This window comes from Artibeus jamaicensis, unplaced genomic scaffold (assembly GCF_021234435.1).
Source record: "Artibeus jamaicensis isolate MK-2021 breed Jamaican fruit bat unplaced genomic scaffold, CSHL_Jam_final contig_475, whole genome shotgun sequence".
In the NCBI taxonomy this organism is placed as follows: domain Eukaryota; kingdom Metazoa; phylum Chordata; class Mammalia; order Chiroptera; family Phyllostomidae; genus Artibeus; species Artibeus jamaicensis.
In genome coordinates, this window is record NW_026521852.1 from 604824 (window position 1) to 844453 (window position 239630).

At 37.0% G+C, this 239630-nt stretch overlaps 1 protein-coding gene across 12 annotated transcripts; it reads right to left on the bottom strand.

Moving 5' to 3' along the window:
- Window positions 1–2793: 2793 nt before the first annotated feature.
- Window positions 2794–201239, bottom strand: LOC119041987 (membrane cofactor protein-like). 12 transcript variants are annotated; one of them, XR_008392145.1, is made up of 14 exons: window positions 156067–156229; window positions 147790–147977; window positions 112839–113027; window positions 112104–112206; window positions 106987–107072; window positions 105939–106136; window positions 98344–98526; window positions 97609–97653; window positions 94655–94702; window positions 80653–80700; window positions 61295–61342; window positions 60580–60694; window positions 59783–59814; window positions 59230–59281 (listed from the first exon to the last, which is right to left on the bottom strand). XR_008392145.1 is itself a non-coding variant. In XM_053667972.1 (13 exons), exons 3-13 carry the CDS (start codon window positions 112993–112995, stop codon window positions 59264–59266), a joined length of 966 nt encoding a protein of 321 aa, XP_053523947.1. In that variant the 5' UTR covers window positions 112996–113027; window positions 147790–147977; window positions 156067–156229; the 3' UTR covers window positions 59221–59263. The 12 variants fall into 12 exon arrangements, 10 of the variants coding, with proteins under 10 accessions (XP_053523955.1, XP_053523954.1, XP_053523949.1 ...); XR_008392144.1 differs by lacking the exons at window positions 59230–59281; window positions 59783–59814; window positions 60580–60694; ... (4 more) ...; window positions 98344–98526; window positions 105939–106136 and adding exons at window positions 2794–2971; window positions 4771–4806; window positions 5574–6341; ... (3 more) ...; window positions 14659–14742; window positions 18692–18889 and having other exon boundaries at window positions 156067–156233; XM_053667972.1 differs by lacking the exon at window positions 60580–60694 and having other exon boundaries at window positions 59221–59281.
- Between the last annotated feature and the right edge of the window lie 38391 nt (window positions 201240–239630).

Sequence of the window (239630 nt, forward strand, 5' to 3'; positions counted from 1 at the left end):
GGTGGAACTGGAGAGCATTATGCTAAGTGAAGTAAGCCAGACAGTGAAAGACAAATATCATATGAAGTCACCTATAGGTAGAACCCAATCAACAAAACAAACGTGAGCAAAATAGAAACAGACATGAAGATAAAGAACTGACAGTGACTAAAGGGGATGGGGGGGAAGGGAATAAAGGGGAAAGAAAAGGAAGAGTCCAGGAACATGTATAAAGGACCCTTGGGCAAAGACAATGCAAGGGGGAGGATTGCATGTGGAAGATGGGGTAGGGTAGGGTAGGGGAGAGTAATAAGGGGGAAATGGGAAACACTGTAACTGAACAATAAAAAAAATACTGGAAAAAAGTGAGCTATCTTTTTATTCTATGAGAGAGAGAAAACTACCCAGGCCAGAATTTAGGCCAGAATTCTATGTCCCTTAAATAGTAGAATTCTCCCTGAGAAAACTACAAGGCCACAGTGTGCACTTTGTATCAAACTGGCATTCTTGTTATTGAGTATTGGAGCCTTCTAACTTTTTATAGAAGTATGCAACTGATTTTAAATTTTTATTGATTATTGACTAGTGTGTTGATGTTAGAAAATGTTAAGAACAAATTCCATACATTAACTTTATAGCTTCTTTAAGTCATCAAAATGTTGTAAAAACATTTTTTTAAATAGAATTTTACCCTATTTACTATGAGAACTTTCCAATAATATTCTTAGTTAAGGAAGTCAAATTTGTTCCGATTCCCAGTTTTCAGTTTTCTTTTTAGTTTGATGGCTGAAGTGTTACACACATATGTGTAGAATTTTGTTTACAATAAACAATATATAAGACACATTTTAGAGCTGTTGACAGAATGAACCTTAAGAGTTGGCATTAATCTTTAAACAAAAAGATTTCAAAATCAGTTTCTGTACAAAAAATAATTTCATTTAATACTATAGTTCTCTAAATTTGGAGATTTCATTAAAAAAATCACCTACCAACCTTAATACTACCAGTGATGCTGTGTTGACTTGCTCTATAAAAGCAAGTGTTATTTGAAGGAAAACAAACATCTTTGTTCACACTCAAATTCATACCAGTTTCAAAGAAGCATGACAGATTGGTGACTACATTCAGGCCCCATTGAAATGTTAGCATTATGTCTTAACAGTTGCATTCGTAATAGGAAAGGAAACCAGAGATTTAAGCCAGTGCACATGTGTTTAACATTTTTATACTAACTCTTTGAAATCTGGTGTTTACTTTACACTTATAGAACATCTTGTATTTGAAGTCCTCAGTAGGATTATTAATTATTATATTGGAACTATTAACCATAAAAACTATTAAATTAGAAAATGTCATTGTAGTGCCTGCCTTAGTCAATTGACCATGACAGACAGACTAAGGCTAAAATTGGCCCAGCCAGTTATCTGCACTATGCTTGTGACAGCAAGCACGTCTGGGATGTCTGCCCAGTGTCAGAGGACCAGTTAGCCCTGGATTCTTGATATTTCTCTCTGTGGGGAGGCACCACTGTGAGCCACCACTGTCACGGGACCCACTTGTGGTCCAGAAGCTTCCTAAAAACTACTGTGGGGACCGATGTTGTGGTTAGGCCCGTCCCTGGGTGCTCCAAGATGGCTGTATTTTTCTGTGTTTTAAAGTTAATTCACTTTAGTTTCTGTAGTAGTAGCAGCTTTTTCTTCAAATATATTTAAAAATAGAAATCCAATACATAAGAGAGCTAAGTAAACATTGATGTAAATGTAAAGAAATGTTTCTTTGATAAAATAGATATTTGAAGATAACGAATATCTAAAATTAATGTTTAATTATAGTTATTTTACATTAACTTCAGCATTCAATAAATTAACTGCAAGGGTTTCAGACACCTTGAAGCTCACAACAGTCTGAAAACTGGTTGGCTTCAGCCTCAAGGAATCCTGGGAGAACAAGAAGACAGAGAGGGCTGGGAGGCCCAGACTGCCCTTCTAGTAGGAATATTTGTCTTTCCTTTTGGTCCTGGGATCAAAGACATCATTTTGTTTCTTTGCCAAGAAATTGCCCTTTCCATAGGGTTGTGAAGAATCTGCTCCCAAATTCTTGATTGTACCCTAGGGTAGTTCCCCACATCATAAGTGATGGGATATATATCTCTTAACTTGTATCCATTTTTCAAGTAATTTAAATATGTTTAATAATCTTAAAAATGACTACTCATGCTATTTTTCTGTTTTAATATTTTATTTATTGGTTAGAGAGAGGAGAGAGAGAGAGACGTGGATTTGTTGTTTCACTTATTCGTACATTCACTGGTTGATTCTTGTATGTGCTCTTAATAAAGATCAAACCCATAGTTTTGGTGTATCAGGATGGTGCTCTAACCAACTGAGCTACCCAACCGAGGCCTATTGTTCTACTGTGGTGTGAAGGCTATAGAAGGGTAATTGTATTCCAAAACATCATAAGTACAAGTTTACATCAATCCATTTAGTACCAAGTTTTAACATCAATGTTTGATTACCTGTGACTAGTACACTGCTTCCAGAGTTACCCCTAGAAAAAGAGGAGTGTCTTTGTATATTTAGAGCCTTGTAAATCAGTTTTTAAAGCAATGTCTGCCAAGTATTTTTGGAGGGGAGATTATGGACATTAAACAGTGCAAAGAATATAATAAAAATATGTACTTTTCTTTAAGGAAAGCAGGTAATGCTGAATATTACCCCACATCTTGTCTAGAGCATATATAGAAGGTGAGGAGTCTTTAAGAAATCTGAATATCTAAAGCAGAAGAAAAATTTGCTTATAAACTTCATCGTATTTCTTCAAATTTCAAATATATTGGCACATCAGTAACAGTCTTCACCCTTGTTACTCAAAGTATAGTCCAGGTCCAGCAGCATCATCAGTTGGAGCTCATTAGAAGTGGAATCTCAGATCAGTGATGGCACTGAACCTTTAATCTCAAGGTACAATGACTCAGATAATTCCTCACCTTTAAAAGAGACATTTACTGGTAGTGAGAGTGTTTGATTCATATTTATTTAAAGAACCATTAAGTATTCTGATGCACTGATATTTTAAACAAAAGAGTAAGGAACACAAAACTACTTTGTTTTGCTTTTTTTAGAAGTTATTACTACCTGATCCTTTTGAATTGTAAAAACATTCCACCAAGATCATTTCCTACTCAGACTTCTGTGTACATTCAATTTAAAAAATATTTAATGTGTTCTAAATTTAAGATCCAAATAAAGGCATTGTGAATATTTTTAAAAGATAACCAATGATTAATATAAAAGTAAGACATATTACAAGACTCCAAAATCAAAAAGTCTTAAAAATATTAGTTTGATTTTAAAGCTATCTCCAAAGTGACAGGCAAGAACAAACTGCTGAAAATAAAAAGTTTCAATTTTGTTCTAAGCTCCAGTAGTTGTTCTAAATCTTTCAGTACATTGAAAATTATTTAATTAACATTTATATGCAATGTTGACAAATTCTATTCTCCTTAGAAGATATATATTTGTAAACGTTTTCTAATCTAAATTCCTGTTTTCCAATTTTGTAGATAAAAAGACAGATAAAGTTTATGAGGTGCCTTGGTAAGTCAACCCTCTCAGAAACTTTAAGTTTAACCCTTCAGTTTTAATGAAACCTAGTAAATTAAGAAAACATGAGAGGAAAGTCCATTAGTGTTGCTTTAATTCCACAGCTTAATTTGTATAAATAACAACTCTGGTTTTTTTTTTAAATGAAAAGAATTCAATTTGAGTATTTGAATAAGACATCTACATAGCTTCTTACAACTATTTAAGTTGTATAGACCAATGGAAGTTCTCATTCTAAAAATTCCAGTGAGTAGGAATGTCAGTCTCCACAGTGAACTCTTTGAAATTAAGTTTTGGCCACCCCACTGTAGGAAATAGAGTAGACCTAGGTTAGGGAAGGCTCTAGAGTGATCCATGATTTTCTGCAGAACTTAAATCTCAAACCCCACAGAATTTCTTCTTACAGTTATAACAAACAGCTAAAGCAACTCTGCACAGATTACCACATGTTAGAATGATATCAAAAGTAGAGGAAAATATTTTTAGTAAGGAAATGCAATTCTGATAGCACACTCACGCAGGCACGTGAGTAAACACGGCAGCATGGGATACAGAGTTCAAACCAAAGCTGCACAAAAGTATGTCCAGAGTGAGAAGAACGTTCAAGAAAGCATGTTTATTTTACTCTCTCTTCCTTATGTAAAGATATTTGTACAGACAGGTGCCAACTACTGCAATGTCAAGAACTACAAGAAACCAGAAAACAAGTAATATGTAACTCTAAAAAATAATTACCAAGGTTCAAAATCTAGCAGAAGAAACTAATGTTAGTCATATTTCGGTGGTCAGAATATTATATTTTTAAAGCACATATACATTGATATTCTATCTAGACACTTCACTGTCTAAATGCAATTCCCTGGAATCATTTTAAAAAGTCCATAGTAAGCCAGAGGAGAATCCTTGCATAATTTATAATATTTGGGATGCAAATTCATATGACTAATCTCCTTGAAAGCAAATACATGTATTATTGAGGATTTGTTGATAACTGGACACATAGAATACACAAGAATATATAATTACCAACCCAGCTAGAATATAATGTAAAAGGTCAGGTACTTCTAGACTAGTTTACTTAATTTCAAGCTATAAAAACTACCAAAACTAAAAATATCATTAAAGATGCACTTCTACACATTAATATTTTGATTTAAGTAGCATCCAAGTTTTGAACACTTACATACAATAAGAACAATCACAGCAATGAGTCCTCCATCTGAGAAACAAATAAAACCAATTTGAAGATAATTAAACACATGTGAGTCTCCAGATAGTTTGTGCATTTAAACATTGACCAGATTACTCATAAACTACAGCAAAGTTTATTAGGTTAGTTTATTGTATATAACTGCTAGTGAATCCAGGTCATTTTGAACACAGAACCCTCTATCTGGTTCAGGCTTAGGGTCTAACTTGGGAAACCCTTAATTAGAACCTTGCTTGTCATTGTTTTGTGCTCTAGTCACCACAACTGGTAATAAAAATTAGAATTCACTAAGTTAGAGGAAAATTATTTTGGAGAACATATTATCCATTAGAGTTGGTTTAGTTCAGTCTTCAATTTGTCATTCTTATGACTTTGTTAGATTTTCATTTATACTGTTCCCCAAAAGTGAGTCTATGGGATAAGTCATAAATGAAGTTCTATTAATTGATTACACAGACACAGTTTGCAAACTTCACAAACAATATGTCATTTTATCATTAATACTTCCTCATGTACCCCACTCCCCAAATGAAGACACAGTCTTACCAAGAACATTCTAAGAATGAAAATGAAACATGAGGGCACATGGATAAATTATGATTAGAAACTGATATATGCAGTTCTGTTTTTTTTCCACTATCCAGAAAGTAATAAATAACCCTACCAAATCTTAAAATGTAGATTGGCCACTACATTGGCCACTACAGCTTCTGTTTCCAAACTGCCATTAATTTCATTAAATGTCTATAAGTCACAGAATATAATGTCAGGTTTACCTCTGCTTCTGTCATTTCATAAAAATTATCAAGTGCGTAGCATCTTAGGATGGCCCTGGGTTCACTGGCACAATGATAGTTTGGCTGCAGTGTTCACAGGAAAAACAGAACAAGCCTGAAGGTGCATTTCATAAAAAGATAAACCTTGCTAAACTAGTCTAATGTAAAGAAAAGTAATACATATTTCTCTTCATTTCCTCATCAAAACTCCTTATCTTTCACTTAACTGTCACAACTATATTTTATCATTTCCTTTAACATATATTGCATGAACTTTGTGAGCCAGCACAGTGAAGCCTGACCTAGAAAATAACTAATCCAACTTGAAGTACCCTAAGGCTTATGTATACAAAATATGAATAGAAAGAAATTTTATTTAAAAAAATGCCATTACAAAGTAACACTATCACATGGAGAGCAAGTTAGGTTTTGTAAACTTTAACCTACAAATAATCACAGCAATTGAGAACATTACTTCACCTTATTAGGAATCCTTATTTAAAGCATCTCTTAAAAATTGTATTATCCACATGTGTCTACACATACTACTGCTTACACATGTCATGGTATCTGCACTACTAAAATGAGTACAAATGTCAATCATCACTCATTTGTGCCAGGTTGTTTCTTCTATAACTACAGAGAGTTGAAATGCAATATTTCATTGTAGAACTCTAAGATCTCATAATGCAGGGTTATTTATAATGAAAATAATACCTGAACCGTTATTGTCGACAGTTGGTGATTCATTACTTTGAGTGGAATTTCCTAGAAGAGAGTAAAAATAACTATAATTCTCAAAAAGAAGTAAATATAAAACTTACAGATCTCTAAATTCAAAGGTTTTGATATTTTGCCTTTGTACAAAATCTTTTAGAATTTCATTTTTCTTATACAAATTATATTAATTTTTCTATTTAAAGTGCTATTATGTTATAGATTCATATTCAATGTCATCAGCATTCTTTCTCCTCCCTAGTAATATTTTCTGTGACAATATTCTGTGGTACAGCATGCAAATTTATCATTAGTGTATTGTCAGTATTAGCCTATGAATTCAATGTAATTCTACTTAAAAAAATACAGGAGGGCTTAATAGATGATTTAGAGGGCATTCAGCAATACAGAGAAATTTCAACATAACAAGTCCCATTTATGAAAACTGCCAGCTAACATCATACTCAATGCTGAAAGACTAAAAGTTTTTCCCTTAAAATCAGGAACAAGGCAAAATAACTGTGTTTGTCATTTTTATTCAATATAATGTTGAAAGTTATAACCCAAGCAGTTAGGCAAGAAAAAGAAAGCATCCAAATTGGGAGGAAGAAATGAAATGATCTCTGTTTTAGATGATATGATTTTTAAGTAGAAACATGTAGAAGTCACACACATACATAGGCCCACACACTCACCTGTTGGAACTAAGAAGTTTGTAGCCTGCAAAGTTGCAGGCAGTAACCTGAAATTCTATACACCAACAGTCGCATTTCTATACACTAACAAGGAACAAACCAGGAAGGAAACTGAGCAAACAACTCTACAATAGCATTAAAAAAGAGTGAAATACTCAACAAGAAAGTTAACCAAGGAGGTGAAGGACTCCTACCCTGGAAACTACAAAGTGTCACTAAAAGAAATAAAAGACAATATAAATAAATGAAAAGATATCCTGTGTTCATGCAGTGGAAGATTTGAGATAATTAAGATGTTAATACTACACAAAGCAACCTACAGATCATATGCAACCCCTATCACCATCTGGAATATGCATTTTATATAAATAGAAAAATCCAACATATGATTTGTATGGAATCTCAAAGGACTTGGGATAGCCAAGGCAATCTTGAAATAGAAGAAGTGAAGTTGAGAGAACTCACATTTTCTGTTTTTAAAACTTACTCAAAAGCTACAATAATCAAAGCACAGTGGTGTGGGCATAAATACAGACAGATCAATGGAATAGGATACAGAGCTCAGAAATAAACCTTCACATTCACAATCAAATGATTGTCCCCAAGGTGTTAAGAACATTTAATTGGGAAAGGGCAATCTTTTCAACAAGGTTCTTGAAACATCTACATACAGAAGAACAGAATTTGATCCTTATATATAAAAATGAAATTAAGATGGATCAAAGCACTAAATATAAGGGCTAAAACTATAAAACTCTTAGAAAAAAAAACATAGAGGACAAGCTTCATGATTTTGGGCCTGACAAGGATTTCTTGGTTGTGACACCAAAAGCACAGGTGACAAAGACAAAATCAATAAATGACTTCATCAAAACTAAAAATGTTTATTAATGGTCACAATCTGCCCTGGCTGGAATAGCTCAGTGGATTGAGCCCGGGCTTGTGAACCAAAGGATTGCAGTTCGATTCCCAGTCAGGGCACATGCCTGGGTTGCAGGCCAGTCCCCAGCAGGGGACCCACGAGAGGCAACCACACATTGATATTTCTCTCCTCTCCTTCTCTCCTCCTCTCCTTCCATTCCTCTCTAAAAATAAATAAATAAAATATTTTTAAAAAAAACAAAAAGAAAAGGACACTAAGATATGTGTGTGTCTACACATTTCAGGATGTGAATGTATAGAAACAGAGATAAGGACATCTAAACTATTAAATGATTAACTCAGGTAATGAATTACAGAAACAGGAGACTAATCTTTTATTCCATATACTTTTGTAATATTTGAAATTTTACAAATATACATTTGTATACTATTACTTATATAGTTAGAAGTTACAAAAAGCAATCTATATCCAAACATGTAAAATTTTAGGAGAAAGGTGATTAGTAAAAATAAGGCAAAGATAAAAACCTAAATATGATTCACTTCCTGTTAAGGGGGCTTTAATTTATAATAAGTTGACAAACCAACACAAAATATTCTAAAAATTAATAGAAAAATGAGCAAAGAACATGAAGAAGTAAATGTGGATGAAAAAAAGTTCAGCTTCTTTTGTATGTAATCAAACAAACACAAATTAACAGATGGCATTATTTTTTACTCATCACCTTATGAAATGCTTAACAATACAAATAGGATAAAGAGTTACTAAACCTGGTTGACTTGAAGTAGGAGGTGTGGTTGGAACAACAGTCTTGACACCTCAAAAAATAAATTTGATTACATTTACCAGTTTTATCTATGCAAAATTAGAGATTTAATTTGTTTATTTTTTTACAAAGATTAATTCTTTCTCTAAATGAAAAATGCACACACTTTTCTATCTTTACAATTCTACTATGGAAAGTTACTATATGAATTTTGCTTAAGAATGTTCATTGTAGCTTTATATTTTAGAATGGAAATCTTAGAAATTAACTAATAGAAAATCATAAGAATAAGATGTTCAAAAATATGTATCTGAAAAACTTGCCATCCAATCCCTATCGTACTATTTAACTCTTATGTTTTTGTTTTTCACTCAGTATTTCACATTTTTCATGTTTGGGCATGTGTATCTACCTTCTCATATTTCATATGTTGCTACTGGCTTTTTATAGTTTCTTCTGACTGATGATAAAAAATGATTCAAAGTCCCATGAGGAATTTTGATATTTAAGAAAAAATCCCTATAGTTTATCTTCTTTATAAACAGTTCCTCACAATCCTCTCTCCTTTGAAACACTAAACAGTATCAGTGTTATGTAAGTCCTTTGTACAATATTTATCATCAACTCTTTCAAAAGACCATATCAACTGTACTTGAACAATAATAAACAAAGTTAAAAAATAACTCAAATCATTAGTGAACGTTTCTACTAAATTGCAAAGAATCCCAGGTAATTATAAAGTTATTTTACACTTTGAAATAAAAAAAAATTTAAAAATAAAAGAGCCTGTCAACATAGTATCCTACAGTGTATATACCCACTAGGACCAGGTGAATCGACACAGATGGGCTAATGAGTATAAACTTCACATGCAGACTTAAAATATCAGTCCACAAAAAAACCCATCTTTCCCACCTCCAAAACCTCACAGCACTCAGCTAAGGTACTCAAGGAGGCTACCAGTGTCCGGGTATAGAAGAATTATAAAAAAGGTGTTCTAATTACTGTGTTAACAGGCATAATTCCCCTCAATCCTTTATAATATTAGGAGAAGAGGAAATATACCAACAAATTACAAGCCAGTAATGGAAATTTGTTTTGAGTTCAACACGCTCATGTTTAATGCTCACAGAAATGATATTATTGGAGTAAGTAGAACTAAATTAGGACCTTGTGTGAAGTCTGCCCAGGCTAAAGCTCTTCCCATCACATTAGTCCCCCCTTGTCTACATGGGATACATTCCACAAGCCCCACTGATGCCTGGAAACCTGGATAGTCCTGACCGTATAAACATTATATTTTTATTACACAAATATACCTATAATAATCTTTAATTTATAAATTAGGCAAGGTAAGAGATTAACAGCAACTACTAATAAAATGAAACAAATGGAAATTTACAACTTCCTGTAATAAAATAAGGTGAATGTGGTCTCTCCCTCTGAAAATATCTTATTGTACTGCACTCTCCCTTCTTCTAGTGATGATGTGAGATGGTACCAAGCCTATGTCATGAGAAGTGAGGTGAATACACTGAACCAAGGCATGAGTCCCTGGGTGGGGAAGAGTGGGACAGTGTGAGGTTTCATCATGTTGTTCAGAATGGCAAATGACTTCAAACTTACGAGTTACTTATTCCTGGAATTTCCATGTAATACTTTCTGACCGTGGTTGTGGGTAAGTGAAACCACAGAAAGTGAAACTGTGCTTATGTGGTGACTACTGCATTGCTCTTGGGTCTCATTTCTGCTGAAACTAGAGAGGAGCCAGAGACAGCACCGCTGAAATCAGGAAGACGGTTCTGTCCAGCACACCAAAATAACCTCCCAAGGCTTAAGCCGAGCAGCTCATCAGAAGTCCATGCAAGAAGTCCTCCATTTCAGTCCAATAACAAGAGTTTTTCTGCCTTTCAGTTGCTATGAAATTTATGTTCTATTCCCAAATAAAAATGCCCAGTAAGGAGAAAAAGCATAATTATATGAGGAAGGGAAAGGTGGGGGTCTTGTTCTAGAGACAGCAGATGTTTCTCTGTTTAGATATTACTGCACATTATACTAGGAACAAAACTGGTTGCAGTGCAGGGAATAAAACATCATCCTGGATCATGAAGATACCCTACAAAGTTATCAGCAGATTGTCCTTAAAATAACAAATTAGTAAAGTTAATGACATAGAAAACATGTGTATTGAAAAACAAGCCATGGACCTTCCTCATCACTAATATTAACTGGAGTGATGCTGTCAGTCATAAATGAACTTCCTTAAGAGCTTCCTGTATGACAGGCACTGTGCTAAGTGCTCCAAGTGCATCCCATTTTAACTCTACTACCATCCAGTGAGGAAGGCATTAACTCATTTTACATACAAGAAAAATCATTTAAGGTTTACATAACTTGTTCCCAAGTTTGTTCCAATATCTGCACACTGTGGCAAATAGTTTTAGAATCACTAAGTGTAACAATTACAATGGCTGTGAATATGTTCTTTCTCCTTTCACAACTAAAAATGATGGATGAGTGTAAATCACCAGTTATTTATAGGTTTTTTAAAAGTCACCTGGCATTTAAAGAATTTTGAAAAATACAAGCAGAAAGTACTGAACCTGAGACACTGGAAATTGTAGGTTTTGTAATGACAGGTGTTGACACTGGAAAAAAATAAAGAAGACAGGATCAACCATTAGGTAAAACTTTTCATGCTTCAATTTATTGTGAAAAATGATTGCCTTACATTTTTAGACCTAAGAAATGCTGCACAAGAGTCACCTATGTGATGTATGTAGTGTGCTAAGAAACTACAGAAACACAAATTTTATGTCATATGCTTGTCCCAGAAAAGAATATGAGATAGAGTTAATCACATAAATTACTTCTTTTAAATTATTCAGCATCATTGATATTTAATATCTGAGAAACAAAACCCAGAAAGAAAAGACACCCTTGTACCTTTAATACATTGTGGCATCTTAGGCTCCCAAGTACTGTTAGGTCCACATACGATAATGCTACTGCCTTCGAGGTAAAAATCAGGCAGGCATTCAACTAGAACCATCACCTTGTAGTAAAACTTTCTTCCAGCTCCTGACACCAGTCTTCCATTCTCAAGAACTGGATATTGACATTTGACCACTGAAACGCGAAGAAATTCCAGAATTAATGGAAACCTGTTTTAACACAGGAACACAAAGACTAGTGTAAAATAGTTAATCCCCTAGGGACAAAGAGAAAAAATGAAAGACAGATGGTAATTTGAAATAAGGACTTTATTTTTCATTTTTATCATCTTTCCCACTTAGAATAGACTGTCATGATAGATGATTGGTTTCCTATATGTTTTCCCATTACTGACAAGTTTTATGAAAGGCCTGACTACCACATACAATTTTCAGGTAAGTTCAAAACAACTTCAGACGCTCTTTACCTCTAGGAATTTCTTAAAATAAATTTTATGCTGACACTGATTCAGTACCCTGATCTTTTAGAGAGGAAAAAAGGAAAGGCATTTGTAAAAAGGTAATATTTGAGCTCAAATGTTGAAAACAAGGTAACCATACAAAGATATGGAAACAACAAGTCATCAGCTATCAAAATACAAGAACTGTGATGTTCAAGAAATAGAAAAGCCACTGGAGTTAGGACTGCGTTCCAAATATTTTGCACTGGAACTCAGAGATCAAAAACCACAGTTTATATTGTAATCCCACAGGCCTGAGATGAAGTTAAAACTTAATATTAGCCCTTGTACCCATGTATTCTGGTATTTACCATTCTGCTCTGCTTCTTAGCAAGTAAAATACTGGATACCATTCTCTGGTTGATTTCAGGATCCAACAATGAGTATGGCAAAATTTGGAAAAAATCACAAACAAAAGAAAACACCTGGCTGGACATTAAGTAGAAGAGAACGTCTTATGAGAGTAAATCTGAGCAACACATAAGGTTCTGTCATGAGCTGCCATGTAAACCAGAAGAGTGCTCTTCATCCTTACACATAGACCTGAGTTTCCATCAAGTATCTTTTCCCTGAAGAGCTTCCTTCAGTAATTCTTGAAATTAAGTTAGGGTAGTGACAATTCTCTTACCTTTTGTCTCAAAAGGTTGTTTTTTTTCCCGAACTTTCCCTTTAGTTTTAAACCATTTCTCCTTGATAGAGATTTCTGTTATCTGTTTTATTTTTATTTTTCAGCACATTATTGGACAGCATTGTCTTCTCATGTCCACACTTAAAAGAAGTCAGCTGTCATTCTTACTTAGAGGGATGGGGTAATGTAATATGTTTCTTTTGTGTCATTGGCTGCTTTTCTTTTTATTTTGTGTTTTTAGAAGTTTAACCATGATGTGTTTAGTTTTGGGGGGGGTTCTTGATAAATTTAAAAAAATTATTTATCCTGCTAGGGTCACCAAATTTCCTGGACTCCTGTGTTGTTGCTTTGGACATAATGTGGATACTTTTTGAACAGTATTTATTCAAAGAGTCCCATACTGTTGTTTTCCCTCTCTTTCTGAAGCTCCATTAACATGCATGTTGGACTGCTTGCTACTCTTCCCCAGGTTGTGAGTCTTTCTCTCTCTCTTTACATTTCCAAATCAGGCTGGATTTCTACTGTTCTCACTTGACGTTCACTGACCTTTTCTATGTTGTGCTAAACTGCCGTTAGTCATGGTAATGGTTTTAAGTTAGGTTTACTGTATATAATTTACACACAGTAAAACCATTTTAACTGTATAACTTGTATGAGGGTTCAATAAATGCAAACACTTATTATGTAATTTCCAACACAATAGACATGAAAGAGTTCCATTATTCTCTAATACTTCCTTGTGACATTTTGTAATCCACCCTCTCCACGAGCACCTCCAACCACCTCCCCCAAACAGCAAACCATTGATCTGTATCAGTAGTTTCTTGTTTTTATTTCCAGCCATTTTTAGGTGTTTAGTGATATCTGGTTGTGGTTTTAAATTATATTTCTGTATTTATTAATTATAGTGATTAACTTTGCATGTACTTTTTGCCATCCATATATTTAGTTGATGAAATAGGGGTCATCAAATATTTTTCTCATTTAAAAAAATTGCGTTGTTTTTAAATGATTGTCGTTTGAGAGATTTTTATATATCTTTGATACAAATTAACTATCAGATATGTGCTTTGGCAATATTTTGTCCCAGTGTTTGGTGCATTTTAAAAAATTATTATAACAATATTTTTTGAGAGCAGAAGCTTTCAGTGTTTTAAAGGATCACAATTTTGCACTTAAGAAATCTTTGGCCAAGTCATGACTATGATCTGCATTTTCAAGTAAAAGTGTTATAGTTTTGTCTTTAAGTTAAGTCTAAGTACTATGTTTACTGCATGTTTGAATATGGTGCTAACGTGGGTTGTGCTTTTCTTTTATGGCATATTGATGTTCAATTGTGGCTGAACTTTTAACATTTTTTCCACTGAATTTGTTTGTACATGTGTGACAAAATCAACTGGGCCCATATGAAAGAGGCTATTCTATATTCTCTATTCTGTTCCATTGTTTTCTATTATATGCATTGGTATATGTTGTATAAGGCTTGACACCAGATAGAATGCATATTTAATTTTTTGCAGAATTATTTTGACTCTTCCAATTCTTTTATCTCTCCATACAAATTTTAGAATCAGTTTGTCAATTTTTATAAAACTTATACTGGAATTTTTTATTGCGACTATACTCAATTTATACACCAGTGACAGGGAATCGATATCTTTATTATATTGATTCTTGCAATCCATGAACAATGAATGGCTCACTATTATTCTTTCTGACTTCTGGCCAAGATGGAGGCATAGATGAAAATACTTTACCTCCTGGAACAAACAAGTTTAAGGACAACAAAGATTTAAGAAAAAAACACAACCAAAACAATCATAAAATTGAACTGTACCAAAGTCCAACAACAACAAACCATACATCCAGACCAGTAAGAGGGACGGAGTTGGTGGCTGGGGCAAGGGTCACCACAGAAAAAAGTGGTGGCTGCTGAACTTACCCAGGCACACAGGTGGCCATTGGCAGATCCCAGGCATGGGGTGGCAACAGGCAGAGCCAGTGAGGGCACAAGTCTGCTGGCTGACTGAAGTCACACATTCACATGCAAATAAACCCAGCAAAAAAATGAGCAGTGAGATAGACCGCACAACCCAAGGCCCCAGCAATGGGAATTAAAGCCTAAAACCACTAACTGGAAAAACTTTCGGGGATTGCGGTGCTGGGAGAGGCTCCCAGCCTCACGGGAGAGTTTGTTAGAGAGACCCATAGGGTCCTAGAACACACACAAGCCCAGGAACCAGCACCAGAAGGGAACCAGCACCAGAAGGGAACTAGCACCAGAAGGGCCCAATTTGCATGTGGGAAGTGGCAGAGGGAAGTGAAGTCCAAGAGAGAGCAGAACAAATGCCATTGCTTCCTCTCTGACCCTGCCCCCACATACAGCGTCACAATGCAGCCACTGGGTTGAACCGCCCCAGTGAACACCTAAGCTTTTGCCCCTCATGTGTAACAGGTGTGAACAGACCAAAACATATGGCTCAAGAAGAAGAACAGCTCAAAGCCCCAGAGCCAATACTTCTAAGCCACCAAGAGATAGCCAACCTATCAGATGCACAGTTCAAAACACCGGTGATCAGGGTGCTCACAGAACTGGTAGAATTTAGTCACAAATTAGATGAAAAAATGAAGGCTACACTAAGTGAAATGAAGCAAAATGCACAGGGAACCAATAGTGATGGAAAGGAAACTGGGACTCAAATCAGTCAAGTGGACCAGAAGAAAGAAAGAAACAACCAAACAGAAAGGAATAAAGAAACAAGAATTCAAAAAAATGAGGAGAGGCTTAGGAACTTCCAGCACATCTATAAACGTTCCAATATCTGAATTATAGGGGTATCAGAAGGGGAAGAGGAAGAGGAAAAGTGGAAAACTTATTTGAACAAATAATAAAGGAGAACTTCCCCAATCTGGCAAAGGAAATAGACTTCCAGGAAGTCCAGGAATCTCAGAAAGTCCCAAAGAAGGTGGACCAAGCAGGAACACACCAAGGCACATCATAATTACATTAGCCAAGATGAAAATGAAGGAGAGAATCCTAGAAGCAGCAAGAGCTAAGGGGACTGTCACCTACAAAGGAGTTCCCATCAGACTGTCAGCTGATTTCTCAAAAGAGACCTTACAGGCAAGAAGGGGCTGGAAAGAAGTATTCCAAGTCATGAAATCCAAAGACCTACATCCAACATTGCTCTATCCAGAAAAGCTTTCATTTAAAATGGAAGGGCAGATAAAGAGCTTCTCAGATAAGGTCAAGGAGTTCATCACTAAGCTTTTATTATCTGAAATGTTAAAGGGACTTATGCAAGAAAAACAAGATAAAAATATGAACAGTGAAAGGACAGCAAACTCACAGTTATTAACAACCACACCTAAAACAAAAGCAAACTGAGTGGACAGCTAGATCAGGAGTGGAGCCACAGAAACGGAGATCACATGGAGGGTTAGCAATAAGGGAGTGGGAGGAGGAGAAGGGGGAGAAGGTATAGAGAATAAGTAGCATAGACATCGGGGGGGAAATAGAGCAGTTTGGGAAATGTAGAAGCTAAAGAACTTATGACTTATGGACATGAACTAAAGGGGGAAATGTGGGTGGGATGGGGTGTGCAGAGTGGAGGGAAATGAAAGGGGGGAAATGGGACAAATGTAATGGTGTAATCAACAAAATACATTTTAAAATAAAAAAGTAATGTCTTCTTTAATTTTTTAAGTGTTTAGTTGTCCTAACCATTCAAATATTGCACAAGTGTTGTTAGATTCATTTGTAAATATTTTATGTAGTTCAGAGTTGTAAATGATACCTTTTAAATTTCTAATTGTTTATTGCTAGTTATAGACATACCATTGATTTCTGTACATTGAGCTTGTGTCTTGTAAACTTGGTAAGACTTCATTCACTCTTTCATATTTTCCACACAATCATGTCATAACTGAATAAGTCCATTTTATTTTTTTCTTTCCCTTATGTATGCTTATTTCTGTATGTTGCCTTATTGCACTCCATAGAACCTTCAGTATATAATGATGAATAGAATGGTGGGAGTAGACATTCTTGTCTCATTCCTACCTCAGTTACAAAATAAATATTTTGTTAAATGTAATGTCTGTGTGATTCTTGTAGGTGCCTTTTATGAGGTTGAGATAGTTAAGCTCCTTGTATTCCTAGTTTGCTAAGAAGCTTTACCATGAAAGATGATGAATTCTGTCAAATTCTGTTATAATGAATATGTGTCTTTTCTTCTTTATAGTCTCTTTATAAGGTAAATTATACTGATGAATTTTTGAATTTGCATTCATGGAAAAAATCTTACTTGATTATGATATAATCCTATTTTTCTAGATGACAGAATTTTATTTGTTTAATGGTTTTGGTTGTATGTTCATAGTGGATATTATTTTTAATTTTCCTGCAATGTTTTGCCTGGTTTAGGTATCAGGGTAATGCTGTCCTTATGAGATGAGGTGAGAACTATTTCCTCTTATAGTATTTTATTGAAGAGTTTATGTAGAGCTGTTATTATTTATTCCTTAAGTGTTTAGTAGAATTCCTAGTTATGATATGGAGCCTGTAGTTCTTTTTGTGAAAAAGCTTAAGTGTTAAATTTATTGGAAGAAAATTGTACGTCATTCCTTTATTGTCCTTTAAGTATGCAGAATATTTAGTGATGTTCTCTTCTTCATTGTTGATGTTGGTGATTTGTATCTTGTGTGTTTTTTGTCAGATTGAGTATGAGTTTATCCATTTTACTGCTCTTCTCCAAGAACCAGGTGTTGCTTTCAATGATTCTCCCTACATTTTTTTCAATTTTATTGATTTCTGTTTTGATTATTTTGTTCTGTGTTCTAGGTCTGAGTTCAATTTGCTCTTCTTTTTTAGTTTCTTAAAGTTGAAAGCTTAGATTATCAATCTGACACTTTTCTCTTGTCCTAATATAAGGATTTCATGCCATGAATATCAGTCTTAGCAATGCTATTGCTGTATTCTAAAACTTGTGAAATGTTGATATATTCTGTTTTCACTTTTCTTCAGTTCAGAAGTTTCTAATTTCCCTTGTTACTCCTTTTAGGTTTAGTTAGAAGTGTTTTGCATAGTTTTAAAAAATTTGGGAGTTTTACAGATATCTGTTCTGATTTCTACATTCATTCCATTGTAAAGATACTATACTGCAAGTAATTTCAATTTCTGAAATAAAAAAATTTAAAAAACATATTGCCTAGAATATGGTACTAAACATTGTTCCATATGCACTTGAAAAGAGAAAATATTTTGTTGTTTTTCACTGGTTCCTTTTGTTCAAGAGTCAAATACCCTCCAGTGTCTCACCTCTGTTGGTCATGCTTAAATATCTTTAACATTGTTGTTTAAGTATAAGGAAATTTCTGAGATATTGTGGGTTTGTTTCAGACTATAGCAATAAGTGAGAACCCAAGTAAAGTAAGTCACAATTGTTTTGCTGGTTATAGTATTGCCTTCAATTTACAAAAAGTGGGATATGTGTAAACTGCAACAAGGCAAAGCACAATTAAACAAGATATGCCTATATGTTTTGACCAGAGCTTATCAATTCTGTTGGTGAGAGGGTTAGTCTTTTACAATTTATTCTCCCATTTTCTGTAGCCAGATCTCACAATTATGAAGAGATGTCATACTTGTCTTATAATAACATAGAACTTTCTTAAAGCCAGTGTATGTTTTTTGATGCTTTTGAATCAGAAAATTTTAATTCATGCATATACATAGCAATTAACAATGTCTAAACAGGAATGCCAAGAACATGTGGGATGAAGAGTGGAAAATTCTATACCTAGAATTATGTTTCATTCTATTTGAGACATATTCAATTAAATTTGAAACCAATTTAACAGGGAAAACAAGCAAAGTGGCTTTTAAAAAAACTTGTTGGCCAAAGTATTGAAATGTTGTTAAAATTTTCCACACTATTTATGAATGAGAGGGAAACAAATGGAAATATTATTACCTTTACATTCAGGAGGGTTACTGCTCCATAGGTTATGCCCAGAACAAACAAGCCTGTTTTCTCCAACAAGGGAATATTCATCTGGTCCATTTGAAGGATCACAACTATAAAATACTATTTCATTATATTCAAACGTAACCTTGTGGCTATTGGTGTATCTCCCATTTGATATTTGTCCAGGTGGTTGACACAAAATTACTTAAAAGAAAGAAAAAGGACATAAAAGGTAAGATGTAAAAGATAAAGAGTGTATTAGTAAAGTTCTGTGAACGACCTTCAATAAATTTAATAATATATGATTTCTACCATCTAGTTGTGAATCCAATATTCAGTTAAAGAAAGTTTCTTTGAGAAAATGTACTGTCTCAACATAAACTATTAATAGAGATATGAAATTTTAGAGTAAAATTCATTTTCTTAAATACTTATATAAGATACCTAAATAAAATACCTGTATTTATCTGTAAGGCCATGCTAAGTTTTTTTTCTTTTCTAATTATAACAGATGCTGACAGTTTAATGAGAAAATATACTTCTGATTAAGGGAAACTCAGTGCTAGTTGAGAAATGCTACATCCCTTCTTAAATCAATAGTTCACAGGTAAGCCAAGATTCTATTGTCTCTTTTTCACTGTCATCCTGACGAGTGTACAGTGAATTTTTCCACTGGCTTCACATTGTTTGATGTTGCAGTGGAGTGAATCTGGAAGTCTTCCTTTAAGCTAGATATTGAAGAGATTAGAAAAAATGTAAAGTGTTGGGAACTGCTCTGCCTGGCTTCAGAAATTGTAATTGCCTCCCATGGCTAAGGATGAGTGAGCCACCTCTGGAATGCAACCCACAAGGAGACAATGCTTGTTTCTGGTAGCAGACACTGCCTCTGCTGCCTACCCTGGCCCCAAAGCATGGTCGGTTACCCCATGATGGATAAGACTCCTCAGACAGGGGCAACCTAAGCCAGACATGATCACTTGGGAGGACATCATGGAAGGACTCAGGGGGCTGCAAAAAAAGAGGAAGTGATATATCTTCAGCCCCCCCCCCCCCAAGTTATTCTGACGTAGCCTGAGTCCCCAAGTCTTCTGGGTGAAGTGCTTTGTAGCTATAATCCACTTAAGCCTAAAAACCTATGATGGAGAAGGTGGTGCAGCCCTTGCTGGACAGGGCAGGTCCCCCAGGTGATCAGGCCTAAGAAAGAATATGTAAAATCCTGTGAAACCTGCTTGGTTTAGAATGCTCTCATTTAAATGATAAGGGTCCAAGCAAGAAGTTTGTCTCTCAAAGTTTTATGGCTCTTTAGCTATCTGACCCTCACTCAGAATAAGCCCTCACAGTTCTTTGAATGCTATCTATTTTTTGATCCTTACCTATATTCTTGTGCAAATGAACCCAATAGAAGGCCCTTGAGGAAGGGGATCTTGGCCTTTTTCCTCTGAGAGATCAACCACATTGTGTCTTCGTGGTTTCAGTTTCATCAGTGGTGGACTGGGAAACTTTCCAGGCAAAATTGCCCCCACAGTAAAGCAATGGCATTTTTCTCTATTTTTGTTTTGGAAATGTTTTATTTTACACAAAAATAGGTTGGATATATATGTCAACATGTATTGAGTTGACTGTTTTTTAAATGAATTAGTAAATAATTATTTAGAAAACTTCTCTATTTTAATTCCAATATAAAGAATATCAGTAGCACTAACCCACCTGCAGAAGAGCTCTTGAGGGGGGGTTCTTTGTTCATTGTAAGGCATGAAAGAGTCCCCAGGGAACAGAGTTTGAGCACTGCTGCTCTAAATGCTGAAGAGAGAATATACTTACTTTCACAGTGTGGGGGACTGCCACTCCATTCCACAGTAGTTCCCGATAGTTCACAGTATCGAATTTTTGTTCCAACTAAGTAATAACTAAATGAGAAAAGAAATGATGATTGTGTTCTTTCTCAGTTATGAAGAACACATAATAATGAGGAACTTTTTACGTGGTTGTTTTTCTGCACTACAGTAACTTCAGGAAGAAGTTTCTTAAGTGACATTTACAAACATGCTAGCCAAATCTGCAATTTAATGAACTAAAGAGATTCTTATATGAACACATATTGGCCTGGAACAAAATGTCTATAGAAATCTGTCCTGGCTGACAGACTGGGGCTTGCTGCCTCTGGCAGGCAGATCACCCATTCACTTCCAAGTCCTTGCTCACACCATTCTGCTCAGTCAGGACAACAAGTGAGTAGAGAGATCTGGCCCAAGAGCTTATCTTTCTGGATTTGAGTTCCAGCTCCAAGACTGACTTGTGTTTTGAGCTTAGGCAAGTCCCTTAATGTTTCTCTTTCTTAAACTTCTCATCTATGGAAATGGTATATATATATATAGTGGGGTTGTTTTGAGAAGTAGGTAAATTAACATCCGGAATGCAGTGAATGCTAGGCAAGTTTTCGATGTTATGAATGGCAAAAATGGCTCAGGCAAAAATGGCTCAGGGAAGAATGGCTCAGGAAGACCCCTACCTGATGAATTTTTTTATTTGACAATCTAAGAGAAAACAGGTCCAGTGCCCTTGTCTAAGTAGCCTGGCATTGTATGTTTTAAAAATTGTTGCAACACTGTAGTATGCCTCTTGTGGCCTCTGAGAAACAAAAAATGAGAAGAGATTGAAGAGGAAGGAGCCTAAGAGACTTGTGGAACCTGTGGGACACCAGTAAGCAGACCAACATCTGTGCACTGTGGGAATCCCTGAAGGGAAAGACAAAGAGAAAAGCACTGAGAATTTTCAAGAAATAATGACTGAGAGCTTCCCAAATTTGATAAAAGGCATGACTATACCTATCAAAAAAAACTCATCAAACTCCAAGTAAAATGAAATCAAAGACCCACAGTAAGACCCATAATACACTTCCAAAAGCAAGTGATGAAAGGAGAATTCTGAAAGCCACAAGGGAGAAGGTGCAAATTATCAAGTACAAAGGATCCTAAATATGATTATCAGCAGATTTCTCATCAGAAACTTGGGGGCAAGAAGACATTGAACTAATAGATTCAAGAGGATAGGAAAATAATGGTTAACCAAAAATCTTCTACACAGCAAAATTCTGCTTCAAGAGTGAGGGACATACTAAGATTGTCCCAGAAATCAAAAGTTAAGAGAATCTGTTATTGCTACATCTCACATGCAAAAAATACTCCAGGGTGTCCTAAAGGTAAAATTAAAGGACACTAGAGAGTAACTCATACTGTATAGGCCAACATCTCCCTGCAGGTATATACGTGAGCAACTAATAAAGCAAAAATTATTGTGGCAATGGTTTATAAATGCATTTTATTCTATATGTGATTTAAGAACCTATTCTTACAATGAAAATAAATAGTGAAGAAGAAGCCAGTATTGCAATTATTATTATAGAGGAATGAGATGGAGCTGATCAAATCCATTATTGTAATTTATTGGAGTTAAGTTGGTATAAATTCAAACTGTTGTGTTATAACTCTAGGATGTTAAATGTGATCCCCATGGGCACCACAGACAAAGTCACTATACAATATACACAAAAAGAAATGAGAAAGGCATTCTAACATTTCATTATAACAATCAACTAATAAAAAACAGGAATGCACAAAATGAAGGGCAAAATAAAAAGCTTTAAGAAAACAAACAGCTCTCTTCTTGTTGGTAATTACTTTAAACTTTAATGGATTATACACTACAATCAAAAGGCAGATATGGGTGGAATGGATAAAAACAAAAAATCCAACCCTATGCTGTCTGCAGGTGACTAACTTGACATTCAAAGACATGAACAAGTAGAAAGTGAAAGAATGGAAAAAGACATTTCATGCAAATTGTAACCAAAAGAGGGCAGGATGGCTATACTAATTCAGACAGAACAGATTTTGAATTAAAAAAGGTTGTAAGACATAAGAAGCACATCATATTTTAATGTTTTATATACTTTGAGGAGATATAATAAGTATAAGCATTTATGTACCTACAGACAAACTTTCAAAATATATAAAGCAAAGGCTGACAACTGAAGGAAGAAATATACATTTTTACATAACAGGCCTATCTCCAATAATGGTTAGAGACTTTAGTATCAAAATCACAACAATTGGTAGCACAAGACTGAAAATAAGACAAAAAGACTTCAACAGTACAATTAAACAGCTAGATTTCACAGTCATAAAGCACCATAGAGCAGAATATACATTCTCCTCATTTGCACTTGGGACATCTCCCAGGATAGACAACGATCAGTCACAAATTAACATTAACCAATCAAAAGGTGTGAAACCGATAGAAATCAGATCATAGAAATCATTCTCTGACCACATGGGATAAAGTTGTTTAACATAAACCTTCACATCCGGAGGCTTTTCTAAAAGAACACATTCATTGAGTGGCCACATGCTAGTTAGGGAAAAACACAAACAAAAGCAAAACAAACCAGGTCCTGGGGCATGCAGTCTGATGTACCAGCAGCAGGGACAGATGGAGAAGGCAACATTTCTGCCATCCTCGGTTTAATGGGGTTCTTTTTATAGTTTTAAGGAGAAAGATGCAAGTTATTTTTAAGGGATTTGCATTTGTTGTAGATAAGGAGGTGCAGAAGAAGAAGAAGTGGGGTAGTTCTGGGACAGGTGCAGATTCCGTAGAGGAAGAGATGATGGGAGCCTTTTGATTGTTGGATGGCAATAATCTGAAAAGTTCATGTGTAAGGAGGATGTGGTGAAATCTGGTGGTCAGCAACTCCTTTTTAAATAAGAGCTGTAGCAGCTCTTAAACACTTCTGAAGTAGCTCTGGAAGTTGATTCAGACTTTCAACATACAGTCCAGAAAGTGAGCAGTCTTAGTTTCTGCCCTTGGCTCACTCCCTGTCTCTCCTAGCCACCCTCAAGCCTTCTGTAATTTAATTTGGGACCATGTCACCATGATTACTACATTTTTAATGCCTACAAGAGGTTTATTATTACATATAGTATTATATAATTTTGCTTTCCTTTCATTTAAATTTCTATGCATTACACACTGGTCTCCATAAAAAGCCCAAGAATTGACTGGCTATAAATATGACTTGTCACACAGGAAACAAGATGAAATCAACATTATGGGAACGCTTAGGAGAAAACCAAACAAAAATAGAACTAGTAATATTTACCTTATTTCTCTAAGGAGCAACTTACCCCTCATTACAAACATAGCGAGCCTGTGAACCAAACTGGTAACTTCCATTTACGTAGACCACTGCACCATTTGTGGGATCTTGTAGCTGTGGGCAGAACTGTTCTAAAAAAATATTCAAATTTGTTGTTTTATACCATTGTCAAAATAGATTTGAATCAAAATAAAAACTCTACATTGCTTTATTAGATTCATGAAAATAGTTTCTTTCTTATTTTTTAAATTAAATTTATTAGGGTGACATTGGTTACTAAGTCAATATAGGTTTCAAGTGTACATTTCTATGGTACATGATGTGCATATTTCGTTGTGTGCCCACCATATAAAGTCAAATTATTTATGTCACCATGTATTTGGTCCTTGTTACCCTTTACTACCTTGCCCCACCAACCCCCTTCGCCCTGGTAACCACCAAAATGTCACCTGTGTCTGTAAGTTTCAGTTTTATATCTCACATATGAGTGAAGTTACATGATTCTTAGCTTTTTTCTAAGCAACTTATTTTGCTTGGCATGTTATTCTCAAGTTCCACACATGGTGCCACAAATGGCTGAACTTAAGAATCACATTTCCCCAGAGGATCAATAGTCAAATAAGAAATTTCCTGGAGCTTCTCAAAGCCTGAAAAAATTCATTGCTATCTAAAATGTAACTTTACACAAGAAAACCATCATTTCAGTAATCAACTATGAAGTCTAAAATATGTGAAAGTCTCTAGAGCAATAAAAGTAAATGATTTTATGTACTTACTTCTACAAGCCTCCTGGAGAGGTTCCCATGTGTTATCAGGCTGACAAAGAGAAGACAGGGCAAGAACAGAGACACGCATGTATCCTGGGCAACACTGATATTCTACACTGTCCCCAGATTGATAAACATTATTAGGAGAACCTTTGAGATCATAGATTCATATCTCAGTGGAGCATCACAGCATCTGGGCATAACAGAATGAGAATGTGAAAGTAAACCATTTTCTTTCTCACCAGCCATAGCCGGGCAGCAGGCATTTAGGATAGAATAAAGAGAAGGTTTTTAAGTGATTGTTCTGTGCTCTTACAGGATCATGTGCCACACCTGATTTAAGTAACATTCCATTAGCATTTTGTTTCTTGGGCAAAAAAGGTGAATATTCATTCAGTAGTAAATTGAAGAAACAACAGCAATATTTTTGGTTTTAAAATATATTTATAAGTATCCAATCTTCACCATTGTTTTCTGAATTCATTTCACACTAACCTCTCTCCTAAGAAGACTTCTGTAGTATGTAGCCCTCAACCAGATTACCCTTTCACAGTTTGAACCACAAACTGATGATGATGACTTGTCACTTAAGGCACAGACTTCTCTTGGAATGCAAGTTCCTGAGGTCAGAGACAATATGCCTTCTTTTCCTATTATACTCTGCACCCAGGGGGTGCTCAAGAAATGCTGTCATAAGCACTGACTGCTGAATAATCATTGTGGATTTCATAGATCAAAACCTGGACTAAAGTATTTCAAAACGTAAGACTTTATATGTTTCATATCAGTGAACTGAGCACTTTAGAAGTGAATAGATGCCAATTAAATATCAACATTTATAACTTTAACGTTATTTAAAATATAATTTATTCTTCCTTCACTAATCAATGGATCATGCTTGTCCTGAAATTTTCTCTGAGGTAGCTGTTTGGCCATATCATTATGCCATTAGAATTTTTCATTTCTTGTTTTTTTTGGTGGTAGTTTTCCCCTTCCTAGAATAGTGTTACTTCAACTTTAGCAATTCTCCTTCCTCTAAATTGTCTGTGGGCTTGAAAACCTAACAAATCTGATAGAACGATTGTGTAAATTAATGTGTTGAAGACACATAGAGTCCTAGAGGGCTAGAAGAATGCAGAGGCCTCTCCCACAAGGTTAAGGACCTGAGGAGAAAGTGGGTAGATCTGTGCTGATCCCTGAGAAGATTTTCTGATTCCATGGGTTGGTCTTATATCAGGTTGATGTTAGGCATTAAAAGATATGTATATTTGCACTTCTAACAAACAACAAAATTTATGTGGCATTTTCATTGAATTTACTGGAGTAATGTTGATTAATAACATTATATACATTTTAGTGTACAACATTGGAGTATCACATCTGTATACTCTGTTGTGGAGTTTATCTCCGTCCCTTACCTCCCTTTAACCTCTTCAATCTCCCCCCACCACCACCCTTCCCTTCCAGCTACTGCCACTTTGTGGTCTGTAAGTGCTCTTTATGTCTACATTGTTTGTTCATTGGTTGCTTTTTGTTGTATATCCCACATAGGAGTGAAATCACAGTTTTTGTCTTTTTCTGACCATTTACTTCCTTAGCATAATACTCTCATGACCCATCCACCTTGTTTCAAGTGACAATATTTAATCTTTTCATGTGACTGAGTAGTATTCCATTGTATATATGTACCAAGTCTATATTCAATCACCCATTAAAGGACAGGTAGGTTGTTTCCATGTCTTGGTTATTGTGAATAATGCTGCAGTGAACATAAGGAACCCTATATCTTAATAAATGCTTTCAACCTATTCTGGTAGATGAGAAGATGAGGGAATGCCGGTTCATATGTTAGCTGTATTCCTAATTTTTTTGATGAACCTTCATACTGTTTTTAATAGTGGCTGCACCAATTTACATTCCCACCAGAAGTACATGCGGTTTCCTTTTTCTCCATAACCTCTCCAATACTTGTTAGTTCTTGTCTTACTGATAATAAACATTGTAAGAGGTGGTATCTCGTTGTGGTGGTTTTGATTTCCATCTCTCTTTTACCTAGTGATGTCGAGGACGTTTTAATATATTGGAGGCCATCTGAATGTCTTCCTTAGAGAATTGCCAGGTCCTCTGCCCATTTTCTAATCAGATTTTGTTGTTGAGCTGTATGATTTCTTCATATATTTTGGAAATCAGCACCTTGTCAGAGATATCTTTTGCAAATACTTTTCCCCATTCAGTTGGTTGCCTTTTTATATTGTTAAGAATTTCTTTTGCTGTGAAGAAGCTTGTAAATTAGATATAGTCCCATTTATTTAAGTCTTTGTTTTCACTTCCTATGCCTTTGGAGTCAATTTTACAGGAACTCTTCTGAGACAAAAGTTGATAAATTTAATGATTATCTTTTCTTCTATGTATTTTATTGTTGCAGGTCTTATATTCAAGTCTTTCATCCATTTGGAGTTAATTCTTGTGTGTGATGTCACATAGAAGTCTAGTTTTATTCTTTTGCATGTGGCTTTTCAGTTTTACCAGTACCTTTTTAAAATTATGTTTTATCGATTATGCTATTACACTTGTCCCAAGTTTCCCCATTTGTTCTCCAACCAGCTCTCCCCACTCCCTCAGGCAATCTCCCACTATTGTCCATGTATATGGGTCATGTATATATGTTCTTCCTTTACATCTCCATGAGCATTCTGTAAGTACCCATTTGCACTTCTTTCACGCAGGTCTCCAACCCTTCATCCATCTGACACTGTCAACCTGCTCTCTCTATGTGATTTTGTTTCTGTTCTACTTATTTGTTTATTTTGTTTTCTAGAATCAATTGTTGATAGATATGTATTTATTGCCATTTTATTGTTCATATTTTTGATCTTCTTCTCCCTGAAGAACACCCTTTAACATTGCATGTAATACTGGGTTGGTGGTGATGTACTCTTTTGAGTTTTTCTTTTCTGGGAACTTCTTTATCTGCCCTTCAATTTTACATGATAGCTTTGCTTGGTAGAGTAATCTTGAGTGTAGTCCCTTGCTTTTCATTACTTTGATATTTCTTGCCAATCTCTTCTAGCCTGAACATTTCTTTGAGGAATCAGCTGACAGCCATATGGGGGCTCCTTATAAATAACTACCTGGTTTTATCTCACTGCTTTTAAGTTTCTCTCTGTCTACCCTTTGGCATTTTAATTATGATATGTTCTGATCTGGGCCTCTTAGGGTTCATCTTGTCTGGGTGTCTGTGTGCTTCCTGGGCTTGTTTATCTATTTCCTTCACCAAGTTAGGAAAGTTTTAATTATTTTTTCAAATAGGTTTCCAATTTCTCTCTCTTTTCCTTACAGCTCCCCCATGGTATAAAAGTTGGTAAGCGTGAAGTTGTCCCAGAGTCTCCTTACACTATCCTAATTTTTTTTAATTCATTTTTCTTCTTGCTTTTCTGATTGGTTGTTTTTTGCTTCCTTACATTTCACATCACTGATTTGATTCTTGACTTCATCCACTCTACTGTTGATTCCCTGAAAACTGTTCTTTATTTTTTAATTAGTGTATGCTTCATTTTTGACTGGAATTTTCTTATGCTGTTGAGATTCTCATTAAGTTCCTTGAGCATCCTTATAACCAGTGTTTTGAAGTCTGCATCTAGTAGCTTGCTTGTCTCCATTTTGTTTCATTTTTTTCTGGAGTTTTGTTCTGTTTTTTTCATTTGGGCCATGTTTCTTTGTCTTTTCATTTCAGCAGCCTCCCTGTGTTTGTTTCTATGTACCAGGTGGAGCTCCTACATCTACCACACTTGGTAGAGTGGCCTAGTGTGGAAGGTGTCCTGTAGAGTGCAGCGGTATAGCCTCCTTCATTACCGAAGCTGGGTACTTGAGGTGCACCCACTGTGTGAGATGTGTACATCCTCTTGTAATTGAGCCTTGATTGATGTTAACATGTCCAGTGTCAGATACTGTCTCTGTTCTATTCTGCTGCTATTCCAGCTGTTCTATTCTACTGTCTCTGTTCCAGCTGCTGCTATTGCTTGAGCTGGGGGAACTTAGTAAGTGGTATAGGGCTTGCTGAAACAGACACTGCTTATTTGAGAGAATTTAGGAAAATCTGGGGCATGGGCCAAGACAAGCCATTTGTATGGTAAAGCCAGTGGAAAACAGTTTGGGTAGGCCCAGAAGTTGGTTGTGGCAAAGCCTTAGGGAATCACTGGGGTGGGGCAAACTATATGAGCCAGGTTGATGGAATGTCAGATATAGTGTCTGCCTGCTGGCTCTGTGGCTGTTGGTGGGAAGGGCTCAAAAAAAGAACAGTGGTCTCGGTCAGCATTTCTGTCTGGAAGAAAGCATTCTCCCAGCTCCTACCCTGATGCCAGCCATTTTATGTGTCCTGTGTATGTCTCTGGTGACTTTCAATCTGCTGCTTTAGTGTTGGGGCTCAGAGGGAGTATGAGTAATCTTTGTGTGGGCCCTTTAAGAGGAACCGCCAAAGAATCCTAAAGCTTCTGTCTTTTACTGCCTCAATCCCTGCTAGTTTTTACAAGCAGAAATTATGGAGATTTCTTTTTCGGACACTGAAACCCTGGGTTGGGATGCCTGGCGTGGGCATGGGACCAATCAGTCCTGAAATATCTCTCCTGATTTTTAGCTGGTACATTAGGGCATGGGACCAGCCAATTCTTTGTCTCTGCCCCTCCTACCATCTCAATGGTTATTATGTAGTTTAGTTGCAATTTTGATGTGGTTGAGGCAAGTTGTGTTTACCCATGCTGCCATCTTGACCAGAAGTACCAGTGTCATTTATTGAAGAGACTTTTCTTTCACCATTATGTTATTGGCCCCTTTGTTAGAAATTAATTATTCATATATGTGTTGGATTCTTTCTGTGCTCTCGATTCTGTTCCATTATTCTTTGTCTGTTTTCATGCTAATACCATGCTGTTTTGATTATTGTAGTTTTCTAGCATAGATTGAAGTCAGGGTGTGTGATACCTTCAGTTTTGTTCTTTTTTCTCAACATTGCTTGGCTATTCAGGGTCTTTTGTAGTTCCATAAAATTCGATGATTTTTTTCTATTTCTCTGAAAAATGTCATGGGAAATTTGTGGGGATTGCATAAAATTTGTATACTGCTTTAGATTTATGTCTATTTTAATAATATTACAGCTTCCAGTCCATGAACATGGGATACCTTTTATTTCATTGTCTTCTTCATTTTCTTTTCACAATGCAATATGAAGCTCCTTCTCTTCTTTTGTTAAATTTATTCTTAGGTATTTATACTTCCAATTGTAAATAGGATCGTTTTCTTTATTTCTCTTTCTTATATTTTGTTGTTAATATATAAGAACACAATGGATTTTTATACATAAATATTGTATCCTACAACTTACAGTATTTGCTAATTTTTTCTAATGGTCTTTTGGTGGAGTATTTAGGGTTCTCTCTATATAGAATTTTGTTATATTGGCCTACCTGGCCTACTAAGCAAATAGTGACAGCTTCACTTCTTCACACTGATTTTGGATACCTTCCAGTTTGCTTTCTTGCCTATCTTCTTCATGTAGAACTTCACTATATGTTGAATAACAGCGGTGAGAGTAGAAATCTCTGTCTTGTTCTTCATCTTAGAGGAAAAGCTTTTCAGATTTTCACCCTTCAGTATGACATTAGCTGAATGTTGTCATATATTACCTTTCTTCTGTGGATATACTATGCTTCTGTACCCATTTTGTTGTGTTTGAGTCATAGATGTTATCTTGTCAAATGCTTTTTCTGCATCTTGAAATGTTCATGTGTTTTTTATCTTTTATTTTCTTAATGTGGTGCACCACATTAATTGGTTTGTGAATGCTGAACCATCTCTCCATCCCTGGAATGAACCCCATTTGATCATGATATATGGTACTTTGAATGCTTGGCAGAATTAACCAGGTAAACCACCTGTACCTGGACTTTTTGAAACTTGTTATTCTATTACAGTTGTCCCAATTTTTCATCCTTTGCCATGCTCACCTGGACTTTTGTTTAAGGGAAAGTTTTTGAATACTGTTTCAATTCCTTACTAGTGACCACCCTACTTAGGTTTTAATTTTTTAAATTATGTATAGTTAGTATTTAATACTGTATTGATTATATTAGTTTCAGGTATACAGTATAATGATTTGATAATTTTAGACCTTACAAGGAGATCATCCCACTAGTTGGGGGGATTTGAGCTGGAGTGTTTGGGTCTCTGTGATCGAGTTTGCTCAGAGAAGGTCCCATTGAGGCTAACATCACAAGTGCAGCAGGAGAATGTTCCCACACTGAGGGACAGCAAGTGCAGAAGCCCCAAAGCAGCAGAGTTTGGCCTGTCTCGTGAGCAGAAAAGTCTCCCCTTGACCAGTCATTTGTTAAATGCTGTCAGAGAATCATGTTCCCTCCCTCCAGAGCACCCGCCTGGGTTTATAACATACAGAATTATGGTTTGGTTACTGTCTGCCAGTCCCAATAAATTTCAGCAAATGTTGATTGATTGCCTACTGTGTGCCTGGTTGCCTGGTACTGGGAATGTAACAGTGAGCAAAAAACAGTCACTGTTTATGTTTGAGTGTGTGTGGGTGTAAACAGACAAATAGTGCAAGAAGAATCATAAAAATAAGAATGATTTGCTATTTTTCATCAGTGTATCCCCAGAACCAGCACAGAACCCGGAACATAAAAGAGCAAATATTCATTGAATGAATTCTGCTAAGGACAGAATGCAGCATGCAAACCATACATGTAATAAGGTCCTAAAATAACTTGGGTATAGAGACACATATGCATATAAAGACAGTTGAACACTAAAGTATTCAATGATGGTCCTTTGACTCTATACATTTTATACAATAAGCATATACATGTATATAAACTTGTATTTATTCATTCAGGTGAACATTCATGTTTAATGAAACACAACTCAAACTTAGTGAATGGCTTTCAGCTTTAGTTTATGAGCTGTCAGGGAAAACCCTATTGATGATATTTATAGTTCATTTCTTATGACTCTCATTTCTCACTAGGTTTGGCTACCAGTATTTTTTTAGGCTGCTTCAAATCTCCCCTTCATTAGGACTCAACCTAATGAGAAAAGAAAAGAAAAAGAAAAAGAAAAAAAGGAAAGGAAAAGAAAAGAAAACATATTGCCCAAAAGACAATAATTCTATTCGGAATTCTTATTCTATTCCCCAAATTCTATTCGGGTGGGCAGGAAAAAAATGCACACTAATTACTGGTATGATTTGGGGGCAACAGGCAGCCTGCTACCGTTATGCATAAAAAGCATTGCTTGTCCTTCCTAATCCCACTAAATCCCAGGACCTCTCACTCAAGGACTCCCTGTAAAACATGCACTCTCCAGTACCCAGTACAAAGCAAGCAGGGAGCTTCCTTGCCCCACAGCCTGCACCACTGGCCTGGGCAATTCTGTGAAGCATAAATAACACCTGGCAACACCTGACCTGGGTTCCCCCCGCCCAACTCTGTGGGGCACAACACCCCATTCACCCAGGCATGGCCCTGCCTAGCAAATACAGCACAAATCCTCCCCATGCAACCTCCCTACCGGCAGAGGCCCTAGCAACCTCCGCACACAACTGAACACTCAAGTGTACGCCCTTACATTCAGCATTGGGTCAGTGCTACCCATCGTGATTGATTGGCTGGGTCCTCAAACACCTGCAAGCTTCTACACAGCGAGGCCCCCGACAAACATGGACTGCACCCTGTGCCCCACGAGGCTCAGTGCCTACCACCAAGCAACCCTCACTGTGGGCACTGCAGGGTATTCACCATCCTGAATTGTCATAGCACAACCTTGAGCACTGTGGGTAAGCCTTTTATCTGCACTCTGCTCCACGAGGGTTGACTGTGTCCCGGGCCTCCTACCTGGCCTACTAAGCAAAGTTCCCTCTGCCCTGGGCTCCCCAACCCGCTTCTGTTCTCTCCCTGACTCCCACCCTTTTCCTTCTCCTACCTGAGTTTGTCGGTAGCAGGAACACTAGGGCCACCAAAAGGATCCCAATAAAGCACCAAGAAGAAAAAAGACTCTGGATGTGGCGGGAAGGTGCCTTGTGCAGCTCGTAACACGACCTCATTTTTCGGGACCCCAGCGAGAAACCTGAGGGACAGTGAGTATTTACCTTTTTGAGTGGATGCTCCAGACGTAACAATCAGCAAGCTCAAGAGTCCTGTGATATTCTGCTGGGCGTGGCCTAGGCTGTGTGGTACCTAGTTAGGCAGGGCCAATCAGCGGACTGCAAGGCGGGGCTTCAGCACCTAGGCGGTGCCTGGGTTGGAACCCTGCCTGCTGGCAGCTCAGACTCCGCCCACACCCTAGTCTGTCAGACAGTTACGGATGGGGATGAACACTAGCGATTTGCGAGAAATAAAGGTTCACTGCTGCCTCCCACTAAGGCAGGGTGCAAAGGAAACAAGAACTGCTGGAGTCATCACTGTGGCTTTTCCGGAACACTTGATGGAAGAATAAAGAGCTTCGACCTGAAAATAGAAACCCAGAGCCCAGACAGTGGGTCCCCTAGGGGCCAGGACCCCTAAGGTTCTCTTTTTGTCCTGGGGCTTCCAAACTGGCAGTTGTGCCAGGGTCCTTGCTTTAACTTGGCATTAGTCAAGCATAATTAGGGACAATACTTGAGATTTTCGTGGTTGAAGGCCTGCCAGATTTCAAAATTACCAAGATGGTTTGGCCACTGTACTCCCAGACCCAGTGGAAATGGCTTTGCCCCTACTCCGTTGAGAGGCCCCTAGTAAGTTGAATTATTAAACACTCTGCCGTTTAGCATATTGGGCCTCATTCTATGGGCCCTTGCTGTTCTGCAACTAAGAATAATTGAAGACGGAATACAAGTGCTTGAAAAAGGACAAACGTGTATTGTGTTAAATTCCTCCATGTGAGTAAGGCCATGATTGGTGGGATGAGTAGGAATTGATAAGAAGGGGAACTTTTGTAGTGAAACAATCTCAATTCTGGAACATTAAGAATGAGCAAGATTTATTTGGGGATGTAAATAGGTAAGACCAGTAAAAGGGGAAAAGGTGCAACATGAGGGATGTTAAAGAGAACACAAAATGACCTGACATTTCTTTTCCTTGGTTGGCAAAGAATCAAAATGTCGAGTTGTGAGTAAATGTATCAGGAGTAGCCCCCTCTCAAATTTTGTTTTTGCTATATTTTTTTCCATTTTTTAAAGTTTTAAAATGGATATGACCTTTAAACCACCAGTCTTATTTAGAGTTTATCCCAAAGAAATCATCAGAGCTGTGAACAAAGACGCAGAATCTTGGAAAAATATAAACTATAAGTATCTAGTACTAGTGTTAAGGAATTTATGGGATGGAACACTATGCAGCATGAAAATATCATTATGTGGAATGCTGATATTTTTATAAGTGGACAAAGCAATCTCCTAATCAGCATGTGGCTTTGGCATTTCTTTTATATATAGGATGTCTATTGATACACATAAAAAGATTAGTTAGAAATATACCCAAATTAACTAATACTTGATAGGATTATGCATATTTAAGTTTCTTTGCTTTTTCAGTTTTCTCTATTGACATGTTATATCTGGAATTAGGTAAAGAAAAAAATGTAATAACCCAACTCCTATATCAACATCGGTTTTATTCAGAAAATGGTGTAGATAGAATCCATAGCACACAGGGTTAAGGAATGAGAGCTTGGTAAGGAAATGGAAACTCTCAGTACAAACCTCAAATGCCAGAAAGGACTCCTCCTGACTAGTTGGGCTCAAACTCATAACCAGAGTCTGTCAGCTATTGTTTACCGAGGCCCCTCATGCAGTCTTCATTGCGGGGAAAATGCACAGACTGGGCTGCCAAGCCTTCTGCACCGTATTCCTGCCATCTGAGTTGACCCTTCTAAGAGAGCTCCTATAAGACTGAGACTTTCCAGTCTAACTGGAGCTGTGCATCTATATCTTCATTCACATCTTCACCAAAGTGGCTAAAACTCTGACCAGTGAAGACAGTGTGTTTTAGATGAATAAGACTGTGGATTTGGAGTCCTCATTTGCTTGAGACCATGCCAAATCAGGGTCAACTTCTTTAAAATAAAACTTAGTGTTAATTTATTTTTTGCATTCTAAATTGGTACATATTTACATTATCCTTTTCAGAGGTTGGAGTAGCAGCATGAATGGACCTGTGAGTGCTCCAGGAGAAGAACTTCCACTGCCCTGGTGAATTACACACCAGGATTTGTGAAAACTTGAAAGAGAATGGCTAGACAGAACATAGTTAAGCCATCTTTTAGATGTTGGTCCTGCAAGCTATGCCTCTCCATTTGCACCTGGTAAGCACTTCCTGGCCAGTCGACTTTCATATTTAGCCTTTACCAGCAGAAGCAATACTGTGGCATGCCCTAACCAACATAGGAATTCTGAAACCATTCAAAAACATAGAGGAGAACGTTGCTCAGCAAAACACATTCATTTTATTTCCTCTTGGCTTTAAAAAGAAAATGTATTACCACAATAAGTTTAATTTAGAAGAAAATAATAACTTTGGATATCAATTGGTTCAGTCCTTGATTTTCTGATGAAAAATGTAAAGCATGAGGTTAATCACGCAATAAAACAAGCTAATGTAGGCAATATGGTATTTTACCATAGTAAATGTATGTATAATGTATAGTAACTGTAATGCATAGTAACTGTATAGAATATATACAGTTATCATAGATAACTAATGTGATAAAAAATCTCATAGATTTCTTTTTTAAATTTTATTTTTAATTATATTTCTTTTCATTACCATTTGTCCCCCTTATACTCTCCTCCCCCATCAATCACCACAGTGTTGTCCATGACCATGGGTCCTTTTCCCCTTTTGCTCTGTCTCTGTACCTTGTAATGCCCCCTATCCCACAGCTGTCAGCCTGTTCACTATGGGTCTGTCTCTATTTTGCTTGTTAGTTCTGTTTGTTCATTAGATTCCACCTGAGTGAAATTGTATGGTATTTGTCTTTCTCTGACTGGTTTATTTCACTTACAATAATTCTTCAGTTTCACCCATGCTGTCGCAAATGGTAAAGGTTTCTTCTTTTTATACCTGCATAGTAGTATTCCATTATGTAGATGTCCCATTGTTGTTTTATCCACTCATCCACTGATGGATATTTGGGCTGCTTCTATATCTTGGCAACCGTACATAATGCTGCATTGAACATAGGGGTGCTTATGTTCTCTTGATTTAGTGTTTTGCATCTCTTTGGATAAATTCCAAGAATTTTCTAAAGAATTGGATTTGCTGTGTCATAAGGCAGTTCCATTTTTAATTTTTTGAAGTATCTCCATACTGCTGTCCACAGTGGCTGCACCAATTTGGCTGCACATTCCCAGCAACAGTGCAAAATGGGTTCCCCTTTTTCCACATCCTTGGCAGCACTTGTTGATTTATGATGATAGCCATTCTAATAAGTGTGAGCTGATATCTCATTGTGGTTTTAATTTGTATTTTTCTGATGATTAGTGATGCTGAGCATCTTTTCATATTTCTATTGGCCATCTGTATGTCCTCTTTGGAGAAATGTCTGTTCAGATATTTCCTCATTCCTTAATTAGATTGTCTGGAGGTTTTTTTTTTTTTTGGTGTTGAGTTTTTTTGATTCCTTATAAAGTTTGGATATTAGACCCTTATCAGATGTATTGGCAAATACATCCTCCCATTCAGTGGGTTATCTTTTCATTTTGTTGATGGTTTCCTTTCCTGTAAAAAATTAATTTCATGTAGTCCCATCTGTTAATTTTTTTTTGTTTCCCTTGCCTGAGGAGATATGCAGATAAAATATTGCTATGAGCAGTGTTTGAGATTTTACTGCCTATGGTTTCTTCTAGGATTTTTATGTTTTGTCTAACCTTTAAGTCTTTAGTCCACTTTGAATTTATTCTTGTGTATGATGTAAGAATGTGGTCAATTTCCTTTTCCTGCATGTATCTGTCCAATTTTTTCAGCAATACTTATTGATTAAACTGTCTTTAGCCTACTGTATGTATTTGGTTCCTCTGTCAAATATTAATTGACCATGAAGATGTGGGTTTCTTTCTGAGTCCTGTGTTATTTTCCTTTGATCTATGTGTTTATTTTTGTGCCAGTACCATGCTATTTTGATTACTGTGGCATTGTAGTACAAGTATTAGGTAGCATGATTCCTCCAACTTTGTTTTTTTTCTCTTGAGATATTTGATCTATCTGGGGCTTTTTGGGATTCCATATGAATTTTTAAAATATTTGTTCTAGTTTTGTGAAATACATTATTGATATTTTGGAAGAAATTGTGTTGAATCTATGATTGCTTTGGGTGGTATGGATATTTTAATGATGTTAATTTGTCCTATCATGAACATAATATGTGCTTACCCTTATTTGTATCTTCTTCAATTTCTTTCTTCAGTGTCATAATTTTCTGAGTACAAGTCTTTTACATCCTTGGTTAGATTCATTCCTAGGCATTACATTCTTTTTGAAGCAATTGTGAATGGGATTTTTTTTTAATTTCCCTTTCTGATAGCTAATTATTGGGATATAAAAATGCAACTCATTTCTGTGTATTAATTTATAACTTACTATTTTCCTGAGTTTGTTTACCATGTCTAGTAGTTTCCTGGTGGATGTTTTAGAGTTCTTTATGTACAATATCATGCCATCTTCAAATAAATATAATTTTACTTCTTCCTTTCTAACTTGGATGCATTTTATTTCTTCTTGTCTGATTGCTTCCAGGACTATGTTGAACAAGAGAAGTAAAAGCAGATATCCCTATATTGTTCTCAATCTCAAGAGGAATGCCTATTTTTGCTCATTGAGTATGATGCTGGCTTTATCATATACAGCCTTGATCATGTTTAGGTATGTTCTTTCGATTCCCATTTTGCTAAGAGTTTTATCATAAATAGTTGCTGAACTTTATCAAATGCTTTTTCTGCATCTACTAATATGAGTGTGTGGCTTTTATCTTTCATTTTGTTTATGTAGTGAATCATATTTATTGATCTGAGAATGTTGTACCAATCTTACATTTGTGGAAGAAATCCTATCTGATCATGGTGTATGATCTTTCTGATGCATTGTTGCATTTGGTTTGCTAATGTTTTGTTGAGGATTTTAGTGCCTATGACCATCAGTGATATTGGCCTATTGACCTTAAAATTTTCCTTCTTTGTGGTGTCTTTTTCTGGCTTTGGAATTAGGATAAGTTGGGCCTCGTAAAATGAGTTGGGAGCCTTCCCTCCTCTTGAATTTTATGAAATAGTTTGAGAAGGAGAGGTCTTAGTTCTTCTTTCAATGTTTGGTGAAATTTACCTGTGAAGCTATCTGGTCCAGGGTTTTTGTTTGTTGGGAGTTTTTTGATTACTGCTTCAATTTCAGTATGTGTAATCTGTCTATGCTGATTCTCTGGGTCTTCCTGATTTAGTTTTAGAAGACTGTATGTTTCTAGGAATTTATTCATTTCATCCAGGTTGTTCAATTTGTTGGCATACATTTGTTTGTAATATTTTCTTATAATCCTTTGTATTTCTTTGGTGCCAGTTGCTACTTCTCTTCTTTCATTTCTCACTTTATTTATTTGGGTCTTCTCTCTTTTTTTCTTAATGAGTGTGGCTAAGGGTTTGTTGATCTTCTTTATCTTTTCATAGATCTGCTCTTGGATTCTTGAATCTTTTGTAATTTTTTTGGCAATTTGTTTATTTCTGCTCTGATCTTTATTGTTTCCTTTCTTCCACTCATTTTTGGCTTGGTTTGTTGTTCTTTTTCAAGTTTTTTTTTTAAGTGTAAAGTCAGATTCTTTATTTGAGCTTTTTCTTGTTTCTTAAGATAGGCCTATAATACTATGAGTTTCTCTTTTAGGATTGCTTTCCCCGTGTCCCATAGATTTTGGGCTTTGTATTGCCATTTTCATTTGCTTCATGTTATCTTTTTATTTCTCTCTTGATCTTATTGGAAACCCAATCATTGTTTCATAACATGTTATTTAGCTTCCTTTACCTTGTGTATTTTTCAGTTTTCTTCTTGTCATTATTTCTAGTTTCATAGCATTATGGTCAGAGAAGATGCTTGATATGATTTCAGTCTTCCTAAATTTCTTCAGACTTGTTTTGTGTCCTCACGAGTGGTTATTCTAGAAAAAGTTCCATGACCACTTCAAAAGAATGTATATTCTCCTGCTTTGGAGTGAAATGCTCTGTAGATATTAATGAAGTCCATTTGATCTAGTATGTCATTTTTGGGATGTCTTCTTGTTGATTTGCTGTTTGGAAGATCTATCCATTTGAAGTCAATGGGGTGTGAAAATTCTCAACTATGACTGAATTTCTGTTGGTATTCCCTTTACGTCATCATGATTTGATTTACATATTTAGATGCTCCTATTTTAAGTGCATAAATGTTTACTAGTGTTATATCCTCTTGTTGTATTGTTTCCTTTATCATTATGTAGTATTCTTTTTTTTGTCTCTTACTATAGCCTTGGTTTTAAAGTTTATTTTTTTGGACATAAGTATTGGTAGTGCAGCTTTTTTCCCCTTAACATTTGTAAGACATATCTTTCTCCATTTGGCCCTTTACATTGATACTGTTTGTTTCTTTTGTTCTGAGGTGATTCTCTTGGAGAAAGCATATATATGGGTCTTGTTTTCTTATTCTATTCAGCTACCCTCTCTGTCTTTTGATTGGAACATTTAAGCCATTTACATTTAAAGTGATTACTGATAGATACATATTTGCTGCCATTTTATTTTTAACTATTTTTTCCTTTTCCTCTCCTCCTCCCCATTCCCCTGTATCCCCCTCCTCCCCCCCCTCCCCCCAGCCTTCTCCTCCCTGTGACTGGCCCTGGGAAATTTGTTTGGAGCTATCAGCAATCCAATGTGGCTTCCTGCTGGGCCTGGGTGTGTGCATGAAGAACCAGGATGCACACCAAGGTTGGCTTTTACCAGCACTGGGTCCAGGGGAGGCACAGCTAGAGTCTCAGAGTTTCCAGACATCTGCCTCCACCTGTAGGCTTTCTGTTAGGTTTCATCTCTGAAATGGCCTCCAGCTGTATGCCTCGGCAGCCAGGCTTAACCTGCACAGAGTGGGGTGAGAGGGATTCCTGAGGGTGTATCTATCATCCCTTCAGGCTGATGCCACTTGGAGGGGAGTTTTCTGCACTAGAACAATGGCTTCTACAATATGGGGAAGGAATCAGCACAGGGATCCTGGCTCCTCACACTCAGCTTCTCTTTCCAGAGCCAACAATCTCAGAATCTCCTCATGTGGCTCTAGTCTACTTTGCTCTCCCTCTGCCAGAATCCAGGGTCAAGTAGCTGCAAGTGAAATCTTGTTCATTGGCCCTTTAAGAGGTTCTCTTCATCTCTAGCCATCTCTTCCTGGTGGACAGAAACCTCACTGCTTTTCACAGCTGGGTTCTTTTCCTAGTCTGGGTGCCCCTCCTTGGGGTTTAGACCCCACACTTCTCAGGGGCACCCCCCACAGCCACTGAAATATTCCCCTGAAACTTTAACTGTTGCCCATGGGAGCCCAGCAGCCTTCTAGCACCTCCACACTTCCTACCAGCCTCATTGTGGCAGTGTGGTTTCTTCCTTAAGTCCTTAGTTACAAGGTTTCTCTCCAGTGTTCAGGTGGTTATTCAGGATGATTTTTCTGTAATTTAGTTGTAATTCCAGTTCAATCCTGGGAGAAGATTAGTGTTGCTTCCACCTACTCTGCCACCATCTCAGCTCTCATGGATTTCTTCTAATTAAAAAGTCACATCATTAGATATTTGTTAATCATATTGCTCATTGGCCTACTCAATTCTGGAAGAAAAAACAATATTTTTCTTGTGATGGAGAATTTTAATTCTACAAAAGCACAATTACCAAGCATTTAATTTCTAGTCCTTCTTTAAAAATCACTTGTTCCCCAAAATAATAGACTAAGCACAAATATTGAGCATCTTTTTATATATTTGTAGGCTACTTGCCTTTCTTTTTTGGTGACCTGGCTGTATGTCATTGCTCATCTTTGGGAGGAAGTAGGGAAGGACTGGTCTTTGAATTTTAACTCTTTAAATAAGCCAATTACCTCTTTTTTTGTTATATAAATTGCAATTTTCCCCTTAGTTTTGAGTTTGCTTAGGTTTGGTCTTTTTTCCCCACTACCTTGCATGAAATCAAATTGAAATCCAAATTGAGGACCAGCTCTCTTTTTATATTTATCCAGATAAATGTGTCAGAATATACTCTACAGACCACTATTAGAACTATAATTACACAGAAGTTAACAGTGTGCATGTTATATGCTATTGAGTTGGCCCTGAATCTTGTAGACTTTGTGAATGAGAAATGTCCACAATGTCCAGTCCTCAACAGCTCTGTTCAGCTTCTTTAGACTCCTACCTATGACCTCCTTTATGGAGTCAGTACATCACATATTTAGTCTTTTTATTTTTCCTAGCATTTATTATCTTTTCCATGGAACCTGGCCTTCTCATGAGGTGCCCAAAGTAGGACAGCTTCAGTTTTGTCTTTTTCTTTTTCCCTTCAGCAATGTTGCAGGCTTAATGTACTCTAGGATCTACTGGTTTGTTTTCCTAGTGCTTTAGGGTATCTTTACAGCTCTCCTCCAACACCATATTGCAAATGAATCAATTATTTTTCTCCTTTAGTATCCAACTTTCACATAGTGATTAGGAAACACATACAAATCTATTTTTAAAATGTAGAGATGATGATATTTTCTAGAAATCTTTAATGTAGCCCACAATATTACATCAAATACAAGTTCATTAATTTGATAAAGTCTTAAAGCTCATGCATCATTAGTTAATTTTTTGTATTTTGAATCTAAAAATTATTTATTTAAATTTTTGTATGATTTCTTTCAGTGCAAAGTGCTTTTGAAATAGGTCTTAGGAAATATATAGTTTAATTTTTTCCAGATATTTCTCTAGAACAGTCTTGAGCCATTGCTTCTATTATCATTTAATGCCCTACTCATAATTATAAATTACTCCTTTCCCCTTGAAGTAAGACCTATATATGGGGTCTGGAAGAAGTAAGGCCTGCTTTAGTGTAGTTGGTAGGGTAATAATACCAGTGTAGTATTTTATTTTTCCATTTATTTTATTTTGTTTGAGTATTTAGGTGAATGCTTCACCTAAAATATCATATGGTGTGCTTGAGTGTGATGTTTTCATGTTATGGAATTATGTGCTTATGATTTTGTAATAAAAGATTTTGTATTAAAAAAGGAAAGAGGGGCATTATTTGCTCTGAAATCTGTGTTGTACTCCCATCTGTCTAAAAAACATGGGTTCTGCTACATAAAGGAAAAAGAATATATCTAAGAAAGGTGTGAGCACTGGCTGGTGTAGCTCAATGGATTGAGCGTGGGCCTGTGAACCAAAAGATCATGGTTCAATTCCCAGTCAGGTCACATGCCTGGGTTGCAGGCCAGTTCCCAGCAGGGGCCAGTTCCCAGCAGGAGCCACAAGAGAAGCAACTATACATTGATATTTCTCTCTCCTTCCCTTCCCTTCTAAAGATAAATAAATAAATTAATTTTTTAAAAAGTTAAAAAAAAGAAAGGTGTGTATGTAAAGAAATCAAAACATGAAAACATGAACAGCAGTTATTAATAGGTAGCATAATAAATGTGATTTATTTATATAATTTCCTCCTGCATTTTTCCAAATTCTCTTTAATAAGCCCATACAATACTAAAAATTATTGAAAATAAGAGAAAAATGGCAAACTTGTAAACAGAAATCAAAGGCAACACCTTTTCCCTTTGAGTAATTAGAGTATTTATTTATCCTAAGTGCAGTCTTTCCCTGGACCAGACAGTGTGTGCTTTCATCACAAAGAAGGAAGACGGAGGAGTGACAGTGTCCAGACTAAGAGGATGGAGCTTCCTGAGGTATCGGGAGAGCTTCAGCATCTTCAGGTTCACACATCCGCGTCTCTGTGAAGTCACTTCAAAGGTTTTATGAGTGTTGGATCTTTTTCTGTTGAAATGAATTGGCTCCTTTCCAACAATCATCTTAATTGGAGTAGTTTTCTAGCTTTAAGTATTTTGTCAAGGAAGGACACTGAGATAATAGCATTTTTTAATTCAAATGGCAGCATGGACAGCTGAACTACCCAGAATTGATATGCTGATAATCACAGTGCTGGCGTTACACACAGATTACAAGTTCCCAAGAAATGTTCTTTGGCCTCTATTGTGGTTGCTGTGTAGGCACCAGACAGTAAACCATAAACTGAGATAATAAGTAGATAAGAAAGAGATTAATGATTAACTGACCTTTCCCCACTGCTTCTCTTGTCAAAAGTGTTTTCAGAGTTGAGCAACTAAATAAAAAGAGCCTTATTCCAGAAAACCTACAGGTTCACTGTAACACACAAAATTTCTCCTTGAGTCTCTTTTCTTTACCATGGTTGTAGCAGGGGAAAGTGGACAGGGTTTAGTAGTGTAGAGGGGTGTTAGGTTTAGAGAGCATGTCCTACTTCTTTTATTACAGTCAAGATAGAAAGGAGGTATTGTGCAGTCTAAGGCATCCAAATGCTTCCTTGGCCATGCTGAAGCCTGTCCTCTTTCTTAAGGAACACTGGTCTTCCACCAATGGACAGACCCCTGATGATGTCCATGAGTTCACCTGACACTCTCAGTAATCATTGCTACATGATCCCTAACCATTGTTTTCTGTTTCACTTAGAAGACTTCCCACATTATCTTACATATACATCATCATTGAGAATGTTCATGTCCTTCAAAATATGACTGTCTTTGTAGTTTATGTGTTTTGGACACATCTTGAATCTTGTTTTCAAGGCCATGCTTTCCACAGACATGGAGAATGCTTTGTCGGGTGTGGGTCCTGCCTATCTAAGTTGTACCACATGGTTACCTGTGTTCAAGTGGAAAGGAGTGTTGGACAGAAGGCACACTCAAGCATCATGCAAGAATTACTAGCAACAGTTTTCTTTCTTTGCTGTGTCTTTATCTGGTTTTGGGATTAGAATGATGCTGGCCTCATAAAAAGAGTTTGGGAATTTTCCATCTTCTTGGATTTATTTGGACTAATCTGTGAAAGCTAGGGCTTAGCTCTTCCTTAAATGCTTTATAAAATCCTCCTGTGAAACCGCCCAGTCCAGGGCTTGTGGGTGCTGGGAGTTTTTTGATAACTGCTTTGATTTCATCAGCTGTTATTGCTCTGTTCAGGCTTTCTCCTCCTTCATTCAGTTTTGGAAGATTATATTTTTCTATAAATTTGTCCATTTCACCTAGGTTTTCCAATTTCTTGGCATATAGTTCTTCGTAGTAATTTCTTACAATCCTTTGCATTTCTGTGGTATCAGTTGTAATCTCTCCTCTTTCATTTCTAATTGTGTTTATTTGGGTCCTCTCTTTTTTTCTTGATGAGCCTGCTTAAAGGCCTTGTCAATTTTGTTTATCTTTTCAAATCTTGATAGCTACATGCAAAAAAGGAAACTGGATCACCAACTTACATGATACACAAAAATGAACTCAAGGTAGATAAAGACTTAAATATAAGTCATGACACCATAAAAGTCCTAGAGGAGAACATAGGCAGGAAAATCTCAGATATACCACACAGAAATATTTTTACTGATATGTCCCCTAGAGCAAGAGACATGAAGGAAAGAATAAACAGATGGGATCTCATCAAAAAAATTTTTTTCTACATGGCTAAAGAAACACCATTAAAATGAAAAGAGAACCAAATGTATGGGAAAACATATTTGCCAATGATACTTCAGACAAGGGTTTGATCTCCAAAATATATAAAAAACTCAAATGACTCCACTCCAGGAAGACAAACAACCCAACTAAAAAAATGGGCAAAAGACCTGAACAGACACTTCTCCAAGGAGGAAATACAGAGGGTCCAGAGGCATAGAAAAAGATGCTCAGCATCACTAGCTATCAAAGAGATGCAGATTAAAAACACAGTGAGACACTACGTCACACCAGTCAGAATGGCCATCATAATTAAATCAACAAACAACGAGTGTCAGAGAGGATATGGAAAGAAGGGAACCCTAGTGCCCTGTTTAGTGGGAATGAAGACTAATGCAGCCACTGTGGAAAACAGTATGGAATTTACTCAAAAAACTAAAAATGAAACTGCCTTTCAACCTGGCAATTCCACTGCTGGGATTATACCCCAAGGACTTGAAACATCAATTCAAAAGAACCTATGTCCCCCAATGTTCAAAACAGCATGATTTACAATAGCCAAGTGCCTGAAGTAGCCTAAGTGCTCATCAGTAAATGAATGGATCAAAAAACCATGGTACATTTAGACAATGGAATAGTATGCAGCAGAAAGAAAGAAGGAACTCCTACCCTTTGTGACAGCATGCATGGAGCTGGAGAGCATATGCTAAGTGAAATTAGTCAGGCAGCAAAAGACAAATACCATATGATCTCACCTTTAAGTGGAACCTGATCAATAAAAGAAACAAGCAAACAAAATATAACCAGAAATTAAAATAAAAAACAAATTGACAGTAACCAGAGGGGACTTGGGAGGGGATAATGGGGGAAAAAAGGGGAAGGGTTTTCAGGAACTATAAAGGTCACATGGAGAAAAACAAGGGGGGTGAGATTGGGGGGGGTGTGGATGGCTGGGGTGAGGAGAAAAATGCATACAACTGTACTTGAACAACAATTAAAAAAAAAAGAAATAGAGAACTACTAGTAATACGCCCTGGCTGGTGTGGCTCAGTGGATTAAGTGCTGGCCTGCAAACTAAAGGGTTGTGGGTTGAATTCCCAGTCAGGGCACATGCCTGGGTTGTGGGCCAGGCCTTTAATAGGGGGTGTGTGAGAGGCAACCAACATTGATGTTTCTTTCTGCTCTTTCTCCTACCCTTCCCCTCTGTCTAAAAATAAATGAAATGTTTTTAAAAAAAGAACTACTGGCAATATATCTCTTCTGTAGAAACAAATGCTGTTGAGTTCTTAATAAGCCTGAAAGAGATCAAATTTCTGAATAATTTAGGTAAAACAGAATGTGGTAAGCCTAGAATCTGATAATAGCACAATAAATTTAATCAGCATTTTTCACATGGTTAACAAAAGTTTTTTCTTCCCTGTGATCAGAACTTTAAAAAAATTTATTTTTAGAGATAGGGGGAGGGAGGGGGAAAGAGAGGGAGAGAAGCATCAATGTGTGGCTCCCTCCCACGTGGCCCCTACTGGGGACCTGGCCCAAAACTCAGGTATATGCCCTGACTGGGAGTCAAACTGGCAACCATTTGCTTCACAGTCTGCCCTCAATCCCTGAGCTACACCAGCCAGGTCAGAACATTTATGACCTATTTTCTTAGCAAACTTACCAATATGCAATATACTATTACTAATTATGGTCTTCATTCTATATTTTATATTACATTTCAATTCTTTCTTAACTTATAACTGAAAGTTTGTACATTTTGACAACTTCCACTCAATTTTCCCAACCCCAGGTTCTGGCAACTACTAATCTGATTTCTTTTTTTTTTATATGAGTTTGTTTTTTGCACATTCCACCTGCATGTGAGGTCAATAGTATCTGCCCTTTCCTGTATGACTCATTTCACTTAATATAATGCCCTCAAAATCCATCCATGTTGTTACAAATGACACATTTTTATGGCTGAATTGTACTCCACCATATTTATAAATAGCATTTAATAAATCTAGGTATATGTTATTGACAACAGGCTGTTTCCATGTCTTGTTTATCGTAATAAAAATGCTGCAATAACCAGAGAGGTGTAGATATCTCTTTCAGGTAGTGGTTTCGTTTTCTTTGGATATATTCCCAGAACTGAAATTAATGAAAAATATGGTAGGTGTATGTTTTAATTTTGTGAAGAATCTTTATACTTTTTTCTATGGTAACAATATGAATTTATAGCAGAGCTTAACATTTTAACAGATCAAAAGGTGAGCTGATACACTGGATTGTGGAGCCCACTTAGCATGCCTGCTCTTCTAGAGTGGCTGATTCATTCTGTTAAGAACTGTATACAGCAGTAACCTGTGTTTCCTTACAAGGCAAGGTAAAGAGATAGCATCAGAGACAAACATAATTAAGTATAGAAATTAAATTGCAGAAGCCTGTTTAGAAAATGGGCAACTAAAAAATGAACTGTTGAGTCCCTGAACTAGAAATAAATGATTCTTTTAAAGTAATTTCAAATGTTATTTAGTCTTACTTTTTTCTATCCCTGTGTTGTATATTTTCATTCTCTCCAAACCAAGTAATAGAAGTGTTGCATAGAAAATACTTAATGTTTTCTCATTTTACTTTAATTCCAGTGGGAAAGACTATAGAGAAACACAAGGTTTCCTAATGTCACAGTTTAAAATCTGGCTCTAAGATGGAACGTTTCACCAGTATTCAATTTCAGTAATGCCTCATTCACCCCTATTGTCAAGAAAATCATGAGTTCTGGTAAGAGATGCTCCCCAAGAACAAAAGTTTATATTGCCCTTTCATTGTAAAAGGAGGCCTCGTCCTAAAATCGATCATGGTAGCCCAACGCTGTCCAGGAAATACAATGAGTCACATGGATAACTTAAACTTTCTTGAAACCATGAAAAGCAAAATAAACAAGAATATCAATTTTCAATATATTTTACTTAAGCCAGTGCACAAGTATTTAACATTTTTATACTAACTCTTTGAAATCTGGTGTGTACTTTACACTTACAGAACATCTTGTATTTGAAGTCCTCAGTAGGATTATTAATTATTATATTGGAACTATTAACCATAAAAACTATTAAATTAGAAAATGTCATTGTAGTGCCTGCCTTAGTCAATTGACCATGACAGACAGACTAAGGCTAAAATTGGCTCAGCCAGTTATCTGCAGTATGCTTGTGACAGCAAGCACGTCCGGGATGCCTGCCCAGTGTCAGAGGACCAGTTAGCCCTGGATTCTTGATATTTCTCTCTGTGGGGAGGCACCACTGTGAGCCACCACTGTCACGGGACCCACTTGTGGTCCAGAAGCTTCCTAATAACTACTGTGGGGGCCGATGTTGTGGTTAGGCCCGTCCCTGAGTGCTCCAAGACAGCTGTATTTTTCTGTGTTTTAAAGTTAATTCACTTTAGTTTCTGTAGTAGTAGCAGCTTTTTCTTCAAATATATTTAAAAATAGAAATCCAATACATAAGAGAGCTAAGTAAACATTGATGTAAATGTAAAGAAATGTTTCTTTGATAAAATAGATATTTGAAGATAACGAATATCTAAAATTAATGTTTAATTATAGTTATTTTACATTAACTTCAGCATTCAATAAATTAACTGCAAGGGTTTCAGATATTTTGAAGCTCACAACAGTCTGAAAACTGGTTGGCTTCAGCCTCAAGGAATCCTGGGAGAACAAGAAGACAGAGAGGGCTGGGAGGCCCAGACTGCCCTTCTAGTAGGAATATTTGTCTTTCCCTTTGGCCCTTGGATCAAAGGCATCATTTAGTTTGTTTGTCAAGAATGTGCCCTTCCCACTGGGCTGTGTAGAATCTGCTCTCAAACTCTTGATTGTAACCTAGGGTAGTTCCTCACATCATAAGTGATGGGATATATATTTCTTAACTTGTGTCCATTTTTCAAGTAATTTAAATATGTTTAATAATCTTAAAAATGACTACTCATGCTATTTTTCTGTTTTAATATTTTATTTATTGATTAGAGAAAGAGAGAGAGGAGAGAGAGAGAGATGTGAATTTGTTGTTTCACTTATTTGTACATTCACTGGTTGATTCTTGTATGTGATCTTAATAAAGATCAAACCCATAGTTTTGGTGTATCAGGATAGTGCTCTAACCAACTGAGCTACCCGACCAAGGCCTATTGTTCTACTTTAATGTGAAGTCTGTAGAAGGGTAATTGTATTCCAAAACATCATAAGTACAAGTTTACATCAGTCCATTTAGTACCAAGTTTTAACATCAGTGTTTGATTACCTGTGACTAGTACACTGCTTCCAGAGTTACCCCTAGAAAAAGAGGAGTGTCTTTGTATATTTAGAGCCTTGTAAATCAGTTTCTAAGGCAATGTCTGCCAAGTATTTTTGGAGGGGAGATTATGGACATTAAACAGTGCAAAGAATATAATAAAAATATGTACTCTTCCTCAAGGAAAGCAGGTAATGCTAAATATTACCCCACATCTTGTCTAGAGCATATATAAAAGGTGAGGAGTCTTCAAGAAATCTGAATATCTAAAACAGGAGAATAATTTGCTGATAAACTTCATTGTATTTCTTCAAATTTCAAATATATTGGCACATCAGTAACAGTCTTCACCCTTGTTACTCAAAGTATAGTCCAGGTCCAGCATCATCATCACTCGGAGCTCATTAAAAGTGGAATCTCAGATCAGTGATGGCACTGAACCTTTAATCTGGGGGTAAAATTCCTCACCTTTAAAAGAGCCATTAGAGAAGACAGCAGCTAAGTAACAGGGAGCAGATTCCACTGCCCCTTAGACAGGGGAGAGAAACCTAGGCAATCTACAGTGGAACAGAGCAGACAGCCAACAGTACCCATGAATATATGAAAATAGATCAAAAATTGTAGCGGACATTGAAAAACCAGACAGTAATGAGACTGCTGAAAGACAATAAGAGCCCAGGACAATAAGAGCCCAGGACAATAAGGGCCTAGTTGCAGAGAACTGGGAAGGCTGTAGACCTGGGCCCAGATCTGATAGGCTGGCTGTTGGGAGGGACCTGGGTCTATGGCTCCTTCCCCTGCCAAACAAGGTTTGAGCAGCAACAGAAGAGACCTAGTTGCTTGAAATCACACAGAGGGGAATAAAGATTAAGTGGCAAACACACAGGGGCTGTGAACACCCACAGAGTCTGTGGACGCTGGCTGGGGAGAGTTGAGAGTCGTGCAGTGAGGGGCCCTGACCCTGACAGTCCTCAGTTTGGCTGGAGAATTGGGCTGTGCAAAAGGCCAAGCCACTGTACAGAGAGGCAGACTTGAGTAGGATGAATTTCTCAGAAAAAAAAAGTGTAAAAAGAGACACTGTTTTGGAAATTTGCCTGCAGCAATGACTCTGGCCACATCCCCATCTAGCCAGGCAGCACTCCCAAGGTGGCAGCCTGGCACAGAGCCCACCCACAACCCAGGGAGAGTGTGCTCTGTGGAAGGCCCCAAGCCCACAGCCATAACCCAGGGGACACTGTGCTCTGAGGAAGGCTTGGAGGTACCAGGCTAGCCTTGGGGAGAGTGTGTTCCAAGCTCACTCAGTGCAGATCAGAAACTGATAAAAGTGAAACCAATCACTCTTCAGCCTGCTGCAACCAGCAAGAGCAACAAAACTGGTTTGGCCAGTTTGAAACCCACCCCCAAGCCTCTTTATTCCAATTTTATCTATTCTTCCTTCCTCTTCCTCCTCCTCCTACTTTTTTTTAAATACCCTAAGATGAGACGAAAAAAGAAAAAAAAAACAAAACCAACCCTGGAACTGTGAAAAGGGCAGAGTTAGACCAAAACAGTGGGCATCCAAACAGCTGAGACAGTGAAACACATTTCACTTTGCTATTACAGAGAATGTGCAAGTTATTGCATATTTGTATTATTATTTTTTCATTATTCTTACATCTTTTAATATTATTTTTGTATTCCTCTTCTTTCTGTTTAGTCTTCTTTGCTTGGCTGGTTATATTGTATAGTTTAACAGATTTCCACAGTTCTCTCTATCATAATGTATTGCTAATTTACTCTTCTTCACTTCACTTGTGTTCCATTAGAACACTACTCAAGGTCCTATACTCCCTACTCTTGTTATCCAGATCTCATAGATTGTGTAACATTATTGTTGCTCTAATGTTATTGTAAACAATAGCTATTCCATACAATTGTAAATACTACACAACAGCCCTCCCAGATCTTAGCCCACTTCATGGTTTCCTGAACTCTATTACTGTAGTGGTTAACTCTATTCTCTCAGACACTACACCTATTTACTATCCTTTACTCTCACTTTACCTCAGAATCTGACCTCTCACAACCTCACTGCTTTCTAGATCCAACTCACAATCCTTCCCTCCCTAACAAGAGTCTTATTTTTTTCCATCCTTTCTTAAAAGTGGATAGTTGGGTGGAATATCACGGTTAACAGTATACATAGCCAGAAGATCTCCTATCTCTTCTCTACCTGCTGCTACTGTAAATATCATAGAATACTTTCTTTCTGTCGTAAACCATTTTGCCTTCCCCTTCCAATGGATCACAACAAAGAGTAGGTAAAAGTGGTGAACACCAAGATACCCGAAGGAGACTACACCACTGAATTTCACAGAGATTCTACCACAGAAGATTACACCATAAATCCAGAGAGTCAGAACAGATCAGTTTAAGAAGTTGAGGCTAACGAGAAGAGTGTCACAAAGAATGGGAAGACAAAGAAACAGCCCCCATATGAAAGGAAAGGAGGAAGCCTCGGAAAGAATGCTAAATGAAATAGAGGCAACTCAACTATCAGATATGGAGTTCAAAGCAATGGTTATCGGGAATATCAGTAAGCTTACAGTGAATTACCAGAAACTACTGGGGAACTACAATGAACTGACTGTAAATTATATCAACATAAAAAGGGAAGTAGAAACTATCAACAAGGGCCAAGAGGAAATGAAGAATACAATTTCTGAACTGAAAAACACAGTAGAAGGAATCAAAAGCAGGATCAATGAAGTAGAAGATCAGATCAGTGAGCTTGAGGACAAAGAAGAAAAAACAGCCAGAAAGAAGAAGAAAAGGAAAAGGAAAAGAAGCTCAGAAAGAATGAAGAAAGATTAAGAGAAATGCAGGAAAATAAAAATGTAATAATATCCATATAATAGGGATACCAGAAGGAGAAGAATAGAGCAAGGGATGGAAAACCTATTTGAAAAAGGAATGATGGGAAACTTCCCTAATTTGATGAGAGACAGTCACACAAATCCAGGAAACACAGAGTCCCAATCAAGAGGAACCAAAAGAGACCCACTTCGAGACACATCATAATTAAAATGGCAAAATTCCAAGACAAAGAGAATCTTAAAAGCAGCAAGGGAGAAACAGGAAGTAACATACAAGAGAGCCCTGATAAGTTTAGCAGCTGACTTCCCAGTGGAAACTCTCCAAGCCATTCTCCAAGAGAATGTCAAGAAATATTCCAAGTAATGAGAACCAGAGGCCTGCAACCAAGGCTACTTTACCCTGCAAAGCTATCAATCAAGATACGAGGCCAAATAAGGAGCTTCTCAGACAAAAGAAGTCTAAAAGAATACACCTCCACCAAACCAGATCTGCAAGAGATGCTAAAGGGACTGCTTTAAGGAAAGAGAGAGAGAGAGAGAGAGAGAGAGAGAGAGGAACACAGGTATTAAAATGGCAATGAATAAGTACCTACCAATAATAACCTTAAACATAAATAGATTAAATGCTTCTATCAAAAGATATAGAATAGCTGAATGGATAAGAAAGCATGACCCACACATATGCTGCCTACAAGATACCCACCTCTGGACAAAAGACCAACACAGATTAAAAGTGAGGGGCTGGAAACAAAGTTTGCAAGCAAATGGACAGGAAAAAAAAGCTTGGGTAGCAATATGCGTATCAGATGAAATGGACTTCAAAAAAAGAGCCATACAGAGAGAGCCAGAAGGTCATATCATAATACTCAAGGGAAGAATCCACCGAGAAGACATAAACATTGTAAATATATATATGCACCCAATATAGGAGCACCCAAACACATAAAGAAAATCTTAGCGGACTTCAAGAAAGATATTGACAGCAACACAATTATAATAGGGGATTTTTACACCCCACTGTCACAAAAGGACAGATCTACCAAACAAAATATCAACAAAGATATTGTGGCATTGAACAAAGCCCTAGATGAATAGACTTAACTGATATATAGAGAGAGCCCTTCATCCCAAAGAAGCTAAATACATATTCTTTTAAAATGCACATGAAACATTTTGAAAGATAGACCACATGATAGGACACAAAACAAGCTTCAAAAAATTCAAGAAAATTGAAATTATACCAAGCATTTTCTCTGACCACAAGGAACTGAGATTAGAAACCAACCCCAAGGAAAAAAACCCAAAACACTCAAAATCATGGAGATTGAATAGCATGCTATTAAACAATGAATGGGTCAAGAATGAAATTAGTGAAGAAATCAAAAACTTTCTGGAAACAAATGAAAATGAACTGACAACTATTCAAAATTTATGGGACACAGAGAAGGCAGTTAGAGAGAAAAGTTCATAGAGATCCAATACAAGGCTACCTATGAAAGACAGAAACATTGAAGAAAAAAACCTAACTAACCCCATGTCTACAAGAACTCAAGGAACAACAACAAAGACAGCCCAGAGCAAGTAGAAGGAAGAAAATAACCAAGATCACAGCAGAAGTAAATGACATAGAGGTGAAAAGCACGGTTGTAAGGGTTAATGAATCCAGGAGCTGGTTCTTTGAAAAGATTAACAAAATCAACAAGCCTTTAAGCAAGTTCATCAAGAAGAAAAGAGAGAGAACCCAAATAAACACAATCAGAAATGAAAGAGAACTGATACCACAGAAATATAAAAGACAGTAAGAAATTACTATGAAGAAATGTATGCCAAGAAATTGGAAAACCTAGGTGACATGGACAAATTTCTAGAAAAACATAATCTTCCAAAACTCAATGAAGAAAAAGCAGAAAGCCTGAACAAACCAATAACAGCAGAAGAAATTGAAGCAGCAATAAAAAAAAAAAAAACCCTCTCAACACACAAAAGCCCTGGACCAGATGGTTTCACAGGAGAATTCTACAAAGCATTTAAGGAAGAGTTAACACTAATTCTTCACAGGCTATTCCAAAACATCCAAAATGATGGAGGAATCCCAAACTCTTTTTGTGAAGGCAGCATCATTCTAATCCCCAAACAAGAACAAGATACAACAAAGAAAGAAAACTTCAGACCAGTATTGCTGATGAATATAGACTCTAAAATCCTCAACAAAATATTGGCAAACCGCATCCAATAATACATTAAAAAGATCATTCAAAAAGACCAAGTGAGATTCATCCCAGAAATGCAAGGATGGTTCAATATTCACAAACCAGTAAATGTAATACATCATATAAATAAAAGCAAAGACAAAAATCACATGATCATATCAATAGATGCAGAACAAGCTTTTGATAAGGTACAACACCTATTTAAGATAAAAGCACTGGGCAAAGTGGGAATAGAGGGAGCATTCCTCAATATAATAAAGGCCATATATGAGATACCTAAAGCAAACATCATACTCAATGGGCAAATACTAAAATCTTTTCCACTAAGATCAGGAACAAGACAAGGTTGCCCACTTTCACCACTTCTATTCAATATAGTATTGGAAGTTTTAGCCACAGTGATCAGACAAGGAAAGAAAATAAAAGGCATCCAAATCAGAAAGGAGGAAACAGATGCCAGGCTTGCTGTCATCTCCTTGCCTCCTCCTCTGGATGGGGCATAGTGTTTTGCCCTGAAGGTTCAGTTTCTCAGCTCAGCAGCAGCAAGCCAATGTGGTGACACAGGAGTATGACAAGTGACTGGGGCAACAAGTGGGTAGGGTACCAGCAGCAAGTGGCTGGAGAGGTCTGATGGTTGCAGTGCGAGGACTGGCTGGGCATGGTATGGCCAGAAGGTCAGGAGATTTTACTTATTTGGAACTTCTGGCCAAGATGGAGGGATAGATGGAAACATTGCACCTCCTCGCAAAACCAAGTTTAAAGACAACAAAGTTTTAGTAAAACAACGCAACCAAAACACAGAAAATTGAACTACACAGAAGTCCAACAACAACTAACTGTTCAGCCAGACCAGTAAGAGGGTTGGAGCCAGTGGTTGGCAGAGCAGGGTTGAGCAGAAAAACTGGGTGAGACAGACATAGGTATGGGTGGTAGTTGGCAGATCCCAGGCGTGGTGTTGCAACCGGCATACCGTGTGAGGGCGCAAGGTGGCAGGCTGCCTGCAGTCACACATTCTCGCATACAGAACCCAGGCAAAAGAGTGAGCAGTGAGACAGACCTCGCAGGCCCCAGCAGCGGGAAGAAGCAGAGGGGATGGATATTGCCCCTTTTCAACCGTGCCTCCACATACAGTGTCACAACCTAGCAACTGAGTTGCCCCGCCCTGGTGAACACCTAGGGCTCTGCCCCTTATATGTAACAGGCATGAACAGACCAAAACATTATGCCCCAAGAAGAACTCAAAGTCCCAGAGCCAATAAAGCTAAGTGATCAAGAGATAGCCAACCTATCAGATGCACAGTTCAAAACAATGATGATCAGAATGCTCACAGAACTGGTTGATTTTAGTCATAAATTAGAGGAACAAATAAAGGCTAAACTAATTGAAATGAAGGGAAATGAACAGGAAACCAATAGTGATGGAAAGGAAACTGGGACTCAAATCAAGGGAGTGGACCAGAAGGGAGAAAAAAATTACCAAACAGAAAAGGATGAAGTAACAAGAATTCAAAAAAAATGAGGAGAGGCTTAGGAACCTTCAGGACATCTTTAAACATTCCAACATCTGAATTATAGGGGTACCAGAAGGGGAAGAGGAAGAGCAACAAGTGGAAAACTTATTTGAACAAATAATGAAGGAGAACTCCCTCAATCTGACAAAGGAAATAGACTTCCAGGAAATGCACGAAGCTCAGAGAGTCCCAAAGAACTTAGACCCAAGAAGAAACACACCAAGGCACATCATAATTATGTTACCCAAGATTAAAATGCAGGAGAGAATCCTAGAAGCAGCAAGAGATAAGGGGAAAGTCACCTACAAAGGAGTTCCCATCAGACTGTCAGTTGATTTCTCAAAAGACACCTTACAGGCAAGATGGGCTGGAAAGAAATATTCCAAGTCATGAAATCCAAAGACCTACATCCAAGATTGCTCTATCCAGCAAAGCTTTCTTTTAGAGTAGAAGGACAGATAAAGTGCTTCTCAGATAAGATCAAATTCAATGAGTTCATCATCACCAAGCCCTTATTATATGAAATGTTAAAGGGACTTACCTAAGAAAGAGAAGATAAAACCGATGAACAGTGAAAGGACAGCAAACTCACAGTTATTAACAACCACATCTAAAACAAAAGCAAACTAAGAGGACAGCTAGATCAGGAGCGGAACCATAGAAATGAAGATCACATGGAGGGTTAGAAGCAGGGGAGTGGGAAGAGGAGAAGGGGGGAAAAGGTACAGAGACTAAGTAGTATAGACAGTAGGTAGAAAATAGATAGGGGGAGGGTAAGAATTGTATGGGAGATATAGAATCTAAAGAACTTGAGACATGTGGACATAAACTAAAGGGGGGAATGGTGGGGGAGGGGTGTGCAGAGTGGAGGGGAATGAAGGGAAGGAAATAATCAATAAATATATTTTTTAAAAAAGGGAAAAAAGGAGGAAACAAAACTGTCACTGTTTGCAGATGACATGATAGTATACATGGAAAATCCTATAGACACTACCCCAAAACTGCTTAACCATATAAATTAATTTGGCAAAATAGCGGGATGCAAAGTCAATACCCAGAAATCAAAGGCATTTTGGTATACCAACAATGAAACAGCAGAAGCAGAAATCAAGAAAATAATCCCATTTCATATAGCAATAAGAAAAATAAAATACCTAGAAATAAACCTAACCAAGGCGGTAAAACAGCTGTATGCAGAAAACTACACAACACTGAAGAAAAAAAATCAAGGAAGACACAAACAAATGGAAACATATACCATGTTCATGGATTGGAAGAATTAACATCATTAAAATGTCCATATTACCCAAAGCGATTTACAGATTCAAAGCAATATCTATTAAAGTACCTATGAGATACTTCACAGACATAAAAAAACACTTCAAAAATTTATATGGAACCATAAATGACCTTGAATAGCAGCTGAAATTTTGAGAAAGAAGAACAAAGTCGGAGGGATCACAATACCTGATACCACACTGTATTACAAGGCCACTGTTATCAAAATAGCCTGGTACTGGCATAAAAACAGGCACATAGACCAATGGAACAGAACAGAGAGCCCAGAAATAAACCCAAAAATCTATGGCCAATTAATATTTGACAAAGGGGGCAGCAACATAAAATTAATAATAGCCTCTTCAACAAATGGTATTGGGAGAACTGGACAGTTATGTGCAAAAAAATGAAACTCGAGCACCAACTTACACCATATACAAAAATAAATTCAAGGTGCATAAAAGACTTAAATATAAGCTGTGACACCATTAAAGTCTTAGAGGAGAACATTGGCAAAAAAATCTCAGATATTTCACGCTGCAACTTTTTTACTGATATGTCCCCTAGAGCAAGGGACATAAAGGAAAGAATAAACAAATGGGATCTCATCAAAATTAAAAGCTTTTGCACGGCTAAAGAAACCAGTATTAAAATGAAAAGAGAACCAATTGTATGGGAAAACATATTTGCCAATGATACCTCAAACAAGGCTTTAATCTCCAAAATGTAGAAAGAACTTACACAACTCCACTCCAAGAAGACAAGGAACCCAATTAAAAAGTGGGCAAAAAACTTGAATTTCTCCAAGGAGGACATACAGAAGATCGAGAGATACAGGAAAAGATGCTCAATATTGCTAGCTATAAGAGAGATGCAAATTAAAACCACAATGAGATACCACTTTACACTGGTCAGAATGGCCATCATAAACAAAGCAACAAACAGCAAGTGTTGGAGAGGTTGTGGAGAAGGGGGGACTCTAATCTATTGCTGGTGGGATTGAAGACTGGTAAAACCACTGTGGAAAATGGTATGGAATTTCCTCAGAAAACTAAAAATGGACCTGCCTCTTGACCTGGCGATTCCACTGCTGGGATTATATCCTAAGAACCCTAAAACACCAATCCAAAGAACCTGTGCACCCCAATGTTTACAGCAGCACAATTTACAATAAATAGCCAAGAGCTGGAAGCAACCTAGGTGCCCATCAGTAAATGAATTGATCAAAAAACTATGGTACATATACACAATGGAATTCTATGCAGCAGAAAGAAAGGCGGAGATCCTATCCTTTGCAACAGCATGGATGGAACTGGAAAGCATTATGCTGAGTAAAATAGGCCAGGTGTTGAAAGACAAATACCACATGATCTCACTTTTAACAGGAATCTAAACAACAATACAAACAAGCAAGCAAAATAAAAATAAAGACACTGAAATAGAGAACATAGGGACAGGGACCAGAGAGAAGAAGGGAGGGAATTTCAGGGGAAAAAAAGGGAAGGATTTACAGGAACTAGTATAAAGGACACATGGACAACAACTAAGGGGGGTGCAAATGGGAGGAAGGTGAGGAACACTGGGGCGGGGGGGGGTTGGGAGTAAAAGACAGAAAGCTGTACTTGAACAATAATTAAATAAAAATTTTTTAAAAGAAAGTAAGAAATACAAAACTATTTTGTTTCACTTTTTTTGGAAGATATTTTAACACGAACCATTTGAATTGTAAAAACATTCCACCACAATCATTTCCTACTCAGACTGCTGTGTATATTTAATTTAAAAAATATTTCGTGTATTCTAAATTTAAGATTCAAATGAAGGCATTTTAGATATTTTAAAAAGATAACCAGTGATTAATATAAGGGTAAAACATATTATAATGTACCAAAATCAAAAAGTCTTAAAAATATTAGTTTGATTTTAAAGATTAGTTTGATCTCGAAAGTGAGAGGCAATAACAAATTGCTGAAAATAAAAAGTTTCAATTTTGTTCTAAGCTCCAGTAGTTGTTCTAAATCTTTCAGTACATTGAAAATTATTTCATTAACATTTAGGTGTGATGTTCACAAATTCTATTCTCCTTAGAAGATATATATTTGTAAATGTTTTCTAATCTAAATTCCTGTTTTTCAATTTTGTAGATAAAAAGACAGATAAAGTTAATGAGGTGCCTTGGTAAGTCAACCCTTCAGTTTTACTGTAAATTAAGAAAACATGAGAGGAAAATCAATTACTGTTGCTTTAATTCCACAGCTTAATTTGTATAAGTAACATTTCTAAATGAAAAAAATTCAATTTGAGTATTTGAATAAGACATCTACATAGCTTCTTACAACTCATTAAGTTGTACAGACCAATGGAAGTTCTCATTCTAAAAATTCCAGTGAGTCTCCACAGTGAACTATTTGAAATTAAGTTTTGGCCACCTCACTGTAGGAAATAGAGTAAACCTAGGTTAGGGAAGGCCCTAGAGTGATCCTTGATTTTCTGCAGAGCTTAAATCTCAAACCCCACAGAATTTCTTCTTACAGTTATAACAGCTAGAGCAACTCTGCACAGATTACCACGTGTTAGAATGATATTAAAAGTAGAGGAAAATATTTTTAGTGAGAAAATGCAATTCTGATAGCACACTCACGCAGGCACATGAGTACAGGCAGCATGGGATACAGAGTTCAAACCAAAGCTGCACAAAAGTATGTTGGGAGTGAGAAGCATCAATACGTTTGAGAAAACATGTTTATTTTATGTTCTCTTCCTTATGTAAAGATATTTGTACAGACAGGAACCAACTACTGCAATGCCAAGAACTACAAGAAACCAGAAAACAAAAAACATGTAACTCTAAAAAATAATTACCAAGGCTCAAAATCTAGCAGAAGAAACTAATGTTAGTCATATTTCACTGGTCAGAATGTTGTATTTTTAAAGCACATATACACTGATATTCTATCTAGACACTTCAATGTCTAAATGCAATTCCCTGGAATCATTTAAAAAGTCCATAGTAACCCAGAGAATAATCCTAACATAATTTATAATATTTGGGATGCAAGTTCATATGGCTAATCCCCTTGAAAGCAAATACATGTATTATTTAGGATTTGTTGATAACTGAACACATAGAATACACAAGAATATACAATCACCAACACAAGGTGAACTATCATGTAAAAGGTCAGGTACTTCTAGACTGATTTACTTAATTTCAAGCTACGAAAACTACCGAAACTAAAAATATCATTAAAGATGCACTTCTACACATTAATATTTTGATTTAAGTAGCATCCAAGTTTTGAACACTTACGTACAGTAACAACAATCACAGCAATAAGTCCTCCACCTGAGAAACAAATAAAACCAGTTTGAAGATAATTGAGCACATGTGGTCTCCAGATAGTTTGTGCATTTAAACATTAATCAGATTACTCATAAACTACAGCAAAGTTTATTAGGCTAGTTTATTGTATATAACTGCTAGTGAATCCAGGTCATTTTGAACACAGAACCCTCTATCTGGTTCAGGCTTAGGGTCTAACTTGGGAAACCCTTAATTAGAACCTTGCTTGTCATTGTTTTGTGCTCTAGTCACGACACCTGGTTATAAAAATTAGAATTCACTAGGTTAGAGGAAAATTATTTTGGAGAACATATTATCCCATTAGAGTTGTTTAACTTCAGTCTTCAGTCTACCATTCTTATGATTTTGTTAGATTTTCATTTATACTGTTCCCCAAAAGTGAGCCTATGGGATAAGTCATAAATGAAGTTCTATTAATTGATTACACAGACACAGTTTGCAAACTTCACAAACAATATGTCATCTTATCATTAATACTTCCTCATGTACCCCACTCCCCAAAAGAAGACACAGTCTTACCAAGAACATTCTAAGAATGAAAATGAAACACCAGGGCACATGGATAAATTATAATTAGAAACTGAAATATGCAGTTCTGTTTTTTTTAGTATCCAGAAAGTAATAAATAATCCTACCAAATCTTAAAATGTAGATTGGCCACTACATTGGCCACTACAGCTTCTGTTTCCAAACTGCCATCAATTTCATTAAATGTCTATAAGTCACAGAATATAATTTCAGGTTTACCTCTGCTTTTGTCACTTCATAAAAATGATCAAGTGTGTAGCATCTTAGGATGGCTCTGGATTCACTGGCACAATGATAGTTTGGCTGCAGTGCTCACAGGAAAAACAGAACAAGCCTGAAGGTGCATTTCATAAAAAGATAAACCTTGCTAAATTAGTCTAATGTAAAGAAAAGTAATACATATTTTTCTTCATTTACTCATCAAAACTCCTTATCCTTCATTTAACTGTCACAACTGTATTTTATCATTTCCTTTAACATATATTGCGTGAACTTTGTGAACCTGCACAGTGAAGCCTAACTTAGAAAATAACTAATCCAACTTGAAGTACTCTAAGACCTACATATACAAAGTATGAATAGAAAGAAATTTTATTTTAAAAATGCCATTACAAAGTATCACTGTCACATGGAGAGTAAGTCAGGTTTTGTCATTTTAACCTACAAATAATCACAGCAATTGAGAACATTACTTCACCTTATTAGGAATCCTTATTTAAGGCATCTCTTAAAAATTGTATTATCCACATGTGTCTACACATACTACTGCTTACATATGTCATGGTATCTGCACTACTAAAATGAGTACAAATGTCAATCATCACTCATTTGTGCCAGGTTGTTTCTTGTGTAACTACAGAGAATTGAAATGCAATATTTCATTGTAGAACTCTAAGATCTCATAATGCAGGGTTATTTATAATGAAAATAATACCTAAACTGTTGTTGTCAGTTGGTGATTCATTACTTTGAGTGGAATTTCCTAGAAGAGAGAAAAAATAAAAATAATTCACAAAAAGAAGTAAATATAAAACTTACAGACTTCTAAATTAAAGGTTTTGATATTTTGCCTCTGTATAAAATCTTTTAGAATTTCATTTTTCTTATACAAATTATATTAATTTTTCTATTTAAAGTGCTATTATATTATTGATTCATATTCAATGTCATCAGCATTCTTTCTCCTCCCTAGTAATATTTTCTGTGACAATATTCTGTGGTACAGCATGCAAATTTATCAGTAGTGTATTGTCAGTATTAGCCTATGAATTCGATGTAATTCTACTTAAAAAATACAAGAGGGCTTAATAGATGATTTAGAGGGTATTCAGCAATACAGAGAAATTTGAACATAAAAAGGCCCATTTATGAAAACTGCCAGCTAACATCATACTCAATGCTGAAAGACTGAAAGTTTCTCTCTTAAGATCTGGAACAAGGCAGGATAACTGTGTTTGTTGTTTTTATTCAACATAATGTTGAAAGTTATAACTTGTGTACTTAGGCGAGGAAAACCAGGGTCCAAATTGGGAAGGAAGAAATAAAATGATCTCTGTATTAGATAATATGATTTTTAAGTAGAACCTGTAGAAATTAGATTCATACATATGCCCACACACTCCTCAGTTGGATTTCACAAGTTTGTCCCCTGCAAAGTTGTAGGCAGTAACCTGAAATTCTATACACTAACAGTCGCATTTCTATATACTAACAAGAAACAAACCAAGGAAACTGAGCAAACAGCTCTACAATAGCATCAAAAAAGAGTGAAATATTTAGGAAGAAAGTTAACCAGGGAGGTGAAAGACTGCTACCCTGGAAACTACAAAGTGTCGCTAAAAGAAATAAAAGGCAATATAAATAAATGAAAAGATATCCTGTGTTCATGTAGTGGAAGATTTGAGATAATTAAGATGTTAATACTACACAAAGCAACCTACAGATCATATGCAACCCCTATCACCATCTGGAATATGCATTTTATATAAATAGAAAAATCCAACATGTGATTTGCATGGAATCTCAAAGGACTTGGGATAGCCAAGGCAATCTTGAAATAGAAGAGTAAAGTTGAGAGAACTCACATTTTCTGGTTTTAAAACTTACTCAAAAGCTAAAATAATCAAAATACAGTGGTGTGGGCATAAATACAAACAGATCAACAGAACAGAATACAGAGCTCAGAAATAAACCTTCACATTTGCAATCAAGTGATTGTCCCCAAGGGTGTTAAGAACATTTAATTGGGAAAGGGCAATCTTTTCAACAAGGTTCTTGAAACATCTACATACAGAAGAATGGAGTTTTATCCTTATATACAAAAATGAAATCAAGATGGACCAAAGCACTAAATATAAGGGCTAAAACTATAAAACTCTTAGAAAAAAACATAGAGGACAAGCTTCATGATTTTGGGCCTGACAATGATTTCTTGGATGTGACACCAAAAGCACAGATGACAAAGACAAAATCAATAAATGACTTCATCAAAACTAAAAATGGTTATTAATGGTCACAATCTATAGAGTGAAAAGGCAATTCATAGAATGGAGGGAAACAGCTGCAAATAATGCATCTGATAAGGGGTTACCATCCAAAATATATAATGAACTCCTAAAAGTTCATAGCAGAAAATAACCAAAATCAAAAATGTTCAAGGACTGGAATAGCCATGGTTCCAGAGAAGATATACAAAACACCAATAAGCACATGAAAACATAATCTCTAATAATTAAAAAGTGCAAATAAAACCCACAGAGAAATAGTGCTTCATAGACATGAGGATGGTTAGTATCAAAAAGCAGAAAATAACAAGCATTGGAAAAGAGGTGGAGAAATTGGAACCTTTGTGGCTCCCTGGTGGGAATGTAAAATTGGTGCAGCTGCTGTGGAAGACACTGTGGCTATTGCTCAAAAAGTAAACAGGGGGCTATGTGGAGACAGGATTCAGTGGATGCTGAGCTCCGGAGCTGGGGAGCTAGAGGTCGGACTTCAGCCAAGATGGAGGTGTAGGTGGAAACACCTCGCATCCTTGCACAACCAAATCTAAAAACAACAAAATTTTAATAATAATAAACTACCAAACCACACAGCAAATTGACAACATAGAGTCCGAAAACAACGAAACGCTCAGCTAAACCGGTAAGGGGGCAAAGCCAGCAGCGGACCGGGTAGCCAAAAAGATCCTGCACGGAGGTGGTGCTCAGGCAGCCAAAGGTGTGAATCCCAGGTGCAGGCTAGCTATGAGCGGACAAGGGAAGAGGCACAGCTGGCTATCTATGGTTGGTCGGGCATTTGCGTGCAGATAAACCAGTGAAGAGACGAGCATTGAGACTGCATGAGGCAGGGCGGTGGGCTTGCATATTTCCGCTCAGATAAACAGGCGGAGGCAAATGGTGGGACAGACTGGGCTAGCGGAGAGGACCATTATTGCTCCCTCTCTGACGCCGCTCCCACATACAGCATCACAAACCAGCGACCTGGGTGGCCCTGCACTGGTAAACAACTAAGGCTCTTCCCCTCATACGTAACAGGCACAAACAGATAAAAACATGGCTCAAGAACAAATCAGAGCCCCAGAGCCAATAAATCTAAGCGATGAAGAAATAGCCAAACTTTCAGATGCACAGTTCAAAACACTGGTCATCAGGATCCTCACAGAACTGGTTGATTTTAGTCACAAATTAGAGGACCATATGAAGGCTAAACTAATTGAAATGAATGGTAATGCACAGGAAACAAATAGTGATGGGAAGGAAACTGGGACGCCAATCAAGGGAGTAGACCAAAAGGAAGGAAAAAAATGATCAAACAGAAAAGAATGAAGAAACAAGAATTCAAAAAAAATGAGGAGAGGCTTAGGGACCTCCAAGACACCTTCAAACGTTCCAACATTCAAATTATAGGGGTACCAGAAGGGGAAGAGGAACAGTCATGAGTGGAAACGTTATTTGAACAAATAATAAAAGAGAACTTCCCCATTCTGGCAAAGGAAATAGACTTCCAGGAAATACAGGAAGCTCAGAGAGTCCCAAAGAAGTTGGACCCAAGAAGAAACACACCAAGGCACATCATCATTACATTAGCCAACATTAAAATGAAAGAGAGAATCCTAGAAGCAGCAAGAGATAGGGAGACTGTCACCTACAAAGGAGTTCCCATCAGACTATCAGCGGATTTCTCAAAAAAGACCTTACAGGCAAGAAGGGGCTGGAAAGAATCATTCCAAGTCATGAAAACCAAAGACCTACAACCAAGATTGCTCTATCCAGCAAAGTTTTCATTTAGAATGGAAGGACAGATAAAGTGCTTCTCAGATAAGACCAAATTCAAGGAGTTCATCATCACCAAGTCCTTATTATATGAAATGTTAAAGGGACTTATCTAAGAAAAAGAAGATAAAAAAGATGAACAGTGAAAGGACAGCAAACACAGTAATCACCAAACACACCTAAAACAAAAGCAAATTAAGAGGACATCTAGATCAGGAGTGAACCATAGAAATGAAGATCACATGGAGGATTAGCAACAGGGGAGTGGGAGGAAGAGAAGGGGGGAGAAAGTACCGAAAATAAGTAGCACACACAGTAGATATAAAATAGATAGGGGGAGGGTAAGAATAGTAGCAGAAATACAGAATCTAAAGAACTTGAGACATGTGTTCATGAAGTAAAGAGGGGATGGTGGGGAAGGGGTGTGCAGGATGGAGGGGAACGGAGGGGGGAATAGAACAAAAATAATGGCATAATCAATAAAAAAAGTAAACAGGGAACTAGCACATACCCCAGCTTTTCTATTCCTGGGTGTACAACCCCCAAAGTTGAAAATAGGCCTCAAACAGTTACTCAAATGCCAATATTCTGAGAAGCATATTCAAAATAGCCAAAAGTTGGAAACAATTCAAATGCCTATAATGAAGTGAATGGATAAAAAATGTGGTATATACTAACAGTGGAATATTATTTAATCATAAAAGGAATAAAGTTCTGATACACACTGCAAGGTAGATGAACCTTAAAAATGTTAAGCTAAGTGAAATAAGCCAAAATAGTTAAATTCATAGATAATTGAAGAACAATTGCCAGGGCTGGGAGGAGGAGAAAATGGAGAGTTATTGTTTAATGGGTATAATGTTTTAACTTGAGATGAGAAAGTTTTGGAATATAGAAGTGATGGTAGCACAACAAGGTGAATGTAGTTAATGCCACTGATATGTAAACTTAAAATGGTTAAAATGGTAAAAATAAAATAAAATTAAAGTTAATCAGCAAATAATAGCATGAGTGGTTTGAACATTTCTGAGAAGAAAGTGTTCTGCCACATATTAAGGCATGTCATAGTACTACAGTAAAAAATAAAAGATTTGGGGTTGGCACAGGCATGGGCAGAGTTCAATGAACAGAGAAACAACTGGAACACCTATGAATTTCATGTCTGATAAAAGCTGGCACTTCACATAGCTGGAGAGAAGATAATGAATGCATATACCAATCTCAGATGTAATAGAATTTAAATGCAGAGAATGCAATCAGAGCACATGGTTGAAAATTTTATATAATTTCAGCATGGGGAAGACCTACAGCTTTTATAATAAGGCAAAATTCATATAATCATTAGAGAAAAAAATTGAACCAACCCACTACCTGTTCATGTGAAACTCATGCACATATAAATGACCACTGAGGTTAAAATAGATAAATAAATGTGGTATATACTAAAGTCCATGTTAAAAGGGTGGGAGTAAATCTAAATACAATCTCAGTCTAAGATGTAAATGTAAAACGTGAGAGATTTAGAAAACATGAATAGAATAATTTTATTTCTGGTTAACAAAAAGAAAAGAACACTAAGATATGTGTATCTACACATTTAAGGATGTGAATGTGTAGAAACAGATATAAAGACACCTAATCTAAGATGGAAAAGTAGGTTGGCACACTGTGCCTCCTCCCACACCCAAAATAGGACAACAGCAGTTTAAAATATGGATGGAATTGGAAATCATTATGCTGAATGAAATAAGCCAGGCGGTGAAAGACAAATACCATATGATCTCACCTTTAACAGGAAGCTAAACAACAAAAGAAACAAGCAAGCAAAATAAAAACAAAGACACTGAAATAGAGAACAGGGGAACAGCAACCAGAGGCGAGAGGAGAGGGAATTTCAGAGGAAAAGGGGAAGGATTTACAGGAACTAGTATAAAGGACACATGGACAAGAACTAAGGGGGGTGAAAATGGGAGGGAGGTTAAGGCCTGCGGGGGGGTGGGCTGGGATGGGAGTAAAAGAAAGAATACTGTAGTTAAAAAATAATTAAATTAAAAAACAAAACAAAAGAAATAAACAACCAAAAAAAAACCAACCAGAACTGACAGAAAAGCGAACTGCATGGAAGTCTGGCAACCAAGGAGTTAAAGAAGGCATTTACCCTGACTGTTAGCAGGAGGGGAGCCTGGACAAGGCAGTGGCTGGAGGACCACAGCAGGCAAGGTGGCAGCTGGTGGATCCAGTGAGGCTGCAGCTTGTAGAGCAGGGCATGCAAGGATGCAGCTGGCTTTCAAGGCAGCAGCTGGCAGACCCAGCAAGGTGGCAGATTACAGACTGGGTGGTCCCACATTCATGTGTAGATAAACTGGGAGAAACACCTGGGGAGCAAGATGGACTCACCAACCCAGGGTTCCAGCCCTGGGAAATAAAGCCTCAAACCACTGTCTGAAAACACCTAGTGGGGTTGAGGCGGCAGCAAAAGAAACACCCTGCCTCACAGGAGAATTAGTTGGAGAAACTGACAGGGTCCTGGAACATATGCAAGACCACCCACCTGGGAATTGGCACCAGAAGGGACCAATTTGCTTGTGGGAAGTGATTAAAATACAGCAGAGAGTGGAGCAAGTGCCATTGCTCCCTCTTGGACCTCTTCCCCACATACAGCATCACGACACAGCCATGTGGGTTAGCCAGCTCTGGGAACACTGAAGGCTCCACCCCTCATATGTGACAGGTGCATCAAGAAAAAAAATGGCTCAAATGAAAGAACAGATCAAAGCTGCAGAAAAAAATACAACCAAGTGATGAAGAGATAGCCAACCTGACAGATGCACAGTTCAAAACACTAGTAAACAGGATGCTCACAGAATTGGTTGAATTTGGTTGTAAATTAGATGAAACAAATGAAGGCTATGCTAAGTGAAATAAAGAAAAATGTACAGAGACCAATAGTGATGGGAAGGAAACTGGGACTCAAATCAACAGTGTCAACCAGAAGGAAGAAACAAACTAACAGAATAGAATGAAGAAACAAGAATTCAAAAAAATGAGGACAGGCTTAAGAACCTCCAGGACATCTTTAAATGTTCCAACATCCAAATTATAGGGGTACCAGTACCAGAAGTAGAAGAGGAAGAGCAACAAGTGGAAAAGTTACTTGAACAAATAATAAAGGAGAACTCTGCAGTCTGGAAAAGGAAATAGACGCCTAGGAAGCTCAGAGTCCCAAAGAAGGTGGATCCAAGGAGGAACACACCAAGGCACATTATAATTATACTAACCAAGATTAAAATGAAGGAGAGAACTCTAGAAGCAGCAAGAGATAAGGGGACAGTCACCTACAAAGGAATTCCCATCAGACTGTCAGTTGATTTCTCAAAAGACACCTTACAGGCAAGAAGGGGCTGGAAAGAAGTATTCCAAGTTATGAAAAGCAAGAACCTATATCAAAGATTGCCCAAACCAACAAAGCTTTCACTTAGAATAAAAGGGAAGATAAAGTGCTTTTCAGATGAGGTCAAGTTAAAGGAGTTCATCATCACCAAGCCCTTATTATGTAAAATGTTAAAGGGACTCACTTAAGAAGAAGAAGAAAAACAATATGAACAGTAAAATGACAGCAAACTCACAATCATTAACCAAAACACCTAAAACAAACACAAAAGCAAACTAAGCAAACAAGTAAAACAGGAACAGAAACATAAAAATGGAGATCACATAGAAGGTTACCAACAGGGCAGTGGGAGGAGAAGAGAGTATGACAAGGTACAGAGAATAAGTAGCATAAATGGTAGGTAGAAAATAGAAAGGGGGAGGGTAAGAATAGTATAGGAAAGGTAGAAGCCCAACAAGTTATATGTATGACCCATGGACATGAACTAAAGTGGGGGAATGTGGGTTGGACGGGGTGTGCAGGGCAGAGGGTATTGAAGGGGCAAAAATGGGACAACTGTAATAGCATAATCAATACAAAAAAAAGAGCTTAGTGTTCAGAATATATAAAGAACTGTCAAAACTCAATAAAAAGACAAACAACTCAATATAAAAAATGGGCAAAGAACTTGAATAGACATTTTTCCAAAGAAGATATGCAAATAGCCAACAAGTGCATGGAAAGATGTCAACATTCTTAGTCATTAGAGAAATAATTTGCCACTTTACAACAGTGGGAGGTTCATACTTTTTTTAAAGGAAAATAACACGTTGATGAGGACATGGAGAACTTGGAACCCTCAAACATTGTTTGTGGAATGTAAAATGGTTCAGCCACTGTGGAAAACAATTTGTAGGTTCCTCAAAAGATTAAATGTAGAGTTATAATATGACCTCACAATTCTACCTTTTGGTAAATACCCAGAATAACTGAACACAAGGACTCAGACAAGTATATACATGGGTATGCTCACAGCATCTGGACTTACAATACCCAAGAGGTGCAAACAGCCCAAATGTTCACCAGCAGATGAATGGATAAGCAGATTGTGGAATAAACATACAATGGGGTGTTATTCAGCCATACAAAGGTGCTGGCACTAAGCGATTGACAGTTATCTCACTGGGGGACCTCAACAAGCCTAGATCAGCGTCTCTACTTTGGAGAGAAAAAGGCCAAGGCAAAGGGACAAAGGTGCTTGGTTACAGTCCCATAACCATGAAATTCAAGAACCCAGATTTGCCAGCAGGACACGCATCTCTGCTCTTGAGTTTAACCTCTGTTTATGTCAAAGGAGCAAATGAGAAACAGGGAAGATGGTGGCGAGGCAGGAGGGAGTGGATTCTACTCCCCCCATGCACATGGGAGAAAAACCTGGCCTATCTATGGAGGAACAGAGCAAACAGCCAACAGTAGCCCAGCATGTATGAAAATAGAAGACCAAATATTGTAGTGGTCATTGAAAAACCAGACTGTAAGAACAGTGCTTCAGAAAAATAAGGGCCCAAGGATCAGCACAAGGATCTGGGTGGCTGCAGCCACAGGCCCGACCAGGTCTGCCACAGGGTTCTTGGTAGAGAGTTGGGCCATGGCTCCTTCCCTGGCCAAAGAAGGTTTGAGCAGCACCAGGAGAGAACTGGTTGCTTGAAGTCCCAGAGAGGAGAATAAGGATTAAGTGGCAAACACACAGGGGCTGTGAGTACCCATAGAGTCTGTGCACACTGGCTGGGGAGAGTTGAGAGTCATGCAGTGAGGGGCCCTGACCCTGATAGTCCCTAGTCTGGCTGGAGAATTAGGCTGTATGAGAGGCCAGGCCACTGTAAAGAGGCAGACTTGAGTAGGAGGAATTTCTCAGAAAGAAAAAGTGTAAAAAGAGACATTGTTTTGGGAATTTTCTTGCAGCAATGACTCTGGACACCTCTCCATCCAGCCAGGCAGTGCTCCTGAGGTGGCAGCCTGGCCTGAGTGCACATGCCCAAAACCCAGGGAGAGTGTGCTCTGTGGAAGGCTGGGAGGTGCTAGACTAGCCTTGGAGAGAGTGTGCTCCAGGCTCACTGAGTGAGGATCAGGAAGGGAGAAAAGTGAAACCAATCACCCCTCAGCCTGCTGCAGCCAACAAGAGTAGCAAAACTGGTTTGGACAGTTTGAAACCCACACAGGCCACTTAATTCCAATTTCATCTATTCCTCCTTCCTCCTCCTCTTCATTTTTCTCTTTTTAAATACCCTCAAATGAAACAAAAAAACCTGAAACTGTGAAAAGACCAGCGTTAGACCAAAAGAGTGGGCATCCAAACAGCTGAGAAAGTGAGACACATTTCACTTTGTTATTACAGAGAATGTGCAAGTTATTGCATATTTGTATTATTTTTTATCATTATTCTTACATCTTTTATTTTAATACTATTTTTGTATTCCTCTTCTTTCTGTTTAGTCTTCTTTGCTTGGCTGGTTATATTGTATAGTTTAACAGATTTCCACAGTTCTCTCTATCATAATGTATTGCTAATTTACTCTTCTTCACTTCACTTGTGTTCCATTAGAACACTACTCAAGGTCCTATACTCCCTACTCTTGTTATCCAGATCTCATAGATTGTGTAATATTATTGTTGCTCTAATGTTATTGTAAACAATAGCTATTCCATACAATTGTAAACACTACACAACAGCCCTCCCAGATCTTAGCCCACTTCATGGTCTCCTGAACTCTATTACTGTAGTGGTTAACTCTATTCTCTCAGACACTACACCTATTTACTATCCTTTACTCTCACTTTACCTCAGAATCTGACCTCCCACAACCTCACTGCTTTCTAGATCCAACTCACAATCCTTCCCTCCCCAACAAGAGTCTTATCTTCTTTCCATCCTTTCTTAAAAGTGGCTAGTTGGGTGGAATATAACGGTTAACAGTATACAAGGCCAAAGAATCTCCTATCTCCTTACTACCTGATGCTAATGTAAATATCATAGGATGATTTCTCTCTGTATTAAACCATTTTGCCTTCCCCCTCCAACTGATCACTACGAAGAGCAGGTGGAAGTGGTGAACACCAGGATATCTGCTGGAAGAGGAAATCCAACAACAAAGAAACTTCCAACAGATAACAGCAGAAGAAGGTGAAGGAGGGAGTGGAAGTCACACTACCCTCAGTCCAGGATCTATCTGGAAATACAACTAAATAGTGGAGAGATTACCCAGAACCAACAACTGAACAAGAGCAAGAGAGAATCCTCAAAACCTTGTACACATGGAAGAACCAGCTTCAACCCTACTGCCCACACCAGCACAACAAAATACAAGAGGTGGTAGACAGAGTGACCCTCAGTTAACCAGGTGGTGGGAAGGACCCACCACAGAAAGCCCAACAACAGTCAAAACCCAAGGACAAAAACACAGCTAACTTACACAACAGCTCGAGACCAGTGAGCTTGGGAGATCAAGACTGCACCACCGAATCTCACAGATATTCTATCACAGAAGTTCACACCATGAACCCAGGGAGCCAGAACAGATCAACTCAAGAAGCTGGGGCTAACAAGAAGGGTCTCACATACAATGGGAAGACAAAGAAACAACCCCATATGAAAGGAAAGGAGGAAGCCTCAGAAAGAATGCTAAATGAAATAGAGGCAACTCAACTATCAGATATGGGGTTCAAAGCAATGGTTATCAGGAAGCTCAGTGAGCTCACAGTGAATTACCAGAAACTACTGGGGAACTACAATGAACTGACTGCAAACTACATCAACATAAAAAGGGAAGTAGAAACTATCAACAAGGGCCAAGAGGAAATGAAGAATACAATTTCTGAACTGAAAAACACAGTAGAAGGAATCAAAAGGAGGATCAATGAAGTGGAAGATCAGTTCAGTGAGCTTGAGAACAAAGAAGAAAAAAACACCCAGAAAGAGGAAGAAAAGGAAAAGAAGCTCAGAAAGAATGAAGAGAGATTAAGAGAAATGCAAGATAATAAAAATCTAATAATATCCATATAATAGGGATACCAGAAGGAGAAGAATAGAGCAAGGGATGGAAATCTATTTGAAAAAGGAATGATGGAAAACTTCCCTAATTTGATGAGAGACAGTCACACAAATCCAGGAAACACAGAGTCCCAATCAAGAGGAACCAAAAGAGACCCACTTCGAGACACATCATAATTAAAATGGCAAAATTCCAAGACAAAGAGAATCTTAAAAGCAGCAAGGGAGAAACAGGAAGTAACATACAAGAGAGCCCTGATAAGTTTAGCAGCTGACTTCCCAGTGGAAACTCTCCAAGCCATTCTCCAAGAGAATGTCAAGAAATATTCCAAGTAATGAGAACCAGAGGCCTGCAACCAAGGCTACTTTACCCAGCAAGGCTATCAATCAAGACACGAGGCCAAATAAGGAGCTTCTCAGACAAAAGAAGTCTAAAAGAATACACCTCCACCAAACCAGATCTGCAAGAGATGCTAAAGGGACTGCTTTAAGGAAAGAGAGAGAGAGAGAGAGAGAGAGAGAGAGAGAGAGAGAGGAACACAGGTATTAAAATGGCAATGAATAAGTACCTACCAATAATAACCTTAAACATAAATAGATTAAATGCTTCTATCAAAAGATATAGAATAGCTGAATGGATAAGAAAGCATGACCCACACATATGCTGCCTACAAGATACCCACCTCCGGACAAAAGACCAACACAGACTAAAAGTGAGGGGCTGGAAACAAAGTTTGCAAGCAAATGGACAGGAAAAAAAAGCTTGGGTAGCAATATGCGTATCAGATGAAATGGACTTCAAAAAAAGAGCCATACAGAGAGAGCCAGAAGGTCATATCATAATACTCAAGGGAAGAATCCACCGAGAAGACATAAACATTGTAAATATATATATGCACCCAATATAGGAGCACCCAAACACATAAAGAAAATCTTAGAGGACTTCAAGAAAGATATTGACAGCAACACAATTATAATAGGGGATTTTTACACCCCACTGTCACAAAAGGACAGATCTACCAAACAAAATATCAACAAAGATATTGTGGCATTGAACAAAGCCCTAGATGAATAGACTTAACTGATATATAGAGAGAGCCCTTCATCCCAAAGAAGCTAAATACACATTCTTTTCAAATGCACATAAAACATTTTGAAAGACAGACCACATGATAGGACATACAACAAATCTCAACAAATTTAAGAAAGTTGAAATCATACAAAAAATTTTCTCTGACCACAAGGGACTGAGATTAGAAACCAACCCCAAGAAAATAAAAACCAAAACACTCAAAAATCATGGAGATTGAATAGCATGCTATTAAACAATGAATGGGTCAAGAATGAAATTAGTGAAGAAATCAAAAACTTTCTGGAAACAAATGAAAATGAACTGAAAACTATTCAAAATTTATGGGACACAGAGAAGGCAGTTAGAGAGAAAAGTTCATAGTAATACAAGCCTACCTATGAAAGATAGAAACATTAAAAAAAAACAACCTAACCCCATGCCTACAAGAACTCGAGGAACAACAACAAAGACAGCACAGAACAAGTAGAAGAAAATAACCAAGATCAAAGCAGAATTAAATGACATAGGGGCAAAAGCACAATTGTAAAGATCAACGAATCCAGGAGCTGGTTCTTTGAAAAGACTAATGAAATTGACAAGCCTTTAAGCAGGCTCATCAAGAGAAAAGAGAGAGGGCCCAAAGAAACACAATCAGAAATAAAAGAGGAGAGATTACAACGATACCACAGATATACAAAGGATGGTAAGAAATTACTATGAAAAACTGTATGCCAACAAATTGGAAAACCTAGGTGAAATGGCCAAATTTCTAGAAAAACATAATCTTCCAGAACTCAGTGAAGAAGAAGCAGAAAGCCTGAACAGACCAATAACAACAGAAGAAATTGAAGCAGCAATCAAAAAACTCTCGACACACAAAAGCCATGGACCAGATGGTTTCACAGGAATATTCTACGAAGCATTTAATGAAGAGTTAACTTTTATCATTCACAGGCTATTGAAAAAATTCAAAAGGATAGAAGACTCCTGAACTTCGTTTATGAAGCCAATATCATCCTAATCCCCAAAATAGATAAAGACATAAAGAAAAAAAACTTCAGGCCAATATTGCTGATGAACATAGGTGTTTAAATCCTCAACAAAATATTGGCAAATCACATCCAACAATACATTAAAAAGATCATACACCATGACCAAGTGGGATTCATCTCAGGGGTGCAAGGACGATTCAATATTCACAAATCAATAAATGTAATACATCACAGAAACAAAAGCAAAGACAAAAACTATATGTTCTTAACAATAGATATGGAAAAAGCATTTGATAAGGTACAGCACCCATTTATGATAAAAACACTTAACAAAGTGGGAATAAAGGGAACATCCCTCAATATAATAAAGGCCATATATGAAAGACCTACAATCAACATCATACTCAATGGGCAAAAACTAAAAGCTTTTCTACTAAGATCAGGAACAAGACCAGGTTGTCCACTTTTACCATTTCTATTCAACATAATATTGAAAGTTCTAGCCACAGCAATCAGACAAGAAAAGGAAATAAGAGGCATCCAAATTGGAAAGGAGGAAACAAAACTGTCATTGTTTGCAGATGACATGATAGTGTGCATAGTAAATCTTATAGCCTCCACCAAAAAACTGCTTGACCTAATAAATGGATTTGGCAAAACAGCAGGATACAAAGTCAATATCCAGAAATCAAAGGCATTTTGGTATACCAACAATGAAACAGCAGAAGCAGAAATCAAGAAAAAAATCCCATTCGATATAGCAACAAGAAAAATAAAATACCTAGGAATAAACCTAACCAAGGAGGTAAAAGACCTGTATGCAGAAAACTACACAACACTGAAGAAAGAAATCAAGGAAGACACAAACAAATGGAAACATATACCATGTTCATGGATTGGAAGAATTAACATCATCAAAATGTCCATACTACCCAAAGCTATTTACAGATTCAATGCAATACCTGTTAAAGTACCAATGACATACTTCAAAGACATAGAACAAACACTTCAAAAATTTATATGGAACCATAAATCATCCTGAATAGCTGCTGCAATTTTGAGAAATAAGAGCAAGGTAGGAGGAATCACAATACCTGATACCAAACTGTATTACAAGGTCACTATAATCAAAATATCCTGGTACTGGCATAGAAACAGGCACATGGACCAGTAGAACAGAACAGAGAGCCCAGAAATAAACCCAAGACTCTACAGCCAATAAATATTTGACAAAGGGAGCAGCAACATAAAATGGAGTAAAGATAGCCTCTTCAGCAAATGGTGCTAGGAGAACTGGATAGCTGCATGCAAAAATAATGAAACTTGAGCACCAACTTACACCATACACAAAAATAATTTCAAGGTGGATAAAAGACTTAAATATAAGCCGTAAGACCAGTAAAATCATAGAGGAAGAACATAGACAGGAAAATCTCATATATTTCATGCAGCAACACTTTTACCGATATGTCCCCTAGAGCAAGGAACATAAAGGAAAGAATAAACAAATGGGATTTCATCAAAACAAAAAGCTTCTGCATGGCCAGAGAAAACAGTATCAAAATAAAAAAAGAACCAAGTGTAAGGGAAAGCAAATTGCCAATGATACCTCAGACAAGCCTTTAACCTACAAAATACAAGGAGAACTCACATGACTCGACTCTAAGAAGAGAAGCAACCCAATTAAAAAGTGGACAAAGGACTTGAACAGACACTTCTCCAAGGAGGACCTACAGAGGATCCACAGACACATGAAAAGGTGCTCAATATTGATAGGTATCGGAGAGATGCAAATTAAAACCACAATGAGATACCACTTTACACTAGTCAGAATGGCCATCATAAACAAAGCAACAAACAGCAAGTGTTGGAGAGGTTGTGGAGAGAAGGGAATCATAGTGCACTGTTGGTGGGATTGCAGACCGGTACAACCACTATGGAAAACAGTATGAAATTTTCTCAGAAAACTAAAAATAGATCTGCCTTTTGACCCAGCAATTCCATTTCTAGGACTATATCCTAAGAACCCTGAAACACCAATCCAAAAGAACCTATGCACCCCAAAGTTCATAGCAGCACAATTTACAATAGCCAAGTGTTGGAAGCAACTTAAGTGCCCATCAGTAAATCAATGGGTCCAAAAAGTATGGTGCATTTAAACAAGGAATTCTATGTAGTAGAAAGAAAGAAGGAGCTCCTACCCTTTATGACAGCATAAAGCATGAATGGAACTGGAAAGCATTATGCTAAGCAAAGTAAGCCATGAGGTGAAAAACAAATACCATATGATCTCACCTTTAACAGAAACCTAAACAACAAAACAATCAAAAAAGCAATATATAACCAAAGACACTGAAATAGAGAACAGGCTGACAGTGTCCAGAGGGGAGAGGGGAGGGAATTTCAGGGGAAAAGGGGAAGGGTTTACAGGAACAAGAATAAAAGACACATTGACAAAAACTAGGAGGTTGGGAATGGGAGGGAGTGGGGAAGGTTGGGTGGGTGGGCTGGGATGGGAGTAAAAGACAGAAAACTGTACTTGAACAACAATTAAAAATAAATTTAAAAATAAAAGACACAAAGATAAAAATAAAATAAATAAATAAAAGAGCCACTGAATGGTAGCTAGAGTGTTTGATTCATACTTATTTAAAGAACCATTAAGTATTCTGATGCACTGATGTTTTAAACAAAGAAAAAGTGAGAAACACAAAACTATTTTGTTTCACTTTTTTTAGAAGTATTACTACATGAACCTTTTGAATTGTAAAAACATTCCACCACAATCACTTCCTACTCAGACTGCTGTGTGTATTTTATTTAAAAAACTATTTCATGTGTTCTAAATTTAAGATCCAAATAAAGGCATTGTGAATATTTTAAAAAGATAACCAATGATTAATATAAAAGTAAGACATATTATAAGACTCCTAAATCAAAAAGTCTTAAAAATATTAGTTTGATTTTAAAGCTATCTCCAAAATGACAGGCAAGAACAAACTGCTGAAAATAAAATTTTTCAATTTTGGTCTAAGCTCCAGTAGTTGTTCTAAATCTTTCAGTACATTGAAAATTATTTCATTAACATTTAGGTGCAATGTTCACAAATTCTATTCTCCTTAGAAGATATATATTTGTAAATGTTTTCTAATCTTCCAATTTTGTAGATAAAAAGACAGATGAAGTTAATGAGGTGCCTTGGTAAGTCAACCCTCTCAGCAACTTTAAGTTTAACCCTTCAGTTTTAATGAAACCTAGTAAATTAAGAAAACATGAGAGGAAAATCGATTACTGTTGCTTTAATTCCACAGCTTAATTTGTATAAGTAACATTTCTAAATGAAAAAATTCAATTTGAGTATTTGAATAAGACATCTACATAGCTTCTTACAACTACTTAAGTTGTACAGACCAATGGAAGTTCTCATTCTAAAAATTCCAGTGAGTAGGAATGTCAGTCTCCACAGTGAACTCTTTGAAATTAAGTTTTGGCCACCTCACTGTAGGAAATAGAGTAGACCTAGGTTAGGGAAGGCCCTAGAGTGATCCTTGATTTTCTGCAGAACTTAAATCTCAAACCCCACAGAATTTCCTCTTACAGTTATAACAGCTAGAGCAACTCTGCACAGATTACCACATGTTAGAATGATATTAAAAGTAGAGGAAAATATTTTTAGTAAGAAAATGCAATTCTGATAGCACACTCATGCAGGCACATGAGTAAAGGCAGCATGGGATACAGAGTTCAAACCAAAGCTGCACAAAAGTACGTCAGGAGTGAGAAGAACATTCAAGAAAACATGTTTATTTTATGTTCTCTTCCTTATGTAAAGATATTTGTATAGACAGGAGCCAACTACTGCAATGCCAAGAACTACAAGAAACCAGAAAACAAAAAACACGTAACTCTAAAAAATAATTACCAGGGCTCAAAATCTAGCAGAAGAAACTAATGTTAGTCATATTTCACTGGTCAGAATGTTGTATTTTTAAAGCACATATACACTGATATTCTATGTAGACATTTCACTCTCTAAATGATATTCCCCGGAATCATTTAAAAGTCCATAGAAATCCAGAGAAGAATCCTTGCATAATTTATAATATTTGTGATGCAAGTTCATATGACTAATCTCCTTGAGAGCAAATACATGTATTATTTAGGATTTGTTGATAACTGAACATATAGAATACACAAGAATATACAATCACCAACACAAGGTGAACTATCATGTAAAAGGTCAGGTACGTCTAGACTGGTTTACTTAATTTCAAGCTACAAAAACTAACAAAACTAAAAATATCATTAAAAATGTACTTCTTCACATTAATATTTTAAGTAGCATCCAAGTTTTGGACACTTACACACAGTAAGAACAATCACAGCAATAAGTCCTCCATCTGAGAAAGAAATAAAACCAGTTTGAAGATAATTGAGCACATGTGGGTCTCTAGATAGTTTGTGCACTTAAACTATCAGATTACCCAGAAACTACTACAAAGAAAAAGTTTATCACATTAATTTTGTGTATATAACTGCTAGTGCATCCAGGTCATTTTGAACACAGAACCCTCTATCTGGTTCAGGTTTAGGGTCTAACTTGGGAAACTCTAAATTAGAACCTTGCTTGTCATTGTTTTGTGCCCTAGTCATCACACCTGAAGGAGAGAATCCTAGAAGCAGCAAGAGATAAGGGGACAGTCACCTACAAAGGAGTTCCCATCAGACTGTCAGCTGATTTCTCAAAAGACACCTTATAGGCAAGAAGGTACTGGAAAGAGGTATTCCAAGTCATGAAATCCAAAGACCTACAACCAAGATTGCTCTATCCAGCAAAACTTTCATTTAGAATGGAAGGACAGATAAAGTGCTTCTCAGATAAGATAAGATTCAAGGAGTTCATCATCACCAAGCCCTTATTATGTGAAATGTTAAAGGGACTTACCTAAGAAAAAGAAGTAAAAAAAAACATAAAGGGTGAAAGGACCACAAACTCACAGTTATTAACAACCACACCTAAAACAAAAGCAAACTAAGAGGACAGCCAGATCAGGAGTGGAAACATAGAAATGAAGATCACGTGGAGGGTTAGCAACAGGGGAGTGGGAGGAGCAGAAGGGGGGAGAAGGTACAGAAAATAAGTAGCATAGACAGTAGATAGAAAATAGATGGGGGGGGCAAGAATAGTATGGGAAATATAGAATCTAAAGAACTTGAGACACACGGTCATAAACTAAAGGGGGTATGGTGGGGATGGGAGGGTAGGGTGGAAGGGAATGAAGGGGGAAATAGAACAACTGTAATGGCATAATCAATAAAAAATAAATTAAAAAAACTAGAATTCACCAGGTTAAAAAAATTATTTTGGAGAATATATTATCCCATTAGAGTTGGTTTACTTCAGTCTTCAGTCTACCATTCTTATGATTTTGTTAGAAATTTCATTTATATTGTTCCCCAAAAGTGCGTTTATGGGATAAGTGATAAATGAAGTTCTATTAATTGATTACACAGACAGTTGCAATCTTCACAAACAATATGTCATCTTATCATTAATACTTCCTCATGTACCCCACTCCCCAAAAGAAGACACAGTCTTACCAAGAACATTCTAAGAATGAAAATGAAACACCAGGGCACATGGATAAATTATGATTAGAAACTGAAATATGCAGTTCTGTTTTTTTTTCCACTATCCAGAAAGTAATAAATAACCCTACCAAATCTTAAAATGTAGAGACATTGGCCACTACAGCTTCTGTTTCCAAACTGCCATCAATTTCATTAAATGTCTATAAGTCACAGCACACAATGTCAGGTTTACCTCTGCTTCTGTCATTTCATAAAAATTATCAAGTGTGTAGCATCTTAGGATCGCCCTGGATTCACTGGCACAATGTGGTTTGGCTGCAGTGTTCAGAGTGAATACAGAACAAGCCTAAAGGTGCATTTCATAAAAAGATAAACCTTGCTAAACTAGTCTAATATAAAGAAAAGTAATACATATTTTTCTTGATTTACTCATCAGAACTCCTTATTCTTCACTTAACTGTCACAACTATACTTTATCATTTCCTTTAACATATATTGCATGAACATTGTAAGCCTACACAGTGAAGCCTGACTTAGAAAATAACTAACTCAACCTGAAGTACCCTAAGGCTTACGTATACAAAATATGAAGAGAAAGAAATTTTATTTAAAAAATGCCATTACAAAGTAACACTGTCACATGGAGAGCAAGTCAGGTTTTGTAAACTTTAACCTACAAATAATCACAGCAATTGAGAACATTACTTCACCTTATTAGGAATCCTTATTTAAGGCATCTCTTAAAAATTGTATTATCCACATGTGTCTACACATACTACTGCTTACACATGTCATGGTATCTGCACTACTAAAATGAGTACAAATGTCAATCATCACTCATTTGTGCCAGGTTGTTTCTTCTATAACTACAGAGAGTTGAAATGCAATATTTCATTGTAGAACTCTAAGATCTCATAATGCAGGGTTATTTATAATGAAAATAATACCTGAACTGTTGTCGTCAGTTGGTGATTCAATACTGAGAGTGGAATGTCCTATAAAAAGGAAAAAAATTAAAATAATTCTCAAAAAGAAGTAAATATAAAACTTACAGATCTCTAAATTCAAAGGTTTTGATATTTTGCCTCTGCACAAAATCTCTTAGAATTTCATTTTTCTTATACAAATTATATTAATGTTTCTATTTAAAGTGCTATTATATTATTGATTCATATTCAATGTCATCAGCATTCTTTCTCCTCCCTAGTAATATTTTCTGTGACAATATTCTGTGGTACAGCATGCAAATTTATCAGTAGTGCATTGTCAGTATTAGCCTATGAATTCAATGTAATTCTACTTAAAAAAATACAGGAGGGCTTAATAGATGATTTAGAGGGTATTCAGCAATACAGAGAAATTTGAACATAAAAAGGCCCATTTATGAAAACTGCCAGCTAACATCATACTCAATGCTGAAAGACTGAAAGTTTCTCTCTTAAGATCTGGAACAAGACAGGATAAACGTGTTTGTTGTTTTTATTCAACATAATGTTGAAAGTTATAACCCAAGCAGTTAGGCAAGAAAAAGAAAGCATCCAAATTGGGAGGAAGAAATGAAATGATCTCTGTTTTAGATGATATGATTTTTAAGTAGAAACATGTAGAAGTCACACACATACATAGGCCCACACACTCACCTGTTGGAACTAAGAGGTTTGTAGCCTGCAAAGTTGCAGGCAGTGCCCTGCAATTCTATACACCAACAGATGCATTTCTATACACTAACAAGGAACAAACCAGGAAGGAAATTAAGCAAAAAACTCTACAATAGCATCAAAAAAGAGTGAAATATTTAGGAAGAAAGTTAACCAAGGAGGTGAAAGACTGCTACCCTGGAAACTACAAAGTGTCGCTAAAAGAAATAAAAGACAATATAAATAAATGAAAAGATATCCTGTGTTCATGTAGTGGAAGATTTGAGATAATTAAGATGTTAATACTACACAAAGCAACCTACAGATCATATGCAACCCCTATCACCATCTGGAATATGCATTTTATATAAATAGACAAATCCAACATGTGATTTGTATGGAATCTCAAAGGACTTGGGATAGCCAAGGCAATCTTGAAATAGAAGAGTAAAGTTGAGAGAACTCACATTTTCTGGTTTTAAAACTTACTCAAAAGCTAAAATAATCAAAATACAGTGGTGTGGGCATAAATACAAACAGATCAACGGAACAGAATACAGAGCTCAGAAATAAACCTTCACATTTGCAATCAAGTGATTGTCTGCAAGGGTGTAAAGAACATTTAATTGGGAAAGGGCAATCTTTTCAACAAGGTTCTTGAAACATCTACATACAGAAGAATGGAGTTTTATCCTTATATACAAAAATGAAATCAAGATGGACCAAAGCACTAAATATAAGGGCTAAAACTATAAAACTCTTAGAAAAAAACATAGAGGACAAGCTTCATGATTTTGGGCCTGACAATGATTTCTTGGATGTGACACCAAAAGCACAGATGACAAAGACAAAATCAATAAATGACTTCATCAAAACTAAAAATGGTTATTAATGGTCACAATCTATAGAGTGAAAAGGCAATTCATAGAATGGAAGGAAACAGCTGCAAATAATGCATCTGATAAGGGGTTACCATCCAAAATATATAATGAACTCCTAAAAGTTCATAGCAGAAAATAACCAAAATAAAATGTTCAAGGACTGGAATAGCCATGGTTCCAGAGAAGATATACAAAACACCAATAAGCACATGAAAATATAATCTCTAATAAATAAATAGTGCAAGTAAAACCCACAGAGATATAGTACTTCATAGACATGAGGATGGTTAGTATCAAAAAGCAGAAAATAACAAGCATTGGAAAAGAGGTGGAGAAATTGGAACCTTTGTGGCTCCCTAGTGAGAATGTAAAATTGGTGCAGCTGCTGTGGAAGACACTGTGGCTATTGCTCAAAAGGTAAACAGAGAACTAGCACATACCCCAGCATTTCTATTCCTGGGTGTACAACCCCCAAAGTTGAAAATAGGCCTCAAACAGTTACTCAAATGCCAATATACTGAGAAGCATATTCAAAATAGCCAAAAGTTGGAAACAACTCAAATGCCTATAATGAAGTGAATGGATAAAAAATGTGGTATATACTAACAGTGGAATATTATTTAATCATAAAAGGAATAAAGTTCTGATACACACTGCAAGGTAGATGAACCTTAAAAATGTTAAGCTAAGTGAAATAAGCCAAAATAGTTAAATTCATAGATAATTGAAGAATAATTGTGAGGGTTGGGAGGAGGAGGAGAAAATGGAGAGTTACTGTTTAATGGGTATAATGTTTTAACTTGAGATGAGAAAGTTTTGGAATATAGAAGTGATGGTAGCACAACAAGGTGAATGTAGTTAATGCCACTGATATGTAAACTTAAAATGGTTAAAATGGTAAAAATAAAATAAAATAAAAGTTAATCTGCAAATAATAGCATGAGTGGTTTGAACATTTCTGAGAAGAAAGTGTTCTGCCACATATTAAGGCATGTCATAGTACTACAGTAAAAAATAAAAGATTTGGGGTTGGCACAGGCATGGGCAGAGTTCAATGAACAGAGAAACAACTGGAACACCTATGAATTTCATGTATGATAAAAGCTGGCACTTCACACAGCTGGAGAGAAGATAATGAATGCATATACCAATCTCAGATGTAATAGAATTTAAATGCAGAGAATGCAATCAGAGCACATGGTTGAAAATTTTATATAATTTCAGCATGGGGAAGACCTACAGCTTTTATAATAAGACACAATTCATATAATCGTTAGAGAAAAAAATTGAACCAACCCACTACCTGTTCATGTGAAACTCATGCACATATAAATGACCACTGAGGTTAAAATAGATAAATAAATGTGGTATATACTAAAGTCCATGTTAAAAGGGTGGGAGTAAATCTAAATACAATCTCAGTCTAAGATGTAAATGTAAAACGTGAGAGATTTAGAAAACATGAATAGAATAATTTTATTTCTGGTTAACAAAAAGAAAAGAACACTAAGATATGTGTATCTACACATTTAAGGATGTGAATGTGTAGAAACAGATATAAAGACACCTAATCTAAGATGGAGGAGTAGGTTGGCACACTGTGCCTCCTCCCACACCCAAAATAGGACAACAGCAGTTTAAAATATGGATGGAATTGGAAATCATTATGCTGAATGAAATAAGCCAGGCGGTGAAAGACAAATACCATATGATCTCACCTTTAACAGGAAGCTAAACAACAAAAGAAACAAGCAAGCAAAATAAAAACAAAGACACTGAAATAGAGAACAGGGGAACAGCAACCAGAGGGGAGAGGGGAGGGAATTTCAGAGGAAAAGGGGAAGGATTTACAGGAACTAGTATAAAGGACACATGGACAAGAACTAAGGGGGGTGAAAATGGGAGGGAGGTTGCGGCCTGGGGGGGGGGCTGAGATGGGAGTAAAAGAAAGAATACTGTAGTTAAAAAATAATTAAATTAAAAAACAAAACAAAAGAAATAAACAACCAAAAAAACCCCAACCAGAACTGACAGAAAAGCGAACTGCATGGAAGTCTGGCAACCAAGGAGTTAAAGAAGGCATTTACCCTGACTGTTAGCAGGAGGGGAGCCTGGACAAGGCAGTGGCTGGAGGACCACAGCAGGCAAGGTGGCAGCTGGTGGATCCAGTGAGGCTGCAGCTTGTAGAGCAGGGCATGCAAGGATGCAGCTGGCTGTCAAAGCAGCAGCTGGCAGACCCAGCAAGGTGGCAGATTACAGACTGGGTGGTCCCACATTCATGTGTAGATAAACTGGGAGAAACACCTGGGGAGCAAGATGGACTCACCAACCCAGGGTTCCAGCCCTGGGAAATAAAGCCTCAAACCACTGTCTGAAAACACCTAGTGGGGTTGAGGCGGCAGCAAAAGAAACACCCTGCCTCACAGGAGAATTAGTTGGAGAAACTGACAGGGTCCTGGAACATATGCAAGACCACCCACCTGGGAATTGGCACCAGAAGGGACCAATTTGCTTGTGGGAAGTGATTAAAATACAGCAGAGAGTGGAGCAAGTGCCATTGCTCCCTCTTGGACCTCTTCCCCACATACAGCATCACGACACAGCCATGTGGGTTAGCCAGCTCTGGGAACACTTAAGGCTCCACCCCTCATATGTGACAGGTGCATCAAGAAAAAAAATGGCTCAAATGAAAGAACAGATCAAAGCTGCAGAAAAAATACAACCAAGTGATGAAGAGATAGCCAACCTGACAGATGCACAGTTCAAAACACTAGTAAACAGGATGCTCACAAAATTGGTTGAATTTGGTTGTAAATTAGACGAAACAAATAAGGCTACGCTAAGTGAAATAAAGAAAAATGTACAGAGACCAACAGTGATGGGAAGGAAACTGGGACTCAAATCAACAGCGTCAACCAGAAGGAAGAAACAAACTAACAGAATAGAATGAAGAAACAAGAATTCAAAAAAATGAGGACAGGCTTAAGAACCTTCAGGACATCTTTAAATGTTCCAACACCAAATTATAGGGGTACCAGTACCAGAAGTAGAAGAGGAAGAGCAACAAGTGGAAAAGTTACTTGAACAAATAATAAAGGAGAACTCTGCAGTCTGGAAAAGGAAATAGACGCCTAGGAAGCTCAGAGTCCCAAAGAAGGTGGATCCAAGGAGGAACACACCAAGGCACATTATAATTACACTAACCAAGATTAAATTGAAGGAGAGAACTCTAGAAGCAGCAAGAGATAAGGGGACAGTCATGTACAAAGGAATTCCCATCAGACTGCCAGTTAATTTCTCAAAAGACACCTTACAGGCAAGAAGGGGCTGGAAAGAAGTATTCCAAGTTATGAAAAGCAAGAACCTATATCAAAGATTGCCCAAACCAACAAAGCTTTCATTTAGAATAAAAGGGAAGATAAAGTGCTTTTCAGATGAGGTCAAGTTAAAGGAGTTCATCATCACCAAGCCCTTATTATGTAAAATGTTAAAGGGACTCACCTAAGAAGAAGAAGAAAAAAAATATGAACAGTAAAATGACAGCAAACTCACAATCATTAACCAAAACACCTAAAACAAACACAAAAGCAAACTAAGCAAACAAGTAAAACAGGAACAGAAACATAAAAATGGAGATCATATAGAAGGTTACCAACATGGCAGTGGGAGGAGAAGAGAGAATGACAAGGTACAGAGAATAAGTAGCATAAATGGTAGGTAGAAAATAGAAAGGGGGAGAGTAAGAATAGTATAGGAAAGGTAGAAGCCCAACAAGTTATATGTATGACCCATGGACATGAACTAAAGTGGGGGAATGCGGGTTGGATGGGGTGTGCAGGGCAGAGGGCTTTGAAGGGGCAAAAATGGGACAACTGTAATAGCATAATCAATACAAAAAAAGAGCTTAGTGTTCAGAATATATAAAGAACTGTCAAAACTCAATAAAAAGACAAACAACTCAATATAAAAAATGGGCAAAGAACTTGAATAGACATTTTTCCAAAGAAGATATGCAAATAGCCAACAAGTGCATGGAAAGATGTCAACATTCTTAGTCATTAGAGAGATAATTTGCCACTTTACAACCAGTGGGAGGTTCATACTTTTTTTTAAAGGAAAATAACACATGTTGATGAGGACATAGAGAACTTGGAACCCTCATACATTGTTTGTGGAATGTAAAATGGTTCAGCCACTGTGGAAAACAATTTGTAGGTTCCTCAAAAGATTAAATGTAGAGTTATAATATGACCTCACAATTCTACCTTTTGGTAAATACCCAGAATAACTGAACACAAGGACTCAGACAAGTATATACATGGGTATGCTCACAGCATCTGGACTTACAATACCCAAGAGGTGCAAACAGCCCAAATGTTCACCAGCAGATGAATGGATAAGCAGATTGTGGAATAAACATACAATGGGGTGTTATTCAGCCATACAAAGGTGCTGGCACTAAGCGATTGACAGTTATCTCACTGGGGGACCTCAACAAGCCTAGATCAGCGTCTCTACTTTGGAGAGAAAAAGGCCAAGGCAAAGGGACAAAGGTGCTTGGTTACAGTCCCATAACCATGAAATTCAAGAACCCAGATTTGCCAGCAGGACACGCATCTCTGCTCTTGAGTTTAACCTCTGTTTATGTCAAAGGAGCAAATGAGAAACAGGGAAGATGGTGGCGAGGCAGGAGGGAGTGGATTCTACTCCCCCCTGCACATGGGAGAAAAACCTGGCCTATCTATGGAGGAACAGAGCAAACAGCCAACAGTAGCCCAGCATGTATGAAAATAGAAGACCAAATATTGTAGTGGTCATTGAAAAACCAGACTGTAAGAACAGTGCTTCAGAAAAATAAGGGCCCAAGGATCAGCACAAGGATCTGGGTGGCTGCAGCCACAGGCCCGACCAGGTCTGCCACAGGGTTCTTGGTAGAGAGTTGGGCCATGGCTCCTTCCCTGGCCAAAGAAGGTTTGAGCAGCACCAGGAGAGAACTGGTTGCTTGAAGTCCCAGAGAGGAGAATAAGGATTAAGTGGCAAACACACAGGGGCTGTGAGTACCCATAGAGTCTGTGCACACTGGCTGGGGAGAGTTGAGAGTCATGCAGTGAGGGGCCCTGACCCTGATAGTCCCTAGTCTGGCTGGAGAATTAGGCTGTATGAGAGGCCAGGCCACTGTAAAGAGGCAGACTTGAGTAGGAGGAATTTCTCAGAAAGAAAAAGTGTAAAAAGAGACATTGTTTTGGGAATTTTCTTGCAGCAATGACTCTGGACACCTCTCCATCCAGCCAGGCAGTGCTCCTGAGGTGGCAGCCTGGCCTGAGTGCACATGCCCAAAACCCAGGGAGAGTGTGCTCTGTGGAAGGCTGGGAGGTGCTAGACTAGCCTTGGGGAGAGTGTGCTCCAGGTTCACTGAGTGAGGATCAGGAAGGGACAAAAGTGAAACCAATCACCCCTCAGCCTGCTGCAGCCAACAAGAGTAGCAAAACTGGTTTGGCCAGTTTGAAACCCGCACAGGCCACTTAATTCCAATTTCATCTATTCCTCCTTCCTCCTCCTCTTCATTTTTCTCTTTTTAAATACCCTCAAATGAAACAAAAAAACCTGAAACTGTGAAAAGACCAGAGTTAGACCAAAAGAGTGGGCATCCAAACAGCTGAGAAAGTGAGACACATTTCACTTTGCTATTACAGAGAATGTGCAAGTTATTGCATATTTGTATTATTTTTATCATTATTCTTACATCTTTTATTTTAATACTATTTTTGTATTCCTCTTCTTTCTGTTTAGTCTTTTTTGCTTGGCTGGTTATATTGTATAGTTTAACAGATTTCCCGGTTCTCTCTTTCATAATGTATTGCTGATTTACTCTTCTTCACTTCACTTGTGTTCCATTAGAACACTACTCAAGGTCCTATACTCCCTACTCTTGTTATCCAGATCTCATAGATTGTGTAATATTATTGTTGCTCTAATGTTATTGTAAACAATAGCTATTCCATACAATTGTAAACACTACACAACAGCCCTCCCAGATCTTAGCCCACTTCATGGTTTCCTGAACTCTATTACTGTAGTGGTTAACTCTATTTTCTCAGACACTACACCTATTTACTATCCTTTACTCTCACTTTACCTCAGAATCTGACCTCCCACAACCTCACTGCTTTCTAGATCCAACTCACAATCCTTCCCTCCCCAACAAGAGTCTTATCTTCTTTCCATCCTTTCTTAAAAGTGGCTAGTTGGGTGGAATATAACGGTTAACAGTATACAAGGCCAAAAAATCTCCTATCTCCTTACTACCTGATGCTAATGTAAATATCATAGGATGATTTCTCTCTGTATTAAACCATTTTGCCTTCCCCCTCCAACTGATCACTACGAAGAGCAGGTGGAAGTGGTGAACAACAGGATATCTGCTGGAAGAGGAAATCCAACAACAAAGAAACTTCCAACAGATAACAGCAGAAGAAGGTGAAGGAGGGAGTGGAAGTCACACTACCCTCAGTCCAGGATCTATCTGGAAATACAACTAAATAGTGGAGAGATTACCCAGAACCAACAACTGAACAAGAGCAAGAGAGAATCCTCAAAACCTTGTACACATGGAAGAACCAGCTTCAACCCTACTGCCCACACCAGCACAACAAAATACAAGAGGTGGTAGACAGAGTGACCCTCAGTTAACCAGGTGGTGGGAAGGACCCACCACAGAAAGCCCAACAACAGTCAAAACCCAAAGACAAAAACACAGCTAACTTACACAACAGCTCGAGACCAGTGAGCTTGGGAGATCAAGACTGCACCACCGAATCTCACAGATATCCTATCACAGAAGTTCACACCATGAACCCAGGGAGCCAGAACAGATCAACTCAAGAAGCTGGGGCTAACAAGAAGGGTCTCACATACAATGGGAAGACAAAGAAACAACCCCATATGAAAGGAAAGGAGGAAGCCTCGGAAAGAATGCTAAATGAAATAGAGGCAACTCAACTATCAGATATGGGGTTCAAAGCAATGGTTATCAGGAAGCTCAGTGAGCTCACAGTGAATTACCAGAAACTACTGGGGAACTACAATGAACTGACTGCAAACTACATCAACATAAAAAGGGAAGTAGAAACTATCAACAAGGGCCAAGAGGAAATGAAGAATACAATTTCTGAACTGAAAAACACAGTAGAAGGAATCAAAAGCAGGATTGATGAAGTGGAAGATCAGATCAGTGAGCTTGAGGACAAAGAAGAAAAAAACAGCCAGAAAGAGGAAGAAAAGGAAAAGAAGCTCAGAAAGAATGAGGAGAGATTGCACGACAATGAAGAGAAATGCACGACAATAAAAATGTAATAATATCCATATAATAGGGATACCAGAAGGAGAAGAATAGAGCAAGGAATGGAAAACCTATTTGAAAAAGGAATGATGGGAAACTTCCCTAATTTGATGAGAGACAGTTACAGAAATCCAGGAAACACAGAGTCTCAATCAAGAGGAACCAAAAGAGGCCTACTTCAAGACACATCATAATTAAAATGGCAAAATTCCAAGACAAAGAGAATCTTAAAAGCAGCAAGGGAGAAACAGGAAGTAACATACAAGAGAGACCTGATAAGTTTAGCAGCTGACTTTTCAGTGGAAATGCTCCAAGCCATTCTCCAAGAGAATGTCAAGAAATATTCCAAGTAATAAGAACCAGAGGTCTGCAACCAAGGTTACTTAACTGAGCAAGGCTCTCAATCAAGATAGAAGGCCAAATAAGAGGCTTCCCAGACAAATAATTATAAAAGAGTACACCCCCACAAAACCAGATCTTCAAGAAATGCTAAAGGGACTGCTTTAAGAAAAAGAGAGAGAGAGAGAGAGAGAGAGAGAGAGGAACACAGGTATGAAAATGGCAATGGATAAGTACCTACCAATAATAACCTTAAATAGAAATGAAATAAATGGTCCATTTCAAAGACATAGAATAGATGAATAAATAAGAAAGCATGACCCACAAATATGCTGCCTACATGAGACTCACCTCAGGACAAAAGACCTACACAGATTGAAAGTAAAGGCTGAAAACAAATTTATCAACCAAATGGACAGGAAAAAAAAGTCAGGGTAACAATACTCACATCAGATGAACTAGACTCCAAAAAAAAAAGCCATAAAGAGAGAGCCAGAAGGTTATATCATAATATTCAAGGAAAGAATCCACCAAGAAAACATAATTATTGTAAATATATCTATGCACCCAATATAGGAGCACCCAAACACATAAAGAAAATCTTTGAGGACTTGAAGAAAGATATTGACAGCAACACAATTATAGTAGGGAAATTTAACACCCCACTGTCAAAAAGGGACAGATCTACCAAACAAAATATAAACAAAGATATTGTGGCATTGAACAAAGCCCTAGATGAATAGACTTAACTGATATATAGAGAGAGCCCTTCATGCCAAAGAAGCTAATTACACATTCTTTTCAAATGCACATAAAGCATTTTGAAAGATATACCATGTGATAGGACACAAAACAAGTCTCAACACATTTATGAAAGTTGAAATCATACAAAAAATGTTCTCTGACCACCAGGGACTGAAACTAGAAACCAACCCCAAGAAAATAAAACCCAAAACACTCAAAATCATGGAGATTGAATAGCATGCTATTAAACAATGAATGGGTCAAGAATGAAATTAGTGAAGTAATCAAAATTTCCTGAAAACCAATGAAAATGAACTGACAACAATTCAAAATTTATGGGACACAGAGAAGGCAGTCTTGAGAGAAAAGTTCATTGCAATACAGGGCTACCTAAAAAAGATAGAAACATTAAAAAACAACCAACCTAACCCCATGCCTACAAGAACTCGAGGAACAACAACAAAGACAGCACAGAACAAGTAGAAGGAAGAAAATAACCAAGACCAGAGCAGAATTAAATGACATAGATGCGAAAAGCACAGTTGTATGGATCAATGAATCCAGGAGCTGGTTCTTTGAAAAGATTAACAAACTCGACAAGCCTTTAAGCAGACTCATCAAGAGAAAAGAGAGAGGACCCAAATAAACACAATCAGAAATAAAAGAGGAGAGATTACAACTGATACCACAGATATACAAAGGATGGTAAGAAATTACTATGAAGAACTGTATGCCAACAAATTGGAAAACCTAGGTGAAATGGACAAATTTCTAGAAAAACATAATCTTCCAAAACTCAGTGAAGAAGAAGCAGAAAGCCTGAACAGACCAATACAGCAGAAGAAATTGAAGCAACAATCAAAAAAGTCTCCACACAAAAGCCATGGACCAGATGGTTTCATAGGAATATACTACAAAACATTTAAGGAAGAGCTAATCCTTATCCTTCAAAGGCTATTTTAAAAAATTTTTTAAAGGATGGAAGACTCCCAATCTCTGTTTATGAAGCCAACATTATCCTAATCCGAAAACCAGATAAAGACTCAACAAAGAAAGAAAACTTCAGGCCAATATTGCTCATGAGCATAGATGCTTAAATCCTCAACCAAATATTGGCAAACTGCATCCTACAATGCATTAAAAAGATCATACACAATGATCAAGTGGGATTCATCCCAGGGATGAAAGGATGGTACATTATTGACAAATCAATAAATGTAATACATCACAGAAACAAAAGCAAAGACAAAAACTATATGTTCTTATCAATAAATATGGAAAAAGCATTTGATAAGGTACAGCACCCATTTATGATAAAAACACTTAACAGAGTGGGAATAAAGGGAACATCCCTCAACATAATAAAGGCCATATATGAAAGACCTACAGTCAACATCATACTCAATGGGCAAAAACTAAAAGCTTTTCTACTAAGATCAGGAACAAGACCAGGTTGTCCACTTTTACCATTTCTATTCAACATAATATTGAAAGTTCTAGCCACAGCAATCAGACAAGAAAAGGAAATAAGAGGCATCCAAATTGGAAAGGAGGAAACAAAACTGTCATTGTTTGCAGATGACATGATAGTGTGCACAGAAAATCCTATAGACTCCACCAAAAAACTGCTCGACCTAATAAATGGATTTGGCAAAACAGCAGGATACAAAGTCAATATCCAGAAATCAAAGGCATTTTGGTATACCAACAATGAAACAGCAGAAGCAGAAATCAAGAAAAAAATCCCATTCGATATAGCAACAAGAAAAATAAAATACCTAGGAATAAACCTAACCAAGGAGGTAAAAGACCTGTATGCAGAAAACTACACAACACTGAAGAAAAAAATCAAGGAAGACACAAACAAATGGAAACATATACCATGTTCATGGATTGGAAAAATTAACATCATCAAAATGTCCATACTACCCAAAGCAATTTACAGATTCAATGCAATACCTGTTAAAGTACCAATGACATATTTCACAGACATAGAACAAACACTTCAAAAATTTATATGGAACCATAAATCATCCTGAATAGCTGCTGCAATTTTGAGAAATAAGAGCAAGGTAGGAGGGATCACAATACCTGATACCAAACTGCATTACAAGGTCACTATAATCAAAATAGCCTGGCACTGGCGTAAAAATAGGTACATGGACCAGTAGAACAGAACAGAGAACTAAGAAATAAACCCAAATATCTACAGTCAATTAATATTTGACAAAGGGAGCAGCAACATAAAATGGAGTAAAGATAGCCTCTTCAACAAATGGTGCTAGGAGAACTGAATAGCTATGTGCAAACAAATGAATCCCAAGCACCAACTTATACCATACACAAAGGTAAAGTCAAGGTAAATAAAAGAATTAAATATAAGCCATAACAGCATTAAAGTAATAGAGGAGAACATAGGCAGATAAATCTCAGATATTTCATGCAGCAACATTTTCACTGATATATCTCCTAGAGCAGGGACATAAAAAAATAAAGAAATGGGATATTATCAAAATAAAAAGCTTCTGCATGGCTAGAGAAAACAGTATCAAAATAAAAAGAGAACCAAATGTATGGGAAAACATATTTGCCAATGATACCTCAGACCAGGCTTTAACCTCCAAAATACATAGAGGACTCACATGACTCCACTGTAAGAAGACAAGCAAGCCAATTAAAAAGTGGGCAAAGGACTTGAACAGACACTTCTCCAAGGAGGACCTACAGAGGATCCACAGACACATGAAGAGATGCTCAATATCACTAGCTATCAGAGAGATGCAAATTGAAACCACAATGAGATACCACTTTACACTAGTCAGAATGGCCATCATAAACAAAGTAACAAACAGCAAGTGTTGGAGAGGTTGTGGAGAGAAGGGAATCATAGTGCACTGTTGGTGGGATTGCAGACCGGTACAACCACTATGGAAAACAGTATGAAATTTTCTCAGAAAACTAAAAATGGATCTGCTTTTTGACCTAGCAATTCTACTGCTAGATTAAATCCTAAGAACCTTGAAACACCAATCCCAAAGAACCTATGCATCCGAAAGTTCATTGCAGCACAATTTACAATAGCCAAGTGTTGGAAGCAACTTAGGTGCCCATCAGTAAATGAATAGATCCAAAAACTGTGGTACATTTACACAATGGAATTCTATGTAGCAGAAAGAAAGAAGGAGCTCCTACCCTTTGTTACACCTTGGATGGAACTGGAAAGTATTACGCTAAGCAAAATAAGCCAGGAGGTGAAAGTCAAATACCATGTGATCTCACCTTTAACAGGAACCTAAACAACAAAACAAGCAAGCAAAATACAACCAAAGACACTGAAATAGAGAACAGGCTGACAGTGACCAGAGGGGAGAGGGGAGAGAATTTCAGGGGAAAAGAGGAAGGATTTACAGGAACAAGAATAAAAGACACATTGACAAAAACTAGGAGGTTGGAAATGGGAGGGAGTAGGGAAGGCTGGATGGGTGGGCTGGGATGGGAGTAAAAGACAGAAAACTGTACCTGAACAACAATTAAAATTAAAAAAGACACCTAAATTATTAAGTGATTAATTCAGGTAATGAATTAGAGAACCAGAAGAAAACTAATTTTTTACTCCATATACTTTTTTGTAATACTTGAAATTTTATAAATTTATATTGTATACTCTTACTTTTATACTTAGGATTTATAAAAAGCAGTCTATAGCCAAACATATAAAATATTAAGAGAAATGTGATTAGTAAAAATAAGGCAAAGATAAAAACCTAAATATGATTCACTTCCTGATAAGGGGGCTTTAATGTATAATAAGTTGACAAACCAACACAAAATATTTTAAAAATTAATAGAAAAATGAGCAAAGAGCATGAATAAGTAAATGTGGATAAAAAAAGTTTAGCTTTTTTGTATATAATGAAACAAACACAAATTAACACACGACATTATTTTTTCCCCATCACCTTATGAAATTCTTAACAATATAAATAGGTAGGATAAAGAAGTACTGAACCTGGTTGACTTGCAGTGGGAGGTGCACTTGGAACGATAGGCTTGACACCTCAAAAATAAAATTGATTACATTCACTAGCTTTATCTATACAAGATCAGAGATTTAATTTGACTTTTTGCTTTTATAAATGATTAATTCTTTCTCTAAATGAAAAATACACACACTTTCCTATCTTTACAATTCTACTATGGAAAGTTACTATATGGATTTTGTTTAAGAATATTCAGTATAGCTTTATATTTTAGAATGGAAATCCTAAAATGATCTCACCTTTAACAGAACCTAAATAACAAAATAAACAAGCAAAATATAACCAAAGACACTGAAATAGAGAACAGGCTGACAGTGACCAGAGGGGAGAGGGGAGGGAATTTCAGGGGAAAAGAGGAAGGATTTACAGGAACAAGAATAAAAGACACATTGACAAAAACTAGGGGGTTGGAAATGGGAGGGAGTGGGGAAGGCTGGGTGGGTGGGCTGGGATGGGAGTAAAAGACAGAAAACTGTACCTGAACAACAATTAAAATTTAAAAAAATACACCTAAATTATTAAATTATTACAACTACTATGGAAAACAGTATGAAATTTTCTCAGAAAACTAAAAATTCATCTGCCTTTTTTAACTAATACAAAATCATAAAAATAAGGTGTTCAAAAATATGTATCTTTGAAAAACTTGCCATCCAATCCCTATCATACTACATAATTCTTATGTTTTTGTTTTTCACTTAGTATTTCACATTTTTCATGTTTGGGCATGTGTATCTACCTTCTCATATTTCATAAGTTGCTACTGACTCTGTATAGTTTCTTCTAACTGATGATAAAAAATGATTCAAAGTCCCATGAGGAATTTTGATATTTAAAAAAATCCCTATAGTTTATCTTCTTTGTAAACATTTCCTCACAATCCTCTCTCCTTTGAAACACTAAACAGTATCAGTGTTATGTAAGTCCTTTGTACAATATTTATCATCAACTCTTTCAAAAGAGCATATCAACTGTACTTGAACAATAATAAACAAAGTTAAAAAATAACTCAAATCATTAGTGAATGTTTCTACTAAATTGCAAAGAATCCCAGGTAATTATAAAGTTATTTTACACTTTGAAATAAAAAAAAATTAAAAAATAAAAGAGCCTATCAACACAGTATCACACAGTGCATATACCCACTAGGACCAGGTGAGTCGACACAGATGGGCTAAATGAGTATAAACTTCACATGCAAACTTAATATATCAGTCCACAAAAAAACCCATCTTTCCTGCCTCCAAAACCTCACAGCACTCAGCTAAGGTACTCAGGAGGCTACCAGTGTCCAGGTATAGAAGAATTATTTAAAAAGTGTTCTAATTACTGTGTTAACAGGCATAATTCCCCTCAATCCTTTATAATATTAGGAGAAGAGGAAATATACCAACAAATTACAAGCCAGTAATGGAAATTTGTTTTGAGTTCAACACGCTCATGTTTAATGCCCACAGAAATGATATTATTGGAGTAAGTAGAACTAAATTAGGACCTTGTGTGAAGTCTGCCCAGGCTAAAGCTCTTCCCATCACATTAGTCCCCCCTTGTCTACATGGGATACATTCCACAAGCCTCACTGATGCCTGGAAACCTGGATAGTCCTGACCGTATAAACATTATATTTTTATTACACAAATATAACTATAATAAAGTTTAATTTATAAATTAGACAAGATAAGGGACTAAAAACAACTACTAACAAAATGGAATAATTATAACTACTTTCTTTAATAAAATAAGGTGAATGTGGTCTCTCCCTCTGAAAATATCTTATTGTACTGCACTCTCCCTTCTTCTAGTGATGATGTGAGATGGTACCATGCCTATGTCATGAGAAGTGAGGTGAATATACTGAACCAAGGCATGAGTCCCTGGGTGGGGAAGAGTGGGACAGTGTGAGGTTTCATCATGTTGTTCAGAATGGCAAATGACTTCAAACTTACGAGTTACTTATTCCTGGAATTTCCATGTAATATTTTCTGACCGTGGTTGTGGGTAAGTGAAACCACAGAAAGTGAAACTGTGCTTATGTGGTGACTACTGCATTGCTCTTGGGTCTCGTTTCTGCTGAAACTACAGAGGAGCCAGAGACAGCACCGCTGAAATCAGGAAGACGGTTCTGTCCAGCATACCAAAATAACCTCCCAAGGCTTAAGCAGAGCAGCTCATCAGAAGTCCATGCAAGAAGTCCTCCATTTCAGTCCAATAACAAGAGTTTTTCTGCCTTTCAGTTGCTATGAAATTTATGTTCTATTCCCAAATAAAAATGCCCAGTAAGGAGAAAAAGCATAATTATATGAGGAAGGGAAAGGTGGGGGTCTTGTTCTAGAGACAGCAGATATTTCCCTGTTTAGATATTACTGCACATTATACTAGGAGCAAAACTGGTTGCAGTGCAGGAAATAAAACATCATCCTGGATCATGAAGATACCCTACAAAGTTATCAGCAGATTGTCCTTAAAATAACAAATTAGTAAAGTTAATGACATAGAAAACATGTGTATTGAAAAACAAGCCATGGACCTTCCTCATCACTAATATTAACTGGAGTGATGCTGTCAGTCATAAATGAACTTCCTTAAGAGCTTCCTGTATGACAGGCACTGTGCTAAGTGCTCCAAGTGCATCCCATTTTAACTCTACTACCATCCAGTGAGGAAGGCATTAACTCATTTTACATACAAGAAAAATCATTTAAGGTTTACATAACTTGTTCCCAAGTTTGTTCCAATGTCTGCACACTGTGGCAAATAGTTTTAGAATCACTAAGTGTAACAACTACAATGGCTGTGAATATGTTCTTTCTCCTTTCACAACTAAAAATGATGGATGAGTGTAAATCACCAGTTATTTATAGGTTTTTTAAAAGTCACCTGGCATTTAAAGAATTTTGAAAAATACAAGCAGAAAGTACTGAACCTGAGACACTGGAAATTGTAGGTTTTGTAATGACAGGTGTTGACACTGGAAAAAAATAACAAAGACGGGATCAATCACTAGGTAAACATTTTCATGCTTCAGTTTTCTATGAAAAATGACTGCTATACATATTTACAGCTCAGAATGCTGAACAACAGATACGTATGTGATGTATGTGGTGTGCCAAGAACCTATAAAAACACAAATTTTATGTCATATACCTGTCACAGAAATGAATATGAGATAATTACAAAAGCTGCTTTTTTCTTTCTTTTAAAAATACATTAGAAAATATTTAACTATATTCTTTCATCCTTACATTACATTGAGGAGCATTTTATAACTTCATTAGAATGCCTTTTACTCAATGACCAGGTTATTCCTTTCAAAGAGCTTCAAAACATGTTTACAGAAGGAAAGTCTTGTACCATATAAGGATTATTTCCAGTTTAGGATTCAATGAGTCAATAAACTACCAAGACAGATACTTAGTAGATACATGCCCCAATAAGTTAAAGGAAGCAAAAAGAGACTAGGGTATTAATTAGGCCACATGAAAGAAATATTGATATGCCAAGAACTAAAAAGCATTCTTTATTTTAATTAATTTAATTGTTGTTCAAGTAGTTTTCTGTATTTTCCTCCCATCCCAGCCGTCCCCTTCCCAGTTATTCAGTGTCATTGATATTTAATGTCTGAAAAATAAAATCTAGAAATAAAAGACACTCTTTGTACCCTTAATACATTTTGGCATCTTAGGCTCCCAAATACTGTTACGTCCACATGAGATACGTCCACTGCCTTCAAGGTGAAAACCCGGCAGGCATTCAACTGTAACTGTCGCCTTGTAGTAAAACTTTGTTCCAGCTCCTGACACCAGTCTTCCATTCTCAAGCACTGGATATTGACATTTGACCACTAAAAAGAGAAGAAGTCCAGAATTAATAGATATTGACATTTAACCACTGAAAAGCGAAGAAATTCCAGAATAAATAGAAATTTCCAGAAGTAACATAGGAATGAAAAAAAGTAGTGCAAAATAGTTATTTCCCTTGGTGATAAAGAGAAAAAATGGAAGGCAGAATGTTAATTAAAAAAATAAAGACTTTATTTGTCATTTTTATAATCTTTCCCACTTAGAATAGACTGTTATGATAGATGATTGGTTTCCTATATGTTTTCCCATTACTGACAAGTTTTATGAAAGGCCTGACTACCACATACAATTTTCAGGTAAGTTCAAAACAACTTCAGATGCTCTTTACCTCTAGGGATTTCTTAAAATAAATTTTATGCTGACACTGATTCAGTACCCTGATCTTTTAGAGAGGAAGGAAGGAAAGACATTTGTAAAAAGGTAATATTTGAGCTCACATGTTGAAAACAAGGTAGCCATGCAAAGATATGGAAACAACAAGTCATCAGCTATCAAAATACAAAAACTGTGATGTTCAAGAAATAGAAAAGCCACTGGAGTTAGGACTGCGTTCCAAATATTTTGCACTGGAACTCAGAGATCAAAAACCACAGTTTATATTGTAATCCCACAGGCCTGAGATGAAGTTAAAACTTAATATTAGCCCTTGTACCCATGTATTCTGGTATTTACCATTCTGCTCTGCTTCTTAGCAAGTAAAATACTGGACACCATTCCCTAGGTTGATTTCAGGATCCAACAATGGGTATGTCAAAATTTGGAAAAAATCACAAACAAAAGAAAACACTGGACTGGGAATTAAGTACAAGAGAACATCTTATGAGAGTAAATCTGAGCAACACATAAGGTTCTGTCATGAGCTGCCATGTAAACCAGAAGATTGCTCTTCGTCCTTGCATATAGACACGAGTTTCCATCAAATCTCTTTTCCCTGAAGAGCTTCCTTCAGTAATTCTTGAAATTAAGTTAGGGTAGTGACAATTCTCTTACCTTTTGTCTCAAAAGGTTGTTTTTTTTCCCCCGAACTTTCCCTTTAGTTTTAAACGATTTCTCCTTGATAGAGATTTCTGTTATCTGTTTTATTTTTATTTTTCAGCACATTATTGGACAGCATTGTCTTCTTATGTCCACACTTAAGTCAGCTGTCATTCTTACTTAGAGGGATGGGGTAATGTAATATGTTTCTTTTGTGTCATTGGCTGCTTTTCTTTTTATTTTGTGTTTTTATAAGTTTAACCATGATGTGTTTAGTTTAGGGGGGGGTTCTTGATAAATTTTAAAAAATTATTTATCCTGCTAGGGTCACCAAATTTCCTGGACTCCTGTGTTGTTGCTTTGGACATAATGTGGATACTTTTTGAACAGTATTTATTCAAAGAGTCCCATACTGTTGTTTTCCCTCTCTTTCTGAAGCTCCATTAACATGCATGTTGGACTGCTTGCTACTCTTCCCCAGGTTGTGAGTCTTTCTCTCTCTCTTTACATTTCCAAATCAGGCTGGATTTCTATTGTTCTCACTTGACGTTCACTGACCTTTTCTATGTTGTGCTAAACTGCCGTTACTCATGGTAATGGTTTTAAGTTAGGTTTACTCTATATAATTTACACACAGTAAAACCATTTTAAGTGTATAGGTTGTATGAGGTTTAATAAATGCAAACACTTATTATGTAATTTCCAACACAATAGACAAGAAAGAGTTCCATTATTCTCTAATATTTCCTTGTGCCATTTTGTAATCCACCCTCTCCACAAGCACCTCCAACCACCTCCCCCCAACCAGCCAACCATTGATCTGTATCACTAGTGTTTCTTTTCCAGAGTGTCATAATGGGACCACAACCTCTGAGTGCAGCTAGTTTCATTTAGCATAATGCATTTGATATTCATTGCTGTCATTGTGTGGATTAGAAGAAGCTTATTGCTTTTTATTGAGGAATGTTAATCCATTATATGGATGTACCACAGCTGTTCATTCATTCACCAGCTGAAGAGTATGTGGATGTTTCCAGTGTGGGGTGATCACAACTAATGCAGCTATAAATATTTTTATATAGGTTTTTATGTGAACATATTTTAATTTACTTGGATTGGTGCATTGTATAGAAAGTATGTCTTTAACTTTGTAAGAAATTGCTAGACTGTTTCAAAATGGACCTACCAATTTGCATTCTTAACAACTATATATGAAAGTCCCAATTGTTCCACACCTTTGCCAGAAGATGGTATTTTTAGTTTCTTGTTTTTATTTCCAGCCATTTTAGTAGGTGTTTAGTAATAGCTGATTGTGGTTTTAAATTACATTTCTGTATTTATTAATTATAGTGAGCAACTTTGCATGTACTTTTTGCCATCCATATATTTAGTTGATGAAATAGGGGTCATCAAATATTTTTATCATTAAAAAAAATTGGGTTGTTTTTAAATGATTGTTGTTTGAGAGATTTTTATATATCTTTGATACAAATTAATTATCAGATATGTGCTTTGGCAATATTTTCTCCCAGTGTTTGGTGCATTTTTAAAAATTGTTATAACAATATTATTTGAGAGCAGAAGTTTTCAGTGTTTTAAAGGATCACAATTTTGCACTTAAGAAATCTTTGGCCAAGTCATGACTATGATCTGCATTTTCAAGTAAAAGTGTTATTGTTTTGTCTTTAGCTTAATTCTATGATCTATTTTTAGTGCATGTTTGAATATGGTGCTAAGGGGGTTGCGGGTTTTTTTATGTCATATTGATGTTCAATTGTGCCTGAACTTTTACCATGTTTTCCACTGAATTTGTTTGTATATGTGTGATACAATCAACTGGGCCCATATGAAAGGGGCTATTCTAGATTCTCTATTCTGTTCCATTGTTTTCTATTATATGCATTGGGATATGTTGTATAAGGCTTGACACCAGATAGAATGCATATTTAATTTTTTTGCAGAATTATTTTGAGTCTTCTAATTCTTTTATCTCTGCATACAAATTTTAGAATCAGTTTGTCAATTTTTATAAAACGTATACTGGAATTTTGTATTGTGACTATACTCAATTTATACACCAGTGACAGGGAATCAATATCTTTATTATATTGATTCTTGCAATCCATGAACAATGAATGGCTCACTATTATTTTTTCTGACTTCCGGCTAAGACGGAGGCATAGGTGGAAATACTATACCTCCTTACACAACCAAGTTTAAGGACAACAAAGATTTAGATACAAAAACATAACCAAAACAGTCATAAAATTGAACTGTACAGAAGTCCTACGAAAACAAACCATTCATCCAGACCAGTAAGAGGGACCGAGTTGGTGGCTGGCGGGAAGGGGTCATGGCAGGAGAAAGCGGTGGCTGCCAAACTAACCCAGGCATGCAGGTGGCAGTTGGCAGATCCCGGGCATGGAGTGGCAACAGGCAGACCCAGTGAGGGAGCAAGGCGGCTGGCTGACCAAAGTCACACATTCAGGTACAGAGAAACTAGGCAAAAAAATGAGCAGTGAGACAGACCATGTAACCCAGGGCCCTAGCAATGGGAATTAAAGCCTAAAAGCACCAACTGGAAAAACTTTTGGGGGTTGAGTTGCTGGGAGAGGCTCCCAGCCTCACAGGAGAGTTCGTTGGAGAGACCCGCAGGGTCCTAGAATATACACAAGCCCAGGAACCAACACCAGAAGGGAACCAGCACCAGAGGGGCCCAATTTGCTTGTGGGAAGTGGCAGAGGAGACCAAAATCCAAGAGAAAGTGGAACAAATGCCATCACTTCCTCTCTGAACCTGCCCCCACATACAGCATCACAACCCAGAGAGTGGGTCACCCTGCCATGGTGAACACCTAAGTCTTCGCCCCTCACACGTAACAGGCATGAACAGACCAAAACATTATGGCTCAAGAAGAAGAACAGCTCAAAGCCCCAGAGCCAGTACTTCTAAGCAACCAAGAGATAGCCAACCTATCAGATGCACAGTTCAAAACACTGGTGATCAGGGTGCTCACAGAACTGGTAGAATTTAGTCACAAATTAGATAAAAAAATGAAGGCTACACTAAGTGAAATGAAGCAAAATGCACAGGGAACCAATAGTGATGGAAACAAAACTGGGAATAAAATGAATCAAGTGGGCCAGAAGAAAGAAAGAAACAACCAAACAGAAAGGAATAAAGAAACAAGAATTCAAAAAAGTGAGGAGAGGCTTTGGCACCTCCCGGACATCTTTGAAAGTTCCAACATCTGAATTATAGGAGTACCAGAAGGGGAAAAGGAAGAGCAACAAGTGGAAAAATTATTTGAAAAAATAATAAAGGAGAATTTCCCCAATATGGCAAAGGAAATAGACTTCCAGGAAATCCAGGTAGCTCAGAGAGTCCCAAAGAAGTTGTACCCAAGAAGAAACACACCAAGGCACATCGTAATTATATTAGCCAAGATTAAAATGAAGGAGAGAATCCTAGAAGCAGCAAGAGCTAAGGGGACAGTGACCTACAAAGGAGTCCCCATCAGACTGTCAGCAGATTTCTCAAAAGAGACCTTACAAGCAAGAAGGGGCTGGAATGAAGTATTCCAAGTCATGAAATCCAAAGACCTACATCCAAGATGGCTCTATCCAGCAACGCTTTAATTTAGAATGGAAGGACAGATAAAGTGCTTCTCAGATGAGGTCAAGTTCAAGGAGTTCATCATCACCAAGCCCTTATTATATGAAATGTTAAAGGGACTTATCCAAGAAAAACAAGATAAAAATATGAACAGTGAAAGGACAGCAAACTCACAGTTATTAACAACCACACCTAAAACAAAAGCAAACTAAGTGGACAGCTAGATCAGGAGTGGAGCCACAGAAATGGAGATCACATGGAGGGTTAGCAACAGGGGAGTGAGAGGAGGAGAAGGGGGAGAAGGTATAGAGAATAAGTGGCATAGACGTTGGGGAGAAAATAGACTAGTATGGGAAATGTAGAAGGTAAAGAACTTATGACATATGGACATGAACTAAAGGGGGGAATGTGGGTGGGACGGGGTGTGCAGAGTGGAGGGAAATGAAGGGGGGAAATGGGACAAATGTAATGGTGTAATCAACAAAATATATTTTAAAATAAAAAAGTAATGTCTTCTTTAATTTTTTAAGTGTTTAGTTGTCCTAACCATTCAAATATTGCACAAGTGTTGTTAGATTCATTTGTAAATATTTTATGTAGTTCAGAGTTGTAAATGATACCTTTTAAATTTCTAATTGTTTATTGCTAGTTATAAACATACCACTGATTTCTGTACATTGAGCTTGTGTCTTGTAAACTTGGTAAAACTTCATTCACTCTTTCATATTTTCCACACAGACAATCATGTCAAAACTGAATAAGTCCATTTTATTTCTTCCTTTCCCTTATATATACTTATTTCTATATCTTGCCTTTTTGTACTCAGTAGAACCTTCAGTATATAATGATAAATAGAACGGTGGGAGTAGACAACCTTGTCTCATTCCTACCTCAGTTACAAAATAAATATTTTGTCAAATGTAATGTCTGTGTGATTCTTGTAGGTGCCTTTTATGAGGTTGAGACAGTTAAGCTCCTTCTATTCCTAGTTTGCTGAGAAGCTTTACCATGAAAGATGATGAATTCTGTCAAATTGTTATAATGAATATGTGTCTTTTCTTCTTTATAATCTCTTTATAAGGTAAATTATACTGATTAATTTTTAAATTTGCATTCATGGAAAAAATCTTACTTGATTATGATACAATCCTATTTTTCTATATGACAATTTTATTTGTTTAATGGTTTTGGTTGTATGTTCTTGTGGATGTTGTTTTTAATTTTCCTGCCATGTTTTGCCTAGTTTAGGTATCAGGGTAATGCTGTCCTTATGAGAGGAGAACTATTTCCTCTTATAGTATTTTATTGAAGAGTTTATGTAGAGCTGTTATTATTTATTCCTTAAGTGTTTAGTAGAATTCCTAGTTATGACATGGGGCCTATAGTTCTTTTTGTGAAAAGTCTTAAGTGTTAAATTTGTTGGAAGAAAATTGTACGTCATTCCTTTATTGTCCTTTAAGTATGCAGAATATTTAGTGATGTTCTCTTCTTCATTGTTGATGTTGGTGATTTGTATCTTGTGTGTTTTTTTTCAGATTGACTATGAGTTTATCCATTTTACTGCTCTTCTCCAAGAACCAGGTGTTGCTTTCAATGATTCTCTCTACATTTATTTTTCAATTTTGTTGATTTCTGTTTGGATTATTTTGTTCTGTGTTCTAGGTCTGAGTTCAATTTGCTCTTCTTTCTTAGTTTCTTAAAGTTGAAAGCTTAGATTATCAATCTGACACTTTTCTCTTGTCCAAATATAAGTATTTCATGCCATGAATATCTGCCCTAATAATGCTATTGCTGTATTCTAAAACTTGTGAAATGTTGATATAATTCTGTTTTCATTTTTATTCAGTTCAGAAGTTTCTAATTTCCTTTGTTACTCCTTCTTTTATTGTGGTTTAGTTAGAAGTGTTTTGCATAGTTCTTAAAAATTTGGGAGTTTTACAGATATCTGTTCTGATTTCTACATTCATTCCATTGTAAAGATACTATACTGTAAAAAATTTCAATTTTTGAAATAAAAAAATTTAAAAAACATATTGCCTATAATATGGTACTAAACACTGATCCATGTGAACTTGAAAAGAGAAAATATTTTGTTTTTCACTGGTTCCTTTTGTTCAAGAGTCAAATAACCTCCAAGGTCTCCCTGCTCTTTGGTCATGCTTAAATATCTTTACTATTGTTGTTAAGCAAATTTCTGAGATATTCTGAGATATTGTGGGCTTGTTTCAGACTATAGCAATAAGTGAGAATCCAAGTAAAGTAACTCACAATTGTTTTGCTGGTTATGGTATTGCCTTCAATTTGCAAAAAAGTGTGATATGTGTAAACGGCAATAAGGCAAAACACAATTAAACAAGATATGCCTATATGTGTTGTACAGAGGTTATCAGTCTTGTTGGTGAGAGGGTTGGTCTTTACAATTCATTCTGCCATTTCCTTTAGTCAGACCTGACAAGTAAGAAGAGGTGTCATACTTGCTCTCTAATAACATAGAACTTTCTTAAAGCCAATGTATGTCTTTGATGGTTTTGAATCAGAAAATTTTAACTCATGCATATACATAGTAATTAACAATGTCTAAACAAAAATGCCAAAAACATGTGGGGTGAAGAGTGGGAAATTCTACACCTAAAATTACTTTTTATTCTATTTTGACACATATTCAATTAAATTTGAAACCAATTTAATAGGGAAAACAAGCAAAGTGGCTTTTAAAAAAACTTGTTGGCCAAAGTATTGAAATGTTGTTAAAAATTTCCACACTATTTATGAATGAGAGGGAAACAAATGGAAATATTATTACCTTTACATTCAGGAGGGTTACTGCTCCATAGGTTATGCCCAGAACAAACAAGCTTGTTTTCTCCAACAAGGGAATATTCATCTGGTCCATTTGAAGGATCACAAGTATAAATTACTACTTCATTATATTGAAATGTATCCTTGTGGCTATTGGTGTATCTTCCATTTGATATTTTTCTAGGTGGTTGACACAAAATTTCTTAAAAAGAAAGAAAAAGGACATACAAGGTGAAATGTGAAAGATTAAGAGTGTATTAGTAAAGTTCTGTGAATGACCTTTAATAAATTAAATAATATATGATTTCTACAATCTAGTTGTGAATCCAATATTCAGTTAAAAGAAAGTTTTTTTGAGAAAATGTACTGTCTCAACTGAAACCATTAATAGAGAAATAATATTTTAGAATAAAACTCATTTTCTTATATACACATATAAAATAAAATACCTAAATAAAATACCTGTATTTATCTGTAAGGCAACGCTAAGTTTTTTTTTTTCTAATCATAACAGATGCTGACAGTTTAATGAGAAAATATACTTCTGATTAAGGGAAACTCAGTGCTAGTTGAGAAATGCTACATCCCTTCTTAAATCAATAGTTCACAGGCAAGCCAAGATTCTATTAACTCTTTTTCACTGTCATCCTGATGAGTGTACAGTGAATTTTTCCACTGGCTTTGCATTGTTTGATGATGCAGTGGAGTGAATCTGGAAGTCTTCCTTTAAGCCAGATACTGAAGACATTAAAAAAATGTAAAGCAATGGCATTTTTCTCTATGTTTCTTTTGGAAATTTTTGATTTTACACAAAAAAATATATTGCATATGTTAACGTGTATTGAGTTGACTGTTTTTAAAATTAATTAGTAACTAATTATATATCAAACTTCTCTGTTTTATTTCCAATATATAGAATATCAGGAGCACTAACCCACCTGCAGAAGAGCTCTTGGGGGGGGGTTCTTTGTTCATTGTAAGGCATGAAAGAGTCCCCAGGGAACAGAGTTTGAGCACTGCTGCTCTAAATGCTGAAGAGAGAATATACTTACTTTCACAGTGCGGGGGATCGCCACTCCATGCCACAGTAGTTCCCGATAGTTCACAGTATAGAATTTTTGTTCCAATTAAGTAATAACTAAATGAGAAAAGAAATGATGATTGTGTTCTTTCTCAGCTATCAAGAATACATAATAATGAGGAACTTTTTATGTGGTTGTTTTTCTGCACTACAGTAGCTTCAGAAAAAATTTTCTTAAGTGACATTTATAAATGTGCTAACCAAATCTGCAATTTAATGAACTAAAGAGATTCTTACATGAACACATATTGGCCTGCAACAAAATGTCTATAGAAATCTGTTGTGCCTGACAGACTGGGGCTTGCTGCCTCTGGCAGGCAGATCACCCATTCACTTCCATGTCCTTGCTCAGGCCATTCTGCTCTGTCAGGACAACAAGTGAGTAGAGAGATCTGACCCAAGAGCTTATCTTTCTGGATTTGAGTTCCAGCTCCAAGACTGACTTGTGTTTTGAGCTTAGGCAAGTCCCTTAATGTTTCTCTTTCTTAAATTCCTCATCTATGGAAATGGTATATATATTGTGGGGTTGTTTTAAATAGTAGGTAAATTAACATTCAGAATGCAGTGAATGCTAGGCAAGTTCTGGGTGTTATGAGTATTCTTCAGTTTGTAGTATCTTATTAAGAATGGTTCAGGAAGACCCCTACCTGATGAAATTTTTTAGTGACAATCTAAAAGAAAACAGGTCCAGTGCCCTTGTCTAAATAGCCTGACATTGTATGTTTTAAAAATTGTTGCAACACTGTAGCATGCCTCTTGTGGCCTCTGAGAAACAAAAATGAGAAGAGATTGAAGAGAAAGGAGCCTAAGAGACCTGTGAAACCTGTGGGACACCAGTAAGCAGACCAACATCTGTGCACTATGGGAATCCCTGAAGGGAAAGACAAAGAGAAAGACATGAGAATTTTCAAGAAATAATGACTGAGAGCTTCCTTATTTTGATAAAAGGCATAAATATACACATCCAAAAAGCTCATCAAACTCCAAGTAAAATGAAATCAAAGACCCACAGTAAGACCCATAAGTTTATTACTTTCAAAAGCGAGTGATGAAAAGAGAATTCTGAAATCCGCAAGGTAGAAGGTGCAAATTATCAAGTACAAAGGATCCTAAATATGATTATTGGCAGATTTCTCATCAGAAACCTGGGGGCCAGAAGACATTGAACCAATAGACTCAAAACGGTAGAAAAAAAGGTCAACCAAAAATCTTCTACACTGCAAAATTATGCTTCAAGAGTAAGGGAAATCCTGACTGTCCCAGAAATCAAAAGTTAAGAGAATCTGTTATCACTACATGTCACCTGCAAAAAAATGCTCTAGAGTGTCTCAAAAGGTGAAATTAAAGAACACTAGAGAGTAACTCATACTGTATAGGCCAACATCTCCCTGCAGGTATATACTTGAGCAACTAATAAAGCAAAGATTATTGTGGCAATGGTTTATAAATGCATTTTATTCTATATGTGATTTAAGAACCTATTCTTACAATGAAAATAAATAGTGAAGAAGAAGCCAGTATTGCAATTATTATTATAGAGGAATGAGATGGAGCTGATCAAATCCATTATTGTAATTTATTGGAGTTAAGTTGGTATAAATTCACACTGTTGTGTTATAACTCTAGGATGTTAAATGTGATCCCCATGGGCACCACAGACAAAGTCACTATACAATATACACAAAAAGAAATGAGAAAGGCATTCCAACGTTTCATTATAACATTCAACTAGTAAAAAACAGGAATGCACAAAATGAAGGGCAAAATAAAAGGCTTTAAGAAAACAAACAGCTCTCTTCTTGTTGGTAATTACTTTAAACTTTAATGGATTATACACTACAATCAAAAGGCAGATATGGGTGGAATGGATGAAAAACAAAAATTCCAACCCTATGCTGTCTGCAGGTGACTAACTTGACATTCAAAGACATGAACAAGCAGAAAGTGAAAGAATGGAAAAGACATTTCACGCAAATTGTAACCAAAAGAGGGTAGGATGGCTATACTAATTCAGACAGAACAGACTTTGAATTGAAAAAGGTTATAAGAACAAGAAGCACATCATATTTTAATAAGCTTTATATACTTTGAGGAGATATAATAAGTATAAGCATTTATGTACCTACATACAAACTTTCAAAATATATAAAACAAAAGCTGAAAACTGAAGGAAGAAATAGACATTTTTACATAACAGGCCTATCTCCAATAATAGTTAGAGACTTTAGTATCAAAATCACAACAATTTGTAGCACAAGACTGATAATAAGAAAAAAAGACTTCAATGGTACAATTAAACAGCTAGATTTCACAGTCATAAAGCACCATAGAGCAGAATATACATTCTCCTCATTTGCACTTGGGACATCTTCCAGGATAGACCATACGATCAGTCACAAATTAACATTAACCAATCAAAAGGTGTGAAACAGATAGAACTGAAGAAAGAAATCAGGGAAGACACAAACAAATGGAAACATATACCGTGTTCATGGATTGGAAGAATTAACATCATCAAAATGTCCATACTACCCAAAGCAATATACAGATTCAATGCAATACCTATTAAAGTACCAATGGCGTATTTCACAGACATAGAACAAACACTTCAAAAATTTATATGGAATCATAAACGAGCCCGAATTGCAGCTGCTCTTTTGAGAAAGAAGAACAAAGTAGGAGGGATCACAATACCTGATATCAAACTGTATTACAAAGCCACTGTAATCAAAACAGCCTGGTACTGGCATAAAAACAGGCACATAGACCAATGGAACAGAACAGAGAGCCCAGAAATCAACCCAACCCTCTACAGTCAATTAATATTCGACAAAGGGGGCAGTAACATAAAATGGAGTAAAGATAGCCTCTTCAGCAAATGGTGTTGGGAGAACTGGACAGCTATGTGCAAAAAAATGAAACTTGAGCACCAACTTACACCATACACCAAAATAAATTCAAGGTGGATAAAAGACTTAAATATAAGCTGTGACACCATTAAAGTCCTAGAGGAGAACATTGGCAAGAAAATCTCAGATATTCCACGCAGCAACATTTTTACGGATATGTCCCCTAGAGCAAGGAATATAAAGGAAAGAATAAACAAATGGGATCTCATCAAAATAAAAAGCTTCTGCATGGCTAAAGAAAACAGTATTAAATTAAAAAGACAATCAACTGTATGGGAAAACATATTTGCCAATGATACCTCAGACAAAGGTTTAATCTCCAAAATATACAAAGAACTTACACGACTCCACTCTAGAAAGACATCGAACCCAATTAAAAAATGGGAAAAGGACTTGAACAGACACTTCTCTAAAGAGGACATACAGAATATCCAGAGACACATGAAGAGATGCTCAATATCGTTAGCTATCAGAGAGATGCAAATTAAAACCACAATGAGATACCACTTTACACCAGTCAGGATGGCTATAATAGACAAAGCAACAAACAACAAATGTTGGAGAGGGTGTGGGGAAAAGGGGACCTTAGTTCACTGTTGGTGGGATTGCAGACTGGTACAACCATTATGGAAAACAGTATGGAATTTTCTCAGAAAAATAAAAATTGACCTGCCTTTTGACCCAGCAATTCCACTGCTAGGATTATACCCCAAGAATCCTAAAACATCAATTTCAAAGAACCTATGCACCACAATGTTCATAGCAGCACAATTTACAATAGCCAAGAGTTGGAAGCAACCTAGCTGCCCATCAGTAATTTAATGGATCAAAAAATCGTGGTACATATACACAATGGAATTCTATGCAGCAGAGAGAAAGAAGGAGCTACTACCTTTTGCAACAACATGGATGGAACTGGAAAGCATTATGCTGAGTGAAATAGGCCAGGCATTGAAGGACAAATACCATATGATCTCACCTTTGACAGGAAGCTAAAGAATAAAACAAACAAGCAAACAGAATAAAAACAAAGACACTGAAATAGAGAACAAGTGGGCAGTGACCAGAGGGGAGAGGGAAGGGAACTTAAGGGGAAAAAGGGGGAGGTATTTTGAGGAACAAGTATGAAAGACACAGAGATGAGGACTGGGGGGGGGGGGAATGGGAGGGAGGGGGGAGACCTGGCGGGGGGTGGGGTGGGATGGGAGAAATAGATAAAAAAATGTACTTGAAAAGTAACTAAATAAAATTTAATATTAAAAAAAGGTGTGAAACAGATAGAAATCATATCAAGTAGCTTCTCTGACCACATGGTATAAAGTTGTTTAACATAAACCTTCACATCCGGAGGCTTTTCTGAAAGAACACATTCATTGAGTGGCCACATGCTAGTTAGGGAAAAACACAAACAAAAACAAAACAAACCAGGTCCTGGGGCATGCAGTCTGATGTACCAGCAGCAGGGACAGATGGAGAAGGCAACATTTCTGCCATCCTGGGTTTAATGGGGTTCTTTTTATAGTTTTAAGGAGAAAGATGCAAGTTATTTTTAAGGGATTTGCATTTGTTGTAGATAAGGAGGTGCAGAAGAAGAAGAAGTGGGGTAGTTCTGGGACAGGTGCAGATTCTGTAGAGGAAGAAATAATGAGAGCCTTTTGATTGTTGGATGGCAATAATCTGAAAAGTTCATGTGTAAGCAGGATGTGGTGAAATCTGGTGGTGAAATCTGGAAATCTGGTGAAATCTTTTAAGTAAGAGCTGTAGCAGCTCTTATATTAACACTATTCTGAAGTAGCTCTGGAAGTTGATTCAGACTTTCAACATACAGTCCAGAAAGTGAGCAGTCTTAGTTTCTGCCCTTGGCTCACTCTCTGTCTCTCCTAGCCACCCTCAAGCCTTCTGTAATTTAATTTGGGACCATGTCACCATGATTACTACATTTTTAATGCCTACAAGAGGTTTATTATTACATATAGTATTATATAATTTTGCTTTCCTTTCATTTAAATTTCTATGCATTACACACTGGTCTCCATAAAAAGCCCAAGAATTGACTGGCTATAAATATGACTTGTCACACAGGAAACAAGATGAAATCAACATTATGGGAATGCTTAGAAGAGAACCAAAAAAAATAGAACTAGTAATATTTGCCTTATTTCTCTAAGGAGCAACTTACCCCTCATTACAAACATAGCGAGCCTGTGAACCAAACTGGTAACTTCCATTTACATAGACCACTCCACCATTTGTGGGATCTGCTAGTTGTGGGCATGGTTTTTCTAAAAAAAATTCAAATTTATTGCTTTATACCAATGTCAAAACAGATTTGAATCAAAATAAAAACTCTACATTGCTTTATTAGATTCGTGAAAATAGTTTCTTTCTTATTTTTTAAATTAAATTTATTAGGGTTACTAAATTTATATAGGTTTCAAGTGTACATTTCTGTGGTACATGATATGCATATTTCATTGTGTGCCCACCACATAAAGTCAAATCATTTATGTCACCATGTATTTGGTCCTCGTTACCCTTTACTACCTTGCCCCACCAATCCCCTTCCCCCTGGTAACCACCAAAATGTCACTTGTGACTGTAAGTTTTAGTTTTGTATCTCACATATGAGTGAAGTTACATGATTCTTAGCTTTTTCCAACCAACTTATTTTGCTTAGCATGTTATTCTCAACTCCCATCCATAGTGCCACAAATGGATGAACTTAAGAATCACATTTCCCCAGAGAATTGATAGTCAATTAAGAAATTTCCTGGAGATTCTCAGAGCCTGAAAAATACATTGCTATCTAAAATGTAACTTCACACAAGAAAACCAGTTTTCAAAAATCAACTATGAAGTCTGAAATATGTGAAAGTCTCTAGAGCAATAAAAGTAAATGGTTTTGTGTACTTACTTCTACAAGCCTCCTGGAGAGGTGCCCAGGTGTCATCAGCCTGACAAACAGAAGTCACGGAAAGAGGAGGAACGATACGTATGTATCCTGGGCGACACTGATATTCTACACTTTCCCCAGATTGATAAACATTTTTAGGAGAACCTTTGAGCATCATAGATTCATATCTCAGTGGAGCATCACAGGCATCTGGGCATAACAGAATGAGAATGTGAAAGTAAAGCATTTTCTTTCCCACCAGCCACAGATTATAGCCTGGCAGCAGGCATTTAGGACAGAATAAAGGGAGGGTTTTTAAGTGATTGTTCTGTGCTCTTACAGGATCAAGCACCACACCCGATTTATGTAACATTCCATTAGCATTTTGTTTCTTGGGCAAAAAGGTGAATATTCATTCAGTAGTAAATTGAAGAAACAACAGCAATATTTTTGGTTTTAAAATATATTTATAAGTATCCAACCTTCACCATTGTTTTCTGAATTCATTTCACACTAACCTCTCTCCTAAGAAGACTTCTGTAGTATGTAGCCCTCAATCAGATTACCCTTTCACAGTTTGAACCACAAAGTCACTTAAGGCACAGACTTCTCTTGGAATGCAAGTTCCTGAGGTCAGAGACAATATGCCTTCTTTTCCTATTATACTCTGCACCCAGGGGGTGCTCAAGAAATGCTGTCATAAGCGCTGACTGTTGAATAATCATTGTGGATTTCATAGATCAAAACCTGGACTAAAGTATTTCAAAATGTAAGACTTTATATGTTTCATATCAGTGAACTGAGCACTTTAGAAGTGAATAGATGCCAATTAAATATCAACATTTATAACTTTAACATTATTTAAAATATAATTTATTCTTCCTTCACTAATCAATGGATCATGCTTGTCCTGAAATTTTCTCTGAGGTAGCTGTTTGGCCATATCATTATGCCATTAGAATTTTTCATTTCTTGTTTTTTTTGGTGGTAGTTTTTCCCTTCCTAGAATAGTGTTACTTCAACTTTAGCAATTCTCCTTCCTCTAAATTGTCTGTGGGCTTGAAAACCTAACAAATCTGATAGAACTATTGTGTAAATTAATGTGCTGAAGAGACACAGAGTTCTAGAGGGCTAGAAGAATGCAGAGGCCTCTCCCACAAGGTTAAGGACCTAAGGATAAAGCGGGTAGATCTGTACTGATCCCTGAGAAACTTTTCTGATTCCATGGGTTGGTCTTATATCAAGTTGATGTTAGGCTTTAAAAGATATGTATATTTGCACTTCTAACAAACAACAAAATTTATGTGGCATTTTCATTGAATTTACTGGAGTAATGTTGATTAATAACATTATATACATTTTAGTGTACAACATTGGAGTATCACATCTGTATACTCTGTTGTGGAGTTTATCTCTGTCCCTTACCTCCCTTTAACCTCTTCAATCTCCCCCCACCACCACCCTTCCCTTCCAGCTACTGCCACTTTGTGGTCTGTAAGTGCTCTTTATGTCTACATTGTTTGTTCATTGGTTGCTTTTTGTTGTATATCCCACATAGGAGTGAAATCACAGTTTTTGTCTTTTTCTGACCATTTACTTCCTTAGCATAATACTCTCATGACCCATCCGCCTTGTTTCAAGTGACAATATTTAATCTTTTTATGTGACTGAGTAGTATTCCATTGTATATATGTACCAAGTCTTTATTCAATCACCCATTAAAGGACAGGTAGGTTGTTTCCATGTCTTGGTTATTGTGAATAATGCTGCAGTGAACATAAGGAACCCTATATCTTAATAAATGCTTTCAACCTATTCTGGTAGATGAGAAGATGAGGGAATGCCGGTTCATATGTTAGCTATATTCCTAATTTTTTTGATGAACCTTCATACTGTTTTTAATAGTGGCTGCACCAATTTACATTCCCACCAGAAGTACATGAGGTTTCCTTTTTCTCCATAACCTCTCCAATACTTGTTAGTTCTTGTCTTACTGATAATAAACATTGTAAGAGGTGTGAGGTGGTATCTCACTGTGGTGGTTTTGATTTGCATCTCTCTTATACCTAGTGATGTTGAGGACTTTTTAATATATTGGAGGCCATCTGAATGTCTTCCTTAGAGAATTGCCAGGTCCTCTGCCCATTTTCTAATCAGATTTTGTTGTTGAGCTGTATGATTTCTTCATATATTTTGGAAATCAGCACCTTGTCAGAGATATCTTTTGCAAATACTATTTCCCATTCAGTTGGTTGCCTTTTTATATTGTTAACAGTTTCTTTTGCTGCGAAGCTTTTAAATTAGATATAGTCCCATTTATTTAAGTCTTTGTTTTCACTTCCTATGCCTTTGGAGTCAATTTTACAGAAACTCTGCTGAGACAAAAGTTGATAAATTTAATAGTTATCTTTTCTTCTATGTATTTTATTGTTGCAGGTCTTATATTCAAGTCTTTCATCCATTTGGAGTTAATTCTTGTGATGTCACATAGAAGTCTAGTTTTATTCTTTTGCATGTGGCTTTTCAGATTTACCAGTACCTCTTTAAAATTATGTTTTATCAATTATGTTATTACACTTGTCCCAAGTTTCCCCATTTGTTCTCCAACCAGCTCTCCCCACTCCCTCAGGCAATCTCCCACTATTGTCCATGTATATGGGTCATGTATATATGTTCTTCCTTTACATCTCCATGAGCATTCTGTAAGTACTCATTTGCACTTCTTTCACTCAGGTCTCCAACCGTCCCTCCATCTGACACTGTCAACCTGCTCTCTCTATGTGATTTTGTTTCTGTTCTACTTATTTGTTTATTTTGTTTTCTAGAATCAATCGTTGATAGATATGTATTTATTGCCATTTTATTGTTCATATTTTTGATCTTCTTCATGAAGAACACCCTTTAACATTTCATATAATACTGGTTTTGTGGTGATGTACTCTTTTAAGTTTTCCTTGTCTGGAAATTTCTTTATCTGCCCTTCAATTCTACATGATAGCCTTGCTTGGTAGAGTAATCTTGAGTGTAGTCCCTTGCTTTTCATCATTTTGATATTTCTTGCCAATCCCTTCTAGCCTGAATATTTCTTTGAGAAATCAGCTGACAGCCATATGGGGGCTCCTTATAAATAACTAACTGGGGTTATCCCACTGCTTTTAAGTTTCTCTCTGTCTTTAACCTTTGGCATTTAATTATGATGTGTTCTGATGTGGGCCTTTTTTGGTTCATCTTGTTTGGGTGTCTCTGTGCTTCCTGGACTTGTATCTCTATTTCCTTCACCAAATTAGGGAAGTTTTCTATCATTATTTTTTCAAATAAGTTTCCAATTTCTCTCTCTTCTCCTTCTATCTCCCCCGTGAGATAAATGTCAGTATGCCTGAAGTCATCTCAGAGTCTCCTTACACTATCCTCATTTTTTTTAAATCATTTTTCTTCTTGTTATTCTGATAGGTTGTTTCTTGCTTCCTTACATTTCACATCACTGATTTGATTCTTGACTTCATCCACTCTACTGTTGATTCCTTGTAAAGTGTTCTTTATTTTAATTAGTGTATGCTTTATTTTCTACTGGAAGGTTTTTATGCTGTTGAGATTCTCATGAACATCCTTGAGTATCCTTATAACCAGTGTTTTGAAGTCTGCATCTAGTAGCTTGCTTGTCTCCATTTTGTTTTGTTCTTTTTCTGGAGTTTCGTTCTGTTTTTTTTTTATGTGGGCCATGTTTCTTTGTCTTCTCATTTCAGCAGCCTCCCTGTGTTTGTTTCTATGTATCAGGTGGAGCTGCTACATCTACCACACTTGGTAGAGTGGCCTAGCATGGAAGGTGCCATATAGAGTGCAGTGGTACAGCCTCCTTTATTACCGAAGCTGGGTACTTGAGGTGCACCCACTGTGTGAGATGTGTACATCCTCTTGTAACTGAGCCTTGATTGATGTTAGCATGTCCAGGGTCAGATACTGTCTCTGTTCTGTTCGGGTCACACAGCAGAAGCTACAAAGCATTCTGCCGATAGCTGCTACTTGTGCTGGGTTTAGAGGTGCTCAGGCAAGGCCAAGCTGTGAACCAAGGCCAGCTGCTGCTATTGCTTGAGCTGGGGAAACATAGCAAGAGGTATGGGGCTTGCTGAAACAGACACTGCTTATTTGAGAGAATTTAGGAAAATCTGGAGCATGGGCCAAGACAAGCCATTTGTATGGTAAAGCCACTGGAAACAGTTTGGGTAGGCCCAGAAGTTGGTTGTGACAAGGCCTTACGGAATCACTGGGGTGGGTTAAAGGGTGTGAGCCAGACTGATAGAATGTCAGATATAGTGTCTGCCTGCTAGCTCTGTGGGTGTTGGTGGGAAGGGCTCAAAAAAGGAACAGTAGTCTTTGCCAGCACTTCTGTCTAGGAAAAAGTGGTCCCCCAGCTCTTATCCTGATGCCAGATATTTCACTTCTTCTGTGTATGTCTCTCATGATTTTCAATCTGCTGCTTCTGTGCTGGGGCTCAGAGGGAGTGTGTGTGAGTAATCTGTGTATGGGCCCTTTAAGAGGAACTGCCAGGGAGTCCTGCAGCTTTTATCTTTCACAGCCTCAATCCCTGCTAGTTTTTACAAGCAGAAATTATGGAGATTTCTCTTCCGAAGAGAAACCTTGAATTGGGATGTCACTGAAACCTTGGGTTGGGATGCCTGGCGTGGGCATGGGACCATTCAGTCCTGAAATATCTCTCCGGATTTTAGTCTGGCACATTAGGGCATGGGACCAGCCAATTCTTTGTCTCTGTCCCTCCTACCATCTCAGTGGCTATTGTGTAGTTTAGTTGCAATTTTGATGTGGTTTAGGCAAGGTGTGTTTACCCATGCTGCCATCTTGACCAGAAGTACCAGTGCCATTTATTGAAGAGACTTTTCTGTCACCATTATGTTTTTGGCTTCTTTGTCAGAAATTAATTGTTCATATATTCATGGGGTTATTTCTGTGCTCTTGATTCTGTTTCATTATTCTGTCTGTCTGTTTTCCTGTTAATACCATGCTGTTTTGATTATTGTAGCTTTGTAGCATAGATTGAAGTCACGGTGTGTGATACCTTCACTTTTGTTCTTTTTTCTCAAGATTGCATGGCTATTCAGGGTATTTTGTAGTTCCATAAAATTCGATGATTTTCTTCTATTTCTCTGAAAAATGTCATGGGAATTTTGCGGGGATTGCATAAAATTTGTATACTGCTTTAGGTTTATGCCTACTTTAATAATATTAAAGCTTCCAGTCCATGAACATGGGATATCTTTCTATTTCATTGTCTTCCTCACTTTCTTTCCACAATGCAATATAAAGCTCCTTCTCATCTTTTGTTAAGTTTATTCCTAGATATTAATACTTCTAATTGTAAATAGGATTGTTTTCTTTATTTCTCTTTCTTATATTTTGCTGTTAATATATAAGAACACAATGGATTTTTGTACATTAATATTGTATCCTACAACTTACAGTATTTGCTCATTTTTTTCTAATGGTCTTTTGGTGGAGTATTTAGGGTTTTCTATATATAGAATTTTGTTATATGCAAATAGTGACAGCTTCACTTCTTCACACCGAATTTCAATGCCTTCCAGTTTGTTTTTTTGCCTCTCTTCTCTGTGTAGAACTTCAATACTATGCTGAATAACAGCAGTGAGAGTAGGAATCCCTGTCTTGTCTTGCTTAGAGGAAAAGTTTTTCAGATTTTCGCCCTTGAGTAAGCTTTTCAGATTTTTGCCCTTGAGTATGACATTAGCTGAGTGTTGTCATATATGACCTTTCTTCTGTGGAGATACTATGCCTCTGTACCCATTTTGTTGTGTTTGAGTCATAAATAGTTATTATCTTGTCAAATGCTTTTTCTGCATCTTGAAATGATCATGTGTTTTTTATCTTTTATTTTCTTAATGTGGTGCATCACATTGATTGGTGTGTGAATGTTGAACCACCTCTCCATCCCTGGAATGAACCCCATTTGATCATGATATATGGTCCTTTGAATGCTTGGCAGAATTAACCAGGTAAACCATCTGTATCTGGACTTTTTGAAACTTTTTATTCTATTACAATTGTCCCAATTTTTCCTCCTTTGCCATGCTCACCTGGACTTTTGTTTAAGGGAAAGTTTTTGAATACTGTTTCAATTCCTTACTAGAGACCACCCTACTTAGGTTTTTTAATTCTTTTAAAAAAATTATGTATGGTTAGTATATAATACTCTATTGATTATATTAGTTTCAGGTATACAATATAATGATTTGATAATTTTAGACCTTACAAGGAGATCATCCCACTAGTTGGGGGGATTTGAGCTGGAGTGTTTGGGTCTCTGTGATCGAGTTTGCTCAGAGAAGGTCCCATTGAGGGTAACATCACAAGTGCAGCAGGAGAATGTTCCCACACTGAGGGACAGCAAGTGCAGAAGCCCCAAAGCAGCAGAGTTTGGCCTGTCTCGTGAGCAGAAAAGTCTCCCCTTGACCAGTCATTTGTTAAATGCTGTCAGAGAATCATGCTCCTTCCCTCCAGGGCACCTGTTTGGGGTTATAACATACCAGAATTATGGTTTGGTTACTGCCAGTCCCAATAAATTTCAGCAAATGTTGATTGATTGCCTACTGTGTGCCTGGTACTGGGAATGTAACAGTGAGCAAAAAACAGTCACTGTTTATGTTTGAGTGTGTGTGGGTGTAAACAGACAAATAGTGCAAGAAGAATCATAAAAATAGGAATGATTTGCTATTATTCACCAGTGTATCCCCAGAACCAGCACAGAACCTGGAACATAAAAGAGCAAATATTCATTGAATGAATTCTGCTAAGGACAGAATGCAGCATGCAAACCATACATGTAATAGGGTCCTAAAATAACTTGGGTATAGAGACACATATGCATATAAAGGCAGTTGGAAATACACCAAAGTATTCAATGATGGTCCTTTGACTCTATACATTTTATACAATAAGCATATACATGTATATAAACTTGTATTTATTCATTCAAGTGAACATTCATGTTTAATGAAACACAACTCAAACTTAGTGAATGGCTTTCAGCTTTAGTTTATGAGCTGTCAGGGGAAACCCAATTGATGATATTTATAGTTCATTTCCTATGACTCTCATTTCTCACTAGGTTTGGTTACCAGTATTTTTTAGGCTGCTTCAAATCTTGGTTCCCAACTTAATGAAAAAAGAAAAGAGAACAAAACAAAACAAAAAAACACTGCCTAAAAGACATTCGGGAACATTGTCTGCAATGGAGATTGCAGACAATGCAATCTTACCCTTACTGGGTAAGATTGTCTGCATTGGTTGGACGTAGGAAAGTGATTCTGTGTGTGGGTATGGATGAAGGGGGGAGGCAGGAACAACCTGTGCACTAACTACCAATATGGTTTGGAGGCAACAAGCAGCCTGCTACCGTTATGCACAAAAAAGCACTTTGTGTCCTTTCTAATCCCACTAAATCCCAGGACCTCTCACTCAAGGACTCCCTGTAAAACATGCACTCTCCAGTACCCAGCACAAAGCAAGCAGGGAGCTTCCTTGCCCCACAGCCTGCACCACTGGCCTGGACAATTCTGTGAAGCATAAATAACACCTGGCAACACCTGACCTGGGTTCCCCCCGCCCAACTCTGTGGGGCACAACACCCCATTCACCCAGGCATGGCCCTGCCTAGGGAACACAGCACAAATCCTCCCCATGCAACCTCCCTACCGGCAGAGGCCCTAGCAACCTCTGCACACAACTGAACACTCAAGTGTACGCCCTTACATTCAGCATTGGGTCAGTGCTACCCATCATGATTGATTGGCTGGGTCCCTAAACACGTGCACACTTCTACACAACTTGGCCCTTGACAAGCATGGACTGCACCCTGTGCCCCACAAGGCGCAGTGCCTACCACCAAGCAGCCCTCACTGTGGGCACTACAGGGTACTCACCATCCTGAATCACCATAGCACAACCTTGAGCACAGTGGGTAAGCCTCCCACAGTGGAGGGAGGTAGAACTCCACTCCACACCATGTGGGTTGTCCATGCCCCTGGCCTCCTACCTTTTCTACTAAGCAAAGTTCCCTCTGCCCTGGGCTCCCCAACCCGCTTCTGTTCTCTCCCTGACTCCCACTCTTTCCCTTCTCCTACCTGAGTTTATAGGTAGCAGGAACACTAGGGCCACCAAAAGGATCCCAAGAAAGCACCAAGAAGAAAAGAGGCTCTCAGTGTGGCAGGAAGGTGCCTTGTGCAGCTCGTAACACGACCTCATTTTTCAGGACATCAGCGAGAAATATGAAGAACAACGATTTATCTTTTTGAGTGGATGCTTTAGACGTAACAATCAACAAGCTCAAAAGAGTCCAGTGATGTACCTCTGGTGGGCGTGGTCTGTGCTGCGGGTTACAGGGTTAGGCAGGGCCAATCAGAAGACTGCAAGGCGGGCCTTCTGCACCTAAGGCAGTGCCATAGGTTAGATGGGAACCCTGCCTGCTGGCAGTTCAGACTCCGCCCACGCCCGAGTCTGTCAGTTACAGATGGGAATGAACATTCGAGATCTGCGAGAAATAAAGGTTCACCGCTGCCTCCCACTAAGGCAGGGTGGAAAGGGAACAAGAACTGGCGGAGTCATCATTGTGGCTTTTCCGGGAATAAAGAATAAAGAGCATTGACCTGAAAATAGAAACCCAGAGCCCAGACAGTGGGTCCCCTAGGGGCCAGGACCCCTAGGGTTCTCTTTTTGTCCTGGGGCTTCACACTGGCAGTTTTGCCAGGGTCCTTGCTTTAACTTGGCACTAGTCAAGCATAATTAGGGACAATACTTGAGATTTTCGTGGTTGAAGGCCTGCCAGATTTCAAAATTACCAAGATGGTTTGGCCACTACACTCCCAGACCCAGTGGAAATGGCTTTGCCCCTACTCCGTTTAGAGGCCCCTGGTAAATTGAATTATTAAACACTCTGCCATTCAGCATATTGGGCCTCAATCTATGGGGCCTTTACTGTTCTGGTACTAAGTATAATTGAAGACGGAATACAAGTGCTTAAAAAAGGTAAGGACAAATGTGTGTTAAGTGTTAAATTCCTCTATGTGAGTAAGGCCATGATTGGTGGGATGAGTAGGAATTGATAAGAAGGGGAACTTTTTAAAAAGATTTTATTTATTTATCTTTAGAGGGGAAGGGAAGGAGGTAGGGAGAGAAATATCAATGTATGGTTGCCTCTCGTGTATCCCCTGCTGGGAACTGGCCTGCAACCCAGGCACGTCCCCTGACTGGGAATCGAACTGCAATACTCTGGTTCAAAGGCCCACACTCAGTCCACTGAGCTACATCAGCCAGGACCAGAAGGGGAACTTTTGTAGTGAAACAATCTCAATTCTGGAACATTAAGAATGAGCAAGATTTATTTGGGGATGTAAATAGGTAAGACCAGTAAAAGGGGAAAAGGTGCAACATGAGGGATGTTAAAGAGAACACAAAATGACCTGACATTTTTTTTTCCTTGGTTGGAAAAAAATCAAAACGTTGAGTTGTGAGTAAATGTATCAGGAGTAGCCCCCTCTCAAATTTTGTTTTTGCTATATTTTTTCCATTTTTTAAAAGTTTTTAAATGGATATGACCTTTAAACCACCAATCTTATTTAGAGTTTATCCCAAAGAAATTATCAGAGCTGTGAACAAAGATGCAGAATCTTGGAAAAATATAAACTATAAGTATCTAGTACTAGTGTTAAGGAATTTATGGGATGGAACACTATGCAGCATGTAGTGTAAAAATATCATTATGTGGAATGCTGATATTTTTATAAGTGGACAAAGCAATCTCCTAATCAGCATGTGGCTTTGGCATTTCTTTTATAAATAGAATGTATATTGATACACATAAAAAGATTAGTTAGAAATATACCCAAATTAACTAATACTTGATAGGATTATGCATATTTAAGTAACTCTGCTTTTTCAGTTTTCTCTATTGACATGTTATATCTGGAATTAGGTAAAGAAAAAAATGTAATAACCCAACTCCTATATCAACATCGGTTTTATTCATAGAATGGTATAGATAGAATCCATAGCACACATGGTTAAGGAATGAGAGCTTGGTAAGGAAATGGAAACTCTCAGTACAAACCTCAAATGCCAGAAAGGACTCCTCCTGACTGGTTGGGCTCAAACTCATAACCAGAGTCTGTCAGCTATTGTTTACCAAGGCCCCTCATGCAGTCTTCATTGTGGGGAAAATGCACAGACTGGGCTGCCAAGCCTTCTGCACCGTGTTCCTGCCATCTGAGCTGACCCTTCTAAGAGAGCTCCTATAAGATTGAGACTTTCCAGTCTAACTGGAGCTGTGCATCTATATCTTCATTCACATCTTCACCAAAGTGGCTAAAACTCTGACCAGTGAAGACAGTGTATTTTAGATGAATAAGACTGTGTGGATTTGGAGTCCTTATTTGCTTGAGACCATGCCAAATCAGGGTCAACTTCTTTAAAATAAAACTTAGTGTTAATTGATTCTTTGCATTCTAAATTGGTACATATCCTTTTCAGAGGTGGGAGTAGCAGCATGAATGGACCTGTGAGTGCTCCAGGAGAAGGACTTCCACTGCCTGGTGAATTACACACTAGGATTTGTGAAAACCCGAAAGAGAATGGCTAGACAGAACATAGTTAAGCCATCTTCTAGATGTTGGTCCTGCAAGTTATGCCTCTCCATTTGCACCTGGTAAGCCCTTCCTGGCCAGTCGACTTTCATATTTCGCCTTTACCAGTAGAAGCAATATTGTGGCATACCCTAACCAACACAGAAATTCTGAAACCATTCAAAAACATAGAGGGGAACGTTGCTCAGCAAAACACATTCATTTTATTTCCTCTTGGCTTTAAAAAGAAAATGTATTACAAGCCACATTCCATAAGTAGATTTGAAAGGTAAAAATGTTTATTTCTCATTATAATGGTGAAGACAGAATTTCATGTTAATATCACAGAATTAAAAATCACTTACATTTGATACTTGTTCACCCAAAGGCAAACAAAACAGAGTTAGAATGTTAATATTAACCAATGTTGCCACATTACGTTTAATTTAAAAGAAAAGAATAGCTTTGGATATCAATTTGTTCAGTCCTTGCTTTCCTCATGAGAAACGTAAAGCATGAGGTTAATCACGCAATAAAACAAGCTCATGTAGGTAATATGGTATTTTACCATAGTTAATATATGTATGTAGAATAGTATATACAGTTATCATAACTAATGTGATAGAAAAAAATCTCATAGATTCCTTTTTTAAATTTTATTTTTGGTTACATTTCTTTCCTTGCCCTCCTTATACTCTCCTCCGCCATCAATCACCACACTGTTTTCCATGACCACAGGTTTTTTTCCCTTTTTGCTCTGTCTCTCCATGTTGTAATGCCCCCAATCCAACAGCTGTCAGCCTGTTCACTATGGGTCTGTCTCTATTTTGCTTGTTAGTTCTGTTTGTTCATTAGATTCCACCTGAGTGAAATTGTATGGCATTTGTCTTTCTCTGACTGGCTTATTTCACTTACAGTAATTCTCCAGTTTCACCCATGTTGTCGCAAAGGGTAAATGTTTCTTCTTTTTATACCTGCATAGTAGTATTCCATTGTGTAGATGTCCCATTGTTGTTTTATCCACTCATCCACTGATGGATATTTGGGCTGCTTCTATATCTTGGCAACTTTACATAATGCTGAACATAGGGGTGCTTTATGTTCTTTTGAATTAGTGTTCTGGGTTTCTTTGGATAAATTCCCAGAAGTAGAATTGCTGGATCATGAGAAAGATCTATTTTTAATGTTTTGAAGTATCTCCATACTGCTTTCCACAGTGGCTGCACCAATCTACAGTGCAAAATGTGTTCCCCAGTCTCCACATCCTTGGCAGCACTTGTTGTTTGTTGATTTATTGATGATAGACATTCTGATATGTGTGAGGTGATATCTCATTGTGGTTTTAATTTGCATTTTTCTGAGGATTATTGATGCTGAGAATCTTTTTGAATTTTTATTGGCCATCTGTATGTCCTCTTTGGAAAAGTGTCTCTTCAGGTATTTTCCCCATTTCTTAATTAAACATTTTTTGGTGTTGAGTGTTATAGATTCCTTATAAATTTTGGACATTAGGCCCTTATTAGATGTATTGGGAAATAGTGGTGCCATTCAGTGGGTTATCTTTTCATTTTGATGATGATTTTCTTTGCTGTGAAAAAAATTTCCACATGAATTTTTAAAATATTTGTTCTAGTTCTGTGAAATACATCATTGGTATTTTGGAAGAAACTGTGTTGAATCTATGATTGTTTTGGGTAGTATGGATATTTTAAAGATGTTATTTGTCCTGTTCATGAACATAATATGTGCTTACCCTTATTTGTATCTTCTTCAATTTCTTTCTTCAGTGTCTTATAATTTTCTGAGTACAAGTCTTTTACATCCTTGGTTAGATTTATTACTAGGCATTATATTCTTTTTGAAGCAATTGTGAATGGGATTGTTTTTTTAATTTGCCTTTTTGATAGTTCATTATTAGCATATAAAAATGCAACTGATTTCTGGATATTAACTTTATATCCTGCTACTTTGCTGAGTTCATTTATTAGTTCTAGTAGTTTCTTGGTGGACTCTTTAGGGTTCTCTATGTACAATATCATGCCACCTGCAAATAAACATAATTTTACTTCTTCCTTTCCCATTTGGATGCCTTTTATTTCTTTTTCTTGTCTGATTGCTATGGCTAGGACTTCTACTACTATGCTGAACATGAAAAGTGAAAGCAGACATCTCTATCTTGTTCTCAATTTTAAGGGGAATGCTTGTCATTTTTGCTTGTTGAGTATGATGCTGGCTTTGGTTTGTCATATAGGACCTGATCATGTTTATGTATGTTCTCTCAATTCCCATTTTGATCAGAGTTTTATCATAAATAGTTGCTGGATTTTATCAAATGCTTTTTCTGCATCTATTGATATAAGTGTGTGGCTTTTATCCTTCATTTTGTTTATGTGGTGAATCATATTTGAGAATGTTGATTTGAGAATGTTGTACCAATCTTGCATTTGTGGAAGAAATCCCACCTGATCATGGTGTATGATCTTTTCGATACATTGTTGTATTTGGTTTGCTAATATTTTGCTGAGGAATTTAGCACCTATATTCATCAGTTGCATGTCTTAGTTTGAGTTTGGTATTAGGGTAATGCTGATTATGTAGAATGACTTTGGAGGCATTCCTTCCTTTCTGATATTTTTTGAAGCAGTTTAAGAATGATGGGTATTAATTCTTTATTAAATGTTTGGAAGAATTTCACCTGGGAAGTGGTCTCATCCTGGACTATATTTGTTGAGAGATTTTTTTGACTAATGCTTCAATCACATTACCAATAATTGGTCTGTTTAGATTTTTTTCTAGTTCAGTCTTTGAAAGTCATATGCATCTAGCAATTTTTCTATTTCTTCTATATCATGGAGTTTGCAAATAATTTTGTATAAAATTCTTTAATGATTATTTGTATTTCTGTGGTGTTGATTGTAACTTCCCTGTCATTTATTATTATTATTTTTATTTGGGCCCTCTATTTTTCCTTGATGTGTTTGGCTAAAGATTTATCAGTTTTCTTTATCTTTTCTTAGAACATGCTCTTAGTTACATTGATTTTTTTTTCTATTGTCTTGTAAAAAGATTTCTATTTCATTTATTCCCCTCCAATTTTTATTATTTCCTTCCTTTTGCTTACTTTGGGTTTTGTTTGTTCTTTTTAAAAAATTTTCTTTAGTTGTAAAGTTAGAGTGTTTATTTCAACATTTTTTGGTTCCTGAGGTAGGCCTTTATGGCTATAAACTTTTTTTTTAGAACTGCTTTTGCTCCATCCCATATATTTCAAAAGATCGTGTTTTATTTTTATTTTTCTCAAGGTATTTATCTTCTGTTTGATTTCTTCTTTGATCCATTGGATGTTTAGTAGCATATTATTGAGTCTTCATATATTTGTGGGGTTTTTTTGTGAGTTTTCTCTCTGTGGTTGATCCATTTCTAATTTTATGACACTGTGGTAAGAAACTGTGCTGGATATGAATTCAATCTTGTTGAATTTACTGAGGCTTGTTTTGTGGCCTAATATGTTATATACCATAGAGAATGTTTTATATGTACTTTAAAAACTTTGTATTCTAGTTTTTGGATGAAATATTCTATGATTGTCTATTAAGTCAGTATGTTCTAATGTGATATTTCAGAGAATTTTCTTACTAATTGTCTGCTGGATGATATATCCATTCATGTGAGTGGGGTATTAAGATCCCAGTACTTTTATAATATTACTGTGAGTTTCTCCTTTTATGTCCATTAATATTTGCTTTATGTATTTAGCAACATATATTGGATGCATGGGTATTTATAATTATTACATCCTCTTCATGGTTTTATATTTATGTAATGTCCTTTTTTGTCTCTTTTTACATTCTTCATTTTAAAATGTATTTTGTCTGATATGAGTATTGCTATGCTAGTTTTTTCTTGTTGTTGTGGCTATCTGCATGTGATATCTTTTTCTGTCCCTTCACTTTCAATATGTATGAGTCTTTCATGTGGAGTGTTGTGCAAGCAGCATATGGATGGGCCATGTTTTTTAACAATTCAGCCAAACTATAATGCTTTGCTGAAGCATTTAATCCATTTACATTTAGAGTTATCAATAATTGTGTACTTATTATTTTGTTCATTGTTTTTTGGTTATTTTTGTAGTTTTCCTCTGTTCTTCTTTTGGAACCTTCCCTTATGGTTTGCAGGTTTTCTTTGGGTTACTTTGTCTTTCTTCTTTGTGTATCTTTTTTTTAAACAGGGAATTTGAACTTCCTGGTTTTTTAAAAAATAATTTTATTTATTTATTTTTTTAGATTTTGTTTATCTTTAGAAGGGAAGGGAAAGAGAGAGGGGGAGAAATATCAATGTATGGTTGCTTCTCGTGTGTCCCCTGCTGGTAACTGGCCCCTGCTGGGAACTGGCCTGCAACCCAGGCATGTGCCCTGACTGGGAATTGAACTGTGATCCTTTGGTTCACAGGCCTGTGCTCAATCCACTGAGCTACACCAGCCAGGTTGTGTATCTTTTGTAGGTTTTTGGTTTGTCATTACCATGAGTTTAATGTATATCATTCCATATCTATAGAAGTTGTTTCCAATCTTTTTCATCACTAGCATACATAAGCTAATTACTAAATTCAGTAGCACACCCCAAAATATATTTTTTGCTGATCTAACAGAAAAGAGGTATAATTTTGACTCATTTACATGGGATGGCTCTTATTGTGTTGGGTGTCATCATTTCTTTATTTTACCATCTAAGGGAAAAGAGGTCAGTGACCCTGACTAGTCAGGTGTTGCATGTTTTACTAAAGTTCTTGTGACATACCAGTTGAAAATCACTGATCCTATTGCAATCCATTTAAAACTGATAGACATTTACATTTTAATATATTCTGAAAAAGACTACATTTTAATTCCCATATCTATGCTTTATGATCTTGATAAGATATTTTAGATATTTTTGTTTTGTGCATCTCTTAACTACTTTCTGAAGTTGAGTTGAGTTTGGAACTTTTGTCTTTTGAACTTTGTAAATGTCTGATTTGCTGCTTTTATTAAATATTTGTCATTGCTTGTGATTTTTTCTTTGTTTTACTTTAAAATTTCTGTGATGATCTTTGTTTTTTTCTTAAAGAAAACCCTTTAACATTTTCTGTAAAGCTGCTTTAATGGTGATGACCTTCTTTAGTTTTTGCTTGTCCAGGAAACACTTTATCTTTCCTACAATTCTGAATGATAAATTCGGCAGTTAAATCATATTAGGTTCTGTAACCTACAAATCATAGGTTCTGTAATGATCCATGATTTTCTGCAGAACTTAAATCTCAAACACTACAGATATTTTTCTTACAGTCATAATAGCTAAAGTAACTCTGTGCCAATTACTCTTGTTACAATATTAAAAATAGCTGAAAACATTTTTAGCAAGAAGTAAAATTCTGACAGCACACTCACATAGGAACATTTTTAAACAAGGCAACATGCAACACAGAGTGAAAACCAAGGCTGCACAAAAGTATATCACAAGTGATAAGCACCAATATATTCAAGAAACAAGTTTAATTTACACTGTCTTCCTGATGTTAGGGTATTTGTACATGCTGGAGCCAACTACCACAACACCAGAAACTACAAGAAATCAGGAAACAAATGATATGTAATGCTAAAAACTAATAATAAGTTTTAAAATCTAGCAGAACAAATTAATGTTGGTTACATATTAGTTGGAAGAAATATTATTTTATTTAAACACATATGCATTTACGTTCTATCTGGACTTTTTACTGTCTAAGTCCTAATCTCTGGAATCAAATAGTCCATAGTAAGTCAGAGAAGAGTTCATTTTAAATTTAGAAAAACATCCAAAGTATATTTGGGATGAAAACTCACCCCAAATCATAATCATATTATTACTAATCATATTAAAATATGTATTATTTGAGGCTCATCACTAAATGAAAATATGGAATATAAAAGAATACACAATTACCAACATAAGGTAGTATATAAAAGGTGATGTTTTTCTAGACTGGTTTATTTAATTTCTAGGTATAAAAACTATAGAAACTGAAAAGTTTCTACATCATTAAAAAGTAATGTACTTTGTCCTGGCTGGGTAGCTCAGTTGGTTAGAACATTGTCCCAATACACCAAGGTTGTGAGTTGGATCCCTGGTCAGAGCACATACAAAAATCAACCAGTGAATGCATAAATAAGTTGAAACGCCAGTTGATCTCTCTCTCTCTCTCTTCCTCCCTCTCTTTATCTAAAAATCAATAAATAAAAAATGTAAATTGATGAACTTCTTCACAATAATATTTTGATTTAGGTGCTATCCAAGTTCAGGACACTGATTGTAAGAATAATCACTATTCTTACAATGGTTCCTTCACCTGAGAAAAAAAATAAAACTAGTTTGAAGATAATTGAGCCTCCAGATAGCAAATACATTTTAGCTAATCAGATAATCTATAGACTACAGCAGAAAAAAAGTTTACCAATCTAGTTTAGTGTCACTGTTAGGGCATGCAGCTCATTTTGGTCACAGAACTCTTGTAATAAACTTCAGGCTTAAGGTACAACAGTGTTTTGGCTGTTGCTACCACACCAGGTTACTGAGTAAAGGTTACTACTAGAACAATCAGAATTCACTAGAGAAAAATCACTTTAAAAACACATTATCTTATTATAGTTGGTTTAGTTTAGCATTTAATCTACCATTTCTTATGCTTTTATTAGGAGTTTGTTATTTTTTTCATAAAAGTGGATCTGTGAAATAAATCATGATGAAATTCTTCTAACCTATCACACAGGCGCAATCTGCAGTCTTTACAAATGATATTTGACCTTATCATCAACCCCTCCTTCTATCTTTCTCCAAAAGAACTATGAGACCTAGTCAAAATTATTAAGGAGATTCTAAGAATGTAAATGAAATAGCAGGGCACATGGAAGAAATTATGCTTACAAACTTAAGCATGCATTTTTGGCTATCCAGAGAGAAATAACACTATAGAATTTTAATCCTTACAAATGTTGGTCAGTAGTATCTCTGCTTCTAAGGTGCCACAACTTTTATTAAATTTCTATAAGTCAAAGCATATGATATTATGTTTTCTTCTGCTCTTTTCCTTTTATAAAAATTGTCAAGTGTATAATAAAACAGCAAAAAATTTTTCTTTCTTTTAATCATCTAGAAATATTTATATTTCATTTAGCTGTAAAACCATACCTTATCATTTCATTTAACATATATTGCATGGACCTGTGAGCCTGCAACTCACCCAACTTAAAATACTTTAAGGCTTCCATATACGAGATTATCAATAGAAAGAAAATTTATCTATAAATTGCCATCACAAAAGCACCATTATCTTCTATAAATTTTAAGCTACACAGCAATTGAGAAAGTTGCCTCACCCTATTAGCAATCCTTACTTAAGGCATCTTTTAAATCTGTATTATCTATATGTATCTATACTAGTGCTTATATTTGTCATGATATCTGCATCATTAAATTAAGTGCCAATATCATCACTCATTTGTGATAGCTTGCTTCTTATTTAACTACACATAATTTAAATATCATATTTTCATGTAGAATTCTAAGGTTTCATTAGAATTCTAAGACCAAATTCTAAGGTTTGGTCATTAATAACCAAAGTAATACCTAAATCTTCAATGTCTTTATTTTTTACCTAATTACTTTATTTTTTACCTATATAATTACTTTATTTTTTAAATATATTTTATTGATTATGCCATTACAATTGTTCTATTTCTCCCTCTTCATTCCCCTCCACCCTGCACACCCCCTGCCCTACCATTCCCCCCTTTAGTTTATGACCACATGTCTCAAGTTCTTTAGATTCTGTATTTCCCCTACTATTCTTGCCCTCCCCCTATTTTCTACCTACCATCTATGCTATTTATTTTCTGTACCTTCTCCCTCCTTCTCCCACTCCCCTGTTGCTAACCTTCCATGTGATCTTCATTTCTATGGTTTGCTTCTGATCTAGCTGTCCTCTTACTTTGCTCTTGTTTTATGTGTGGTTGTTAATAACTGTGAGTTTTCTGTCCTTTCACTGTTCATATTTTTTATCTTGTTTTTCTTGGATAAGTCCCTTAACATTTCATATAATAAGAGCTTGGTGATGATGAACTCCTTTAACTTGACCTTATCTGAGAAGTACTTTATCTGCCATTCCATTCTAAATGAAAGTTTTGCTGGATAGAGCAATCTTGGATGTGGTTCTTTGCCTTTCATGACTTGGAATACTTCTTTCTTTCCAGCCCCTTCTTGCCTGTAAGGTCTCTTTTGAGAAATCAGCTGACAGTCTGATGGGAACTCCTTTGTAGGTAACTGTCTCCTTTTCTCTAGAAGCAGCATTCTAGGATTCTCTCCTTCATTTTATTCTGGGGTAATATAATTATGATGTGCCTTGGTGTGTTCCTTCTTGGGTCCAACTTCTTTGGGACTCTGAGCTTCCTGTACTTCCTGGAAGTCTATTTCCTTTGCCAGATTGGGGAAGTTCTTCTTTATTATTTTTTTCAAATAACTTTTCCACTTGTTGCTCTTCCTCTTCCCCTTCTGGTACCCCTATAATTCGGCTGTTGGAATGTTTAAAGATGTCCTGGAGGTTCCTAAGCCTCTCCTCATTTTTTGAAAATTATTTTTTCTTCATTCTATTCTGTTTGGTTGTTTCTTTCTTCCTTCTTGTCTACTCCATTGATTTGAGTCCCAGTTTTCTTCTCAACACTATTGGTTCTTTATACATTTTCCTTTATTTCACTTATTGCAGCCTTCATATTTTTTCATCTAATTTGCAATCAAATTCAACTAACTGTCTGTGCATCATGATCACTGGTGCTTTGAACTGAGCATCTGATAGGTTGGCTGTCTCTTTGTTGCTTAGTTGTATTTTTTCTGGAGCTTTGATCTGGTTTTTTTGGGGGGGGCATTTTTTTTTGTCTTGATGTGCCTGTTTCATAGCGAGGGGTGGAGCTTTAGGTGTTCACCTGGGTGGGGCAACACAGTGGCTGGGTTATGATGCTATATGTGGGGGAGGGGTTTGAGAGGAAACAATGGCGCTTGCTCAGCTTTCTGCCGCATTGCAGTTACTTCTGCCACTTCCCCCAAGCAAATTGGGTCCTTCTGGTGCTGATTTCCATGTGGGTGGGCTTGTGTATGTTCCAGGACCCTGCAGGTCTTTCCAATGAACTCTTCTGTGAGGCCGGCAGTCTCTCCTGGCACCTCAACCTCGGCAGGTGTTTACAACCAGAGTTTTGAGGCTTTAGGCTTTATTTCCCCATGCTGGAACCCCACGTAGAGCCTATGGACTCTGCCCCTTCTGCTGGTCTCAAAGAATATTTATTCTTTAATTCCTTGGTTGCTGGACCTCCATACAGTTCAATTTTCTGTCAGTACTGGTTGTTTTTTTATTTCTAAATTTTTGTTGTCCTTATTTTGCTTGTGCAAGAAGGCACAGTGGGTCTACCTATGCCTCCATCTTGGCCAGAAGATGACAAATATGTTTTTCCATACAGTTAGTTCCCTTTTCATTTTACTGATGTTTTCTTTAGCAGTGCAGAAGCTTTTTAATATGATGAAGTACCATTTGTTTATCCTTTCCTTTATGTCCCATGCTCTAGGGGACATATTGGTAAAAACATTGCTGCATGGAATATCTGAAATTTTCTTGCCTTTGTTCTCCTCTAGGATTTCTATGGCTTATATTTAAGTCTTCTATCCATCAAGAGTTTATTTTTGTGAATGGTGTGAGTTGGTGGTTGAGTTTCATTTTTTGCATGTAGCTGTCCAGATCTTTCAAAACCATTTGTTGAAGAGGCTATATTTACTCCATTTTATGTTTCTGCCTCCTTTGTCAAATATTAATCGACCATAGAGACATGGGTTTATATCTGGGCTTTCTATTCTGTTCTATTGATCTATGTGTCTGTTCTTATGCCAGTACCAGACTGTATTGATTACTATGGCCTTGTAATATAGTTTTATACCAGGCATTGTGATCCCTCCTACTTTGTTCATTATTCTCAAAATGGCTGTGGTTATTTGGGGTTCTTGATGCTTCCACATAAATTTTTGAAATGTTTGTTCTATATCTGTGAAATATATCATTGGTATTTTAATATGTATTACACCGAATCTATAAATTGCTTTGTGTTGTATGGACACTTTCATGATGTTAAATCTTCCAATCCATGAACATGGTATATGATTCCATTTATTTATGTCTTCCTTATGTTCTTTCTTTAGTGTTGTGTAGTTTTCTGAGTACAGGTTTTTACTTCCTTGGTTAGGTTTATTTCTAGCTACTTTATTTTTCTTGTTGCTATAGCAAATGGGATTTTCCTATGATTTCTGTTTCTGATATTTTGTTGCTGATGTATAAAAAATGCCTTCAATTCTAAATATACACTTTGTATCTTGTTATTTTTCCAAATTTACTGATTAGGTCAAGTTGTTTTTTGGTGGGGTCTATAGGGTTTTCTATGTACACTATCATGTCATCTGCAAATGATGACAGTTTTGCTTCCTCCTTTCCAATCTTGATGCCTTTTATTTCTTTTTCTTGTCTGATTGTTGTGGCTAAGACTTCCAATACTATGTTGAACAGAAGTGGTGAAAGCAGAATCCTTCTCATGTTCCTGACCTTGGTGGGAAGGCTTTTAGCTTTTGCCCATTATGATGTTGGCTCTAGGTTCCTCATATAGGTTCCTTTGTCCCTGGAATGAATCCCACTTGGTCATGGTGTATGATCTTTTTAATTTATTGCTGGATGTGGTTTGCCAATATTTTGTTGGGGATTTTAGTGTTTATGTTCATCAGTGATATTGGTCTGAAGTTTTCTTTCTTTGTTGTGTCTTTATCTGGTTTTGGAATTAGGATGATGCTGGCTTCATAAAAAGAGTTTGCAAGTCTTCCATCTTTTGGAGTTTTTGGAATAGTCTGAGAAGAATAGGGGTTAGCTCTTCCTTAAATGTTTTGTAAGATTCTGCTATAAAACTGTCTGGCCCAGAGGTTTTGTGTGCCAGGAATTTTCATATTAGCGCTTCATTTTCACCAGCTGTTATTGGTCTTTTCAGGCTTTCTGCTTCTTCTGTATTTGTTTCTGGAAAGTATATTTTTCTAGAAATTTGTCCATTTCACTTAGGTTTTCCAATTTCTTGGCATATAGTTTTTCATGGTAATTTCTTACAATCCTTTGCATCTCTGTGGTATCAGGTGTAATCTCTCCTCTTTCATTTCTGATTTTGTTTATTTGGGTCCTCTTTTTTTTTTTTGATGAGTGTGGCTAAAGGCTTGTAGATTTTGTTTATCTTTTCAAAGAAGCACTTCCTGGATTTATTGATCCTTTGAATTGATCTTTTAGTCTTTCTGTCATTTAATTCTGCTCTGATCTTAGTTATTTCCTTCCTTCTACTCACTGTGGACTTTGTGTTGTTCCTCTTGCTCTTGTAGCTATAGAGTTAGATTGTTTATTTGAAATATTTTTATCTTTTTTAGGTAGGCTTGTATCACTACACACTTCCCTCTCAGGACTGCCTTTGCTGTATCCCATAAGTTTTGGACTGTGTGTTCACTTTCATTTATTTCCAGAAACTTTTTGATATCTTTCTTGATCTCATTATTAACCCAATCATTGTTTAATAGCATGCTATTTAATCTCCATGAATTTGAATGGTTTTGAATTTTTTTCCCTGAGGTTAGTATCTAGTTTCAGGCCCTTGTGGTCTGAGAAAATGCTTGATATAATTTCAACTTTCTTGAATTTGTTGAGTCTTGTCTTGTGTACTATTACGTGGTCTACCCTAGAAAATGTTTCACATGGGTTTGAAAAGAATGTGTTTTGCTTTTTGGAGATGAAAGTTTATATATATACAAACTGAAAGTTTGTATATATATAAACTCAGTTAAGTTCATTCGATCTAGGGCACTGTTCAATGCCATAATATTCTTGTTGATATTTTGCTTGGAAGACCTATCCACTTTTGACAGTGGGGTGTTAAAACCCCCTACTATAAATGTTTTTCTGTTTATATCTTTCTTGAGACCTTCCAAGATTTTTCTTATATATTTGGATGCTCCTATGTTAGGTGCATATATGTGTATAATGTTTATTTCTTCTTGATGGATTCTTCCCTTGAGTATTACGAAGTGTCCTTTTGTTGCTCTTCCTACGGCCTTTGTTTTGAGGTCTGTTTTGTCAGATATATGTATTGCTACCCTGAATTTTTCCCCCTGTCCATTTGCTTGGAATATTTTTTCCAACCTTTCACTTTCAGTCTGTGTAAGTCTTTTGCTCTGAGGTAAGCCTCTTATAGGCATCATCTGTGTGGGTCATGTTTTCTTATCACTTCAGCTACTCTATGTCTTTTGAGTGGGGAGCATTTAATCAATTTACATTTAAGTTTATTATCAATAGGTATTCATTCATTTTCCCTCTTTTTACCTATGTTCCTCTCTGTCTCATTCTTTTTCTTCTTCTTCTTAAAGCAATCCCTTTAGCATATATTGCAGTGCTGGTTTGGTAGAGGTGTATTCTTTTAGCCTTCTTTTTTTTCCTGGGAAACTCTTTATTTCACCTTCAATTTTAATTGAGAGCCTTGTTGGGTACAGTAGTCTTGGTTGTAGGACTTTCATTTTCATTACTTGGAATATTTCTTGCCATTCCCTTCTGGCTGGTAGTGGTTCTGTTGAGCAATCAGCGGCTATTCTTTTCAGGGCTCCCTTGTATGTTACTTCCTGTGTCTGCCTTGCTGCCTTTAAGATTCTCTGTCTTTAAAAATCTGACATTTTAATTATGATGTGTGTTGGAGTAGACCTCTTTGGTTTCATCACTGTTGGGATTCTCTCTGCTTCCTGAACTTGCATGGCTTCTCCCCACTACAGGTTAGGGAATTTTTCTGTCATTATTTTTTCAAACATAATGACAGAAAACAAGAGATAGTTTTCTATCCCTTGTTCCTTTTCTTCTCTTTCTGGTATTCCTATGATTCAAATGTTATTGTGTTTCATATTGTCCTGCAGTTCCCTTAAACTATATTCTTATTGTTTGAGTCTTTCTTTGTGCAGTCTCTCTACCTGGGTATTTCTTTCTACCTTGTCTACCAGCTCAATAGTTCAGGCCTCTGCTTCATGCTGCTGCTTGTAATTCATTCTAGTGTATTTTTTATTTCAGAAATTGTGTTCTTCATTTCTTCTTGATTCTTGTTTATAGTTTATATTTCCTGTTTCATACTGATGTAGTTTCCGCTTAGTTCCTTGTAGTTCTTGGTGAGTTCCTTGAGCATCCTTTTAACCATTCTTTTGAATTCTATGTCTGATAGTTGCTTGCCTCCATTTCATTTAGCTCCTTTACTGGGGAATCTTCTGTTCTTTTTGTGGGTTCTTTCTTGGTCTCCCCAGTTTAGTTGACTGTTTTTGTTTGTTTCTGTGATTCCAGATGCTCTTCTTTGCCAACTGCCTTCATAGAGTGATCTTCTGTGGTAGGGGTTTTGTGGGACTCAGGGGTACAGTTTCTTTGATCTCTTTGTCTGAATGCTCCAGGATTGTCCTTTCTTTCATTTGTGTCAGCTCTTTTGTTGTACTTGGAGTTTACCTGTTGGTGGGTTCTCCACTCCAGCAAGTTTACTGGTAGTCACAATTCTCATCTTGTCTTGTGTGATATTGTACAGATGTTGGTTAACAAAGCAATATCACCAGACACACCTACACCAGCAAAAAGAACTCCATACTACATCAGCAGTCTCAACCATAATTGAACTAAAATTAAGAAAGGGTGAAGAGAGATTGTGGATATTGGGTGAAGATATGACAAAGGGAATGTGAGATGACTAAAAGAAGGGGAAATGTTGTTGACTGATAGGTGGGAGGAGACTTGATAAGAGTTGGGATAGCACTGAGGTAAAGAAAAGGAGAGAGCAAAATTTACAATGTAAATAGAATAAGAAAGGGTGATGGGAACAATGGGGTGAGAAGAAGGAAGAGTATACTATGAGGTTGGAAGTAAAACTGAACAGGTCTTGGACAAACAGGAGCAAAATTGCATAAGAAACACAGCAGGGTCATAGCAATAATAGCTGACTGAAGTTTAATAAAGTGGGAAAGGGAATAAGAATATTGTAGAAAAGTGAAAAGTGAATATGAGATGTCTACAGTAAAGAATAATGATTTTGAGAGGATGGGGAAAGCATACCAATAAGAATAAGGAGTAAAGCCCAGATTGAGAGAGGATGAAAAAAAGAAAAAAGAGGGAAGAGAGAAAACAATGAAATGAAATTCCTCATTCCACTGATTAAGGCAGGGGGAAGGTGAAATAGTAAGATGGTGGGAAATTATTCTAATGGATTTAAAGTACAAACAAGTAGTGAATAAATAGGTGTTCCTTTGGAGAAGTACAGCAATAACCATGGTATTTCACCCAAATATCCACTGTTTACAAAAGGTAGACAAGAAATTAGACACTTATGAGAGGGGATAAAAATTCTGGTTATAAAGATATTTAATGAATTTAAGGGAAGAATAGATGAAATCAGTAAGACACTTCCAAAAGAGATAGAAGAAACCATAAGAAGAAACTAGTCGAAACTGAAGAACAATAGAAATAACTGAAACAAAGAATACATTAGATGGAATCAACAGCAGATTAGATGAAACAGAGTCAAATCAGCAATTTGGCAGACAAGGAGTAAAAAAAAACCAATCAGATTAGGAAAAAAATAATAATAAATAAGAATAGTTTAAGGGACCTCTGGATCAAAATCAAGCATAACAAGATTTGCATCATAGGAGTACCAGAAGGAGAAAAAGACCGGCAAGCAATCGATAACCTCTTTGAAGAAATAATGACTGAAAACTTCCTTAACTTAGTGATGTAGATAGACATATAAGTCTAGGAAGCACAGAGAGTCTCACATAAGATGAACCCAAAGAGGCCTGCACCAAGACACATCATAATTACAATAGCGAAGGTTGAAAACAAAGAAAGAACCTTAAAAGTAGCAAGAGAAAAGCAGTCAGCTATGTACAAGGGAGCATTCATAAGACTATTAGCTGATTTCACAACAGATATTTTGCAAGCCAGAAGCAATTGGCATGAAATATTCAAAGTGATGAAAAGCAAGGACTTACAAACAAGATTACTTTACCCAGCAAGGCTATCATTTAGAATCAAAGGACAGATAAAGAGCTTCCCAGACAAGAAGTAACTATACCAGTTATTACCAGTCATCACCACCATACCAGTATTACAAGAAATATTAAAGGGTCTTTAAGAAGATGAGGAAAAATAGATCAAAAGTATGAATAATAAAATAATAAGTGAAAAATAAAATTTTGATAATTGCATACCTACCAATAATTAATTTAAAAGTTCTAATCAAAAGACATATGATGGCTGAATAAAAAAGAAAACAATACCCATGCATAAGAAATCCACTTTGGATTGAAACACAATCCAAAAGTAAAGGGTTGAAAAAGATATTCAGGCAAATGAAAATTAAAAAGAAAGCTGGGGGCTGTGCAGGGACCTCATGTGTGCAGTTCTGGGGCCAACAAAGAGGGACCTCAGTGCACCTCAGTGCCCCTCGCAGGCTGATCAAAGGGGTGCAAGGCAAGGTGGAACATTGGTGCCAGCCTGGCACAAATACAGAGTGGACAGTGCAGGCTGCACAGTGCTCTGAGGGTGTGGGCTGGAAACTGGGCACCTGTGATTATTTTAGCCCAGACTGAGCCCCCATCTTTGTGGAACCACAGGAAAGAAAAAAATGGAGCCCAGCTCCCTTTGCCTGCAGGATGGAGAAAGATCTGCAAAAAATGGGTTGGCAGGCTTAAAATCAGCGGGAGCTCCCCCCCCCACCCACCCAAGAGTAAGACAATTAGACCTGAAGTTGTGAGAAAACCTGAGAAAGATCCAGAAAGAAGTCAGAAGGTCAACACCAACAGCTGAGACAAATTTCACTTTGCTCTCCTTCAGAACTTGCATATTTTTTTAATTTCTCTTCTTCCTGTTTTTTTTTGGTTTTATACTTTGATTTGTTTTTTTATTTTCCCTTTCATACAGCATTTTAATATTTTTTCTTTCACTTCACTTGTATTCCAAATAACACACTACTCTTTGTCTTTCACTTTTTATACTTTTTATTCAGATTATATATTTCTTATCATACTATTGTTATTCCAAATCCCACACAGCACCCTTCCCTGGTCTTAATCCATGTCGCCATCTTCCTGAGCTTTATTACTGTTGTGGTTAACTGTATTTTCTCTCACACTACACCAAGTTTCTATCCTTTAGTCTCACTACTTCTCCTCCATCTAATCTTGCATAAAAGCTCTTTTTTCTTATCAGCTGAATATCTTTATAATCAGCATTTTGAACTTTGTGTCTAGTAGAATGTCTACATTTCTTTAGTTCTGTTCTTTTACTTGATACATGTTTCTTTGTTTCCTCATGTTGGCTGTCTCCTTGTGTTTCTATGTACCAGACAGATCTGCTACATCTCCCAGTGTTTGCATGGAGGCCTTATGTAGCAGGTTTCCTGTGGAGCCCAATGATGCAGACTCCCTGGTCACCTGAGCTGGGTGATCCAGGGATGACTCTTGTGGATTGTATGTACCTTCCTGTTGTAGTTGAGCCATGATTACTGTTGGCACCACAGCAGATGGGACTGACCTTTAGGCTAACAATGTGAGAACTGGTGTGATGACAGCAGATGAGATGTAGTGCAGGGTCTGACTCCACAGAATGGAATTCACTGTAGTGGGGGCACTGGTGCCCACCATGTCTACCCTTTGGGTGTATCATTTGTGGATCTTCTAATTAGGTGGTGCTCTGGTATGGTCTGAAGCCCAGGATCAGGTATGGTGGTGGTTCTGGGGCCTCTTGGGGGCAGCAAACTTTGGTGCATGCTCAGGTCAGGCACTGCCTGTGCCTGGCATGGGGCTATATGGTAGGATCAATGAAGTGATCTGGGTTGGTAAATGCCTGTGCTAGATGACTTGGGGATGCCTGAGAGAGCCTATGCTGAATCAAGGGCAACTGCTACTAGTGCTGGGGACTGCTTAGCAAGAGGTAGAGGGCATGCCAAGGCTAGCCACTGCTTGTTTGGGGTTTGTGGACCTTTGAGAGGTTTTAGGAAAGTCTGAAGCATGGGCTGAAAGCTGCAGCTTGTGAGAAAGAGCTGCTGAAAACAGTTTCGGGTGGTGTGTGGGCTGGGTAAAGCAGGGTGCTAGGAAATCACCAGGGTCGGGCGGGCAGTGTTAGCCAAGTTGATAATGGCTGATAAGATATGCACTTGTTCCATCTGGCTGTGTGGACGGACAACTCAACAAAGGAACAATGGTGCCTTCTATCCCTACTGTCTGTTGTCAGTCCTCCCCCCAAACCTGGACAATCACTTTGTCCCTGTATATCCATGGCACTTCTCAAGCTGCTGTCCCCTTGCTGGAGCTTAGGTTGAGTGTTAGTGAGCAAGTGAGTTTTTGTGCAGCTCCTTTAAAAAAACACCTGAGACTCCAGTAGCCCCTCTGTCTCACCCAAATGCAATCACCACTGGTTTTCACGGCCAAATGTTGTGAGGACTCCTTGTCCCAGCACTGGTGGTCCTCACTTCTCAGGGGCACATCTGCAGCTGTGACATCCCTCCCAATTCTTAACTGCCTCATGTTTGTGTGGGATCAGCCCATTTATTGTCTCCACCTCTCCTACCAGTTTAGATGTAGTTTCTTCTTTACATCCTTAGTTATAAGAATTCTGATCAGAGAGTTTTCAGGTGGTTCTCAAAAGCAGTTCTATAAGTGAGTTGTGATTTTGATTTGATCATGTGATGAGGTGGGCCTACTACTCTGCCCATGGTGGACCTCATCTACTCTGCCATGTTGACCAGGACTTGATTAGTTTTGTTCTTATATTAGAGAACTGACCATTTAATCAGCAGATATGCTTATGATTAAAAATATAACTCAGTACTACTTGAAAAAATGCTTTATAATTTATAAATATATCCATTCTTAAATCAATGGTTTACAGTAATATACTAAGATATTATATATTTTTCACTTTTATCCTTAAGAGTGTACAGTGAAATTTTTCAGTAGTTTCAGATTATTTAATAATGCCACAGAATGAATATACAGGCCTGCTTTTAAGCCACATATTAAAAAAACTTGAAAAATATGTAAGACAATACCACTATTATATTAGCTTTGGAAATTTTTGATTTTATGAAAAAAATATGTTGCATCATTAACATGTATTGAGCTTACTGTTCTTAGAAATGAATTACTAAATAATTATTTAGAAAACTTCTGTGTTTTAATTCCAAGAAATAAATTCCAACACTTCTCTGTTTAATTCTTAGAAATGAATTACTAAATAATTGTTTAGAAAGCTTCTCTGTTTTAATTCCAATACAAGTCTGAACACACTTGCAGTAGGATCTCCATAGGCTCTTCATTAGTTTAATAGCACAAATGTGTCACCAGGCCAAAATGTTTGAGAATTGCTTCTCTAAATTCTAGAGAGAATATACTTACTTTCACACTGTGGGGGTCTATCACTTCAATGCACATTATTTCCGGAAAGTTTACAATATAGAATTTTTGTTCCAATTAGGATATAACTAAATAAGAAAAGAAAAGATTACTATTTCCTTTATCAGCTAACAAGAATATATAATAATGAAGACAAGTTTTATATGGTTTCTTGAAGGTACTACACTAGTTTCTGGGGGTTTTCTAAGTGACGTGTACTGATGTGCTAACAAAATCTGCAATTTAGTGAAAGAAAAACATTCTGTATAAGAACATCCATTGGCCCAGAACAAAATGTCTAAATAAATCTGTCATTCCTATTTGTCTGGTCTCTTTGCTATGACTGGCAAGCACATCAACATTCACTTCTCTGCCCTTGCTCATGCCATTCTGCTCAGTCAGGACAAGAATGAGTAAAGAAATCTGTCCCTAGATCTTAAGTGACTGGGTCTGAGTCCCACCTCCACAACTGAATTATTATTTGAGTGGGCAAGTCCCTTAATGTTTCTCTTTTCAGTTTCTGCATTTATAAAAAGAATAATAGGATATATCTTGTGAGGTTGTTTCAAGTAATAGATGATTTTACATCTGGAATACAGTGAATGCTAGGTAAGTTTTTGGTGTTAAGAATATTCTTTAGAGCAAAGTACCTTCCTAGGAATAGCTCATAAATATACTTACTTGATGAAATCTCTGATGATTTAAATTCATAGAACTATCGCCTCCATCTGGACTCTATAATAATTATGAATAAGTCTATTTCTTTGATAGTTTTCATTCACATTTTTCCTCTGACACCTCTCTGCATGTAATGGGCTTCTCAGTAAAGCTACTGCTTCTTTTGGAAGAGTCTATGTACCTTTACCTTTTGGCACTACTCAAAGTGCCTAGCAGGCTCTTTCTAATTATTGACTGGATACTTTCACTTACTCAAATTTAAAAATAGACATTGAAATTGCCTGTAAGTGCTCCCAGGTGACTTGTCCCCCAATGATTACACATTGATTCTATAATATAATGTATTAGAAGATAACTCTGGGATTATGGCAGGGTAGAAGGCATCAAGAATTATGTTTCCCTAGCTAGACAACAATTTCACTACTATTATCTACTTAACTATTTTGGAACTCTAGAGTTTGTTGAAGTCTTGCAACTTCCATGAACAAAATTTGGACAGGTGGTTTGCATTAACACTGGTCACTTTCAGCTCTCAGCACAGTGGTAACTAGCCACCCTGCTCCCACATCAGGCAGCTGTGCCTGTGTTCCTGCAGCAGCTTATAAACAGCCTGCACAGGACCAGGGTGAGGAAAAATGACTGTGTCCTCCAAGTATCTGATCACTGACTGCTATTTCTGCTCATGGAGAAATGGAGAGGCAGGCAGACATTTCTGTTACACCTCCCCTAATGTGAAAGCCCCATCCTCTAATCCACTGGCTGAAATGACTTCCAGAGGATTTAAAGATCCAGCAACCATTGCTCCCTCCTTCATTTTTCACTATTTCCCCTTTCAGGAGGCAGACATTAAAAACGGGGACATTTAAAAACAGGTGCATATGTGAGAACAATTAGAGAGTGACTGTGCATGCCCAGGGAAAGGCTGAGAAAAAAACTGAGAAGACCTTCAGTTCATATGACAGGTCGATGCTCAGCACAGAGACAGTGTACAAAAAGTAAAACCCTAAAACAACATTTCTATTGATGCATGAGAATCTGTTCCCAGAGTTAACTCATTATTAGACTGCAATGTCCAGTTCAAAATAAAGCACAAGGCATACAAAGACACAGGAGAGTATGGCTCATTCAAAGGAAAAATAAATTAATACAAATTGTCCCTGGAAAAGACCTGAGAGAAGATTGACTAGGCAAAGAGTTTGAAATAGCAAAACTGGTGGCTAGTCCTTGGAGTTAGCTGTAGAGTGGCATTAATGTGATTTTCTTCCACCAGCACTCTCAGAAATATAATGGCCTCAAGATGCTGTGCTCCAAGTGTCAGGCTTGCTTGCACCCCACTGCTGTCAACTGTTTTAGGAAGAAATGCACAGACCAACAAACGGTCCAAAAGGTCCCAAGAAGACAGTCAAAAGAGGTCCCTCCACTGTATCCTCTTTGCTCCTGGGGCCTCCCAGGAGCAGAGAGGCCTCCTGACCATAACAGGATGAAGTTATTGAAGTCCTTCACAGCCACAATCTCTTCTGAAAGAAATGGTTTATTGAACCATATCCTAGGCAGGAAAAGAACCAGGTCCTGGGGCATGCAGTCTAAATCACCAGCAGCAGGGACAGATGGAGAATGCAGACATGGCCACCATACTGGGATTGAAGGGACTCTTTCATAGTTTGGAGAAGAGAGAGGCACATTGTTTTTAAAAGCTGAAGTTGTCTATGGGGCTAGTTCTGGGATAGATATATGGTTGGTAAGGAGGAAGTGTTTGCAGCTTCTTAATTTGTAGTGGGTAACAGTTTGAAAAGTACTTGTGTAAGCAGGATGTAATGATATCCTGGTCAGCTTTAACTTTTTGGATAAGAGCTGCAATAGGTCTGGAAGTTGTTTTCATGTTACAACATACTTTTAACCAAGTGAGCAGTTTTTCTCCTTGGTTTCTGCCCTTGGCTCTGTTAACTGATCAACTCCTCGTCTCTTCTTCCAACCATTCAGCCTTCTGTAATTTAATTTCAAACATCTTAGAATCTTTTTATTATCAAAGTTAGAAATCAATATTAAAAGAAAAACTGAACAATTCACAAAGTTGTGAAGTTAACATACTTTCAAACAATAAATGGATCAAAGGAGTTATCCCAAGAAAATTAGAAATCATTTTGAGATGAATGAAAATGAAAACATAACTTTCCACAACTTATAGGTTACAGCAGAAGCAGTACCAAGGGGAAAATTTATAGATACAAAAGCTTACAATAAAAATGAGAGATATGAAATCAACAACTTAACTTCCCAACTTAAGAAATTAGAAAAAAAGATTATTTTCAAAGCTAGCAGATGAAAGTAAATAATAAAGTTTAGATCAGAGATAGCAAAACATGGAAAAAACAATAGAGAAAATCAATCAAACTACAGATATTTTTTAAAGAAATTCCTGCAAACACAAAACTAAGATAAATCAGAAAAAATAGGTAACTGTGTAGAACTATAAACAGTAAGGAGATTGAGTTAGTAAACAAACATCTCCCAATAAAGAAAAGCCCTGGACTGGACAGTTTTATTGGTGAATTCTACCAAACATTTAAAGAAAAACTTATACCAATCCTGCTCAAACTTTTCCAAAAATTTGAAGAGGAGGGACATCTCCTGAACTTATTCTATGAGACCAGCTTGACCATGACAACAAAGCCAGACAAAAACACTACACTAAATGAAAGCTACAGACCAATATCCCTTATGAATTTTAATACAAAAATCCATGACAAAATACTTGCAAACAGAATTCAGCAGGAATATGTACCATGATCAAGTGATATTTATTTCTGGAAAAGGATAACTGAACTTATGGAAATAATCAATGTAATTTGCCATTTCAACAGAACAAGAAAAAAGACCCACACGATCATCTCGATTGATGTAGAAAAAGTATTTGATGAAATTCAATGCTTTTGCATAATAAAATTACTCAAACAAGAATAGAAGGAAACTACCTTAAGATGATAAATGCTATGAATGAAAAACCTACAGCAAACATCATAGTCAATGGTGAAAAGCTAAAAACATTTCCTCTAAGTTCAGGAACAATACAAGGATGCTTACTTTTACCACTTCTATTCAACATAGTACTGGAAGCTCTAGCCAGTGCAATTACATAAGGATAAAATGGCATCTGAACTAGTTAGGGAGAACTAAAATTTTCACTGTATGTGAAAATGTCTTATGTTATAAGACAATAACATCTTATATATAAGATGTTATATAGAAAACCCTGAAGATAACACACACCCACATATACAATGTTAGAACTAATAAATAAATTCAGTCAAGTAACAGGATACAAAGTCAATATAAAACATCAGTTGCATTTTTATAGTGTACTACATTTACCCTCTAAACTTTAGACATTGTCAAGCTCATTTTCACTGGGGGCCACATCAGCCTCTCAGTTGCCTTCAAAGGGTTGAATTAGAGCTCCTTGCCCCTAGTTAAGTATAGGAGACTGTTCTGCATGGCATGGGCCCAGCTCCCACTCGGAGATGCATGGGACCCATGCCCACAGATAGGTTCTCCCATGGGGAATCAGGCCTGCACTGTGCCTATACTGCTATGAGACTTGCTTTTGCTAAAACTCCCTCACCCTGAATTGAGACACCAAATATTTACTGCAAAGTAACTTCCTAAAATCCATGCTAAACCTTCCAAGGATGAGTGTAACCAGTTCAACCACTTATCCCTTTTCATTTGCAAATATCCGTCTTCTGTGATGTGATTAGTGGCACCAGCTCCTTTGTTTTCTGTAAAAGGTAACCACCTATAGTGAACCTGTGGATAGCAAATGAGGACCATCACGTAATGTGCTGAGAAAAAGAAATAAAGGCCTGTCATGGTGGAGGCTGCAGCTTTTTCTCCCCTTGAGAGAAAACCCATGTCATCTCTTTTTCTCCACAGGACTTGGTGGTCTGTGGGAATTTCTCGTTACTCATCCACAATGTGACGGACCCCACGAGCTGGGGTCCGCATCAATTAAGGAGTAGTTATATTTATTCAGTCCTAAAATTACATTTGGCCCTTTGAAAGCAGCCATGAGGCTGACATGACCCGCAGTGAAAATGAGTTTGACACCCCTGCTGTAAACGTGCATTTTTAATAAATTTCTAATGTCCCAAATATATAGTATTAAACGAGCCCTATAGAACAAAGGCCACCATTATATGCTCATCAGTTCTTTCTGAAACCTTCACTCCTTTGTAGCAGTCTTAAAAATAAAGAGTTTTGGTGAAGAGACCTGATCAACATTATGGTCCAGGCTAACCAGGTCAGTTTTCATCTGGTGAAACCTGACAGAGTTATCCCAAGGTTAGCTTATCTTTGGTTGGCAATCCCACCTCCCATTTCTATAAGCCTTACTTCGACTCTGAGGGTTGGCCATTTTAAATAGGGTACACTTTGTTGCTAAGGATAAAGTCACCATGATCACTATATTTTTAATGCTAACAATAGGCTTATTGTTACATATACTATGTATCATACAATTTTGTTTTCCCCTCAAATTAATTTTCTTTCTATTCATTACATATCTTTTCAGGCTTCATAAAAATCCAAAGAGTACATTAGCATAAGTACAACTTGTCACATAGAAAGCAAAAAGAAATCAACATGAAAATGCTTAAAATAAGAAAAACCAAAAATAAAATTAGAAACATTTACAGTACTCCTCTAATGAGCAGCTTACTTACCCCTCATTACAAACATAGTGAGACTGTGAACTAGTTTGAAAAGCTTTGTGTATGTAGAATATTTATCATTTTGAAGTTCTCCTAGCTGTGGACATGATTTTCCTAAAAGAAAATTTTCAAATGTGTTGTTTTATGCCAATTTCAATACAGATTTGAATCAAAATAAAAGTTTGACACTGTTCTTTTGAATTCATGGAAATATTTTCTTCCTTTAACTGTCAAAAGCCCTAATTCAAGATTCATACTTCCCCTGACAACCAACTGTCAAGGAAATGATTCTTGGCAAATTTTCAAAAACATTGCTACCTAAAATATACTCTCCCATGGGATAACTGTCATTACAGCACTGAAATGTACAGTCTATAATGTGTGAAAATATCTAAGGAATAAAAACGTTTGTGTACTTACTTGTACAAGCCTCCTGGAGAGGTGTCCATGTGTTACAGGCTGACAAACAGCAGTGGTAGAGAGAAAATGTACAATACACTTGTATACTAAGTGACACTTAAATTCAAGTCTGTCTCCATGATGATAAAGGGGTGCAGGATTATTCTTGAGCATCATAGATTCGAATCTCAGAGGATCACCACAGACATCTGGGCATAAAAGAATAAGAACAGGCAAATGAAGTGTTTTATCTTTTCATCAGCAAGGGCCTGTAGTCTGGCAGCAGTTAGGTGGTATAGAATAAATGGAAAGGTCCTTGGCAAGTTTTTAAATGCTTGCTTCATGCTTTACACAAGTTGAGGATATGCTGTGCTTACTTTAAATAACATTCTATTAGTTTTGCTTTGTTGGGGAATAAGGTAAATATTCACTCAACAGTAAACTGAAATGACAAATATCAAGGCTGGGGTGTCAAAATATATATAGTTATGCATCTTTTCCTACTTTTTTTCTGAGTTCATTCCACACTTACCTCTATCCTAAAAAGACTTCCATAGTATATAGTCCTGGGTCAGATGACTCTTCCATAATATTAAATACGAACTGATGATGACTTGTCATTTTAGGTTCAGTCTCCTCTCTGAAGGCAAGTTTCCAAAGGACAGAGAAGCATATGTATTCTCTGTACCCAGTGGGTGCTCAAGAAATGCTGTGTTATGATGTGATTATTAAATAAGCATTGTAGATTTCATAGATCAAAATAAATACAGACTAAACTATTTCAAAATATAAGACTTCATGTTATATGTTTCATATCAGTGAACTGAGCATTTTATATGTGAATAGATATTTAATGCCAACATTTACTACTTTTAATAACCTTTGATAAAGAAAAACTGCTTTGATGAAGAAAAACTGCTTTCTTGGACACTATTTTAAATACAATTTAATCTTTTTTCACTGATCAATGGATCATATATTCTCTCAGAAGTGCTCTGAGTTACCTGTTTGGGCTGTGTGTCCAACAATTCCTTGCAGTAAAATTACTATATTGCTATGCTATAAAATTTTTTACTTTGGGGTTTTTTTAAGTAGAGTTTTCTGCCTGTTATGATTTCTACTTCAGCAATTTTTCTTTCCTTTAAATTATTTGTGGGCTGGAAAACCTGACAAATGTGTTAGAACAATTACGTAAAATAATGTGCTGGAGATGCATTAAGCCCTTAAGGGCTAAAAGAATGCAGAAGCCTCTCCTACAAGGTTAAGGACCTAAGTAGAAAGGAGAAAGGTCTATTTTGAACCCTGAGAAACCTTTCCTCTCTTACTCCTTGAATCTTGGTCTTTGGATTGAGAGACTAGTGAAGAGAACTCTACACAAGGGAAATTTTACTCTTATATTTCATATCATCTTCTAAATTCTAAAATCCTCTCTATATACACAGTCCACCATTTCATTTCTATCACATCCTATAATGGACCTACTGGCAAAATGTTTCAACATTTCCACTACGCTGACCTTGGTATCTGAATACACCTGCCTGAAACAAAACAAATACAAAAGGCAAACAGCATTTTAAGAAAGAGGATTAGTACAGAGGTGAGTTTTATTAATAACTTTACACTTATTGAGTAGAGTGAGACAGACATTCTTAAAATAGGAAAAAACACATGGGCTAGAAATCCTATATAATTCCGCTCAGAATATATGACATCATTGCATAATTTCCCAGAGCCACCAAGAAAGAAATCACATAACAACATGCCTGTGATTTAATTATACAAGTATTTTTTGTTTTATGCATTCAGTCTTTGTAACTACATTATCTGCTTTGTATGGAAAGCAGGTTAAGAAGAGAGGAAGCCCAATATGACTATCCCATATAGTCTCTGCATGGGAAAGGAAAAGAAAAAGTCAATAGGCTGCTTTAATCTATTCAACTAATTCAAAGTATTTCTTCCCATGAACTTGCATTATGAAAGACATGCTTACAATAATGTGCAGAATTTAAAATACGGTTGGCTACCAGTTGATTACTTGGTTTATATATTGTGATAACTGAGTCTAATATCACACATTTTAATAATCAAATTTTTTGCCTTGCTCAGAACATTGAATTTCCAACAACGATGTTCAAACTAAACATTTCCAGATACAGAAAAAAAGAGCACATTAACTTATTTTTCTAGGTAGCTCATAATGTATATAATATATTGGGCCACAATACTATATCTGAACAATAGATGATATTATGTAATATGATGGGCTGCGTCTAGAAAATTTTCCAATGTTCAAGGTGAGTTTTAGGAAAATGAAATCGTTTTCTGCTATCGGCCAAAAGAACTGTTCACCTTGTCTGCATCTGCCAACATTGGTAAGTACTTTCTACCTGCTTGCAAAAATTAAAATCACTTTCTCACATGAGTACACACACAGCCCTACCCAGATGGTGCCTTCAGAAAATCACAGTCTCTGATCAACCTGGAGCCCAGTAAAACCTCACCATCCTGCTCCTTCTCCCACTGTCTACACAACTTTTTAAAGACTCTCTGCTTCTCAAAATGCAGACTCTGGCACCTACACCTCTCAATTTTATTTCCCACGTCCTCATTTCTAGGTTTACAAAATCATTTAAATTACTCTGAAAGTCATTAAGTGGCTTTCTTGTTTTTCAACAAATTCTAACATTTTTTAAAATACTTTTTATTGAATCCTAACATTTTTTTCTCAGTAATTCCAGTCACTCCGTCTATAACATCTAGAGCTGGTGATCATTCTGTCTGTGCTCCTTTCTGTCTGAAAGGCTCTTTGATTTCCAGGACAGCACAACCACCTTGGTTTGCAGCTTGTCCAATGGCTAGTCTTCCTTCTCTGCCTGATGGGATAATGGGATGTTCCTAATGGTCTTTTCGGGAACTCTTGTTATTCATTCTGCGGACCCCCTGGGTGGGTAGGTAGACTCCCACAACCTTGTTACCCCTGAGAAGAGCTGCCTCTCAAATCCCTCTCCATCCTAGAGCTCTTTACATGGGGTGCTAGGTCTACATATTCAGTGCCACTCCACACATCTCCACTTGTAAAGTGTCATGCTGTCTTACATGACATAATGAATTCACCCTTTTGATTCTTCACATTCACACATACCCGGCAAACTAGTTATATTGTTTCTGCAACTGAATGCCTGTTCATCCCTCTAGTTCTGTCCTTTACTTCTACAGCCACTGTCATTTATCTGGATTGTGACCTGTTTCCAGATAGGTCCCCTTGCCTACCTTGGTACTATCCATTCAATTTATTTTTCATAAAGCTACCAGAGTAACATTGCTGACACAGTGACCAAGGACCTCCCAAGCCATATACTTTTCAATGGATACCCAATGCCCTCAAGGTAATATCTAAGGCTCCTTAGCATGGCTAAAGACTTTTACAGTACAATCTGTCGCTATCTGAATCCTGATTTCTCTTGCACACTATTCTCAAGCCATTTTCATTTCCCTGTAGTGGCCATTAAGTTACTTAAGTTTTTTAAATTGTGTTCGCATGCTAGGCCTGCATGCATCATTTTCCTTCAGCTTTGATCAGAGATCCTGCCATTCTTCCCACCCACTCATCCTTCAGCTCCATCTTAGATGCGACTCCTTCCTTGAGGCTCTTGACGTCTCTCATTTAAATATTGAGTTGTGTCCTCATGCTCCCCCATTTTCCTCTTATACACGTTTACTCTAGCAATTTATTGTTTATGCTCTATATGAGACTGTCACCTCCTTGAGGACCTCATTCATTGCTGTACCTAGCATCAGAGGTTAATGAACACAGTTTTCAGTTCTAGACACTCTCAGATAAACATTCAATTCTTTATTGTTCAGCCAGCTTGTCTTGGAGGTATCTCCAAATCATAATTTTTCCTTGTTATTGTTATGCCTGTGTTCATTTTTTATTAATTTATTTATAGATATTTTCCTTCATCAAATTTCTTTCATGTCAAAATATTTATGTTTATTTTATTATGTACCCATTTCTCATTATTATTATTATTAGAAATGCTTTTTAAATATTACCAAAGCTGAATTCCAAATACTGTAAGGTTATATTTTTTCCTAACGTATGGCAATGGTTGGCTATGAAAGATTCTAGTACTTGATTCTTACAACAATAGTGATGTTATGAATAATTTTAGAAATAGCAAACATAGAGCACTACCTGTGCCAACCATTATTTCAAGTGCTTTTTAATCTTCATAACTATGCCATGAGTTGGGTACTCTTTTCCCCTCTTCAATATGAGCAAACTGAAGGATAGGCAGGTGAAGTAACTTCCTAAAGAATACATTCCTAGTAGGTAACTGAACCAGAAGCCAAACCAGGCAGCCTGGTTCTACTACAAATACTGCTTCCTGTGTGGAACACTTGCATGTTTACACCAACATGCTGTTTGCAATTTAGTCCTCAAGAAAGGGTCTTCTACTAAGCTTGGAGAAATTAAAGCAACACTGCTTTAGATTTGCATTGTGCTAAGTCAAACAGAAGTGCTCAAGGTGCCCTAAAAGCGCAGGTAATGGCATTGCAGTCTAAATTTTATGGTGATGATTCACTCCTAACTACCTTGTTCCTTTTTACAATTAGTCACTCTTTGATCTAGTTTTGTGCCTTTCTCTTGCCTACTTTGCTCGACTGCTGCCACAGTGGACAGCTTGAGAGTCCATGAATGCTCTGAGCCCTATCAAATCCCTCAGTCTTGGCTCCCACGGCTCCCTGTGCTCTGCATACCCTCCCCCCATGCTCAGCTCTCATCTTGTGGACTTAATCCAGTCAACATCTCCTCTAGAAAGCATTTTCTCCTTCCCCCGAGGAGGCAATGACCAGTCCTCTATTCCTTTTTTTAAAGATTTTATTTATTTATCTTTAGAGGGGAAGGGAAGGAGAGAAGGAAATATCAATGTATGGTTGCCTCTCATGGGTCCCCCTCTGGGAACTGGCCTGCAACCCAGGAATGTGCCCTGACTGGGAATCAAACCACGATCCTTCGGTTCGCAGGACCCCTGTTCATTCCACTGAGCTACACCAGCCAGGGCAGTCCCCTATTCTTGTACTCAATCTACTACATGGATCTCTCAGGTCACTAGCGGATGTTTTTGAGTTTATTAGTTAACATGGCTGACTCCAGTCATCCATGTGGCCATAAGACCTAGCACAGAATGTCCCCCATAGCAGCTATTCAAAAAAATTTGATACTCAGTTTACCAGTGATGTCAAATAAAAAACAATGAAGAAGATGTTGTAATGAATACAATATTAAAAATAGTCATTTAAAACTCTATGCACTGGAGAAGAATTTGGATATGTAATTTGTTTTGTTGCCTATCTGCCAGTATCCTGGTAACCTACCAATTGACAGGCGAAGGGCTGGTGTCTTTACCTTGTAATATGCAAACTAAGGAAACTAAGAAACTACTGTGTAAGCTCTTATTGATCTTAGTTTAATTAGAAAGAAAGTAAAAAAAACTAAAATAGGTATTAGAGAACACATGTAACAGTATATTATGGGTTTTGTCCAAAAAGAAGACCCCTTCCGGAAGAGTGAGATTGCTCCTGGAAATACAAGTGTTCCCTCCTGCAACTTCCTAGCATTTGACAACTAACTCTGAGATGGAAGCCTCCCACACACAAGACTGTCTGCTTACAAATCTACCTTCTGAGCTGCTTCACGAGACAAATGTTTATTTTAGCCACATATTTTCCCTGCCCAGCAAAGTGACTTCTCATTTTTACTTTGTCTAAGTTTTATTTTATCCTGATTGTAACTTTCAACCTTAAACTTAACCTTGTTTCCATCCCCTTCATTTCTAGTTTCGTTACCTTCCATGTTGCACCCTACATTTTACCTATTTTCCTCTATTCCAAATTGCATTCATAGGGTTCTTCAACTCTAGTGTTAAGCTGATACTAACTTTTATTCTTCTTTAAAAATTTCCTCTAGTTTTCCTACCACCACTGTTTCCTTCCCTCCCTCATAGAAACAAGCTTTTTGATGGTCAGTAACAAGAAGACTGGAGCAACATGAGCCCCGTAGGCTCTACATAAACGGGCAAAGACAGAGAGCCTCTCCAACCCTCAGCTGTCTTTGCCTTAGCTTGTCAGACACCGCTGCAAGGCCATCCTAAGCATGGCTCTTTAAAGGACCTTTCCTTTGGAGGTGAGAAAGATTTGTTCCTGGGCTCTGAGCCCTGGCTAAACATTATACTTCACTTTCTGACACTGAATAATTATACAAATATGTTGATACTGAGGCAAAAAAAATGGACATTTGCAACCACAAGTGTGACCAGACAGACAAGATCTCTGTATTCTAGTGGAGAGAGGGCAGAAAAGACAGTTTTGGAAGAGTGACTCCAAGTAAGGGATGACTGGAACTGGAATGTTTGTGTCTTCTAGAGATAGTTCCCTCAAAGACAGTCGGTCCCTCAGGGGATAAGATTGAAAATGAGTCTGAAGGATAAGAAGCAGCCAGTTATGCAAGAGGTGGCAGGAGAATGTTCCCACACTGAGGGACAGCAAGTGCAGAAGCCCCAAAGCAGCAGAGTTTGGCCTGTCTCATGAGCAGAAAAGTCTCCCCTTGACCAGTCATTTGTTAAATGCTGTCAGAGAATCATGCTCCTTCCCTCCAGGGCACCTTTCAGGGGGTATAACATACCAGTATTATGGTTTGGTTACTGTCTGCCAGTCCCAATAAATTTTAGCAAATGTTGATTGATTGCCTACTGTGTGCCTAGATCTAACAGTGGGCAAAACACAGTCCCTGCTTATATTCCAGTATGTGTTTGTGTGTGTGCACCAGTGCAGAAAAATAGTGAAATAAGGATTACAAAAGTAGGAATCGTTTGTTATTGCTCACTAGTGTGGCCCCTGAATCAGCACAGAACCTGGCACATAAAAGGCAAATATTTATTGAGTGAATTCTGCTAAGGAAAGAATGTAGCATGCGAACTGTATATGTAATAGGATCCTAAAGTAATTGAGGCATAGACACACAAGTGCGCATAAAAACAGAAGGAAATATACCCAGGTATTAAAAATAATTGCCCTTTCATTGTGTACATTTTACACAATACACATGATGTTTAGCATACATACACACACACATAGTAGTAGTCATTCCAGTTAATGAAACATGTATCAAACTGAGTGGATGGCCTTCAGCTTTTGTTTATGAGCTTTAGAGGAAAACAATATTATAGTTACTTATGAATCATTTCTTAGGATACTCATTTCTGACTAAGTTTGGTTACCAGTAGTTTTTAGATTGTTCCAGACCTCACCTCAAATAGAACCCAATCTAATGGAAAAAGGGGAAAAAAACATTGCCCAAAAGGCATTTGGGGATAAAATATGATAATGTCTATATTGGATGGGAATAGGAAGATGACTCCACATTTGTTTCTAAAGCAGCAGCCTCAAACCAATAATTTTTGAGCCACAAAGAGCCTGTTACTTTATGTACAAAAAGCACTGCACACCCTTCTAAAATCCTCTAAATCTCAGGACCTAGACCTAGCTCTCACTCAAGGGTTCCCTGCAAAACATGTGCTCCCTAGCCCCCAGCAGAGCAAGTATCAAGCTTCCTTGCTGCACACCCTGTACCTCTGAGCTCCCCCGAGGCCAACCCAGAAGGGCCTAAACACCAAGCCCTCACGCCCTTCCGGAAAGACTGTGCTTAACCTCCCCATCGGCACAACACCGGCTCTAACAACATGTCCAGGCACCTGGGCACACCTTGAGCACCGGGTCTGCGCTTCCCATCCCGCTTCGCGAAGTCCAGAAACATGCAAAGTATTTCTTGGTCCCTGGCAAACACCGGCCCCGCCCAGAACCCCGCAAGGCTCTGTGCCGACCACCAAGCAACCTTCACCACTGGCACTTCCAGGCCCCACTCCCGGTGGATCCGGGCACAGCACAACCCCGAGGAGCTCTAGCCACGCCTTCACCCCAACTCTGCACCTCCAAGGTCGACCAAGTCCCTTTCCTCTTGTCGGACCCACCAAACAAACCCCCCTCTCCCCTCCCTCGGCCCCCGTCGGCCATCTCCCCAACACGATCCAGCTCGCCTACAGAGCTCACACCCTCTTCATCCCCTACAGGAGGATCTGGGTAGCAGGAGCGCTAGAGCCACCAAAAGGATCCCAGAGAAGCACCAAGAAAAAAAAGGGACTCGCAGAACGGCTAGGAGGTGCCCTGAGCGGCAGGCGAGACGCCCTCATTTTCCAAAAGATCAGCTTGGAAACCTGAGGGACAGTGAACATTTACCTTTTTGAGTGCGGACACCACACGCAACAATCCCCAGACTCCAAAAGCATCAAGTGAGGTACTGCTGATGGGCGTGGCCTGAGCCCCGTCATTCAGGGTCGGGCGGGGCCAAAGGTCCTCGAGTTGCATTAGGTCTGGGTAGAATGCAGAGGGTCAAACCTGTTTGATCCACGAGGGGCTGACTGTTCAGGGGCTACTGGTCTACCCGGAACCACCCCTGCCATTTGCGAGATGTGGTGGTTCACTGCTGCGTTCATAGACAGTTACCCTTTTCAAAAGCAGATGTATGCCATCATCATCATCTGAGAACTGTTTTTCTCAGAGGTGTCATTATAATGATGATGTGTATATCTCAAAAAGATTTAGAGGAAATAATCACCCTCCCCTTTTCTTCCCCTGCAGTTCTAGTCAGTTAGCTCAGGATGTATTGAGAACTTACTATGAGCCAGGCACCGCTCTAGGTCAGTAGGTACTAAAGCAGATACCACCCTGCCTCCAAGGAGCTCGTAGTTTGTGCAGGTTCTAGTGGGTCATGCTGTCAGGGCAGTGTAACGAAGGATCAGGGTTGTCCAAGGTGCTGGTGTGCCTCATGGAAAGGTCACATACATACTTTTTAACGCCACATTCACTTGGGTGGGCTCTGGACTTCTGAGGGGCTGCCGCCACCCTGTCCCTTTGCCTGGAGTGCCAGCTCTCCTATAGCTTTGGGGAGACTCTAGCTCTCATTCTGAACTAGGAGAGTCTTCCTGCCTCATGCTGCTCCTCACTCCAGGGGCTGCGGGGAATAATGGAGTTGCATACAGTCCTGGATTCAGCTGAGGATGTGCGAGGCTGGGAAGAGGGTGCCCATGCCATCTTCCTTGGAAGCTATGTTGGCCCTCCAGACATTCAGCTTGGAGATAATAGAAACTTTCTTTTTTCTTTTCTCTTTTTGTTATCAATAAACGAAGCAGATCCACTGCCAGGGTGATACTGAGACACCACTGATGGCTGTCCCATGTTGAGACATTTAAGTGTAGCTCAATTTCATGGATATTAGGGCTCCCCCAACCCAATCATAAAATTATTTTCAAAACAAATCAGATTCACTCTCTGATGATGCTTTTGCCCCTCTTCCCGGGAGGACATTTCTGAGGACTGATTTCACATAGTTCTGGGTGGAATAAAATCACTTTTTTTCCAAGAAGTCTTTTGTTTTACCCCCACTTGTTTCCAAAGGAGCATACCTTATTTATTATGAGAATAATAAAAAGTAAAAGATAATATTTATTGAATGCTAACTCTGTAACAGGCACCTTCCACTCGATTCTGCATACATGATGGCTATTGGCCTTTATCCATCACAATAGCCCTACTAGAGAAGTGCTAATATTAGCTTCATATTACAGAGAAGCAAGTGCAGACTCAGAGGGGTGTAGGAAATAACTTGACCAATACTCCAAGTTCATAAGTGGCAGAGTCAGAATTTGAACTCAGTTCTTTCTGGCTAGAGAGGATGGGTTCTTGCCCACAACACAATGCTAATGCTGCAGATGCAACCTCATTTCCCCATCTCATGTCATTTAACACTCCTCAGCTGCCTGGATACTGAGGTGGCTGACACACCAGAGGACAGAAGGGCACCTGTTCGTGTGGCCTACTTGTGTGTTCACTTTCCTCAGAATCAGTAACAGAGGGACTTGTGACTGGACATGGGGTCAAGGAGGGTACACCACACAGTTCAGTGTGAGGTACTGATGCTCTCTCCCCCCAAACCCAGGGATCCCTCCTGCTTGGGTTCTATCTGGGGGTGTGTAATAGTCATAGCCCCACTGCACTGCCTGCAGTCTGTCTAGTGAAGATGCGAATTTAATAAAATCTTCAAGTGGCTTTATTGGCTGTACATTCTTGCTGAGGGCTTATCAAGAGAAAGAAGCTTTACTCAGCACAAAGATATTCAACGTCATCAGGTCTGTAGCTGTGAGCAACTCATTATGAGTTTTCACCTGGAATCAAAAACTGTGAATTATCAAGGTGAGGTGAGGATTGTACCTCTGAGATTCTACTAAGTAGCCAAGAATATTTCATCAGTTTCTACAGGGAGGACATTTCCTTCCCTCAGCTCCCCCTTCCTGACTTCACTTACTCACATTCTAATCAAGTTACAGCCTGGAAATTGCTTACCTGTCTCTGTTACACAAGCTTATTGAAGGTGGTGCTAAGCTGCCCAGCACCAGTTACCCCGTCGTCTCCTGTGGACTTTGGTTAATGGGTACGCATGGATGCAAGGGAAGAAGAGGTGCAAAACTATCTATAAACCACACAACCGGCCTCAGATGGTACCACCCTGCACCTAAATCACCTAGCCTCATTTCCCCCACTCACTCATTCATTTATGTTGCAAACATTTATCCAGTTCAACAGACATATACTGAACATCTAATGTAGGCTAGGCATCTAGCTAGGCATACAAAGTGATTAAAAATGGCCCCTGCCCTTAACATGCCCAGAAGCCAGTGGAGCTGGCAAACAATAAAATGACGGCTAGAACTCAGTGTGGTTAGGGGAATGGACAGCACTTTGGGAGTTCCCAGGGGGCATGTCAAAGTGTCACTATTGCACCCCAGGCAGAAGGAGTTATCTGTTCAAAGACTTACAGAGATGTGAGAAAGCAAACATACAAGAGCAGAAACTCCCTACTCTTTGTTACTCAAATGCCCACTTTGGCCAGTATCTTCCCCAGGTCCTGGAGGTGAATGTTGATTTGTTTAAGTCAGTTCCAGTCCCCACTGCCTGTGATCCTGTCCTGGATGATAAAGGGAAGTCTGCTGGGCTTTCTGGGCACATATTTCTCACTTGTAAAAAGAATCACTGAGCCCTGGCTGCTGTAGCTCAGTGGATTGAGCTCAGGCCTGCGAACCAGACAATTGCAGTTCAATTCCCAGTCAGGGCACATGCCAGGGTTCCAGGCTGGTTCCCTGCAGGCAAGTTCCCAGCAGGGGACCCACGAAAGGCAAGCATACATTGATGTTTCTCTCCCTCTCTCCTTCCCTTCCCCTCTAAGGATAAATAAATAAATAAAAATAAAATCTTAAAAAAAAAAAAAGAATCACTGAGACATGTCCTTTTTTGCCTTTGAGCTTCATGTGAAGATGAGATGCTTAGAGTTCCCGAAGCTGTCTTTAAGCTATGAGAGGGGAGGCCAAAAAAAATGGCACAGAAACTGATACCAAGCCCTGATACTGAGTTGCCAAATATGCAAGCCCTGGGACTATTTTTTTGATATGGGAAATAATAAATGTCCTTATTATTAAACAGCTTTTCATTGATTTTTCTGTCACTTGCAGACCACAGAACCTTACCTGATGGAGCAGGTGTGAAAAATCATATACTCCTGCTCCTACCTTATTGCCTTTGCTCTTGAACTTCCTGCTATCATAGGTACTTTCTTACCAATTCCATCTGTTAATATCATACACACCCTATGAGACCCACCTCAAATATCACCTACCTCCATTCATACCAGTATGAGTCTCCCTCCCATCTGACTTATCTCCATTTTAGAAGGCCATGACACATATTTGTTTGTCTTATAGGGAGTAATAAGATAGGAAGTTCTCTGAGGATAGAAGCTATATGTTATATTTCTTTGCAAACCCAGAAGTGCTTCCCCAGTGTCTGACCTCAGTGAGTGCTCAGTAAGTGCTTGACAAATTTAATGGTAGGGGATGCGAGTCTGGAAGAGGTAAGATATACACAAAAGAAAGCTGTGATCTGTGAAATAGAAAGTTGAAGAGAGACCCAGCTGGGCAGATAAAGCATAAGGCCTGGGATCCTGTGACTTCAGGGCACGGAGAATTGTGAAGTTTAGAAAGTCATGGCTGACAGCACCATGTTGGGTAGAAGTTGGCAGCTGAGAAGCTAAAAAATAACAAGCATGGAAATAAATTTATACATGTAAACTTACAGCCCATCAGAAATAATGCATTTGCTCCTTAATAATGCTGGAAGGACAGACTGACTGAAATCCGGGAAGGTTGGTGTGACATGTACCTAACAGGTGAGACTTATGGTAATAGACTGACCACTCACTGCCATGTTCCTCTCAGCTAGGCCTTGGGATCTCTAACACCACCTCACAACAGCTGTCTGGAACTCAGAGCAGCTCCTGGCTGGTTGATGCTACGGTGGCTTAGGAAATCCAAGAATGTGTGGAAACTGTAACAAGGGTGGTAAAATATATTTGCAGCTGAGCAAATTTCAGAACTTCTTGTGACATTGAAGGCTTCAGAGGATTGGGCCAGACATGACACATGGGTAGGTGTGGAAGATGCTGCTTCTGAGATTCAAGCTGGAAATGAAATGATGAGGAAGTGAGGGCTTTGAGACTTATTTTGGGTGGAGAAATGAGAAAGCAAAACTTCTTATGGCCAGGACTTAGAATGTAAGAGAGGCACCTGGATGTTAGTGCTAAGAAATTCTGTCTAGTGGGCTGGACTGGGTCCTTTGTATTCTGGTAGAATAGAGCTCACTGACATCCTCCTTCTTTACTCCTGCCATTTCCTCCTCGCTTTTTCTTCTTTCTCTCCTCCCTTTCTCCTTCCTGCCCTCCTGAGAAGTATGGCTTCTGCATCTGTGAAGCAGTGCGGTGGCTTCAAATGGATGAATTAGTGACCAGGTTAGTGTATGTCTGCATCCACTTATCAGAAAGTGGAGACTCTGCTTGTGTGCAGAGTCAGCTTGGAATTGTGGGAATGGGCTATAGGGTGTCCATTTTTCAGGTGCAAACTCAAGTTGGGCCTTTCTGAATATTCATCACTTATACTGGCTCTTTCCATGATGTCTTTGGCTGTTTATGGAATATGTCTGTGTCTATTTGATGGACTGATGGACATGCAGAGAGACATATCTGATAGAACACAGGAGAAGAATGCATGGGGAAAATAATGACTTTGTGTTCTCCTAAAAGAAATTGACTCACAGTCCTCCTCATTTTATAAAGACCACAGGACTAGAAGTCAAGCCAGTCAGGTTCTGGTCTAACTACCCTTTTGTGGCCCTATGTTGAGCATACCTCTTCTCTTGCCTGGACATCTTCTTTACCTGTAAAGTGAAGACATTGGACTGAATGAGCCCTAAAATCCCTCCCAGAAATTTCATTTTGTGTTTCTGATTCCTGGCTCTGCATTCCTGGGCTTGCAAAGCAAGAATGAGTAAAGGCAACATGAAAGCCCTCACAGCCATCACAGTCCATCTAAAGAGCCTGGGCCCATGGTAACACACAGGGAGCCCACAGGCTCTAGACCTCCTGGTGTACAGAGAAGAGTTCTGCTGCCCAATATGCAGGCTGAAGTAAAGCAAAGCATAGATTTTTTAAATGTTTTTTAATTATACTTGACATATTATATGAGTTTCAGGTGTATAGCACAGTGATTAGACATTTATATAACTTACAAAGTGATCACCCCAATAAGTCTAGTACATCTTTGACACCATACAAAGCTATTATAATATTACTGACTATATTCCCTATGCTGTACTTTACATTCCACAACTATCTTTATAACTGCCCATCCCCCCAACACCACTTCCCTTTGGTGACCATTAGCTTGTTCTCTGTATCTAACAATTTCTTTCTGTTTTGTGTTTGTTTTTAAATTCAAGGTATCAGTGAAATCATACAGTATTTGTCTGTCTCTGTTTGACTTATTTCACTTAGCATACTACCCTCTAGGTCCATCCGTGTTGTTGTAAATGGCAAAATTTTATTCTACTTTATGGCATAGTAATACATATACAGATATATACCATCTCTTCTTTACCCATTTGTTTATTGATGGACACTTAGGTTGCTTTCATATCTTGGCCATTGTAAATAACATTGCAATGAACATAAGGGTGCATATATCTTCTGAAAGTAGTGTTTAGGAGTTCTCCCAGTAAATACTCTAAAGCGGAATTGGTGGGTCAACTAGTAGTTCTATTTTTAATTTTTTGAGGGCCCTCCATACTGTTTTCCATAGTGGCTATACCAATTTACAATTCTACTGAGAGTTTTCACTACAGTTCCATTTTCTTCACATTTTTGTCAACATTTGTTGTTTGTTGAAGTACTGATGATAGGCTATGAGGTAGTATCTCATTGTGGTTTTAATTTGCATTTCTCTGATGGTTGGTGACATTGAGTATCTTTTTTTCTGTCTATTGCTTATGTGTATGTCCTTTTTGGAGAAGTGTTTATTCAGGTACTCTGCTCATTTTAAAATTGGATTGTGTTTCTTTCTAGTGTTGGGATGTATGAATTCTTTATAAATTTTGGATATTAATCCCTTGTTGGATGTGTAATTGGTGAATATCTTCTTTCATCCAGTAGGTTGTCTTTTTGTTTCATTGATGGCTTCCTTTGGTGTGCAAAAATTTTAGTTGGTGTAGTCCTATTTATTTATTTTTTTGTTTCATTTGCCTAAGGACATACATTAGAAAAGAAATTGTTGAGAGAAATGTCAGAGTTTACTGCTTATGTTTTCTTTTGGGAGTTTTATGGTTTTGAGTCTTACGTTTAAGGCTTAAACCATTTGCATTTATTCTTGTATATGGTATAAGAAATTGATCCAGTTCATTCTTTTACATGTATCTGTCTAGTTTTCCCAACACAGTTTATTGAAGATACTATCTTTAGTGTCCTTGTCTCCTTTGCCGTAGATTAATTGACCATATAGGGTTTGTTTCTGGGCTCTCTGTTCTGTTCCATTGATATATATGTCTATTTTTATACCAGTACTATGTTGTTTTGATTACTATAGACTTGTAAGATAGTTTAATATCAGGTAGCAATAGTGCCTTTAACTACCAGGGTCTTTTGTGTTTCATATAAATTTTAGAATTATTTTAGTTCTGTGAAAAATACCATTGGTATTTTTCCTACCCTGCAAAGGGTAGGAGCTCCTTCTACTGCATAGTATTCCATTTTGTAAATGTACCACAGTTTTTTCATCAACTCATTTACTAATGGGCATTTAGGCTGCTTCTGGCACTTGGCTATTGTAAACTGTGCTGCTATGAACATTGGGGTGCATAGGTTCTTTCGAATTGGTGTTTCAGGGTTCTTAGGGTATACTCCTAGCAGTGGAATTGCCAGGTCAAAAGGCAATTCCATTTTTAGTTTTTTGAGGAAATTTCATATTGTTTTCCATAGTTGTTGTGCCAGTCTGCATTCCCACTAACAGTGTACTAAGGTTCCCTTTTTTCCACAAGCTCATCAGCACTTGTTGTTTATTGATTTATGATGGCCATTCTGACTAGTATGAGGTGGTATCTCATTGTGGTTTTAATGATGCAATTTAAATGGGACTGTTTTCTTAATTTCTCTTGCCAATAGGTCATTATTGGTGTATGAAATACAAATGAAGTCTGAATATTAATTTTGTAGTCTGCTACTTTATTGAATGTATTTATCAGTTTTAATAGTTGTGTGTGTGTGTGTGTGTGTGTGTGTGTGTGTGTGTAATCTTTAGGGGTTTCTATAGTGTCATGCTATCTGCAAATAATGACTTTTACTTCTTCCTTTCCAATATAAATGGCTTTTATTCTTTTCTTTTCTGATTGCTGTTTAGGACTTCCAATGCTATGTTGAATATAAGTGGTGAAAGTGAATATCTGTTTCTCATTTCTGATTTTAAATAAAAAGCTTTCAGATTTTCACCTTGAGTATGGTATTACCATGGGTTTGTCAGAAATGGCCTTTATTATGTTGAATTATATTTCCTCTATCCCCTTTCTGCTGAAAATTTTTATCATAAATGGATGCTGGATTTGTCATGCTTTTTCTGCATCTACTGATGTGCTCAAATGATCATATCACATCCTGAATTTTATTTATGTAGTTATCATGCTAATTGATTTGCAGATATTGAACCAATCTTGCATCACAAGAATAAGTCCCACCTTATTATGATTTATGATCTTCTAAATTTATTGCTAAATTCAATTTGCTAATATTTTGTTGAGAAAAATTGCATCTATGTTCATCAGGAATATTGACCTATAATTTTTTTGTAATGTCTTTGGTTTTGACATCCAGGTAAATCCTGGCCTCATAAAATAAGTTCAGGAGCCTCTTTTCTCTTTGTTAGAATAGTTTAACAAGGATAGCTATTAATTTATCTTTAAATGTTTGGTAAAATTCACCTGTAAGCAAAAATTTATCTGGTCCAGAACTTTCACTTGTTGGGAGTTTTTAGATGACTAGTATAATAGCATCAAAAGTTATCTGTCTATTCAAATTTTCTGTTTCTTCCTGATTCAGTTTTGGGAGATTGTATGATTCTATGAAATAATCCATTTCTTCCAGGTTGTTCAATTTGTTGGTATATAACTATTTGCAGTATTTTCTCAGAATCCTATGTATTTCTGTGGTGTCAGCTGTCACTTCTCCTCTTTCATTTCTGATTTTACTTATTTAGTCCTACCTCTTTCTTCTTGATGTGTCTGACTAAAGGTTTGTCAATAATTTTTCTTTTCAAAGAGTATGCTCTTGGTTTCATGGATCTTTGCTAATTTTTAAGCTTCTGTTTTATTTATTTTCAGTCAGAGATTTATTTTCTTTTTTCTATTCATTTTGGACTTTGTACTTTTTTAGTTCCTTTAAGTGTAAGGTTAGATTGTTTATTTTACATTTCCCTTATTTCTTGAGGTAGGCCTGTAATGATGTGAATTTCTTTCTTAGATCTCTTTTGTCTATATCTCAAAGACTTTTGGTCTTTTATTTCAGAGAGGGAGGTGGGAGCAGAGGGAGAGAGAAAGAGAGTCAGACATAAAGAGAGAGAGAGACCTTAATTTGTCATTCCGCTTATTTATGCATTTATTGGTTGATTTTTGTACGAGCTCTGACTGGGGATAGATCCCAAAACACTGATGTATCAGGATGATGCTCTTAACCAACTGATCGACCTGGCCAGAGTGGGCCATTTTGTTTTTATTTTTCTCAAAGTATCTTTTGATTCATTCCTTGATCTCATTTTTAACTCACTGTTTAATAGCTTGTTTTTTTTTTTGCTTTCCTATGTTCATGTGTTTTTCACTTTTTATTTTGTATTTGATTTTTAGTTTCATACTATTGTGACCAGAAAAAACATGGCATGGTTTTAATATTCTTAAATTTATTGAGACTTGATTTGTGGCCTAACATGTGGTGTATTCTGGAAAATTTTCCATGTGCACTTGGAAAGAATGTACACTCTGGTTTGGGGTGAAATGCTCCAGAAATATCAGTTAAATCCATCTGATCTAAAGTGTCATGCAAGACCACTGTTTCATTGTTGATTTTTTGTCTAGATGATCTATTCATCTATGGCAAAGGGGTGTTATTGTCTCCTAGTATAACTGTATTATTGTCAATTGCTTTCTTTATGTCCATCAATATATTTAGGAGTTTCTACATTGGGTTTTGTAAATGTTTATAGAAGTGATATTTTCTTGTATTGATCCCTTTATCATAAGAAAATGGCCCCTTTCTTCTCTTGTGACAGTTATTCTTTTAAAGTCTATTTTGTTTGATAATAAGTATTGCTACTCCAGCTTTTTTTCATTTGCATTTGCATGAAATTTTTCATTCCTTTATTTTTATCTTTGTACATCCTTTGATCTAAAGTCGGTCTTTTTGACAGCTTATGTACAGTTCTGTTTTTTAAAATCTATTCAGCTACACCATGTCTTTCTATTGGATCATTTATTTACATTTAAAGTAGTTATTGGTAGGTATATTTTTATTGCCTTTTTATGATTGTTTTTGTCATTCTTTGTTCCTTATTCTCTTGTTTTTATCTCTTTTATGCTGATGACTTTTTATAGTGTTGTGTTTGGGCTCCTTTTTCTTTATTCTGGTATATCTTTATTCTGGTATAGATTTTTGTTTTGGGGATACCATGTACCTCATATATACTAGCTAATTTTATAGCAGCCTATTTTAAGTTGATGCACACTGAAGTTCAAACACCTTCTAAAATCACTACAATTTTTATTCACCTCTTTTATGTTTATGCTTTTGTCATTATTTTTAACTTTTTGTGTATAATTGTACATGTCCCTTAATTTATTGCTGTAGTTACATGTGTAATTTTAAAATAATTTTACTTTTGTTACTTAACTTTTGCACTAACTTTATAATTATTTGATCCACTGCTTTTTTTTCTTTCATGTTTTATTTATTCATTCATTTATTTGCTGTTTTCTACTTTAAAAGTCCCTTTAACATTTCTTGTGTTTCTGGTTTAGTGGTAATGAAGTTCTTTAGCTTTTTCTTGTCAGCAAACTATATGTTCTTCAACTATAAATGATAGAATTGCTGGGTAGAGCAATCTTGGTTTCAGGTCCTGCCTTTTGTCCCTTTGACTATTTCATGCCAGTATGTTCTCGCTCACAAAGTTTCTATTGAGAAATCAGCTGATGGTTTTGTGAGAGCTTTTACTTAACCGCTTTTCTCTTGCTACTTTAAAGCTTATTTCTCTTTAACCTGGGTCATTTTAATTGTGATGTGTCTTGGTGTGGGCATCTTTGTATTAATTTTCCTTGGAATTCTCTGTTCTTGCTGACTTTGTATGTCATTTTCCTTTGATAGGACAGGAAAGTTTTCAGTTATTATTTCTTCAAGTAGGTTTTCAGTATCTTGTTCTCTCTCTTCTCCTCCTGGTACCCATATGATGTGGATGTTGGTGTGATTGATGTTGTCCTATAGGTCCTTTGAATTCTACTATTTTAAAATTCTTATTTTTTTTCCCAATTGGATGTTTTCAGCTACTTGTCTTCTAGATTGCTGATTCAATCCTCTGCTTCATCTAAGTGTCTTTTATTCTCTATGATGTATTCTTCCTTTCAGTTATTGTATTTTATTTTTAATTGGTTCTTTTTTGTTTTATGCCATTTTTTAATGTTTTCTATATCTTAGTTGACATTTACACTGAGTTAACCTATTCTTCCTATAAGTTCGTTGAACATCCTTATAACCAGCATTTTAAACTCTGTATCTACTAGACTGCTTGTCTTCATTTCCTTTATTTCTTCTCTAAAGTTATCTTGTTCTTTTTGGGGGGACATGTTTCCTAATCTCCTCATTTTGGCTGATTCCCTGTGTTTGTTTCTATGCATCAGGTAGATTTGCTACATCTCCTGGTATTCCCAGAGTGGCCTCGTGTAATAGATATTGCATAGTCTCTGTGGAGAGCAATAGTGCAGTCTCCTTTATAACTTTTGCTAGGTTATAACCCCAAAAGTCTCCTTTATAAGGTGTTCTATGGCTTCTTTTGTGTATACTACACAAATATTTTGGACTTATAAACATATCCAACTGATAGTGTTTCCTATACACAGTGTAGTGCATACATAATTTAAAATATGCTGCTGATTGAAATATAAACATGCATGTGATGCCTTCCATAAATACAAGATTTAGGATGAAAATGAAAGCATTCTGGGTACTTTATTTATTTATCATTTATTTTTCTAAATTATCATTATTAATAAATATTTTATTTATTTACTTTTTGAGAGGGTTCATTGGTAGCAGTTTGAATCAAGTCATTAACAATGCAGCATGCTATTCCTTCTGCTCTTTTAGCAGAAGCTGTGGAACAAATTTTGCCATGACACTTTTCATGCCAAGATCCCTCATCAAAATCTCAGGTGCAGTAGATTTTGGAATCCCCAGATCAGCTTCTAGTTCTCACACTGTCATTCACCAATTTTTGCAGATTGCAGCCCATACATGCCCAACATTCTCAGGTGTTCTACTTGTTTCAGGCCTTCCAGAACATGGGTCACTTTCAACAGATTCCCAACCTTCTTTGAAGCATTCATACCACACTTTTATTTGCACTGCACTCATTGCATCATCCCTGAAAGTCTCCTGAGTCATCAGAATAGTTTCCATGGAGGAATGTTAAAGCTTAATACAAAATCTGAATGACAGATTTGTCATTCTAATTTTTGTCCTTTTGAATGTGGCAACAGCCACACAGTACACATACTCACTCAATGGCATCAACCACCTTCACTGACTGACTACTAGAGTGAAGTTGTAATTGTTCATACTTGTGCACAGTCCACTCTGTGCACAGTCCACAGTCCTTGGCTGATAGGTTACATCAAGATTGCATGGACTGTTCTCTTTATATTAACATTGGCTGGACTTTTTCCAGAAAGACCTTGTATGTCCTGTGCTGTACTTTAAATCTCTGTGACTATTCTGTAGCTACCAATTTGTACTTCTAATTCTTTTACTTTTTCACTCGTCCTTCAAACCCCTCTCCTATCTGGCAACCATCAAAATGTTCTCTATATCCATGAGTCTGTTTTTGTCCTGCTTCTTAGTTTATTTTTGATTCAATTGTTGATAGATATGCATTTATTTTTATTTTATTATTCATAATTTATATTTTTCTTTTTTTTAAAGAGGACTCTAACATTTCATGTAATACTGGTTTGGTGGCGATAAACTCCTTTAGCTTTTTCTTGCTTGGGGAGCTCTTTAATGTCCTTCAATTCTACATTATATCTTTGTTAGAATAATATTGGTTGTAGATTCATGTTTTTTATCATTTTGAATACTTTTAATACCTTCTGACCTGCAAAAGTTCTGTTGAGAAATCAGCTGACAGTCTTATGGGAGCTCCTTTGTATGCTAATTAACTGCTTTTCTCTTGATGCTTTTAAGATTCTCTCTTTGTCTTAACCTTTGGCATTTTAATTATAATATGTCTTGGTATACATCTTTTTGGGGTATTTTAAAAAGGGAGCCAATAATAGAATAAAATGTGTGAACTCTTTACAAGTGAAAAACATGCTTTTGTTACATAGCTCAAAACAGATGATTAATATAAAAGGGAAAGATATTATTGTAAAAGTTGACATAAGTGAAGCCATTTTAAAGTGGAGCTAGAGCAGCTGTTCTAGAGGAATGGCCTTGCATGTCTTGCTCCTTGAACCTTTGGAATGTTTGAACTGGGCATAACAACTTTTGGACTAAGACCAAGCAACACTGTGTTATTATACACAAATGTTTGTAAAGTCAGCAGGGTTAAAGATCCTGACAACAAGGAATGATAATTATGGACTTTGTATTTGAAGATAGAGTCCATAACTAATCACACATAGCTAAAGGGTACCTCAACTTTTCAGAGACAATAAAATTCTTTCTTCCTTTCTCATAAAACCCCTTCACTTTCACACTATAATTAGAACACTGTATGGGTTTCTGCCTGAATTTGTGTGGCATGACTTGCAATTCTTTGATCCCAAATAGAAGATTGTTGGCTCTCATTCTGGTTTTTAAATTTTAAATAAGCATCATAAAACCATAAATATTAAAATTCTTAAAATTATTGTTTGATTTCAAATGTATTTGAAAAACTACAAAAAGCTACTAAAATTCAGAAATTTCAAAGCATAGTCTTGGTTAATGCTCCAGGATTTACTCTATGTCTTTCATTAAATTGTTAATTATTTCATTAAAATTTAAGTTTGATGTTTAAACTCTATTCTTCTTAGAAGATATGTATTTGTAGACTTTTTTCCATTCTAAGCCTACCCTTTTCCATTTTTGTAAATAAAAAGGCAGATAAAGTTAATAAGGTGGCTTGTAAGTATTATTCCTTTCAGTAGCTTGACATTTAACCCCATCAGTTTACTCTACCCTAGGAAATTAAGAGAACACAAGAGGGAAATCAAATAGTGTTGCTCCTAATTCCTATTTAATTTATATAAATAAAAACTGTAAATGAAAAAAATCAAATTGGGTACTTGAATAATATACCTACATAGCTTCTTACAACTTCCTAAATTATACAGGCAAAGGGAAGCTTTCATTCTAAAAATTCCAGAGTCTCACAGTGAACTATTTAAAATATAATCCTGGCCACTAGTCTACCTTAGAAAATAGGGTATACCTACAGTTGGAAAGACCCCATCATACTCTATGATTCACTGCAGAACTTGAACCTAAAATGTCATTAAAATTTTTCTTACAGTTACAATAACAAAAGCAACTCTGACAGGTTATTCCTATTACAGTGCTATTAAAAGTAGCTGGAAGCAATTTTAGTAAAAAAATATAATTCAGATGGCACACTAATGCCGCACATTTTAAAAATAGATGACATGCAATACGGAGTACAAACAAAAGAGACACAAAAGTATGTCAAGAGCGAGAAGGACCAATAAAATCAGAAGAAACATGTTTAATTTACCCTTTCTTCTCTCTGTGAAGGCATTTATACAAGCAGGTGCAAATTATTGCAATGGCAACAACTGTAAGAAACCAGAAAACAAATTACATATAATTATGAAAAATAATTTTCAAGATTCAAAGTCTAGCAGATGAAATTAATATTGGTTACATTTCAATGGTCAAAAATGTTATTTTATTTAAGCACATATACATTTATATTCCATCTGGACTCTTCATTATCTAAATGCAATTCCCTAGAATCACTTAAGTAGTTCACAGTAAATCTGAGAAAAGTCCCTGTTTAGTTTAGAAAATTACCCAAATCATATTTGTAATGAAAAGTCTTATGACGAATCATCTTGGAAAGAAAACATTATTTAGGGTTTGTTAATAACTGGACATACAGATTTTAAATGAATATACAATCACAAATAAATTGGAGCATATCACATGAGAGGTCAGGGATATTTTCTACACTGATTAACTTAATTTCAAGCTATATAAACTAAAAAAATCTAAACTAAAAATTATTAAAAGTACACTTTTTCATGGTAATATTTTGATGTAAGTGGTATTCAACTTTGAGATACTTACGTATAGTAAAAATAACTAGAGCTATGACTCCTGGATCTGAGGGAAAAAAAAAGTAGTTTTAAAGATATTGAGCATGTATGGGTCCCAGATAGCAATTGCATTTTACTTTTGACCAGAGCATCTAAAAACTACAACAAAAAGGCATCAACTTACTTTTAGCATGACTATTAAGTACATCCAAGTCATTCTGATCATAGTACACTTCAAATAGATTCCGGTTATAGGATATGTCTTGTAAAATTCCTAACAGGAACCTCACTTGTTACTGTTTTGTACTGTAGTTATCACACCAGGTTATTTAGTATAGGTAAATAGGACTATTAGAATTCATAAGATTAGAAAAAACTACTTACATGTATCTACAAATACTATCATATTTGTTATGGTATTTGGACACTAAAATAACTATAAATGTCAGTTATCGTTAATAATTTGTGACATCTTGTTTTTTCCCTAACTACAAGTAATTGGAACATAATGTATTTATGTAGAACTCTAAGGTCTCATAGTAAAGAATTATTAATAGCTAAATACCTAATTCCACAATTTCTTCAATTGGTGGTAATTCACGAGGATTGGGATATCCTAGAAGAAAATGAAAAAAAGAAAAAAAAAAGAAAGACTAAATAAAACTTAAAGATCTATCATTTCTATGGCATTGATATTTTGTGTTTGTATAAAGTTGCTTATGATTTCATTTCCTTTTAAATAGTATCTTTTATTAAAGTAGAATCATAAAATATGGAAAATGTATATTGAATGTGAACAACATCCTTCTTCCTGTGCACTGACATTTCCTGTCACAGTACTGTGTGGCACAGCAAGCAAATTTGTCATTACTGTTCTCTCAAAGTTAGATTTGAAGTCAACAAGATTCCACCTAAATTTTTTTTAAGATTTTGAAATTGATCTAGAATAGAAATACTTGTTAATATAATGAAGGCCGTTTGTAAAAACCCCTTAGCAAACATCATAGTCCATGGTGAAATATCAAAAGTTTTTACCTTAAGATCTGGAGCCAAATAGGATGCTCACATTTGCCTCTTTTATTCAACATAATATTAGATGTAGGGTCACAGTAATTAGGTAAAAAATAAAATAAAAAGGATCAAAACTGGCATGGAAAAATAAAATTATCTCTCTTCACATTGACATGATCTTTTATGTATAAAACCCTAAAGATTGCACATACCCCAAGCTGATAGAACTAATAAATGATTGGGAAAAATTGTGGGCTATAAAATCAACATGCAAAAATCAGTTGCATTTATATATATACCAAAATAAACAACCCAAAAAGGAAGTTAAGGACACAAACCCATTTATAATATCAAAAAGAATAAAATACTTTGGAATAACCAAGAAGGCAAATGACTCATACAAAACAAAAATTGTAAAAAAATAATTAAAGAAGACACAAATATATAAAAGATACTCCTTTTCATGGATTAGAATACCTAATATGTTAAGATGAGAATACTGCAAAAAAAATAAACAAACAAGGGACTTCTGCCAAGATGGAGGTTTAGGTGGATGTGCCGTGCCTCCTCACACAACCAAGTTTAGGGACAACTAAATATTAGCATCAGAAAACACAACCAGAACACGGAAAACTGAACTTTTCGGAAGTCCGCTAACAACAAATTCTTCAACCCGACCGGTAAGGGGCGAAACCGGAGTCTGGTGAGGAGTTGCAAAGGAGGGCTCGGTCGGACCCGGGCGCGGAATCCAGACGTGAGAATAGACGCGAGAATCCAGACGCACGGGTTCCAAACCCAGGATTGGACCTAGTGAGCAACCGAGCAACCCACCGGGTGAGCGACTGCAGAGGAGACAGTGGGGAGGCGGTGCAGCGAGTTGACTGCTGTTGCCTAATTGCGCGCGAGCGAGGGAGTGGGCGGTTGGACCGGCCGCTGCGGCGATAGAGGGCGCCGCCATTTCCCCGCTCTGACCATGCCCCCACATACAGCATCACAACCCAGCGACCTGGGAGTCCAAGGCGCAGTTTCTCACATTTAAAGGGCCAGAACAGACCAAAAACGTCACAGGAAGACCTCAAAGCCCCAGAGATAAATCTAAATGATGAAGAAATAGCAAAACTCTCAGACTCACAGTTTAAAACACTGGTCATCAGCTTCCTCACAGATCTGGTTGATTATAGCCACAAATTAGAGAAACATATGAAGGCTAAATTAAGGGAAATGAATGGAATTCCACAGGAAACCCATAGAGATGAAAAGGAAACTGGGACTCAAATCAATGGAGTGGACCAGAAGAAACCAAATAATGGCCAAACAGAAAAGAGTGAAGGAGCAAGAATTCAAAGAAATGAGGAGAGTCTTAGGAACCTCCAGGACATCTTTAAACACTCCAATATCCGAATTATAGGGGTACCAGAAGGGGGAAAGACACAACCACCAGTGGAAAAACTATTTGAACAAATAATAAAAGAAAATTTCCCCAATCTGGCAAAGGAAATAGACTTCCAAGAAATCCAAGAAGCCCAGAGAGTACCAAAAAAGTTGGACTCAAGAAGAAACACACCAAGGCATATCATAATTACATTAGCCAAAATTAAAATGAAGGAGAGAATCCTAGAAGCAGCAAGAGCTAAGGGGACAATCACCTACAAAGGAGTCCCCATCAGACTGTCAGCAGATTTCTCAAAAGAGACCTTACAGGCAAGAAGGGGCTGGAAAGAAATATTCCAAGTCATGAAATCTAAAGACCTACAACCAAGATTGCTCTATCCAGCAAAACTTTCATTTAGAATGGAAGGACAGATAAGGTGCTTCTCAGATAAGACCAAATTCAAGGAGTTCATCATCACCAAGTCCTTATTATATGAAATGTTAAAGGGACTTATCTAAGAAAAAGAAGTTAAAGAAACATGAACAGTGAAAGAACAACAAGCTCACAGTTATTAACAACCACACCTAAAACGAAAGCAAACTAAAAGAACAGCTAGATCAGGAGTGGAAATATAGAAATGAAGATCTCAAGGAGGGTTAGCAACAGGGAAGTGGGAGGAGGAGATGGGGGGAGAAGGTACAGAAAATAAGTAGCATAGACAGTAGATAGAAAATAGATGGGGGGGCAAGAATAGCATGGGAAATATAGAACCTAAAGGACTTGAGACACATGGACATAAACTAAAGGGGGGTAATGGTGGGGTTGGGGGGGCAGGGTGGAGGGGAATGAAGGGGGGAATAGAACAACTGTAACAGCATAATCAATTTTAAAAAATAAATAAATTTAAAAAAATAAACAAACAAAACAAATGAAGATAAAGTAAAAACTTCATCCTGCAAATGAAGTAAAAACCCCTATCAAATTTTTGAGGGTGCTTTTTGCAGGAATTAAAACAATCCATCCTGAAGTTTATATGGCATCTTAAAGCACATGAAATAGTCAATATCATCTTGAAAAAGAAGAGTTAAGTTGAGAGGGCTATGCTTCCTGATTTCAAAATTGATAACAAAGTCACAGTAATCAAAACAGAATGGCACTAACATAAAGGAATACAGACCAATGGAATAGAATAGACAGCCTAACATATATGAGTCAAATAATTGCCTACAATGTGGTTCTAAGAACATTCACTGGGGAAAGGGTAGTCTTTTCAACAAATGGTTCTTGGAAAACTAGAGATCTGTAAGCAAAAGAATGGAGTTTGATTCTTACATTATACCATATACAAAAATTAATTCAAAAGTGATAAAAAAACAAAATACAAACACTAAAACTATTAAACTCTTAGAAGAAAACATAGAGGACAAACTTCATGGTGCTAGATCTGACAATATTTCTTGGATATGACACCAAAAGCATGGGTAACAACAACAAAAAGGTGAATTGGACTTCAAAATTTAAAATGTTGTGCATCAAAGAACACTGTCAATAGAGTAAAGAGGCAACTAGCATAATGGAAGAAAACATCCGCAAATCATCCATTTGAAGAAAGATTAATTTCTAACATATATTGAACTCCTAAAAATCATTAACAAAAATCCTAACCTGATTAAAAAATGAGCAAAGGACTTGAATGACATTTCTCCACAGAAGATATAAAAATAGCAAATAAGCAAACAAAAAATATATTCTACACATCACTAATCAAGGGAGAGATGCAAATAAAAACCATAATTATGCTAAGTGAATAAGCCAGGTGGTGAAAGACAAATACCACATGAGCTCACCTTTAACAGGAACCTAAACAACAAAACAATCAAACAAGCAAAATATAACCAAAAACACCGAAATAGAGACCAGGCTGACAGTGTCCAGAGGGGAGAGGGGAGGGAATTTCCGGGGAATAGGGGAAGGGTTTACAGGAACAAGTATAAAAGACACTTGGACAAAAACTAAGGGGGGTGGAAATGGGAGGGAGCAGGGAGGACTGGGTAGGTGGGCTGGGATGGTAGTAAAAGGCAGAAAACTGTACTTAAACAACAATTATAAAAATAAATTTTTAAAAATAAAAAATAAAGCCCTGGCTGGTGTAGATCAGTGGATTGAGCACAGGCCTGCAAGCCAGAGGATTGCGGTTGGATTCCCAGTCAGGGCACATGCCTGGGTTGCAGGCCAGTCCCCTGCAGGCCAGTTCCCAGCAGGGGATGCACTACAGGCAACCATACATTGATGTTTCTCTCCCTTTCTCCTCCCCCTCTAAAGATAAATAAATAAATAAATAAATAAATAAATCTTAAAAAAAAGATAAAAAAATAAAAGTAAAAACCATAATGAGATATTACTTCACACTTTTTACCTACCATATATTAGGATGGCTATTATAAAAAAACAAAACAAAATAAAACACGGAGGATAACATGTGTTGGATAAGAGGTAGAGAAGTTAAAACTTTTGTGCATCATTGCTGAGAATGTAAAATGGTGCAGCTTCTGTGGAAGACAGTAAGGTCATTCCACAAAACTAAACATAGAATTACCATAAAACCTAGCAATTCTACTGCTAGGCATATGCCCTCAAAATTGAAAATAGAGACTGAAACAGATACTTGAATGCCAATATTTAGAGAAGAATATTCAGATTAGCCAAAATGTAAAGATGAATAGATAAACAAAGTATGGTACATACAAAAAATGAAATATTTTCATCCATAAAAAGAAATGAAGTTCAGATACATGCTACTCTAGGATGATGAACCTTGAAAACATTATGCTATGTGCAATAAGCCATATAGAAAAGACAAATGTAAAATTTCACTTATATAAAGTAACTAGGTTGTCAAATTCATAGAGACAGAAATTAGAATAGAGGTCACTGGGGATGAAAGGAGGAGTATGAATGGGGAGTTACTGTTTAAGGGGTATAAAATTTCAGTTTGGGAAGATGAAAAGTTTTGGAAATAGTAGTGATGATTGTGCAAGAATGTGAATGTATTAGTTAGAATGGTTGAAGTGGTAAAAAAATTAATTAAAAATTTATCTGGAAAATTAACAGGAGACTAGCCTGTACACTTCTGAACAAAAAGTGTTCTGCCATATATTAAAGCATATTATAATGCTACATTAAAAAACAATTTTATGCTTGCACAGGAATATACAGTTAAGAGAACAGAAAGAAGGCTAGAACACCTCTGAATTTAATGCATGTTAAAACAGTTGGAGAGACTTCCACCAAGATGGAGGCATAGGTGGAGATGCTGTGCTTCCTCACACAACCAAGTTTAGAGACAACTAAATAATAGCAACAGAAAACATAGCCAGAACACAGAAAATTGAACTTTTTGGAAGTCGGATAACAACAAATTCTTCAGCCTGACCAGTAAGAGGGGCGAAACCAGCAGCTGGCAGAGCGGGGTAGCACAGGAAAACTCGGTCAGATGGACTCAGACGCACGGAATCCAGGCGCAGGGTTGGACCTGGTGGGCAACTCAGCAAGCAATCTCGGGGAAACAGTGAGGGAGCAGGGCTGTAGGTTGACTGTGGTCACGCATTCGTGTGTGGATAGACAAGCAAGGGAGTGAGCCCCTGGACAAGAGCCAGAAGCCCCAGCGGCAAGAGGCGGAGGCAGAGGGTGCCGCCATTTCCCTGCTCTGACCCGGCCTCCACATACAGAGTCACAACTCTCCACATACAGAGTCACAACTCAGCGACCTGGGAGTCCAAGGCTCCGCTCCTCATACATAACAGGCGCAAAAAGACCAAAAATGGCTCAAGAAGATCTCAAAGCCCCAGAACCTATAAATCTAAGCGATGAAGAAATAGCAAAACTCTCAGATGGACAGTTTAAAACACTGGTGATCAGGATCCTCACAGAACTGGTTGATTATAGCCACAAATTAGACAAACATATGAAGGCGAAACTAATTGAAATGAATGGAATTGTACAGGAAACCGATAGCGATGAAAAGGAAACTGGGACTCAAATCAATGGAGTGGACCAGAAGAAAGCAAATAATGGCCAAACAGAAAAGAGTGAAGAAGCAAGAATTCAAAAAAATGAGGAGAGGCTTAGGAACCTCCAGGACATCTCTAAATGCTCCAACATCCGAATTATAGGGATACCAGAAGGAGGAAAGGAACAGCCACCAGTGGAAAACTTATTTGAACAAATAATAAAGGAGAATTTCCCCAATCTGGCAAAGGAAATAGACTTCCAGGAAATCCAGGAAGCTCAGAGAGTCCCAAAGAAGTTGGACCCAAGAAGAAACACACCAAGGCACATCATAATTACATTAGTCAAGATTAAAATGAAGGAGAGAATCCTAGAAGCAGCAAGAGCTAAGGGGACAGTCACCTACAAAGGAGTCCCCATCAGACTGTCAGCAGATTTCTCAAAAGAGACCTTACAGGCAAGAAGGGGCTGGAAAGAGGTATTCCAGGTCATGAAATCCAAAGACCTACAACCAAGATTGCTCTATCCAGCAAAGCTTTCATTTAGAATGGAAGGGCAGATAAAGTGCTTCTCAGATAAGATCAAATTCAAGGAGTTCATCATCACCAAGTCCTTATTATATGAAATGTTAAAGGGACTTATCTAAGAAAAATAAGTTAAAAAAACATGAACAGTGAAAGGACAGAAAACTCACAGTTATTAACAAACACACCTAAAACAAAAGCAAACTAAAAGGACAGCTAGATCAGGAGTGGAAACATAGAAATGAAGATCTCAAGGAGGGTTAGCAACAGGGGAGTGAGAGGAGGAGAAGGGGGGAGAAGGTACAGAAAATAAGTAGCATAGACAGTAGATAGAAAATAGATGGGGGGGCAAGAATAGTATGGGAAATATAGAATCTAAAGGACTTGAGACACATGGACATAAACTAAAGGGGGGGTAATGGTGGGGACGGGGGGTAGAGTGGAGGGGAATGAAGGGGGGAATAGAACAACTGTAACAGCATAATCAATAAAAATAAATAAAAGAACAGTTGGAGAGAAAACAATGTATTCTATAGATGGTGCTACTTAGCTACTGAATGGGGTGGGTGGAGTGGAGAATAACCCAGTCTCATTCCATATAGTGTAATTTTCACATATACCAATGATTTAAATACAAAGAATGCAATCAGAACACATGGTTGAAATGTTTACATGTGTATAATTTGAAGACTTAAAGCTGGTATAAGAAAGACACAGCACTAATAGACATTAAGGAAAAGATTGAAACATTCAATTACCCAGTAATGTGAACCTTCTGCACACATAACTGACCACTGATAGGAGAATAGTTAAATAAAACATGAATATATATTAAAATCATCACATAACTACATCCCAATCTAATAGAGTAATTGTAAAAAGTGAGAATTTTAGAAAAATATGAAAAGCATAATTCCACTTCTGGTTAAGAAAAATGAAAAATGTCAAACCACATAACTACATAAATAAAAATAGTGATGTATCCTTATACATCAGAAATGGATAAAAAGACACCTAGTTATCAACAGTGATTAACTCAGACAATGTACCAGAAAAAGAGACGAAGAACTAATTTTTTACTCTGTATACTTTTTGTAATGTTTGAAAACTTACAAAAATACATTTGTATACTAAGCATGTAATGAAAGTTATAAAAAGAAATCTATATCCCATAGTATAGTATAAAAGTCTTCAAAGAAAATGAACTAGTAAAATTAAGGCCAAAAAAGACCTGGAAAAATGTTCACTATGTATTTATTACAAAGTCTTTAATTTATAATAAGCTCTTACAATCAACAAAAATAATGTTTTAGAAACCTAATAGAAGCTGAACAAAAGACATGAATAAATAAATGTAGACAAAAAAGGTTCAGCCTCATTAATAATTAAAAGAAATAAGTTAAAACAAGACATGACTTTTCCTCCATCAGTTTGCAAAGTTAATAATATAAGTAGGATAAAGAATTACTGAACCTGGATATCTTGAAACTGGAGGCTTGGTTGGATGAGTAGGCTTGAAACCTGAAAAAAAATAAATTTGATTCCATTCATCAGTCTTATCAGTAAAAATTATTAATTTAATTTGATTTTCTGTTAGAAAGATTGATTATCCCTCAAAATTAAAAATGTGTGTACTTTCTGAACTTTGCATTTCTATTTCTGGGAATATGACCTAAATACATAGTTTATACAAGTGTATAAAGATATATATATATATATATATATATATATATATATATATACATAAAAATGTTCACTACAACTTTATACTTTAAAATGGAGACTCTAGAAGTTAACTATTAATAAATCATAAAAATTATGTGTTCAGAGTAAACATATATATGTTTAAAATACATCATCCAAATAGTATCATATGGAATAATTTATATTCTTTTCTGCTTAGTATTTCATAAGCATTATTTCATATTAGTATAATCAGATCTACTTTATTACCATTACATGTTGTAATTGGTCCTTTTTGTATAGTTTTTCTCTGATAATAAAACATTGATTACAGTAATAATACCATGAGGAGGTTTGATTTTTAAAAATGATTCTTGTCCTGTCGCCTCTTGATAAGTTTTTTTTCCTTACAATCTTCTTCTCTTCTTTCAAATATTAAACTGTATCAGTATTTTATAAATCCTTATGAATTCTTATGGTCAACTCTTTCAAAAGAGCACATCAACAAATTATTCTGCAGTGCATATATACCCACAGGACTATGTGAGCAAACATGGAATGGTCAATAAGTATAAAATTCTCATGTAACCTTATATAGCAACCCACTAAAAAACCATCTCTTCTCCCCCAACTCCCAAACCTCACAGCACTCAACTAAGATACTCATGGAGGTACCACGTATACAGGAATTATAAAAAGGTGTTTCAATTACCACAGTCTCATGCATAATTCTCCTTAATCCTTTAGAGTTTAGGACAACAGAAAATATACAAGCAAATTAGAAGATAATGACTGAGATTTGAGTTCAAATACCCTCATTAAACAACAAGAAATGAAAGCCCACAGAAATGATGTTCCATAAGTAAGCAGAACAAAACTAGAGCCCTGAGTGAAGTCAGCCCAGGCTCTTCCCACTATCCCCACTATTCTTCCCACTGTTCTCTTGTCTGTTTCTGCTGAAACCAAAGAGAAACTAGAGATAGCAGCAGCAAAATTAGGAAGATAATTCCATCTACCATATCAAAATAATTTCTCAAGTGTTGAGCAGAGCAGTTGATGATTAGTCCATGCAAGAAGTCCTCCTTTTCATTTCAATAAATAACGACTATTCCTGCCTTTCAGTTGGTATGAAATTTAGTTACTGTACGACTATTCCTGCCTTTCAGTTGGTATGAAATTTAGTTACTGTTGCCAAACAGAAACTAAAATTTGTACCCAGTGAAAGCACAAAGAGTAATTTTTTGACGTAGAGTTGGTTGGGGTGAGGGTAGTAGAAATATAAGCCTTGTTCTAGAAACAGCAGAAATTTCCCAGTTCAAATTGTAGTATATAAAAAGAAGTAAACAGTCTGGGAAATGAAACATAGTCCTGGACCATAATGATACATTTAAATGTGTCAAAAGATCACCTTTAAAATGAATTAAAATAGCAAAGTTGATGACACACACAAAAATACACATTAAAAAATAAACACTATAGACCTGTCTCACAAATATCAATTGGAGTGATGCTGTAAGTCATACATGAGCTTTCTTTAAGAGGTTACTATATGCCATGCATTGTGCTAAGTGGTTTAAGTGCAACCAGTTTAAACTTAATTTTCACCCAGTGAGGAAATCATTCAGTTATTTAAGTAAATACATTTGAAATTTAAGTAACTTGCCCAAGCTTACATACCTGTTTATATCTGCAGACTATGGCAAATAATTTTAAATCACTAAGAATAACAACTAAAATGGCTATAAATATGTTCTTATATCTTTTATTACTAAAAGTTATGAACGAGTGTACATAACATGAATTTAAAGTATGCTTGTAAAATATAAATAGGATGTCACTAAATTTGAATGACTCAAAGTAAGAGGTTTAGAATTGACACTGAAAACATAATAATGTAGGATCAATCACTTGGGAATTACCACTTTCTTTTCATTTATACGAATTATCACTTTTATTCTTATTTAGGTACAAATTCCCATGTTTCAGTTTATTCTGAAAAATGGTTGCTAAGCACGTTTATACATGGAATTACTGAACAAGAGAAATTTATAAACCTACCTGACATACATAACCTGCTAAGAACTGTATGAACACATACAAAAAAGTACAACAGCAAAATCCTATATGAACTTTACATCATGTATCTGTCATGAATATAAATACAAGGTGGAGTTAATTACTAAAATTGCTTCTTTTCAAACATTCTCTATCACTGATATTTAATGTCAAAGAAATAAAACCTTAAGAAACTAGAAGGAAAATAAAAGAATATGTACCTTTAATACAGGTTGGCATCTCAGGCTCCCAAGTACTGTTTCCACCACAGAATACTGGGTTGCTGCCATTAAGATAGAAACCCTCCAGGCACTGAAATAAAATCTCATCTTGGTAGAAAAATTTTTCTTTAATTTTTGATACTGGTCTTCCATGTTTGAGTACTGGATAGTCACATTTGACCACTAAGAAGTAGAAAAATTCCAGAATTAATGGAAAGTTGCTTTAATGTAGTACCTGGAAAAAATAGTGTAAAGTAACAATTTCTAGTGGAAAAAGATAAAGAATGAAAGAAAAGGTGTTGTTTAAAAAAAACATTTTTGTGCATTTTAGTTCCGCGTAAACAGATTTAGAGAAATCTGATAACTTTTCCACCTAGGGAAAAAAAAACAGTCATTCTAGCTTATTGGTTTCATACATTTTTTTTCTCTTGCAGATTTTGTGAAGAGTACTGGATACAAATTCTGGGTAAGTTCAAATGCAACTTTTGATACTCTTTACTTCTAGAGACTTTTAAAATTTTACACTGACACTGATTACAATTACCTGTCTTTTTAGAAAGGCAGAAAAGATGCTTGTGGAAAGGTAATAGTTGAGTTGAAATTTAGACGCTGAAAAGTTAGCCATGCAAAGAGATGCAAAGAAAAAGTTCACAGGGTGTAACAACACACATAAACTGGGATGTTCAAGAAATAGAAAGGCCCATGGAGTTAGGACCATGTTTTACAAACATTTTGAACTTTACCCCAGAAATTTAAAAAGAAAAAAAAAACAACTTTAGGTTGTAAACCATTATATAAGCACTCAGGGCTGAGAAAAAGTTAAATGTTAATACTTAGACTTCATAAAGTTAATACTTAGATTTCATACCAGTGTGCTCTGGTATTGCCTATTCCACTCTGCTTCTCAAGAAATAAAATGCTGGTCATGATCCCTAGATTGATTTCAGAATTCAGTAATGGGTTTGGAAGAATTTGGAAAAAACAAAAACAAAAAAATGCTGTGCTAGGCAATAAGTACAAGAGAACAACTTATGAAATTAAATCTAAACAATATGTAAGGACCCATAATGTACAGCCACTTAAACCAGAACAGTGCTCTTCCTTCTCACCTATGGATCTGGATTTCTATCAGGTATCTTTCCCTTTCATCCTGAAATACTTCCTTTAGCAATTCCTGCAGTGCAGGTCAGGTAATAATTCTCTTAGGTTTTTTGTTTTCTGAAAAGGTTTTTATTTCATCTTCAGCTTTGAAGATTTCTCCCTGACAGAGATTTCTAGGGTAAGTGTTTTATTTTCCACTCTGCACATGAGCAAATATTGTCTTCTAGTCTCCACCATTTCTTAGGAGAAATCAGCTGTCATTCTTTCTTAAAGGGGTCAGGCAGTGTAATATTTCTTTTCTGCCTCACTGGCTGCTTTTCCTTTTGTATTTTGTTTCATTAGTTTTGCCATGATTTGTTTAGTTTAGTGGTTTTTTCAGACACTAAAAAATATAGTTATCCTTCTAGGTTTACTAAATTTTCTGGGCTAGGGGGTGGTTGTTTTAGACACAATTTCAATATTTTTGGCCTGTATTTAGTAAAATAATTGTTTACATTGTTCTATCTTCTTTCTGAAACTCCAATTACATGTATGTTTAACTGCTTGCCACTCTCCCACAGTTCTATAAGTTTCTTTCTTTACAATCTTTCTTCTCAAATCATGTTAGATTTGCATTGTCATGACTTCAGGTTCACTTATATTTTCACTGTTGTGCCAATCTGCTATCAATTCCACCTAATGATTTGCCTTTAAACTAGGTTCACTGGATATAATTTACATCCAGTGAAATTCATCCTTTTATTTGCATGGCTGCATTAGTTTTGACCACTACAAATAATCATGTAATTACTATCACAATAAAGACAAAAGAGTTCCATTATCTCTCAGTACTTCATCATGCCACTGAGTGATTAACCTTTAGTCTCTGCACCAATCAGCCAACCACTTCTGTTTTCAATCTCTATTGTGTTAATTTTCTAGAATATCATGAATGGGATCATATCCTTCTGAGTATGGCTTATTTTACTAAGCTGAATACATTTGAATTTTATTCCTGTGGTTGTATGATTTGGGAGCTCATTCCTTTTTATTGCTGTATACTTACACCTTCATATGGATGTACCACAGTTGTTCACTTATTTACCAATTGAAGAAAATGTGGGTAGTTTCCAGTGCAGTATGATTATGACTAAGATTACTATGAATATTCTCATACAAGCTTTTATGTGAACATACTTTAACTTTACTTGGATTGACAAATAAAATGAAGTGTATTTTAGATTTTGTAAGAAATTGTAAAACTGGGTTCCAAAGTGGTCCACAATTTGCATACTAACCAGCAACGTATAAAAGTTTCAAGTGCTCCATATCCATGCCAGTATATACTATTTGCTATGCTTTTGTTATTGTTTTAATGCCAATCATTTTAAAAGGTATTAGACTGCATCTCCTTTTGGTATTTATTTTTTGACATTATATTTATTTATTCATTCATTTTTAATTCTCACCAGAAGATATGTTTACTAATTTTAGAGGTAGAGGGAGGGAAGGAGAGAGAAAAATCACTGATATGAGAAACACCAGCTGGAGATTGAACCCACAACCTAGGTATCTACCCTGACTGGTAATCAAACCCATAACATTTTAGTGCCTGGGATGATGCTCCAATCAACTGAGCATCAGCATCAACTGATGTTCATCCCACTCTGAGCCATGCAGCCAGAGTTCCTTTTGGTTTTTAATTACATTTTTATACTTATGATATTGAGCAAATTTTCATTGTCATTTACTTGTTTGTCATTTGTATATTGTGTTTGGTGAAATGGGTATATTTAAATCTTTTTCCTGTTTTAAAATTATGGATTGTTCTCTTATTGTTGAGCTTTGAGAGTTCATCATACATTGTAGATAAAAGTCCATTATCAGGTGTGTGCTCTGCAAATATTTTCACCATATTTATGCCTTTGTTTTCATTTTCTTCAGTCTTTTTCAGACCAGATGTTTTGAGGATAGAACATCTAATTTACTAAAATATTTAAAAGAATCATGATTCACGGGTTATATTTAAGAAATGTTTGGCAATATCACAAATATTTCCTAAGTATTCTCATAAAAGTATTACATTAAACCCAGTTTTAGGTTTTACATTTAAGTCTGTGTTTTGAGTAAATGTTTGAGAATGGTTCTAAAATTGATTCTGGTTCTTTTTTTCCATATGGAAGCCCAATTGTGCCTGTACCATCTTTGAAAAGAACATTTTTCCAATGAATTGTTTCTATACCTGAGATGAAAAGCAACTGGACATATTTGCAAGGGCCTAATTATGGACTCACTATTTTGTTACATTGTTCTGTATGTCTATCCTTTTACAAACACAATGTCTATTCCTTACAGCGTGCTTTACATAAACTCGACGTCAGGTAGAGTATGTACTTCCATTATGTTCAAAATTGTCATGACTATTCTAGTTCTTTTGTCATTCCATGTAAATTTTAGAATCAGTTCTCTCAATTCACCAAAAGTTCTGCTAGGAATTTTACTGGGATTGTGTTGAATTTATAGATCAAATACTGAGAACTGATGTCTTGATTATATTGAATCTTCCAGTCAATGACCAATGTATATCCTTTCATATACTAAGGTCTTTTAAAATTTACTTTATTAGTACTTAATAGTTTTTAGCATTCAAACCTTTTCACATATACTGATAGATTCATATGTAAGTATTTTGTGTTTTGAAAATATTCTAAACAGTATTTTTAAAATTTCAGTTTCTAGTGGTTTACTGCTGGTATATAGGTATACAATTGATTTTTGTAGGTTGATCTTACACTTTGCAATCTCGCTAAAACAAAAGTATTTGGAAGTTTTTACACAGATAATAATGGAATAAGTGAAGAGACTATTGCATTGCTTCCTGTCATATATGTACGCACGCCTATTTCCCACCCACCCCCCCTTTTGCACGACCTCTAGTGCAATACTGAGTAGAGTGGTGAGAGTGAATATGCCTCCCCTGTTCCTACCTGGGAGGAAAGAAATTCATCTTTTACCATTAAGAATGATGTTAGCTGTGAGATTGATGCCTTTTAACAGGTGGAAATATTAAGTTCTCTTCTATTCCTAGTTTGCTGACAAGTTTTATTGTGAGAAGATGATGAGTTCTGTTAACTGATTTTTGGTGGCATCTAATAAGATCATATTGTTTTCTTCTTTAAAATTTATTGATATTGTAAATTATATGGATTAATTTTTGAATTTGAACCAATCTTGCATTTATGGAATAAATTTCAATTGGTTATGATGTATTAATATTGTTATATATGCAAGATTAGATTCGTTGATATTTTCTTTAGATGTGTTGGCTCTATATTTATTAAGGATACTGTTTATAATTTTCTTGCAATGATATTGCCTGGTTTTGTATCATGCTAATGCTGTCCTCATGAAATGAATTGAGAAGTATTCCCTCCTCTTACACTTCTTGGCAAGTTTGTTTACATGTGCTATTATTTATTCCTAAAATGTTTGGTAGAATTTCCCAGGTGGGCTATCTAGGTCTGCAGTTGTCATTGTGAAAAGGTTTTAAGTTTGTTTCTTCAATAAATATAGGACTATACAAGCTATCTTCATCTTTGAGTAGTTTTGGTATTTGGTGTCTTAAATTTTTTTTTATGGTAGGAACACTTCCTCAGGCTACTGCCATGTTACTAATGAGCAAACTGAACCTTAGAGAGACAAATAAACTTAGGTGCAGTAACCCAACTAAGTGACAGAGCCCAGTTTGGAAGTTATAAAGTATTTTTTCATATATGTTCTCATGGTTACAAGTGTTTCACTACAAATTTTGCAGGAAGATTCAATGTTAATCTCATCTCACTCAATATTTTCTTTTTGTCCATCCCTCCACTCCTCTCCCCTTTGGCAACCATCAGTTTATTCTCTGGCTCTCTGTTTTTATATGGGTTGTTAATCTGTTTTGTTGTTTTAGATTCCACATATAAGATAAATCATATGATATTTGTCTTTTTTATTTCTGATTTCACTTGGAATGAATACCTTCTAGGTCCATTCATGTTGTAGCAAATGGCAAAATTTCATCCTGTGTATTGCTAAGTAATATTCCATTGTGTGTGTGGGTAGCACATTTTCTTTTTCCTTTTTTTACTTTTTATAGTTTTATGGTTTAAAATTTTACATTTACAACTATAAACAGTAATTTTTGTATATTGTGTGAGGTGGGGATTGAAGTATATATTTTGTCATATGGCTTCCAAATGTTTTAAAATATATTTTATTAATTATGCTATTACAGTTGTCCCATTTTTCTTCCTTCACTCCCCTCCACCCTGCACACCCTCTCCCACCCCAATTTCTCCCATTTAGTTCATGTCCATGGGTCATATTTATAAGTTCTTTAGCTTCTACATTTCCTATACTACTCTTACCCTCACTCTGTCTATTTTCTGCCTACCATCTAGGCTACTTATTCTCTGTACCTTTCCCCCTCTCTCCTCTTCCCACTCCCCTGTTGCTAACCCTCCATGTGATCTCCATTTCTGTGGTTCTTTTCCTGTTGTTTGCTTAGTTTGTTTTTGTTTCTGTTTTAGGTGTGGTTGTTAATAATTATGAGTTTGCTATCATTTTACTGTTCATATTATTTATCTTCATTTTCTTAGATAAGTCCCTTTAACACTTCATATAATAAGGGCTTGGTGATGATGAACTCCTTCAACTTGATCTTATCTGAGAAGCACTTTATCTGTCCTTCTATTCTAAATGAAAGCTTTGCTGGATACAGCAATCTTGGATGTGGGTCCTTGCCTTTCATGACCTGGAATACTTCTTTCCAGCCCCTTCTTGCCTGTAAGGTCTCTTTTAGAGATCTGCTGACAGTCTGATGGGGACTCCTTTGTAGGTGACTGTCCCCTTAGCTCTTGCTGCTTCTAGGATTCTCTCCTTCATTTTAATTTTGGCTAATGTAATGATGATGTGCCTTGGTGTGTTTCTTCTTGGGCCCAACTTCTTTGGGACTGTCTGAGCTTTCTGGACTTTCTGGAAGTCTATTTCCTTTGTCATATTTGGGAAGTTCTCCTTTATTATTTGTTCAAATAAGTTTTCCACTTTGTTGCTCTTCCTCTTTTCCTTCTGGTACCCCTCTAATTCGAATGCTGGAATGTTTAAAGATGTCCTGGAGGTTCATAAGCCTCTCCTCATTTTTTTTAAATTCTTGTTTCTTCATTCTTTTCTGTTTGGTTGTTTCTTCCTTCTGGTCCACTCCATTGATTTGAGTCCCAGTTTCCTTCCCAACACTATTGGTTCTCTATACATTTTCCTTTATTTCACTTAGTGTATCCATTTTTTTCATCTAATTTGAAATCAAATTCAAATAATCCTCTGAGCATCTTGATTAGCAGTGCTTTGAACTGTGCGTCTGAGAGGTTGGCTATCTCTTCCTTGCTTAGTTGTATTTTCTCTGGAGCTTTGATCTGTCCTTTCGTTTGGACCTTTTTTTTTTTTTTTTGGTCTTGATGAACCTGTTATGTAGTGAGAGGCAGAACCTTAGGTGTTCGCCCAGGTCAGGCAACCCAGGGGCTGGGTTGTGACACTGTATTGGGGCAGGGGTCTGAGAGGGAACAATGGTGCTTGCTCCTATCTCTGCCAGATTTCAGTCCCCTCTGCCACTTTCCCCAAGCAAACTGGGCCCTTCTGGTGCTGATTCTGGAGTGGGTGGGTTTCTGTACATTCTAGGACCCTGTGGGTCTCTCCAACAAACTCTCCTGTGAGGCTGGGAGTCTCTCTTGGCACCTCAACAGAGGCAGGTGTTTTCAAGCAGTGTTCTGAAGCTTTATTTCCCTGGGCTGGAACCCCGGGTTGTGTGGTCTGTCTTGCTCCCCAGTTTTGCCTGGTTTATCTGCATGTGAATGTGTAACCACCTAGGTCCAAAAGCTACCTTGAGTGACAAGGCCCTCCATGATCCATCACCTACTTGGGTCCACCAGCTGCTGCTTTGCACACCCGGGCCAGCCATCACTTTTCTTTGCCATGACCCCTCTCCACGCGATTCTGCCCCTCCTACCAGTCTGGATGAATGTGTCTACTTTAACTCCCTGGTTGTTGGACTTTCATACAGTTCAATTTTCTATCAGTACTGGTTGTTATTTTATTTCTAAATTTTTGTTGTCCTTATTTTGGTTATGCCAGGAGGCACAGTATGTCTATTCCTACCTCCATCTTGGCCAGAAGTCCCATTTTCTTTATCTATTCATCCATCAATGGACATCAGTAATTTGTTTCTTTCAAAGAATTTGTCAATTTCATTTAGGTTGTCAATTTATAAGCATACATGTTTTGGTAATATTTCCTTTTTTTTATATTGGTAGAATATTACTTTTGTCTCTTTTTAATTGGTTATAAATGTCATCTTTTTATTTGTCATTCTAGCTAGAGGCTTATGTATTTTATCAATCTTCTCCAAGAACCAGGTATTAGTTTCATTGATTTTCTCTATTATTATATATTTTTAATTTCATTGATATATATCTTTATTACCCCATTTCCTTGTTTCAAGTTTAATTTGCTCTTCTTTTTTAGCTTCTTAAAGCAAAAGTTCCAGATTATTTTTATTTTAGAGATGGGAAGGGAGAGAGAAAGAGAGGAAGAGAAACATCAATGTGTGGCTGCCTCTTGCATGCCCCTTACTAGGGACCTGATCAGCAACCCAGGTATGTGCCGTAGACAGGGCATCAAACCAGCAAACCTTTGATTCACAGGCTGGCACTCAACCACTGAGCCTCAGAAGCCAGGGACAAAAGTTCCAGATTATTGATTTGAGGTTTTTTTAATGTATTTTATACTATAATTTTTCTAAGTAATACTTTTGCTGTATCACACAAATGTTGATATTTTGATATTTTTTATTGTTGTTCAAGTACAGTTATCTCCCTTTTCCTCCTGCCCACCCAACCCCAACTTCCACCCTCAATCCTAAACCCCTTTGGCCTTGTCTGTGGATCATTTATACATGTTCCCTGACTAGACCCTTCTCCTTCTTTCCTCCATTAATCCCATCCCCCCATCCCTCTGGTTGCTGTCAGTTTGTTCTTTTTTTTAATGTCTCTGGTTATATTTTTCTTGCTTGTTTGTTTTGTTGATTAGCCATGTTGTGTTTTCACTTTTATTGAATTTAAAATATTTTCTAAGTTTTTTTTTTATTTCTTCAACTCAATGGTTAGTTAGAAGTGTCTTACATGATTGTCAAATAGCAGTCATGCACCACTTGACAACAGGGATATGTTCTGAGAAATGTGTCATTAGGTGATTGGTGATTGCATCATTATGTGAACACAGTGGAGTATACTTACACAATTCTAGATAATATAACCTACTATAGTAATTGTAGATGCTATGCTTTTACATAACTAACGGCACAGCATGTTTGTTTACACCAGCATCACTACAAACAGATGAGTACTGTCCTGTGCTATAATTTTATAACAGTTACAATAGGAATTTTCTATATGATAGTAATTTTTCAGCTCCATTTAATCTTATGGTACCACCATTGTGTATGCAGTCCATCACTGACTGAAATATGATTATGAGATGTATCGCTGAGATTGGAGATTTTTTTTAAAGACTTTATTTATTTATCTTTAGAGGGGAAGGGAAGGAGAGAGGGAGAGAAACATTAATGTATGGTTGCCTTTTGTGTGTCCCCTGCTGGGAACTGGCCTGCAGGGAACCAGCCTGCAACCCAGGCATGTGCCCTGACTGGGAATCGAATCACGACTGTCTGGTTCGCAGGCCCACGCTCAATCCACTGAGCTATACCAGCCAGGGCTAGAGATTTTTTTAATTATCTTTTTTTTTTAATTTCTAAATTCATTCTATTATGACCAGATAATGTACTGATTTCAATTATTTGAAATTAAAAAAAATTATCTTATATTATCTTATAAGATATCTTAAGAATATGGTCTATTTTAGAGAACATTCTATATGCACTTGTAAAGAATAAATATTTTGTTGTTATTCAGTGGTCCCTTTCTTCATAAGTCAAATTCCTTTCTGTGTCTCCCTGCTTTTGGTTACTCTCTAGTGCTTAAACATCATTAAATCTGTGTGTACAGACCATTACCTATAACTATATCTCTGAGATGTTTTAAGATAAGAAAACACTTTCTCATTTTTAAGCCAGCATGTGTTGTGTTTTTTTGTTCTTTCAAGCAAAAAATCTTAATTTATACATATACTCAGTAGTTCATAATGTATAAACTGGAATGCCATTTGGGTTTGGGGTGGGAAATTCTACAACTGGAACTCTATTTGATTCAATTTGACAAATATTAAATTAAATTAGAAGTCAGTTTAACAAGAGGAAGAAGCACATATGAGTTTGTTTACTTATAGCTAAATTATTTACAAAATGTTTCCACAGTATGTACAAGTGAAGAAGAGAAATGGAAATATCATTACCTTTACACTGAGGAGGGTCACTACTCCATTTGCCAGGCCCAGAACAAATAAGCTTGCTCTCTCCCACAAGTGAATATTCATCTGGTCCATTTGAAGGATCACAACTATAAGTTACTAATTCATTAAATTCAAATACATTCCTCCAGCTATTAGTGTATTTTCCATTTTCTATTTTTCCAGGTGATTGACACAAAATCTCTTTAAAAGAGAAAACACAGGAATTAAGAGAAAAGAAGGAAAGATGAAAGATTAAGAAAACATTAATAAAATCCTATGAAATGTCTTCAGTAATTTCATCAACATGATTTCTACAGTCTAGTTGTGAACCCAATATCCATTTAGAAGGTTCCATGAGAAAATGTATAACCCTAAGTCAAATCATATAAAATGAACTTTCAAGTAATTTTCTTAAATACCTATATTTATCTATAAGGCCATTTTAAGTTTTGTTCTAGTCATCATAAGAGTTGTTGAAAATTTCATGAGAAAATGTGCTTGTGATTAAAGATAAAATTCACTGCTAGCCAAGATATGCTTTATAATTTATAGATATGTCAATTTGCTAATCGCTGGTTCACAATAATACTAAGATATTATCTTTTTCACTTTCATCCTTATGAGTGTACAGTGAAAATTTCCAAAAGCTACAAACTGTTATTTTACAACAGACTGACTCTAGGTATCTTTTTTTAAGCCAGATTTTGAAGAGATTTATAAAAATGTAAAACAATGCCTTTATTCTATTTGTTTTAGAAATTTTATATTGTTTATAAGAATACATTGTATATTTTAACATGTATTGAGTTTACCATTTTTTTAAATAAATTATTTTAGAAACATCTCAGTTTTAATTACAATATAGTAAATATCAATAGGCATGACCCACATAAAGCAAAGCTCTGTGATCTTTGTTAATTTAAAAACATAAAGGACAAACAACAAGTGTTGGCAAAGATTTCTAGAAAAGGGAATCCTCTTGCACTGTTGGTGATTCTGTAAATTGGTGCAGCCACTATGGAAAACAGTTGTGAGTTACCTTAAAATATTAAAAATAGAAGTACCATATGTCCTAGCAATTCCACTTATGGGTACTTATTGGAAGAAAATAAAAACAGTAATTCAAAAGGATATGCACACTCCTAGATTCATTGCAGCATTATTTATAACAGCCAAGGTATAAAAACAACCTAGGTGTTTATCTATAGATGAATGGATAAAATGTTGTAAAATATATGAGGTCTGTCTAGAAGGTATCTAGCCATGTAATATGAAAAATAGACACATGTACTGAAGAAGACGCAAGATACAAGAAACACTGTACTTAGGACAATGCCACCTCCATTCCTTTCAAAGTATGCATTTTGAGATCTCCCACAATTTTCCAAATCATCATCTGTCCCATCATATTTTCCTGAATCTTATAGTCTGAAATCTCTTCCCCTTTGAAGGTGATTTTAGTTTTAGGAACAGCCAGAAGTCGAGGGTGCCAGACCTGGGCTGTAGGGTACTAAGTCACCTGGGTGATTTGATGTTTCACCAAAAAACTCTGCAGGAGACATGATGCAGGAGCAGACATGTTGTCACGATGAAGCTGCTAATCATGACAGCTTCATCTACCAGTTGTCCACAGTTGCAGCCTTCTGAATTATCTAAATAGTTTACAGAGAGGAATGTTCAAGCTTAACACAAAATTTGATGTAGATTTGTTGCTGTTCTTGCTCAGTCATTTTTAATATGATTTCCACGCAGTACACATGCTCACCCAATAACATCTACCACCCCCATTGACTAGTACAGTGAAGTCGTCATTGTTCACAAATGCACATTCCAGTCCACTCTCCTTGGCTGCCAGGTTACACCAGTGGCACATAAATTATCCTTGTTATAGTAACAATGGCTGGACTTTTTCTGGACTGACCTCATATATGTATGTGTATACATGTACATAGGTATACACATAAAAACATTGAAATATACACCCACATACAATGGAATGTTACCCAGCCATAAAGAAGAATGAAATTTTGCCATTTGAAACAATATTGATGGACTAGAGGGTATTATGCTAAGTATAATAAGTTAAAGAAAGACAAATGCCATATTATTTCACTTATATGTAAAATCTAAAATAAGAAAACAAATAAAACAAAACAAAAATATACTTATAGATACAGAGAACAAACTGATGGTTCATAGTGAAGTGGGCTGGGAAGATGGATAAATAAGGTTAGGGGAATAAGAGGTACAAACATTCAGTTATAAAAGGATATATATTCAATAATAATGTAATAAATTTGTATGGTAACAAATGGTTACTAGACTTATTGTAGAGATTATATTATAAGGCATATAAATATTGAATACACTATGTTGTACTACTGTATGTAAACTATACTTTAATTTTAAAGTATCAGCATAAGTGGATCCCAAAGGCCAAAAAGATCAAGAATTGCTGGTCTAAATTTTATAGTGAAAACTTACTTACTTTCACATGTTGGTATAGCATAGTCCCAATGCACCTCGTCTCCAAAAAGTTTACAAGTTAGAATTTGTTCACCTTTTAAGTAATAACTAAATTAAAAAAGAAACGGTTACTGGTTACTATTTCTTTACCAGTTATCAAGATGTACATAATAAAGAGGAAAAGTTCATATAGTTGTTTTTCTGCATTAAAGTAATTTAAGGAGGAATTTTCTTAAATGACATAAGATAATGAACGTGCCAGCCAAATCTGGTACTTCATTTAACAGTTTTGCATTTGAACACATATTGGCCAAGAAACAAAGATATCTAAATAAATCTGTCATGCCTGTCTGTCAGTCTGGTCTCTGCTCTCTCTGGCAGACACATGTAGGGGTGTCCAATCCACAGCCCAGGGTGGTTTTGAATGCTGCCCATCCAAAAATCATAAATTTACTTAATGCATTATGAGATTTTTTTGTGATTATGTGTCACAATGTATTTAATGTGTGGCCCAAGAAAACTCATCTGGTGTGGCCCAGAGATATCAAAAGGTTGGACACCTTACACATTAATTTCTATGCTTTTACTTTTTTCATTCTACTCAGTCAGGAGGACAATAATTGAGTAGACAGATCAATCCCTAGAGCTTGCCTGACTGGATTCAAGTCCCATCTCCATGACTGACTTGTTATTGGTATTGGGCAAAATCCCTAATGTTTCTCTTTTTCACTTTCCCCATCTATGAAAGGGAATAATAGTATGTAACACATGAGGTTGTTTTCAGTGATGTTGTTTAGATGACTTGGTGTCTGATACATAATGAGTGCTAGGTAGGTTTTAGCCCTTATTAATTAATACAGGTGTACCTCAGATATATCACAGGATTGGTTCCAGACCATCACAATAAATCAAGTCATACATTTTTTCTGGTTTACCAGTGCATATAAAGTTATATTTGTGCTGTACTATAGACTATTAAGTGTACAATAGCATTATGTCTTAAGAAATAATAAGGACATTTTAATTAAAAATACTTCTCTGCTAAAAGTGCTAATCATCATTTGAACCTTTAGCTGCATTGTAACTCTTGCTGGTGGAAGGTTATGTCTTGATGTTAATGAAAATATAATACATGCAAAGTGCAATAAAGCAAAGGACAATATAATGAAGTGTGTACATATTCTTTTTTAAAAATAATCTTCAACTGAGGGTATGTTTATTGATATTAGAGATAGAGGGAAGGAAGGAGTGAAAGAGAGAGTGTGGGAGGGAGGGAGAGAGAGAGAGAGAGACATTAATGTCAGAAACACAAATTGGTTGCCTCCTGTACATGTATGACCGGGGATTGAACCCTCAGCCTAGGTATGTGCACCAGCTGGGGATCAGATGCACAACCTTTTGGTGTATGGGATGATGCTCCAACCAAATGAGCTACCTGATAAGGGCTACATATATTCTTTAAATCAGAGTATCTTTCTAGGAATAGCTCAGGCATATTGGATGAAACAAACAAAAAGCCTCTGGTTTGGAGGAGGTATAGCCTTTGAGGCTTCTTTTGTCTGGGAAGATCCTTATTTGGCCTTCTATTTCAATTGAGAGCCTTGCTTGATAGAGTAGACTTGGTCGCAGGCCCTTGGTTTTCTTTACTTGGAATATTTATTGCCATTCCCTTCTGGCTTGGAGCATTTCCATTGAGAAGTCAGCTGCTAATCTTATTGGGGCTCTTTGTATGTTACTTCTTGTTTCTCCCTTCTTTATGCAGAGAATTCTCCCTTGTTTATACAGTTTATACTGCATAAACAATACAGTATAACAACAATTTACATAGCTGTTATATTAAGTATTGTAAATACTCTACAGATGAAGTATACAGAAGGATATTCATAGATTATATGCAAATATTATGCATTTTTATGTGTGAGAATTGGATTGGTATCCACAGGGGGATACTAATCTCTTATGGCTACTAATCCAAGGACTAATGCAATTAAACTTTCAAAGACAAAAAATGAACAGAGAATCTTAAAACTGGAATGAGAAAAATGAATCATCACACATAAGGGATACTCAATAAGATAATAAGCAGATCATCAGAAACTTTGGAACCCAGAAGACAATGGGTTGCTATACTAAAAGTGTGAAAACAAAGAAAAAAAAACCCTTTAAACCAAAAATGCTTTATCCAGCCAAACTGTCCTCAAAAGTGAAGGGGAAATTAAGACAGTCCCAGAAAAACAAAAGCTGAGGGAGTCTGTGGCCACTAGAATTTCCCTGTAAGACATTCTCAAGGGACTTTTCCAAGGTCAAATAAAAGGACACTAGAAAGTAACCTTGACCCCAAAAGAAATAAACATCTCACTAAATATAAATACATGGGCAATTATAAAAGCTTGTATTCCTCTAATAATAGTTGGTAACTGTAATTTTTGTTTTCTTCACAATTTAAGAGAGAATACATTTAAAGAAAAGTATTAGTGTGAAGTGTTACTGTAACTTTATTTTTTAACTTCCAATCTTGTTTTCTATATGTTAAGAAATAATGTATTTAAAAGAACTATTAATTTATGCTTTGGGACACATAGTATATAAAGATGAAATATTGTGATGGTAACAACCAAATGGCATGGGTATGAAGCTATAAAGGAGTTAGGTTGTTATGTGTTCTAATTTAGATTGATATAACTTTAGGATTTTAAATGTAATCCCCATGGTAACCACAAAGAAAATAGCCACAGAATATACACAAAAGGAAATGAGAAAGAAATGTAAACATTTCATTATAAAAAGATGACTAAAAAGGCCCTGGCTGGTGTGGCTCAGTGGTTGAGTGCTGGCCTGTGAATCCAAGGGTCACTGGTTTGATTCCCAGGCTAAGGCACATGCCTGGGTTGCTGGCCAGGTTCCCAGTAGGGGGTGCACTAGAGGCAACCACACATTGATGTTCTTCTCTCTTTTTCTCTCCCTTCCCCTCTCTAAAAAATAAAATAAATAAAATCTTTAAAAAATGACATGACTAAAAAAAGAAGACAGTAATGTTGGAAGTGGACAAAAAAGCTATCAGGCATATAGAAAACAAGTAGCACAAAGGCAGAAGTCCCTCCTTGTTACCAATAGATTACATTTAAATGATAAACTCTCTAATCAAAAGAAAGAGGTTGAAAGAATGGACAAAAGACACATGATTCTATTACATGCTGTCTACAAAAGACTCACTTGAGATCCAAGGACAAAATCAGGTTGAAATTGAATGAATAGAGAAAGATATTCCATGTAAATATTATCCCCGAAAAGAGCAGGGATGGCTATACTAGTATCAGATAAAATAGACTTAAAATTAAAATGGTTACAAGAAGCAAATACAAGGGATCTTAAATATTATTAAATAAAAGGTATTTATAAAAAGCAGATATAACAGTTATAAACACTGTGACACCTAATAACAGACATCAAAATATATGAAGCAAGTGGAATTAAAAGGAGAAATGCACATTTCTACATAACAACTATTTCTACAATAACAGCTAAATGACTTTGATAAAACATAGAATAACCATACAAAAGATATGTAAGGAATTAGAGGACTTTACTGACACTACATTTCTGTGACCCATCCTTCAGCTCTGAGAATTGTTTTGCCTTTTTTTTTTTAAGTAGGGTACACTTTGTTGTCAAGGATAAAGTCATTATGATTACTACATTTGTGATGCTTACAATAACATCATTATTACATATAGCAAGGGTTATATAATTTGGCTTTCCTCTGATGTAAATTTCTTTCTGTTAAATACATATCTTTTCAGTTCCATAAAAAGCCCAAGAATTGATTTGGTGCAAGTACAACTTGTCACACCAAAGCAAAATAAAATCAACTTTATGGAAATACTTAAGAAGAAAAGAAAAACAGTATGGAATCGGTAATACCATATTTTCTTTAAGAATCAACTTACCCATCATCACAATAAAAGCGAGCTTCTTTATCAAATTCAAAGCTTTTCTTTGAGCCAACTGCTCCACCATTTTGGACTTCTGGAGTTGGACATGATTTTTCTAAAAGAAAAATTTTTATTTTTAATATAAATTTCAAAACAAATTTAAATCTATATCATAATTCTATACTATTTATGTACTATTATTTTCTTGAGTTAACTATTATAAAGGAAAATGTAAAATTCACATTTACCCTGAGAACCAACTGCCTACAGAAAATCTGTCAAATCCTAAAAACTGCACTGCTATCTAAAAACCTAGTTTCACATGAGAAAATCTTTATTGCCATAGTGGAAAATTGACTCTAAATTGTGTAAAAGTAAATAAACACTAGAGCAAACACCCCCCCAGAAGAAATGATTTGTTTACTTACTGGAGCAGGCTTCATCAAGAGGGTGCCATGTACTATTTGGCTCACAAAAGGTGCTGTAGGGGGAAGAAACTTTATAATAGTATCCTGGTTTGCAATCATAAAATACTTTCTCCCAAATCTCATATGAAGATTTAGGGAAACCCTTTATGTCCATAGTCTGGAACAGTGGTGGCTCACCACAGTCACCTAAAAATGAGAAAATAAGAACATAAAAATAAAAGATTTAATCTCTGACCAACCAGGGACTGTGGCCTGGTAGCAGGTATGTAGTACAGAATAAATGGAACACTCCTTGGCCAGATTTTAAATAATTTTGTTCCCTGCTTTTACCCAAGTGGTGGTAGTACTGGATGATGTGCTGCACTTCAAGTAACAACCGACTGACTTTTAGTTTGTTGGGGAATGAGTGAATTTTCATTCAACAGTAAATTTAAGAAACAAAAATCAATGTTTTAGGTTGGAGATTTTATTTATACATATATATATATATATATATATATATATATATGCATCATTCTCCATTTTTTTCCTAAATTCACTTCAAAACTCACTTCTCCTCTTAGAAATCTTCTGTAGTACATAGCACTCTGTCCAGATTACTTACTCATCCATAGTTTGAAACAAACTTTTCACTTATTTTAGACTCAGTCTCCTCACAGGAGTCAAATTACTAGGAGTTAGAAGTTATATGCTTTCTTATTCTACTAATTCTACCCAGTGCTCAAGAAATGCTATGGTAAGAGGTGATTATTAAATAAACATTTTATGGATCATAGATCAAAATAGATATGGACTAAAATATTTCAAAAATATATTAATTCATTTCATATTAGTGAATTGAGCATTTTATAAGTGAACAGATGCCATTTAAATGTTAAAATTTACTCCTTTGAATAGCCCAATGTGAACAAAGTCTGCTTTCTCACACACTATTTTAAATATAATCTTCCTTCGCCAGTCAGTAGATCTTGCATTCCCTCAGAAGCTCGTTAGGTAGTTGTTTGGGCTGTAGATCCAGTATATCCTACAGTAAAGCTACTATATTGCTATGCTTTTAGAATTTTTTACTTGTGCTTCATTTTGGTAGTTTTTTCTCCATAGCTTCATTTTAGTTTCAGCAATTCCTCTTATTTTTAATTATCTGTGAGCTTGAAAACCTAACAAATGTGTTAGAACAATTACATAAAATAATGTGATAGAGACACATCAAGTCCTAAAGGGCTAAAAGAATGCAGAGGCCTCTCCTACAAGGTTAAGGACCTAAGGAGAAAGGTCTGGTTTGATCCCTGAGAAACCCTTAAGTTTCTTACTCCCTGGATTGGTATTACTTAAAAGTGTGAGACCGGTCAAGAGAACTCTAAAGACATGAAATTTTACACTTATTTTGTGTCATATTCTAAATTCTAAGACTCTGTATATATACACAGGCCAATGTTTCATTTCCATCATGTCCTGAAATCGAGCTACTGACAAAATGTTTTCAACATTTCCACTATGCTGACCCAGTAGTAGCTCAATGTTCCTCAATCAACTGTTCAAGATAAAAGCAAAAAGCAACCCAAAAGCCCCAGTAATTAACAGCATTTTAAAGAAAGAGAATATGTATAGAGGCGAGTTTTATTAACATTACATTACTGAATATCCTGAGCTAGACAGACCTGGTAGTAGCTCAATGTTCCTCAATCAACTGTTCAAGATAAAAGCAAAAAGCAACCCAAAAGCCCCAGTAATTAACAGCATTTTAAAGAAAGAGAATATGTATAGAGGCGAGTTTTATTAACATTACATTACTGAATATCCTGAGCTAGACATTTTCACTTATAATAGAAAAACAAACATGAACTAGAAAGTCTATGTAATTCTGTTCCTATACAAATGCATAACATCATTCTAGAATTTCCTGGAATCATCAAGAAAGAAATCACATAACAGCATGTATGTGATTAAATTATGCAACTGTCCCTTGATTTATGCATTCAATCTCAGTAGCTATCCTAAAAGTGGATGGCCTTCAGCTTTTAGTTTGAGCTGTGTTGTGTGTGTATGTGACCATATTACCATTACTTACTGTTCATTTATTATATTTCTTATTTCTTACTAGGTTTGATTACCAATTTTTTTTAGGTTTCTTCAGATCATCCCTTAAATAGGGCCCAACCTAATTTTAAAAAGTAAAACATTGCCCAAAGACATTCAAACAGAATATGTATAGTCTATATTGGACGGGAATAGGAAGGTAACTCCACAGTTGAAAAAAAAAACAAAACAGCAAGCCAATACCAATATGATTTTGGGGCAATAAGGAGCCTGTTGCCTTTATGTACAAAAAGCAACTGTGTGGCGTTACCAATCCCTTGAAATCCCAGGGCTCTCACTCAAGGACTCCCCTGCAAAAGGTGACCCTTCCAGCCCCCATACAAAGCAAGTAGTGAGCTTCCCTGCTCCCATTCCACACAGCTAGCCTGCACATTTCTTCTGTAAACCGCAACACCAAGTAATACCTGTTCCCCTAGCCCAACATAGCTGGCCACAAATACTCCCACCTCACCCAGGGAACAGAACGCAGAACCTCTCCACAGTCATAGCACGGGCCCTTGAAACATCCTCAAGCACTGAGAACTGAACAGAAAGCCCTCATTTACCTCAGCACAAGTGAGGGCTTCCCATCCTTAATGACTCAGTCCACAAACACTAGCAAGCTTTTGCTGGAGATACACCTTCACCCCAAGCAAACCCCAGCAGCACCTAGTGCCCCGAAAGGCTCTGCACCCACTACCAAGCAACATTCACCACGGGCACTACAGGACCCCACCGCCCCACAGCACAACCCTGAGGCTCTGCGGATAAGCATTCTACCCCAGCTCCCCACCACCGGGGTCGACCAAGCTTGGTGCCTCCTACCGGACCCACCAAGCGAATCCCCCCGCCCTTGGCTCTGGTCGGTCAGCTCCCTGACCAGCTACAGTTCACCGCTGGACCGCACACTGTCTCCAGATTCCTACCAAAGGACGTGGGTAGCCGGATCACTAGAGCCATCAAGAGAATCTTAACAAAGCTCCAAGGAAAAAAAGGACTCTTGGGGCGGCGGGCAGGTGCCCTGCGCGGCTCGCAAGACGCTGTCATTTTCCAGGAGGTCAGCGGGCAATCTGAGGGACAGCGAGCATTTACCTTTTTGAGTGCAGACACCAGACGCAACAATCGCTAGACTCACAAAGTGTTAAGTAAGTAATCGCAGGTGGGCGTGAACTGCAGCTGCGCTACCACGACTGGGCGGGGCACTCGGACAGTAGAAAGGTGGGGCCCGGGCGGGGAGTTGGCCACAGAGCGCTGGAGGGAACCAGGTATCTTCTTTGCTGGGTCCAAATACTCGGGTCTATTGGCATCTCCGGAAAGTAGAGGAGCCGGTGGAGTTGTAGCTGCGACTTTTCCGGAACACAGGACAGAATAAAGCACAACTCCCTGGGGAAAGAAAAAAACACACAAAACGAAAATAACAAACCAGAGCCTAGACGGTGGATCCCCTAGGGGCCGCAGACCTCTAGTGTTCCACTCTTGTCCTCAAGTCTCCAAACTGTTAGTAGTGCCAGGGCCCTTGCTCAAATTTGGCATTAATCAGGCATAGTTAGGGGCAATACTTGAATTTTTCGTCGTTGAATGTTTGCTACCGAATCCCATCAAAGCCTGATGGTTTGGCCACTGCACACCCAACCCCTATTATAAATGATTCTGCCCATACTCCCCTGAGAGGACTGCTGGGAAGGTAAATTATCAAACACTGTTCTATCTTTTTCAAAAAACTTTGTTTAGAAACAAAGTGGGAATTATCTCTAAAAGGAATGAGCTACAAGTATCTGCACAGAAAACCTTCCTAAATTAGGCATTGCAAGCTGACCTATGATGTGAAGCTAAAGTCTGTCCCTTAGCCTTGAGATCATTTTAGGGACTGAGTTCAAAGGAAAAGTATAGTCAAGGCTTTGAGAGAAGTACAGGAATACAAATTGGAGTGGTTCCTCCAATTTTTGCTAAAGATGTTATTGACCATACATGCTAGTAGACCAGGTTTCCAGCTGTGTGGTTGATGTTCTTTAAAGCAAATGAAATCTAGAGAGAAGCAGATATAGCAGTACTTATATTAGACAAAACAGATTTCAAGGTAAGAAGGAAAAGAGACACAAAATGGACATTTTGTCATGATAAAGGGAATAATTTATCAAGAAGACATAACACATTGCTATAGACATACCCAGCCTGGGAGCACTGAAATATATAAAGCAAATTACTGACAGACCTAAAGGGAGGAACTAATATAATAGTAGGAGACCTGGTAGTAATGGATAGATCATCCAGACAGAAAATCAATAAGGAAATAGGAACCTTACATGACACATTTGACAGAATAAACTTAATTGATAGCAATAGAACTTTCCATCCCAAAACAAAAGAATGTGTATTATCAAGTGCACATGGAACATTCTCAAGAATAAACAATATATTAGAGTGCAACATTAGTCCCAATAAATGTAAAAAGATACAACACATACTAAGATATTCCAACCACAATGGTATGAAACTGGAAATTTTTACAAGAAGAATTCTGGAAAAACCACAAATATGTGGATGTTAAACAACACTCTACTGAATAACTTTTGGGTCAAAGAAAAATTAGAGGTCAAAAGATACATAGAGATAAATGAAAATAAAGTAGGACAAATTAAAATTTGGGGGACACAGAAAAAGTATTACTGATATGGAAGATTATAGCATTACAAGCCTACCTCCAGAAATATAAAAAAATTGAAATAAAGAGTTTAACATTTCACTGTAAAGAGCTAGAAAAAGAACAATGAATTAAACCTAAATTACTTAGAAGAAAGGAAATACTAAAAATTCAGAGTGGAAATAAATGAAATAGAAAATGAAAAGATGATGGAAAAAATTAATAAAACAAAGTGCTGGATTTTTAAAAGATAAAAAAAATTGACAAACCTCTGGCCACATGAACTCACTAAGGAAGAAACAGGAAAAATACAAATACAGAAAATCAGAAATGAAAGAAGCAAAGTTATAATGAACATCACAAAAATACAAAAGATTATACAAGAATACTTATAAAAACTATATGCCACTTAATTAAAAAACCTAAAAGAAAACCTTAATTCAAAAACCTAATGAACAAATTCCTAGAAGTGTACAACCTTCCTAGACTGAATAATGAAGAATTGAAAAATCTTAGACTGATAATTAGTAAGTAAATTGAAGAAATAATAAAAAAAAAGTCCAACAATGGATGGATTGACTGGTGAATTCTATCACATTCAAAAAAGACTTAATACCAGTTCTTTTCACCTCTTCTGAAAAATTGAAAAGGAGGGAATAGTTGTGAACTCATTTTATGAGGCTAAGTTTACCCTGATACCAAAACAAGGCAAGGGCAATACACACACACACACACACACACACACACACACACACAGGCAATATCTCTGATGAACACAGATGAAAATTTCTAAATAAGATAACGCAAATCAAATATAATAGCATATATTAAAAGGATCATACATCATGAACAAGAGGGGTTCATTCCAGGAATACAAGAATGATTCAATATCCACAAATCAATCAATATGACATATACCACATTAACAAAATAAAAAATATAAAATTGTATGATCATATCACTAGATGCATATAAAGCAAATGTAAAACAAAGTAAGCTATATCATCCATTTATGATAAAAAACACTTAATAAAATGGGTATAAAAGGAAAGTTCCTTAACATAATAAAGGCCATATGTGGCAAACCCTCAGCTAGCATTATATTTAATGGTATAAAACCTGATAACTTTTCTCTAATATCAGGAACAAGACAGGATGCTCACTCTCACCACTGTTTTTTAACACAGTATTGAGAGTCCTGGCCAGAGCACTGAGGCAAGAAAAAATAAAAATAAAAAGCATCCAAATTAGGAATGAAGAAATAAACTGTTACTATGTTCAGATGACATAATTCTATATCTAGAGAACCCTAGACTCCACCAAAAAACTATCACACATAATAAACAAATAGAGTAAAGTTGAAGGACACAAAGTCAATATACAAAAATTGTTATGTTTTTATATACTAATAAAAAACAGAAATGAATAAAACACTATCATTTACAATCACACCCACAATGACAAAATACTTAGGAATAAACTTAACATAGGAGGTGAAGAACTTGTGCACTGAAAACTATGAGACATTTTTGAAATAAATTGAAGAAGACACCAAAGATATTTCATGTTCATGGATTGGAAGAATCAACATTGCTAAAATGTCCACACTACCTAAAGCAATCTACAGATTTAATGCCATCTCTATCAAAATTCCAATGGCATTTTTCACAGAAATAGGACAAAATATCCTCATGTCGACATGAAACCACAAAAGGTCACATAATAGTTACAGCAATCCTGATTAAAAAAAGAATAAAGCCAGAGATATTACACTCCTGAACTTCAAACTATATTAAAAGTTACAGTAATGAAAACAGTATGATATTAGCAGAAAAACAGACACACAGATCAATGAAACAGAATCAAAAACTCAGAAATAAATGCACATATAAATGGACAACTAAACTTTGACAAAGGAGCCAAGAATATAAAATAAAGAGCTTGGCTTTCAAGATAGCGATGGAGTAGGACGGAGCAGATACCACCAGTTCCTAGTACAAAAGGGAGAGAAACCTGTCCGATCGAAGGAGGAGAAGCCAGCAAGCCAGCAGTTGCCAAGCATATATGAAAATAAGGGACCAGAAACCTCAACAGTCACGGAGGAACCAGATGGTAGGGAGACAGCAGCGGTACAGTAGTCTCCGGGACGGAGCAAAGAGAAATAGTAGGGATCTCCTTCGGTGCATGGTTGGGGGACCAGCGCCCAGTGGCGAGAGCCCAACGGCGCCTGGGACAGCGTTCAGTGCCCAGAAGGCTCCCTCTCTGGGATTTTTCGGTGGGGCGGGCCAAGTGGCCCAGGCAAAGAGGTGTGGAAGGGATTTCAGCCTGCACACAATTTGGGGGATATAATGGCCCGGACGCACAGTGTATCTGGGCGAGTGTCTGGCGGCGCCTAGGCCAATGTTCAGCACCCGGAAAGTGCCCTCCCTAAGATTTTTTGGCGGGGACCTGCCAAGAGGCCCAACCAGAGGGGAGGAGAGGGGATTTCAGCCTGCGCACAGTTCGGGGTCCAGCACCTGGCGCAGTGCTGCTCCATCCCTAGGATATTTTGGCAGAGGTTGGCCAGGGGACGCAGACAAACACAGGAGCAGAAGGGATACACACCACACAGCGTGCCATGACGTGAGCACAGAGTTTCTAGGTCAGCGCCCAGTCCTCAGATCAGCTCCCAGCTTCCAGTCCATCCCCCTCAGACTATCTGGAAGCCCCAGGCACTGAGGGGTCCTGGGGAAAGAGCCGAGATCCTCAACCCCCTCCTTTTCTGGCCAAGCAAGGTGGGGTGCTAGGAAAGACTTGTTTGATAGAGTTTGCAGAGAGGGTGCTGAGGACAAAGGGCCCCAACCAAGGACTCTGTGGTTGCCAGCCCAGGAGAACTGAGAGGTACAGCTTAAGGCTCTGAATCCAATAGACACAACAGCCTGGTCTGCTCCACACCCAGCTTGGCAGCAAATCCCAGATTGGGCAGAGGGCCTAGAGCTTCCCCCACAGAACGGGGGCAGGTCTATGCTCAATCCTGAGGGAACCAGGCAACTAGGCCGGTGCAGGTGCCCACAACACCGCAAACCAGCCCATTGCAGTAACCCTGGGAGGGGAGAGCTGTGAGGAAGTCCTAGTTCCCCATTGTAGGGAGCTGGGGAGAAGCGCCAAGTGTCTGGATCCTGAGAGGGGCTGCCTGAAAAAATCACAACAATCGACCCTCAGCCAACTGCAACCTGAAAAACTGGTTCGGCTAGTTTGAAGCCAACAAGTGACATTTCCTTTTTTGTTGTTGTTTTTGGGGGATTCATTTTGTTTGTTTGTTTTTTGTTTCTTATTTTTTATTTTACTTTATTTTATTTTTATTCTTTCTTTTTTTTACTTTTCTTTCTTTTCCATTCTTTTTCTTTATCTTTTTGCTTTTTTAAAGTAATCTGTTATTTCTTTTAAATCTTATTACTGTTTCATCTTTCCATACTTTTGTATGGAAAAATCCTCTTTTCTCGGATTTTCTATTTTATTGCGTCTTCTTTTCTTTCTAACCTTATTGCTCTTTCTTCCATTACCCTACCCTTTTTTTCTTTCTTCCTTTTATTTCTTTCCTTGTCATTTTTTTCTTTTACCCACAAGAGTCACGATCAACTTGAAAATATGAAAAGACCAGAGCTGGACCCATAGAAGAGGCCTCCCAATAGTAGAGTCAGAGAGACAAATTGCACATTGCTATAGGAGAGAAGCCAAAAGTTGCTGCATATTTGAATAGGTGGAAGCAGAGAACGACAGGATGACCAAAAGAGATTGCACCACTGGAATTCACAGGCATTCCACCACAGAAGTTCACACCATAAACCCAGGGTGTCAAAACAGATTAATCTAAGAAGCTGAGGCTAACAAGAAGAGTCTCACAAACAATGGGAAGACAAAGAAACAATCCCCAAATGAAAGGAAAGGAGGAACCCTCAGAAAGAATATTAGATGACATAGAGGCAAGTCAACTATCAGATACTGAATTCAAAGCACTGGTTATCAGGAAGTTCAAAGAGCTCACAATCAGCTACCAGAAACTACAGGGGAGCTATTACAATCTCACCACAAACTATATCAACATGAAAAAGGAAATGGAAACTATTAGCAAGGGCCAAGAGGAAATGAAGAATACAATTTCTGAATTAAAAAACACAGTAGAAAGCATTAAAAATAGGGTAGATGAAACAGAAGGTCGGATTAGTGAATTGGAGGACAAAATAGAAAGCATCTCACAGAAAGAACATGAAGGGGAAAAGAGGCTCAGAAAGAATGAAGAGGGATTAAGAGAAATGCAAGACAATATGAAACGTAATAATATCCAAATCATAGGAATACCAGAAGGAGAAGAAGAAGAACAAGGGATAGAAAACATATTTGAAAGAGTAATGAGAGAAAATTTTCCTAATTTGATGAGAGAAAAAGTCACACAAATCCAGGAATCACAGAGAGTCCCATTCAAAAGGAACCCAAGGAGGCCCACTTCAATACACATTATCATTAAAATGGCAAAATTCCAAGACAAAGAGAGAATCTTAAAGGCAGCAAGGGAGAAAAAAGAAGTAACATACAAGGGAGCCCCAATAAGGTTAGCTACTGACTTCTCAATGGAAACACTCCAAGCAAGAAGAGAATGGCAAGAAATATTCCAAGTAATGAGAACCAGAGGCCTACAACCAAGGCTACTTTACCCAGGAAGGCTCTCAATCAAGATAGAAGGCCAAATAAAGAGCTTCCAAGACAAAAGAAGTCTAAAAGAATTTGCTGCCACCAAGCCAGCTCTACAAGAAATACTAAAAGAACTGCTTTAAGGAAAGGAAGGAAAAGAGAGAGACAGAGAGGAACACAGGTACAAAAATGGCAATGAATAAGTACCTATCAATAATAACCTTAAACATAAATGGATTAAATGCTCCAATCAAAAGACACAGAATAGCTGCATGGATAAGAAAGCATGACCCACACATATGTTGCCTACAAGGGACCCACCTCAGGACAAAAGACCATCACAGACTAAAACTGAAAGGCTGGAAGCAAATTTTCCAAGCAAATGGACAAGAAAAAAAAAGCTGGGGTAGCAATTCTCATATTGGACAAAACAGACTTCAAAAAAGGGGCCATATCCTTATGACCCAAAGGACACTTCATAATACTCAAGGGAAGAATCCACCAAGAAGACATTAACATCATAAATATATATGCACCCAACATATGAGCAACAAAATATATCAAGAAAATCTTAGAGGAATTCAAGAAAGATATAGACAGCAACACAATTATAGTGGGGGATTTTAACACCCCACTATAAAAATGGACAGATCTTCCAAACAAAATATCAACAAAGACATTGTGGCATTAAACAACACACTTGATGAAATGGACCTAACTGATATATACAGAGCTCTTCACCCCAAAGAAGCCAAATACACATTCTTTTCAAATGCACATGGAACATTCTCAAAGATAGACCACATGATAGGACACAAAACAAGCCTCAACAAATTCAAGAATATTGAAATTATACCAAGCATTTTCTCTGACCACAAGGGACTGAAACTGGAAACCAACCCCAAAGGAAAAAACCCCAAACACCCAAAATCATGGAGACCGAATGGTATGGCATTAAACAACGAATGGGTCAAGAATGAAATTAGGGAAGAAATCAAAAAGTTTCTGGAAACAAATGAAAATGATCTCACAACAACCCAAAAGTTATGGGACACAGCGAAGGCAGTCCTGAGAGGGAAGTTTATAGCAATACAGGCCTACCTAAAGAAGATAGAAACATTTCAAACAAACAACCTTACTCTATGCCTGCAAGAACTCGAGGAACAACAACAAAAACAGCCCAAAGCAAGTAGAAGAAAGGAAATAACCAAGATCAGAGCAGAACTAAATGACATACAGACTAAAAGCATAATTCTAAGGATCAATGAATCCAGGAGTTGGTTCTTTGAAAAGATAAACAAAATAGACAAGCTTTTAAGTAGGCTCATCAAGAAAAGAAGGGAACGGACACAAATAAACACAATCAGAAATGAAACAGGAGAGATTACAACTGATACCACAGAAATAGAAGGGACTGTAAGAAATTACTATGAAGAACTGTATGCCAAGAAATTTGAGAACCTAGGGGAAATGGATACATTTCTAGAAAAATATAATCTCCCAAAACTCAATGAAAAAGAAGTAGAAAACCTGAATAGACCAATAACAGCAAAAGAAATTGAAGCAGTAATAAAAAAACTCCCACCACGCAAAAGCCCTGGACCAGATGGGTTCACAGGAGAATTCTACAAAGCATTTAAGGAAGAGCTAACCCCTATCTTTCACAGACTATTCCCCAAAATCCAAAAGATGGAAGACTCCCAAACTCCTTTTATGAAGCCAGCATCATCCTAATTCCAAAACCAGATAGAGACACAACAAAGAAAGAAAACTTCAGGCCAATATCACTGGTGAACATAGATGCTAAAATCCTCAACAAAATATTGGCAAATTGCATCCAACAATATATACAAAAGGTTATACACCATGACCAAGTGGGATTCATCCCAGGGATGCAAGAATGGTTCAACATTCACAAATCAGTAAATGTAATTCATCACATAAATAAAAGCAAAGACAAAAACCATATGATCATATCAATAGACGCGGAAAAAGCTTTTGATAAGGTACAACACCCATTTATGATAAAAATACTCAGCAAAGTGGGAATAGAGGGAGCATTCCTCAATATAATAAAGGCCATATATGAGAGACCTACAGCCAATATCATACTCAATGGGAAAAAACTAAAAGCTTTTCCACTAAGATCAGGAACAAGACAAGGATGTCCACTTTCACCACTTCTATTCAATATAGTCTTGGAAGTTTTGGCCACAGTGATCAGGCAGGAAAAGGAAATAAAAAGCATTCAAATAGGAAAGAGGAAACAAAACTGTCACTGTTTGCAGATGACAGGGTAGTGTACATGGAAAACCCTATAGACTCTACCAAAAAACTGCTCAAATTAATTAATGAATTTGGCAAAACATCAGGATACAAAGTCAATATCCAGAAATCAAAGGCATTTTTGTATACTAACAATGAATCAGCAGAAGCAGAAATCAAGAAAAAAATCCCATTCGATACAGCAAAAAGAAAAAAAAATATCTGGGAATAAACCTAACCAAGGAGGTAAAAGACCTGTATGCAGAAAACTACACAGCACTGAAGAAAGAAATCAGGGAAGACACAAACAAATGGAAACATATACTGTGTTCATGAATTGGAAGAATTAACATCATCAAAATGTCCATACTACCCAAAGCAATATACGGATTCAATGCAATACCTATTAAAGTGCCAATGGCATATTTCACAGACATATAACAAACACTTCAAAAATTTATATGAAACCATAAACAACCCCGAATAGCAGCTGCACTTTTGAGAAAGAAGAACAAAGTAGGAGGAATCACAATACCTGATATCAAACTGTATTACAAAGCCATTGTAATCAAAACAGCCCGGTACTGGCATAAAAACAGGCACATAGACCAATGGAACAGAACAGAGAGCCCAGAAATCAACCCAACTCTCTAGTCAATTAATACTTGACAAAGGGGGCAGTAACATAAAATGGAGTAAAGATAGCCTCTTCAACAAATGGTGCTTGGAGAACTGGACAGCTACGTGAAAAAAAATGAAACTTGAGCACCAACTTACACCACACACCAAAATAAATTCAATGTGGATAAAAACTTAAATATAAGCCATGACACCATTAAAGTACATTGGCAAGAAAATCTCAGATATTCCACACAGCAACGTTTTTACCAATATGTCCCCTAAAGCAAGGAATATAAAGGAAAGAATAAACAAATGGGATCTCATCAAAATAAAAAGCTTTTGCGTGGCTAAAGAAAACAGTATTAAATTAAAAAGACAACCAACTGTATGGGAAAACATATTTGCCAATGATACCTCAGACAAAGTTTTAATCTCCAAAATATACAAAGAACTTACAAGACTCCACTCTAAGAAGACATCTAACCCAATTAAAAAATGGGAAAAGGACTTGAACAGACAATTCTCCATGGAGGACATACAGAATATCCAGAGACACATGAAGAGATGCTCAATATCTTTAGCTATCAGAGAGATGCAAATTAAAACCACAATGAGATACCACTTTACACTGGTCAGGATGGCTATCATAAACAAAGCAACAAACAACAAATGTTGGAGAGGTTGTGGGGAAAAGGGGACCTTAGTTCACTGTTGGTGGGATTGCAGACTGGTACAACCATTATGGAAAACAGTATGGAATTTTCTCAGAAAACTAAAAATCGACCTGCCTTTTGACCCAGCAATTCCACTGCTAGGATTATATCCCAAGAATCCTAAAACATCAATTTCAAAGAACCTATGCACCACAATGTTCATAGCAGCACAATTTACAATAGCCAAGAGTTGGAAGCAACCTAGGTGCCCATCAGTAATTTAATGGATCAAAAAATCGTGGTACATATACACAATGGAATTCTATGCTGCAGAGAGAAAGAAGGAGCTCCTACCCTTTGCAACAACATGGATGGAACTGGAAAGCATTATGCTGAGTGAAATAGGCCAGATGTTGAAAGACAAATACCATATGATCTCACCTTTAACAGGAAGCTAAACAACAAAACAAACAAGCAAGCAGAAAAAAAAAACAAAGACACTGAAATAGAGAACAAAAGGACAGTGGCCAGAGGGGAGAGGGAAGGGAATTTAAGGGGAAAAAGGGGGAGGGATTTGGGGGAACAAATAGGAAGGACACAGGGACGATAACTATGGGGAGTGGAAATGGGAGGGAGGTGGGGAGCACGGGGCAGGGGAGGCTGGAATGGGAGAAATAAACAAAAAAACTGTACTTGAAAAATAACTAAATTTAAAAAAATTAAAAAAAGAAAAATCTCTTCAATAAATAGTGTTGGAAAAAGGTGACAGCCATATCAAAAAAGAAACTATACTAATATCTTATGCCATATACAAAAATAAACCTAAAATGGATTAATGACTTAAATGTAAGGCCTGAAACAATAAAATACAAAGAAAAAAATAGGCATTAAACTTAATGAACTTTGGTCTCAGATGGGTTTTATGAACTTGTCCTCAAAGGCAAAGGAAGTCAAAGCAAAAATAAATGACTGAAAATGCTTCAAATTACACAAAATCTCGTGCACAGCAAAAGAAACTATCAACAAAGCAAAAATATAACCAACTGAAGGAGAGAAGATGTTTGCAAATGATACCTCTAATAAGAGGCTAATATCCAAAATATATAAAGAACTCACACGAGTAATTAACAACAAAAACAACACGACCTGATTAAAAAATGGGCAATGGACCTGAGCAGACATGTTTCCAAGGAAGACATATGGAAGTCCAACAGATGTATGAAAAAGTGTTCAATATAGCTAGTTACTAGGGAAATGCAAGTCAAAATCACAGAGAGATACCCCCTTACATCTGCTGGAGTGGCTATTATCAATAAAACAATAAGTAATGAGTGTTGGAGAAAAAAGAACAGTTGTACACTGCTGGTGGGAAAGTAAGTTAGTGTAGCTGCTATGAAAAACAGTATGGAGTTTCCTCAAAAAAGTAAGAAGAGAGCTACCATATGACCCACCAATTTCTCTACTGAGTATCTACCTGAAAAATTTGAAAACACATATTTGTGAGAATATGTCTACTGTTATGTTCATTCCAGCATTATTTAGAATAGCCAAGACATGAAAACAACCTAACTGTCCTTTGACAGACAACTGAATAAAGTGTGGCACATATATAGTGGAATACTACTCAGCCCTTACAAAAAGATGAAATATTGACATTTTTGACAACATGAGTGTATCTTGACAGTAGTATCCTAAGTGAAATAACACAGACAGAAAAGTAAAAGAACTGTATGAATTCCCTCATAGGTGGGTTATAAAACAAAAAGCAACAACGTAACAAGAAAACAAACAAACACATAGACATGAACAACAAATGGAAGTTAGCGAAGGGGAAAAGGAATATAAAAGGAAAAGGAGAGTAAAAGGGGTCAAGTATACAGTATGGGAAAAAAATGAAACTTTGGGTGATGAACACAAAATTGAATATACAAATGTTGTATTATAATGTTGTACACCATAAATTTAGGTAATATTTTTAACAAATATTATCTAAACATTTAAAAACAATGAAAATATTAGTAGGGACAAGAGTCAGTTGTTTCTAAACCAAGAGTTGGAATCAGTTGAGTGGAGGGTGAAGGGATTCCAAATATTAAGTGCTGTAGAGAGGGAGTAGGAAGAGGCTTGTAGCAGGATTACGCTTAACGCATGGCTATGTCTCATGATGGAGTAAATACACTAAAGGTGGAAATCTATTTTCTACTTAGTGCAACTTCACAAGTGGGGACCTACAGTTCAGCAAACCTACATAAATCAGTATGCATAGCTTTAGCTCACATAAAGATTACAGGATGCTATCTTACTTCATTTGTCCCTTTTACTCAAGTCTCAGTTCTGACCCTCACTAGTGGAGAAAGGACAGTGTTCCAAATGTGAGGTATGTTTTATTATTTTTCATTAGTTCCCATGAGCCTTTATTCTAAAGCTTTATTAAAAGAAATATCTACTTTGATCATAACACTTGTTGTACCTCCTTTTTAATATGTCCATTACCATTCTCTCAAGGATCTGTTTTTATTCCTTCCAGCTGTTCTCAATAGAGCAATGGAAGAAGCACCAGATCCTACTTGGCTAATTAAAAGGCAATAGAAGCTTCAATTCCCCAGCCTTACATCACATGCTGTCAGAATTCATCACTCATTACCACTTCTTTTGCACTATTCTCCTAGCATCTGCTCTCTCCCCCCATTCCTTGCAGGTTTTAGCTCCTAGCTCACAGCAACCTTCACCACTCTTACTATACTCATACTTCTCAATGATTCAGTATTCACAGCAATGTTGTTTCCAAATACCTGGCCTCTCAGTGCCTTGATCTTTTCTGCCAATGATCTGGTCCTTCCCTCTACTCTGCCGCTTATGCCCATTGAAATACCTTAGAACTTGTCTTCATTAATAACTGCAGACCTTCTAGAGTTTCTACCATCCCACTCTCCAAGCACCAATCCTGCCCTTCTAGTTTGCCCTGACCCAAAAAACCTTTGTATTTCTCAGGACCTGCAAACCACTGATCTCCCTTAGTGTCCTACCTTTCAGCCTTACCAGATTAAGTTTCATGGTCCATCATTTTAATCACTATCTTGCGTGCGACCTCAGCTCCTTTGTCCTTTCATTTTATTATATTCATTAGACCAACGATTGTCAACCTTTTCATCTCATGGCACACAAAACTAATTATTAAAATTACATATAATGTATAATATATATATATACATAGCCAATCAGACAAAAACAGGTGTAATTTTGATTCATTCAAACTGAATGTTTACTGTTGGGTTGGCTGTTGTGTTTTTAAAAAAATTGACAGCCTAAGGGAAAATATGTCAGTGCCCCTGACTAAATGGTCAGGTATCAAATGTTTAAAAAATTCTTGCATCACAGCAGTTGAAAATTGCTGCATTAAACACACAACAATCTTGGCATGAGTCAATTCTCCATAATTTTACCTCTGTACTCAAGAAACTGAATGTGGGAAAAAACCTGTATCCATGATGACTAGTCTTACTTTAAAGGTGACTAATTTCAAATGGACCATTGTAACGCTGCCAGGTATTCCTACTCTAGTTGCCTAGTCTATTTACTTTATCATTCTCCTAAGCGACTATTCCGTATTTTTATATTGACATTAAATACAGATGTTTCCTACGTCATTCACAATCTCTGTTTATAGCTTTGCTTTTTGTTCAGAGAAAATAGAAGCAATCTGAGAGAATTTCCACAAACTTCTCTCCCTCATCACTTTATCCAAAGACCTGTATGTGGCCCATATAGCTTCCTTATCTCCTATTGGTCTGGTTCCGCTGTACACATCGTTATCTAAGATTATATGCAATATAGATCATCTGCTCTCACTAGCTCAATGACATCATTCCAGTAATTCTCCTCTCTCACCAGCATCATCGTTTCTCCCTTTTTTGATTTCAGATACAAAAAATTATCTCTCCAAACACAGCAGGCATAGTCCCTGTATTTTTCTTCTAATGTTTCTTTTGTTTGGAAAACTTTCTGACCTATCTGCATGGCTACCTCCCTCATCTTGGGTTCTTTTGCTCAAATGTGATCCCATCGATGAAGGCTTCCTTGGCCACTATTAATGATTACATACTCATTAAATTTTCTTTTCTCTTTCACTGCTTTATATAGTTTAAAAATTGTACTTCTCATTTTTTGTTGTATTAGATTTGGCAATATGCATATTGTCTCTCTCTCTTACAGAACAGACACACAGGGGCCCAGATTTTGAAGGATGGTATACTAATATCATCCAGACCACCTACTGGGATTGATTGTCTGCCGCCAATTGGGAAAGACATCTCTCAATGCCAGAGATTTGTGAAAAGGAAAGGAAATGTTTATTTAATGCTATACAGGCTTAAAGTAGTGAATTAACATCTTCATTAAAATATCAAAGTCCTTTAGGATATCCAGAGACTCACACAGTGCTCCCTTCTTCCCCTGCCCTAATTCAGGGTACTGTAACTCAAGAAAAGAGCAAAAGTCCAGGATCCAGGCTCCTGCCATCATCTGCTGTGTCGCTGTCCAAGCAGGATCTCTAATTAATCCAAAGTAATGTGGCACCTTTTCATGGTCTACTGGCAAGAGTTCTTTGTACCCATTTTCCAGGCAAAGTCTCTCTTGGTTCCTAGGCCATGTGGCCAAAGGGAGCACCCCAAAGCCACGTGGGCCTCTTCTACCAAAGCTGCAGGGATCTTCACTCTGGCTAAGCCTCGTGGTTCTCCCTTCTTCCACCAGAGCCAAGAGGGGGTCCTCACTCTGCCAAAAGCTTGTGGCTCTCTTTTCTTTCTTCTTACATGGCTGCAGGGGTCCCCACTTTGGCTAAGTCTGGTGGTTCTCTCCTTTCTTCACCAAAGCTGCAAGGGGTCTGCACTCTGCCAAAAGCGTGTGGATCTCTCTGCAAAGGTAGGGTTGCCACTCTGGCAAAGCCAAGTCGCAATTCTCTGCTAAAGCTGCATGGTGATTCTCTCTACCCCCAGCTGTGGGGGTCCCCACTCTGTCCCAAAGTGTGTGATTTTCTCTCCTTAAATGGCTGCCATGTCTGGGTTTAAATCCTCATGCCCATCCTGCTTTGCAGCTGCATTTCCGACTCCTGCAATCGGCTACACTTGCCAGCATTCCTGTATTATTCTGAGTTTACTGGGCTGCCATTGTGAGTCTGGGCAGGTGTGGCCCTATGTCCTGGAGCCAATCATCTCCAAGCTCTCATGCAGGCACTGTAATTCAGGGGGGCCTGCTCCCAGTTATGTGTTGGGTGGAAGTCACTTCCATCCCCCTGGCTCAGAGCATGGCCACAGCTATTTAACATATGTATGTAACCAGTTAAAGGTTATAGATATGTTAAATGACCATGCCAGAGGTTAGCTGCAAAGCCTTTGCTGTACAAAACAGCTGTCAATGTCCCTGCTCCATTTGTTCCTTCCCCAATTCGAACCTGTAGGGGAGAAGAGGTGAGGACATATTAATATTTTCTAGACACCTTGAGTTCTGGACCCCATTCCAAATCCCTTTTTGGGGCTCCCCTCTTGGCTGCACTATGTTACATCTCTTCACTAGAATAAAGTCTACATAAAGACATGTCTGTCCTTTTATCACTAATATGCCATGAACTAAAACATCATGGGCACACAGATTTTACATAATTATTTGTTGAATGGATGAGTGAACTAATTGATGTAGCTAAGGCCAACCACTTTTTCAGATAATTTATTGGTAAAGAGTAGGGAGATAGCTTAAGAGAGAAACATGGATGGTTTGGGGAGGATTTATTTTCAAATGGGCTGTTTAAATTGGGCCCCTGATTCATATGGGATTGGTCCCCTGATTATTTCTTCAGGGAATTCCCTCTTTCATGTAGTTCCATGTGGTCCACACAGATCATGGTTTCTCCACCCTGACTCCATTGACATGTTAAAACAGCTTATTCTTTGTTGTGGGAGGCTGCCCTATGCATTGTGGGATGCTTAATGGCATCTCTGGCCTCTACCCACTAGATGTCAAAACACTCCCCTCCTCCAGCTCTAACAACCAAAAATGTCTACAGACATTGCCAATGTCCTCAGGGGAAACTTTGTCACCCCACTTGAGAACCACTGAGGTTGATTGATTCTACCCTAGCTCTAAGCCTGGGCAGGCAGCTCTGGCCTTGTCATGTGGTTCTTACTATTGCCCTGGCCCTAGTAAGTGGCTCAGCTGGGGGCATGTGATCTGTTTGGGGATAAATCAGAGGTAATGAAAGGGTTTTTGAAGAAGTTATGGGGCAGAAAAAGCTCTTTTTCCTGGAATGCTAAGCTGACAAGGTGTGTACTTGGCCTTGTCAACACTATTTTTCCAGTTTTTAAAGAGTGTCAACCACAGACTGAGGCCAGCAGAGAAAAGCAGAAACAGAGGATGGAACAGATTCCTGAGGACATGATTTGAATATTTAACTTCCGTTTCTGGTGAAACCAGCTGCACCCATGATCTTTTCTGCTATGTGATAGAATAAAATTTCGTTTTGGTCCAAACCAGTGAGAGATGGATTTTTGTCACTTGCAGATGAATGGGTATTAGCTTGAGCAGGTTTGCTGGTGGAAAAGGTCCAGTGATGATAGAGGATATAACTGATGGAGCAATGTCCTGGAAGAGACAGAAAGGGATGAGAGAGAACATTATAATCTGTAAAAAGTGGTTGGTGGAAATGATGAGTAGCTCTACATAAGCTTGGAGGTGGAGGGAGAGAAAGAAGGGGCTAGGAAAAGGTGTTGGCTAGAGAAATGTAAGAGAAAGTCTTGAGGATGAGAGCACTGAGTTTGTGGGTGGAGACTCTTGGTAAAATGACTAATCAGTAGGATTCAGAATTCATAAGTGTCAAGTCAGAAACCCTAAAAACTCTAAGACCATGTTTGTTATTCAAGAATTCATATAACAAAAAAATCACGTAGGTATTTTTAAAGATAAAAATTATTTGAATAACTAATGTACATGTTATTACGTGAGTTTATAAGCAACCAGAGCTTCTGACAAAACTGCAGAGGAAATATATAAAGATTGAGTTGTACACAACATCTTAAAAATTAAAACTACATTCCCACAATTGAAAACATATTTTTGAATTACTAAATGATTATGAAAACAAAAGGTATACAGTGTGAGAAAAACCAAACAAAAGTAAAAGAGAAAAGGTTTAGCCATATCTGACAAAAAGCTACTATTAAAATAAAATCAGACTTCTCTCATTTTATACCTTTATCCTATAAAGGTATGCCCCGGATAGTTATAGAAAATGCTTCATACTTTGCCTAGATACTTAAAACCACACCATAATTAAAAGTATATGGTAACAGTAAGCATGCTAATTACAAAAAGAAGAGTCTACATAGAAGGGCAGTTCATTTTAGTGCCTTCCTTAAAAAGGTGACACTTTCAGAGCTATGCAGTTGATTACAGCCAAAGCCTGGCTCCAGTGCATCATAGGCGAGGCTTCAAAAACTCCTTGAAGAGCAGGTGACAGTGAAACAGGGCTCCTACCTCTATCATCAAGCAAACTTTCTTTCTTCTCCTTGAGACTAAATACAAATAGAAAGAAGTAGCTTATGAAGTCATTTTGCTGACGTTGAGTTCATACAAATAGACTTGCTGGTATTCGAATGATTTTTTTCTAACCCATTTTCAGTTGGATTCTAAGCAAGAAGGTACACTGAAATGAATAATTTGTGTTTAGGTGGCAGCATAACTAGTAGTGGTGCAAATCAAAGTTTAGATAATAGGAGTATTAACATTCTCTGTATATAAAAATTATGAATGCTGTAACTAATAATGCATCTAGCCTAGTAGGAAATATCATTATATTAAGAGGTCCTTCTTAAGATAACCTGATATGGAACAAATAACAATTAAATTTTATATTAATAAATATGCATAAAAGTGAGGGAGAGACTGAAGTAGTCTCATTCTCATTCATTCACATATTCATTCAACAAACATTTGTGTCATATATGGATTGACTTTGGATTCCTGCAGGTTTGGATTTAGATATCGCTCTGGCGTGGCCTCCCCTGTTCCTTTGTTTTTTCTATGACTCATCAGCAGCATGTGACTTTTTCTTTCTCCACTGCCATAGCAGTTTTTCTGAATCTTGTTCACGGTAGTATTCTCACACTGTGATATGTATGTGTCTGGTTTTTTTTTTTCTGAACTTAGTTCCCAAGAAGGCAGAGGTGGGATCTTTTATGTTATAGATTATGCAAAAGAAAGCAGTTTCAAGTCAGTTTTGAGCTTGAATTCTACCTTTGTCAAATACTGACCCCAGACCATGGACAAGACAAATGATTAGCCCTGCTTTTCTCATCTCAGATATTATCTGCTCACCTCGGTATTATCTTGGGGCAATACTCAAGTTTCAGTGTTGTACTCAGGGCTAAATGAGATAAAGCATGAGAGACTCTAAACATAATATCCGCACACAGTAAACCTTCAACTGTTCACTCCCATTTTCTTCTGGAAACCTCGGGGGGGGGGCCCTTGCTGTTGCCTGCCAATGCAGGGTGGCTACTTAATGCCTTCTTCTTACTCTTTAAATCCCTGTCATCTTCTTTTCCAATCTTCTTCTCAGCTGATCATTTTACTTACTAGTCAGTGGGAAAACAGAACCATCAGAAGAGAACACCACACATGCATTCACCATCACACCTCCCTACCTTCATCTGTGGGGGCGACTTTCCTCACAAGTCCCCCCAGCTGCCATGGATGAGACTAATCATGATGTGATCTTCTTGGGGAGGAGAAGTGGCCATTTTCCCAGAGGAAAAAAGCTGTGAGCAGTGGCCAGTTTCTCAGGGGAAAAAGGCGTTGACCTCCCTCCTCCAGGGGCTTTTATTGGGTTGTAATACACAGGAATACAGGGCAGCAAGGATCAAATAGTAGATAACATTTCAAAGAAATCTGAGGGCTTAGTATGAGTCAGAGTCTGTCAGGAGCAGAGTTTTAGGGTTTCCTGCTTGAACCTTTAACACATGAATGAAAGCACTTTTAGCAGAGCAGATTTCACAGGTTTTTCAGAAATTCTTTGTGATGCCAGATTTCCCCTGACCACTGACATGCTCTAGCAAGGTAAGGAACTGCACCTCTCCCCATCAGGTACTCAGGCTTAAATGGATTAGAGCCAGGAAGTGCTTCTCCCAGAGAACATGGGGACTCGGGCTATGTCAAAGCCGGGGGTGAGGGTCCATTGCTCCCTCTCTGTCGCAGCCCCCCGAGTCCTTTCATGATGGCCTCCCAAGTGGTCAAGTCTGGCTTAGGTTGCTCCCTTCTGTGAGGAGACTTTCCCATCACCAACAAACAGCCCATGCTTTGGGGACAGGGAGAGAAAACTGAGGCAGCATTTGCTACCAGAGACAAGCTTTGTCTCCTGTGGCTCGCATTCCAGAGGTCACTTGCTCATCTTTAGACATGGGAGACGGTTTACAATTCCTGAAACCAGGCAGAGTACCTTAAAACACCTTTTTAAGTTAGTGTTCCTTTTTCTTTCTTTACTTCCCTCATCCTCAGAAAGCTTTGCTTTTTCTAGAATAAACAACCAACTTCAAATTTGTCTGTTCCTGTACCACTGGTTACAGGCCTATGTCAACTGAAAGCCCAGGAGTCCCTAACATTGAGGGGTATCCCTCAGTCACTTTTCTCCAGTGAGACAAGTGCCAGCAAAGTCCCTTGTACTTACCTTGTGATCTGCAAACAGCCAGGGGAGGGTTCCATCCATGATCCTCCTGGCACTGGCTCTGGGGGCTGCCTTCCAGGGTATACCCTTCTTCACACTCCAAAGTGACAACTGCACCATACTGATACTTTTCCCCAGACTCCAGCCCCTTCTGCATTCCATTCATATACTCTGGGAAGCTACAGTTTACCTCTGAAATCAAAGGAATCTAACTTAGCAATGAAGTAGATTCTTCCCCTAATGAAAAGTTTTACAAACCAAGTTAGTTCATTCTCAGTAAAGCCTCATTGAAAGAGCAAAATGATAATGTAGGTAGAGTCTCTCAGTGTCAGCCATCTATCTCTATACCCTCTAGGTAATTTAAATGAGGATTATTTTCCTTCCTTGTGTTTTTGTTTCTAAACTAATAGCTGGTTAATTTTAATGACTTGTCAGGGAAATTTTGAGGGCTAAATGGGTAGGAATTCTGAATTACTATTATCATTGTTGACTCTTACTGTCCAATTTGTATGTGTACATGCTTCCTCCTTTTTTTTTTTTCATCTCTTCAGTGTAGGGGCCAATACTGTGAGGTTTTTGGATTTGAATCCTGATGCTCAGCCTTCCTAACGTGTGGCTTTTATATTCATTTTATACCACAAATAGCTCATTGTTTTTCATTTTTATTTACTTTATGATTTATTTTGTGAGAAATATCAATTATCAAAAATAGTCCAATTTCTCAGATGCTCTCACCTCCACTTAAGCGTATTCTCTGCTCCAAAAGTAGCATATTATTAGGGGGTTACCCTGCTAGATATAAGTAACAGTTTTGTGGGATCCTATATATGATGCATATATGTACGCATATTGGGTGACACTGTGTACTCACATCTTAATTTATGCCTTTCTTTCTTTGCTTAATAACATATGAGATCTTTCCATGTAAATAAATAAATATCTACCTAAATCTTTATAAAGGCTGAATTCTTTTGTACAGTCACCTCATTTAGTGACTATCTTCAGATCGTCCTTACCTCTGAGATTATATATTTATTTATAAATATACACATAAAATCATATTTTCAAATAATTGTTTTTTAAGTTACTAATTTAAAATTGATTCTGCTCTTCACTAAGTAAATAAATAGCTAATTTTGATGGTAAAATGTTTGTCAGACATGCCGACTACTCTAATTTTATGACAGAAGTTCAGATTTAGATTTCAGCAACCAGATAAAAATTAATGAAGCCCTCACTTGTAAAGTCATTTGACTTGAAATGTTATGATGGGGAAGATGATTTGGAAAAATACTGGATCACTTTGGAACGTGTTAATAGAGTCACATAAAACAGGCACCATTTTTGCCAGGCTGTATCAGCAGCTATTTACAGATGAGTGTTGAGTACATGGGGTTCAGTTTTGCTAACAGATCTCCCATGTCTTCTCATTTTAACATTAACTTAGATATACGCTTTAAAACCACGCAATTCACAAATCCAGCACTAACTCTGGCTCCCAATCTTGTGAGACTTACTCAATTCAGTTATTAGGTATATTCAGTTACTGTTTCCCATCATAATTTAAAATATTTGTTCTGTTGCTGTTTATTGAATGAATATTCATATTCTTTACAACTAAAAAAATACCCTAGGGAAATTATAATTTTCACCCTGGCCATCCTTCCACCCCCATCCCCACCATTCACACATCAACATTATTCTTCCTTGAGAATGATACAAAACTTCACCTGAACAGAAATACAAAGATCTGCCCTCCCAACTCAGTTTAATTTCCTTTTTACTCACCCCTCTTACAGATTGGTAGTGGTGTTGGTCCCCATTTTGTATTTGCCAGGCACCAAACAGTCTTGTTTCCTTTCATGGTGAAGTTGGTGTCACAGGAAAAAGTCACAGAATCACCATGTTTCTATGGTGGCCTAGATTTTTTACTTTTGTGTCCCCCTGGTGCTATAGGCTCAGAGCAAGTAGACCCCCTGTTGAAATTTTCACATATAGGAGCACCTTTATCCCAGTTTCCTTTCACTTGGTCTTTACTAATACAAAAAAAGGTTTCTTTCTCCAATGAGGCAGTAGTTAAGTGAACAAGTGTACCTCACAAAAGGTACAGGGCCAGAAACATAACTATTATGACCATGTTTGATTAGAGAAGGAGGGTCACAATAAATCCCTGAAACTTAAAAAAAGAAAAAGAAATATATGGTGATATTGATTATGACAACAAAAGATTCAAATTTAGATTAAAGGTACAAATATAGTACGTGTCACTTTATCAAAAACAAAATTAGAAATGTGTATAATTTATTTTTTACTCATAGTCCTGCTGATACCAAAGATATTAAATTTTTACCTTTCACTTGATCCTCAGCAAACAAATCAGACGAGATCAGGCGCGTTCAGGGTGGTATGGCCGTAGACCAAACAAGTCAATATAGAATGTATAGGTATCATTTTGACCAAATAATGACAATAAAACATATTTATTAAATAGTTATGAGTCTAATTAATTGTAATGAAACAAAGGCAAACAGCACATGAAATTATATGTTAATGACATACTAATCACATGTGGGGGCACCATGGACTAATGAAATGGGGGCTTAGGTGACCCAGTTTCAAATCCCCACTGTCATTCAATAGCTATGTGACTTTGGGCAAGTTTTACCATCTCTAAGTCTCAGTTTCCTAGTGTATCATATAAATCAAGCCACTTCATAAGGTCATAACTGAGACCCAGAGAGAAAAAAGGCCTGAAATAAGCAAGTACAACACCTGGAATGTAGAAATTATTTGATGCCTGTTTCAAACACACAACTGGGGCTACAAGGGGTGAAAGGACATTCTGTCCCTCTACTAAAGATACTGAAGCCTCACTAGTCATTTGTCATCCTTTGATGCTGCATTCTTTTGAAAAAGCCGCAGGAAGTGGTCAGGAATTTGGAATAATGACCTCATATCCTTTATATTCTTGTGCAAATATTCATTCTTTATAGCTGGGTTGGTACGTACACACCTTTCCTGAGTCAGTCTCAGAATGAAGAAAAAGTGCCAATCTCAGAATTGCTGGTTGGTTTCCATTTAGCTCTAAGAGTTGCTCATCAGTAGAGGAACTGGGATAAGAACACATGGTCAAACCATTTCAACACAGATGTGCTACTCAGTTACAGTGGGCTAACTTTCCAGAGCCTTTATCTTAATATAAATAGAATACTCAATAAATATGTAGTCAACTGAATACTTTTCATTTTGGTCTGCACTGTAGAACATACTGAATAATGGCATGTCAATGTTCAAAGTAGACATACAGATAAGATGTTATAATTGATAAATGCATGATAACATTAAAAATGAAGAGGTGAGATTTATACTTATTTTTGCTTCTACTCATGTTCACAGACAGGAAAGTTATTCCACTGTACTCTCATCCCTTCTGAGACACACTGACTAAAAGATTTGCCACTTAACCGGTACCTTAAACAATAAGGGGTAGCAAATCATCACCAGAAGAAACCAATTCTCAGTTGCATGTAATGGATCACATCTCTCAAACATGTGGTATTAATGAGCTTGCTTTTTAAAAAGCATTTAGGCTTCAGGAAAAAAGCCCAGATTGTGAATCAGTTCAGCTATGTGATGACTTCAGACCAGGTGAAAACAGAGAAAAAGTCTTAATGATTATAAAATTTTGAGTCAACTATAATAGTATAAACAATATTTTAAGAAGAAAAATTCTTCCTTTTTCCCCTTGGCTTCCAAATTTCAATATTCTCTTGATCTCAAGAGAAGGAACAAACCTCAGTTTTGAGTGATTAAAATATCAAAGATCTTTTCCCTAAGCTCAACCCAAAGAGCCCCTCTTACTATACCCCCATCATCTATTCATTCTCCATAATATAGCCTAACTTCAAACCTCAAACTTTGCTTTTTCAGTGATAAACGGATAATTCTGAGTTTTATTTTTATTTTTTAACATGCATGTTTACTTTAATAGGTACTGACAGTTTTTTAGAGGGTTTTTATCAAGTCACACTCCCAATACTATGATAAAATCTGTTTCTACATTATTGTCAACATTTGGTGAGGCCATATCATTTTTTTTAAGTTTAGCTAATCTGATGGATTCAGTGATATCTCGTGGTGGTTTTCATTTAGATTTTCCTCATGAATAATGATACAGAGTGCCTTTTTATGTGCTTAGTGGCCATGTTTATATCCATGTTGATGAAGTATCTGTTCCTATTTTTTGTTTCATTTCTACAAGCTTTTTTTCTTATTGATTTGCAGGGACTCTCAATTGTATCCTTAATACTAGTCTTTTATTGGCATTTGAATTGCACAAATTTTTATTCTATGTCAGGCTTGCACTTTCATTCTGTAATGGTGTCTTTGATAAAATGTTTTGCTTTGTTTTCAATGAAATCCAATTTGTCAACATTTTTTCTGTATCATTAGTACAATACTTTTTTCTTCTTGAGAAATCTTTGTTCAGCTAAAGGATAGGAATATATGAGGTCTGTCCAAAAAGTATCGATCCATGTAACATGAAGAATAAAGACATTTTTTGAAGAAGATAGAAGATATAAGAAACATTGTACCTAGGACAATGGCACTTCAGTTCTCTTCAAAGTAGGCAGCTTGGAACCTCATACGGTTCTCCTAATTGCCATCAGCTCCCCATTATATATTTTCCTGAATCCCCTCACAGATCTGAAATCTCTTCCTTTTCAAAGCTGATTTTAGTTTTGGGAAAAGTCAGAAGTTGCAAGGTGCCAGATCTTGGGTTGTAGGGGTCTGAGTCACCTGGGTGATTTGATGTTTTGAAAAAAAACTCTGCAAGAGATGTGATGCACGAGTGGGTGATGGAGATGGCCACACAGTACATATGTTCTGTCAATAGCATCTACTGTCCCCACTAACCAGTGCAGTGAAGTTGCCATTATTCAAGCATGCACATTTCAGTCCACTCTCCTTGGATGCCAGGTTACATCAATGTCTTACAAACCATTTTTATTATATTAACAGTGTCTGGACTTTTTATGGACAGAGCTTGTATTCTTTTTTATTTTTTTTCTAGATGATTTATTGTTTTACTATTCTCCTTATTCTAGCTCTTGCATTACTTATTGAAAAGAACATTCTTTCCCCACAACATTAACTGGAATATTTGGGGAAAATTGAATGAGGGTGTAAGTGTGAGTCTGGGTTATCTCTTCTGTTACAGTGAATCTTTTTCTTTTAGATTGGTGCCAGTACAACAATATTTTTATTATTGTAAGTACATAAGATATCTTAATATTGAGGAGTGTATTGCTTCCAAAGTTATTTTTCCTAAAATATTTCTTCTCTACTCTTTATCTTTTTTATTGAATTATTTCTGAACTACGGTATTCTGTCTTTTACTCCCATCTTAGCCTACCCCCATGCCCCCCACCTCCCTCCCATTTCCACCCCCCTTAGCTGTTTTCCATGTGTCTTTATACTAGTTCCTGTAAATCCTTCCCCTTTCCCCCTGAAATTCCCTCCCCTCTCCCCTCCGGTCGCTGTCCCCCTGTTCTCTATTCCAGTGTCATTGTTTTTATTTTGCTTGCTTGTCTGTTTTGTTGTTTAGCTTCCTGTTAAAGGTGAGATCATATGGCATTTGTCTTTCAACACCAGGCTTATTTCACTCAGCATAATGCTTTCCAGTTCCATCCAAGCTGTTGCAAAGGGTAGGAGCTCCTTCTTTCTTTCTGCTGCATAGAATTCCATTGTGTATATGTACCATAATTTTTTGATCCATTCATTTACTGACGGGCACCCAGGTTGCTTCCAGCTCTTGGCTATTGTAAATTGTGCTGCTACGAACATTGGGGTGCATAGTATCTTTTGGATTGGTGTTTTAGGGTTCTTAGGATATAGTCCCAGCAATGGAATTACTGGGTCATAAGGCAAGTCGATTTTTATTTTTCTGAGAAAATTCCATACTGTTTTCCATAACGGTTGTACCAGTCTGCATTCCCACCAACAGTGAACTAAGGACCCCTTTTCCCCACAACCTCTCCAACATTTGTTGTTTGTTGCTTTATTTATGATAGCCATTCTGACTGGTGTAAGTGGTATCTCATTGTGGTTTTAATTTGCATCTCTCTGATAGCTAGCAATATTGAGCATCTTTTCATGTGTCTCTGGATCCTCTGTATGTCCTCCTTGGAGAAGTGCCTGTTGAAGTCCTTTTCCCATTTTTTAATTGGGTTATTTGTCTTCTTAGAGTGGAGTCGTGTAAGTTTTTTTTTGTATATATTGGAGATTAAACCCTTGTCTGAAGTATCATTGGCAATTATGTTTTCCCATACAGTCGGTTGTCTTTTTATTTTAATGCTATTTTCTTTAGCCATGCACAAGCTTTTTATTTTTATTATTATTATTTTTTATTTCACATTTTTTTATTTAGTTATTTTTCAAGTACAGTTTTTTGTCTATTTCTCCCATCCAAGCCCACCTCCCTGTCCCACGCTCCTCCCTCCCCTCTCCCCCACCCCCCAGCCCTCCTACCAGCATCCAAGCTTTTTATTTTGATGAGATCCCACTTGTTTATTCTTTACTTTATGTCCCTTGCTCTAGGGGGACATATCAATTAAAAAGTTGCTGCTCAAAATATCTGAGATTTTCTTGCTAATGTTCTCCTCTAGGATTTTAATGGTTTCATGGCTTATATTAAAGTCTTTTTTTTTTTAAAAGAGTTTATTTATTTATCTTTAGAGGGGAAGGGAAGGAGAGAGGGAGAGAAACATCAATGTATGGTTGCCTTTCGTTCATCCCTGCTGTATATTTAAGTCTTTTATCCACCTTGAATTTATTTTGGTATATGGTGTAAGTCAGTGTTCAAGTTGAATTTTTTTGCACATAGCTGTCCAGTTCTCCCAACACCATTTGTTGAAGAGGCTATTTTTAGTCCATTTTATGTTACTGTCCCCTTTGTTGAATATTAATTGACTGTAGAGAGTTGGGTTTATTTCTGGGCTCTCCATTCTGTTCCATTGGTCTATGTGCCTGTTTCTATGCCAGTACCATGCTGTTTTGATTACAGTGGCCTTGTAATACAATTTGATGTCAGGTATTGTGATTCCTTCTACTTTGTTCTTCTTTCTCAGAATAGCAGCTGTTATTCGGGCTCACTCATGGTTCCATATAAATTTTTGAAGTGTTTGTTTTATGTCTGTGAAATATGCCATTGGCACTTTAATAGGTATTGCATTGAATGTGTATATTGCTTTGGGTAGTATGGACATTTTAATGATATTAATTCTTCGAATCCATGAACACGATGTATGTTTCCATTTGTGACTTCCTTGATTTCTTTCTTCAGGGTTGTGTAGTTTTCTGCATGCAGGTCTTTTGCTTCCTTGGTTAGGTTTAGTCCCAGATGTTTTATTTTTGTTTTTGCTATATCAAATGTTTTTTTTCTTGATTTCTGCTTTGGCTGACTTATTGTTAGTATATAAAAAATGCCTTCAATTTCTGGATATTGACTTTGCAACCCGCTGTTTTACCAAATTCATTTATTAGTTTGAGCAGTTTTTGAGTAGAGTCTATCGGATTTTCCATGTGCACTATCATGTCATCTGCAAACAATGACAGTTTTGTTTCCTCCTTTCCAATTTGGATGCCTTTTATTTCCTTTTCTTGTCTGATAGCTGTAGCTAAAACTTCCAGTACTACATTGAATAGAAGTGATGAAAGTGGACATCCTTGTCTTGTCCCTGATCTTAGTGGAAAAGCTTTTAGTTTTTGCCCATTGAGTATGATGTTGGCTGTGGGTCTCTTGTATGTGGCCTTTATTATACTGAGGAATGCTCCCTCTATTCCCACTTTGCTGAGTGTTTTTATCATAAATGGGTATTGTACCTTATCAAAAGCTTTTTCTGCCTCTATTGATATGATCATGTGGTTTTTGTCTTTGCTTTTGTTTATGTGATGAATTACATTTACTGATTTGTGAATATTGAACCATCCTTGCATCCCTGGGGTGAATCCCACTTGGTCATGGTGTATGATCTTTTGGATATGTTGTTGGATGAGATCTGCCAATATTTTGTTGAGGATTTTAGTGTCTATGTTCATTAGCGATATTGGCCTGAAGTTTTCTTTCTTTGTTGTGTCTGTATCTGGTTTTGGAATTAGGATGATTCTGGCTTCATAAAAAGTTTGAGAGTTTTCTATCCTTTTGGATATTTTGGAATAGTCTGTGAAGAATAGGGGTTAGCTCTTCCTTAAATCCTTTGTAGAATTCTCCTGTGAAACCAGTTGGTCCAGGGCTTTTGTGTGATGGGAGCTTTTTGATTACTGCTTCAATTTCATTTGCTGTTATTGGTCTGTTCAGGTTTTCTTCTTCTTTTTCATTGAGTTTTTGGAGATTATATTTTTCTAGAAATGTATCCATTTCCCCTAGGTTCTCAAATTTCTTGGCATGCAGTTCTTCATAGTAATTTCTTAGAATCCTTTCTATTTTTGTGATATCAGTTGTAATCCCTCCTCTTTCATTTCTGATTGTGTTTATTTGTGTCTTCTCTCTTTTTTTCTTGATGAGCCTACTTAAAGACTTGTCTATTTTGTTTATCTTCTTTTAACATCATAACAGCATATATATTTATGATGTTAATGTCTTCTTGGTGGATTCTTCCCTTGAGTATTATGAAGTGTCCTTTGGGTCTCTCCTTATGGCCCCTTTTTTGAAGTCTATTTTGTCCAATATGAGAATTGCTACCCCAGCTTTTTTTCTCGTCTGTTTGCTTGAAAAAATTGTTTCCGGCCTTTCAGTTTTAGTCTGTGATGGTCTTTTGTCCTGAGGTGGGTCTCTTGTAGGCAGCATATGTGTGGGTCATGCTTTCTTATCCATGCAGCTATTCTGCGTCTTTTGATGGGAGCATTTAATCCATTTATGTTTAAGGTTATTATTGATAGGTACTTATTCATTGCCATTTTTGTACCTGTGTTCCTCTCTGTCTCTCTCTTTTCCTTCCTTTCCTTAAAGCAGTTCTTTTACTATTTCTTGCAGGGCTGGTTTGGTGGAAGCATATTCTTTTAGACTTCTTTTGTCTTGGAAGCTCTTTATTTGGCCTTCTATGTTGATTGAGAGCTTTGCTGGGTAAAGTAGCCTTGGTTGTAGGCCTCTGGTTCTCATTACTTGGAATATTTCTTGCCATTCTCTTCTTGCTTGGAGTGTTTCCATTGAGAAGTCAGTAGCTAACCTTATTGGGGCTCCCTTGTATGTTACTTCTTTTTTCTCCCTTGCTGCCTTTAAGATTCTCTCTTTGTCTTGGAATTTTGCCATTTTAATGATGATGTGTCTTGAAGTGGGCCTCTTTGGGTTCCTCTTGATTGGGACTCTCTGTGATTCCTGGATTTGTGTGACTTTTTCTTTTGTCAAGTTAGGGAAATTTTCTCTCATTACTCTTTCAAATATGTTTTCTATCCCTTGTTCTTCTCCTTCTGGTATTTCTATTATTTGGATATTATTGTTTCATATTGTCTTGCATTTCTCTTAATCCCTCTTCATTCTTTCTGTGCTTTTCCTTTTCCTGCTCTTTCTGTGAGATGTTTTCTACTTTCTCTCCAACTTGCTAATCCGATCTTCTGTCTCATCGATTCCACTTTTAATACTTTCCACTGTGTTCTTCAATTCAGAAATTGTTTTCTTCATTTCTTCTTGTCCCTTGCTAATAGTTTCCATTTCCTTTTTCATGTTGATATAATTTGCAGTGAGATTGTTATAGCTCCCCTGTAGTTTCTGGTAGCTCATTGTGAGCTCTTTGAACTTCCTGATAACTAGTGCTTTGAATTCAATATCTGATAGTTGACTTGCCTCTGTCTCATCTAACATTCTTTTGGAGGGTTCCTCCTTTTCTTTCATTTGGGGATTGTTTCTTTGTCTTCCCATTGTTTGTGAGACTCTTCTTGTTAGCCTCAGCTTCTTAGATTGATCTGTTCTGATTCCCTGGGTTTATGGTGTGAACTTCTGTGGTGGAATACCTGTGAAATTCAGTGTTGCAGTCTCTTTTGGTCATCCTGTTGTTCTCTGCTTCCACCTACTCAAATATGCAGCAACTTGTGGCTTCTCTCCTACAGCAAAGTACAATTTGTCTCTCTGACTCTACTGTTGGGAAGCCTCTTCTATGGGTCTAGCTCTAGTCTTTTCGTATTTTGAAGTTGTTTGTGTCTCTTATAGGTAAAAGAAAGAAAATACAAGGAAAGAGGAGATAAAAGGAAGAAAGAAAAAAAAGGGTAGGGGAATGGAAGAAAGAGCAATAAGTTTGGAAAGAAAGAAAGAAGGAATAAAACAGAAAATATGAAAAAAGAGGACAAAAGTATCGAAAGATAAAACAATAATAAAATTTTAAAAGTAACAGATTACTTAAAAAGTGAAAAAAGAAAATGAAAAGGAAAGGAAAAAGAAAGAAAAAAAAAGAATAATAAATAAAAAAGAAACATCGCTTGTTGGTTTCAAACTGGCCAAACCGGTTTTCCTGGCTGCAACTGGCTGAGGGTGGATTAGTGTGTTTTTTCTGAAAGCCCTCTCCCCAGCTCCCTATGATGGTGAACTAGAACTTCCTCACAGCGCTCTTTTCCCAGGGGTTACCACCGTGGGTTGGGTTGTGTGGCTCCCGGGCACCTGCACTGGCCAAGCTGCCTGGTTCCCACTGGATCGAGCACAGACCTGCCCCCGTTCTGTGGGGGAACTCCAGGCCCTCTGCCCAACCTTGGGTTGGCTGCCAGGCTGGGTGAGGAGCAGACCATGTGGCTGTTTCTATGGGAGTCAGAGCCCCACACTGTGCCTATCAGTTCTCCGGGGCTGGCGACCACAGAGTCCGTGGTTGAGGCCCTTTGTCCTCAGCACCATCTCTATAAACTCTAGCACACAAGCCTCTCCTAGCACCCAGTCTTACTTGGCCAGAAAGGGAGTGAGTTGAGGATCCCAGCTCTCTCCCAAGGACCCGTCAGCAGGCCCAGGGTTCTGAAAGAGTCTGTGGGAGAAGAACTGGAAGCTGGAAGCCGATCTGAGGTCTGGGAGCTGACCCAGGTGCACTGGGCATTTGCCCAGACATGCTGCACACAGGGCACTGATTCCCCCAAACTGTCTTTGTTTGGGTCCCTTCAGCAGGCCCTGGCCTCCCGATGAATCCAGGGAGGGAGCTGCATGGGGAACTGGTCTGGCACGCTGTACACAGAGCACTGGTCCCCAGACTGTGCAACCCCTGAGTTCCCTGGTGTTCCTATCTTTGCTCCTTTCCCCAAGACTCTACTGTACTGCTTCTGTCTCCCTACCATCTGGATCCTCCATGACCATCAAGATTTCTGGTCCCTTATTTTCATATATGCTGAGCAACTGCTGGCTGCCTGGCTTCTCCTCCACCAATCGGAGAGGATTCTCTTTCTTGTGTACAAGGAACTGGAATCTGCTCCGTCCTACTCAGTCGCCATCTTGCCTCTCTCCTAATTCTGAGTTTTAGTTGGTTATTCACAATACATACACTTGAAGAAAACCAATAAGATTTGGTTAATAACAGAATTCTTAGTCATAAATGGTAAAGAACAGGAGGAAAAGAACCAGAGGGAGGGAAAAACAGTAACAGTCTTTGACACCACATATTGCAATGCTTAACTGTAAGTCTTAGGTCTCAGTTCAGGCCCTGTCACCTCACACTCACCCCTCATTGCAAACAAAAGAAACTTCTGCCCCAAGCTGGAGGTTAGGAAGAGCCACCACCTGGCTGTTGATAAGTTTTTCTGGAGTGGCATCACATGATTACACTAGGAAAAAAGAGACAGAGCTGGCACATGAAGAGTCAGGAAACAGCTGAGTTTCCTTAAAATGGAAGAGAGCTTTGTGCACCTTCACATTTGGGGGCTGTATGGCTCCAGGTTCCCAAGGATGTACACTGCAGAGGGTTAGCTCCAATGAGACTGTAGCCAGGCTCACGGCTGTAGGACACTTTCTGTCCAATTGCAAAGAATTCCTTATCCATTTTGTTACAATTACCATGGTAGATATGTGGAGGTGGTAGACACCCTGAGAAAAGAACCGAACCAGAGGCCTTTTATTTATGAAATAAGAACTTTCTTCTCTACAACCTAATGTTGGGGTTAGCAGGGGTGGGATGAAAGTGGTCATGTCAACTCTTCTAAATGTAAAGCAGAGAGTTCTTTGGTGATGTGGAGTGGAATAACATCCATTAATTTTTTTAGACATGATGAAGCATACAATCATCTGCTTTCTCTCTCTTGATCTGTACCAGGAACCATTCCATCCATTCAGCATTGTCCACATGTGCAGCTTAAATTATCTTAGTTATCCTCTCACTAATATAGTAGTTAAGGAAACCGAACTTTGGTAATACATTTTAATCACCAAAATTGACCTCAGTTTCCTGCTCCCAAACCAGTTGATGAAGGTTCTGGGCCTTGTATGTGTGTGGGGAGGGTGGTAGATCTGAATGTTGCCAAATTGTTGTAAGTCATATATTTTTCAATAAGAGTAGGGGAGAAAGAGAGAATGGGGGAAGAGATTCAGACTTCATTTTAGCCTTATTACACAAAGACTACATTTTCCAATATGAGAATGTATAATACCTACAGTTTTTTTTTAGTCAAATTCTGACATCAGCCAGTTTCTCCCATTGGCATGGCCAATAAGATTGATAATTCATTTTATCCTAATTTAAATAAAATTTAATCTCATATATGCTTTAGAAAAATTTTCTGATCACTGGCTCTGGTACTATTTGCTTTTTTTAAGTGTCTTCTAAATTACCCCAAATTAATGTAGATCTGACATATTGCAGAATATAGCAAATTTCCTACCTTTTCAACATGTAAATATTACTTTCAAATTCTTTAACCAGGAAACCCAGCCACACCTATTATCTTTACCTCTTTTTCCCATACCTACCACTTTTCTATTCAACCAAAAGTATCATTTCATTTATAAATCACCAAATTTTCATTCCAAGTAATCCTTGAAACACCTTGGAAGTGGAGCATTCCATTAACTGTTTAAGTGACACCATACCTTGTTACCAACTTTCAATGGTAAAGCCAGACTTACCCTTAACCATCATGGTATCATTTAAGAAAATGAATGTCTATAGGAATATCCATAATTCCATTTTCAATTTCAGGAATTAGGCATTGACTATTTTAATACACTGAGGAGGAGGGCTGCTCCAGATGCCAACTTGATTGCCTTTGTTGGTTCAGTATATTGACTTCTTGCCCACAAGGTCAAACAGCTTTTTTACATTCTGTCCAACAAGGCACTGATAAGTCACCACCATTCCATAGTAAAAATTCTCTCTACTGCTGTTAGAAAAGTGCCCACTGAAGATAGCTTGTGTGACTCACAAGGAAAAGCTTTTTGGGGATTAGGCATGAAAAGAAGACATTTAAATGTTACACCTTCACGGTATTTTATCTAACCAATTCAGTGTCAATTGATCAATTTTTGTTGAAAATGCATATCCTTATCTCAGAGATATTTCTTAATAGGAAGTAGCAAGGTAGAAAGATAAACTGAACTTTCCTGATGAAAACTTAGAAAACTATAGTATGGTCACTAGATCCAATGCCAGAATACAGATAAACTGTTACAGGAAACACCTGGAATGACCTATATTTGCATGGTGTGGTTAGCAGTATGTAATCTCGTGGTATATTTTAGACTTCAGTCCTTATTCACTATAAAATAGCTTGTCATCAAAGGGGAAGTAATCAAAGGGAATTGGAAGAAGATAAATGAACTACAGCTTTGTTCCCAGAACTTTCCAAACTATGTGTAAGTTTCCTGGGTACAAATTTTGATATGTAGGTACCTAATTTCCCTCTAGAAGAATACAAGAGGGATGTACAGGAATTCCGGCCAACATGGAGGCATAGGTGGAAATACTGTACTTCATCGTACAACCAAATTTAAGGATAACAAAGATTTAGAAACAAAAACACAACCAGAACAGACAGAAAATTGAACTGTACCAAAGTCCAACAACAACAAACCATTCATCCAGACTGGTAAGAGAGGTGGAGTTGGCAGCTGGCAGAGAGGGGTCAAGACAGGGAAAAGGTGGTGGTTGGCAGAAACAGGCTCAGAGAGAAAATGAGCAAACCCAGTGAGGCATGCAAAGTGGTTGGCTGACCAAGGGCACACATTCGCACGCAGATAAACCAGGCAAAAAATGGTCAGTGAGACAAACTGCGCAACCTAGGGCCCCAGCGACAGGAAATAAAGCCTAAAAGCACCGATTGGAAAAAGTTGTGGGGGTTGAGGTGCTGGGGGTGGCTTCCAGCCCCACAGGAGAGTTTGTGGGAGAGACCCACAGGGTCCTAGAATGTACAGAAGCCCACCCATGTAGGAATCAGCACCACAAGAGCTCAATTTGCTTGTGGGAAGCATCAGAGGGGACCAAAATCCCAGATAGAGTGGAGCAAGTGCCATTGTTGCCTCTCTGACCCCGCCCTCCCCATACAGTATCACAACCCAGAGACTGAGTTGCCCAGCCCTGGTGAACACCTAAGGCTCAGCCTCTCATATTTAACAGGCATGACCTGACCAAAAATGGCTCAATCAGAAGAACAAATCAAAGCCCTAAAGCCAATACTTTTAAGCAACCAAGAGATAGTCAACCTATCAGATGCACAGTTCAAAACACTGGTGATCAGGATGCTCACAGAACTGGTTGATTTTGGTTGCAAATTAGATGAAAGAAAGAAGGCTACATTAAGTGAAATGAAGCAAAATGCACAGGGAATCAATAGTGATGGAAAGAAAACTGGGACTCAAATCAATGAAGTGGGCCAGAAGGAATAAAAATACAACCAGACAGAAAAGAGAATAAAGAAACAAGAATTCAAAAGAGTGAGGAGAGGCTTAGGAACTTCCAGGACATCTTTAAATGTTCCAACATCCGAATTATAGGGGTACCAGAAGGAAAAGAGGAAGAACAACAAGTGGAAACGTGATGTTGAGCCCCCACATACAGCGTCACAAACCAGCGACCTGAGTGGCCCTCCCTGGTGAACACCTAAGATGCCTCTCCTCCTATGTAACAGGCACAAACAGATAAAAACATGGCTCAAGAACAACTCAGAGCCCCAGAGCCCATAAATCTAAGTGATGAAGAAATAGCCAAACTTTCAGATGCACAGTTCAAAACACTGGTGATCAGGATGCTCACAGAACTGGTTGATTTTAGTCGCAAATTAGAGAAACATATGAAGGCTAAACTAATTGAAATGAAGGGAAATGCACAGGAAACCAATAGTAATGGAAAGGAAACTGGGATGCAAATCAAGGGAGTAGACCAGAAGGAAGGAAAAAATGACCAAACAGAAAAATATGAAGAATCAAGAATTCAAAAAAATGAGGAGAGGCTTAGGAACCTCCAGGACATCTTTAAACGCTCCAACATCCGAATTATAGGGGTACCAGAAGGGGAAGAGGAACAGTCACGAGTGGAAACCTTATTTGAACAAATAATAAAAGAGAATTTCCCCATTTTGGCAAAGGAAATAGACTTCCAGGAAATCCAGGAAGCTCAGAGATTCCCAAAGAAGTTGGACCCAAGAAGGAACACACCAAGGTACATCATCATTACATTAGCCAAGATGAAAATGAAGGAGAGAATCCTAGAAGCAGCAAGAGATAAGGGGACAGTCACCTACAAAGGAGTCCCCATCAAACTGTCAGTGGATTTCTCAAAAGAGACCTTACAGGCAAGAAGGGGCTAGAAAGAAGTATTCCAAGTCATGAAATCCAAAGACCTACAACCAATATTGCTCTATCCAGCAAAGTTTTCATTTAGAATGGAAGGACAGATAAAGTGCTTCACAGATAAGATCAAATTCAAGGGAGTTCATCATCACCAAGCCCTTATTATATGAAATGTTAAAGGGACTTACCTAAGAAAAAGAAGATAAAACAGATGAACAGTGAAAAACTCACAGTTATCAACAACCACACCTAAAACAAAAGCAAATTAAGAGGACAGCTAGATCAGGAGTGAACCATAGAAATGAAGATCACGTGGAGGGTTAACAACAGGGGAGTGGGAGAAGGAGAAGGGGGGAGAAGGTACAGAAAATAAGTAGCATACACAGTAGATAGAAAATAGATAGGGGGAGGGTAAGAATAGTAGGGGAAATATAGAATTAAAAGAACTTGAGACACATGTTCATGAACTAAAGGAGGGGAATGGTGGAGGAGGGGTGTGCAGGGTGGAGGAGAATGGAGGGGGTAAATAGAACAAATGTAATGGCATAATCAATAAAATAAAAATATATATTAAGAAGAAAAAAAAGAAAAAATGTTTAACAACCTGACATATACATCAACATCTCACTTATCCGTACAATGGTAGGGATAGAACCTGTATTGCAGAGGGTTAAGGAATGAGAAGATGGTGAGGAAATAAAGGCTCCCAGTACAAACCTTGAATGCTTCTCCTGGAATTACAAAACTTGATATATATTTAAACAGTTCTGCATGTGAGATGAGCCAAAGACTTTATGAATTAAACAAACCATGGAATTTCCTCTTCCCCTCAGACCAACATAATATTTGAGTTCTTGGCAGAGTATTTAAGACACTAAGGGTGGAGGTGATGTAGAAAATAAACACCTAAATATCTTTGATTATAAAATTACTCCATGACACAGAATAAAGGAGGTATAATTAAGGAGAGAGTAGATAGAACATTCAATGAAGGGAAATTATCACTTTTCTTCATTCCGAGAGTAATAAAAACGTTATATAACAGAAATATTTAGTGGCTCAGTGTAGGCACTTATTTATGAAAACAGAGAATGTATTTACCCATTTCTACAACCATCTGTACACCATGCTATATGTCAATTTTATCTGAATAAAGTTTAAAAAAACCATTTTCCTTGTTTATAGGCTTGAACATAAGTTTATTTTTCTTGTGACAAAATTTAAAAGATAGAGAAAAGCATGATTAATGTTTTGTTTCCTAGTATAGGTACTAGATTAGGTTCAAGGACTGAAGTTATATTGAAACTTTTTTTAATCAATGAAATTTCTACACTGGGTGTTCACCAAGGCATTCTTAATATAATTGAGAATTTTCACATTGATTGCTTCAACTTACGTTGAGTTGACTAAACTGAGGAGGCTCCATTTGCTAGGTTCCAAATCTTGCTCCCTGTTTGTCTGGACAAGCTCCGTGCCTCAGGAATGGAGTTTTATTACTTTTTCTTTAGTGCCCAGACAGTTCTAGGCCTGTAGTAGATGTATAATAAATGTGTATTTAATAGTGAAGGAAACAAGGGTGTTGCTGTCAAGTGCATTTAACCTGCCTCTGCCAGTTCTTCCTGCATCAGTTTACGAGATGCTAAAAAAGTTCTGAGAGCTTTTAACAATTTTACACACTAAAAGCAAAGCTGAATCATCTCTAAAAAGAATGAGAGATATAACTGCCTGCACTGAAAACCTTCTTGAATCAGGAATCTTCTTGTGAGCTGACTTAGGAAGTGAAGCTAATATCTATCCCTTCGCCTTGAGAACATTTTAGTGACTGAGCTCAAAGGAGAGTATCGACAGTGGACTTCCTAAGGTCCTCACAAGGAACTCAAAAGAGTCAAGGTTTTGAGAGAAGTAATGGAATAAAAACTTGTGGTTCCTCCTCCAAAAGGAGCTCTTCCTAAAGAATCTATCAAACTGCCAAAGAGAAGAGGATGGTGAATATGCCTGAACACCTGGTTTTGAGCTGTGTGGTAGATCTCTTGTAAGGTTTTATGAATTGTGCTTCGATGTAGTTGGTAGGTATCAGAGTCCAACTTCTTTAAAATAAAACAATGTTAGATGATTATTTGCTCCTAAATTAGTATATTTACATGATACTTTTCAATGCCCTGGTGAATTGCAACTTAGGTGCTTGTGAAAACCTGAAAGAGAATGGCTAGACAGAAAATACACTATCTTTTTTGATGTTGGCCCTGGGAGCCATGCCTCCTCTGTCTGCACCTGGTAAGCACCTGCCAGCCAATAGCTGTTACCAGAAAGAGCATTGCTGTGGCCTGCCACACCAAAGCAGGTATTCTGAAACCAATCAAATAGAGGAAGGAGGGCATTTCTCAGATGGAACACATTTAGTTGTTCCTCTTGGCATTGAAGGCTTTAAAAAGTAAATATATTGCAAAACATATTCCATAATTAGATTTTCAATGATAAAATATTTTATTTCTTTCTTATTATAATAGTGGAGACAGAAAATTTCATTTAAGTATTTTGGTCTTAAACTAAATTACATCTCACATCTAAGTAAGTATACAAAAAGGCAAAAAGAACATTAGATTAACATTAGAAATAGCTTTGGAGAGTAACTGTTTCAGTTGCTGCTTTGCAGGTGAAAAATGTGTGGCCAGAGGTTAACAGAATTGCTCAAATAATATAATTGGGTTAGACAATACGGTATTTACATATTGTTAGTATGTATGGTAGTTCCCACAGACAAGTGATGTTTAAAAAAATCTCACAAATTTCTAGCAATTAAGAAGCACAGGTATCAAATATTGGCTAATCACATTGCTCACCAACCTACTCCATTCTGGGGTAAACAAAATAATTTAGAATTTTTTCTTACAAGGGGATTTTTTAAAATTTAATTATTGTTCAAGTACAGTTTTCTGTCTTTTACTCCCATCCCAGCCCATGTCCCCAGTGCTCCCTACCTCCCTCTCATTTCTACCCCTCTTAGTTGTTGTCCATGTGTCCTTTATACTAGTTCCTGTAAATCCTTCCCTTTTTCCATTGAAATTCCCTCCCCTCTGGTCACTGTCCCCCTATTCCCTATTTCAGTGTCTTTGTTTTCATTTTGCTTGCTTGTTTGTTTTGTTGTTTAGCTTCCTGTTAAAGTGAGATCATATGGTATTTGTCTTTCAACACCTGGCTTATTTCACTCAGCATAATGCT

Bases quoted from the DNA above. Each gene is read 5' to 3' on its own strand.
- LOC119041987 (XM_053667970.1), bottom strand. From the start codon at position 112,995: ATGATGCTCAAAGGTTCTCCTAAAAATGTTTATCAATCTGGGGAAAGT. The intron at 107,073-112,103 runs GTAAGTTGCTCC...TTTCTCATTTAG, and splicing joins CGCTATGTTTGTAATGAGGG to TTATTACTTAATTGGAACAA. The intron at 80,701-94,654 runs GTTCAGTACTTC...TCCTTTTTATAG, and splicing joins TCCCACTGCAAGTCAACCAG to GACATTCCACTCTCAGTATT.